The sequence below is a fragment of the Vicugna pacos genome, chromosome 33 (assembly GCF_048564905.1).
Source record: "Vicugna pacos chromosome 33, VicPac4, whole genome shotgun sequence".
Lineage (NCBI taxonomy): Eukaryota > Metazoa > Chordata > Mammalia > Artiodactyla > Camelidae > Vicugna > Vicugna pacos.
In genome coordinates, this window is record NC_133019.1 from 8,212,689 (window position 1) to 8,501,046 (window position 288,358).

Below are 288,358 nucleotides of genomic sequence, written 5' to 3' on the forward strand. Positions count from 1 at the left end.
CCAACCGGTCCCTTACTGATAGATACTTGGGTTGTTACAGGTGATGCTGCAATGAGCTGTGGCTTTGTGATATGACAAGAAATATGTGTATTTATGTCTTCCTTCTGGTTCCTAGCACATAATTCCTAAGACCCTTGTAATTTCCTGAGTGGTAGGTGACAGGAGCATCTTTTATTATAGTATTTGGTCTTTGTCCTGGGTTCCTGACACAAGAGCTTCTAAAACCCTTTTAATTTCCTGAGTGATAGGAGTGAGGGGAGTGTCTTTTGCTATTCATAATAAGCCTCTTTCACTCATATTTGAATTTATGCTAATGAGGTGACTCTTGGTTGGGCCCTTAGAGAGCTTAAGGATGAGGGCTTGTTGCCAGAGGAATCCCCCCTGTGATCAGAAGGTTGGAATTTTCAACCCTACCACCCAACTTTAGGAGAGGGAAGAGGAGCTGCGTATTGAGCTAATTACCAATGGTCAATGATTTGATCAATCATGCCTATATCATGGGACCTTTATAAAATCCTCTGTTTTAATTAAAAATTGTGCAGGGAAATATACACAAAATGTTATGATAAATCACAGAGAAAAAAATGTGACAATGAGTGTGTATATGTCCATGTATGACTGAAAAATTGTACTGAACACTGGAATTTGACACAACATTGTAAAATGATTATGAATCAATAAAAATGTAAAAAAAATTGTGACCCATTGTTTCAGGGGATTGCAAAAGGCCTGGCAGAATTATTTTAGACGTTGAAATGTCAATACAAGGTGCTCCCACAAAGTTAAGTCTCTCTACAGTTAGGCAAGATATCTTTTAAAAAAATAAATGGAGTCATTTGCGGAGAATATAAGAAGTTGTTGCTGCCTCACTTTTGGTTTGCTTCTGCCTGGAAATAAGATGTAGAGCAGAAAAGGTAGGGAAAAATTCACATATTTGGACAGGTCTAGAGTAATGATCTGTGATGACAAGATTTGCTCATGAATGCATTACAGGAAGGAAAAGGGCTTCTCTCCTAGAAGGTGTAACACTGTAAAAATAGAACTGCATTCCATCTAGATCAAAATCCCATTACAAATATAGCAAATTACCATGACTTCAGCCAGAGGACGTAACAGGAGATGATGCTGTTGGGTTAAATTAGTGGACTTGTGCGTGATTAGCAGTTGAAACCATCCCCTTCGTCTGCAGGGAGCCTCACTACTTGAAGTGTGCTCAGTCTGTTGGGTAATATGATTTTTCTGTTATTTTCACCTAATGAGAGATACCTGGAGCCAGACAACTCTTGGGTTTTGTTTTGTTGTTGTTTTTTTTTTTTTGAGTCATTTGAGAGGAAGTAAAATAAGCATCGTTTTTATTTTAGTCCCTGCAAAGTAAAATTAAGAAGATTCTTCAGTTCCATCTTCCAATGAGCAGGAAAAAGTGAGCATGAAGTGATCTCTTAGGGACTCAAGTTATACGCAAGGAAAGAGGCAGGATCCTGCTTTGGTCTCTTTAGGAGGCAGGAGCCCGAGGTTCTTTTTTTTTTTTTTTTTAACATTTTTTATTGATTTATAATCATTTTACAATGTTGTGTCAAATTCCAGTGTTCAGCACAATTCTTCAGTCATTCATGGACATATACACACTCATTGTCACATTTTTTCTCTGTGATTTATCATAACATTTTGTGTATATTTCCCTGTGCTATACAGTGTAATCTTGTTTATCTATTCTACAATTTTGAAATCCCAGTCTATCCCTTCCCACCCTCTACCCCCCTGGTAACCACAAGTCTGTATTCTCTGTCCATGAGTCTTTAGATTCCACATATGAGCGATCTCATATGGTATTTTTCTTTCTCTTTCTGGCTTACTTCACTTAGAATGACATTCTCCAGGAGCATCCATGTTGCTGCAAATGGCGTTATGTTGTCGGTTTTTATGGCTGAGTAGTATTCCATTGTATAAATATACCACCTCTTCTTTATCCAGTCACCTATTGATGGACATTTAGGCTGTTTCCATGTTTTGGCTATTGTAAATAGTGCTGCTATGAACATTGGAGTGCTGCTATGAACATCCTGAAGTAGATTTTCTTCTGGATACAAGCCCAGGAGTGGGATTCCTGGGTCATATGGTAAGTCTATTCCTAGTCTTTTGAGGAATCTCCACACTGTTTTCCATAGTGGCTGCACCAAACTGCATTCCCACCAGCAGTGTAGGAGGGTTCCCCTTTCTCCACAGCCTCTCCAGCATCTGTCATTTGTGGATTTTTGAATGACGGCCATTCTGACTGGTGTGAGGTGATACCTCATTGTAGTTTTGATTTGCATTTCTCTGATAATTAGTGATATTGAGCATTTTTTCATGTGCTTTTTGATCATTTGTATGTCTTTCTTGGAGAATTGCTTGTTTAGGTCTTCTGCCCATTTTTGGATTGGGTTGTTTATTTTTTTCTTATTGAGTCGTATGAGCTGCTTATATATTTTGGAGATCAAGCCTTTGTCGGTTTCACTTGCAAAAATTTTCTCCCATTCCGTAGGTTTTCTTCTTGTTTTTTTCTGGTTTCCTTTGCTGTGCAGAAGCTTGTAAGTTTCATTAGGTCCCATTTGTTTATTCTTGCTTTTATTTCTTCTAGGAGAAAATTTTTGAAATGTATGTCAGATAATGTTTTGCTTATGTTTTCCTCTAGGAGGTTTATTGTATCTTGTCTTATGTTTAAGTCTTTAATCCATTTTGAGTTGATTTTTGTATATGGTGTAACGGTGTGTTCTAGCTTCATTGTTTTACATGCTGCTGTCCAGTTTTCCCAACACCATTTGCTGAAGAGACTGTCTTTATTCCATTGTATATTCTTGCCTCCTTTGTCGAAGATTAGTTGACCAAAGGTTTGTGGGTTCATTTCTGGAGGAGCCCGAGGTTCTAATCCTAACTGTCTCACTGACAAGTTGTGTCTTTGATGTCTGTCAAAACCCCCCCTGGGTCTCAGTTCCCTTGTCTATAATACAAAAGGATTGCTCTAAATCGGTCTTTCCCCAGTTGTGTTTGTTAGAACACTAATGTTCCATAAAGCAGCTGTTTTCTAGGGGGTATCAGAGCCCAAGGGTGGTGAGGAGAGCCTCCACCTGGCGGGATGGGGGCATAGCATGGAGAGTCAGAACTTGAGCATGAAGAGGAGGAGGACATCCTTAAGGAGAATGAGATGGTAGCAGACATGGGAGATGCTCACATACAGGGGATTGAGCAAATTAGTGACTATGTTAAGGATATTGAAAGCTGGATTTCTCAGAAGGCTAATTACAAGTATGAAAAGGGAGAAAACTAGCATAAATTCATGGTTTTCAACACAGGAATTTACATATACCCACATACATGGACACATATATACATACGCCTGTATATGTTCTCATATATTCCCCAGCTCTGTCTACTGAGATAACTTGAAAACATTGATGCCCCCAAAAGCAATGGGTACACATATTCCCTGGGTTTTGGCTTCTAAATACCATTTTCCATTAAAAGGAAACAGGGATCCTTGGAGAAATGGTTGATTACAGGGCTGGAGCAGGAAAATTTTTAGATGACCCTTGAATATTTTGTACCAGAAAGCAAGAATGTTCTCAAAAATTGAGGACAAGAAGGACACAAAAAAGCCTGTTTCCACAGTTTGATCATCAAATTAGCTGCTGGTTAATTTGACAGCAACAGATTATAACCCAGTGAATAACATAGGATAGCAACAGATAAACCTTTTTAACAACAGAGGAAACCATGAGTCCATATAGATAACAATCGATAAAGGACTAACTTGAAAGTTTGACGAGGAACGGGAAATCTACGTAGCTTTAAAGCATCTCCCCACAAAATATTAACTTAGAAAGGGGAAAAGAGTAACTTTCCAGTGGAGAAGTTTGACAGGCACCACCTTCATCGAGTGATCAAGGTGACCATCAGCAGTAAAGGGGTCGATGAAATGCAGTGTGACAGACAAAACATCCCTTCTGCGACAGTCCTGTCCAAATTGCATAATCTGAATCCAACCATGAGGAAACATCAGACAAAGCCAAACTGAGGGACAGTCCACGAGATAACCAGCTTGTAATCCTCAAAATTGTCCAGCTCCTGAAAGTGAAGGCAGGATTGAGGCACTGTGCCGAACTGAATGGGATGAAAATGAAATATGTCATTCTGAGCTAGATCCCCTGGGACAGTTGGGACAATCGGAGAAACCTGGATGGAGTCTGAGTTCTGCTAGTATCCCTATATGAATGCTAATTTCCTGATTTTGGTGGCTGCATTGTGGTTACAGAGGAGGGTGTCCTCGCTTGTGGAGGAAATCCACACTCAAGCACCTGGGAGGTGATGGGATATCATGTCAACTTACTCTCAAATGGTTTCGAGGAAAAAGTACTTTGTTCTAGTCTCTTGTCTCTCAGCAATTTTTTGATTGTTAAAAAAAAAATCTATCACGAGAGAAAAATCAGCACGGCTGGATCTGTCCCCTGGAACCAACTACAAACTCGTAATTTTTGTGTGTGTGGTAAGGCAGTGGCGGGGAGGGTATTCTTTCAGAATTAGTTTATTCAGATCCAGAGAACGGGAAATGTCATAAATAAATGCTAGGAAAAAAAAAAAAAGACATGTCACTTTCACATTTGAAAGTGAAAGGAGGAAGTACAACTTGGAACAATCACTAGAAACACAAATATATATATATATTCTGCTCTTTATTAAATAATTTTTTTAAAACATCCATTGTGAGTCATCAGTATATTCAACTATTATTTTCCTTTGTACATGTTTTTTTTGCAATGAACTGTCCTGGTAAAAGCATTATCTATCAGGTCAACTCTTGTGATTTAGTAAGGAAATCCTAAGAAAATGGAATCTTTGGGCCTCCCTTGAACTAACACTTGGCTCCTGGGGCGTGAATCTTGGGGCGTTCGTGCTCATCTGGCTCATTCGTTGTTTTGCAGCACTCTTCCCTGACAGTGAATGTGCTGGTTACATCTTCTTAAAAGTCTGTCTTGAAAGTAAGCTCCTAGGATTAGAGACCTTCTTTAGGTCCTTTTCACCCCTAAGTTCTTTATTTGGAGACCAAAAAGAAAGACTAAAACAATTTTTCTTTTTTTTTTTTTACGAAGTAGTTCCATTAGAGTCCAGCATGTAAAATCTCCTGTTTCCTTTACAGTAAGATGCTAGCTGGTCACACTGACCCCGATCCAAAAGCTTAGTAGAATCCTCCTGCTCTGAAGAAGTGTCAGGCATAATAGATTCTTTCTTTTCTTTTCTTTTCTTTTATCTACAAAGCTTTATGTCCATGGTTGGGTCCTCAATTGTCACTCTGAGTCCGGGGCAGATGAGCATCGGAGGACACCATCTTGCATTGCACTCAGAAGTACGCTTTTCACTTTAAGGCAGTTATGCTCCTCCCCACAGGCTGCTCCACTCAGGTGATGATGAGACTGCCCTGAAATCGTATTTTCTGTTGCAGGGAGCACTACACGATGCTCTCTGGTATATGAGTGTGCTCTCCTTGTAATGTTGAAGGTTGTGTCTTTTCCTTCCTCTTTGTTTTTGCTTCTGAGTACAACTGTGTGATGTAGTTCATGCAGCTCTTGGAGTGAGAAGCTGGAAGAAAGACACATTGAACGTGAACATTTAGTTTGAACAATGTTGCACCTACTTATTTGAAACACACTGATGCACATGCTATAGGTGAGTCCAAATGTTAATGTCTTAAAAAATTGAATCTGAAGTTCACTGATGCGTATACATGGTCTTGAATGCACTGTTATAGTCTACTTTTTAAAAAGTCTTTTCAGGTAAACAATATGCTCATAAACCTAAAATTATATATATATATATGTGTGTGTGTGCGCGCGCACACACACACATACATATATACACATACGTACATACACACACATCTCTGCTATAAAATGATGTATGTTTCTGGACCAAAAAAGCCACATTGCCTTTAACATAATTTCATAACAGAAGTAATGGGGCTGATGGGAAAAAGAGTGTCAGGGTGGCCCTCCGAAAGCCCACACAGCTCTGTATGTGGAGTCTGGAGATGACTCCAGAAGGAACCTTTCAAATGAGCAAAAACAAGAGTTGAAATGCTGGGTTTGAGGATGCTGAGGGAAGGAAGATGGAAGTGGAGGTCAGAGCCCAGGAGAAAGTGCAGCCCCCGATGGCCACGACAAGCCCCCCTCATGGGGCTGGGGGAGTGGGGGCTCTTTCTGGGGAGTGAGTCCTCTACAGGTGCTCATTTTAAACTTTCTTAAAGGTGAATTGCACGGGCTTCTGCTTGTTCAGCAGTGGACCTGAGGGCTTTTTCTTTTCCTGCTAAGGTTATATGTCTACTCCCACTGTTCTGTTCCCCTTGCCTGGGAGAATGGGCACAGGAAACACCCTGACTTCCACATTATGCTGACGTCCTCCTCCTCCCTGCCAGTCGTAGGGGAAGACTGATGCTATAGAGACGCACGGGAGGCAATACAACGGCCTGTGCGCAGCTGACACACATTTTCCCCTCCCACCCCCAGTTCTCGCACAGGCCGCTCACTCGTGTCCCTCTTCCTGCTACTACAGCTCTTCTTTCTTTCCACTTCACACCCTGCTAGGTCAAAACAAAAAAGGCAGAGGTGTTGTAAAGGACATGCTTCCTACAAAACCTCAGTCAAACCAATAGAAACTAGTGGCAAAGCTCACTGCATTTTCTTGCAGCTTTTGGCGGATGGAATAAGTTCATTTGCATGGAGGCAATGATGGTTGGAAGGTATAAGATTCTTGCTTTGCTATATACTCTTAGCTTCTGTCTACTGGATCCTTGTCAAGAATACACACACACACACAGAGTCTCCTTTTAGACTCTTTTCATATTTTGCTTGAGGAGTTATGATGAAGTCATCCAGAAGACCTGAAACATTTCTGCTTTAATTAGCCTTCTATTCATTTATTTAATACAAATGTATCAAACACCCTATTTGTGCCAAGCCCTGTGTGAGGATCTAGGGGTTCACATAAAGTAGATCCAGTGACTCCCCACCTGGAGGTATATTGTGGGACCTAAATTAACACACCAAAAATGACAGTCTGGTGTGGGACAGGCTTCCCTGGTAAAGGTGTACATAGGACACTGTGGCGCAAAGAGAGAGGGATGGTATAGGGGTGTGCCTGTGTGACAGTGAGGACACAGGGATGGCTTCCCGAAGGGGCATACCTTCAACGATGGGAACTTAACTGCTATTTTTTGTTTTTTCAAGATGTATTTCCTTAAGTTCTGCAAGATGATTTAGGTGATTTGACTTTTTTAGTGCTAAAATTCAAGCTTTGATTTTGACCCTCCCGATTCAAGGCAAATTAACATAAAATAATTAACATATTAATGAACCTCATTTTTCGGATCTTGGGTCACACAGTTGACTTACTTTGGCCATTTTTCTCTTGGGATGATGTTTCTTCATTATTTGACCTCGATCTGTAACTTTCTAGAGTATGTTCTGAAATTTCATTTTCTGCAAGAAGAGAAAATTGTTATTCAATTTCTGGTGCCACAGATATCTATTATTCAGAAAATTACGTTTGAATGAGATCATACCTGTTTTTATACAACAGTAAGCTTATCATCACTCCCCTCAAAACCTCATGTCCTCATTCGTTCAACAAATCGTTTTTTATTCTTTACTGTGATTCCTGCAGGCACTGTGCCAGGCAGTATTAGAACTGTGGAAGTCAAATGACCGCAGGTTTGAATCAAGTATTGTCTTTTGGGAGGAAACCATTCCAGTACTGCGGGGGCAAATCATCAATGGGAGATTTTGAAACAGTACTATGGCATTTGCCTTTTGTGCAGGGACAGCTAGAAACCCAGCCTCTGGATCTAGGTCTATTTATGATAAAAATGTAGTCCATCTGAATATCTAGAGAGATGGAAATTAAACTAGGAGAAGTGGTACTTTGAAGAGGGTCAGATCCATTCAAAGATGTAGTATTTTGCCGTAGGATATAATGAGTTCTCTGTCATTGGAGGTGTTTGAGCCATATGCGGTCAAATCAGTGATGTCCCAGAGCACTGTAATACGAGTCACACGTCATTTAAAACTTTCTAGTTGCCTAGAATTTTCTAGTTTGCCTTTATGCTCAAAATGTAAAAAGAAGCAGGTAAAATTAATATGTTTTATTTAACTAGTTGATTCAATATATTACCATTAGACATATTCTTGTGTGTGTGTGTGTGTGTGCTGCATCTTCAAAATTGGGTGTATGTTTTATTCTTACAGCACATCTCCAGAGTGACTAGCCAGAGTTCTTGTGCCAGCTAGCTGTATTGTGGCTACCGTATTGACGGCACAGGTCTAGATAACCACTCAGAATTAAAGAGGGTTTAATCCTGGCGCACATTTATGGTGTGAATAGAGCAGGTGGTTATTCTGGATAACTTCTAAGGTCCCTTCCAGGTCTGATATGTGTTGAGTTTGTGTATTTGAATAGGTCATCTTCCATGCTAGTTCAGTAATTTTGTTTTCATTTCCAATGATAACCTTTAAATCAGAATGCTTAGGAAAAATTACTAACATATTATGGTGGACGGAGGCTGGGTGCATTTCTTTCAGAGTTAAAATGAACCTAAAACAGTCTATTATATTCAACCTGTGATTGACCGTTCCTAGGATAGGAACTCCTTGAGGGGAAGGACTTGCTCTGACTTGTTGACAGATGTGTCCCCAGAACCTGGAAGAGCTCCTGCTACACAGTAGGTGCTCAGTGAATGCTTAATGAATGAATGAATGAATGAACGGGTTCTCTATTTAGTATCCTTTTATAAACAGAAGCTTCTACAATTGAATGCCTATTCCTGGAGCTACTCTAGTGTCTCTTGGTCACGTACACTGGACAATGCAGTCCGTGGAGATTCACATCCGTGTTTACTGCAAAACAAACAGTTGCTTATTTGAATGACAACAGTTACCATGTGGATGGCACAGCATCGAACGGAACAAAAAGCTTTAGCTGACAGAATTTCCCTTTTTGTTGGCCAGTGGTTTCCGCATCTTACAGCCTCCGTCAGGCTCTCTGCCCACTCACCTTTTTTCCATACCACGTGTGCTTTCCGAAGCTTCATGATGAAGAGCTGGACGATGATGAAGAGGATGAAGATGAGGAAGGAAACGAGGGTCAGGAGCAGGACGCCACTCTTCTTCCTGGTCAGTCCCGCATACTGACGGTTCGCTTCTATAAGGACAATGGAAGGACGTTAGACAGTTTGAGGGTGTTTTTTTTTTTTTTCTGGTCACTAAGGAATAGATACAATATTTTCAAAATAGAGTGGAGCTAAGATGAAGGGATGAAGGAGAGCTTTACCCTGAAGGCAAAGAGATTTGCATTATTTGTTTTCTGAAAGCAAGCAAACAGGGATACAAACAAGCAAAGCAATTTTGTGGGGTGACTCGGAAAAGGTTTTTAAGTTACATAGGAATCGAACTAGTTATTTTTCATTTTTAGAGAAAACATGTGGGAATGTTGACTTAAATTATAGCCAGGGGATTCAGATAAGCTGTAAGGAATGAGGTTTTGTTTGTTTGTTTGTTGTTGGTTTTAGCAAAGTGTAGTTAAGTAGCAAGACAGGTTGTTAAGGAGCTTGGAAAACTAGTCAAATAAAATGAAATTTCACTAATCTTGGCTCAGTTAAATGAGGTCCTACATAAAGGCATTGGGAGATAAACCAGATGAGCTCTTAAAGAACTTTCTCTGATTCTGTGGGCTCTAGTTTTGCTAAATGTCTTTTGTGGCCCTCTCATCTCTACCAGCAAGCAATTAAGAGTGTCAGCTACGTGTAGAGCATCAGCTTGGAGATGCATAAGACACAGTCCCTATGATTTAGGGAGTAGTTCTCTCTATATGCAAATAAACAAACAAACAAAAAACCCAGAAGAACAGAAGTGAGTTATCTATGCTGAATTCTGGGCCCACCTGTGTTAGTGTAATGTGTTCAGGGATTCAGAGGCAGGAGTGGTCCCTGAGTTGGTCAGGAAAGTTTTCGGTGAGGATGCTGGCCTTGAAGGAGGGATAAGGAGAGGGGTGACGAGGATTGCCTTTCATCAGGGGCAGTTCGGGTCAACAAGGCCATGGCAATCAGAATGGGATGATGTTTTCAGAGAAGGGTGTGTATTCTGATCAGGACTTTACAGAGACAGGACTGCAGAGGTAGGCGGTAGAGGGCACCTTACAAAGGGCTTAAGGCTCGTGCCGTGTTGTAGACTGTCAGAAGTCATAGAGGTTTTCTGAGTGTAGGTGTGAAGAGTGCAAAGGGCTGTTTTGATAGTAGGGTGCTAAAAATGGACAAGAGGAGAAATGAAAGTTACAGTACTTCACGCAGGAGATGATGAGGGTCTGGATCAGGGAGGTACCAGTGACAGTGGACAAAATACCTAAAAGAGAAGACTCAGAAGTCCTTGGAAACCTACTGATTTCATATATATGTGTGTGTCCACACACACACACACACACACAAACACACACACGAGGAAGTATAATGCTGAGGTTTTGGGCCTGGGAGATGCTTTGGACAAGCTGATTTTGTGCGAAAAGGTGCTATTCAGTTTTTAGCCATATTGGGTTTGAGATGGCTGAAAATTCAGCCAGAGGTATGTGGGAAATGGAATAAAACAGGAACTAATGCTCAGGAGAATGTTTTGGAAATACAGATATGGAAGCCTGCCTGGTGGCAACAGAAGCAGTCATGGGAATGAGGAAACTCTTTACGAATTAAGGAAATAACCAAGGATGACAAGTAAAATCAAATCTACACTGAAGTAGTCCGAGGAGGAAGGGAAGTTAGCTGGTGGTTAGTAAAAAGCAACAGGACCAGGCAGAGTCCGTCAAGGAAGCGAGGGAGACAGCTAAGTCAAGGAACAAGGCCGTGATTAACCAATAGAAAGGTCAAGAAAAAAAAAATAAAGATGGAAAAGAGCTATTGGACGCATTGATTAAGAGGTTAAAATGTCAAGTGATTATTCTAAATAAATAAGTGGAAACTCACCAGTGGCCAAGTGAGAGACTTGAGTGATTTGTTCTTCCTCCTCCTTGTCAATCTCTGACGTACTAGAAATTTCCATTACTGCAGCTAGGGTGAAAGGAGGACATATTCAAATGACGATGTATGTGTTGTGTAGTGTGTCTATGTCACAGAGTCATCCCAACATGGCAAGGCAGCTTTGGAAACCAAATTAAGTGATCATTATTAAAAAAAACTACTGACTTCCTCCAAAAATAGTTGCCAATGATCAGGGTCACTTTATTTTTTTTTTTGTTTAAGGTGAATGTTTATTGAAGATTTGCTCTGTGCGAGGCCTTAACCCGACCATTTGGTATATGTTATTTCTTACCACAGCTCTGAGCAAACAGAGGTTTGGAGAAGTTAAGTAAATTGTCTATAAAGTCTTAGAGCAAGTAAGTGGCAGAGCCAGTACGGAAACTCAAAACCCAGAATTTGAACCAGTATTTTATACTTCCTTCCTGGATCAGGCCTACCTATTCATTGAGGCAGTTTTAGGATGCTTCAGGATAGCAACCGAATGCTGATGAGTGGCATCCCAAGCCTGCTGGACCAGAAAACCTATAGCCTGAAATGCACAAAACGAGGATTTTCTATGTTGAAAACAGGCTCAGTTGTCATTCAAACCTATGCTTTCTTCCCCCTTAGAAGTGGGATGCACTCTGGTGATGTTGCTAGGTAAGGGAAATTATAAAAGTAAGAGATCTCTTTTCCTGATTTTGTCTTCCCTATTTGACTGATTTTATCTTCCCTATTTTCTGGGTGTTTTTTTGGTAGTTTTTTTTTTTTCTTCCTTCTCTGCAGTCTCTTGGTTTTTAGCCCATTGCACAGCGCCACCATGTGGACCCCGAGGGGAATGAAACCATTCTTCTATTGAAAATGGGTATTACTAACAGTAAGAAAATCATAGGAATTGACAGCTGAAAAGAATTTAGAAACCATATTTCTTAACTCTTATGTCATATATGAAAAAGCAGAGCAGAAAATTGAGTTATTCGGTAGTGGTGTAAGCCAATTTAAGGACAACTAGATTCTAAACACGTTTAAAAATATTGGATTTTTAAAGCAAGTGATGTGGCTGTTACACTTCATATTTTCAATTTCCATTGCCCTTCAGAAATAGTATGTCTGTATGGTACAGGTGTGTTTACCAGGGTTTAAAAAACCTAAACATTTACTTTTAATTCAAAATAATTCAAGTTATTTTGAAAATGTGATCTGATTCTCAGCACCAGGAACATGATAATGATATGAAAGCACTTATCCAATCATCTGACATCTTTATAGAGACACTATTTGAAATAGGAAGAGGACACGTTGGAATTTATGCCTTTCTAAATGAGGCTGTCTTGCTCAAAAGCACTGTAACAACTGCATTCATTCATTCATTCATTCATACTGCATTTTGTGAGTACCTGCTATTGTCAGATACTATGCTAGGTAAAAATACAAAGATAAGTTAAATATATAATCATTGTCCACAGATAACCATCTAGTGATTCACTATCTAAAAAACCCTGGAATTATAATTCACGTTTTCTAAATTCTTCTGCATTTATAGCTCAATCCTGTCATCAAATCTATCTGAGTTCTTAACAACTAGGTAACTGGTGAGCCTTCAAGGGTGATTTTGTTATTCAGTGTCAACTCCAAATCTCCAGGTCCTGCTTTTTTGTTCTTTGTTGTTACCAAGTGTGTGTGCGTGTGTGTGTGTGTGTGTGTGTGCGTGTGTGTGTGGGTTTGGTCTGTTCTAGATGGGAACAACAAAGAAATAAGTTTCCCATAAATGAATTTAACCTTGCCTTTTACCAGAGAGGAAGTCAAATGTCACCATCGTGTGTGTGTGCGTGTGCCTGTGTGTGTGAGTGGGTGGGGGGAGCTTCCAAGGCATTAGTTGCCCTGAAGCCCAGCCCACTACGTGAATTCTGATATGGTGCTTCTCAGGCCACCATAAAGCTGAAGCCAATCAGAGGGCATCCTATATTGTCTTATTATAAGTTAAAAGAAAGCATAGTCTTAAACCTTAGACTTTGAAAATTAACCTTCCCAAAGAGGCATGATTTTTTCCTCCACTTTTAATGTTGCCGACACTTACCGGTACTAGCAGACTGCTGAGGGTCTGGAGAGGACAGAGAGCTCATCTCCGGGGCATCTGAAGCTGTCTCTTGATCAGTAACTAGAAAAGGGGAAAAACAAAAGTCTGCAACTACAGAGAGCAGTCTTACCCACATTGTGCTCAGTAAAGTAGGATGCAGTAGGTGTTTGGCTGCTACCTGCTTGTGGAGGTTTTGCAGAAAGCTCAGAACCATATGTTCCACAGCTCTTGCTCTGGTTTTCGAATCTGTATCCCGCTGACTGCCCATCTGCTGAGCTGCCTGGCTTAGAAGCCCAGCATGCCGGACCTCCGGGGAGGGGCGCGCGTGGCAGGAATGGCCAGAGACTACTGCCTGTCTCTGTCTGTATCCATCTACCTGCCAGTCCCTCTGTCCATCTGCCCATTCACATATCTACCTGCCTACTTACTAGGTGACTTTGGAGTCAGCCTCATACTGGATTGAATCCCAGTGTTGCTACTTGCTTATGGCTGAGTGAGTTTGGACAGGGTGCTAATCTCTCATATGCTTGGGGTTTTTTTCTTACGTGTAACATTTACCTCTTGGAGGTTTTCTTTTCCTTTCCTTTTTTTTTTTTTTTTGGGAGGGGGAGAACAAATGATTTCGTTCATGTAACTTTACTTGTTTTGAACGACACCTGGCTATTTATTAAGCAAAATGCTTACTAAATGTTATTGTATAATATAAAGCAGTGTTTAGAAATATTTCCAGAGGTTCAGCTTAGCATCGATTTGACCAGTCAATGAACAGGCCTGCAACCAGGGAGCTTATAAAAAAGGTACCTGTTAATTTACAAATATTGTTCCTGATATTTCAGGAACAATATTTGTAATACTGACTGGTGGGTAATGTCTTTGTGAAATATGTGAGTGCTTTTTAGCCTTTTATTTAATCAAAGAATTTTCTGTGGTTTATTTTATTAACCAAACATGAAAAACTTTTGAAAACTATAAAAAGGCCTGACTCACGTGCCAGGAGCTCTGAGAAAAGGAAGAACCACTAAGGAAACATTAGAGAAATAGTAACATAGACAGTAGGGCTAAAGTAAGCTCTGTGGCCACAAAGATGCCAGAGATAATTAAAGAAAGAGGAGAGCTGCTGGGAAGGAAAATACGGAAAAGCTTGAAGGCTAGCCCAATAGAAATACTAGAAACAAATTACAAGAAGAGCTAATATAGGAAATATTGGGGACCCATAGAATAAAATTTATCCATAATGATTAAGATCTTCTAGATCTTAGAATAATGTATACTATTTGAATTCAGATAATTATATATTTATGTTATAGGTTATATTATATATACTATATATATGCACAATATATACAATGCATATATATGCACAATATATACAGTGTATATATAATATACATACACACCATAGTGTATATATACAATTGTGTGTGTACATATATATATTATATATATATGCAATAGTCTGTGTGTGTAGCTGTGTGTGTACATATAGAGGGAGAGTTTGCATTTACTTTGCTTTATCCTCTATTTAGCAAACTTACTAAATAGATTCATTTAGACTGAACGTTGTTCTGATTAAACGGGTACTGGTACATTATGGTTTCTCTCTCTCATTGTTTAGAATGTTATAGACCTGTGCTATCCAATATGATATCCATCAGCCACATTGGCTATTTAAATTTAAAATTAAGAACCGTTAAATAATGTTTAAAATCTAGTCCCTCAGTTGCACTCGCTACGTTTCAAGTTAGAATTTTGGAAAACCTGTATCCATCCACCACTGTGACCTTGACAGCTTCCAAATCCTTAGACCTCTGATGAGATTTGTGATGACCTTAGTGAATGTGATTTTGATTTTTGAAACACACCCACATTTGAAAGATTTGTATAATCGATGAATCAGTATTTTCCAAATCACCAAGGCATGATGTTACAAAATTGTGCCTAGATGAAAGATCCATTCAAAGTGCAAGTTTGTTCAGTGGATTTTAATGTAACAAGAGTATGGAAAGTTCATAGAGGGTTCTAGAGTCCACAGAGCAACTAACTTTTAAGAAGCCACCTCTTGTCAAGTTTTAGTGTAGCATCTAAGAAGCCTACCCACAGTTATCTGAAAGGCTATTAAGATACTCTGCCCTTTTCCAACTTGTCTTTGTGTGAGGCTGGATATGTTTTGTATATAGTTCAAGCAAAACAACGTATCACAAGAGATTGAAGGCACAAGGTATGAGAACCGAATTGTTTTCTCTTAAACTAGATATTAAAGAGATTTTATAAAATGAAAATAGTAAAACAGTGCCATTTTTCTCACCATTTTTTGGCATTGCAAAATATAGTTATTTTTCCATGAAATAAATATGCCATTTCACTTCATCTGTAGTAGATTTAGATTATTTTAAAAATAAATATTTAAATCTTTTTTTTTACAGTTGTACTTTCTAACAGGTAAATATTAACAGGTGTAATTCACATAAATAAAAATTCTTTGGGGTCCTCGCTTACTGGGGATCTGTGACTGGTGCTAAGGAATCAACAATTAGACCACAAATAAAACGCAAGTCTTTGCCAATTATTATTACTAGAAGCGTTTTATGGTTATGATTTCGAGTCCTGTAGAACTCTGGCTTTTAAGGAGGAGAAACTGATTTCCCCTTTAGCAGTAATTTTTGTAGATGGCTTGAACAATTGCTGAAAAGTAAAACTTTTTTTCTTATTGTTGGCTCTTAAAATCTGAGTGTCTTTCAGAAGCATCTTGATAAATAGTCTCATTTTCTCTTTGGGGATCCTCCACACTCCCCACGTGCCCTGTGCTCCCATTCCTCTGATGGGGTGGAGGCTGGGGAGGGGAGTGAATCATATAGAGGAAGGAAGATTTGTGCCAGCTTACAGGAAAGCCCAGTCTCTGGGTCCTTGAGTCTTCTAAATGCAGCTTCCTCAAGCACTGCTTTTGGTTTGACGAGAAAGTGACCGGAGGAGAGCACGTGGCAGTGATAGGGGAGCTGTTAACCGCAGCGACAGCCCCCACCAGGCAGCATGACAGCTTTCCCACAGTGAGGTTCTCCTTAACAAGCGCCTTTCAGCCTCAGTTATTTCATTTGATAAAGAGCTTTTTCAGCAAATGCACTGTCATCCAACACCCTCCACCTCCACTAGTCTGAGTGAATTCTTATACTTCAGGAATCTTTTTTTATACTGAGAAGTACCTTACAAGATAATGATAGTCAGAGTCTCGTTAATGATAGACGTGTGACTCAGGCCACTTCTTAGAGGACACTTCTTGGCTCAAAAAGTTTTATATATTTTAAAAATATTTCCTTAACTTTTGGTGAAGGAATCAGAGAACAGATTCTGAAAATGGAAGCAATGCCTGTTCACATTTAATGTTTGATGTTTTATTCATTTTACTTTATTATTATTATTATTTTGGTGGTCTCAGAATATTAACAGGGTTAAACTCAAATGCCCAAAATGGTTATAACAAAATAAATCTAAAGCGTAATCATGACTTAATGTGACTACATGGGTATTTATAACAACATAAAATGATATTGGCAAGTTTATATATACTTCAGTTAGTATCATCTTTTGGGTTCAATACAGAGATGTAGTATGCTTCACATGATCTCTCCAAAAACATGACTGCAATAAAACCATTTAAGGTCAAGTTGTGCCAGCTGTCATGATCAAAATGCAAGCAGGACACCGTCTGCATATGGCACTCTGCTAGGCCTTCTGCACAACTGGGCTCTGCTGAATGTTGGGAGAGTTGCCGCCCTGTCGCCCAGCTGGAGGAATTTCAGTCATTAAAGGAATTTGCTATTAAGGAAAGCTTTGCTGACAGTGAGCTCACTCTGAGGGGCTTTTCCTACTCCATTTTATTTTGTTTGGAAGTGTAATATTAAGGTAAATTGAAAATGATAAAGACAGTCAGTCACTGGAGGTTCTTACCCAAATCTTCAAACCGGAAAGGTGCTGCCAGTTTTGTTCCTTGCAGGCCTTTGTGTCGGATAACGCAGTCCGCGGTTGAGTTTCTGCCGTATGCGCGGACTCTGAGTGTGCTGGTGCTGTTACACTTCTTCCCATCAGTTTCAAATTCATGGTGGGTTTCACCTAGGGAGCAAAATAAAGAGGTATGTGAAGTCGAGGCTGTTTCATGCTATTGCATGGCTTTGGTTCTCTGAAAGGCCAATGGCCTTGACATCTTGGCCAACCTGTTAGACTTCTAACCTCATTCTAACTTCCGCTAGCCTCCTGGGACGTGATTCGCCATAGTTACAAAGAGAAGCAGGTGAACAAGAGTGGATAGGTTTCTATCAACCCTGCGACTAAAACAACTGAAAAAAAAATCCAAAGCTTATGGTTACACAAGGACAGCCTGATGTCATGAAACACAGAGACTCAAGACTTGACTCAGATTGAATGAATAAGACAAATTAAAGGAGAGGTCTTAAAATGAAGCAGAGTTGGCGTTGAACTGAGTCTATGATTACATAAAATTGGATGGAATGTCTGTTGAATTGTAAACAAACTAGAAATAGTTCCTAAGCTTTAATGTTGGAGCAGTTAGTTTATCTTGCTTTAGTTAAAAGGCTAAACGTTTAGATTCTTTGTTACCAAAATAGTTTTATCTGTCATGGTGGGTATGACATGGTACTACACTGTTTAAGCAAGATCATTCATAACTGTTCCAATTACAGGTATTGCAATAAACATATTTTCAATTTTATTTATTTTTTTTAATATATATATTTTGAAGGACAGTCAGTTTCCAATGTTGTGTCAATTTCTGGTGTACAGCACAGTGCTTCAGTCATACGTGAACATACATATGTTCATTTTCATATTCTCTTTTCACTGTAAGTTACTACAAGATCTTGAATATATTTCCCTGTGCTATACATATTTTAATTTTATACCTGCTAAAAAGTTTATGCTCAAGGGTAATTGTTATGTTGCACCTTTTATTTTATGAAATTTTATGAAGCCATAATGAGCATTCCATTTTAGGTTTCTACCTTGTTTTAAACAAAAACATGTAACCGTGTTAGCTGTGTTGAGGCTTTCTAGAGTAAGGCATAATATCTAATGGTTGTAAGGATAATTTGTCTGGAAAAGAACTGATGAATTATTGAATGGTGTTTTCTGGCACCTGCTGCCACCAGAGGGTGCCAGAACACTTAAAAATCCCTTGGAAATATCAGAAGGAGGAAAACAAAGGAGGAAAGAGAGCCGAATCACCACTTACCGTAGAGCTCCACGTTGGCCCCTAAACGCCAAGTTATCTGTGGAGGGGGCTTACTTCTCACGGTGGAGCATTTCAGTACAACGTGTTCTTCTCCATTTTGCGTTCTGATGACTGAAGCTTCCAGGGTTGGCATGGTGGGAGTTGCTGGAAGAAAATAGATTTTTCTCTGCTTAATTAGCGGGTCTATATATCTTTGGAGAGCACAGAGCCTAATAATCTGCAGGGATTTGGTCTAAATAATGGATTTTTTTTTAACTTGACCTTTCTCAGAATATAGTTAAAGGGCTTTTATGCACTTGTAAAGCCACTCTGGCTGTAATCAGAATGTTTGTTACCCAGTATTGCGATTAGTCTCTGGAAATTCCCAAGCAGACTATGTTACAATAGCAATTCTTAAAGTTTATATATGACTCTGTTTGACTGGCAGAATGCTAGGTGTGGAACAGAGGCTTGAATTCTAGTCCCATTTCTGTGACCAACTATTGTTAGAACCTGGGTAAGTCCTGCAGTTTCTTGGTCTATCAGTTTCCTTGTCTGTGACATGAAGGAGTTGGCTTATGAGCTGGCTGTTCCAGCTCTAAACTTTCATGAGTCTGGACTCACCTCAAGGAGAGTTACTTCTGTCCTTCCCTCACATCAAACATGCGCTTCTCTTTTGAAAGGCCCATTGGTCCTTTTTCTTCCTACTCCTGTCCTGGAAATACTCTGTGCACTAGATGTGTTAGATGCTGGTAATAGAAATATGGAACAGATAAGGCCCTTCAAGGAGTGTAGTTTGGTGATAGACTCGGCCCCTAAGCTGTTAATGAAAAGATCACGTGTTAAGTGTGATGACAGAGGTACGCATGGGGTGCTCTGAGAGCCCAGTAGGGCACACAGTCAGCCTGAGCCAGAGTGGTGTCGGGGTGGCCAGTAACCTGGGGAGAAGATGACCCTCAAGCTGTGTCACATTGGTTCTCAAAACCCCTAGGGAGCCACTCCTGCCTAGAGACTTGGTCCTTACGTCTTTATGGCAGGCACCACACTCTACTAATTCAACAAGAGAGTTCTAAGAAATTCACTTGTGTGATATGTGAGATTATTTAGAGATCAGTAAAAGGCAATGTTTTTAATTGATCTACCACAAAAAAGCAAAAAAAGTAAAGATAGTAAGACTCACACTGAACTCAACTGACCATCTGCAGAACCGAGCACGTCCCAGATGATCAGGAGCTGTTACTTCCTTTCCACACCCGTCACCTCCCACCACCCACAACGGAAGAGAGGAGCTTGTTTTACAGAAGTTGTGAGCTGACTGTCCAGTGCAGTTACGTCCGAATTCGTTCCATCTTAAGATGTGCTGTCATATGGTTTGACCTGATGGATGCACATGTTTTGCCTCCTAAGTTAATGTGCAAACTCCTTGTGGGCAGAGATTGTGCCTAATTCATCCTTGATTCCCTGCAGCCTGGCACAGCGCCTGGCACATAGTCACAGCTCATCCATTATGAATTCTCTTTTCTTTCAGGTCCCTAAAGAGAAAATTGAGTTGATGCCAAAGATGAATTTCACAAATCCGGTTTGGTCTAAGGCATGCCACTCAAAATGCTCCTTTGTGTTTCCTTCCAACAAAAGATGACAGGGGTGCCCAGGAAACACCTTGCTGTAGGCAACCTTTTTTAACTAAAATGTTAAGCTAAAACATGAGCCTAAGTATATATTGCTCCCATACTGGGTTTACTGGCTTTCGGTCACCTACCTAACACAATGACTTTCACTTCCTTTGTTCTCACGGAGTTGCTGTAATGCAAACACTTGTACACGCCTTCGTCTTGCAGTGTTACATTAGGGACGCTGATGGAGAGCTGATTGGCGGAGTGGTGAAGGAGCTGGTATTTGGAATTTTTTAAAGCTGTACAAGAGGGAAAAAGAGCTGTTACGAGGCGAGGTATCAGATGAATACAGACTCTCGGTGGATTGATTATTCACAAGAATAGCTTTTGATTTTCACACTTTAAAGGAACAAATGTCACATCTTTGACTGAGCTGCCTTCCAAATTCTAGTGTCTCCAGCTGGATGCCTCTCAAGAGCTGGAAGTTAGTCTTGGAAATGCAATATTTTGATGCTGGGATCTGTGAAATAAGCAGTTTGCTTTCTTTATGCTTGTAGGAAGCATATTTATGCTATGCCTGTGCTGGTGAAGGGTTCAGGTTGCAGGAGGATTTTAAATGTATGTATTTTTGCATTATGAAAAATGCCCCACTGTGACTTACCTCTTTGAATCCGATTCATTGCCTTGTTATAATGAACATGAAGAGGGGAAGATAAATTGCACTGATATTCATTACTCTAGCTGGGTGGGTGCTTTTTGAGTTTTAAAAGTTCATTGTTATTTGAACTTCCCTAAAGATTATGACTGAGTCCTTCCAGGTTTAGGGAATGCCCCCCCCAAAGCTCTAGAAAGTTCTAGCCAATAGCAAGCGTTCTTTTTGGTTCTCTACTGACCTGAGATTTTCAGATCAGGTCAAAGGTCCTTTAGCAAATAAGAAGCTCCTGTGAGTGGTTTTGTTTGTTTCTTCTTCTTTTTTTTTTTTTTTTTTAGTGTTAAGATTTATAATGTGAACAAGCTTAAAATAGTTAAACCTTCAATGGCTGACCAGGGAAGGTTGTTTCTCACCTGGAATAATGGCTGTGTGTCCTGGGACACTGATGTTACATGAGCTAGAATTCAGGAGTTCTCAACCTCAGCACGACTGACGTTTGAATCCATAATTATTTGTTGGGGCGGTGGCGGGGGGGAGCGCTACACTGTGCATTATAAGATGTTTAGCAGTATCCCTGGCCTCTCTACTCTCTAGATGCCAGATTCCCTTGCCTTTACCCACTTATAATTACAGAAGCTATCTCTAGACATTGCTAGCTGTCCCCTGGAGGAGAAGAATTACCCTCGGTTGAGAACCATCCAGCTAGATCAGGCATTCTGTCTTTGAGAATGCCTGTCTTCTCCCAGTTTACCAAAAACAAAAACAAACAACGGAAAGCATTGTTTAACAGAATTCTCTCTAAAGGTTTTCTCTCAGAACTTTTAGCAATTAATAACTACTTATTCTATTGGAACCTAGTATTCATAGCTGATTTAGCTTGAAATCATGTATTTAGTTATTTAACATTGAACCTGTCAATTTTTAACGATGTTTCAAAGCACATAAAAATTTTTTAGAGGCTCTGCTTTTACAAAGCAGAGTGAAATTTGCTGTGTTGGAGACTTTTCCAAGCATTTGGCAGTTAGGAGTGTTAAGTGGAGATACAAAATGATCTCAGGATGAAGGGGAGGATTTTGTACAATCCTGCCTGAAGACATGAACTAAATAGACTTTTAAAAATCCCTTTCCACAGAAAAAAAATTTTTTTTTTTACATGAAGTGACAGATATTAACTAAACTTATTGTGGTGTCATTTTGTAATATACACACATATCAAACCGTGTTGGGCACATTACACTAATACAATGTTATATGTCACTTATATTTTAATAAAACTGAAAAAATAAGAGTCCCTTTCAATCTCAGGCATCTAGGACTCACTGTGTGTCTGTGAAGACAGGAAGGACTGCCCTCCTTTCCAAAGTACTATGTCCTGTCAATTCCTAATGCTTGAGCTGATGTTGAGACCAGCGGGAGAAGAGCAGGCGTCTGTGATGTGACTTGGGGCTGCTCAGATGGAGAACGAAGCAGCTGGCTCCAGATGTGGGGTGAGGGGTTGGCTGCTTGAGGACAAAGGGACCCCCATCAGGCAGTCCGCCACAGTCATTGCGCTGTTGGTGGTTTCATGGTCACTGAGAGTCAAAAAGTGACATGGGGGTGAGGTGGGTGATGGAAACCTGCTTTCTCATTTGTACCCCCTTTACCCACCATTCTGATGGGGTTTCCATTTCAGATTTCCTGTCAGAAAAAAAGCAGCCGTGTGTGAGATCGCAGGCTTCTGGGTGTGATTGATGTGTTACAGTAGGTGGGGCCAAGCCCACCATAGCGGGTGACTCATGTCGCCTTTCTGTCCCAACCTGTCTGACTGGAAAATCCCTCAGGTTGGGGTCTGGCGGTGATTGACTTTTCCTTGACTTACCAGGATGCTCATTGAAAAAAATGGTGAACCCGGATGGGGCCAGCCACTGAAGGGAGGTGGTCCCCGCGTGAGCAGCGACACACTTCAGAGTGAGCGTCTGGCCTTCCTCCACGGTGATGGTTTCCATGCGGTTGGTCCAAAAGGCTTCTGCAGAGAAAGAGAACTGGGGACAGTCAGGTTGGCATGGGCCACACCACCCCTGAGCTGAGGCAGGGAATTAGACTATACACAACCTCGTCCATCATTTGGTCATTTAATGCACATTTATTTTCAAATTTTTTTAATTAAAAAAAATTTTAATTGAAGCATAGTTGATTTACAATGTTAATTTCAGGTGTACAGCAAAGTGATTCAGCTATATATATATATATATATATATATATATATACACACACACACACATACATATGTATATTTTTCCTTTTCAGATTCTTTTCCATTATAAGTTATTGCAAGAAATTGAATATAGCTCCCTGTGCTATACAGTAGGTCCTGGCTGCTTATCTATTTTATATATAGTAGTGTTTTAATCCTTTTAATCCTCAACCCCTAATTCATCCCTCTCTGACCTTTCCCCTTTGGTAACCATAGTTTGTTTTCTCTGTCCATGAGTCTGTTTTTGGTTTGTCAGTAGAACTTGTAGCACACATTTCTTGTAGAAACAAAACATACACTGACACCAAAACACACGAGGAAAGAGGGGAGCGCCACGTGCAGGAGCAGTGAAGACGTCTTGGGAGGAGGTCTGATTGAAGGTGTGGGGATTTGATAGGAAGAAAGGAAGGGAAGTTGAACAATGTCTATTAGGCACTTGCGCTGCTGGGAACTGCGTCAGGCAGTGTGACTAACATTTAACTTAACTTTCCAACTGACTCTCTAAAGGAAGAATTATTTTGCTCACTCTACAGATGAGGGGATAGAGGCTCAAGGTCGCAGAGGTCCTAGAGCTGGGATCTGTACCCAGGTCTGCGGGCTTTGAAGTCCATGCTCATGTAACTAGGTCAGACTATGTAAGTGATGAGACCCCAGAAAAGTCAGCCTTTCTGGCCTCGGTTTATAAAACAGGCGACGTGTGCCTTCAGGTACAAGTTGTGTGTCTACGATTCTAAGAACGGAATTATAACCTGTGGGAGGGGGGCTCTTGTGAATCATGGAGCTGCCTTCACGGAGAGCAGTTAAGCCCCATCCGCAGAAGAGCCTCCCCACCAGAGGGAGGATGTTCTAAGATCTCTTCCAATTTAATATTCCACAGCAGTGCTTTCTCCAGGCAAACATGAGTCTTATTTCCCCAAATCACAACCCCTAGAGAATGATAAACAATTGATTCGAAGCAGCTGCAAAGTTATCCGCCCCAAAAAGAAATTGATAGAAAAATAAATTGGCTTTATTGCCGATTTGGCACATTTATTGTTATTTGTTGTTTCTTTAAGTTCTAAATTTAAAAAAAAATTTTCTGAGGACCAGACAATTCTTATCAATGAGAGTACAAAACATTTTCATAAACAGAAGAATACCGTGGGGTTATAAATAATGAATAGCAAATACAATGAGTTTTATTGCATCATCTTAAACCTTAAAAAAAAAAAGAGGAACAAGAAGGGAGTTTATTTCCCTGTGATAAATTTCTGTATTAGGAAAAGTGCTTTGGAGAGCCCTGGGAATTAACTGGTGCAGACTTTTTAGTTTGTTCCATTCCTAGGTCATTAATTTCAATCTAGCCTCCGGCAATAATAACCCAGATTATTGTATTGTATTCATAGTGACTTTCATGGGAAAAGAGTTTGCTTGGGTCCTAGTGGAAAAATACTGATATCACCAGCCAATACTGTAATGAACAATGAGGAGTCAATAAACAGAGATTGTTTTCAGGAAAGCATTGAGGCATAGGCCAGAATTCTGCTTAGGCAGGTCATTTGGAAATATTCTCATCTATAAAATCAACCCATAATTGAATAATAAGGATAATATTCATAGAGATGCTTTGAAATGGCAATGGAATTTCTCCTAAGGTTAAGGGACTTTTGAGCCAGGAATCTGATGAGTCTAGAACTGTCTAGCTTGCATCGCATTGTTCCATTATGCTTCTGGCTTCACTCTCTAGTTCTTGTGCGTCATCTTGCTTCTTGCAAATAGTTCTCAAAAATTCATTCCTTATAGAAACTATCATAGTGTGAGTTTAGAAAGTCACAGTTTGATGTCAGCTTTCATGACGACATTATAATGTAGGCAATGGATAGGTATCTTTGCTCTCCTGTTGTTAATAAGAATACTGAGAGACAGGAGGGAAGTTACTACACAAATCAATGGTAGAAAAAAAACTGGTGTTGAGCAATGTGCCCTGATTTCATCCTTTGGGCCAGAAATTGACACAAGTTTGAGAAATGTTCTACCTTTGGTAAAATGATTGTCTAGATGGGAAGCCTACATTCAGGGAGAAGGGAATGGTGAGATTTATCTGTAGCCTGTTTGTGAATAAATATCTCCCATTTTAAGGATGTATATATCATTGTCTTTTTCCTGAGATGCGTGCTTATGAATTAAATGATGTCATTTAATTCTTATAGTGTCTTAAAAATGGTAATAAAATGTAGTATGGCTCTTTAGCACATGCTAAAGAATTTTATCTGCCAAGATTAGGGTTTGCCCTTGCTGCTGAGAATTCAGTTATCAGGCTGCTGAGCACAAGGTAAAGGTGCCTGGGTTTCAGACAGAAAGGGCTGCGTCTGAAGCATGGAATGTGACTTCTTTCCTCTCCTCTTAGCTCTGAGTCCTGCTTTTGGCTTTATAAGACTATTTATCTTGCAGCACCATCATGTAGACCCCATATTTGATTCAGAGACAGGAAATCATTGTAGAAAGGAAGAAAAACCCAGTGAGAAGCCACTGACCCACATTGCTTTAGCTGTCGCGCTTGAAAATATCGTCTAGTGTCTAAATCATGTTAAAAGGTAGAAGAGGAGGACAGTGGTACCTAAGTTTTGATGGTACATCTTCAAAAAAAAAGTTTCCCATGATCCTGTCATTGCCATTGAAAACTAAAGTGGAACGCGTCTTTAGAATCTTTTTCCACCTTAGTTTAGAGTCAGACTTTCACCTTCTTTGTCAGAGGGTTGGGGTGTGGGGTATCTGCTTTGCTCACCACTTCCTCCCCTGCAGGCTGTAAAGACGTATACATTTTTATTCAGCCTTAGCCTTGTCTAGTGTAGACACCGAGTGCCCTGTGCTTGCTTGCCAGTTCTACCTGTCTGGGCTTCGGAGTTCCTGTGCGCAGATGATCCCCATGGTGACTCCCAAATGCTGAGCGTACAGAGCTTGACGATGCGTGACTGGCGTCTCTTCTGGGAGGTTACCACTTGCTTCTGGTAGGTCGTGTTTACCGAGTGGATTATTGACTTCTGAGCTTGGTCGTTATCTCCATGACCGGATTCATCCATCCATGCAGAGCCATGTGTTATGAGGTCGCCAGTTATGACCGGATTACATGTGGAAATGGAACCTGTGACCTTCACCATCATCTCCACCCCCACCCCATGAGCCAGTCGTTCTATGAGGGGAATGGCTTCACGCCAAAGCACACGTGACTGACCCTCAAGCAAAAGGGCATGCAGCCACCCCCCCCCCAAAGCACCCGTTGATGAAACCTGTGCAGTTTGTAAGAGTCCTGGCTTCTTCCCAAGGTTTGGGAGGTGCAGTGTGTGATCTCCACCTTACTTGCTGTAGGTCATCATGGCAGACTGAAGAAAGAATGAAATATTCTTTCTTTTTCTTCCCTTAGTTATTGCCCAGTTATCACATGCAATACATTTTAAAACTCCAGAACAGAGCACGTCTGTCCTGCAGGGACCCTGAATGCGCTGTGTCCCGCTGGAACTCATCATCTCTGCAGCTCGCCATGCTCCACACGCACCCAACACACACGCCGCCTGCTCTGTCCGGCGTCTCCTTTGTAGTCATCAGTGCCATCACAAGCCACTGCATGCCGGGTGTCTGAGAGGCATCCTAACCTCTTCTCTCTCCAGAACATCTCTTTAATCAACTTCTTTTTTTTTTTTTTTCTCTACTAACACCGTCTCAGTTGAGGCTGCCACTGTTTCCTTCTTGGCTGATTATAGTAACCTCCTTGTAGACTCTGCCCCCTCTGATTTATCATCCTCATCTGCTTCAGAACTATATTTAAAAAATATAAATTTGATCATTTGATTCCTTCATTAGGATTTTTTTGCTATGGCTCCCTTTGCCTGTAAGAATCCGGCCAAAATTCCAGGTAACTCCTATCTTCTCCAGGGTCCTTTGCTGATACCACCCTCCAGACACTCTGTGCAAGTGGCCACTTGCTGTTACCAAAGGTCTGGTCTCAAGAAAACACTTGGCCTTTGTCCACACCGTTCTTAGCTGGAACACCTTTCTTACCTCCTTCAAGACTCAACTCAAATTACACCCTTTATGTCAAACCTGCCCAGCTGGCCTTCGGCCTCCCTCCTCCTCTCAGTGACTTCCTCTCTCCTCTAGATCCCCAAAGGCTTTGAATAGATTTCTACTGTGGCGCTTAGCACATTACCGTTTTGGTTAAGAGTGTGTCTCTGTGGGTAGATCACAAACTCCTCATAAAAAAGCTGTTTGCTAGTCATTCCCAGGGCCTAGCCCAAAGTCAGATTTTTAGGTATTAGTTGAATTAATGGCTAGTGAATGAATGTATATATTCGTAATAAATACTGTAATAGGTGCTAACTCTGTTATGCTGTGTGATAAGTTAAAACCAGAGGCACACAAGGAGTTAATTCTCCAACCAGAGCCTTATTTGCATGACGATGATAAGGTAGCGGGCCAAGTGCGCATCAATTCAGATCATTACGAAAAGGCGTTATTACTATTCTTTAGACAGACTCAATAGAGAATGTTACAAGTGTGAAAATGAATCAGACGTTGTCAAAATCGAGTGACTTCCAGCTTTAAAGAACCTGTCTCAGCGACATTTGAACAGATGGATGGATGACTCTTTCCTGGTCAAAAGAGGTATCGAGAAGCCCCTACTCAGTCTGTAACTGTTCTTTGCATTCCCTGGACCCTTCTCTCCACTAAACAACCAGAACAGACGGTGCAAACTGGTGGATTTTCATCATCCATAATATAAAACGGGATAAATTTTGAAAAAGTCTTCATTCTTATGGTGTTTTACCCACCCTAGGAGCTGTCATTGGGAGCCTTGAAGAGAGCGCAGTCTCCAAGATTATGGGACTTAAAAAAATTTTTTTGATAAGATTTTGGTACTCATTCTGTGCAGTCAGAGAAAGTGCAGTGATCCTCCCATAATTCAGTTAGCTAAAAATAGCTGACAATTTATAGTGTTGCCCAAACTGATGATTTTGCTGCCTTTTTGCTGATAAGAAAGCAACAAGGTCAGCTCCTTTCCTGTTGGGGACTCTGATGTGGGAGAGTGAGCCGTTGGTACTCAAATACCCTTGAGCTCTCTGGGTGGCCCTCTGCATGAGTTTTCTTTCTTTCTTTTTTCTTTTCTTTCTTTTTTTTGGTGAGGGGGAGGTAATTAGGTTTATTCATTTTATTCTATTTTTTTAGTGGAGGTACCGGGGATTGAACCCAGGACCTCGTGCATGCTAGGCATGCACTCTCCCACTGAGTTCTACCCTCCCCCCTGCACGAGTTTTCAATTTGGGATTTTTCCATAATAAATCTTCCAGATTGTGTCAACCAATGGCTTTCAAACTTTTGATCCACATTTTCTATTACAACCCAATACTCACACACGCTCTCAATGGAACATTTCATGAGATAATACTTTCACTATGTGCTCTGCAGACGCATGCTTCTGTTGTCACTTAGTAGCCATGAAAACTTGAGCGCTTTATCTAACTTCCTGTGACCTCAATTTTCTCATGTAAATTAGGGCTATGAGTACCTCCCTCAGTTTCTTTGCCAGGATAAGTGAAATTAACATAAGGTACCCAGCACTGTGCATGACGCAATAAGTATATTTCTCTCCTTTAGAAATAGTATTTGACTAATTTATATCCTAAAAGACTTGGGTTTACCTTAAGACAGGATTATTGCAAATTTATATAAAATGTTATTTTTTGTGAGAGATTTTTATGAGGGAATAACTCGAATCCTGAAAAAGTGAAGGTCAGTTAAAAGCTTTAAACCTTGGGATAATTGAAAGCCAATTCTAATTTTAGCCATCTACATGTACTTTTTTGGAATGTAGTAGCTATTCTTCTAGTCACTTAATAAAGAAACTATTAGTTATTACCAAAATTGAATCTTTATTAAGTGCCTCAGGGTACAGAGACCAAAAAAAGAAGGCACTGGTTGAAGTACATAAAATAGGAAATTGAAGTACTATGTAAAATAGGAAATCTAGTTTTTAAAAGTCCTATTCTTCAGATGCAGTTCTATGGTGAATGAAGATTTAGAAGGACAGGTGTTTTACCTGGGACATAACTATAGATTCAATATTTAGAAACAGACATCCCACAGGTAAGCAACACAGTACATGTGCAATTTCCTTTGCAAATGTGATACAAGTTGCAATCAGAGAGTCAGAGACAACACATCCTGCCCCCACTTTTGAGCAGGAATAGTTTGACCTGCGCTAAAAAGATAACTGTGTCTTTCTTTAATGATCATAATGCTAAAATAGAATTAAGCATCAAAAATCAAATGTGAAAATTATAATGAAGTGGAAAGTACAACTGACTCAAAAAAATAAGCACAAACTTTTCACTGGGGTTGTTATTATCTCTGAACTAATTAAGGGTTTGTAACACTTTGCCATTTTCAAAGTACTTTCACATTTGACATTTGATCCTTATAACAATCCAGAGAGTTTGGCAGATCAGACATTGTTATCCTCTTCATTTCAAGACATGGAAACTATTTCAGAGAAATTAAATTATTTGGCTAAGGCTTATACAGCAAGGACGCTTTTAAAATCCCAAACTGACGCTGTTTCAGCTGGTATCCCCTTAAAAGATGGAGCCAATAAGCTTGTTGTATTTTGCCATAACACAGATCCCACAGAGACACACACTACACCGGTCCTTTTTACACTCTTTAGCAATTGAACAAGAGATTAAATAAATCCAGTTGCATCCCTCAGACGTGTGATTTCAGCATGGCAGGGAAAGTGACAGAGTTACCTGAGTTGCTCCCGCGGTCAGTCCTCCGTGAGAGCAGTTGGACTGACTGATGGGCAGATGTGCCAAACTATTAGGTCAACTGAACATCAAAAAACATTAGCTCTAAGTCCTTACCTTGTAAGGGGAACCAAGCCAGCAGGCTGCAGACTCGCCACCACATGTTGTGCTGCGCTGCTGTCACCCTTCGTCAACTTCCTCCGGATTCTGAAATAAATAGAGCAGAGTGGTTTCTTTTGAAAGGGGGAGGCAGTGGCTCTGTGACCTCATGTGTCTCACCTCCTGCATTGGCTCTGAAAGCCCCCTCTTAGTTAGCTGCCCCCAGAACACCTCCCAGTGGAACATTTAGGGGGCCACATGTGTCACCTCGATTGTGGAGAGGGGTGAGTGATGTGTTGGTGGCACAGATCTTTCTACCACGCGTGGGTAGAGCTGGTAAGTTAACTCGTGGCAAGGCTTTTTCGGGGAGGAGGGGTGGGAGGGATATTAACCATGTTCCTGTGTAGTGATGTCATCTGATTTTCACTTTTCTGGTTTATTAAACAATTAATATTAGACAATTTTTCCTGGACCCTTGTCGATATTTTTTATTTCTAACTTTGGCAACAATTTCTAGTGGTTATCAAGGGGCAGAATTCCCTAGTTCACATATTTGCTCATTTAAGAAATCTATATATCCATCCACTCATCCATCTCGTTAGCCATCCAGCCATCCGGTGTGCACTGCTCTAAGATATGATCAGATATGAAAGATCAATCCTTGCTTTTAAGGAGAATATGATCTAGTGGGGGTGACAATATGCAAATAAACAATTTTGGTATTTTATTCTCATTTATTGGACAAGGTGAGATAGACTTTATTTCTTTTTTCCAGGGACACACAGCAAAATACAAATAGACTTATGTTTAGGAAATAGAGGTTAGTCTGCAGTGTTTGAAACTAATATTTACTTGTTCTAATCGAAATTCATGTTAATATTCTGTAAATGTGTCAATAGTTTGGGTAGGGAAAATTATATCCATCAAAAATGTCTTTCAGATATTTTGCCTATTTTAACAGGCAGAAAGAGAATGAAAAGAGGGGAGAAAATTGACTTTTCTTGTAGAGTTTAGTGGGATATAATGTACTGTTTCTCAAATCGTATGAGGCTATAAATACCTTGGGCCCCCAGCTAAACCCTGCAGGTTGGAAAAGTCCACCCCAGATTAATTAAATGAGAATCTCACTACTAGAGAATCAGGTGCTACCTGTGTGTTTAACAAGGTCTCCAGGTATCAGAAGGCAAGCTTGAGAGACAGGATGGTAAGAGTTTTCTGGAATTGAAACCAAAGTTGTGCCTGTCTTTGCTACCAGCTGGTGTGGTTTGAATATAGTGAAATGTATGGACTTGCTTACGGAAGCAAGGAATCAGCAGGTTGCACTGCACTGTTTTTCAAAATACAGAATTGAGGAGTTTGGCTGAGGGGACACAGTGAGTCAGTGGCTGAACTGAGAAAACAAACCAAGACTTCCGAGCATTTGGTCTGATCTCTCTCTTTCTTCAGTAAGTTGCCTCCAGGGACTTCCAGGTTTTGTATTTCAGGCTCCCTGACTGTCTGAGCGTTTGATTTTCCTGCGAGTGCCTTGCCTTTGTTTTAGAGTGACTGTACCCCCTTAAGAAAGCCCAAGGAAAGTGCATATAAGGGGTCTTTGGCCTCCCTTGGAAAGTGTGAATTGCCCATGGCTAGTTAATAGCTTCTCGCGTTTTCACCCAGAATGCTATTCCTTATAGAATCTCCTCACATTTTTACCTAGAAGAATGCTATTCCTTAGAGAATTTTCTAATGCTTCCTCTCAAAGCACAGGAGGAAAAGGCTGTATTTTCCTCTTGACACTGTAGTGTCAGATGCGCGATCATGAAGCCAGAAACATGTCTGGACTTACTATTATTGGCTGATCTTCCTGACCTTGAGCTTGGCATCTAACTCAAATCTATGCAGGCATAAAAAAAAAAAGTCACTTTTACAAGAAAGAAAAGTCAAAGTGTCATCATGGGAGCTGTCATTCTAAACCAGTGGGGGGAAAAAATCCTGGACCCATTCAGAACTAAACTCAGGGCTTGGAGAAGGGCCACGTTGCTTCTCCCTTTTCTAATTGTGGTTTTCTGTAAGTTTCTGTTTGGTAAAAATATGGAGAAACAGAAGTAACAGAATGAACACAAGACTTGGGTGACCAGAGAATAAAATATTCTGAGATTGAAACTTAAATTTACAGTGTAGTCTGTCCTAAAGCTACTGATTTAATGTGGTTTTAGTGCAATATCAGTGAAGCAAATGGTCTTTTGTTTGAGAATGGGTTCATGTCCCCGTCGACAGGTATGTTTCCTCTTTCTCATTCAAAACACAAATCTGGTATGTTATTCTTCCGCTCAAAAACTTTTAGTAGTTCCCTTTTGCCTGAAAACCTATAGTACAAACTCTTTAGCAGGACATTCAAGGCCATTCACACCTTGGCCCCCAGCCTGTGGTCTAGCAGCCTTTCCCACTGGTCCCCAAGATGTACCATAAAAGTTCTTGTCCTATTTCAAGTACACAGTATGATTTTATAGCCATAGGTCACACTGGGTTGTAGTTCACACTACCCTCTCTGCCTGAAATGGCCTTCTCTTTCTGGGGAAATTCTGCTTGTCCTCTGGGGCCTGGGTCAGTTCAGCGCTTCTCAGAGGAATAGTAACTAATGGTTAAGAATGTGGACTCTGGGACCAGTCTCCCTGGAATCAAAGCCCTGGTTTTCTCACCTGCGAAATGGGTATAATGACAGCACCAACTCATATAGCTGGTGTGAGAGTTACAGGACATGTAGTAAATAATGTAAAAGTTACTTGTTACTGTCCTCCATCCTCCTAGAAAAAAAAAGTCATTTCTCCACTGTTCTTTGCCCCCATGATCATTTCCATCTTTTTATCTTACTAGCTTTTACTCTGATTTCTGTTATATTTAGTTGAGTATCCACTTGTCTCCTTGCTGGTCTTTGAGCCTCCCAAAAGAAGAGCTTGTTTTTTTAAATATACTTTAATGTTCCTGAGACCCGGCACAGATCCTTCCATAAAATAGTTAAAAAAAATTTTTTTTTTAACATTTAAAATATTTTGTTGGGGGAGGTAATTAGGTTTACTTATTTATTTATTTTTAGAGGAGGTACTGGGGATTGAACCCAGGACCTTGTGTATGCTAAGCAAGCACTCTACTGCCTGAGCTATACCCTCCCCCCTGGAATAGTTATTTTTTTAAATAGCTTTCTTGAGATATAATTGACATAACGAATTGTACATATTTAAAATGTACGGTTTGATAAAGGTTGGTGTGTTGTGCACACCCATGAAGTCACCGTCACGCACAAGATAGGGAATATATCCATCGCCCCCAAAAGTCTCCCCCTGCCTGTTGTAATCCTCTCCCGCCCCGCTGCGCCACCTCCCCCTTTCAGGCGACCACTGATGTGCTTTGTGGCACTGCTCTTGCGCTCGGCAGGATCCTTTTGAGGTTCATCTACGCTGCGCCACGTGCCAGGAGTTCACCGCTTTCTCTGTCTGGGTAGTAGTTCACGCTGCGAATTTACCGTAGTTTGTTTACCCGTGCACCTGTAGATGGACTTCTGGGCTGCTTACCATAGGCTAGTGTTAAATAATTATTAATTAAATTGAATTAGTTGTCGTGAAACTTTAAGGGGAACCTTGTACGTTCCCACATCTGCTTTGCGTGATAATCTCATCTTTCAGAGAAAAAGTATAAGGTTACCTAAGTGCTGGTCCTTAGTTGGCACCAGGGGTGTACACTCAGGTGTGCTACCCAGATTCTCCCTCCATCTCCCAGAGGCTGGGAGGATGGGCCGTGTCTAGCTGGGTCCCTCTCAGCTGAGAATTGTCCTTGGTGGGGAGAACTGTTTAATCCAAGCCCCACCTCCTCCATGGGGCCCCCAAGAGGGGTTTAGAGGTCCTGTGCCCTTGCCTCCAGGTCCACTGAACTCTGAAGGGTGACAGTCCCACTCCAGAGCTCCCCTCAGGATCAGGGTTAGCTGACGCCTCTGTTGTGGCAGCAACCCAGCTCAGCTTCTCTGTCCACCCCATCTTGCTTCCTTCACAAGTGTTGTCCCGAGAGCCCTGCTATAAACTCCAGCACATGAATCTCCATCTGAGCATCTGTTTCCCAGGAAACCTGACCCACAACAGCACCTGAAATAAGTTGTCAGACGAGCGAGTGAAAGAACAAGTGAACTCTCCATCTGAGATCTAAACCCTGCTGTTTTCCTCTGAGTCTGAAAGGCTGCTGCTCTGATAATTTTTCCAGCGCATTAAAGAAGATCTTTAAGTCGCCCTCTGGGAGATGATGACTGTACCTTACTCACCCACGGCTGCGCTATCATCTGGTCACAAACCTTGAGAAATGTCACAGTAGTCCACTGGACTCAGAGGGGACAGACGGCCCGTGGGGGAAATGCGTGAGTGACGTGCCCTTGTGGTTTGCACAGTCCTTCCCACTCTCACCACCCCCAGTGCAGCCTGCAGCCGGCAGGAGGTGCAGCGGGGGATGGTGGCCAATTGTGGCTACTTAGTGAGCAGAGGGAAAAGGTGAGTTTGGAGCGTGGTGGTCAGGGAGGGACCTTCTATCTGTTTTCTAATGGAAAAGTGTCTACTGTCCACCTTGTATGTGGGTGGCCTCAGTGACTGATGGCCAACCTGTCACATGTGAAACCCCCGCTGTATGTTTTAGTGCCCATAGGAAGTAGCATCTGATGGAGGTGGTGGTGTCGGGACAGATTTTAGAGAAATAAACATCATCACCCTGGTCAACCTACGTTGTCAGGGGCAAAAAAATTCTGAAGAGGACATCTACCAAGTAGGTGAATGATGGACTGTTTTAAGGGTCAGAAAAGATAAGGGGTTTTCCCACGTGTGGAAGCCACTGGGGTTTTTGTTGCAATTACCAGAGGGGACCAAACGTTCTCTTTGACATTTCACGGCTCCTGTGAAGAATTTGTGGCCTTTCCCAAAGCCAGGGCAAGATGTGGCCTCACCTGCATTTCCCAGCAGATACGGGATGGCCAGTTGCCACCACGGGGGGATTCTCTGAGCACTGCTGTAGACTTACACAAAGTGATCCGGGGGGTTTCTAAACCAGAGCAGCAGCCTTTGTGACTCATGATTGAGACAAAGGCTTCCTAGGAGTAGCAAAGCTCAGTGAGATGAGTATGTGTGTAGGAGGCAGACATTCCTGGACTTGCCACCTAGGCCCTGTCACCAGCAGCTGTGTAGCCCTGAGAAGACTATTTGTCTCTTGGTGTCAGTGTCCTCATCTGTAAAATGGGCCTAAGGTGACTGGAAGGTGTGACTCAAACATGTTATCCAACGTGCCCAGCACGGTGGCACATAAAAGATCGTCCATAAATTTGCAGACCTCAGGTGGCTGGGGTTGCATCTCATCCTCATGGGAACCACAGTAGGTTAGATGTGCCTGGAAAAGGAAAGGGCCAACTAAGCTTTTTTTTTTTTTTTTTGAGGCATCTGCCTAGAATTTAATCTAATCAAGTGGATCATTCTGAAAACAGAACCTAAGTAAGAGCGGATTTCAGAAGGAAGTTGTGGTTTTGGGGGAACTGACCACGGAACGGCAAGTGCCAGCTTCAGCTCTTATCTCACTGATCTCCTGGGACAGGTGACTTCCTTGGGTGTCTTCATCTGCAAGCAAGGGGGTGGGTGAAAGCAGTGGTTTCCAAACTGGGTTCTGAAGAGCCCAGGTAGTCCCCTGGTGCCTCAGGGTCCTGCAACAGTTCCCTTAAAATTTCTTTAAAAAATGTTTCGAACTATTAGTCCCGGCTCTGGAACCAGGCTGACATGGTTGGAATCTCAGCTCCAACACAGCAAATCCAGCCATGTGACTTTGGGCAAGTTGTTGACTCTTCTAAGACTCAGCTTCCTTTTTTGCAAACTGTATCTTGAATAGGGTTGAGAGGATTAAAGAGGTTTACACAGGTGAAGTGCTTAGAAAGGTGCCTGATGTATGTAAGCCCTTGCTAAATGCTGGCTGTCCATTTGCCAGCTGCTGGACATTATCAGTCTGTACCTTTGTTGTGCCGTGGAAGTGGTTTCTGTGCTGGACTCTGGGCTTAGAACAAAAATCCAAATGCTTCAGCATGGTCTACAGCAGAGGTCTGCAGACTTTCTGTAAAGCGCCAGGCAGGAACTATTTCCGGCTTTGCTGGTCTCGTGTCTGGGACCCACCTCTGCGCTTGTATCTGGGAAGCAAGTGAGGGAGCTCGGCTGTCTGCCTATCAAACTTTATTCCAGACACTGGAATTTGGGTTTCCTATAATTACTGTATCCTGAAATAATATTCTTCTTTTGATGTTTTCAACTGTTTAAAATGGTAAAAACACGCCCAGCTCGTGGGCCAGACCAACACCGGCCATCAGGCAGATTCTGCCTTGCGGGTGACACTTTGCCGAGCCTTGGTGTACAGGACCCTGTGTTTTGGGGTCTACCTTCCTCTCCTGCCTTGTGTCCCCCAGCCCCCCTCAAGACCATGGTCATGAAGGGTTAGCCCTCTGACCCCTCCTGTTCTAAAGCATCTCCTGCCCCATGTCCCTTCCAAAGTTACTCTCTGTCATATAACCCAGTTTTTTTTTTCCCTAAACAAGACTGATCAATATCTGTAATTATTTTGTTTATTTGTGTCTTCGTTGTCCCAACTCCAGGAAAGCAGGGAACTGGCTTTTTGATTTGCCACTGCAGCTCCAGCTTGCTGCCTGCTAGGAACGTAGCGTTCAATCAATGTCGTAGGATAAAGAATAAATCCACAACCTCAGTATCTTGGTTACTCTCATACAATGAGTATGATCTCATCAGTGATACCTGACCTCCTTACTTTGAAAAATTGTTTTTAGGATCAAATGAGAGTGGGTTTTTCAAACTACAGACAGTTACACGAAGGGACGGTGGTAAAATCATTAAGGCAGCCTCTTAGAGAAATCACAGAATTCAACCAACACACCCACTTGTACCATTCTCCTCTTATGGGGAGAAGAGGAAAGTGGTTCCAGTATGAATGAGGCCATTTTTATTCTTTGTCCCTGAGGTTCCCCACAGACAAAAGGAATGGCTAGGTGTGTGGCTTTATCTTGGCCTTAGGAAACGCAATTATTTATTTATTAGCAGGTAGTATCTTTTTATTATTAGCTTGTAGTATTAAGTATTTTATCTCATTTGATAGTCACAAACATGCCATAAAAAAAAACACTATGTGCCCGTTTTCACAGGAGAAACGAGTGTAAGGGACTAGTGAGCAGTGGAGCCAAGACCATAACCTAGCTCTGACTCTAGCATTAGGGCTCCTTCTCTGGTCCAGTATCAAGCTCCTCTCCAGTGATGCACAGACTTTCTGATTTGTCCCATCAACACAATGACAACCAGCAAGCTAAATAAACCTTGGCATACTTTTGTGGCCAGGAGCAAGGCATCTGGGTTTTAGATGTTTATTTTCAACCAAAGTCTTCTGAAGGAAGACTGCTTTTTGGTCCTCACCTTAAAAAAAAAAAAGATGTTTTGCTGATTTCAGCTTAGACAAATCCAAAGCACAAAGATTCATTTTCTCTGGATGTGCAGGCAGCCTTTACATACATCACAAAAGGGCAAAATGAGCTTGGGAAGCTGCCAAGCAGAAAACAGCTGAGAACAGCCACAGGACGCACCAGAGCTTGGTCTTTTCATCTGATATGAGCATTAGCTGTTGCGTTTCCTTGGTAAGTGAACCCTGCCAGGGTAGTAGCCAGTTGTGCCAATGAAGATCTGTGTTCATGTTCTGGGCATACATTTGCACACATGGCTTATTTTAAAAAACCTATTAGCTTAACATATCATTGCTTCAAAAATGGGGTCTATGGCTTTTTGTTGTGCAGAACCTAGTTTGAACTGGGATTTTCCTTTCTCTTGCCGGAATCCTCTCTCTGGAGTGTTCCTGGTGCACCTCCTGCTGGTGGGTGGTGGGGAGGGATGAAGGTTCGCATGTGGGGCACTGGACGCCTTCTGGAACTTGCTGTTTCGCTCCTGGATGGGTTTCCACCTCTGCAGCCGGGACGACTGAGACAGATGCCCAACTAGAAGGGACCAGAGACCCACGGTGCTGCCCGGGCATCCTCTCTTTTCCATCAGTAGCAAGAGCCCCTCTGGCCCCTCTGAGGGAAGAATCCCACTCTCAGTGGACATTTATGCAATGATAATGACCACAGTAACATCTGAGGACATGATTGGAGAAGAGACCACTCGGAATGTAACATGAGATCGCTCTGGATCGAGTGAGGACACAGTTTCTCTTTATTAAATCATCTGTGAACCACTTAAACGGAGATGCCCATGGAATGGGATGAACTAATTACAGTGCTGCCAGAGTGTATCTGGAGGAAGAGCACGCAGCCAGGACAGCGCAGACGCCACAGGTCGTTTACAAGGAACTTGACAATACAATTAAGTGTGGTTTCCTTTTTCATAATTACAAACCCTTTTCAAATAAATACACCTGAATCACAGAGGGACAAAAAACTGATACAATAGCCTTATAAAAGAGAAAGAAACCAATATACTTCCTCAGACAGCAGGTTTAGAATGGTCTATGCGTCACCAAAATGGTGTTCCCATCTTGAGTGGCAATCAAAGAGAGAACCAGTACACATTTCCCATTATACATATATACGTATCCTGTACAGAGTCCAAGAATGAACGGCTGCAAAATTCCAGTTTCTGTGTGAGTAATGGTGACTAAATGGTACGGTGTAAAATGTGTAGGAACTGTTTGCATATTAAGTTTGACTATTCATCATTAACATTGTAAGCCTACATACACTGAACATAATATTATATGTGTTTAAAAAGCAAGTGACTTCCTCTACATTTAGAGGCGATTTCTCCCCTCCCCTTGAATTTTTGTTATAGCTAGTCACTTCCCTAGGAAAATTCAGTGGGTTGAAGTATTAAAGAGAAGCAAATCCAATTTTAATCCTATGTTTAAACACAAAAAGCATCTGCCATCACCTAACAAAATATCCCCACCCCCCCATCACCTTTGTAAAGTGAACATTAACCTAAGTAGATACTAAATCACTCTTTTCCCCACCCTCCTCTGCCAGTCTCATCCCTGGCAAGGCAGCCTGGCTGACTAGACTGGCCGTCGCTTAGTTCTCACACGTGTGCAGAACTACAATTTAAATGCAAATAACCCAGTGCCTCATTATCTGAGAAGCTGGTGCAGACACAGTACAGTTGTGACTGTGCCTCTGAAAATTAAAGGAAGTTCATCTGTATTCTAACACACGCATTACTTAGAATAAATTCAAAAGAGCAATTCATCACTGCGTTCAAATTTAACACCGGAGTTGCAGAGCGCCTAGGTTACGAGGAATGCCTCCCTTTATACCACAACGAGATAGGAACATTTCTTACTGTAGTTCTTCAGTTAGTTCCCAGTGACACTAGGTAACTGACATGAGAGACTTCATTTAATACCAGCACAGCTTATTGAATGGAAAAGATACATTTATGGTAATGCGGCTAAGCACAATGGGATGACAAATATATGCATTCCAAATACTACTGACAGGAACATGACCACATCGGCCTAAAATGCAAGGAAATTATCAACAATGATTTACCAAACTGACATCACTCCAGAGGATATTTTTTTTTTATTTTCATTTTTTGCAAAATTGTCTTTCAAATATAAGGTTACTTCAAAATAATTCTTTGGTTAAAGTATCATTAAAATAAAAACTAGAAACTCCTCCAAGCCTTTCAACACAGGGTGAAAAATACCCCCCTCTTTCAGCCATCAGATGGCCATTTAATCAGCCATTCAGATTCTATGAATCTAAATGTAATGGAAAACACTGTATTCTGAACTCCATGCTGGGGTGAAGCAGTAAGCTCCTAGCTACCAGTGCAGGGATGGAGAAGAGAGCCTGGGAAAATGAGACCCCCAGCTTGTGCATTAAAATGTGCCAATTATTCTAGTCCACAGAGGAATAGACGTGGCCTTTTAAAACCACTGAAACCAAAGTCTATCTATGAATAATACTGGGCCATTAGCGGGTTGATGTCTCACTGGTACAGGCAGCAAACGTTTCAGACTTTCAGTGTCAGATTAAATCCTTTAGTTAATTTCATCTCAGTGTATTTCAGATAACTTGCTACATTAAAAAAAAAATTCCTCTCTGCAGGAAACCATTTGGTTCTTCTTATCTACAATTTCCTTCCTTTCTCCTTTGTTTCCTCCCTCCGTTCCTCCCTCCTTCCTTCCTTCTCTCTCTCCCCTAGCCCCACCAAAATATTTGTAAATGAGCATCAGCCTCAGATCAAAGAGAATCAGCTTTAAACTTTGAGTTGTAACAGCAATTGAGAATTTTTAGGTGGGTATGAAATCACGGTAAGTCAGTTGTCTGTTCCTTTTATTACACATAGACTCACCGTGACTTACAAAGAATTTCTCAGTTGGAGTCCAAGTTTAGTTTTTTAAGTAGGTAAATGTGAAAAGAGAATTTAAGGTGAATTCAGATCATTCAGGCCATTTTAATAAGCAATCTGGATAATGCAGAGGAATAAACTCTTTTACTCAAGGTGTTTCCACCTAAATTGTTCAGGAAATTATTTCTGATCTCTGCCTTCCTTTGCTCATGAAGATGACTGCCTAAGGTGCTGTCCGTATTGGACTAAATATGGGGACTGTAGCTCAGCTAAACCTACCTAAGGCCACTGAAAGGGAGGGAGAGGATAACTTGCTTTGAACTTTGTTCTGTACAAGTACAGACCCTGCCCAGGACACACTGCTAGAATTTTCAAGGAAATCAGATATGAGATGTTAAAGCCTAAAGGAATAACTGGCGGTGACTTTTCTCTTAAAACCTTTAATATGAGTATTTCCCTTATTTTAAGATTAAAATTTCTATCTTAATCAGTAACATCGGCACAGAGTTATTTCTATACCCAGAAGCTGGGTCAGTGTTTGTGCAGTGTTGGAAGAAGTCAAAATATGTTTCTTAAAATGTAAAATTCATGACATATTTCTCTCAATGACTTTTCAAAAAGCCAAGAATAACCCTCTTGCTGATTCACATACATACCAGCATCCTTTCACTTCCTCTTCTTTTAAAGGATTATCAAATTCTTGTTTCAAATAGGAGCATAGATCTCTTTTTATATATACCATATGTTTTATGCATTTGGGTTTTGAAGCTTATTTAATGCTATAATATATACTGGTTTGTTTTACATGAATGTTCTCTTTCAATGGCTGGGATTTCATTTTGCACATATACTCTACAGAGTGAACTATACCATGCCAGACTGTTGTCTGCTGCTGTTAATAGTCAGGTAGTCACACAATTAAATAGACATTGATAACTGATGTTTTGGTTTGATTGTCATTTATTTTTCTTTTAAATAAACTGCCTCTAAATTTAGGAAGCAAGTGTGATAAGATACCACAGGACGTGGCTCTCCCAGCTTTCCTTAAGTAGCCCTACCTATGTATTTTAAATTAGCATAGGAAAACAAACAAACAAACAACCCCCCCCCCAGCACTAGTAGCAGTGCAGTCGTGACTGTCATCACTTAAGTTAGTTCCCTGACTTCATCAGACATCCCTGGCTGTAACTGATTCATCTGTGGATGTTCTGCTGTGGCTGGCATGTACTGTAAGCGTACAGTGACCTGACCCTTGGTATGGCGTGGAAAGATGTCCGTATTGCACAAGGATGAGCTTCTTGCTGAATCAAATGATGTATTTAACATACATCTTTTGGAAATGTCAACACCCCTAACTAGTTAACATGGTCTAGACCCTTGGGGCAAAGACAAGCAAATCACGGTTGAGGAAGGCTGTGGCTCCTTGGGCTACAACACGGGTAACTCCAAGCCACTTGATACCTTGCAAGTTCTTTGCTCCTACAATTGAATACTTCACACATTAGTCTTCCTCCTGAGTATCCAAAAGTGCTCTGGAGACCGAAAATGCTTTGTCTCCCCATTTCACAGATAGAAGCAAGGGGGCAGGACCATAGCAAAAAGCTGCAGTCAGCTGCGCTAGAGAAAGTGATGAGGCGGGAAGGTGAGAGTCCTTAAGCAGGCGTCCTGAGCCAGCAGCACTGGTGCGTGGGTCATTGTGAGGGTAGAAATTGATGGGAAACCTAAGAGCAACTCTCGGTTGGGGGTTGTTTTCTAATAACCATAAAAGAATTCCTCAGTTTGGCTTTAACTGGAATATGGAGTTGAAAAGAACCTCCTATCACCAAACTGGCAGCTCGGTGTCCCTCTAGCTGGATTGTCCTGCATCCTTCCTCTTGCGTCCTTCCTCCTGCGTCCTTTCTCCTGCATCCTTCCCCGGAGTGGGCTGGCAGCTCTCTCTGGGAGAACTTAGGCTCCTTGGCCAGCACAGTCGAAGGGGAGAAGACGTCCTATGCTGTTGCAGATGCCCCGATTTAGGAAGACAATTCTCGAAAGCCTTGTTAGCTAGGCAAGAGTCCAGAGAGAATGAATTTTATCCCTGAATCAAGTCTTTCTCTCCTTGACATGGTCTCATCCTAAGAACCTTAAAGCCTGAAAGGAAATATGCTAAATTATTCTGAGCTGTCCACTGAAAACGTGGTGCAGACTTTCCCACTGTGACTAAACACACAAAAAGGTACTTCTCCCAAAGCCTTCGTCAAGCGTTTCCTTCTTGTTCACTTGTGTGGTTTATTCTTGTAGCAAAGTCTCTCTCCAGTTGAAGCCTCCAGTTGGTCCATGGGTGAGAGGAAGGATGGGTGGGTCTGTCAGCTGCCATATTCCAGTTTCTCCTAATTCTTCACAGGAACAAAACCCCAAGTATGGGATCTGAAGTAAGAAAGGGAAAACAGAAAACAGGCATTTTAATGTGTTAATTTTTACCTAGATGAAGCCTTATTGATAGCAATGAACAGGGGCTTTGTAGGCAAGAATCCCCTCCCAAAAACCAATGAAAACAAATGAAATGGATAAAACTGATAAATCAGAAGAGAGAGTATTTACAACACAAGAGGATTCTTCAGGAGGATTCACTAAACGGTGAGCTCTCCTAGTGCAATTAAGTAATTGTTTATATAGGTTGTTTCTTAATAGCATGGGAGAAAAAAAGGAAATAATACATAAAGCTAAGATGCTAGGAGTTAATTCCTAATTGCAAGTCAGGCTGAAAACAGCTCAAACATTTCTGAAATTATATTTGGAGAATGGGAAAGATTATTCAAGTTTTAAAAATATGTTTCACCCTGCTTGATCCTTTTTTTTTTTTTTTGGCGTGTGTACTTGACATTCAGAGCTGAGGCTGTGCCCTTCCTAACTTCAATAGGCATGGCATTTCAAAACTTATGTGTGTGTGTCTGTCCAGAGCTGCATTTATAAATAAGACAAAAAAAAAATCTCTGCCCTCAAGCATTTTACAGATGATTGGGAAGGACAGGTGCATAAATAAGTTTAAAAAAATGAGAAAATTGCAATCGAGTTTGAAGCAGGTTCTCTGGGAACAGATACAGGAAGCATAGAACTCAGTCTGGAGGGAAGCGTGTGGGAAGAGGGCTGAAGGGAGAACCTATTCCACAGGCATAGGAGGAATCCAGGTCAGCCTCGTGGGTTTTCTATCTCGCTGCCTTGTTCCTGGGTTGGCAGGATAAAGAATCCACAGCTCCTCAGGGAAATCCAGACAATCTGCTTATGACTCTTAGCTGTTTCCCAAGGTTTAGCTCTTAGAAGCTAGCACTAGCTCAGACATCTTTTTCTCCTACCCCAGGCCTGAGAAAGTGACTTAAACAGAATACCGCTCAATACGTCTTGGCTGAGTGAACCAATAAATGTTATCTCCCCACTCAGGATTCAACACGTGCTCCAAAGAACTTTGCTATCAGCCGGCGCTGAGCTGTCCTAAAACTACAAGGCGCCACGGGCCCCTGAAATACAAGTAGGAATTACCTTTCGGACCATTTGTACGAAGTCCTTGGAGTTCTGAGGTGACAGGCCCTGCAGTTGGCAGGTACACGCTTCAAGTGAAGATGCATGGGCCACAATCAAGATGTTATTTCCTGGGGGGGAAAGAAAACCAAGGACTGGGAAGACTGTTTCTATAAAAACATATGTAAGCTTTTTAAGTACTGAAGCCGAGTGTTCCAGGGAGAGGCAAACATTCTCAAGACGGAAACAATTTGGCCAAACAATATTTTCAAAATGCTTTTGTATTGTTAAAGCAGCCTAATCCCATTACAAAAAAACCCCCACAAAACTGAAAACTGCTTTTAATGTCAAAGTAATTAGATTCACAGGTTACAAATACATATTATACATATCTCTGTGTGTATATATTTTATACAATATATACATATTATGTAATATGTATATTCATATACATTAATACAAACATATATACACACAATATGTATATTGTATACACACACACACACACATCCTTTCTCTTTCTCTCTCACACACACACCGGGGAGGGCCCATGCCCCCTTCACCCAGCCTCCTCCAATAGTAACTCCTTGCCTCACTAAGGCACACTATCAAAACTCGCAAATGAACACTGGTACAATCCACATAGCTTATTCAGATTTCACTAGGTTTACCCAAGTCTCTCACATGTGTGGCTTCTTGTAACCACCACCTCAATCATGACACAAAACTGTCCTACGTCGACAAGGCTCTCTGCTGCTCCTTGTAATTAGTTTTTGATGTGGCCATGGTAGGACTGTGAGCCCTTGAGACTTTCTGGTCAATGGAACATGCTGAGCATCCTTACAGCAGTTAGCACGGCGGGAGGGTCACAAAGTGCATGGCTTACAAGTGACAACTGAAAGGAGGGGACCGTCCATAATGCTGCTGACCAGGGCTCTCCACCGTTAGCATCTGCCGCATGTAAATCCAGCCTTTGCTCGATGAAGATAAATATTTTAACTTACAAGGGGGGGGGGCGATGTGCATACTCTTTTGCAATCTACCTGTTTTACTAAAAAAGTTATGGTCCTACTTATCATTAAATATTTGAGTTCAGTGATTATAAAATTCAACAGCAGACTTGAATCTTGTAACACTGCTCTCGGTTTGTGGTGGCAGGGACGGTAGGTGTGTTTGTGTGTGGGTGTCCGTGCTCCTGGGTCAGATTATAGGCAAAACTGTTACGTAAAGAACTGGAAACTGTAACAGGGAACCCTCTTCACAGAGTGGAAGATAAATAGCTGAACTGCAGAATTCTGTTATTTCATATTGTAGCTACGTCTGGTATATTTCCATGGAATCTCTCCCATTTGAGGTACTCAAGAGACTTACAAATTTAACATGAAAGGATCTGTAGCAGAGTCTGGAGATATTTTTCCTTCCTATTAAGCAAGTTTGGCAAAGTAAGCTGAAACATCTTGAACAGACTTAACCATGTTGCAGAAATGATCACATATTTAAGTATGGAGTTCAAAATAATACCTACCTTTACTTTTACATTCACTTATTATTTCTTTTGTTACTTGGAAACTTCTACTGATATAGGTGTCATAGGATTCTGAAACCACTAATTTGCTGACTGGAATATGAGGTCTATAATAGAAAAAAGGACAAAGGCAATGAAAACATTTTGATCCCAAGACAAAGCAGTTGCTATTACTCTAAACTGTATTTCAAGACCTTTCTAAAGTTCCCATATTTCTGTTTATCCATTTCCCTAGAAAGGATGGAGGTGGAGGGAACAGTACTTCAGCTGTAGAGAAGTGGGGTTGAAATGCACAGAAATAGAGGCCATGTGCATGGTGTCAGAGTGACCAGCTGGAAAACGAAACGTTCAGTGCAGGTTTCCCTTGCAGGGTAGCTCATACGCAGTTTGACTAATTTTGCCGACCATCAGTCCTAGGTCACAGATACAAGAGGAAACAAAGCAGAGGTGAGATCTCTTTATATGTAAGATCACCGGAGATTTCCCAGGCCTCTCTTTAGCAGTCTTACACATGATAAGCAGTAAGGATAAGTTTTACTTATTTAATTTTTTTCCAGTTTTATTGGGATATAATTGATATATAACATGGTGTAAGTTTAAGATATACAATGCATTGGATTCGATACATTTATACACTGCAAAACGATTACCATCATAGCCTTAGCTAACACCTCCACTGTGTCACATAATTACCATTTTCTTTTCTGTGGCGAGAACTTTTAAGACTTAACTCTCAGTAAATTTCAAGTATATAATACTTGTTAATTCAAGTATATAATACTGTTAACTGCAATCACAGTGCTGTGCATTAGATCCCCAGAACTTATTCACCTTATAACTGTAAGTTTGTACCCTTTGACCAATCTCTCCCCCCTCCCCCTCCCCACAGTCCCTGGTATGTTTGTGGGTGTCCATGCAACTCTGCTGTCTGTTTCTCTGAGTTCAGTTTTTTAAGGTTCCACGTATAAGCGATACCATGTGGAGATCGCTCTGGGAAATCCTGTTTTCATTTCCTCTGGATATACCCCAGAAGTGGGATTGCTGGGTCGTATGACATAGTTCTATTTTTAATTTTTTGAGGAACCTCCATACTGTTTTCCATAGTGACTACGCCAACTTATATTCCTTCCAACACTGCACAAAGATCTCTCTTCTCCACTTCCTCACCAACATTTCCTATCTCTTGTCTTTGATGACAGCCATTCTAAGAGGCGTGAAGTGGTATCTTACTGTGGTTTTGATGTGCATTTCCCTGAGAATTAGTGCTGTTGAACATCTTTTCATGTACTTCTTGGCCATTTGTACGTCTTCTTTGGAAAATATCTATTCTGTTCCTCTGCCCATTGTTCAATTGTTTTAACTATTGAGTTGCGTGAGTTTTTTTTTTTTACATATGTTGGATATTTACCCCTTATCAGATATGTGAGTTGCAAATATTTTCTCCTATTCTGTGGATTGCCTTTTCATTTTGTTGATTGTTTCTTTTGCTCTGCAGAAGGATTTTAGTTTGAGGTAGCCCTACTTATTAATTTTGGGTTTTGTTACTTGTGCTTTTGGTGTCATATCCAAAACATCATTGCCAAGACCAATGTCAAGGAGATTCCGCCCCATGTTTTCTCCTCGGAGTTTTATGGTTTCAGTTCTTTTAAGTCTTTAATCCATTTTGAGATAATTTCTGTGAGTGGTGTAAGCTAGGGGTCCAATTCCATTCTCCTGCATGTGGTTATCCAGTTTTCCTAACACCTTTTACTGAAGTCTACCCTTTCCCCACTGAGTATTCATGGTTCCCTTGTCAAATACTACCTGACTGTATACTTGGGGGTTTACTTCTGGGTTCTCAGTTCTGTTCCACTGGTGTATGTGTCTACTTTTATGCCAGTACCATACTGTTTGGATTATGATAACTTTGTAGCATAGCTTGAAATCAGGAAGTGTGATGCCTCCAGCCTTGTTGTTCTTCATCAGGTTTACTTTGGCTATTAAGGTCTTTTGTGGTTCCAAACAAATTTTAGGATTTTTATTTTCTATTTCTGTGAGAAATGCCACTGGAATTTTGATAGGAATTTTGTTTATAGATGGCTTTAGGTAGTATGGACGTTTAAATAATATTCTTCTGATCCATGAACATGGAACATCTTTCTATTTGTTTATGTCTTCAGTTTTCTTCATCAAAGTTTTGTAGTCTTCAGTGTACAGACCTTTCACCTCCTTGGTTAGTATTTTATTGTTTCTGATGCTATTATGAATGGGATGGTTTTATTTCTTTTTCAGATGGGCTGTGGTTAGTGTGTACAAACACAGTGGATTCCTGTATGTTGATTTTGTATCCTGTAAGTTTGCTGAATTTGTTGATCAGTTTTGACAGTTTTATGGTGGAGTCTTTAGGATTTTCTATATGTAAGATTATATCATCTACAAACAAAGATAATTGTACTTCTTCCTTTTCAGTTTGGATGCCTCTTTTTTTTCTTGCTTTACCCTGGCTAGTAATTCCCGTACTATGTTGAATAGGAGAGGTGAGAGTGGGCGTCCTTGTCTTGTTCCTGATCTTAAAGGAAAAGCTTTCAACTGTTCACCACTGAGTATGATGTTAGCTGTGGGCTTGTCATATACAGCTTTTATTATGGTAAGGTATGTTCCTTCTATATGCAATCTGTTGAACATTTTTATCATGTAAGGATGGTGTATTTTGTCAAATGCTTTTCTGCATCTATTGAGATGATCATATACTTTTTATCTTTTATTCTACTAAATGTGGTGCATCACGTTTATTGATTTTGTATGTGGAACCATCCTTGCATCCCAGGGATAAATCCCTCTTTATCATGGTGTATGATCCTTTTGATGTGCTGTTAAATTTGGTTTGCTAATGTTCTGTTGAGAATATTCGCCTGTAGTTCTCTTTTCTTGTGTTTTTATCTGGCTTTGGTATCAGGGTAATCCTGGCCTCATAAAGTGAGTTGGGCAGATGTAAGGGTAAGTTTTAGCAGCAGATATTAGGTCCGTTAGATTTGTGAGCTAATAAAATCTTCACCAGCATTTTCATTTTCTTTCTCTTAGTCTGAACACAGACCACATAGCTGGCACTAGGAGAAACCCAAGGAACATAAAGATGAAGAAAACCCAATTTCTGTGTTTGAGGAGCTCTCAGTGTGTGGTTGTGGTGAGCAGGCTATTAATGTAAATGGTAATTATGACACAATGTACAAACGCATACAAGAGGATGATCAAAGCAGGCCCTCTTGTCCTGGTGACCTTGCATGTTTTCAGTCCCAACCACTTCTGTCTGCTACCACCTGCCTTCACTATTTAGTTTTCTGGTCTATGAGGTGTTGATCTTGTTTCTGAGTACAACTATGTCGTGTTTTCTTATTTTGTCGTTCATTGTTGGCATTTAGTGAGTGGAGGTGCTAGTGAGTTCTCACAGTGAATTCACATGGCACCTTCATCAGACTACATTGCTGCTCCTGCTGTTAAGATTTACCAAGAGAGTCCCATGTGTTAGGCTCTGTGCAAAGCACCCTACTTGTGTTCTGTGAATGTAGTCTTCCTAGCAAACCTCTTGCAAATCCTGAGTTTACAGATGACAGAATTGAGGCTCAGCAAGGCTGTAGCTGACTTGCCTTTGCTTATACCACCAGCAACTCTTAGAGCCCAGATCTGAACCTCGTCTATGATCAATGCCTGTAAAGTGATCCTCCACTTTGAGTGGCTTCTGGTAGCATCCTCCTCAAGGCTGTCCTTCTGTGCATGGAGGCCATTCCTTTTGAAGGAAACCTACCCTCATCTAAATACCATTCTCTCAGCAAGCACACGTCTCCTAGGAAGCAACCTTCTGACACTCACAACACCCCAGGGGATAGGGAGAGCCATGAATCACTGCTCATCAGGGATGTGCCTCATTGTTCTGGAGCAAACTCTTCCCATCCCCACTTCTCACCCAGTTCCATCACCATGTCCATCACCTGGGCTCCCAGGAGTGCCACCCCCTTCCACTGTGACAAAAGGCCTCTCCGTATGGCCCAGGGAGTCACTGCAAGGGTGAAACCATGTTGTAATGTATGAGATCTGTGTAAGTGAAGAGTTGGTAGGTGCCAGATGCTAGGATCCAGTTCCTTCTGATCAGTTCCTGCCTTGAAGCTGAACCTATGAATGGCTTCCATGTTTGAATGAGTCCTGATGGGGATGGGACAGTGGAAGCTCTCTCATTCCTGTGAGCAGCATGCATCACGCTGCCAGCCACAGCTGCAGGACCCACGTACGGTTCTTAGAGTCAGGTGGGTCTCCAACCACCACCTAGACCTGGAACCCAGAGCTCGGGCTACTCAGGTGGTGGCCTTGAAACAGTGTGCTCCCCAGTACCCTCGCCACTCCCCAGCCTACTTCGGTCCAGGTTGTAGAGCAGGCTGCTGCCCTGAGCCCCACACCTAAGTCTGAGCTCTTCTCCTCTGTTAGGCTAGGGCCATGGCCCCCTCCCTCCTTGGGGCAGGGCCCTGTTCTGAAGCCCCATCCAACTGATATGCATTTGGCTTTTTGTGCCTTGCTCCCTTGCACTGGGGCTGCTTTCTACAGCCAGCCCCCAGGCTGGGTCTTGCTGCTTGTGGATAATGCTTGGATATTAGTCACCAGCCTGGTAAGCGTCCTTTAACCCAGCTTCCAGTCCCTCCTCCCTCCTGTTCAAGGTGACAGGGATCTATAAGCAGTGCTATGTGATCAGCAATCCCTCGGCTATTGGTCCTCACCCCTCTGCCCAGAACCATGTTTGCTCCACCATCTGGGCATCACTACTTGCTTCAAACGGCCTGCTCACTTGGTACCACTAACTTCACTGGGAGTTTGACTCCTGGGGCTGTGCCTCTCACAACTGATTTAAAGAATCGGAGGCTTAATTTTTTTTGCCTCCTCAAACACAGAATGGTTGAAATGAAATTTTTTTAATGGAGAAAAAGAAAATCTGGAATAAGGACCATGTCCTGACCCCCCGGGTCCCTGGCATTCATCCTTCTGTTTGTACTAATGATGGGGTGTGTGTCCATGTGTGCGCTGAAGGGCTCAGATAGAACTATTCTGGAGACCTTTGTAAATAAATAAGCTTGGGAAGAAATGCAGGAAGAACTTAAGGGGAAATCTGAAGACACAGTTGGCCTGGGAGGGGCTGGGTGGTGTGTGAGGAAAGTCATTTCACCAATGTCGGCAGGAACTTGCTCTCTTTGCAGGCCAGAGGGATGGTGGCTGTTGGCATGGGGACAGTAATTTCTTGCTGTTTCCCCAGGGAACAGAAAACTGTGGCCATAGAGTGGATTGGACAAAAGGGGAGTTATTTCAGGAGGGGATCCAATTAACTGATTTAATCTTATTTTTGAGGCATGATAATTCCTTTAAAGCAAGAAGTAGCACCCATTGATTAATTAATGAGGTTACCCGAGGTCTTATTTCAGAGCCAGAAATTAGTATGGAAAGGAAAAGAAAAGATCTTCTCTCCTACCTTAGCCAGAAACTCACGTTGCTTCATTTGAGGTTTGGGTAGGTATTTGATTTCTTCAAAAAAAATTTTTTTTCTTAATGGAGGCACTGGGGATTGAACCCAGGATCTTGTGCATGCTAAGCATGGGCTCTACCACGGAGCTACATAAACCCCTCCCCCTGGGTAGGTATTTGAAATGAAAGTTCAAGGGATATCACAAGGGAGTTCTGCTTATATTGGTCTCTTGTTTCAAATTCTGTTCTAAGAAATATGAGCTTAATTCCCCCACTATAATGGTTGTGAATATCTGTCCCTCTTCAAAGACATTTTACAAATGCCTGAGTGGATATTTTGATAGTTAATGTAAATACGTTGCAGTCTACAAACACTTCTATTTAGTAACAGTCTGGTCTGATGGAAACAGCAGAGGACGACTATTAAGCAGGTTACACACTGCTTGACACGTGGAAAATGATCAATAAAGGTCAGTTATCATTATATTGTCAGGTGTCCACTCCACGTGTAACTTTCGGCAGGCCACTAAACTCTCATCTGTGAAAGTGGCTTGCCTCCACCCTGGGGTTATGGCAATCATGAATGAAGATAATTAAAAATGCTTTCAAAAATTGAAAGTGACAGTCCAAGGCAAGACACTGTCATTTCCCAAGGAGCTTCTGAACTGCATTATCTTTGCTGCTGCATGCGCCTGGAATGCAAGGTGGTTTTATTGGTCTCACTTAAATAGATACAGTCAAGTCAGAAAACCCCTGTAGGTGTGGGGGAGACATACTCCACACCGATGTCAAATACATGGCAATGCTGGCTCTCTCTCGTCTTCTAAATCATAGCTTGACTTCTACCACTGTGGACACCTGGCAGTGGGCTACGTGTGGTCCTTCATCTCCTGAATGGGCCTGCCTGGCGGAGAAGAGGCCTGCACACTGGCCTCAGGAAACAGCGCTGTCAGAGGGGTACCTGTAGGTTGTATCAACGCTCAGGTTGGCTGCAGCTAACTCTGAAGGAGGTATCCAGGCAGGTAATGTGTTCCCAGCGACCCATTTTGTCCACTCAAACAAGCCAGGCTCCACACGGATCTTCAAGTGATTTTCTTGTTGTAAACCTTAGAGGTAAAACAAGATGAAGATGAAGGAAGGACCACTCAGTTCTCAGCGGCAAAGGAAATTAGAGGCCAAATTGTTACAAAAGTTCTGATGAATTTTCTAGTCTCCTTCCTACCAGATGCTGCATAGAGCTTAAAGAACGTAGAAGCATGTAGTTTTGGACGAGGGTTTTTAATTTTTGTGTGTTACAAACATGAGTGTAATAACTCTGGCCACACCACCAGGGTGTATGCCGGCTTTACATGGTATCTGATTTAAAAAAAAAAAATCATTATCCATCTAATTTATATAGCTCTGTGACTATAATTCCACTTTCTAAAGTAAGTTCTATTTTAAAAAAATAAGAAAGTAAGTTCTAAGACGTTCATATTAGGAAACTTCAGAAATTCTTACCATCCATTCTTCTACAACAGCTTTCATTATGCTTGAAGATCATGTAAATTACTCATTTTCCCTATCAGAAAATTCAGAGCCGAACATTCACCAGTGCCAGTGCACAAGCCCTGTGTTTTATCACAGTGCAGCTGTCCTCAGAGCAGGAATTGCCCCTGTTTAACTCCCTTTGTATTGCATGGAACCCAGGTTTTCAGTACAAATGTAATAAATAATACATTTGAATACATACATGCATTCTGGTTTCCTTAAGGTTAATGAAGAGAAGTCTCAAATATGGTCTAAATTCCTTGTTGGTTTAGCTATTTCTGGCTGTCAGTAAACAGTCAGCCCTGTTTCTTCTGGTTTTCCTTCCAGTGAAATGAGAATGCAGACCCCTGTCACACAAGCTTCCACAGGTTTTAGGGTGAAAGCTGAGTGTCTTTGTGACAATGGTGCTTTTGAAGTTAGTCCAGTTAACTAAAGAAACAAGGCTGATGAAGATCTGCAGACACCTAGGAGCACCATCGCTGCTGTAAACAGGAGGCACACAGAGCAGTGTGGGAGGAGACAACTTGAAGATCACACTCTGTAGGTTCTAAATTATTGCCAGACAACACAATGTTACAAGCCGACAATTGCCAGAACATTATTCGTATAGTCTCTTGTATCTCGCTTTTGCCTCCAGAGCATGATTTTGGGACTTCTGAAAAGTCATCTTCCAAGAGAATCATTCCTAAAAATGTTAGATGTGAAGCTTTCAATTGGCTAACGTAAGTCCACGAGTCTGGGATAATTGGGATGTGGGGTTGCCTAGAGACAGAGGGATGGACTCACTGACCTTTATCGAGCCTTACCTTTCAAGATGTTGTACGCAGTCTGAACGCAGCGCAGGGACGGGGAGCAGTAGACGTGGTCGATGACGGTGTTGCTCTCCAACAAGGCTTCGCCTGCCAGGGAAGCCAGAGAAGACGCAACCTGCTGATTTACGCAGCCCCAGCTAGACCCTTGGTGTGGGAGAGGGTGTCAGGTGGACCCTACAACCCTCTCCTTCCCGGTGGGGAGGCTCGCACAGAGCCGGCAGTTTCAGTCTTGTATCCAACAGCTCTCCCGACCAGTGTTTCTAAGCAAGAGGCCAAGGGACACACCCTTTCTTGTCTTTTGCTTTCTTTCTCTCTGGTCCTAACCAACAGTAAAATGTCCATCTCTCGCTCCTGGATAAAGTCCAAACACCTTACCACGACGGTCAAGGTCTTCCACGAGGTCTGTGTCCATCCCGCCAGCCTCGCCTCTTGCCCTGCTCGCGATCTGTGCTCTAGAAACAGGCGGCTTGCTTCCTCTGTACGCTGCTTCTCACACCTGTGACTCGATGTTGTTCCTCCCACTGAGATGCCTTCCCGCCCTCCTCCTCCTGTAATACTTTGTACGTAGTTCTACTTGTGAGTAAACCATTCTCTATGATGTTTAGCCGCTCACAAGTTTCCCTGAAGGCAGGGGCTCACGTGTGGCTCTCCAGCATCTGGGCTGCACAAGGTAAGGGAGGAGCTGATGTGTGTTAAATGACTGAACAGGAAAGGCTGCCGTTTCTGCACGGCAGATATGGACCAGACCTGCAAAGAACTGAGCCTCTTCAAAGGATCAGCTGGCCTCTGTACTTTCAGTCCCTCCAGGGCTCCCTCCTCCTCACCCTTGCACTAGAAGTTGACCTGTCTGCCGCTCCAAGCCTGACCCTGCCCCGTCACCGGACCATGTGCCCCTCAATAGGGATCACACTTTGTTCACTTTGGGGAACCGACCCAGTGCCCTGAACCCAGTGGTTACATGATAAACCCTCTTTGAACTGAGGAAACAAGGTACTTGCAGGGAAGCCCTAGGCAGTGTTCTGCTATAATCACGGGAACCAGTCTTTGGAAGAAGTAGCCAGGGAAGGCGGTGTGATCACTCCAGGAGACTTACCCACTAATCTCGCTTGCATACATCCAAACACGGTGATTGGAGCATCTTTCTCGTAATCTCGGAAACCGCCACTGCGCGGAGGTAAGCTGTGCGGCATGTTCAGGTTGGTGCGTATGTAGCGGCCTGGAAAGAGAAGTCAGACCCAGGCGACATGAGTTCCTCCTTTTCTCAGCCCCTCCACTTCCACTCCTTTCTGGCCAAAGAGCTGAACTGCGCTCTCTAGGGAATATGGAGGCTGACACCCTTCCTTTGGTAGCGTATCTTGGGCAAGAGCGAGTTTTGAAGTGAAAGTAACAACCAGACACGCTAAAGCAGGGACGGTTCTCTGACACGCACCCCCCTCCATCTTAAGCATCTCACCCAAAGGAAACTGGAACCACAGTGAGCCAGGGTGACTTATGGGAGAGAACGCTGGCCATGGAATCAGGACGGTCTCTGCCTCTGACTTTGTCAAGACTGTGGGCAAGATGTCTGCCTTTTTTGGACCCTGGTGTCCCAGTTTATAGACTGGGGGCCAGAACACTTCTCGCTTCCCTAACCCTCCAATCAGGAAGGACTTACAGTGTAACAGACGACAGGCATTTGCTACGGCACAAGTACCCATACATGAGTCCATCTAGATAAATGCAGCTTGACTCTGCCCCCTAGAGGCCGTGATAGGTATGCCAATGCTGAGCAAGCCCACCGACTACTCACCTTTGGCATCGAAGCACTGGGATAGCCAGTACTTCCCAAACACAACATCCATCCTCTCACCGTGCCGACACACAAACAGGCATCTCTTTTGAGGACCATGCTGGCCGCTGACCCGCAGAGGCTGCAGAGAAAGGCAGGCGCTAAGTGGGGAAGCACACACAACAAAGGCGATGTGGCCCAGAGCCGGGTGCCGGGTGAGCTGGGCTTAGCACAAATTCTGCTCATGTTTGACGAAGTCCCTTAACTACCTGGGGTTTAGGGTGGCCTGTCTACAGGATGGGGGTGTAAGCCTCATCTGCTGACCTCACAAGTTATTTTGAGGCTCACGTGGGATGAATTGCAGGTGCTCTGCAAAATGAGAAGGGCTGTGGAAATGGTTCTCCTCTTCCTGCTGCTGTGTTGGTAGGCGTGGCATCTGGCCAATACCGAAACTGGACGGCCACGTGAGCGACAGCGCGGAGGTCAAACTAGCCGGCATGCAGACAGCGCCACCTTGTGGGACAGCCTCCTCCCCTAAAGAGATGCGTCATCAGCTTCAGGGAGCGAGGACTTCTAGCACCGTGAATACGTTCACTTCATCTCCACCATGTGGCGGTTAGAGCCCGTGGCCTGGCGTCTCCTTCAGCAAGGGGGGTCCTGCTTTGCCTTTTCTAATCACCGGTTAGGCTCTGCTGCCTGGCCGCACGCACCGTGGTGTTCCCAGAACTGGTTCCGGGAAGACCACGCCTACCTCTGGGTGATGAACTAGGCAGGCTAGTCGGGCTTGTCCAAACAGCTCGGTGTCTGTAACTGCTGGGTGGATCCTGGGGGTGCTCTGATGGAGCCAGCTCCCGTTGGCCAGCCCTCCACATCTGCTTCCAGGTGCCCTGTCAAGGGTCACCTGCGGGGTGGTGGCACGCTCTTCCTGCTCTCTTCTCCTGTAATTCACGCCCTGGGCTCCAGCTGATCTGATCGAGTCTCTTGATCCTCAACGTGCTCGCACTGTCGACCTGTTTCTGTCTTTATTGGTCAGAGCATCCTTCCTGCCCCGCTGCTCCACACTGCCACCTCTCTGGCATACATCGAACTTGCTTGCACACACTGAGAACTCACTGCGTGCCAGGTCCTGGGCAAAGGGCCTTATTCTTATTTCCTTTCATCTTCACAGTGGCCTATGAAATCCATGCTACAGTTGACCCTTGAACAACTCGGGTTGGAACTGCATGGGTCCAGTTAATACACGGATTTTTTTTTTCAAAAGTAAATACTAGAGTGCTATATGATCTGTGGTGTGTTCAATCTGAAGATGCAGAACTGTGCACCTGGAGGAGCCAGACTGGGTGGACAGAAGGCCAACTGTAAGCTCTACATGGATTTTCCACCGCACGGGGTCGGGGTGGGGAGGGCACTCCTAACCTCTGTGTTGTTCCAGGGTCAACTGCATGTCTACTCGCCAGATGCCATGCTCTCCTCGCCACGGAGCAGCCTTCCTCACCAGCCTAGACCCAGAGGCTGGGAGCCACTGTCAGCACCGCCACCTGACTCTCCCGAGCCTCGCATTTTTGTGTATCTTCGTTGATTTTGTGCCCTTTCTCCCTAAGAGATCAGTGACCATTTGTGGGCAGCACAGAGAGGATGTGGCCCTGCTGGCCGGCCTTACCTGGGGGGGCTGGCAGATGAGCGTGAGGGGAGTGGTGTCCCCCAGGCCCTGGTCCTCGTTCTGCCGCCTCTCCAACAGGCCGTCCCCAAATGTGAGTGCGCTGGAAGATGATGCATTTAAGATGGAGTAAGAACTGCAGAGGAAGACAAGGAAGATGTTAACTGCTTTGGCCAGGAGCCATCAACACTTCATCCTTGGGCTCAACAGGTGTGTGGGAATTAGGGGGAAACACGCCCCAGGGCAGCGCAATGGTTGGGAAGGCTGCCAGGGGGCGCCCATTCCTGGGGAGAAACATCTTCTAAAAACATTTCTATTGAAGTGTAACTGACTTACAATATTATATTAGTTTCAGGTGTACAACACAGGGACTTGATATTTTTCTAAGGAACATCTTGTCTTCTACTGAAGTCTTGCAGCTAATAAATTAGGGGTAGATGGATTTCTGTACTTGGAACAGATGCGTTCATCCCCCTGGGCAGGAGTGGGGCCTGCGATTTCGTGCTCATTAGGAAGCCGCAGGCGTGGCTGGCACCAAAGGCATGCTGCAGAATAATGAGGTATCAATTTTGTGCCATTGTTTCCAGCTATTTTTCTGGCCTCAAAGAAATAAACAATTCCTGTTGCCTTTAATCTTTTCCATGGTGATTTCCAGCTGAACTGGCAAATTAGAGGGAGGATTTTGACTGTCTGCACCACTCTGCCCGTGGCTCCGTAACGGCCAAGGAAACCTTGTGGACATTACCCCCATTCTACCTCCTTCGGTCTCCAAGCCCCTCTCCCCACCTCAGTCACACCTCCAACAAGACGATTCAATCCAGCATTTTTCCAGAGGAGACCCTTTCTCACCAGATGTGTAGTTTCGAGCCCAGAGCTCTCATTTCTGGATGTACCACTATAACTCCAGAAGCCCCCAAGGAGATCTTGCAAAAGACAGACAGCAAATCATGCCATGTTTGAATTATTTTGATTAGGAAGGCCTCCAACAAGCTTTATCTAATAAACATTGCAAATTCAAATCTGGTTGCTAGGCGAATCCAGCGGATGGCTCCTCATGCATCACTGAGCAGTGCCAAGGGAAAGGATTTAAATTTCAGATTTCTTGCTTCTTTACAATGAGGATAAAGTTCCATGCGTGCCCATCGCCCCACGTGGTCCTGGTTTGTACCTGCTGACCCAGCAACTTGTTCCGTTTCACATCTGTTCCAGATTATTTTTAACACAGTATGATTCTTAGAATTTTAGTTTTGAAAGGAACTTGTTATAGCCCCCAATGTAATAAAGCTAATTTGGGGGGAGGGTCAGTAACAGTTTTGTTTTTTAACTATGAGTTTAAGAATTGTATTGCCCTTTCACTCCTCAAGTGGCCAGTTTTCGGACCGCAGACAGACTCATCCCACTGTAGACGAAGCTCTCAGAAGCCTCGTACCCCTGGACAGGCGACATTTCAGCCCGGGTGTATATCAGAAGCACCAAGGGAGCTTTAAACACACATGCCTGGGCCCTGCTCGTTACAACCGTGACTCGGCAGGTCTGGGGTGGGACCCAGGAGCCTACAGTTCCACAAAAAGCTGCATCAGTAAGTGTGACGTGCAGCCGCATGAGACCTATTATGGTAAATTTTCAGCAACTATAGCCTAAGGAAACCTCGTGCCACTCACCCAGTCTAATAGACCGGCTCTTTTCCTTTCTATTTAACTGAGACCCTCCCAAACATCAGACAGTGACGGAAAATTCAGCTTCCCTGTCTGACCTATCAAAGCGTCAGGGCCTCAAATGCCTGGCTGTGGAGCCATCCTGACTTCTTGCCTATAAGTGCTCCTTAATTTCCTGACTTGATTACAGCGGCATAGACACTGATAGAATCCCTTCTCTCTCTGCTTCGGCTCAGCTCTCCTCAGCTGTCACTGTCACCAAAGGACCTGACTCACTCTGAGACAGTTTGGGACTGTCAGTTCCAGTAAGACAGCAGTCAGAAGCTTCATACTGAGTGCAGAGGAGGGAAGAAGCTGCACCTGACATCATCTCAAGCATCGAGGAGAGGCTGGTACTTCTCTTGGACACACCAGGCCTGTGGGTAAGCCCAGAAGGACCGGCCAGCCCAGCCCAATTTAGGAGACACTGAGGGGCTTTCCCCAGCTGACAAATGTCTGGAGATGCTCAGAACCACACAAGATGCTCCAATAAGGGTGGGAGGAAAACATTTCCTTTGGACGGACTCAGAGAACTGAGGAAAGGGGAGGAGGAGTCGGGAAGGATCACCAACCCTACGTCCCTGCTTGTTGTCTGAATGCCCTCCCTCCACAGCTTCCCACCAAGCCAGCCAGGTGATGCTCAAGGACCCCTGTGGTTCTGCCTTCTCCAGGCTCTCTTTGATCAGGGGCCAAACAGCCTATCTTATAGCGAGCTGGGCTCTGCCTCTTTGAGTCATTCCCACTTCTGGGATTAAGTAGCAAAGTGCAGTTCTTCCATGGCATTGCGTTTGTGGAAGAAACATTTAATTGATGAGCATGGAAGAGAGGACTGGAAAAGCCAAGTTAGAAAAAAAGAATAATCATGAAGCTAATGGCTATTTCAGACACAGTGTTGTTACATACACGGCACTGATCCACAGAAAGCGAAGTCCTTTATCCCAGTGCTCACAATACCCCTATGAGGGAAGTGCAGTTATTTGTGCCATTTCATAGATTAGCAAACTGAGGCTCAGAGAGGTCATGTAACTTGGCCAAGGTCACACAGCTGGTGAGTGGGAGAGTTAGGATCTGAATCCAAGACTACCGGAATAAAAACTCAAATTCTTAATTGCAGTGTTCTAACACCTGATAAATTAATATTTCCCCACTCTCGACCAGGAAGCTGATTGTGTAATTTCAGGCATGGCTAGAAAATGACATCACTAGAAATCTCTCAAAATAAAGGGAGATGACACACAGAGCTCCCTGTGACCCGTGGACTGAAGTCTCAGGTCCCGCCATGCTTTGGCTAAGCTCTAACTTGGGCAAAAGTAGGTTTGGACACAGTGATCTGAAACGCATCCACAGCCCTTCACATACTTTCTCTCCCCCCAGGGAGCTGTACTTTTAAGAACGTGCTCTGGGAGCTGTGTATCATCGGATAATCTGCTGCTTCTCCGTTTATTCACATCTGTTGTGCTTCACTTGTTTTTCCAGGGATAAAATGGTGGCTTTGGAAAGGCAGTGTATTTAATTTGACCGTCAGAAACATTTCTAAAAAAGCAAATGTTTGGGGAATGTAAGACACCTTTGACCTTCCAATTTGTGCCACAAAATGCTGGATGTCCCTGGGGTGGGGGGTGGGGGGTGGGGGGACCAGAAGCGGAAGGGTTGCTGGCAGGGGTTCTTAAGGAAGAAGATATTCTTTCCCGTCTTTGGGTTTGTGGTTTGTCTGCTTGCTGCTCACCAGGGTAGGGGACCTTCTTTTCTCCCTCCAGGCAAAACACTCACTGAAATTGCCCGTCTCCGCTTCTCTTTTATGACAGTAGTAACAACGTTAGACCCCACGCAGCTGGGGCTCAGAGCTTCCGGCTCTCAGCCATGTGGGCACATGGCAAGCACAAGGGGGAGGAAAAACAAACCAGCACGCACACCCCGGCGAGACGCCCGAGTGTGCAAGGGAAGGGCTGGCTTTGAACTTCTTGAATTGAGAAAGAGGAGGTGCCTTTTGTTCCTGTTTTATCTATCAGGACAAAGCTGGCCACACAACAAGGGCCACTCTCACCGTGAGGCCAGTTTGGTTTGGGGGCAAAATGGGAGTGAGGGATGGGTGGAAAGCTATCACTCTAAAGAAGACTTGGGTTTGGTCTCCTGACCTTTGCAAATCCTTTCACGCCTTATCTGGCTGGCACAGTGGGAATCTGTCCTCCCCTGGTGAGTCGGACCCCTCTGAGCGATGACCCAGGACAAAGTGGACAGAAACCCAAAAGCCATGAAGATTCAGCACTGGAACTACTAAATGACTTCAGCCAGAAGAGCTGGACCCCGGGCAGCCTCAGTTTAGTCTCCGGTCAGGAACTCAGACCGATGTCACATCAAATGGGGCAGGCAGAGGGAAGCAGGGGAATCCATCTCTCATTTTTTTGGCATGGCCCAGGTCAGCCCTTCCCTGAAAGTCTGGAAGCAATGGAACTTTCTTCCCCCCACGGACCTCATTTACTGTCACTGCTGCCCTGTGCGTCCCGGCTCAAGTCCGTTTCCCCGCCACCCCCTTAAAGTCCGCCACGGTCTTCAAAAAGCAGCGAAGAGCTTGGCGCCCGCTTACCCGTGGAATATCCAGGTGCTGCACTCGTCAGCCTTGGTGATGTAGTTCTCGGGCAGGAGTCCGGAGCAGCCGGTGGTTAAGGACGTGCCGTAGACCCAGCCCTCGCTGGTGCTGGTCTGCTCCATGGGAGACATGAAGATGAAGTCCCCGGGGACCAGCTCCAGCTCATCGTCGTTCTGCGGGGTGTACGGATAGATCACCTGCAACGTCTGGAAGAGGAGGAGAGGGGTGCGTGAGGCCCCCGCCTGACCTCTGGGTGTCTCCGGGGCCGTCCGCACGCTCGGCTCTACCAGGGCCCACATCCAGAGGCTGGCCTTTCCAGCCACCCCTGTGGTCTGCAGGCTCTGAGCAGACCAGAAGGCATTTCTTCTCTTTTCAGGGTATTATGAGTGTGTGCCTGGCGCTATGGGGCTGGTCCCAGACTACCCCTCAGGCATGTCTTTGCTTCAAAAGACAGGGTTATTAGAAATTCATCGGAAAACCCATAGGCTCTCCAGTCAACTGCAGTACAAACAGGGTTGGACCTAGTTTTCCCTGCTCCACCTGCAGAGGTAGGTGCTGTGACAGACCCCGGACACCTAGCTCACAGGAAGTGAGTGGAGAGGCTCTCCTGCAGGCAGGCTTTGGGAGTGAAGCATTCTTTCTGTGTAATTTAGCTGCTTAAACAACACATCATCGTCCCTGCCTTCAAGGAGCTTTCTTTAAACCTCTGTTTTTAACAAAGACCTTGAAAGAAAAGCATCTTTCATAGCCATCAGTGGGTAAAGCCTGTGCGTAACCAGCTTTTGTCGGTGAACAGATGGAGACCACGTGTTCCTTCTTTGGGCTCAGGAAAAGCCCCCAGGGCCCACCTCAGGCTGTGCCACTTGGCTGATTTATTCAATTTCTTGCCTCCTTTTCTGCTGTACATAACACCCCAGGCGTAGGCATGAAGACTTTGGAAAACATTCAGCTACTTTTTTGTTAACAGCAGGAGACCTCAATAGTCAGGAAAATACTTTCTATCTGGTGTGTTTCACGAGGGGACACTGCGACGGAGCTCTTTTATCAGCGTTTCCAACTGTCCTGAAGCCACTAGCGGCCGGCTAAGTATTCTGGTTCCCACCATGTACAGGTTTTGAACTTTGGCCTCGGTTTTCTCAGCGTCTGTAAAATAACACCTGGATTATAAGAGGTAAATGAGACAATCTAAGGAAACTCCTGAGCACGCTGGTACACAGAAGGGGCATAATAATTTCTACCGAACCATGACACTTGGCTTTCCAGGGACTTTCTTCCGTCTCGCTGACGCTGACACCTGACCCCGGTGCTGGATAGGCTTGTGAGCTAGTCAGCTCCCCAAGGTCAAGGTGGGCCATTGGAACACATCATAAAGAATTTCCTTCTGGAAGTCTTCAATGAGAGGAACCAGTAAAAACGTGATTTTTCCCCCCAGAGAATGAACGTGATCATGCCCAGAACTTAACCGGCACCCCTGGATTTCGGATGTTCCTTTTATTTAGGGCAACCGTTTCTTTCCCTAAGTCTCACTCCGGCATCTTTCCACTCAGACCTTCTTGCCCTCCGCTCACCTCCCCACGCCTCTGCCACCTACGCACTCCAACCACATTTGCAGACTCCCTGGAGAGGCTTTCTGCTGGGTGGTTGGAACAGCTTCAGGAAAAAACATATGCCCAGGAAATCCCTCAAGTCTCTAAGCAAGGTGTGTGATGACCCACCAAGAGGAGCATTCCTTTCACGGGACAGGGGGGAGTCCCAGGGAACAAGTCTAAATGCAGGCTCCGGAGATACTCAAGCACCAGCAGAGTCTTGGCTAATAATGCCTTTGGCTCAGCAGTGCTTTTTCTTTGAGAAACTCAAAAATGACTTCGGAGAGGACCCCATGCCTCCTTCCACTTGGGGGCGGGTAGCTCTAGGACTCCTCCAGGGAAATCAGGGCACAGAAAGGAGCGCAGAAGACCTTGTGTCCTGGGCAGAGAGGAGTTGGAAATAAGCAGCTTTGATTAACTGAATAAGCAATAAAAAGTGAAGCAAGGCGCAGCAGCAGATCTCAGGTTGTAACTGGTGTCTCCGTCCCCGCAGCCCTTTCCCGCTCACCAGAGGCGTGTGCGGAAGTCGGCCCAGGTTTGGGGGATATCAGGACGCGTGCCTGATTTTGCAGTATGTGATACTCTTTTAGTTTACATTTAGCATCTTCTTGTAAGAATTCCCGAGTCTGTCTCCAATAGGTTTTCCCTCCCTTCCTACTTGGGGCCTGAGCTCAGGGTTGGCTGACCGGTGTCCGGGGAAGGGTGGCCGCAGCCCTGTGTGACGACAGGAACTGACCCTCCTTGTCTCTGAAGCCCTTCTTACTGTCAGTAACAATGACACCTGCAGCACTGTGCTGTCATTGTCGCTGTGTCCTGTCTGTGCTGGCTGTTATGGTAGGGCCTTTCCCTGCATCCTCCATGGTCCACACCACAGTCCAGCCAATTATCATCACGGTCAGGCACATAAGACAACCAAGGACTGAGGGCTTCTAGAGGCTGGGAGAGTGAATCTGACCCCTGCTAACATGAGGGGGCCAGTGTGTCTAAACTCCAAAGTGCATGCTGTGTGTACACCTCTGTCCCTCCTCCAGGTTTGTATTGCTTGGCACAGAAAACCGGTAGGCGCACTGGAATCACTAACCTGGAAGAGACGCCGTGAAGCACGAGCAGCCATGCGCACGCCCACGTCCAGCAGAGGGCTGAGACCCAGCGTTTTCCTAAGCTTCCCTTGCTGTGTGTCCCAGCCTAAACCGCGCGCCTTCTCTGGACATCTGTTACATCACTGGCGCGATCGATCAACCCTGCCTCTCAGGAACAGGGGAGGAGGAAGGCGGGGCAACGCTGCCATGTGCAGGGAGGCTCAGGTAAAGCCAAATGACCTCAGAGGGGGAGCGGTATCGGGAGGAACAGTAATAAATGAGCTTTTACAAATAAGAGATAAAAGAGGCCATGTTATTTTTAGAAGATAATTCATGGGGCGCTAGCCGCCTCCTTCCCTCAGTGCCAAGTGAGCGGAATGTGGGTCAGGCAAGAAAGCAATTACCCTTTGCATTAACTGGAGGGCAGTGTTGATTCGAAGATACTCCTCGGAAAATTCCACTGCCACCTTCCTTCCGCTGGAAAGGTGACTTCTCTCAGTCCCTCTGCACACCGCCCTTGACTTTTTTTTCCTCTGCCCTCGGAAGGAATCCAGTCAGCCACACCTCTCTCGTTCTATTTACATCCTGAGCAAATCCAGGAGATGTCAGAATTCTGCAGTGAGATTAAGCCCAGTCTCCTTGCTGTGTCTTTACTGGCATCAGGTGCCTGGAAGGAGGGCCTGACACTCCCATCAGCAGAGTCAGATGAAGCTGCCCGTCCCTGCCACTCCCCGGCCCCGGGCCCAGGCCTGGACCTCTCTCAGGGGTTGGCTCTTTCCAACACTTCCAAAACAACGGTGAGGTCTCCTGGCCTGGACCCTGCGTTCTGGGCTGTTTCTTCTATTTAAATATCTAGGAGAGATGTTAAAAGGCTACGTAAACTAACAAAAACATCAGTTCTGCTGCTGGTGAAAAATCAGGAAATACAAGCGTTGTTTCATAAGTGTAGTTAAACTGGATGATAATTTTTGCAAACTATGTGCTCATTTTTTAGACGGCTTGCCCATCTTTATTGGTCAGAACCCCTGGATTCTCTGGCTTCAATTCTGGTCCTAAATTGCTATTTAAGCTTTAGACCAGCTGCCTCATTTCTTTGCGTCTCAGCTTCTCCTTCAGGAAAAAAAGGACAACCTGACTTTGAGAGATGGCACGTGCTTGTCCTGGAAAACAATGTTGATTCTCAAAAGAAGGATGCCAGGGCCCGGCCAGTCTCTCCGCCTGCAGTGGGATTCAGCTTTCCCCCCCTTGCCTCCCACGAGATGCAAACAAAGTCTCACAATATGTGGCCTGTGCTTCCACCACACGGGTGCCTGTTCCCTTGTCCCCACTGGACTCAAACTCTTTGAAGACAGGGCCACATTTTAAAATTCTAATCTGTTCCATGGTAACTTGCATGCCACAGAGACTCAGTAAATATCTGTTGACTCTGTGTTCAGAGATGTTTTTTTTGGTATTTAGGCGTTCTCCTCACCGAAGATCAGGCTGATATCTATTAATTCCATGAGCTGATAGAATATTTTAAAATTTCCCAACATAACTTTCCTATCTATTCTCCCACCTTATTTCTGTATCATTCCGGTAAGGTTGGCAGTGCAGACAGAACACTGGGGATATTACACCTCTGAGCCACTTGGGACCCAGAGAGAAAGGACCAAGCTCAAAGCTTGCCAGTGAGTCGGCCGGCGGACTCCTGGTCCAGTGCTCGCTGCATCGCTTTCCTTGGTGTGCATCTCCCCGCAGCTGCAGCTGCTCCCGGTGCTGACTACGCCCCCGGCCCCCTGGCAGAGGCAGGAGGCAGAGTGAGACCTTACCTCATGGTTAGCAAATCGGATATCCCGCGAGAATATGGTAGCCACCCAGTCGCACCCGAGTTTGACATCGATATTCTGGGCTAGTTTCTCTAGGGTGGGCAGGTGGCTGGCTTGGAAGTGGTAAGCCAGGGTCACGTGCAGCTGTTTCTTGTGAGGTTCCACGTGCACTTCTGGAAGAAGGAAGGAAACAGGCAGCTACTGAATGTGGTACTCGGAGCAACCGCGGAGACACAGGGAAGAACACAGAAAGGTGTTCTGATAAATCTGCTTCCCACATAGCGAAGGAGGGAGTCCCTCTGTCAGAACAAAACTGCTTCTCTTCTTCGCAGCAGCAGAAAAAGGAGGGGGGTGGGGGGGGTAACAACCCCCAGTCCCAGAGAGAGAGCGCTGCACGCCTGGCTTTTCTGTAGGAGCAGTAGCTCGGCTGAGAGCTAATCATTTTGGTCGGCAGCTCCTCACCACAGCTCCAGCTGATCACCACCCCTGGGCCCCATTCAGAGGAGGAAACCAAGACTTAAAGTGATGAGCTAATTTATGTAGAAATAAAGGGCACATTTTGTAATTGTGTGACTCTCAAAGCTGTATTGCCTTCATTCTGAAATCAAGGCTCTTAGCTTCTGGGTGGTTCTGATGGAGAAATCAGCCAAAAAAAAAAAAAAGATGCATTCTTTTCAAAGATTAAAACAGGGTTTCTCAACATCATTTTGGGTCAAATAGCTCTTTGTTGTGGGCGCTGGCCTGGGCATTACTGGGTCTTTAGCTGCATCCCTGGCCCCTACCTGCTAGATGCCAGGAGTGCCCCCCTCCCCAAGCTGTGACAACCAAAACAGCTGACTCCAGACATTTCCAAATCACCCTGGGGGGCAAAGTCACCCCTGACCAAGAACCACGGGCTTCAAGTATGCAGGCTGTTATTCTAAGACACCCTAAAAACCAAACCAAAACCAATCAGCCTACCTGCACAGGGCAATGACTTTTATTCTTTTTTGTACGTCTTTCAGTGGGGGAGTCACCTGCTGTCCAGGCTAGAACACCGGAGAGGATGCAACCAGAGGGAACTTAGGGAATTCCAGAAACTAGGGGGCTCTCGACTCACACAGAGCTAGAAGTAGAAGTCGGATCTCTGGTTGTGAGCGCTTTTTTCTGTTGTCCTGCCCTGCGTTCCTTTGGTGTAAGCCCCCTGTGGATGCGAGCGCCCTGTGTCCTGTTCACAGATTTCCCCCACGCTCAGCACACCACAGGCTTTTTGTTCAAGGCATAAATGTACACAAACGAACCTACTTAAGCCACCAAGGATGGAAGAACACAGTCCATCCACACACTGACGGAATCTGGGTCTGCCACACCTCTGAATACCAAGGCACGGACGGGTTCTAAGGTGAAAACCTGGAGGCCTGCTTTCTGGGCCACCCAGTTCTCCCAGTCACCACCAGGGGGCAACATGAGGGCCGAGAAGCCGGCCGGCCAGTCCCCAGAGCGTGGCTGCAGATGGTCAGGGAGGGGCTGGAGGGAAGCCAGCCAGGGCCCTACTGCCTCTCCCTGGATCCGGGCTGGAAGATTGGGCCATGGCCCTGGCCGAGACCTGCTTTACTCACTGGTGACGGGTTTGGGTTTTGTGGCTACAAAGGACATTAGATTTGGTCCTTGGGGGGGTTTTAGTGGTTTTGACAAGGGCTACTGCGGGATGATGACGAGCCATTTCCCTGCGGTGGGCGGACGGGAGCAGGGAATTGCCTGCCTGTTACCCATCTCTCTGAATTACTGAGCTCCTGTGACGCGGCGGGCTTCACTGAAGTCAGAGAGCAGAGACCATCCCCGGGGATGAAGGGGTCAGGGGTCTAGGAAGACGGGGCTCCCTCCCGATGGACAGAGGTGATTTAAGGGCCCAGTTTCTTCTGGGAGGAGACCTGGCTGTGGTCCTGCTCAGGGACGCGGGCCTCACCACACTCTTCCTGCAGTCCTGGGCCTTGTTTGGGGCTTTTCTGTTAAAGGACACTGAGCACAAGGGCCCCGGTAGGGGATGAGAACAGCAAGGGAAACGCGTCCAGCACTCAGGACCCCGCTGTGCAGCGCACGCCCTCCGCTCTGGCTAGGGGGCCCCCGCACCATCCCCTGCTCCTTCCTGCCCGTGGCCATGCTGCCTGCCCTCCTCCGGGGCTCTGCTCCCACCTGAGGGGTCAACATCTTCCCAAGGTGACTTTGCTTTATTCTGGGAAGGTGGTACCCCACCTCCACGACCCTGATGGGATGGTGGCCTTTTATCACATGGGGCCTGCATCGGGTTTCCCAAATGGGCCTCTGGCCTCTAATTCCCTGTCGCATTCCTCACCCGTAAACACACGGTGGGGGCCCGAGCAACACCTGCTGACTGCGACTTTGTTCTAAAGGGAGCCAGTAGCCGCCCTCCACCCCGCTGTCCGTCTGTCCATCTGTCCCTGCGGGTGAGGCTCTTGCTGAGCCCCGAGCCGTCTGCGCCTGTGGTGCAGCGCTGCCGGCTTCTGCCTCTTGTCCCCTCTCCGTGCCTCCGCCTTTAAGTCAACACACACCCTGAGTGACCCTCAAAGCTTATTCCTTCGACGGTAAACCTCAGCTGTTGGCTTGAACTGAGAGCTGCCAGAAGAGGTGACATCATGAAGGGGTGACTTTTGGGGACAGACCTTTGAAGCTCAGGGGCGTAACTCATGGGCTTCAGCAAGCTGAAAGTTGTTGGCCCAGTGGATTTGATTACTATCGGAAGCTGCGTAGTTCTACTCTCCTCTCGGTGCTGTGCGGCCCCCCAGCAAAGGCCAGGGTCCTCACAGAGGGGATGGGGAGACCCAGAAAATGCCTCCCCTGAAAGGGGGTGGGGAGGAGGAAAGGAAGGTTCCTTAATCCTTAAATGGGAGGCAATGGAGGTGCTACAAAGGAACACGTCCATAGTTCAGTGGGGAACATTCCAGTGCCGTTGACGTGGGTGTCGGGGAGCAGGCATTGGACCTGCTCTCAGAGAGGCTGGCAGAACGGTAGTTTAATACTTTTTAAAGGGAGCAGGAGGTGTGAGGTCCTGCAGGAAGGGGCCGTGTACTTTGCCAGGTCCTGCCCAGTCCTGCAGGGCCTCCTGCCTCCAGCCCACTCCTCCGCCACCTCTTCCCATCCCTTTCCTTCCCGACTTCTTGGCTCACGCGCCCCGGGCCGGCCTGGCAGCTGTGCCAGCTCACCGGTTTTGGAGGCAGCCTCTGCAGCAAAGTCAGCGGCAAACTTCTTGAGGACCTCTGCGCTGTCTTCCTTCACGAAGAGGCCGATGAAGTTGGAGGAGGTGTAGAGCTCCAGGGGCAGCGGGGCTGAGAACTTACACTTCCAGCGGCTGACCGTTGTCTGCAGGGCCTCCCCCAGGGCGTCCACCTTGCTGTCCTCACACTGGCAGGGAAACAAGAGGCTTCGTTCAGCGACAAGGGGAGAGAGATGTCTGGTATGACTTAAAGCTTGGCATCCTCTGCCCAGCGCCGGGGGCCGATGATGCAATGATTAAACCACCGCGTCTGGTCTGTGAGGAAGGAGGAGACCTGCAGGCTCCCAGTTACCTGGGGATGGATTATCCAGCTGGGCAATGGATGACCTCTCCCCTCTCTCCCTGCCCTGACGTGCTCCTCTGAACTCAGCCAGCATGCAGCGGGACTGGTCCAGCAGAAAGGGAGCCCGAGGGACGTGCCAGGACAGTGTATAGCACCCCAGGATAAGTTGTGTATTTTCCACTGTTCTGCATCAGAACAGAAAGAAAGGGCACAATTTCTGTTCTGCTTAGATGATCAAAAGTTGACTCCGCTTCCACCCCCAGGATGCTTGGGAAGAATGAGGCTCCGAGAGCTGTAACATCCTTCTCCCACCCTCTTCAGAGCACTGGGACAAAGAATGAGATTGTCTAAAACTCTGAATGCTTTTGAGAAAGATCCTGGGATGACTAAGAGGAAATGATGATCATTTTAATTTTCAGCCTGAACGGTGAAAGAGAAGGTGTGAGGAACAGATTTTCACCTATGAAAGGAGGGTGGGGGTGGGAATATGAATGAGATTCTGGAAAAACAATCCAAAATATTAGACAAACATATTGTCTTAAAATGCTACCATTCTGCCTCATCGTGACTCTAGCTGGAGAAATCAGTTCTTCTCCGTCTCTGCAGAGAGCCGAAGTAGATGAAATGTATTTACATTTATTATAACGAGGGGGATTTAGTGCAGTGGTTAAGCTTCATGACAGCTGGAATTATGGACTAGGGGACGATGCTGGGTGAGAGGTATCTCTGCCACCTCTAGAAAGATGGAGCAAAGCAAAACCTGTGGACAGTGTCCACGCGGCTCAAGTCACCTGCCCCGTCTACAGTCTCCGTGTCTCCTCCCCAGCTCTCTGACGGCTGCTCTTTCCTCATGAGGGGGGAGGGGCAGACAACAGATGGGGTGAAGCGGGGTTAGAGAATCTGCTCCCTCTGCGGCTGCCAGGCAGTGGGGCGGGGTCCCGAGGAGCACGCTGTGGCCATGATGCTACCACACTGGACCCCGAATGCTCCTGGGCCTCTGCAGACAGGAGAAAGGCAGGCTGGGGTGAACAGCCACAGATGCCACTGATTCCTCGAAGGCTCCTCCAGCTCTGGAGCCCGTGACCCTTGCTGGCCATATCCTGACAGGCTCCCAGGGCTGGTGGGATGCGGGCATCCAGGACTGGGCAGGGCTGTGGCGGCGTGGCGGGGCGGGGGCGCTCACCATGAAGAACTGGCAGAGGGTGATGTGGGGGAAGATGTTGTGCGCCTTGTTCTTGCCACAGATCTGCTTTGACTGCTGCCAAAAGTCGGAAAGCTTCTGTGCTAAGGGGCCGGTGGGGCGGAGGTAGAGGACGTACTCCCGGGGCAGGGGGTCATCCAGGAAGGGGTCGCCGACGTGGGAGAACAACCTGCCAGAGAGGAGGGGACCGAGCAGGCGTCACTTGAGATGAGGGAAGCAAAGGAAGAACTGAAAGAGAGCTCCACCCTGGGCAGGCCCCACCCCCAGCCCTCCCCCAGCCCTGCGAGGGGAAGGGTTTTCATCTTTGTGCTTTAAAAATCTACCCTTTGTATCTGCTAACCCCACACACCAGATGCTAACACGACATTGTACATCAACTATACTTCAGTTAAAAAAAAAATCTGCCCCTTGAAGCTCACACCTGGTAACCAGCTCTCGGGGGCGCCGAGTTCTCTTCCCCTGCCTGTCCTAGCGCATTCACACCCCACAGCTCCCTACAAAAATCCAGAAGCTGCTCTGCTCTCCAGCAAGCATTTCAGATAAACTTCAAACTGTTCCCAGTCCACCAGGACCGGCCCGGCCTGGCCTGCCCCTCTAGTGCATCTACGATTAAACCCAGGTGCCTCCAAAGATAAGGGGGGGGCTTCGGGATGGTCGCCTTCTGGGGTCGGCCCTGGGTAGTGATATCCTGGAAGGTAAATAGGATGTTTTTAATCAATTTGCCCAGGATCTAAAGTGGATCTTTAAGTGCCTGGAGGGGGGTGGATACCATGATGGGGGCTCTATCTTAGAAATGCTTTGGATTTCTTGAAACAGCTCTGAGGAGAGCACACACGGGGCCAGGACAGAGGCGGCAAATGGCTTCATCCCTGGGCTTGTCACATGGTCTTTTGACTCCCCTCCCCGCCGCAAGGTCCTGTTTGACAGGCTGCACATCCCTGCTCATCCACAGACACTTAGAGTTAATTACATGCTATTTTCTCTATTTATTTATTTCATACCAACCAGTCACATGCCGCCTGAACACTTCTTCCTCCTGTGGATGCCAAGGCTTTTTGTCTGGAAGAAGAAACCAGATTTCTATTATTAGTATTTTTAGCCTCCTATCTGCTTTTCTCACTGCACTGGCAAGAGCTGGGTGTGCAGCAGGGTGTCAGGCCTACTCAGGGGCATAGGGGAGACACCTGCAGCAGGACGACTCCCCAGGGGTCACAGGGATGTTGGACTTGTGATTAATTTCCATGTAATTAGCACTGGATTTGCATGCAGCCTGACAGCCCATGCCGTCTATTTTTAGTTATTTTCACATCAGACTTTTATTTCTGCTCCCTAAAGGTTGCCATGTCTCACTTTTCCCTCCTTCCCTTTCACCCACTCCCTCTTCCTGACCCAGATCCCATACAGAGCATTTCTTACCCGCAGCCCCTTGGCAAAGTGTGTTTGAAAGCGGTGCTGAGGGCATTAAGACTTGAGGCTAGATGCCCACAAGGACAATTAGTTTGGTTCAATCCAGTGCCTCTTCCCACCCGCCTCCAACCACCACCACCCGCCTCAGACTGGATCCATTGTCTCCAGCTATTTCACAGACATCTTTCGGGACAAGTAGCCCTGGGTAAAAGAGTATGCCGGAGGAGAAGGGCGGCTGTCACTCCCACTGCTGGAGAGACAAAGCCCTGTGAATGGTGGGGCAGTGTCACAGGGTGGTTCTCGCCATGAGTCATAGCCCAGTGCACAAGCATGTAAGTAGAGCAATTCTGAAACTTCAGACTGGTCTCCAAAAGCCAGACAGTTCTGGGTTTGCGTCCAGCTTCGCTATTTGCCCATCCACTCATGCAGTCAAGTTTGTTTGTTCAAATTATACCTATCGAATTACTATGACTTTGTCAGCACCGTGCTAGGCTCTAGGAATACAGGACAAAACAAGACTTATATGGGCCCTGCCCTCGTGGAGTTTTCAGTGGAGCAGGCATGACAATGTTAATTGCCCAGATGGTTATTTAATTACGTTAGTGGTCAGTGCAACGAGGGGAGAGCACACTGGACAGGGAGGTGGGGGGGGGGTTCAGCAGGGAAGCGGCATTTCAAGTGTGGCCTGAAGAACGTGGGCCCCCCAGGTAGAGGTGGGCTGTGAGTGGGGGCTGTGGGGGCAGGAGACACCTAGTTCCTCTCTACAGTGAGGAGTCTTGAACAGTGCCTGACACCCTGGAGGCGATCAGTAAACGATCATTCCTGTCCCTTTATGATGCACCAATTCAGGGTCCGTGGGAGAGAGAAGAGAGGGGAGGAACTTCTAGTGTAAACCGATGCTCTTTCCAAGCATCTTTTTCCCAACTGGCTGCTGAACCCAACTCCTCCTTCCTCATCCCTTCTTGGAGCAATGAGAACCGCTGATGATGTGATGATGACCAGAGATCAACTGGAGGCGCAACACCTGGCTTCACACAAGGCAAAATTCAGGCGAAGGAGGTCAAGGCTACACCGGAGGCTTCAGCCTGGTTCGAGGCCAGCCATGGTGGTGCTGCTCCACCACCCAAAGAGAAATACTTTCCTTTCCTCCATGAAAATCTGAGCACAGATACCAAATGACCAGAATAAGGAAAACTGCACAACTGAGTAGAACAGCATCCTAGAAGACAAGCTACTTACAGTAAGATGAGGTTTTGCAAAAGCAAGACAGACTCCTCGGAACCCCTCGGAACAGAAGCTGGTGCGGAAAAGGCGGGAAACACAGGGAACCCCCTCTTTCCCGCCACACATCTCACTTTTTTCAGATCCTGAAGCCATGCACCCACAGAAGAACACAAAGCATGGCCTTTTAGAGGTTAGACTCTCCGAGGGATTAAGGTCACCAAAAAAAGACTTATTGTTTCAGAAACAATTGGGAAAAGGAAAACTCATTTGTGGTCCAATATGCTATTTATATAAGGATCCAGTTTCTTTTTTCGAGGCTCTTCCCCCAATGAAATATATCTGACTGAAATTTACTTTACTTTTCCTTAACACTAGGAATATATTCCTTTGGAAATGAAAAAACTAATTAAGTTATGGTCCCTGTAACTCTAAAGACAAGTTTTGGAAAGGATTCAAAGATACAATTGAGATAGATAGATAGATAGAAGGTTTGGGGGATAAGGCTGTGGAGAAATGTTAAGGAGACCCAAGTTCTTTCTGAAGACGAGTCTGAAAGGGCTTCAGTTTTGTGTCTGGTTATCATATCTGATGTACCTTCTCCGATGAGGGTACAAAAATAAGCTCTGGCTACAACACAAAGGACTCCAGTTAGACACCAGAAAGAACTTCCTGGCAGCAACGTGCTATAAAAGTGGTTTTTTGTTTGGCTTTGTTTCTAGGAAGTTGTTACCGATCTGAAACAGGTGTGTGATTCTTGAGGCAGGAGGCCGTAGGAGGAGGAACAGCCCTGCTTCCCAAGGGTCACAGCCACCGGCAGAGCTGCTGCCTCACCCACTGCCAGGCTGACGGCGGTTTGGGCTGAGTTTGTTCCCAGAACTCTGCCCACAGAACAGACTGCACACGGGCAGGGGCAGAACACATCTCCCCGCTCCAGCCCCCTGAAGAAAGACTGTTACCATAGAGTTCCCACCTCCGTGGTCCATCCGTGGGGCCAATGCCAAGAACAGTGGGGTGTGTGGGGTGGACCCCAGAACACCAGGCTGAGCCTAAACAGCTGCTACCCTCAGAGTGACTCAGCCACTGGCAGAGCCTGCTGGGGACCTTGAGCAGAAAAAGGGGGAGTATCCCTGTCTACTCAAAGGAGAGCAGTCCAGCCATTGGATTATAGCAACCAGTGATTCAGGTGGGACTCCCATGGTTGGAATCAGCAGACAGCTGAACTACTGTAGTTCTATTACATGAGAACACGAATTTGACGCTTGACCCTGGTCCTAATCTTCCCAGTTACGTCTAGGGTTCACTCTTGGTGGAGTGCAAAAAAAAAAACACCAAAACCAAAACAAACCCTTATGCCTCCTAATGATGGGGAAGAACAGCATAAATCATATAAAAGCCATGGCTCATCAAAAAATCGAGCAAGCAGCTGCAAGGAAATTAGCCAGCTGGGGGCGAGTGGGCAGCACCCACTGATTGCCTTGCTTCACTCCGGGGGAGCTCCTCCCAGCTCTGCAGAGTTCTGGGTTCGCGGTGGCTCTGGCCCGGGGCCACGGCTCTACCCTACCACCAGGGTCACAGGTTGCCCTCTTCCTTTCCCTTTCCACCTGTGGGAGACCAAGCACAGCATCACTTCCCCCTCCCGCCTGCCTTCCCTCCTGCTTTTCCTCCTTCCTAATCTCTTTTTTCCCTTCTCCTCCCAGGGACCTCTTACCAGGAAACCAAATGTAAACCAAAGATAAAACCCAGAGTTGATCAAGTGTCATCACTTTCTGATCTAAAGTTTGATATGCAAATCAATGTGATATACCACATCCACAAAAGAAAGGACAAAAACCACATGATCATCTCGATAGATGCAGAAAAAGTATTTGATAAAATTCAACACCCATTTATGATAAAATCTCTTACCAAAGTGGGTATAGAGGGAACATACGTCAACATAATAAAAGCTATTTATGACAAACCCACAGCCAGCATAGTACTCAATGGTGAAAAACTGAAAACTTTCCTGCTAAAATATGGAACAAGACAAGGATGCCCACTCTCACCTATTCAACAGTTTATTCAACATAGTCTTGGAAGTCCTAGCCACAGCAATCTGGCAAGAAAAAGAGATAAGAGGGGTCCAAATCGGAAGAGAAGAGGTGAAATTGTCACTATGTGCAGATGATATGATACTGTATATAGAAACCCGTAAGCTCCACAAAAAAAATTACTAGAGCTAACAAAAGAATTCAGTCAGGTAACAGGATACAAGATTGACATTCTAAAATCATTTCTTTACACTAACAGTGAATTAGCATGAAAAGAAAGTAAAGAAACGATCACTTTTAAAATTGCATCTGAAACAACAAAATACTTAGGAATAAATCTGACCGAGGAGGTGAAAGACTTATACTTGGAGAACTACAAAATATTGATTAAGGAAATTAAAGATGACTTAAAGAAATGGAAAGATATCCCATGTTCTTGGAATGGAAGAATCAATATCATTAAAGTGGCCATACTGCCTAAGGCAATCTATAGATTTAATGCGATGCCTATCAAGTTACCCAGGACAGTTTTTTTTTGTTTTGTGTGTGTGTGTGTGTGTGTGTTTTACAGAATTAGAACAAGTGATCTCCAAATTTATATGGAATCACAAAAGACCCAGAATTTCCAAAGCAATACTGAAGAAAAAGAATGAAGCTGGAAAAATAACCCTCCTAGACTTTAGACAATACTATACAGAGCTAAAGTAATCAAAACAGCATGGTATTGGCATAAAAACAGACATATGAATCAATGGAACAGAACAGAGAGCCCAGAAATAAATCCACAGACCTATGGTCAATTAATCTTCAACAAAGAAGGCAAGAATATACAATGGAGAAAAGACAGTCTCTTCAGCAAGTGGTGTTGGGAAAACTGGACAGCAGCATGTAAATCAGTGAAGTTAGAACACTCCTTCACTCCATACACAAAAATAAACTCAAAATGGCTTAAAGACTTAAATATAAGACAAGACACAATAAATCTCCTAGAAGAAAACATAGGCAAAACATTCTCTGACATAAATCTTAGCAATGTTCTCCTAGGGCCGTCAACCCAGGCAATGGAAATAAGAGCCAAAATAAACAAATGGGACCTAATTAAACTTATAAGCTTTTGCAGAGCAAAGGAAACTATAAGCAAAACAAAACAACAACCTATGGACTGGGAGAAAATATTTGCAAATGATGTGACTGACAAAGGCTTAATTTCCAGAATATATAAACAGCTCATACAACCTAATAACAAAAAACAAACAACCCAATTAAAAAATGGGCAGAGGACTTAAAACAAGCAATTCTCCAGTGAAGACATACAAATTGCCAACAGGCACATAAAAAAAATGCTCAATATCACTAATTATCAGAGAAAAGCAAATCAAAACCACAATGAGGTATCACCTCACACCAGTCAGGATGGCCATCATTCAGAAGTCCATGAGTTTAGACACAGAATACAAACTTGCGGTTGCCAAGGGGGAGGGGGATGGGAAGGGATAGACTGGGAGTCCAAATTTGTAGATACTGACAGGCATATGTAGAATAGATAAACAAAATTATACTGTATAGCACAGGGAAATATATACAAGATCTTGTGGTAGCTCACAGAGAAAATAAATGTGACAATGAATGTATGTATGTTCATGTATAACTGAAAAATTGTGCTCTACACTGGAATTTGACACAACATTATAAAGTGACTATAACTCAATAAAAAAATGTTTTAAAAAAAAATCCATGAGTTACAAATGCCGAAGAGGATGTGGAAAAAAGGGCACCCTCCTACACTGCTGGTGGGAATGTAGTTTGGTGTAGCCATTATGGAAAATAGTATGGAGATTCCTCAAAAAACTAAAAATAGACTTACTGTATGGTCCAGCAATCCCACTTCTCGGTATATATCCAGATGAAACTCTAATGCGAAAAGATACATGCACCCCAATGTTCATAGCAGCACTGTATACAATAGCCAAGACATGGAAGCAACCTAAATGTCCATCGACAGATGACTGGATAAAGAAGTTGTGGTATATTTATGCAATGGAATACTACTCAGCCATAAAAACGAATAGAATAATGCCATTTGTAGCAACATGGATGGACCTAGAGATCATCATTCTAAGTGAAGTAAGCCAGAAAGAGAAAGAAAAATATCATGATATTACTCATATGTGGTGTCTTAAAAAAAAAAAGGATACTAATGAACTCATCTACAAAACAGAAACAGACTCACATAGTAAAAAAATCTTATGGTTACCAGGGAAAGGGGGTGGGAAGGGATAAATTTGGGAGTTTGGGATTTACAAATGTTAGCCACTATGTATAAAAATATATACAAAAATTTTCTGCTGTACAGCACAGGGAACTATGATCAATATTGTTTAATAACCTTCAATGAAAAAGAATATGAAAACGAATACATGTATGTATGGGCATGACTGGGCCATTGTGCTGTACACCAGAAATTGACACATTATAACTGATGGTACTTCAATTAAAAATAAATAAATAAAATAGATAAACAAGGACCTACTGTATAGCACTGGGAACGATGTTCAGTTTCTTATAATGAGATGTAATGGAAAAGAATCTGAAAAAATTATTTACACATGTATGTATATGTATAACTGAATTGCTTTGCTGTACACCTGAAACTAACATTGTAAATCAACTACATTTCAATAAAAAAAAATAAGAATTAAAAAAAAAAGCACTAATGGAGAAAGGCAAGACACAGCAAGGTATGTGCAGGGAAGTTAGAATTTGGTGACCCTAGAGCAAAAGTGGTAAAGCTGGAAGAAGGTCAAGATGAGCCTGAGCAGGGAGGCAGGGGACAGCTCCCAAGTGTCTGCCGTTTAGAGAGCTTGGGGAACGAGGCAGTGGGGAACAGTAGAGTCAAGCATGATCAGATTTGCAGGTGAGGGATGGATTTAAGGGAGAGAAACTGTATGCTGTTTAGAAGGCCTTGATGGTAGATCAGAAGGAGGACACTGAGAGGTTGAACTATAAGCAGGATGTTTGGATTGTTGATTGAATGAAGCTTGGAGACGGATTAGGAATGGTAACTTGAACACCTGTGTGGTTGGTGAAGCCATCCCTGAGAGAGAATGCAGGGGTGGAAACAAGTTTGGGCTGGAGTGGTAGTGGGTGGGAGATGAGTTCCCTGGAGAACCTGGGGGTCTGGGCTAACTGGAGCTACACCAAGTATCACGAACAGACACGGGCTAGTTGCCACGTACTGTATTCCGAAAGCTTTCTCTGTTACCTTGACCATGAGTCCTGGTCTCTGTTTGGAAGCCAGAAGTTGCTTTCAGGCTGCTCACTGGATTCCTGCCTCCTGTCTAAGGAATACCTTCAGCTCCCAACTCGTTCAATACTGACGTCAATAAATATTCAAGCCATCCCTGGCTCAGGCAGATGGGTCACCCCTCCCGCCAGGTTCTCCAGAGCAGCTCATCTCTCACAGTCCTTCGAAGGACAGCTCAGCCCCTATTTTATTGCACTTGACACAACTCAAAAGTCTGACACCTGCAGTGAAAAGCAACGGGCAGCATCTATACTAATGGAAATGGTAATATATTCCCTTAAAATCTAAGATCTTGATTCAATTAAGTAGGAAACGAATTTGTTGAGCTTTCCAGTTACTTGAAGTTGCTCAGTCCTGGTCTTAGGACTGCTGGTAGCTGTGTGCTCGTGGCCTCAGGATCCCATCCACTCTGTGCATTGGTTCTCTGTGACCTTGGACTTTTTTTGTGTGCAAGAGAAGAGACAAGGGGTCAAGTATGTAATCCTCCAAGTGGATAAAGCTTCCTGTGCAACTGAAATTAAATTACATCTTTCTTTCATGTAGCCAAGACAGTCTTGAATTTTAGAAACATTTAATGCTGATAGAAGATTTTAAAAAATGTTCTCCATGTCCTGGGTACCAGTTGTCAAATCTTCCACATCTAATACTGTGAATTCAATTAAAAGATGACCTAATTCGTCAAGATCTCTCATTCTTTTCCCTGGAGCGTCACCAGGCTGGGGGATGGGCAGACTTAGCTAAAGTCCAGCTTCTGCTTTTCCTAGTCAGAGAGTCTTAGTCATATAAGAAGGCCGCTGGTGCCACTGAAGTTGAGGAATTCTTTTAGGGTGTATGTGAAAAACAGACGCTGCTTTGTAATGTGGTTTTAGGTAGAAAGAGCAGTGACTTTCATTGTGCCCCAGGAAGTGTCACCTGCTCAGGGCTGACCTTCTTCATGGATTTGAGGCAGGCTTGATTCTGCCTGAAGCTGATGGCTACCCTGAGAACAGAGGGCAGGCAGGTAACTCTGCACCTGTTTTTTTCAGTAGGAGAAAAATAAGGATAAGGAAGTCACTGATGGATGTACCAGGCACGTAGGCATTAAAGCCGCCTGGTAATTGGTGAAGCTGGTATTGTTAGGAGCCTCCCTGGACCAGGATGGCTCTTCCTTGACAGGTCAGCTGGGCTAGTCATCTCTGTGGTTGTCCCAGTCCCGGGGCTGGTTCTGGACACTCTGACAAAAGTCTGCATCCATCAAAGGCATAGACTGAGTAGTCGAAGCATGAGCCTGGAACCCTGGGCGGCATCTCAGCCAGTGGCCTCCAAACCTTGTCTGGAGAACCAGGGAGAAGTGGCCCCTAAACCTCTCACTGGAGGTCTGCTCCAGACTCCTGGGGTACCCTTCCAGGTTGGAACGGGACTTCTTGGCAGGAGAGAGTATCCCCCATGTGCAGAGCCCCCCGGTCAGGAGCAGCAGGGTATGAGGATGGGGTGGACAGACACAGAAGACAGAGCAGACAGGAGGAGTCCAGGCCCCCGTGACCAGCGATGGGAGATGCTTAGAGAGCAACCAGCTTAATCCTCTGAAATTCACATCCTGCTGCTCCTCTCACTCATTATTGCCTGTTAATCGTGACTTCAGTTTCTGATATAGTTACCCTCTCGGTTACCAGTGGCTAGTAAAATCCTTATAGATTTAATCCCACTTTTATTGATGGTCAGAGGCCCCACAAATGCAGGGGAGCATTTGAGGAGCGGCTAAGAGCCGCACAAGTCAGGAAGGGGGCGGAGGTGCTATTCCAGCCGAGCCTTCCTGGCTCAAGTGAAAATCAAGGATCGGCCAAATACTGTTGCCCCAGGGGGTCCTTGCAGGAGCTAGAACACAGGATCCAGTTTTCAGCTGTTGTTTCCCAAAGGAAGTCATTTCTCCAAAGGTGGTGAAAATGCCCAAACAAGAAGGTTGAGATAGAGAGATGTGACATCTGTCAAGTGTTTTGAGGTCCTCAGAAGCAACTGTAAGTGATAAACAGTGATCCCATGACTGGAAAGGATCTTGAGACCATCCTGTCCCTTCCTTCTGATGACCAGAGTTGTACCCCTTCGAGTTTGTGCCTTCGAAGGAATCTTCCCTGTTCTTACTCTACCAGGTACAAAAAAAAAACTTTTAAGAAAAGGGGAGTCAGCAATGTTCCTTTGTTACCTGACAGCCCTTGTGCTTGGAAAGTTCTTCTTTGCACAAAGTCCTTCCAACTCATGCCACATTTTCTGTACCTGGCAGAGCTGGCCACTCTTTTCCTATATAACCAAGCCATTTATTCCATCCCTTTCATGCAAGGAATTCTGGCTGCTTTTGGTCACCAAGGCCAGTGAGACAGGCTTGCGAAGAGCCAGGGCAGTTCAGTTTAACAACCTCATCTCTGAAGTCGCTGCCGGCTCTGGTTTCCTCCCTGTGAAGCTGATGGAGGGCAGTGGAGAGGCCGTCAATACACATAAACCATAATGGTCCTACCCATTTCCTTTGGAGGAAATGAACCTAATGGAGAAAGATATATTGATCATAAAGACCCGACTTCAGAATCAGTCTCCTGGTGGTGAACCCTTTCAGCTGGCTGGGCTAATGGCCTGCGCTTTCGGCCGCTGTGGCCTGTCTGAGAGCCACCCATCTAATAATCAATGGGCGAGCAAGCCCGCCGGGGGGCCGGGGACGCTACCATCAAAAGGCCCTCTGACGGGAGGAAAAAGCTGTGGGCTTTTTAAAATATATATATAAAGCTAATCAGAGAAGGAAAAAAGGTTGCTGAGCTATTTGGGGGCTTAAGAAGGGCTTCCCGTGGAAGAGCTCCAACCTGCCATGATGCCCGTCTTTCTCCCCCATCAGCAAGACTCGATTGTCCAACGCATAAAGAGCCTGTTAAGCAGCGCTCCTCGGGGGCTGGCTAGCAGGGACAATGCGGCCTAGGGTCCCTGATGCTTTTAGGTGGCGGGGCTCAGGAGCCCACGTGGAGAGGCCCCGTTTTGTTCTTGCTCGGAAGGGGCTGGAGCTCTGGCCTCTGCTGGAGGGAGGCAGCAGTTTGTCATTGGGAGACCAGCCATTAGACCACAGGTGGTGACTTAAGAAAACACACTTCTCCTTGCCTCTGTTGTAAGTCTCCCTAGGATCCAGACAAGGCCCTGCCTCCCCCTCGGATCAATGAGTGTTTGCACGGAGGCACAAGGGAGCCTTTGCAGTATAAAAGGAGCCCGTTCTTGGGAGCCCAGCTCTGACTAATTGCGGAACTGTGGACAAGTTAATTATCCTAAGATTCATTTCCCCAGTCTCTTAAATGGGGATGACAATACCTACCTTGCAGGACCGAACGATGATGAATATCAATGTCAGAGAACGTATCTGAGGAGCTCGGCACAGCATCTGGCATATACTAGGCACTTAGAAATCACATTTGCATATATGCCTGTGCATATTACTTAACGGTCTTTGCAATTCTCCCAGAACAAATGCCTGTAAGTTCCAGGCTAATAGGAATCCTTCAAGACTGGGCATCAGAAGGCCCAGGTCCCCTCTCTGCTAAAACAAGCTACAACCCTCTGGGCAGGTCTTGACGAGTATACGAGATCTGGGGGGAGACAAAAGCTCTTCAGATGAGGCAGTACCACAGGGAAAGGTGCCGAGGGAGAGGCAGCCAGAGATGTGTGGCTGGTGCAGAGATAGTCCACGGGAGGTTTCCTGGGGGCGTGGGGGGACACAACCCAGACTGTGGGGAGGCAGGTGGAGAATTTAGACTCCGTAAGGAAGGACGTTGGGAGTCACTAAGAGGCCCGGGGCAGGGGAGGGACAGTTCCCGCTCCCTGAAGGAACCCAAGGAGAGGAGGGACCGCCCTGAGCTGGGAGTCCACAGTCACCAGGCACAGGGGAGAGGCTGGCCAGGGTTCCCTTTTCCTTCTACGATCTTGTTGCTAGTGCTCCCTGTGGGGCCTGCATTCCCCACTCTGCAGAGTAAAACTGTCTGAACCAGCTCCCAGGAGAACAGGATAAAAGTGTCCGAAGTTCAACCCACTGCACATGCTCAGCTGTTACAACTCCCTGAGCAACAGGGGATCAGAAACTGCCTCTGTTTTGCCGGAGGACACACAGCAAGCTGAGGACACAGCGTTCCCAGAATCAGATGAAATGAAATCACGAAAGTCACAGTAACCCTTGGCCCAGTCCCCTGCCTGGAATAGGTGCTCCATCGGTGTGGCCATGACTTATCTCTTGATGACAAGCTCCTCTGTCCTCTCCGGGACTTCACCATTTCTGTGTGCTTTCATACACTTTTCCTCCTCTAGGAGAGACCTGGCGGTGGAATGTGGGTCCATGCTCTAACTAGCCGCTCGGTTCAGTTTCACATGAAGGCATCAGCCCCAAAGATTCTGTTTCTAGGTTACGGGCTCTATAGAAAACCATGGGAATCAGGCAGCCCTGGAGGGGCAGCGTCTGTTGTCCCGAGTCTCTGCGTCCCTGCAGAGGAAAGTCCAGCTGGCGGGGGAGCAGAGGTGTCTGCTGCATAAAAGAGGCTGTGTCCCTGTGGGACCAGGTAGAGGGCAGGAGGTTAATTCGGAGCCACGGGGAGCCCTGAGTGCTCCGAGGCGTGCAGAAGGCAGGAGAGCTTCTGCAGGAAGATACAGAAAGCCAAGAAGTGACTGTCCTCGGGGAGGCAGGACTTGCCTGGGAAGGAGGAGGAGGAGGATGGGGCTCACTGCTAAACACAACAGTAGTGATGAAGCTTTCCTCTTACAGATTCCCTCCTGGATCCTCCTAACAGCCCTGAGAGGTGGGCAGAGCATCCTCCTTGTTTTCATTTCACAGCTGAGAAGGAGGCAACAGAGAGGTTAAAACGCATGCTCAGCTCACACAGCAGCAGATGGCAGAGGTGGGACCAGAACTCTGCCTGTTCTTGTCCAGCGCTCTGAGGTCTGTGAGGTCCCTGGTTCTGGGAGCTTAATCTTGACCGCAGCAACTGGCAAGTGGGGTTTAACACACAGGGAGGGAACAGCCCCTCTCCCACCCCACCAAAAAGCCTCTGGGAGAAACACATGAAAACGAAGAGTCATTTCAGGTTGCAGACGCTGATATTCCCCCCCCCCCCACTCCGAGCCACTAGAATCAGCTAAAAATACTTAAACATGGGTGGTTTTTCAGTCCTTCGGAAATGGTTTCAGCCCAAAGCTACATGAGAGACTGACTCACAGTGTTTGTGGGTCAGAGAAAAGCACACAGACCAAACAGAGCCACTGTCGCCAGACACCGTCGCCAAGTCCTGCTTCACACAAGTGATCTATTCGCTCATGTGTAGTGAGTGTTGGCCGGGAGCCGGGCACCGCACTAAACGTTTTAAATATAAATGATCTCGTGCAGTTGAGGTAGGTGCTGTTATTGCCCTCACTGTACAGGTGAGAAAAGTGAGGCTTAGAGCAATTGTAGGACGTGGCCCGGGTCCCTCAACTGGGACTGAGCGGATGCTCAGCCGCTGGACCACACGGCCTCCCGGGCAGACGGCCGTCAGGACCAGCGCGGCCACCTTGCTTCTGACCACAGTGAGGTGAAGTGCAGGAACTGGCTTCAAACCATGACGGCGCTGCTTTCTCGGTCTAACCCTCAGCCGTTCATTTGTTTGTTCCTTCACTCCATGCAACATTCCTTCATCAGCATGCACTGTGTCCAGCTCTGCTGCCAAACACTGCATTAAGTGAATATAAAGACAGGAAATGGTGGCCCCTGCCCTCCAGGGAAGTAAGTCATCCCACGACGACCTCAACAGATATTGGAAGGAGGAGGATGCCGACATTAACAGAGCCCCTGTCATGTGCTGTGTATCTACAGACACACAGCTTATTTAATCCTTAAGCCAATTTGGTGGAGTGGGTACTCCTGCCTCCATTTTACACACGATGAAACCGTGGTGTAGAAAGACAGGGATCAGTGTTCAAGGCATGCAATAAGTCCACGACAGTTCTGGGATCAAAACAGGCCTCATTTTCAAGTTCATGTCAAACTCATGTTCTGCTCAGCACCTCTCTCCCCCCACCCATGCCTCTCCATCCATTAAGTGATTGAGGTCGGTTTCAAAGGTGCACGTGGGCAAACAGATTTAAGCGCTGGGTTTGAAGAATTAAGCTGAGCGTTTTCTACCAGGAGGACAGGTTGTTATCATGGGATTCTTGGCTGGACCTTTAAGGAGGCTGTAAGGCAGAGAGACATCACTGAGTCATCGGTGTGCACCAAGGTCTGCCAGAGCCGATCCTGTTCCACTGGCCGCCTATTTCGGGAGGTATCTGTGGAGCCCACAATCCACACAGGCAGAAGATCTGGACAGTCTTGGAGTCCACCGCATGAGCAATGAATGTACTTATAAATGTAATATGAAAAGAGGTGTCAGGAAGGGTTGCGGAGACTCAGGGCAAAGTGGGGTTGGCTAGTTTAGACACTTGCTGCCATTCAGGGGTCCGTCTAAAGCACGCCCATCCTATTTGTAAACACCATCATCTCTAAGAACACGTGCACCCCTTACCAGGCACCCCGCACCTCCCATGGCCTCGTTCTGCCGACTCTTCAGCCTCACCCTCGCGCATCCTGCTCCCTGGCTCTTGTCTTTCAGCCCACGCCCTTCTCCTATGTGCTCCCATTTCTGCAAGGCTGACTCTACCCTCAGTTTACCTGGCTGCTTCCTACCTATGTTTTAACATTCCCCGTGGGTTTTGTCCCCTCTGGAAGCTGTCCCCGACTGGTCTGGGCACCCAAACCACCCCATCCACCCTGCATTACACTTAGATGAGTTGTCTTCCATGATGACTGTGAGCTACCTGACGGAGAGACCGTCTCTTACATACTTTGTAGTCCTAATAGCGGGTCTAGTCTTTGCCACATAGTAGGTGTTAAATAAGCTTTTTTAAAAAGTGAACTTCATGAAGATGTTAAAGGTACAGATATCCGGTGTGGTGTCTATGGTGACGTCTCAGTGGTCCCTGCTTCCTGTGTGTAATCCTCTCCCACAGAATGCAGGTGAGACCCATGCTTGGCTTCTGTTCACAAGAATGTGGCCAAGATGATGCTGTCCCTCCCATGATTAGGTTACCTTGTACGGCCAAGGGGTTGGCTGTCCTTTGCGATTCCATTGTGCTACACATACAAGACTCTAAATGCCTCACTCCCCTGCTGGCCCTGTGAACTGCCTATGGAGAGACCCGGGTGGCAGGGAAATGCAGGTGGCCTCTAAGACCAGAGACTGGCTTCAAGCTAACAGCCGGCAAAAAGCTGGGGCCCTCCGTCCTACAACCAAAAGGCCATGAATTCTGCCCGCAACCTGAATGAGGCTGGAGGTGGACCCCAGCTGAAGCTCCAGATAAGAACACAGCCCAACCACAGCTTCACTGCAGGCAGACTCTGAGCCAAGAACCCAGCCAGCCTGGACTCCTCGTCCACAGAAACCTGAGACGATAAACACGCGCGTTTTCAGTCACTAAGTTTCTGGTGTGGAGTGCTAGGAAATGAATGGGTGTCCAGCTTTTCAGGAAAGGGACGCTAGGCAGGGAAGTAACGTCGATTCAGCGTTGGCTGATACAGCTGGTGAGACCAACCCCAGCCTTAAGGAGAAACCTAGGTGTTCAGTGCAGCAGATGGGAGGCGACGTCGATCTCAGAACCAACTGAAGCTGGCTGATCTGATTCCTTCATCATGAATACATCCTCGTCTCATTCCTGCCACCATTTAAACCTGATTTAGGCCATTACACGGCCAAGAGTCATAGCCTGGTACTTAAGGGAGGGGTCGAACGGAGCGGCCAGGACCCAGACTTGGAGTCAGACAAAGCGGGGCTGGAATCCAGGTTCAAGAGCCTGCGGTCAACGACCTGACTTCTCTGAGCTCAGTCGCCTGGGTGACCGAGGCAGGTCACAGTGCTTGTTACAGTCACGCGAACCAGCAAGAAGGAGTGGCGATTTCGAGGTCTGTGCTCTGCAGCCCCGGGTTTGCTCCCCACCCCCGCCGCCGACTGCCTTCCCCAGCTTCCCCGACTCCAGGGCAAGCTCGCTTGGGGATTCCCCTGGGCGCCACAGTTCTTGGCTGGTGCCTGGGAGGTTTGTGCCGCAGCTGACGTCCCAGGAAACTCTACCCGGCCTGTTCCAATGCTGTCAGGCTGCGACTCCTGAAATGACTTACTGCGTCCCCTTTCGTGGGGGCACCTTCCGTATTGTAAATGGAACTTTACCGAACATGCTGGGAAGTGGGAGCGTCCCAGCTCCCTGGGCCACCTCTGGTCTGCTGGCCCGACTCTATTTCCCAGACCATCACCCCTTTGCCACGGCGTCCTGACCCCCTGGCCTCGGCGCCCAGAGCTCATGCAGGGAATCAGGCCGTGTCTCCTGGCCGACAAGCACACTGCCACCCTGGGCAGCCCGGGGACCCTCAGGAAGCCTCACTCAGAGGAGGAGCTGTTTTGCTTTGTTTTGTTCTGAAATAAGTTCTTGTCTTCTCACTGGGCTTCTGAGCGCTTTGAGCCCTTCCAACTCATGAGGCCGCCTCCTCCCTCAGGGCCGTAGGAGAGAAGGAAACAGGGACAGGAAGGCAATTATTAACTTTATATTTTGGATAGAGAAATACAGCCCATTCACCTAGGATCCCACAGTCTAGAACATCTAGATTTATCAGATGTTTGCTAACATGCAGGACTGCGGCAGGCACTCCGAGAGTCACAGCGTGTCTGTGTCCGCGGCTTCAGATCCTGCTGACAGTGGATGTATTAAGATACAATATTTAGGATGCTCACAGAGTTTCAGGCCTTCAAGACCAATCCTCTCACGTGACAGACGCAGAACTAAGACCCACCGAGGGAAATGACTTGACAGGCCCAGGAAGCCGGGTCTCCTAAGTCCCCAGGCTGGGCTCCTGGCACATTACTAGGTGTCTCTGCCTTTCTGCTGAGACCGCACTGCTTGATTCCCTTTCCATCTAGAACCACTTCTTGAGCTCCTGGGCAGGTGCTCATTTGCCGAGTGGTCTTGGGACCCCCTTCACAGGGAGCAGCACCAAGACACGACCTCTGGGCTTGCTGTGGGCCCCCGCAGTGCGGTCTTGGCAGGGCAGCCCTCCCGCCCCAGGTTCTGCTTTCGTCTTTGACCTCCTCCCCCTCCTCCCCCCACACCCCGCCGCCTCCCCGCACCCCGCCCTACCGCGGCCCTCCACACCGGGGCACTGCTGCCTTTGCCAACAGCTAGACCCACCCTCGGGTGTGAAGGGAGCAGAGTCTGCAAGGAGCCAAGCTGCCCCGGCCCTGGGATGTAGGAACCACACGCTGGGAATGAATGGGGTGCTGCAGGGAGGAGGCAGGGGAAGGAGGAAGTGTCCCGGCACCATCTGATTTAATCTTCAGGGCAGGTCTTTGAGATGTTTTACAAGATGAGGAAGTTGAGGTGTAGAGAGGGAGGCAGTGTTACTAGGCTGAAGCGAAAACACGTGCAAGCTTAAGAATCCAACCCAGTCACTGGCTCCAGGGAGCAAGACGGAGGCCTGCATCCCTGCCGCACGCACAGGGCCTGACGCAGCTCGAGACAGCTCTGCATGACGTTCAAGGCCAAAAGCGCTTAACAATTTTTCACGCAGTTTATTTTTACTGCCACATTCAGATGTCACCCCTGACTACAGTCAGCCTTGATTTCTCTCAGGCCAACATAAGGTCATCTGATGCCTAAATGTGGGGCTTGATTCCTTCCGTCCTAATTAACTGACCCTCTGCCTCAACCGGCTCCTGAGTCGCCCAGAACACCTGCGTCCGGCACCCTTCATGGCAACAGGGAGAGGGGCGCTGCGGTATTTGCATACAGACGATTTCTGACGTTAGCTCTGAACCCCAGGAAACAGGCAATCAAATTAACCAATGAGTAAGAAAACCAAAGCAGATTAGAATGAATTACCTATGCTTGGACCAGGCTTGTCTTTAGCCATGAGATTTACAAAAGTGCTTCTTCTGGTCTGTTCTCTTTTTTCTAAGTATAAATCCAGTCTTTATCATAGGACCCTGAGCCTCAGTTGATAAAGGCTGTGTTGACTCTGTCCCCAGCCCAGAGGAGAATCCTGTATGAGTCACTTCCCCCCTGCCTGCTTCCCCCTGGGCTGATAAGCCTCCCTCCCAGGGTGGGAGGGAGAGATAAGAGCAGAGAGCATGCCTTGCTCTGCAGAACCATTTTCAATGACATCAAAAGCTTTTCTGAAGCTGTCTGGGCAAAGCCCCTTCAGGTGGTGCCAGACCATCACTCTGAGTGGCTACGTTATCTGGCCTGAGCTGCCTCCCCTAATCCATAACCTGATCCTCACTTTCCTGCCCCCTCACCGCCCCGCCCCCTACCAAAAGTATACGGTGCTCAGGCCCATTCCACAGAAGGCTACAAGTCAAAAAGTCAACGGCTATCTGGGTTACCTGAGTCTTTTTCATGGACGAGGTGGGAAACTGAGAAGCTGAGTGGAGCAAAGGGATGCATGTTCCTTGTGCTTATGTATTAAACTGGGTTCGTGGCGCTGTGCAGTTGAGGTGACAGTGGGTGTCAGCTTCATTCAACGTGCTTAAGAGCTCTGGGGATTTAATGAAACTCATCCTCAGCACTGGACTGTGAACGGGAGAGGCTAATGTGTCCATTTCACAGAGCAGGGAGCTGAGGCTGAGAGGGGAAACAGGACTTCCTTAAGGTGGCGGGGAGTTGAAACAGAGCTAACTCTGAATCCAGGACTCACAAATCCTCATCATGTACCCGCTCCACCGTGCCAACCCGTGTCTTCCCTCTGCCCCTTTGACTGTTGGGCTTCCCTGGGAGAAGAATGAGCTGGTGGTCCAGCCAGTTCTTGTCCTGGACCTGTCCCTGTGTGGCCCTGGGCAAGTCCCTAACCTTCCGGGGACTGTGGAAAATGGAAAGGGCTTCGATGGATCTCAAAGTCCCCTTCCAGTTCTCATAGGCTGTGAGCTCCGTGTCCTGTGGATTCTCTTTTCTTTCTACACACCAAGGGGAGGAAGCTGGGCTGTTCCCTTGCCCTTAAATGACAATGAGAAGTGCCAGGTGTGGGCGGATCAGAGTGGCCGGTAAGGGAGGGAGGGAAGGACGAGGCCGGAGAATCCTCAAGGGGCACTGACACTGGGTACAAAGCAGGGGTCACACTTACAATACCCCAAGCAACGGAAAGCAGGCATGTCAACTGCAGCCCTCCCTACAAGGGGCAGCTTCCAGCCTCACTCTGCCTCATCCCAGCCAGAGGGGACCATATTCCCTCTCAGTCACTGGTGCTCAGTCTGACTCCTTCAGCTGCTCCCCCAGCTGCAACACAGGTTGGGCTCCTCCACCCACTGTTCTGTGTTCAGTAGTTAAGACCCGAAGAGAACGATCCTTCAGGAAAATGAGATGCCACTGTTAGCGCATCGCAAAGATGAATTCCTTGAGGAAGAGAAGGCTAAAAGGCCCATCTCCACTTCTGGAAGGGCAGCCACGTGCCAGTAAGGCAGCCTCTATTATTCTGAGGAAAAGACTTATCTCGCCCTGTCGTTTGCCTTTCTTAGCAATTGAGTGTAAATTTTGGGATTGTCCTCACTGCTAAATCATTCAATGGGAGCGGTCCTGGCCAATACGCTAGCCACTAGCCACGTGCAAAATAAAACGAAAAATTCAGTTCCTCATCACGCTAGCTGCGTTGAAGGTACTGGTGGCTACCATGCTGGATGTGCAGATCGAAACATTCTCATCGCCACAGAATGTTCCAGTGGACAGTGATGCCCTCGAATGAAGGCTCCTCAGGGCAGGGACTTGGCCTTGTTCATTTCTAGATCTCAAGTACCTAGTCAAGTACCTGGCACATACTTGGCACTTAATTTATTGAATGCATTTATTGAATTCACAGTTTTGGAGGTTAGCTAGGACAGAGAATGTCAGCATAGTGACGCTAGTAATTCAAAATTGCACAGCAGACTGCTTCCAAGAATCTCTGACCTCCCCTAGTGTTCATTTCCTAAGAAGGTCTTGGGCCCCCGATGGTGCTTCCCTAGCCTGGGTGCTAACAGGGACACAAAAAACAAGAGAAAAGGTCGTTAAATGTATCGGAAGGAACAGAGGATCTGGAAAGAGAAGGCCAAGGTCTTAGTCCAGACTCCAATCACAGGAACAGGTGGGAGGGAGTCAGTCAGACCCTTCGAATCTCACTCTCTTAAGCTCTAAAGTGAGAGTAATAATACGCTCCCCAAAGAGTTGTTTATATGAACAAAAGAGATAACAGAACAGAAAGTACTTTGGAAACTATGAAGAGTTTGTGTCATCGACCTTGACCTCAAGTTGCTTTTGAGTCCCACTGCCGTAATCCTTAAGAAACCTTTGTCTCACCCAGCCGCTCTCCCTGCCTTGGGATCAGTACTTCAATCTGTCGTGCACACCTTCATGGAAGTGTTTCTGCTGAAACACCACTGTTACCATGCCGCTGAGCGCCAAAGACTGCAGCGGCTCCTCACTGCCTATAAGATCGAGACCGATCTCCATCCTCTAATATTTGATACTGTTACAAGCCCCATTTGCTTAGGGAGCTCCTATGTCATGATGATCAGATGGGACGTTCCTGAGGTGAGAGACATTATTCCCAGTGCACACGTACCACCGCCCGACCCATGCCTTTCCCCCTTCCACCCCTTCAAACTGCACCTGCTCCCTTGAGTTCACTGTCCCTCCAGCCCCCAATAACCCCCGCATTCTTAGTGCCTGACTTGTCTTGTGCATGATAAGTTCTCCCATGTGGGCTTGTTCTGACTGCTTCATGCATCCACACTCGTCCACAACACCGGACAACACGCAAAGAAGGGAACGGTTCTTAGGCAGCAGTTGGTTACTTAGTGGTACCTAGGGATGGGGACAGCGGGGTTGGCCCCGTGGGGCTGGCTTTAAAAGAAGCCAGATAGATAGGGGACAGGGGAAGCCAAGAAGATTAGGTTTGAAAAGACAGTCCAACCAGCTTTGTGAAGGTGGACTATGATTTTCCTTCAATGGACTCCATGTTTTGGCACACACATTTCCAATGCCTTATATTTACTAAGTAACAATAATAAATTCATTTCCCCATTTTGTTATACTGTTGGTTGATATCATTTCAGCCCCAAAGAACAGAATTTGAGTTAGGTGAGGCTTTCCTTTGGAGAGCTGACTTCTCTTGGTTTCAGTCATTGGTTTCTCCCTGAATCGGTTTTGCCCCAATGACCCCCCACTATTCACCTAGAGTTCTCACACTGGTCTGGGAGGAGGTGTCGCCATGATGGATGTGCTGTGGAGCCCCGTGACTTAAGATGACATGCCAGGGAAAAGTGGAGCACTGTCAGTAGCCAAGATCATCCCAGAAGATGAGCCCAGGCGCCCAATCCAGGGCCAGGGCGTGTGGCCCCAGACGGCATCATCTTTATAATAAACACCATCTTCCCCGGGGAGAAGAGGGCTGCAGCCAGGCGGCCACCGCCTGTGTGAGGCCTAAGCCAGCACGACAGATCTCTCTCCTCTTGGAGCGCCTAGTTCAAACCCCTAATTACAGGGCAGGCTAGTGCCAGGAGGGGGGTGCTCTGCTGGTGGCCCTGAAGCCAGCTATCAGCCAGGACGCCAGCTTCTCTCAAATCGGCCACAACTGGTCTCAAACTGGAGTGAACCTCCATGTAGACAGATGCACTAGAGGGGTAGGGGGGCGAGAGGAGCCCTCCAGGAGGGGAGAAGGTACGTCCCGTTGCTAAGAAGCTCCCAGGGCCGTGGAGAGCATTCTCCTAAGGAGAACTGGAAGGCTGACCATCGGGGAAGATGCTCCTTCGCACAAGAGAATTGGGGTTTCACTTTTTGGAGACCCAGCTGCCTCATCTAAAGAATGGAATATCTAATTCATAGGATAATTATGAGATAAATGTTGCCGGTATAACTTGAAAGCTCCTTGCTCTTGGCTGAGCACTGCAACAGATGGCACACTTTCTCCTAAAGCGGGAAGCAGCTGTGTGTTCTGAACAGCAGTAGCCCAAAACCTAGGGCACAAAGTAGAGTTCTTCCTGCCTACCCGCCAGGGTTCGTTCCTCTCGCCAGGCACTGAAATACAGATATTCACTCAGCTCTACGCCCATCATTGCACTTCGCAGTGATACTGACAATAAAATAAGTTTCTATGTTGTCTTTCCTTCTAGGGTTTCAAAGCGTGGTTCCCAGTTGTCTACTAGCCCAGCATTCCCAAGAGGGCAGGGGAGAAGAGGGGTAAGCATCTGAGTCCCACCAGTGGAGAATGGGGGCTCTGTGTTCAAGTGCCTTGCCCCCAGCTCCCTAGGATGACAGGGGCAGAGCCTGGACTTGGACCTTGAAACGCAAGTGTCAGGATCCTCATCTAAGCCCACGAGGTTCTCCTTCAAAGCTCGGCTGGACATGGACACTCTGGAAATAGGGGACTGAGATCAACACCTGCCAGGTGGAATTCAGGCAGAGTTTAGGTTTTCAGCTTCTCTGGAATCACCTCACCAGCCTCCTTCGGGGAGAATGCGGCTTTGGTTTCTCTTACACAATAAAAGGGTGGGGTTTGGCCCCTCACCGCATGGAGGATGACACTGCTAGTCAAATGCCCTCAGTTCACACAGTGCTGGCTGACTGCAGGCCTCTGCAGCTTCGGGGGTTTAGGTCAAAAGCATGACAACACATCATGGGGCGTAACTGAGGTCTACTGAGGGGAGAAAACACCTTGCCCCTGCAACCAGCCTGAGCAATTTGCCAGTAAGCAGGACCTGCCACCAAACCCCTTCTCAGCAAGGGGCACCCCATGCTGGCAAGCCTGTTCCTTTAGCAGCCTTGTTCTCAGACGGAGGGATGGGCAGTGCACGGATATACACACTGGGTACGGGGTCAGAGGATCTGGCTTTGAGCCTTGGCTCTGCTGTTTATTGACTGCGATTTAGGGAAGAACCTCTCTGGGCACTGGCATCTCATCTGTCAGCGTGCAGTGATAACCACTACTTCACAAAGCTAGTGTCGGAGTTCAAGGCCAGTGTGGCGCAGTGGTCAGACCCACGGCCGCACAAGGCAGACCTGGATTTGAATCCTGTTCCACCAGTTACATGACACTTGGGTAGTTTACTGAACACAGCAAAGCCCCAGTTTTCGCATCGGACATTAGAGGATGGTAGTAATACTTAGAGCGTTGTTTGGAGGTTTTCACTGGCACCGCGCCTGGCACTCCGGAGAGTCCCCCGTCAGTATCGCAGACAGGAGACGGAGACGGAGAGCCCGATGCAGCTGCAACCAACTGTGCTGACGTTCTAGGCTTTGGGCAAGTGTCGTCAGTGTAGGCAGGGCTTTGCATACAATGCATGATAAATGTCTGCTCCATGTAACTGTGGCATCCGTATGGCTGCAATTTCCCTCCAATTCAGCTCAGAGATTAGTATCATTTGCAATCATGACATTCCAGGCTGCTGGCCCTACAAAGCCGACCAGCTACAGACAGGCAGTACATGATTCAGCTGCACCTCCGGGGAGGGTGTCTGGTGACAGTGAAAGCCACAAGGGATCCGACCCAAGTTCTTTCTATGTGTCAATAGAAGGCTCTTCCCCTCCCAGGGAGGATGAAAAGCATAGTGCCTTGTGTAGTTTGGGGCATGCACTGTGCAGGGACGACTCGGACCAGGAGAATGCACAGCTGTCCCGGGCTGTCTCGGCAGGAAAGAAAATGCATTCATCTACAATATGCTGCCTACAAGAGACCCGCTTTGGAGTGAAGGACACACATACGTTGAAAGCGAGAGGATGGAAAAAGGTACTTTCTGCAAATGGAAACGACAAGAAGGCAGGAGCAGCAATGCTCACATTGCTCAGATTGTCTCATATCAGACAAAATGGACTTTAAAACAAAGGCCATAAAAAAGATAAAGAAGGACACTTCACAATGATCAAAGGAGCAATACAAGATGAGGATATCACACTCGTTAACATATGTGCACTTAATACAGGTGCACCTAAGTGTATACATAAAACCAATACTAACAGACATAAAGGGAGAAACTGATGGGAATACAGTAATAGTGTTAGGAGATTTTAACACCCTACTAAACATCATTGGACAGATCTTCTAGACAGAAAATCAATAAGGCAATGGCGATACTAAATGTCATTTCCATTTGCAAGTGACCCCAGGAACAAGACACGGCGCGGGGCTGCTGTGACCCACCTCCTGCTGACTGCCGGCCGGCGGGGGGAGAGTCCATAGTTGCCCGCACTGCTCTCTGGTGTGATGAAGTTACTTCATCACTTTCCCTCCCCTGTGGGAGAGCCCTCTACCTTTTCTTTTTTTTTGCCACAACTTATTTCTTCAAGCATAAGAGAGGGACTGACTGTTTTGTCTTGCAGGATCCGGGGACTGACTGCACACACAGCCTCTTCCCAGTTCCTGTTACGCTGACGTTCAGCGCTCACCACGGCCCCTCCTGTACTAAGGCTCTTTACCTGCGTGGTGCCCTTCAATTCTCACAAGAGTTAGATTATTACCGTGCTATCGAATCTTTATAACCCTTAGCTCCCGATCACCATCCCCGTCAGCCAATGAGGAAACAGAGACTGAAAGATGCTCAGGAGCCCGCCCAGGGCCCCACGAGGACCTCAAATTGTAGAGTCAGCGATTGAACCCAGGCAGTCTGCCTGCCTGCCTGCCTCTCCTCTCCTGTGCTGTAACGCCTAAGCTGTGGCAGACTCCCTTCATTCTTTCCAGATTAAGGTGCACTAAGATTCTCATCGTGTCTCTAAAGAAAACTTTCCAACCTCTGAATCGCCCCAGTGCCCTTCTCTGGAGCTTCTCCAGCCCTGGTTTTCATCTCTTCGTGTGCAAGAGCCCAAACCACCCAACACCCAACATCACTCCAGGTGCTGGCCCTACTGCTTACGAAAACCTGAAATACATCTCATTTTATCCCCGCAGCAATCTCAATGCAGACAACTGTCCAAGGTCACGGAGCCAGGGCTCAGCCCAGGACCCGTGACTCTGGTGCCCTCCCCTCCACTTCCATCCTGTCCCCTCCTGTCTCGTGTTGCTTCCAGGTGTTGGTCTCAGCATGGTTCCTACAGGGCGCCCTGAGCCTTTGGGGGAGAGAATGACCTTTCCCAGATCTTACTGGCTGATGTCACCAGGCCAATCCCATGCCCTAGGTTATTCTGGGTCCATTTGTTCATTCTATTCTCCTTGCATGAGCTTTTGCTTAGATGATTTTAGAGGTTTTGTTGGCTGCTGGTTTCACTCTTCCTTCTACTCCTCAGTTCCCAGTCCATCCTGCACCGAGGACGGAATAACCTTCCTAAAATATTACTCTGGGTCATGCCACGGTCTTATGATCCTTTAGAGTCCCCCCCCCCCCAACCCCCACCAAATCCCTGGTCACAGCCTTGCACCAGCCTGACTGCCTCTCCTGCCACCACTGCCTCCCAAACCCTGCAGCCCCAGCTTTCCAGCCACAGGAGCCCCGCAGTTGCGGGAAATACCCTGAAGCTCTCTCCGCTGAAGATCTGCCCACTGTGCTTTTCGCGGAGGGATTGCCTACACCTCCTCTTTTCTGTCTAATGAACTTAGAGGATGACTTTAAGTCTAAGCCAAGATTTCATCTCTTTAGTGGAATCCTCCCAGAACCTCCCTTCTGAATCACACAGCCAGACTTTACTGCTCCAGATCCCCCACGGGACTGTAAGCTCCTAGGAAATAAGGCTCCTTCTCTGTGTAACTTTGTGCCTTCAGGGTATCACACACAGTAAATCCTGGGGATGTTCGTTTGGGAGGAGGGAACGCCTCCTCCCTTGCTGTCCCTGGCTTCGGAAGTCTCGCAGCACTTTGTAATATTCTATGCTACCTGCCAACTTCTATTTCTACTTCCTCCCATGTCTGTTTTCCCCGCCACATTGGAAACAGTCTTCCTTAGACGCTGAGATTTCTCCAGGATCACAGGAGCAGTCCTGAGCACAAAGCCCAGCACAGAGTAGGAGCTTAATTAATTGAGTGAATGGAGTGACTCCTAGGCCCTTGCTCCTTCCCGCCAACGCTAGGCACCAAGAAGTTCCATCCTATACCTCAGGTAACTTCGGCCTAAACGCAGTGGCTGGATGTGCCCACACCGAAGCCGGTTAGTTCCACTTGTGTGCTAGCTCACGTCTTGGGGCTTACCCCACCGGGGTGGCACCTCACTACCAAAACAGCTCTGTGTCATCCACAGATGTGCGAGTTTCACTCTCAACTTCCTTTTCCGGACCATTTACAAACACGCGAAAGAAGCCCAGACTCGGCTTCAGCCCTGATTAAACCTCCACCTCGTGCACCGTGGTCGGGTTTGGGTTTGCGCTCCTCCCCCCAGGATGACGTCTCTTTAGTGTCTGTCTTGCATTACATAGAAGTGGGAAGGGAACAGCCAGCTAACCACCCACCTGCCCACCCACCACTCCATGCATCCAACCCTGCTTCTGTTAACAACTGAGACGGACCAGGCCTCGTGCCAGGCTCCGGGAAATTCAGGGACAGACAAGACAGAGTGCCTGGCCTCAGGGAGCTCAGTTAGGACAGAAGACAAACACGGAACAGATGACCACGATGCTCGGTGACACACCTACTCCCAAGGTCTTTTAAAGTGTGCAGGTGGGTCACCAGGAGAGAGACATCAGCTCTGCCCACAAAATGGGCAGGATTTGCGCGGGGCCCGGATGGATGAGCTGACGGATGAATTTTGCCTTCCAGACAAGGAGAGAGAAGGAACAGCAGGTGTGACGTGGGAAAGGAGGGAAGGTACCAGAAGCTCCAAAGAGGCCAACACTGGGGTGGAGGAGGGACACGGCAGGAAAGGGGAATCTTGCCCATCTGTCACTAGGGGAAAGTTTTTGTTTCCAAAGGACTGTTGGTCGGTTATATTATCTCAGCAAGTGACAAAAAGTATATCGATGACGGCCTTCCCTCCGCCGATCACCAGAGAAGGCCAGAGCCTCATCTAAAAAGCCAAGGAAAGAGCTTGAAAATGAATTCCTTCTTTGATCCAACACTAACAGCACCTGCCCTGCTCACAGTTGTGCTCATGGGCTGGCAATCGTCTCCCCCCAGTGACCGCAAGCTACCTGGGGTCAGACTCCGCCATGGTCTGTGTTAAACCCCGAGCGCCCTGAGCCATCCTCGGTACGTGGTCAACTCCCCACGGAAACTTGCTTAACGAACTCACTGGACTGCCACCTGCCAGGAGCTGTACTAGGCCTGGGGGACAAAGGCATGGACCAGACACATTGCCAGCCCTTCAAGCTAGGTTCTCATTCCTTAGGAAACCATTTTCAGATTGGCAAGAAATTATTTGTTTTAAAGCTTGCGGGGAGGAAAAAAAGACCTGTCTACAAGCTAAGCTTCTGAGAGCTAACAGGAAAGGCCTCGGCCACCAATTGCTTGTGGACGCTACTTTCACAGTGCACCTCCCTCCTGTCACTAGGGCGGACAGATGTGCTGGGAGGGTGACAGCTCTTGGCAGGCCTCTCCCCTCGGTGTCCCGACAAGGGCCGGCGCTCTGCCTCTGTTGCCTTTCCCAGGCCGTGCGGTACGTGCATGCTAACAGTCGCACACTGATACACATGTCATCACACAGACACACATGCTCCCACAGCCACACAAACACACAGTCACACCCCATCACACTCTCGCATACAACACATGCTCACACCCACACGTTTGCCCACACACACACTCGCTGATGCAACATCCACGCCCAGATCTTTCTCACACACACACACACACACACATACACACAGCCGGAGCCGTTAAAGTGACAGCACTCACATTTTCCATCTATTGGTGGTTTTAAAACAGGAAGCCTGAGCAGGGAGGGGAGGTGGTGGTGGCGAAGCGAGCGCTGTGTGAGGGGCCCAGGTGCACACGCTGGATTCAGAAGGGATGTCCCGCCGGAGCCCTGGTGCCCGGCTCCTTCACAGGCGGAGGAGCCGGCTGCGCGAGGCCTGGCTCGGCTGAGAACCTGGGCAGCATCCATCTGGCTGGGAGGGCGCTGGGGCCGCCTCCCAGGACAGAGCATGGCTCAGCGAGGACGCAGCTGCCAGGATCAGATCGCGCATCTTCCTCGGCCAGGGGTTCTCTGTGAAGAAGGAACGCCCTCTGCCTTCCTGTCTAATGGCGTGAAGCCCCTTCTCTTTTGGAAACCACCCCTTCCAGGAGTCCTCCGGGACTGATTCCTACGGCCGAGCTGGTCCACATCACCCCTGAAGCCCTCTGCTACCTACTCAGTCAAGCTTCTTTACAGGGAAATACTCTGTTCTGTGCTCTGTCCCCACCCTCACTCTAAGATTAAACAGACCAGAGACCTATTTTCTAATATGAAATCCTTGCAGCACCTTGTGCTTTACAAAGTTCTTCATAACCAGCACCTCCTGCAGTCTTCCAGACAGCTCCATGAGGCAGTTAATAATGTACCCATTTCACAGATGAGGAAGCTGAGGTCAAAGAGATGAAGTCATCTGTCCCAGGGTCACAGAAGTAACTCTTCGGAGCTCAACGTTCCATTTTCAAAAATATCACAACTCCACCTCCCACCCCGGCTCTGAACGCGGGGTGTGTGAAAGGTGGACACTGCGTCAAGACAGACAGAGTGATGCCTGAGGGTGAGAAAAGAGAGAAGACGAGGGAGAGCAGGAGTAAGGCTCGGGCACAGGCTGGAGGACAGTGAGCCCCACCTTTGGCCCTGGAGGCCCTCATTCTATGCCGTCTCTCACACATGTACCAAACCACACGCACAGACATAGACTCTAGCTGTCCTGGCCCCAGGAGCTGGGGTTGGTTCACATTTGGACTTTAATTGCTCGAGGCAGTTGGGACTGATTTCCACAACTTACGGAGAAAGACTGAGGGGAGGCCGTAGTGAGAGGACACTTCTGGGGGTGAAAGGTATTTCTGGGATCTGCTTTCTCTCTCTCTCTCTCTCTGAGAGGAGTGATTAAAAATCTTTTTTTTCCCCTCGGTGGTAGCCTTGCAAAGGAAATTGGCCTCGCTGCTCTGAAGCTGAGAGGGAGGGGACACACACAGCCCTTGGTGTTGTATTCCTGCCAGAGGATGCTCTGGAGGGTACAGCGGGGTGCTGGCCAGGGGCTGCCCTCCCAGACCAGCCCAGGGAGGCAGGGGGTCAGATCGAGTGACAGCAGACGTGTGTGGTTGGAAAGAAACAAGAGGGACAAAAAACAAGACCGGGCTGGATTTTTCCGCCAGGCTAGCACTCCTGTCAGAGGGTGACCTCCATTTCACGTTCTTCTGCCTTTTACGTTTCATATATTTAACAGCCAGGATCTCTAAAATAGGACCAGGAAAAAGGATGGGTCCGGCTCAAGGGAAGCCCTGGAATTTCCTTTCCTGGAGATCTTCGGGACCGAAATGAGAGAGTCCTGGGCCAGGAGAATGTCTTGCTCTTCCCCTTGGCTCGAGTTGCTCCTCCTGTCTGGAACTCTGTCCAAACCTCTTTCTCTTTCTGTTCAAGTCCCACCCCTTTATTAAAAGTCTCTCCTGACCCTTCCGGGCTTTCGTGCTTCTGGAGGTCAGAGACTCTGACCAACGGGGTCTCACTGATCGACAAGTGAGAAAGCGGATAGATGCCTGAGATGACCTTGGACGGCACCCAACTCCTGGGTCGGCTGTCACTGTGCTGTTTGGGTGGGTGGGGGGTGGTTCTGGGGGTGGTACTCCACTGTCAGACCCTAGAGACTAAACTCCAGCTTGTGTGGGTGGTGGGTGCAGCCTGGGTGCCAGGAGAGACCTAGCAGAAGGAGGTCACCCTGGGAGCCGGACTGCCTGGCTCGGGTGACACACCAAGGAATTGCTCAAGGCTGGTTTCACTGGTCAGCAAAAGGGTCCAGGAAGCAGAACCCGTGGGAGGGACACTGGGCTGCTGACACCGGGAGAGGCTCCGAAGCAGCCACCCAAGTCCAGCAAGTTCATGTCTGTGGGGCCTGGAGTCCAGAGGGCCTCGCGGGAGGGAAGGGGAGCACCTGGGCTCCTCCGCGCAGAGCATCGCCGACTCCTACCGGGAGACCGCAAAGATTGTAAATTGGGAGTGTCCGATTCCTTAGCGCCGCTCCGGCGGAGTGGGAGGTTGAACAGCCACTGTGTGAACTGGCTTGGACCTTAAACTGAGGGGCTCCAACCCAAGTTTTGCTCCTTCAGCTGAACCCTGTCCTGAACCCAAATGTTTGCTCCTTAGTCAACGACCAACACGAGCGTGCTGTTACTGTGGCTGATTTATATTTTCGCTTGTTTGGGTTTGGTTTTGCTTTTTGAAACACTTCATGAGTATATTGGTACTCGGATCAAATTGAAGATTCTTAAAATTCACTGTTGGGAGCAGCAGAACCCAGAACAGGAAAATGTTCTATGAACATTTAAACAGGTATTTTTAACAGTAAATTGAACAGGTCCCCTCCCGGCCCCCCCCCACCAGGCAAGTCCCTATAGAAATCCGAATTATATCATGTTAGTCCTTAAAACAGCTGGAGGTTAAAGCCAATCTGCTTTCCTTAATTTTTTTTTAATGGAAAATAAATTTTATCGTTTTTAAGGTGAAAAGAGTGAATAACTTAGGAGTACTTTTACATTACTGAAGTTTACTTTGATGCCTGAAAATCGATCTATGTATCAGTATGCATTTTTCAAGTAAGCAGGAACCAAAATTCCTAACATCAATTGGTTTTTAAGCTGGATTTTCTATTCCAATCCTCTCATCTCATTTACACAATTATTATCTCCCATTAAAGCAGGACTTCTGCTAAAAAAAAAAAGTCTAAGTAATGGGTCCTATTTCAGTTTAAAAGCAACACAATTAAATTTTTGTAGAAAATAAGCATGCAAAGATGTATCTGCTAGCCCCATGTGAGTATTCAGTCCTTCAAAGCTGGTCCCCCCCACCTTTCTGCTGTCTGCTGGTCCCCCACCCTCGTCCTCTGCACCACGGCCAGCACCTGGCTCACATTCAGGGGTGGTTCACAGTGTCCACAGGCTCTGGAGCGGGACGGCTCACGTTCAGTCATGGCCGTGTCACTGTGTGATGTTGGGCAAGTCACTCAACCTCTCTAAGCGTCCGCTACCTCCTCTTTAAATTGGAATAATAATAGGACCTCCTTCATATGGCGGATCTGGGAGTCAGGGGAACTAAAACCACAAAGCATTTAGCACCTTACACGGCACATGCTGGACTCTCAGTCAGCATCACCTGGCGTCCCCATCCTAGGACAATGAACGATTCACCCGTTTCAGGGCCAGCTGTCCTCTTTCAAATCCCACACCATTTCATCAACAAACATGTCGGGGAAAGCCCATCCCCTTTTCTTCACCTGGGAAGTTTGAGCTCACAGTTTGAGACTCAGTTCAAATGCCAGCTCTGCTAAAACTTTGTCTTGCAACTCCTTAGCTCCCCCTCTCCCTCGACTTTAAAGCTGGTCGGTAGCTCCTACTTAACCTAGCCACAGTCTAAGATAAAGAATTTTAGGTCTCACTTTTCTACGAAATATGGGAGCATTCGGAGTGCAGAACTGACTATTAATCCTCTTTGTACCACGGATGCCCAGGCACCAAGCAGACACTCAATTAATATTTATTGAATGAATAAAACGAAATGGCATCAGATGGCATCTGTGTGGATGCCAGGATGTGTGGAGTATATCTGGCTTCAGAGAAATAGAATGTATAGTATATCTTTTCCAGAAACCAGTTATTTCTGGGCAGAAATGAATTTAACCAGATCGAATGTCATGGAGACGGGATAAAAGGAGAAATTAGAAGGAAATTAAGGGACAGACTTAAGGGTTTTGCCATCGGTCCAGGAAGGATGTTTTATCCATCTCGTAGGCAGATGCCTTAAAAGCTTGATGGGAAAGCAACATTCTTGAGCCACTGCCCAGCTGCCAAACACAGAAACTCTTACATGGAGACAATCTGGTACAAAGCAAAGAACTTATGTCAATTTGCCAAATCAGGGAGTGAGCAGGGATGACAAATTAGTCCCCCTGTTGAAAGGAAACTTTTGGAAGACAAGATTGTTGTTTTATTTTAGTGCTGCAAAGACTGCAAGGAAGCAAAGATATATCTCTTGAGAATTGGGTGACAGCGAGACATTCAGGCAGCTACCAAAAGTGGCGGGGGAGGTGGGGGGTAGGGAGCGGGAAGGATACTGACTAAAGTGTTCACTGTGTGCCAGGCTCCAGCCTGGGTCCTGGACATGAAGGGGAATGCTCAAAAGATCCTTGGAGGTAAACACTATCATCCCCATTTTATTGATGGGAAAAATGAGTCTTGAGGTTAAGTGACGAAATCAAGGTCAAAGTCTCACAGGTGGCTTTTTGCTCTGTATGAAAATGCCTCCACCAGCAACCGCGGCGTGGAACACTCTTTTCCAACCCTTTCTCCACTCTGACCTATCCTTCTCTCTACTGTTAGAGTAATTTTCCTAAAACTAGTTGAGTTAGACTTTCCACCCCTTTACAGCTGTCAAGGGTTCCCCTTACAGTCGCAAAATAAAAATTCAAGAACTCGGACTCATTCATGTCACATTCTTTGCAGGCTCGCTCCACTTTCCTTCCATTTCCCGTCCTCCATCTTCCTGACCACCACGCCTGACCGGGGTCCCTTGTCACACCCCGCGTTCCTTGGCCCCTGCCTCTCCTTCTCAGTGGTTTTGCTTTATTCTCATGGAAAGCCAATTCCTCCTTCTCCTGGATCTGTTTCTTCCTCCCTGTGGACTCCTCCTTTCCATTTAAACAGTCTCTCCCAAATCCTCAATCTCATGTTTCCCGCTGGCTCAAGGCTACTCTGATTGGGCACCTCGCCACTAAACTTGTTCCCCACAAGAGTTCTCCATTTCAAAAATCACGTGGAAAAGAATGGCTAATACCGACTGAACATTCAGATGCTCATCTGAATACTGTGCCATCACTCCCGCTTATAGGTGGGGCTCAATGTAAAATTAAGTAACTTGTCACTCGGGTAGCAGCAGTGGGAATTTGAACCACTCCAGTCCATCCAATGGGCGTTTGAATTTCAGTCTCTCGTGGTCTCTCAACAGCATTTCTCATTACTGATGCTCCCTTTGCTCTACTGTTCACTTTTCTGACACTATACCCTTTTGGTTTTCTGCTGTTTTCTCTAGCTGTTCCTTCTCAGCTTTCTTTGTAGTCTCTGATTACTCAGCAGGCACTTCAATTGCTGGTATTCCCAAGAATCTGTCCAGGCTTTCTCTCCCGGTTCTGCTCACTCTCTCTGGGAGATCGCAGCCACTCCCACGGCTGGAAGCCCCGCCTCTTCACACTGACGCTGCTCACCAGCCTCTCTGGTCCATCCATCTCTCCCTCTTAACCCTCGGGCTTAAGGGTTACCGGTTCCTTACTGCAAATCTCCACTCGACCACCTTGCTTGTACTAAACCTCATACGTTCCAACACCACACTCACCTTTCCCACCTTCAGACCTGTTTCTCTCCAGACCCTCTTGGTCAGTGACACACCATCCACCCAATTTCCCAAGTTAGAAGCTTAAGATCAGCCCTTCACTTCTCCCTCTCTTTCCTCTCATGTCCAGCTGATCACTAAGTCCTGTGGAATCTGCCCCCTGAATTTATCCCACCCCTGTTCTCTTCAAGCTGCTGTCTCCTTTCTAAGCTAAGCCCCCGCCACGGCTCCCTTTGACGATTGCAGTAGCTTCCTGACAGATCTGCTCCTTCCAGTTTTACCCTCTTCAGTTTATCCTCCACATATGCCGCCATCATACTGCTTTTCTGCTTAAAACCTCGATATCTCCCTGTTTCCTTTAGGATCAAGCTCCAGGACCTTCCCACGGCGAACAAGCCTGTCGGACCTCTTTTCTGGCCCCTCCCAGGCTTACTTAAGGCCACACCCCCTTCTCTATATCAGATCTTTTGAACATGTCACATTTTCCCACGACGGGGAAGTGAACATGCACGCCCCTCTTCCGGAACATTCTTTCCTGTGCCAACATCTCAGCTCGTTTTTCATGTCCCAGGTTATACCTCCAGAGCTGCTTTCCCTGATCCCTTAGACTAATCTCCCGCTTATTTACTCTCACAAAATCCTGCATTTCTCTCTCCCAGTATTCATTCTGCTTGTAATTACTCACTTAGGATTTGTCTTCCTTCCTACAGAATATATATATTTGACTGTTATTCTCGGTGCAGAGGGAAGTACGGGCCATGTGACAGATACTCGGCAAAAATGAACCGCCTGGCTCCAACACCACTGGGTATAGGAAATCCACCTGCATCCTCCCAGCTTTTCTCTGTGCTTCCACAGCCCTCGGGTTTTCATTCTGCCTTGGTTGGTATTTAATGTTTTACCCATCTTTCTCCTCTATAAGCGTATGAGCTTATGGAGAAAAAAAGATCAAGTCTTCATTCTACGTGCCTTAACTTCTAGCATGATGCCAATGAGGCTGATTAAATCAAAGAGAAAAAAAGCTAGTAGCCCAAGCTTCTATGTTTACAGGTCCTCAGACCTAAGTGTCAGGAATGCAGAATGAGGTTGTATCCCCCCACCAAAAAATCCTCTAGAGGTGAGTTACCCATTTCTGAAAGGAGATGGAGGAACTCTGAGAAGCATCAGGAGCTGCACTTCAGCAGATGTTTTTAATCTGTGCACTTCAAAAATGGGCCGCACCACTGAAACAAGGCACCGTTCTTGACTGCCCCATCTTCCTCACGCCCATTTCTCGGCGCCTGCTCTGCCCTGGGCCAGGATAGCTTCATCTCTCACCTGGCGAGTCTGCTCTGGTTTCCCCCGGCCTTTCTCCCCTTTTATACACCTGCATTGCCATCAGAGTTGTTATTCTAGAACTGAGATTGGACCGTATTAACTTTACATAAGGCTTTAGAAGCCCCCGTTATGTACAGGATAAAATCTTTTCCATGTGGCATCCAAGGTGCTCCGTGATGGTACCCAAGTTCACCTTTCTTGGCTCATCCCTGCCATCCCCATCTCCCCGCCCCCACCCCATGCAACTCAGCAACCCTGAACTCTCTCTCCTTTAGCACATTGTTTCCTTCCTTGTCTTAGCACATGCTGGTCCCTCAGCCTGGAACACTGTTCCCCCATTTCTACACATACGTGCCTCTTATGTAATTTCCTATATTCACTCTGGGCAATAGAGTGGAGTTAGCTTTTCCTACTGGAGACTCATAGGTCTCTTTGGTTTCTGTCAAGCTGTGTTTTCCTTTACTGACCCAAAGAAGACAGGGAAATGTCCTTTGCTTCTTTGAAGCTCCGGCATCTATCATATACTAGGTGCTCAGTAAATGCTGAATAGAGGGATGAAGCCTAGGACTTTGTGTGTCAGGTTGACGGACTAAGCCTTCCTGAAGGGCCAGGCTGTCCTTGCTTCCCTTAACTAGAAGATGAGCTAGCCTGTCTTGATGATGAGTCTTTTTCTGTTAGAGAAGAGTTAGATGACTCCAGCTGTGCTACCCACGCGCTGATGGGCTCGCCACTGTGAATTCTGTTGCCCATCTACTATATTTATAAGGATTGCAAGTGAGGGGGATGGGAATAGCTCAGTGGTAGAGCTGTATGCTTAGCATGCAGGAGGTCCTGGGTTCCATTCCCAGTACCTCCATTAAAAGAAAAAAAAATTGCAAATGAAGCAGTTTCGTGTGCTAAAAACAAGATCTTAAGTACATTCCAAGGGCAAATAAACAAATGGGGAAAAAAATGTCACTGGGTCTAATCTGTGTCATGCTCTAATATCATTCCGCTGGTAATTTATGCACTTCCCCTTCTCCACTCAAATCCTTAAGTGCAAATAATTGAAGACTGTCAAACATTTTAAACAAGTGTGACCTTCGAGTGCACAGTGAATAGGAAGGTGCCAGAAAAGTACTGGCCTGCAAAAAAGGGGAGATGTTTACTCCTGAATGGCTTAAGACGAAATGAGTTTACACAAAGCTTGATAGGAAACAGGAACTTAAACAAAAACAAAACAAAAAAAACACATGATAAGGAAAGCTGTCAAGAGAAATGCTGACCCAGAAAAGACGGATCTGAAAATGCAGAGGGAAACTTTTTGACACAGATGCAGGACCATTTCTCTAAGGGCTTTTTTTTTTTTTTTAAAAGATGAGACTGAAAAAAGGGAGACTTGAATTCCTCCTAATTCTGTAAGACAAGCATGTCTGATGAGGGAAGATGATTATTCGCTCTCCTGGAATTGCTTTAATGGAAGCTTCTCGATGAAAGCGGCATCTTAAAATACTCATCTAGCGATGAGGAGTTATTTCAAGATGTGAATCAAGGCAGTGGTTGCAGTGAGGTTTATATGGGAAGCACGTTACATCTTCAGGATGTTGAACTGAGCCAGATGAGTGGAGTGCTGGCCTTTCTGGACAGCTGGTTCCCATCCCAGTGGCACACTGGACGCCATCAACAGCTAGTAAATCTATGAATACTGCCCAAGCGGAAGAGGGGGCCAGCCCCTGAGCCCCTTCCCTTCTCCTTGGTAAGCCCCATGTGCCCAGGCGGAGTCCTTCCCTGCGGCTCAGCCACCTTCACCTCTTTTCTGCTCTCTCTCTTTCTCTCCACGGCAACTAGACAAGGCCCCCCAGTGATCATCAGGCCTCCGGCCCTCTTCCTGTGCTCAGGAAAACCAAAAGCTTTTGAGGGGTAAGTCTCAAGAGAGGAGAATTTAAATTTCGACTGCCCGGTGCAGCCATACCTGTCCTCGGCGTCATTCAAGATCCACATCAGGTGTCTCCTCCACTGATACCTCATCTCATTCCTCCACGAAGGTGCTTCTCCTGCGTTCGCTCATTTCTATACACACCTCTCCTGTCCTGCCCTCTCATCACTGTGATCAGCTGCTCATACACCATGACTGCCTTCAAGGCAGGGCTGCACTGTCATCAGTCTCCCTTCCCCCAAGCCTCACACAGGGCTAACTCAACACACATCTCTGGAATCAACACATGAATGAATGCACTTCCAAGGAGGATCGTGGCAAGCGGATCTTGTCTGTGGAAACCCATTTAGAGACAGGAGCCAAATGTGTCGAACGGCAGGGGCTCCCCATGTGAAACGGGGATTTGGGCTGAGTTTTGGTGCAGGGCACCCGAGCCACGGGTTAAGTGACCCTCGCTTTGAGGCTGTTTTAAGTTAGCTTGTTAGCTTATGTAACCGAGGCTTGCGTGTTGGGAATGGGGAGCAGGGTGGTGGAAAGACAAACCATGATTTCTCCTCCATTATTAGCCCAGGAAGTACGTGGTGCTCCAGCGGGACTCTACGAGTTGTGTTTTACAGGCTGCAGGAGACACTGCGGGAGAACATAAGGCTACCTGGGGATGAGATGAAGTCCAGCCGGGAGCAGAATTCCGCAGCCTCAGTTAAGATACAGAGACCTAAAACGTGCAGGGCCTGGGCAAGAAGGTAAAGGGAGAACCCACAGCCCCCGTGTCCAGTGCTCAGAAGTAATCAATCAAGCAAACAAATCGGTAAATAAAATAGGTCCTATCCTCCTACTTGACAAATACGGCCTCGTAAAGGCCCGGTTGGATTTCGCAGACTCTTCGGCATTCTGTGCCTGGAGGCGGCAGTCCCCGATTCCTTTCCATGGGCTCTGCCCCCATCCACACTCTGCATGTGTATGGACACCCCAGGAGCATGTCAAAAGGTCTGTCCACACCACCCCCAACCGTTCCTTGGTACCTTCAGGGTGAGGGGTGTCCGTCCTCAAGAGGCTGGACCCCAGGGGGAGAAACCCAGGAAGCAGACTCCTCGTCCATTGGGTCCTTAAGACCCAGAGTGTGTGTTGTGTGGTGTGTGTGTTGGGGAGGGCCACGGGCTCCAGGTAAGCATGTCTCTGTGGACCTAAGGAATCTTCCCTCTGTGCTGAAGGGCACAGCCACAGAGAGCAGAATGGAACCCTCTGGTGTCAGGGCAGGGGTGGGTATAAAAACTTCACGTATCAGTAAGACAAGGGAGAAAAAAATGAAATGAACTAGCAGTAGTGAAATTGCCACGCTGTCATGGCTGTGGGTGACGGCGGATCCTTCTGCAGGACCATCGAGGGGATCCAACGGTCTCCCTTGTCACGGAGGGGAGAGGAAAGAGATGTGGACCGGGGAGAAATAGGGATTCAGATACTTGATCCCCGCAGGCTGGAGAGGTAAAGTCTGCTGAGCCCCGATGTGCAGTGCTGGCCATACGTGGTGTTAACAGCTCAGCAAGTCTGCTTAGGACGGGCCTCTGGGTGAGTGTGAGGAGGCTGGCCTGGAGTGGAGATGGACTAGGGAGAGGGAGTGGAGGACACCAAGGATGGCACTGAGTTCCCCGGGCTGAGGCCGAGCGCCTTCCAAAGACCCAGCAGGGATGAGGCAAGGGGGTTGGGTGACGTCACACAGGTCCTTGAGCAAACGTGCTCAAAAGGAGCGTCCAGTCCTTCCACGTATCTGTGAGTTAACCAGGGACTCAGCCAGCTAGGACGGGGCCTCTGCATCGTCATCCTCGTGTGGTCCCCAGTGCAGTGCCAGCCTCCGCCCTGTCCAGAAGGGTTTCACCGGTGGGCATGGGGAGGGCAAGGGGAGACATCCAGGCCCTATTTCTTTAACTTTTTATTCTGGAATTTTCCAAACATAGAAGTACAGAGAATGGTCTACCAACCCCCACCCCCACGTTTATCACAAGTTAGTGTTTTTCCAAATTGTTCATCCTCAGATTTTTTTCCTGCAATATTTTAAAGCAAATCTCACACATCATATCACCTCCCTCCAAAACACTTATGAAGATGTATTTTTTCCCCAGAATATTTCAAAACAACCTAGGGTGCCTCTCTAAGTGATGACTGTTTTTCCTTTGACACCATCACTGTGCCACGATCATATCTAATACTTATTTATGATCATTCCTTAAGATCATCGAATATCAAATCCACATTCTTTTCTCCTTGATTGTGTCAACAATGTCTTTTTATAGGTGCTTTGTTTAATTCAAGGTCAAACAAGGTCCTGGCCTTATTTTAGAAGGCTGGAAAGCCCTTCTACAGTTTAAGAACCAGAACCTCTCACACAGCTTCTGAAAACCATTCGGCACCCAAGCCGAAAGAGACATAAGGTCCAAACTGGTGACTCTTCAGCTTGGGAGCTCTGGCCTCCGAGAACCAGTGTCCGGAGCTTCCAAGTACTTACAGGATTTAGGTCACTGAGGACCGGCAGGCACGCAGTGAGAGTGGGCTCCCGCCCTCCCTGGGACCACCTCTACTTTTCAGGGTTTGATCTTTCTAGTTAAAGACCACAAGCAAACTGCATGGGGTGTCTCAAAGAGCTGAGAGCAGGGCCTGCAGACCAAGTTCCCTCCCTGCCCCTGTCTGGGTGGCCTTGAATGCAAGTCCCTCACCAATCAGCTTCTTCATTGCTGAAGTGAGGGGGAGGGACCCTGCTATCCCTAAGAACGCCCAGCTCCAGCTCCAGTTTATAATTCCAAGTTTGGAAGCTGCCAAGTGACCCCCATCCTTCTGGCACTGGGCTGGATGTTGCGAGTACATGAATGCCCCCCCTCCCAGATTATAAACTCTTTAAGGGAATGGGTTCTATCTTATTTTGGCACTGCCAGATTCCAGCCCAGTGCCAAGCACATAGTAGGCACTCAGGCAATGCTGTTGAATGAAGTACCCAACTCAACAAACAATGGCTGAGTACTCACAGTGATTCCAGTATCACCCTGGAGAGGCTAATGTTTAAATAGGGAGCTGGTCAATGGAGAAGGAAAGCTCTCTAATTGTAACAGAAGTGGTGACGGGTTTAGCAGCTCAGACCTATGATATCAACATTGGGCTGGTGGCTAATCCACGGGGTTTCCTGCTCCTCAAGCTGAACCCCACCTGCTCCAACGGAAATACCACAGAGAGCGGTCCTGGCAAAAAGAAAGAGCAGAAAGCCGCCTGTGCCAATTTACACAGGGGAACATCTCCCGAGCAGCACGCAGAGTTCCTTCAAGCATCCGTCTTCCCGAAGGGAGGCCACGGCAATGACGCAGACAGCTAAAGCTTCCGTCAGGGAACTCAGCGACTCTCGCGTCTGCCTGAGGGCTGCCCAGATCCACCCGGGACAGCTGCACAGTTCCCCCTCAACACGAGCTAAAACTACGGGGTGGGAGACGGCCCCTAATGTGTGGATCTCCTACAGGTGAGGGCCGTGAGCCCTCCGGATGGGGAATATGCCTCTGCTTCCTGTAACTGCCTGGCTGGGCAGGAGGGGGAAGCCACTGTTCAAAATCCCTGAGTCCTTAGGTGGGACAAGAATTTCGTGAATTCCCAAAGCCGGCACTGGCAAAGGTTTTGAATCATGACCCAGAATTCAGCTCCCTATTACCAAGTCCATGTCTGAGAGACAATGGCCTTGAGCTCTACCTAAGAATGAACATAAACTTTCTGCCTCGAGAAAAGACTTCCAGGAGGCTTGCCAGTAACACAAAACCAAATCCGTCTCAAAAACTTCAGCAGGTTCTGTGCTTTCCAGACAACAGCATCACTGTCCGGTGCCTCCTGGGGCGCATCTCAGAGCCTCCACTCTCACAATCCACTAAACTTACCGTGGGTAATGGTTACCTCCTGACGCTGGGACGGGCAGTCCCCAAAGATGTCATTAAAGTGTAATTTTAGAACTGAAGTGATCTTAGAGATTGTCTAGCCTAGCCCCTCCCTCCCTTCACAGACAACTTCCTTCCTCTGAGCCTCTCCAGCGACCCTAGAAAATGCAGGAAATTCTCCACAGTAAATGAAAATGCGAAGATATGATGTCTTTCTGTCCAGGAGGAGCCTGCAATTCTAGCTTATAACAGCTAGCACTGGCTCACTGCTGTGCTGTGATCTAAAGTCCTGAAGCTTCTGTGTGGTTCAGCACATGTGGTTTAAAAAAAAAAAAAAAACCTTTGCAACAGACACCGGGAGAAGCACTTGAAGCCACATGTGTGCAGGCAGGCATCTCCAGCAGGATGCGGCTTCAAATCAGACCCACATGGCCCCAGCAGAGACTGGGGCTGCCAATTAAGGCTCAGAAGCTTTAAGAGGAAAAGCTGGGGCGGGGGGGGGGGGAAGTTCCCAACAATTAGCAGTCAAGAAAGGAAAGAAAGAAAAAGTCCTGGTACCAGTGAATGAGAGGAAAATATTTCACTGAGAAATCATCAAAAACAAGTCCCACTGTGTGAATCCCTTCCACTGGAAAGCGCAAAGTGATTTATGAACGTGAAATTACTTACGACTTTCCCCCACGGGGGTCGGGGGGACAGAAGACTGGCCCTATTTTCCAGAACAGGGAGACAAAGTCACAGCAAAGTCTCTACCCTCCTTTATCCCGTTCGGGAAGGAATAACTGGGCCAGTGAGAAATCCCTTGAGGAGCACGGTTTTTATTTTTCAAAGAGCTTGTTGATACACTGCCTGAAGAAGAAAATGATACGTGTTCTAAAAGTGTCCACGCTTACATAAGAAAGGGGGTACAGTGAGAATCTAAATTTGCATTAGCTTTCATTTGCATAAGTAAAGGCTGGAAGGATACCCAAGAAAACTGGTGAGAGTGGCTTCTTGTGGAGGGACGGCGGCAAGAGGGTGGATGGACGCGGGGGTAGGAGCAAGACCTGTGGTGTACAGCTTTTTCTATTATGTTACTTTTTGTATCATGAGAATGCTACCTATTAAATAACAACATTAAATGCAAATGCATCCTATAGGGAGATGAAACAAATGCTGGCCCCACAGTCTTCCTTCTGAAGCCATATTTTGGAGGAACAGAGAACAATACGTGGCTCATCTGTTATCTAAAGTGAGGTAGGGAGACGGCGTATGCAATCCCCATTGAACTACAGAGGAACTGGGAGCCCAGGCACTGAGGGGCCCTTCTCAAGGTCACCCTGAAAGTCATGGGCAGAATGGGCACCAAATTCTCCAAGCCCTTGCCTGCTGGCCACAGTTGGCGATGGGTGAATGACCTACACTCGCACTTGAGAGTGAGACACTCAGGTCAGCCAGATGGTTTGTTCCCCTTTATCGTTCTATGCTTCTCACAACAACCAGAATGATTTTATTAAAACACCAACTTAAGCGTGTTGCTCAGACAGCCCCAGTGACCCCCCAAGTGCCCTTCCTTCGGGTGAAGTTCAAATCCCTCAGCATTTACAGTTCCTGCGACAGCGCCCTCTGCCCCACCTCCACCTCCTTTTGATGCATCACATTCTCCACTTGACATAATTTCCGGCATGTGTCAGAATGTTCATGCCTCCGTGGCCCTGCTCACACTGCTGCCTCCACCTGGAATGCCAGTCCCCTTTCTCCGTCTGGAGGATTCCTACTGACCCTTTAAGATCAAATGCTGCTAGCTCTGCCAGGAAGCCGCCTCCAGCTCAGCCTTGCCGCCCCCGATGGTGCACAGCCGCCCGCTGGCTGTGCCCCCACCACACTCTGGATGTTCCTCTACTGCAGTCTTCCCACTTGACGTCACGATGCTCTGCTTCGGTGTCCACCTCCCAGTAAACTATGAACTCCTACAAGGCGGGGTCCAGGGCTGGCCTCCTTTACACCACAGGGGTAGACTCAAAACTTGGTATTTGTTGAGCTGTAGGCAGCCCCTTCTGCGCCCCTGGCTCCCTTCTAAGCACTCCACACGTAACTCACCGAATCCTCACCACAACCCTAGGGAGTGGTTACCAGCATTGTCATCATCTTACAGATGAGGAAACAGGCACCAAGACATAATTACAAGGCTAGTGGCTACTATGTGGCACAGCCAGATTTTGAATCCAGAGCCCATGCTTTTAATCATGATGTAATGACACCTTTAAGAAGTGAATAAATGAAATAACTAGAGATCAAGCCCTTATCCCTCAGGCAAAGGCCCTCCAGGTTCTGATTTCTGAAATCCCAAGGACAGCCGGCACACGGCGGGTCGCGGCCGAGGAGAACGCCCTCCAAAGTCAACGCGAGCATTTCCACTGCAGGACGGTGCACCCCCTGCCCGGGGCCGGCTGCACGAAAGGAGCTCTGCCCTCCAGCGACCTCCACACGTTGACATCTAGTCCACAAACACCAGGAAGTCCACTCAAAGTTTCCCATACCCGCCCCCAGAGCCCCCCTGCATCCTTTCCATTAAAATGAAACTTGAGATTCTGAGGTTTCTTCGTGATGATCTAGCTCCAAACACCGCGCACATGGAAAGAGGAAAGATTTACCACCAACTCTCCATGCCAGCAGTCAGTGGTTTCTGCCTGTGCTCTCCAGAATTCCTTCTCGGAACTGGGCTGAAAGATGGGCTCGGGCACGAAGGTGGGTTTGGGGCCCCTGCGCTGCTCCTGGGGTGGTGGCTGCACTCCTCCAGGATGCAGCTGGACCTGGGTGCCTGCTGTGCCCAGGTAACTGACACAGAAGGATGGTCTGAAGAGTTTCCGCCAGGGCCTGGATTTCCACTGCCTTCAGAAACCTGCTCAGAGCCGCTTTCAGGGAAGAACAGTTGGACCTAGTGAGTGATACTGTTGGTGAGCAATCAGGGTATGAGGGAAACCAGGGCTCGGGGCAGCTGAGTGACCGGCCAAGGAACCTCCAAGGGAAGGTGTAGTGGAAAGAGAACCAGGTTCGGAGACAAAGACCTTAAGCTGGAGGCTTGGCTCTGCCGTTCCCTCACTCAGGAATGTAGAGCAAGTTATTTACTGTATTTGAGCCACATCTGCAAAAGAGGTTAACAGCTTCCTCGTGTGTTATGAGGAACAAATGAAATACTATAAACAAAAGGGCTTTGTAACCTAAACAGTGGTTTCTGACCCTGGTTAATTGTCGGAAGTGCCAGGGAATTTTTTTTTTTTAATTAAAGATTTCTGGGTCCTTCTTCAACCTACTGAATTAGAATTTCTAGAGGAGGGGTCCAGGAACGTGTATTTTCAAAAGCATCCTGGGTGCTTCTGAAGGAAGCACAGTTGTAATTCTAAAGTGCTGCACGCAAGTGGCCATTGCTGTAATTCTGTGGTCAAAGAAATACCAGTCTGCGAGCTGTGCTTCAGTGGTACTCTCTAGAGTAGCCTGCCCTACAGATGGAGGGCTTCCAAGGGATGTGACTTCCCGATGGATGTCCAGAGAAGCCCAACTTTCTACTGAATCAGAGTTTGGGTCTCGATGAGCATGAGGAGGGCAGCCCTCCAGGAAGGCAGGGGAGGGCCGGAGGGACTCCTATCAATACTGAAGGGGCCAAACGCCAAAGGCCAGGAAGTGGGAGGGCACAGGGCCTGAGACGCCTGGGCCATCACCCAAGAGCAGTCTGAAGTGCGGCCCTCCCCTGGCGGTGCCTCTATAGTCGTCCGTAAAATGTGGTTACAACTTGTCTGCTACAGGAAGCTTCGTGAGAGTCAAATGAAGTAACAGATGTGAAGGCTTGCAGAGCATGATGGAAAACCACGCAAACACAATGCAAGGTTTTTATTCCTTAGGACTTTTATGACTCATGTGTGGTCCCACGAGTACGGAACATCCTCTGAGGAGTTAAACGTCTGTGCAACGGGTTCACGCAACAAAAAGTATCCTCTGTGAATATCACTCCCTGCCTCCCCAGGGAAAAGAAGTCTCCTTCTCCCTAAGGGCCATCCCAGAAGAAGCAACGGCACGTCTCTGAATTTCACCCGCCGAGAGATGGAAGGGCAGATGAAGCGCACGAAGAAGTCGACGGATGAGCTGTGAGGTCGAAGAGGTTATGCTAGGTGACACTAAAGAAGGGTTAAAAGTGAGCAAATTCTTTGGGGGGTGAAAAGGAAAGAGATCCTGGAAGGCTTTTCGAAACCACTAAGTAACAAATGTCGCTCCCACCTCCCACCCACGCACCCCTGGAAATAACTTTAAATAATGCATCTGAGAATGTCTGGAGAACAGGCAGTCTGGATGCAGGACTTTTAAAGGGATGGTGTTCCAACAACCATCTTTTCAGGGAAAACATTTTGAGAATCACTGAATTCTTAGTCAAGTTCATCCTGACAAATATCCTTAGGCAAGCTTGGAGCTAGAGCTGCAACCTTGAGATGGTAAGCACCATCCGATGGAAAAAGTATTTAGGGCAGAAAAGGTCTAGTGGCCGTCCCAACCACCATGTCCCAACTCCTACCCTCAATGGTGGGAAAGAGTCTCTCTAAGTGAACAGAATTCCGTAAAGAGCTGGGCTGGTCGTTCAGAATCTGTTGCTGAAACTCGTCTATAGTCATTTATTCTCTCAGCAAATGGTAATGAAACATCTGCCATGTGCCAGGCATTGTTCTGGCCTTGGGGATACGGTGGTGAACAAAACATACAAAAATCTGCACCCTCATGCTGTTTATATTCTCAGGTAGAGAACAGATAATAAACAAACAAATATGTGCATCTTATGATAAGGATTTTAGAAAAGAATAAAAGCAAGGAAAGATGGGAAGGGAGTCCTGTTTTATATAGGGTGGTCAGATGAGATCATAAATGAACCGGGGAGGGAGGGGAACCATGTGGACATCTCTGTGAAGAGAATTTCTGGCAGAGGGAGCAGCAAGTACAAAGGCCTGAGGGCAGCATCACGGTTCGTGTATTTAAGGAAGGTGGGTAAGTATCTCGGTGGCTTTGGTTGAAAGAGCAGGGAGGAGTGGCAGGAAGTAAGACTCCAAGAGGTGGCAGGGGAACGCACCAGGCAGGGACTTGAAGGTTTTAGATCTCACTTGGACCATGATGGGAAAAACACTGGGCCATTCTGAGCAGTGGAGGTTATAATCCATCCCACACTGTAAAAGGATCCTGGGTCACACTGATGAGGAGAGACTGTAGGAAAGCAAAAGTATAAACAGAGAGATCAGTTTGGAGGCAACTGCAGCAACACAAATGAGATGAGAGAGATTTGGTGAGTACGGCGGCAGTGAAGCTGACAGATCTGCTGACTGACTGAAGATGAGAGTGAGGTGTTGAGGATGACTCCAAGGCGTTGGGCTTGAACATCTGGAAGAATGAAGTTACCACACCTGGAGGGGAAAAAACCCTGTAGGAGGAGATATGGTTGGGATGCTCATCTGACATCCTAAGGAGACGTCGAATACGGAGTCTGGAAAACAGGAGAGGAGACCGGGCTGGGAATGCAAGTATATGGATTGTCAGCATATGGGTGAAACTGAAAGCCAGGAGTCTGATGGACAGAAAAGAGAAGCGGTCTGTTTCAGCCCGGGGCCCTTCAACATCTAGAGGTGAGGACATGAGGAGCCTGCAAAGGAGTCAGAGCAGAAGCAGCTAATGTGGTAGGGGGACCAAGAGAAGAGACTCCTGGCAGCTGGAAGTGTCAAGGGAGGCAGGAGGGGTCGCCTGGATCAAATGCTGCTGATGGGCACAAGAAGGATGGAGAACTGACCGGACATGGTGATGCCAAGGCCATGGACCAGAAGCCTGGCTGGAGTCAGTTTAGGAGCCAAGAGGAGGAAAGGAAGTAGGAACAGCCAGTGCAGATAAGTCTTTGAGAAGTTCTGTTCTTAATGCATCTGTTTTTAATGCTTTAAGTTTTGCAAGAGAAACAGCTGCAATGAGCTCTCAAGATGTTAAGCTTGACTGTTAAGACCTCTGAGCAGAGAGGCTCTCTTCCCCCCTCTTCCACTTTTATTGAGCTATAAGCGACACACACCACGGTAGAAGTTTAAGGTGCACAGCATAATAATTTGACTTACACTCATCAGAAAATGACAACCACGATAGGTTTAGGGACCATTCATATAGATAAAACACTGAAGAAATAGAAAAAAATATCTTCTCCTTGTGATGAGAAGTCTTAGGATTTGCATTCTTAACAACTTCAGACGCTCCTTGACTTGTATGATGGGATAGGTGCTTGGATCTGATGGGCTAATGATATATATATTCTACAGGTCTTTCCCTCTCAGAGACTCATTTTAAGAAGAAAAAAGAGGAAAGACAAGGAAAGAGAAGTGAAAAAGGAGGCAGGAGAAAATGTAATAAATTTAAGGAGTTTCAGGTCATTGAAAGCTTCCTAAATGGTTTCTTTTCCATCACTCCCATCACTAAAGTAATCCTCAAATTCCTACATACTCCAGAAAGTTTCCCAGGTAAATTGAGCACAGACATAGAATTTTGGACATTAGTGAATATCTAAACCTAACCTCTGATGAGAAAAATGAAGCTCACAGAGGGGAACTGACTTTCTGGCTCTCCCAACTGTTAGATGTCTGGTCTTGGGCAGTTACTTTTCAAACCTCAGTGTGTCCGCGAATCCATCTGTAAAATGGACAATTGTAATAATACCCACCACCTTGGCTTGTAATGAAGATTAAGATAATTATTACATGTAAGACTCTTAGAACAATGACACATGGAAAATGCTCAAGAATTATTATTTTTAATTGCAATCGTGCAAGTCAGTCAGAGGATTTGTTATCATACTGGAGGAGCAAGATGAGGTGGAACCAATCCTCTTTCTACTGCAGATTGACCTAAATCCTAACATGGAACCTTATCTTTCCCTCCACAGAAGACACATACTCCACGAGTTCACTTTTACCCTCTGCCCTATTAGCCCCTTATTAGCGCCAAAGAGATTCTTCATTCCAGTCTATCACTATTCATACAAAAAGTACTATGATTGAGTGTCCAAGGAGCCTCCGGTATTTGCTTTTACAGACATCGGACTTAATTCTTGTGCAATCCTATGAGGCAAGCTGCTACCCCATTTTACAGGTCTGGAAGCTGGGGCTCCAAGGGTAAATAATCTGCCCAAGGTCACATGGCCGAAGGTGGCAGAGCTGAAATTCAAACCCCAGGCCATCGGACTCCACAGCCTCACTCCTCTCACAAGCCCGCCCAGCACAAAACAGTGCCATGTCCTAGCTTCTCAGGGCCCCGCCAGGACCCCAAGGCACTAGGGCTCTGTGTCAGGTGGCTTTGGAACAGAAAGCAGCTCTGCTGACTTGAACTTTACACGTCTGACTAGATACACACACGTCTACTTTCTTGGGGTGTGTAAGGCTTGGGTGAGATAACCCACTTACAGCTGAATTCATTCTCACCAGGCAAGTGCTGGCCTGGTGTCATGGAGGCCGGGCCATTGGGGGTAGCAGGGAAGGGAACAGGAAATCATTTGCTGGTGGTTGACCAGGCCCCCTGTGACTTCTCAGACTCACACAACTGCCACCAACATCACGGCAGTTCCTGGAGAACAAGAAGCGCGGGGTCAGCCAGAATGCACCTGCGGTGACATCATGGGCGCAGCAGTGGAAAATGTACGCTCTCCGAGGGCTGGGCTCCCCCTCTGTGAACACTGAGTTGCTAGAGAAGCTAATTATAGCCGCCGCGCCCCCAGCCCCCCAAGAGGGCGGCGGACATTGACGAGCACCTCTGTGGTCTGCTGTGCTTCTCAGTCCACTGATCTGTAGCCACAGCCACGCCTGATGCTCGTGGTGGAGCCCACAGGATCCAGGTGGCCCAGGTCGGGGAGAGGACGCCCCATCTACATGCCACCTCAGCTCCTGCTAGGACACCTCTTATGCTGCTCCAGGTCCTTCAGCTTCAGATGGGATTATCCCGAGGGACTACGAGTAGGATCACTTTTCTAGGGCTGATGGGGGCACCGTACCCAACACTCCCATTGTCGGCCCAGGGCATAGCCCTTCCCAGACAGGCAATGAGGATTGGGGAGGTGGATCTTGGAGGGGAGACTACAAGAGAACCTTCTGTCTCTGGGCCTTGCTCTCTTCTGCTGAGAATCCAGGGAGTCTGGCTGGATTGGAAGATTGTTCTGGGATCTAGGGGACAGAGGTCCTTGCCACACGAAGGCAGCCAGGCCCTGGCCGAGAGATGGCCTTGAGGGAATCCCATGAGATTGGACTGGTTCTAAGAGTGGCCTGGATCCTGAGAGGCTGGTCACATCTCACCCAGCTCGTCACACTGTGGCCTCAGCTGTGCTCTGGGAAAGTTGGGCTGGATCTGTGTCACTACCTGGGCAGGATGGGGGAGGAGGAGTGAGGCTGTAATCAACGTGACTCCCTCTGTGACTACAGACTAGGAGGTTGGAGCCGCCTTGCCGGGAGTCCTCCACTGGGAGGCAAGGGGAGGATTTTCCTCCTATTTCCCCTCTGGCTAACCAGCTCTCCTCAGCCTGGTCTGATGCCCCAAGATTTGGAAAACTGGACGTCACAGACAGGAATTTTATGTAAGCAGGCCATACCGTAGTTGTGTCATCTGCCCAGTGGAGAGAGTACAGGTCTGTCACCCAAACATCTGTCAAGAGCAGCCAACACAGAAGGGCCCCAGTGGGGGTTCCCAGGTGAAGGCCTCAGAAGATGAAAGGGTGTCTCTATGGTCCAAGCCTCAGGGTGGACAGAGGTCCCCTGTGTGGGCCATCACAGCTCCCACACACATCTCAAGATTCCCCTTCCTCTTGGGGTTCTCACCAGCCCCAACCTGCTGCCACCACCTCACAGCTTTTCTGCCACCTCCAGATCCTCTCTCCGTGGTCCCCAGCGCCTCTAAACCCAATGCAGAACGGTGAGTAACGGTGCAGCAAAGAGGCAAGAAAAGCATTTGAATTTCCGTCGTTCTTGGAACGTTTTCAAAGGAGCGGAAAATGTAATGATGACTAAAATTCAAGGGGCTGAACTCCATGACCCTAGTCTTTAAGAGAGAAGTGCTGGCTCTGCCACAAATGATCTCAGAGCTGGGGGACCACGGTGGTGGCTGAAGATTTCGCTCTCTTTGTGGTTTGCAGAACCTGGCAATGACTTGGAAGCCATATGTTGTGTTCTGAGACTCAAGCATAAACTTCTGCTGGATGTTTGGACTTGGGTTTTTTAAATTATTCCCTGTTTTGAAAGAGCAAGAGAAAAAAAAAAGGGTGTGTGTGTCTCTGTGAGTGCTTTGAAGGAGTTGGGGACAGAAACAGACAGGGTGGGAAGAGCAGAAAGAGGAGAGAGGTAGCAATTATCATTGTGGACTTTCTGATCAGTGTTTCTCCAGGAAGATCTTCAGGGTCCCTTCTGGTGACAGACGGGGGAAGATGGTCTCAAAAGACGAGAGCTCAGCGGAAGTGACACCAGTCACAGGTGGCCATGATTCAGAAGCTTTCTGGAGGGTCTCTCCGGAGGCACCAAAAAACTGCATGTGCCTGATCTCATTCCGCATGGACACTGACAGCAGGGCTACAACTCTCCTGACAGAGGCGGCCACCTCTCCCAGTGGCAGAGATGCAAAGTCCCTCCAGAGCGAGGAGTCACACCCCCAGCTGCCAATCAATACTAATGAGAAAAAGCACTTCCTGAGGGTTATTTACATCCCCAGCACCATGTAAGCCTTTGATATTGATCTCATTTCATCTCCAAGACAACTCTACTGTAGCAACTGTTATCATACCCACTTTACAGATGAGCAGAGGAGAAGATAAATAACGTATACAAGGCTTTGCAGGCAGCAAGTGGGACCTGGACTCAGTCTCAGGTCTGCTTGCCCCTCTCTGCTCTTAACCACCATCCCCCGCTCCTTGCCTGCCCACCATCAGCTGGTCTTGCTTCCCTGTGAGCACGGTTAGATGGAGGACACACATCTGCAAAGCATTTGAGCCTAATTCTCACCACCTTTAGTATCTCCGGTTTTACGGATGGAAAAACAGAGGGTCGTGAGTAGTTTGTCCAAAGTCATAGAGCATGGCCAAGAGTCAGAGCCAGGACTGAGTTCAGTCCTGCTTTCTGCTTTTTATTGTGCTGTCTCTGGACCAGATTTCTGGAGGAAGGGGTCTGCCTCTCAGTTGCTTCAGATTTTAGAGTAAAAGTAGAATATTTTCCTTAAATGTCCCATAAATATGTGTAGCCGGGATTTGGGGAAAGATTTGAACCTGAGGGCTAATGGGTAGCAACTGCAGGGAGGAAGATCTGTGAAGAACTTCCTAACCATCGAATATGTGCAGAGACAGAATGGACTGCCCTGTAAGGTGGAGAGGTCCCCAACCACAGGGGACGGGGGAGGGTTCCAAGCACAGTGTTAATGAACACTTGGTGGCAATCCTGTAGAGGGAATTTGCAGGGAGCACTGATGGTTTGGCTGTCTGGTATCTGAGCACCCTTATTTAGGGGGCATCCCAATAGGGGTGAGAAAGGAGCCCCCTAAGGAAGCTGATGAGACAGATGTTCCCTCTTTCAACTTCCTGCTGGGTGGCTTCCAGGCAGATGACTTGGACTTAGCCAATCAACTGCTCCCGTTAAGGACCTGGAACCTTAAAGACGTGACCCTTAGCACAGAGGTGGTGACCAGTGCCCGGCAGCAATGTCCTAGGTTCCTGTTTTCAGAACCTGGTCGTCTAGGTTCCAGGCCAGTTCCATGAGCTATCGAAAATCTTCTATTAAATTAGCCAGGGGTGGTTTCTGATATGGAAGGCTGCCTGGGACCAGGGCACCAAGCTGACTACACATCTGGATCGCCAGTCAAAATACAGCTTCCGGGGCCTGGGGGTCACGGGGATCAGAACCTGCAGAGGCGCGCTCTGAACACCTCCGTTAAGCACCCCAGGAGAGCGTGACGTGTAGCCAGATTTGGGAAAGATTGGAATAAATAAGCATTGCAGTCCCCAAAATAAAACACTCTGATTCTCTCAATAATGCCTACCAAGAATCTGGGCATGGTTCTCAGAAAAATGCAAGTCGTCTATAGTTCGTTTACACTTGCTACCAAGAAGCTTAGCGCCTCGGACAAGTAACACACATTCCCCAGAGGCTAAAGCTAAGATGCTCCTTCCATTTCCCTGGGATCTTCCCGACAAGGGCTTTCGCATCTACACGTCTTTACCTTCCCTGGTACAACTCTTGTCCAAGCGGTATGTACATTCCTCTCATTCCGCGAGGTGGGCCCAGCACTAAGCTGCTTACTTCCCACGCCAAGGCCTGCTTTCATCATGTGGCTCCGTTTAGCCAAAAGACGGTCACATCCCTACTCTGACTCCCAACTTGAAATGAGTGCCTGATGCCAAGCCTGAAACGGGCACCACTGACACCAAGCCACTTTGTCAAGTCTCACAGCACAAAAAGGCCGAGAGGTTGGGGTCATCCAAGTCTCCAAATTCTGGTTATGAAGGGTCAGAAAGAAGGCATTTTAGAGAAGGATGAACATCCAGACGCTTTTCTGGGGCTCAGCTCTGACATCCCTGTGTCACCATCGGCCACTCACCCGTCATAGAGCAAAATCCCCAACTTTCCCAGAAACGACCGTCTTTCAGACACCGCACTTACACCAGAAACGAACACAACATTGTAAATCAACCACTGATTTCAATAAAAATCAAATCGAATCATGGTCACAGCCTTAAAATAGAATGCGCCAGTTTTAGGCAGTTTTTGACAAAGCGAATAGATGTGAAGCCGAGTTCTGATGACATGGAGGAAGGCAGAGTCAGAGCAGCAATGACACAATGACAGCATGTGTGTATTCATCAAAGCACCTGGCAAGGATTCTAATGCTGTTTGAAGGAAACAGGTGTCGCTGAAGGGCTTCGGCTTCTTGGAGGGCAGCGGTACAGCACTGGAGCGTTCTTTTACCTGCCCTCTTTAATCAGTGATGCTGCCTTCACTTTTAAATTTAAATTTTCAACCAATACATGAACATGAGTCTTAAAAATAAATAGCACTGCAAAGCTTGAAGAAAAAGAAAAAAAGAAGCCGTACTTGAGGTTATTACAGCTTTACCTGGTTCGGGTTGTGCGTGCATGCGTGTACGTGTGTGTTTGAGTGTGTTTCACATCACCGGTTGAAAGGCATCTGCAAAGCCCACTGACCCCTCCCCTTGCCTCCCAGCACTTTAACTCTTCTAGTCCGGGCACCTTCTGGGGAAGGAAAGTCCAGAGCCTCCCTTGGGAGCCCTCCTGGTTCTCAACAAGGCTGGGAAATGCAAGATACTAAGTCCACTGGACCCTAGCTGTGCCGAACCATCACCCGGGAACAGGATGGACGGACCTCTGGGTCCATGTGGGCTGCTGAGAAAGCCCGTCTTGTGTGGCCTGCCCCCTCCCCCGTCCTCCGGAGGAAGCTTGCAAGCCACCCTGGGCACGTGCCCACCAAGGCAGCTCCTCAGGAAAAAGTTAACTGACCTCCCACTCCTCAGCCCAGAGCTTCCGACCAGCCGCTGCCCTCGAGAGGACCTTGAGGACAACACGGCCATCTGGTTTCTGCCCTGTCTGCATCCGCACAGCGCACATCAATTTATCTTCCAGCGCCTTGAAAATGTACACAGCTGAATTCTACTGCTGACTTTGGCACTTGCTCCTCGTATCTGAGAGGAACAGATTCAATTAAAAAGGAAGTAACAGATGCTGCAAATCACTCCCTCATTTTGAGAGAAGTATTTTTCCCCCCTGAATGGCCTGAATTATTTGATGAACAGCAGTGCAGCAGCAAAAAAAAAAAAAAAAAAAAAAAGCTGGCACAACAACTTCCAACTTGGTTTTCACCCAAGGGGGAAGCTGCGGGCTCTTCCCCCGAGGTGGGCGGGGGTCTCCGCGCCCGGGCACATCCTTTGTGGGCCAGGGGTCTGTAATGCAGAGGACCCAGTGGACGATGGGCAAAGGGAGCCCTGGGGTGATTTCTGGCCTTAAGATCCTTTGCTTTGACCCACTTGTCCTCACAGTATCCCTGTCGGGGGCGGGAGTGTGGATATGGGGGACAGGATCCGTATCCCCATCTTAGAGGTGGAAGAAGAAAGGCTCAAGGCAAGCAGGAGATTTGCCTGAACTTGAACACAGGACCTCAGTTCTGTCGGGAAAACTTGTCTCCTTTCCCACAGGCGTCTGTGCCTGGTGGGCACAGAGAGGTGGCACAGAGGTCAAGATCAGGCTGATGTGCCCAGGGGATGCGCTCAAGAGAGTCCCAGGCAGTTTCCAAGACGGAGACAGACCCACAGACACAGAAAACGAGCTTACAGTTACCGAGGTGGGGGGCATGGGGTATAAATTGGGCGTTTGGGATTTGCAGAAATAAGTAGTGTATATAAAATAGTTAGATAACAAGGTCCTACTGTGTAGCCCAGGGAACTATATCAATATCTTGTAATAACCTAGAATGAAAAAGAATATATATAGTGTGTATAGCTGAGTCACCACACTGTACACCAGAGACTAACACAACATCGTGTACTGACTATATTCAATAAAGGAAGAAAAAGAGCGCCAGGCAGACGTATCCCCGAGAGGCGGCCTTACAAGGCACTTGCGGGTTGCCAGGGCCCAGCTTTCCTTGCTGACCATGCAGACCTGCTCCCTAGTTCTACGTCCTGGCCTGAGCTGGGCTCCTTCCTGCCCATGTCCTGTGAGCCTGCCTGGGACTCGCAGGGGACCATCTGGTCATTGATGCCTGGGGGGAGGGACCCACCTCGCTGGAGAGTGAGGTGAGGAAAAAAGACAGAAGGAGATGGATTTTTGAATAGGATCCAATTTCCTCTCTTCTGTTTTCCCTCAGCGCTAAAGCATTAAGAATATAAGGAATTCCAGGGCTTGGACTGAGGATGGGGTCCCTCCCCCGACAAAAAATGTCTGCCCCAGAGATTTTTGGAGCCTGGAATTGCAAAGCTGAGAAGCTTCCTTGCCAGGGATTTTGAAGAGTGAGGATGGGGCTCCCTTCGGGAAACCTGGCCGAGGGGGTCCTGCCTGGACACGGAGCCCGAGTCAGCAGTGCTCAGACTTCCCTTTCCATGAATCTTGCTTCCAGCAGTCCTCAAGCGACTGCCACAGCCACCCCCACTGGCCAAGTTCCTAGCCCAGTGACTCTCCTGGGGACCTTGTTTTCTGAAGCAAGTGCCAAGACCCATGCCTCATCTATGGCCTGCTAGCGAAAGGCATGATTTGCAAGTTCAGATTGTCCCAGAAAACCCAAGAGGAGCCCTACGCTGTTCCCCTGACCTCTCCGGCACCTCCCCGGGCCCCCCACTCCCCAACGCCTCCACCTGGGCTTCCGCTCCCCGGGGAGTGAGGGCACACAGGCCCTAGGGAAGTGGTGCACAGCACGGCCTCTCTGTGTCCCACCAGCTCTCCCCAGGGTACCCTTCTGGGGCCACCTGCAGCCCCACGGCCACTTCTGCTTTGGCACCTTTCCTGTCCCACTTTTGGCAGCGTCAGATTTGGCTACCAATTCACTGCAGCTCAAGACGACACACCTCTGGATGCCGAGCTTGGGGACCCTACCACCAGCCAGATGAGGATTTCACCTCTGGCTCCACCACTTCTCAGATGAGGAACAGCAAGTATGCTACTAAAAGTCTCTGGGAGGAGGCTGGGCCTGCCCAGCAGGCGGTGGTGATGCAGAGAGAAAAAATACAAACAAAGGAGAGCACCACGCCTGGCCTGTACTAAGCTTGCCAACAACAGGGTCCCCACCGTCTCCCCCGCCCACCCCCTCCCTTGCTCTTCCTCCCACTCCCAGATACCTTTCCTCAACTGCATTTGCCTAAATCTTCTACCTTGGCTTCTGCTGGTCTCACCTTCCTCTTGTTGTGGGGACCTGCAAGGCCAGGCCGGGTCATTTATTATCCATCATCTTAAATCCATGACTGAGAATGCCCTTTCAATCCCAGGCTGCTGAATGAGCGAATGAATGACCACAGACAAACAAAAAAGAAATGGCTTTGAGCTCTAGCTTCTGAGAACTTGCGACAATCTCTTCCAGGTCTCCGGGAGAAAGAGCTGGGCGGGGACTCAAATACATCCCTTTTGCAAAAGCCCACTGAGAATGCCGGCAGAGCTGGATGCATGCTGGTCGGAGGCCCGCACCTGGACAGAGTTAACCATGAGCTGCTGAAGTTGTTTTCACCCTCTTTAACACGGGATCAAAGCAGCAGGACACACAGACACTGACTCGGTAAGCCCTCCAGCACCCACACGGCACCCACACGTGTTCCTCTTCTCATTCTGGCTTACTGAGTTAAAGCTTACTTAGACAGCACCCTTGGTGGGCTTCTACTGGGGCTGACCTGTAAGTGATGAAACCCCCGTCCTCCCCTGAAAACTTCACTCCCGGAATCCCATCATTCCTCAGTTCTTCTTGTGGGATGGATGCTGGTGTTGCCCTCCCTGTCTGAAGCCTCTTTTACAAGCAGCCCTCTTTTTACAAAGTAGACATAAAAGGTGGGGAGGGGGAAGGGAAGCTGAGGGGTGTCAAGCACAGATGGAGTTCTCCTGTGGACGCTGGCTGGGTCTTGGGATGTTGCAAGGCTCCCTGCATTAAGGACAGGGGAGCGGAAAGGACCAAGTGCTGAACACGTGACCGCCCGGCACCACACGAGATGCGTTACATACATTTTCCCATTTCATTCCCTTGGCAACTGCGACAGAGGTGTTATTATACACATCTGCTCATGAGAAAACCTAAAGTCCAGGATGGGGACTTGTCCACATCACACGTCCCCTAGAACATGGAGCCAGAACCCAAAACAACCTCAAACTTGGAGATGCTCTGATTCAAAAACCCACTGGGCCTTTCGAAAGATACAAGTGAAAGGCACTGTCCATTTGGCAATAAATCGGAAGAATGAATGAACACAAAGTTTACTAAATGTCAAACTAAAATAAAGTTTGAAGTGATTTAGTGACACTTTCGGAGAGTAGCCCTGCGTCTCAATGCCTGAGGCCCCTCCCTCCCACCTGCTCTTCCACAGGATGCTGAGGGTGATGAGAACTTTTGAGATAACCGCGCTCAGCCCCTTTCCTTTCCAGACAGGACACGGGGTCTCCACAGGGAGACTTGGGACAGAGTCAGAGCTAGCACCCAGGTGTCCAGATTCCCAGCCCAGCGCGTCTCTGAGTTATTATGATGATGTCAGGAGAGAGTCATCATCGTACTTATGCATCACAAGGAAAACTACAGAGGAAGAGAGCCGTTTACTTCTTCTGGGGGAGACAAAAGAGACAACAGACTTTAACTGTAACCTGGTATTGAGGATGCTTATTCATTCAACAACTATATAGTTATCAGGCATTGTGCTTAGCAATGACCAAAAAAGAAAAAGAAAAAGATAAGCTGCCAGGGACCTCACAGCTTAGTGAGAGAGAGCGTCATTCAAATAATTATCTTTTATGCTGGTGAGTAAGGGCTATAACCGAGCACAGCAAGGCGCCTGGGCAGCACAGACGGGGAAGAGGCAAATCAGCTCCCTCGCAAGGGGCATCTAGATGGTTCCACTGAGAAGAGATACAGAAGGAGGGCATCAAGAAGAGAAGACAGGGGCTGGGAAAGGCTAGGACTTTCCATCGAGTAGGAGAAAAAGTACAGTTGACCCTTGAAAACCACAGACTTGAACGGCGAGGGCCTACTTATGTGCGGATTTTTTCCGTAGTAAATACTACAGTGTTACACAGTCTGTCTTTCATTGAATCAGAGGATGGGGAGGACCAACTCCAAGTTACACACAGAGGATCAGCCCCCCAACCCCCGCGTTGGTCAAGGGCCAGCTGTACGGGAACAGCCTGCAGAGGAGGGGTGTAGGGACTTCTTTTAGGACAGGGAGCTGGCCAGTCTTATCTGCTCAGTAGCTGACGAGAAGATGGGAAGATCAGTTTTCTGCATTTTACAGACAAACGCATTTTGAAAACAGGGGCCAGTGGGGCAGGGGTGGATCTCACAGAGTTGTAAACTTTTAATAGTCTCAATTAAGAATTGCATTTTAAAATCCCCACTACGAATGATCATCATTAACTTCCTAATAGAAAGGATGTTTTAACACCAAAAAGTAGGGAGGGTAGAATCTCAGGATAAAGGGCACTTCTTCCTGAGGAAGACGGTCTGGAAACTTCCCTCCAGTACTGTTTACTTTACTCGTTTCACTTTGGACTAGTGACAACATTAACAGAGTTTGGGACCACAGGCATGGTTGAAGACATAGCCCATCAGCCCTGCGGGATTTACGTAAAGGTGAACCATTTTCTTTTACTCGGAAAGGTGCAGCCTTCTGCTTGGTATACATAAGATAATCTACAGGGATGTGCAGCTGAAACTCTCCATCTTATAGCCTCTTTTCAGAATATGAACCAGAGTGTAAGTTATCATCTTTCTGTACATGTATGTGACTCCCTGGTATTCCTTCTAGCCAAGATTTTTACACCCATCCATCCACATAGGTCTTCCAAAAGACTGCCACTCCTTTTTAGATTCTAACATCAAGAGAGTAACAAGTCTAAAACTTATTGTTCTGAAGGCTATCCCCAAACTACGGTAGTTATGAGGTCCAGTCATTCCAGAGGAATCTTGTATCCAAGGGACTGGAGTGAAATGCAGTGCTTCACACCACAAGCTGTTGGCAGCAAAGAGCCTTCTCCAGACCTCTGTGGGAGGGGCTTTCCCACAGCCGGCCAGATGTGCAAACAAGCCCACTGAATGCCTTTGTGTGCTCGGACTGGAGAGGCCACCCAAAGGATGCTGCTGAGAAGAGGGGGTCTAGAATCTGTTTTCCAGCTTTGTTCAGAAGAGGATGGATGGAGTCTTCCAGACAACCCACACTTTCTCAAGTCCCATGCCCTAGATGTGAATCTGGGGATGGCATTAAGAACTAGAGTTTTGACAAATAAGAGTACAGTTTTATTTTCTTTCTTCACGATGAAATCTTTTTTTGACTTGTGAGGAATAGCCATCAGGGTGTCAGGTGGCCTGAGGTCCAGACCCCAGCAGCTGATGTGTGTCTAGCCCTCAGTGTGATTGATGCTGTTCCTGGGATGCCAGGACTCCAGCTGGTCAATAGCTGCTTCCCACACAGAATATCGGCGTCCAGGGACTGAGTTAGGCAGAGCACGGGGTGGGGCACAAGGTCCTGGGATACAGGTGGGTGGTGAGGATGCGGAGGTTGGAAAATCCATCTGAGGCTGTCTTCCTCCTCCACTCACCTACTCACAAGGCATCTCAGCTTCCCTGTTAACTGAGCCACGTGTTAGTTGGTGGTGGGGATGCCCTCCTGGGTTGGAGGTTCAAGGTCATTGGCAAAGAAGCCTCTGGGCCACCCAAGCACATCTGGGATGGTAGCTCCTTTGGACACTCTCTTCATTAGGACTCAGGAAGCAGGCCTCACACGTCTACAGGTTCTCTGAGAAATCACCGTGGCATGCAGGGGAGGAAGGTCACTGGCTCTCAGACAGTGGATTGTGGACTCTTGCTTGTCGGCGGTGGAAGGGATTCAGGTTGAGCCAGCTGCAGCCTCAAACCACTTCCCATTGGGATCATGAGTCTGGCTGGCAGCTGGGAGGGCAGCTGGGGTCCAGGGCAGTTTCTCTCTGTGGAGGGGCGGGGGGTGGGGCTGGGATGTGGCCAAACGTATCATTTTGGCCAGGTTGGTACCAGGTCCTCCCTCTGTTGGTTACTAGACTTGAAGCCCTAACAGAAATCCTTCTTGAACCACAGGTCACTTCATCCGAGTGACTTTATTTTCCTTTCTTCGCTCCCCCTAAATAAAGCAAACACGAGAGGGTGGCCCACTTCCACTCACTGCCACCTCCAGAAAGTATAGCCCCTAAAGAAACCCTGGGACAAAGTTCTCTATTAAAAAAAAATTAAACAATTGTTTCCAGAGACATCTGACCAGCATCGTTCTGGGGAACGTGGCCTCTCTGATAACCCACCAGCCTAGGAATGGGGCAGTTCTCTCATATCTGCCACCACCGAAGCCTCTTCCGTCCTCTGTGCTCGGGTCCCCATGGAAACCGTTCTCACCCCCACCAGCCTGCCTGACCTTTCACAAGACAACCTTCAGCCAAAGTGAAGAGCAGCAGGTGCTTTCGAAGCTGAAAGTTGTCAGCTTCTTACAACCACCTTCTCAGAGGTAGACACTGGGCGGTTATGATTCAGATGCTCCAGATGTGGCCAAATTAGACCGTTCAGCTGGCGAGCTTCGGGCTCCCCAGGCCGAGTGTGCAGTCCACACAGAGCTAAAGAAAGCACTTGCTGCTGTTGGCAAAACTCTGCTTTGGTCTCCACGGACGCGTAAGCCACAGGTTCCTCGAGCAAGTCAGGCCGGTTTCCGAGTCTAAGTGAGTCATTCTTGAGGCCACGACTGTTGGCTTGTAGGGGACATCAGCACACCCCGAGCCAAGAGATCCTCTGATCCACTGAGATGGGGAGGAACAACTGCCCTGAAGCCAGGAGGACACCTTCCAAGGACGCCAGGCCCACAGAGCACACCTGCCAGTGCTTTGCTCTTCTACTCTGGAAACAGGCACTTTTCCATCAACCCTGAACCAGTAACAGGCCTCCAAGTCCTGTTCCTCTTAGCACGTCGGTCAGTCATTTCCTGTGTCTTGGGAGCCAGGATGCTTGCCCTCACAAAACGACGGACTCAAAGGACAGTGAACAATACTGTACACGATTGCCAAGGGCCCTGGAGTCTCGAATGGCCCACTTACTCTCAAGGTCTAGAAGTTTCTATTCAATAATGACAACAAAAAAGCAGACTCACAGAAACAGAGAACAGTGGTTACCAGCAGGGAGGGGCCCTTTAGGGGTGGGGGAGTGGTAGGTACAGACCTTTGGGTGTAAGACAGGTTCAAGGGCATCTTGCACAACATGGGCAACAGAGCTGATATTTGGAATCACTGTACGTGGAGCGTAACCTTTAAAAACTGTGTTTTAAAAAGTTTCACACAGAAACAATAAAAAGATCATGGTTTCCAGGGGTTTGGGGAGAGGGAGGGAGGGAGGAACAAATGGATGGAGCCCAAGGGATTTTTAGGGCAATAAAATTGTTCTGTGTGATACTATAGTGGCTACACGTCATTATGCATTTGTCAAAATCCACAGAATGTACGATGTCAAGGCTGAGCCCTAATGTAAACTATGGACTTTGGTTGGTAATGATGTGCCCATGTTGGTTCATCGATTGTACCAAATATGCCACACTGATGAGGGGTGTTGAGGGTAGGGGAGTATATACATGTGGGTGGGGAGGGCTATGTGGGAACTCTGTATTTTCTGCTCAATTCTGTTGTGAACCTGAATCTGCTCCAAAAGGATAAGGTCTACAAAAAAAAATTAAAATTAAAAAAAAGTTTTTCTTTCAGACATAATCTAAAGTTTTTTTGAAATCAAGAAATTGCTCAGCTTTTAATAATCTGACTCCCAACCAAGCAGGTTTCCCCAGGTTTTTCAAGAGGATAAGAGTCACGTGCTTGATGTTTGTTTTGAAAACTAAAAAGAGAGTAAAGAAATTTCAAAGACGTATGTGGCATGTCTACAGCCAACCCAATTCAACAGCCATGTACTAAGTACCTGCCGTGGGCCAAGCTTGGGCCTGAAGGGGCAGGGGGGTGAGGGAGAAAGGACATTCCAAAACCAGACCAGACGCCGCAGCCGTCCTGGGGCAGTGCGTGATGTGTTCCAAGGATGAGTGAGTAAGTGAACAGATGAGTGATGAATGAAAGCAACTTCAGGATTAGCAGTGAGTTGGACGGCCATCCTACTCCTTCATTTAATTGCATCAATATGGTCCAAAGAAGGGTAAGGAAAATATATGTCTCTCCCGAGTTAAAATCTGATGGTTCTTCCTGCTGCTTAATGTTTGCCCTGTTCCCCCAAACCCCAAACACATTTTTGGCGTCTAGAATCTCCTACAATTTGGGGTTCTCTGAAGTCTCCAATCTGATCTCGAATGAGGAAGGGAAGGCGTCTTCACACCTTCGGGAGAGAGAGTTTTGTATTTTATGTGATGATTTTCTCTGTCTTCCCTTCAGCACTCTCACCCGCTCTTTATTTTAGACCCTTTCATCTCTCTCCGTGCAGATGTCATTAGGTTTTGGATGAAATGTTTCTGTGGACTGGGATTCATTTCTAAAGCAAATAATTTCATTTTTTAAGGAACAAACGCCACTTCTCACGGGGTGTTTGCTAACCTCTTTGTTGGGCACACACTACGGTGATCGCGAGCCACGTGTGAGGACCGAGGGCGATGCAGCTTCTGCCCTCACAGATACTGTGGTCTCCACTGGGTGTCAAGGCTAAGACACAGGAAACAGTTAAACGGCGGGACAGGCCTTGTGAGAAAGGCCACACAGGCCCTAGGAGGTCAGAGGAGGGTCAGGGCTCGCTGTGGGCACAAGTTGTCAAGGCAGGTTTTGAGAGGGAGGAGGGACATCTCCAAAGGCATGTCAAAAGGAAAGAAATTGGTCCCGTTCTCAGCCCTCCACCCCTCCCACCCCAAACACCCAGCTCCTCCAGAGAAGCCCTGGGCTGGTCAGGAGATGCTACCGTGGTAGAATCAGAAGCAACTGTGGGGCTTTGGGGAAATCTCTGCGCCTCCGTGGGGCTCAGGGCCCTGAGGGGAGTGTCAGAAGGAGGGGCAGCCCCGCTGTCGGAAACTGTGAGGATTACCCAAAAAGCAGCTCGAAAAAGCTCCCCTCCCGTGGGGTTCCCAGCAGAACTTGCCACCACAAGTGCCTCGCTGTCGTTAATAAGACTTCATTTTATTATTTCCACACTATTGAATTTCTCCCCCTGCCTTTTAAAGAGGAACAGTTAACTTTTTGCACTTGTGTTAATTACCCTGGGGGACTTCGGGCTACAGTGCGTAACAAGAAGGCCAATTAGAATGTTTCCCACTGTCTTTTTGTTTCTTCTTGGTCCAAAATCAATCAATAATGTCCTTCAACCCTCCCAAGAAACAACTAGATTGGTTAATACCCTCGGACAAAGAGGCCAAGAAATTCAATGCAGATGAAACAAAATCACACAATTATGCAGATGAGTAAGGCCTGTGGGCTGGGTGGGATTAACCCCCTGGGAGCTGGGAATTTTTTAATATAAAACAGGAAATATCGTCCATGGCACTAATGTTCCTTCTGTGATGGAACAAGATGATTCTGGTTAAATGTGGAGCAGCGTGTCTCTGGAACTCTGAGTGCGCGCACACACTCACACGCGTGCACACAGAGACGCACACACGCGCTCGGTGCCCTGAATCTCCCAGGGTTTGTTTCCGCGGCACAGAGTTCCTGGTCTGGGGTAGTTGAGCTGTTTACGCCAAGTGAAGCGTTCCCTCACCTGTCAGCAATATGCTTCCAAACTGCTTTCCAAACCTCTAACATCAAGATCAGAAGTAAATGACGACTGCAAATGAGGCAAACGCACGAAAACTGAAGTTGAAAAAACATTAAATGCGAAGAAATGTTAAGGTTATCCACTAAACTATGAAGTTTAACAAATAATCCTAAACTTGGAGAATGATTTAAAAAGGGAAAGAAAAAAAAAGCACCCACCGTCTGTAACTGGTTGGGACCCCAAGCAAGGGGGCAGAGCTCTTGCCATCAAATCCTCCGTCCACTCAGTGCTGGGGACCCTGCACCTCCTTCAGGGCCTTGGGGAACCGGATCTCAAACCAAAGCTGTAGAGGAGGACTCCTGGGTCCCCAGCTCATCACCAGGGCCCGACTTCTCCTCTCTCAGACGGCGGGGCTGCTCCAACCCGCAGCATGGCTGCCGCGGCTCCTGCCGGCCTCGCAGGGCCCCTCCCCGCGCTCGGCCTCCTTTATACCCACGCCTGACCCCTCATCCCGCACACCTGCCGCCGGGAGCCCACGTGCCCAGGCTCCTGCCTGGGGAACCACTGACAGCTGCACTCCCTCCGATTCTACCGCCCGCCTGGGGCGGCCGTTATCAGTTCCTCGACTGATTTTCGAAATTAAATAGTATCATTTATGTCGATATTTCACAGACGAGGAGGCAGCGCACAGAGAACACACAGTTAAGGGCGCTGCTGGGCCAGGACCCCCACCCAGCTCTGTGACCCCCCAGAGTGGTGAGTTCTTTGAGACCAGGGGTCACACAATGCTCCCCGCTCTGGGAGATGTTGAAGGGGGTCCCCTGCTACATCGGAAGTGTGGTAAGTGGAAAGAGGGTGGCTTCTGGAGAGAAAGCTGGATTCTGATCCAGTCTCTGCCGCTTGCCAGCTGGGAAACCTTGAGCAGATTACCCACCCACTGCAAGCCTCAAGGTCGTCTCTGTAAGTTGGGACTGAAGCCCACCTCATTGTGTGGTGAGGATGAAACGAAATGACTACGTAGAGCAAGCACCTAATAGTGGCTCCTTCCCTGAGGCCCTGTCTCTAAACAGATTTAGGACTAATCCTGGTCTGGGGTTTGCACGCACGATACACTTACACGCACAACTTCAGGTTAAAAGAAATGACAGCGCTGAAGCAGAGATTTCCAAAGGGGCGGGAGGCAGGCTGCAAGGAGGAGAGGGTGGAGGTGTGGGGACACTGGGGTTGGAAGCTAGCTTTAGGTCTGGCCTTTGCAGTGACACTGCGGACCCCTGTACGTGGCACTCGGGATGCCCCAGGGCCCTGTTTCTTGTACCCTTATGCCTGGTGCCTACTTAACACTTCATTTGGGCTCCACACATTCTGGGTGCTGCTTCCACAGTGTGGTGCGTCCGTCTTCTTTCTCGGCTTTAGCTTCATGCCACCTACCCTATTTTTCTAAAGTCCCATAAGCCATTCTCTACTACTGGGGGCATGGTAGGGAGAAAATGCACAAATCAAATAGTCAAATGGGGTTACTCGGGAACAGCTTTTGTCAGAGCCTAGCTGAGGGGCATGGAGGATTCTGGAAGAGCACCAGGAGGTAGAACACAATGGCTGGTCTGCAATGTAACAGAAAGCTTTCCTGACTCCAGAGGGGTGGGGGGGAGGGGAGCTCATCTGCCAAGCTGACAACTTCTCACCTGATGGGACGGGGGAATCCCCACCCTCTGAGATGAGCCTGCCAGTTGTGACAAGAAGATGACCAGGATGATCCGCAGGAGACCTAGCTCCACCCAGCCACGAGGCCATAGCCCACGTTCCTTGTCTCCTCATCGAAGGAATGTGGGCTGGGGCCGGGCTGGCTTTGGAATCAGAAAAACCTCAGTTCAAATTCAGGCTCTGCCACTTACTTGTTACACAACTTTGGGCAAGTTTTCCTTTATCTGCAAGCTCAAGTGCTCTCATTCATCAGATGGGGGTGAGAGACCTCAACTCAAGAAGCTGCTGAAGGATTAAGGCAGGAGATAGGTAAGTATCTACCCTCTCCCACAGGGACAGGTCCATGAAGCTCCCAGCACAGCGGCTGCCTTCTCAGTAAATACTGGTCTCCTCCCTTAATTCTAGCTCTAAATTGCTGTGAACTTGGGAATCCACAGTGCAATGCAATGAGTCAGTCCCCAGTGATCTTATATGGCCACCCTGCCCTCCCTAAACCTCAACTGTCAGGACCTTGAGACGCTGTTCACGGAAGCAGCAAATGGACAGTTCAACTTGGACAAGAAGACAGAATCAAACATGAGGCAGGACAGCAAAGGGAAACGGATCCAGAACTTGGGGGTGGTGGACCTGGGTTTGCATTTTAGCTCCTTCAGTCACTAGCCATAAAACACATATGACTTTTGGTCAAAATTTTCTTACTATTTCTGAGCTTCAGTTTTCTCATCTGTAATATGGGAATAATCATACATGTAAAAGTGCTTTGTGGATTGCAAGGTGCAGTTGGAATGTTTGTGGTCAGTTACCTGCCACGATTCCTGGCAATTGATTTGAAAATGTGTCTGATTACGTGAGTTTGAAAATGTGGTTTAAATGCTTTGAGAGCTACCTAATGACCCTTGGCACTCAAACAAAACTTCAAACTTCCCCCAAACCCCCAATTCCAAATTCAAATGACTATTGCATGGATGACTGATGTACCCCCTCTAAAAAAGCTGGGCTGACTTTCCTTTGCAATCAACAAATCCCACCCATCGGTGACCCACTGGAGTCATCAACTACTGATGGCCTGATCTTAACTCGAAAAACAATGTGCTAAACCACCCTCCTATTTCAACAGCTAGCATAGGGCAGGGCAGGAGGAACCCCCACCCACGCTTGTTCTGAAGAGACATCATGTTGCAACCGATGTGAAAACAAGATAAAGAGAAACGTCTGTCAACAGACTCAGGCCTCCCCCAGAACTGGGCTGCTCTCTGTGTATCCTGCACCGACGGGAAGTCACCTGCTAAGCTGCTCCGCCACAGCTGTGCTGTTGAACGTGCCTAAGGAAGGCTGGACAGCAGCTCAGACACACATGCAACTCACTTATTCTAGCCTTAAGCTGTCTTTTAAAATATATATTTAGTGACATAATGCCTTGTAGGAATCATCATTAAGGTTAAGATCTTACCTGGTTAGAATTGAGGAATTAAAAATCATTTGGTCATCAGCCTGGGGGCCACAAGCTCAACGTGTCTGTTCAGTAGCCTCCCACCAGCTCTATGTTGTGGGGAGCTCTAAGTGATGTATTTGAAGCTCCCTTGGATATGGCTGGGATTCAGGAACCAATGAACTGATGCCAAAGGGCTGCAAGGCAGTGCTTGTCTCTGTCTTTCCTGAACATCATGGGACGTCCAGAAAGAGAGGCATGGTGTAAATGAGGGTCCAAACAACATATCCAAGGTTCTAAGAGGGTCATAATAGAGAAAACATGACTTAAATGCTTATAATTAGTGAAAAAATAATTTTTTTTTAAGGAGCAAGAAAAGAAACCTCAAAGTCTCTTAGAACTACTGAAACAGTGACAGTAGTAAATGCTTATCAGCATCCACCATCTCTGGCTGTCATCTCTCTGAGACTAAAGGACTGACTGCCATAGGGTCCAAGGAGACAGTCCCAGGAGGGGTGGAATTGTCGTCACAGCACAAGTCCGGAGCGCTCGGTGTGTTTGCAGAGGAAGACCCAGGTACGCACTTCTCCAGCCCACTAGCCTGGGTACGGGAACTCCGGTCCCTCCCCAGGCTCCTGTTAGGTAATGCCAGAGTTTCCAGCACCTTCCAAACATCTCTGCAACTGAGTGATGACAGGTGTGGAAAGATTGGAAAGAAAAAGTGGAAGTTTGGGATTTTAAGACAGATTAGTTATGCATGGTATGCCCCCAAGTTAAGCAAGCGCTATGCTAGAAGCGGGGACCTCAAAACCAATAGGACACATTTACCTTTGGTGCTCGAGGAACCCCTGGTCCAAACCAGTCCCTTGGCTCCTCCTCCTTCCCAGAGCTCACGACGGCTTTCCATCGGCCAGGGCACTGCCTCCCAAGCGCCAGCCACCAGCCACTTCTAGGTCAGCTCGTTAGTTTTGCTATATCTGCACCTCAGCCACTTTAAGTATTTTCTTTAAAATAACTAATTTACTTTAACTCAGACACATTTTAGAGAAAATCTGATATGACTTCCATAAATAGAAAACTAGTACCACTTGCCATAAACAGAAAATATCCAATAATTTTTTTTAAATACAGGAAACAAAACAATCTTACTAAATTCTGGTCACGCACTCTTGCCCATGAGTGTTCTGAGCCTGAGGCCTATAGCTGTCAGCTAAAAAGAGAGATTAACAGGTGGGGAGGGGATAGCTCAGTGGTAGAGTGTGTGCTTAGCATGCACGAGGTCCTGGGTTCAATCCCCAGTACCTCCATTAAAATGAAAGAAAGAAAAGAAACTAATTACCTCCTCCACCATAAAGCAAAGAAGAATTTTAAAACGAGAGATTAACAAGCATTAGAAAGGTATTAAAGATCGACTAACTCTGAGCTGAGACCCTCCCCCTTGTAAACGGAATCAGAAAAGGATTAATTGACCATCACGTGACTCACTGTTCCTTCATGTCTTGACTGCGTATCACCCAGATCAGACCATGGTCTACTAAACCCCGTCTGTGCTCCCTAGCCCTCTTCACGACTGGTCCTCTACCCAGAGCTTAGAATCAGGAACACCGGGGGTACCCAACACGTATCTCAGCCTCATCACTGTCTATTCCAGCCATACCTGTAGGCTTCCTTCTCCTCAAATGACCCCTGCCCATCCATAGCCTCTGTGCCCTCCCCTCCCTGCACCCCGTATGGACTATTATCCCTCCTCCCTCCACTTTCCTCCAACTTGTCTACTCTCAGATCTTCAAGGCTCAGGCTGTGTCTTTGTCCCTTCCTGGATTTCCCTTACCACTTCAGGCTGAGGACAGCCATCCTCTTCAGTATGCCCACCACATAAGTACCCGGATCATCGTGGCCATCCCATGATAACCACTCAATTTGCCTGTCTTTGTCTCCTCACCAGTCTCTAAACTCCTTGAGGGTTGAAACTGTGCCTTTTATCTCTGGTGTTGAATGAAAGCATCTCTGGCTATTTCCCCACATGCCCTTGCTGTACCGGACAAGCCTGCCTTTCCATCCTCTGAGTCTTTGTGTAGATGGTATCTTTGCCTGGAATGCCTCAGAGAAACCTTTCGGGGCACGTTCCCCAAGCCAGTTGTGACAGTCCTTCCTCCCTGTTCCCATTGAGGTCCCTGTATATCACTTTTACTGTAGAGTTTACCCCATCCCAGTTCAGTTCTTTGATTCCATGCTGCCATGATTCAGTAGGCTATGAGCTTCTTGTTTTTTGTGTCCCCAAGGTCTAGAGAGTGTCTGGTGCAAGATCATTAAGTATTTCTTGAAGAAAGGAATTAATGACTAGAAGGAAAATAGTTTTCGATTCACTGCTCTCCTCTTATCAGTTCCAAAAGTACCTGGAGTCACGGTCAGTAAAAGTATAAAAATATTGAATTGACTGCTGACATTTATAGAGTACTCACTGTCGGCCACGTACTTTATAAGCGTTCTCTCGTTTAATGATTCCACAACCTTGTGAGGTAGGTACTTCTATTGAAGCCAATTTGCAAGTGAGGGAATCTGGGCTTAGGGAAATTAAGTCACTGGCCCAAGGTTACATAAGTGGCAAAAAGGGACCCAGGCCTGGCAAAGACTGATGTTCTTACCGCCACTCTAGCCTGGTCCGTGACTTACTGTCCGACCTACTGCCCTCCTACGTGACCAGAAGCCCAGCCCTGGGCAGACGGACCTGCGCCTGCTGTGAGCAGCTTCGATTGTGCCTTTTGAGAGCACAATGAAGCCACCAGGCTGGCCCTGCCCAAAGCACGAGGCCCCACCACAGAGTGGCCACCCGGCCTCCTGCTTGAGACACAGGACTCAGCGAAGTCACCAGTCCCACGCTGGCCGCGCGGAAGGCAAATCAAGGCAGCCTTTCACTGATTCCAGAGGCGTCTCTTTCTCATTTGTGAAATATCCACAGTTTGACATTTGGGGGTTTCCTTGCCCGTGGTAGGTGGCTACTGCGATAACAGATGACAAACTACTGCCTCTGAAAGCTTAATAAGAACGCTTTTTAAATTAAAGATTTTAAACTTTAAACTGCCTGGGGAGCAAAGTGAGAGTCCAGCTGCGCCCCAGGAGGGAGAGTCCCGGTGCAGGTTTTCCGACGGCACCCCCCGCACCAGAGCAGGGGCCACGGCCGCTCTTTCTTCACTCAGAGTCCTGTGTTGGAAGCATCTGAGGTGGCAAAGGCCAGTTTCCTCTAGTTTGCACCCAAAGAAGTGAGAGAAACGTGGCTTGGCTGTGGAAGTTTTTGTCCAGAAAAACCGCGACTTCTTCCTACAAAAACCAGCTTCAGCTATCCGCATGAAATTTAGGAGGGGAGACAAGAAACACGAGCCTCCTTTTAAAAGTTCCTTCCTGCCTCTTGATGATGTTAACAGAATTCTCGGCAGGAAAGGCAGAGGGCAGAACACACAGCCATGTGGTTTCGTTTCTCCGGCGATGAGCCTCTCAGGAGAAATACTTCGTTTTGGAAAAGACACAGGCATATCTGGACAACAAGTTAACTGCGACCTCTAATCCTGGGTTTCTTTTCATTTGCTGGAAATCAGCGTGGTCCAGGGAGAAAAATCCTGGAAAGGAGGAGGCATCCGCAAGACCTGGGATTTGGTTCCGGCTTTGCCACTTAAATTTGTTTTATGATCTTGAACAAACCATTGAAGTACTCTGGGCCTCAGTCTTTCACAGAAATAAGGGGATCAGACCCAAATGTCATGAAGTTTCCTTCCAACTCTGAGATTCTACGATATTCGGTAACATATTACACAGAACAAGACGACACCTCTGACCCACTCTTAGGGCGTCACGTCCAAAGGCAGATCCTCTCCCAGGAGCAGTGATGATTACACGGAGCCTAGGACACCACCCTCAGCCACCATTCCTTACAAATTAAGGCACAAAGATGTGAAATAAGGGGACGAGGATGAGTTTCAGAGGGAAGGACGACTTTGCATGGCTCTCTCTGGCTTTCGTGGGCATGTATTTAAATCGGAGTGACTGCTGGGCCATTCAGTATGTCAGTGCATTAGGGGCCCAGGTCTTGGCCAGGGATGCTCAGGACCGTGGCTGTCTGGGGACAGCAGGACCCCATCTGTGGGTCGGTGGCTGCCTTCCCTGATCAGCTTCTGCACTGGCTGAGCTGACGTGCCACAGTGGCTTCCTGTGTAACCTTCTTTCCACTGACCTTCAGGCAGACTAACACAGCTAAACCACACGGGCCTCAAAAACCTTGAGAATTCAATTCTCCTTTTTGGTACTTGACTTAAGAAAATAATCAGATGGAAAGTAAGCTAATAATAAAAGCTACCGTTCATGGAGCACTCACGGCGTGTAAGGCACGGTGCTAAGAACATTCTATGTGTTCTTCTACATGATCCTCATGGCAATGCTTTGAAATGCGTATTATTATTTCCATTTTATAAACGATAAAATCAAGACTTTCAATTTCACGCTGCTATTCAGGACACTGAAATTTTTGCATAAGAATGTTCATTGCAACAAATTGGCCTAGATTTCTCAAAATAGGGAATTGATTAAACGGTGTATTCATCGAATGGCATTCTAGAAATGCATGAGAAATCATGTGGGAATAATTAATGACATAGAAAAACGTTTGCGACAAATTACTAAGTAATAATCCCAACTTTGTTTAATTTTTATATAGTTATATATATAACAGGGTCTTTGTTCTTCTTTGCATTTTTCTATCATTTTCCAAACGTTACATCATAGGCATATATTACTTTTTAAACTGTTTTTTAAAAGCTGATCACAAATAACCAAAAGCCCATCCCTACCCATCTCCATGTCTGCATCCTAGAGAAGGCACTAGATTCAGTCTCTATACAACAGACATCTCCCCAGGCAGAGCCAAGAGGTCCCCTGAGCTGCTGCCCTCATTCCTTAGGCATGTGGTGCACGAATGCAGGGCTGAGTCGAATTTTAAGGCAGATGAACAGCTCTCTCCCTAAGGTTGTGGCTCATGCGATGCCATTTGGCCCAGATCACTCTGCCCCAAAGAAGTCAGGTAGGGCACCCAAACGAAATTTCCAAATAAAACAAAACAAAATTCATGAACACTTTCTGCTCAATTATTATTATTATTGTTATCATTACTGTCAGCAGCAGTGGCAGGAAATGAGGCATTTGTGTCAGGATGGGGAGAAGAGACAATTCAGGGTGGAGGAGAAGGGGCAAGGGGCGTGAGAGGGTAACAGGGGCTCTGGCTTCAGGCAGGCACAGGTTAGAATCTTGATCCCCTTTACTAGCCGAAGGACACTGGGCAAATCCTTAACTTTCTCATTTGTAACATGTGTTTAAAGGGGCTCTTGAAAGGGATAAAGAAAGCAGGTAAAGAAAAAGAAAGCATCATAGGGAACTTGCAGCTGGTGTTTAATATCTTTCTCCCAGCATCTCCTCACCCAACCTCTCCCCAACACAACACACCTGTTCCCTCCCCAACATCCTCAAGTTCCCGCATCCTGCCCCCTGCAGGAGAGGAGCAAAAAACCTTCCATTGGAAACCCAGTGTTATGAGGGACCATCTCCAAGGGAAGGTTTGAATCAAAGTGCCAAGCCATGCAGTCATCCCGGCCACATGAGATTCAGGCAGGATCCCAAACAGATGGCAAACTCCCACGTTAGGCAGACCCAGAGATGCTGTGGCCTCACTGGATTTATCAGACGCTCCTCTAGCATCTAAGGTGCTGGTCTTACAAACACCTACCATTCGTGTGGCTTGGGATAAACTTTCAACTTTTCATGTTTATTGCACCTCACCTCATTGAGGGTATGAAAAGTGGGGGAAATGGCTTCATTTTTACTTAGGGGAAAACAGGGCTCACTCAGAGAGCTTGGGTGATTTGTTTGGGGTAGGTCAGCACATGGGTGGGGAGGTAGGGGGAGAAGGGGGTTAAGGGAAGGAGGGAGCCCATGCCTGGTCTGGTTATTCCAAGGAGGCATTAGTGGCAGGAAAGGCAGAGGACACAGAATATTCTAGTCTCTACTGTCCCCTCAGTGCCCCTCCCTGCCCCCGCAACCCCCCCCCCCCCCGCTCTATTCACGTGCCCAGGGGGGCTTTCCTGCCAGGCCACGCTCTTTCCCTGTACAGCACGGCCCCGAGCCTTTGCCTGCACAGATATTTAATCCAGCCCCCAAACATTTAATCCTTGCTTTCTGAACCTTGAAGACCATCTCAGCACCACCTCCCGCTGTGTCATGCACCCACCACTGCCCAGTCACAGCATCCCCAGGCTCCAGGGGGGGGACCGGTGCTCCCTGCTCTGAGCCCTGAAGTCCAGCGGGGCCCTGTGCTTCCTCACAGAGCCGACGTGAGTCACGATGGATCTACCCTAGGTCGTGTGTTGGCTGGTGATTCTAGATACCCCTCCTTCAGGGACGACTGTTATATCTGACTTGACATGACTCAGCTCGGAGGAAAAGGGTGCTTCTCCAGGGTGCCCTCAGGCTCTGTCTGGCTGACCTTCCGCTGAGCAGTAAACAGGCCCGGACGGTGCGTGTTCCCCACAGGATCCCAGGCCACACAAGGCTGCAGCTGGGGTGGGATTTCCTAGAGGGCTCTCCGAGGGGCCCGGGATGAGTCCTGCTCCTTGTGGGCCTTTGTTTCCCGTGAGCAGAGAGAGGAGAGGGGCCGGTGATCTGCGGCGGGTGCACCAGGGGAGACTGGTTTAAGGCCCAGGCTCAGTGCCTGCTTGCCCGGCCCAGGGACCTTATGCAACTCACTGGGCCTCTCAGAGGCCCAGGTTCCTCATCCATAAATGGTCCTAAGAGTATCTGTTCCGCCTTCACCTCGGCAGGGCTGCTGAGACGTTCAAGTAAGATAACACAATCAGAAATGCTTTGTAAACTGTAGTGTGCTGTACCAATGAGAGGCCCCACTGTTTTTGGGTGGGTGGGTGGGGTGTCTGGTCATCAGACGTCAGGTGTGAATAAGCCCATTTCTGTGAACATTCAAGGGAAGAAACACTCAGAGGGAAGCACTACCCCAGGTAAGAAGGACAGGGAGTGGACCAAGACGAATACACTCATTAACCCTAGAATATTTCTGGAGCACATGCTTTTCTAGATCAGGATGATGGAGGAGACAAAGTCCTTGCTCTCAGGAAGCTGCATTCCAACAGGAGAGTCAGCAGAGAATGAGAGAGCAAACAAAAACCAAGGTAAGTCGTCCTCCCCCTGTGGCGCCAGTGGGCTTTTCCTGTTCTGAGGCTGCGGGAATGAGGGCTGCAAACCCCATGTTAATCCAAGGAGAAGACCCAGAATTGGTGAAAGAAGTTACCTCTCCCTGCAGGACAAGATACAGTTGCAGACCTGGGGCACGTGAAGGTGTGTTGGTTCTTTCTATTTTGGCAAAGCGACAGCATGATGAAATATTGGTGAGCCAGAGATTTTAAGGAATGAGAGATCTGGACCAATGATTTTCCAGTGATAGAAGGATTTCTAGCCCCAGCTTGGAATCCTTGTTGAAATTTTAAAAACAGAATACAAGCCTGTATCACTTTGAGTTCCTCTCCCTTTTTTCCAAATGCAGAAAACTGAACCAAATAATTTCAGTTTTAAAATTGCTCATATCTCATCCTTCCTAATATATCACTTCCTCCAGGAAGCCTCCCATCCCTCAGAGAGATTAATACCACCCCCACCCCACCTTTTCTGTAGCTGTAGCATCTGTGAGTCACTCCACACATCACTCTGACGATATACTCTCACCCCTGTGACTTATGGGTTTGTCCCTCACTGGAGGATGAGCATCCCCAGGCCACAGCTATGCTTTATTTGATTTTGAATTCCCAACACCTGACTATCATGGAGGACACACAGTAGGTACTCAATAAATGCTTATTCACAAGATCACTTCTCACTGGTCCGTCTTGTAGTTACAGCCAGTGTAGTGGATGGGCTGAATGGGAACCCAGATTCCAGGGCACTTTGCAAATTAGTTTAACAAGACAAATGCCCCATCTTAGCTTGGTCTTCTGTGATTCTCCCATTTCTCCTACAAGGACTTGTGCTTCAGCAGGTGTCTCAGCAAGAGTTCCTGGTCACGTAAGGTTTTGATCCCAATAAAATCTGCATTAGAGGGGAGGGTATAGCTCAGTAGTAGAGTGTATGCTTAACATGCACAAGGTCCTGGGTTCAATCCCCAGTGCCTCCGCTTAAACAAACAAACAAACAAACAAACAAACTACATTAAAAATTTATAGTTTCCTCTTGATTGAACTATCAATTTAGAACTACCAGAAAAAGATGTTCCATGATACCCTAGTGCTTTGCCACCAGCATAACCCAGACTATGGGAAACTATAGACACATGACCTAGTCTCGCCAACCAAAAAATTACAAATGAAAAAATAGAAGAAGGGCGGGAAAAGAGGGTAGCCACGCTAAGAGATGTATCTGTCAATTTACATACGAACCTTATTTGAATCCTGGTTCACACACAAAATGTATATTCTAAAAACATTATAAGGCAATAGAGGACGTATGACCACTGACTGGATATTTGATGTGACATAATTATTTACATTTCAGGTGTGATCATGATCCTATGGTCATATTTTGAGAAGAGTTGCAGGGGTAGGGTATAGCTCAGTGGTAGAGCACATGCCTGGCATGCAGGAGGTCCTGGGTTCAATCCCTAGTACCTGCACTAAAATAAAAATCATAAACTTTAAAATAAAAAAAGAAGAGTTGTAATCTTTTAGTGATCCATATGGAAATATTTATAGATGAAATGATACATCTAGGATTTAACTCAAACTAATCTGGAGGCGGGTGGAGAAATTGGTAGGGAAGATGAAATAAGATCAGATAGGAATGACTCAATGCATTGTTTCATTACACTATTCTTACTACCTTTAGATGAATTTGAGAATCTCCATTAAAAATTTTTAAAATCAGTAAGTCATTAAAGTTTCGATCTGGTGGATTCTACGGAGGAGGCGTCTCTGTGATGGTGCCTTGCATGGTGCTGGCCCCCCGGAGGGGCAGGGCAGGCTGAGCTCAGAGCTCGGTTCCTCCCCAAGACTGGCCGGGAGCGCTGGCCCTGGTGTCCTGATAAACGTCTTCCTCAGAGAAGCTCCTGGTTAGACAGATGTGCAGCTCAGGCCCCAGGAACCAAAGGAAAGGAAAAGAAGTATTTCTCAACTTCTCATATGAAAAAAAAAATTTTAAAGCCCAGGAAAGGCAGCCTGCAAAGAATATGGGATTTGGGATCAGAGGTTTTGGAATCCCTCCTTGCCCCCCAGCTGGGACCAGGGAACGGCTCAGTGCCTCAATGTGCTCATCTATGAAATGGGACTACGACAGCCCTCCACATGCAAGAACTGTGGTGAGGGTAAGAGGAGAGCCGATGGGAAGGTGGGGGGCAGCTCCGTGCGGTGGGTCAGAGACGTGGGGCTGAACGGTGGCTCCACTGTGGTATCCACGTAGTCAAATACTAAATAAATGAAAACTATTGTAATTAATTATTTAAGAAAAAGCAATTTGTTCAAGGCCTCAGAGTGAGTCAGCAGGGTAGTACACAGGAGAATTTGCACTCTGCCGTCCTCCCCGCTACCTCGAGGCGCTTCCTTCATGGCTCTATCTGGGCAGCGGATTCACAGCCGGTAACTTTTTGACATGCAGGAAGGATGGAAAGGAGGAGCTAGGTCATCTTGTTCTGACAGCTGGACCACCCCGGGTGACAGCAAACCATCCTCAGCACACACGGCTTCCCAAGCCGAGGCAGAGCATCCAGGATGTCCTGACCAAGCCTTGTGTGACGGCAACAGACGAGCATCCTTTGAGTCCTCTCCCTGCAGCGCTCAGTAACTGCACAGGCTTCTCCCAGCCTCCATGTAGAAGCACTTTTTAACCCCAGCCCTGCCAGGATCAAGCTAATGAGGGGGACACATATGTGCGCGCATGTGTGTGTGTGCACATGTGCATATGCGTGTATAAGAGGATGCATATGAACCTACGACTCCTGTTACCTTAGTGGGGCAGTGACCTATCTCAGTGCCAGAGCAGAACAGAAAACAGGGAGCAGGACCCCCAAACAACAGATAGCTGGACCCCACTTCCCTGAGGCCCAGCTTTATTCAGAGGTGAGCTCAGCCACGTTCCCGGAGGACCTCCCCGCAATGTGACTTCCCAGTGGAATATTCACTTTGTCTTATGCAGGACCTGTATTCTGAATCTCATCATCATCTTTCTGTGTCCAAAGACAGAGCACAAGAGGACCAGGGAGACAAAAACTCCATTTTCTTTGTGAGCGACTGTTTTCTGTTTGACTAAGGAAAAGAGAAAAAGGGCCACAGCTGGGGATATGTATTTACGGAGAATGTGGAATTTATTGGTAGGGTTTTTTTCTTCCTTCTAATTAACAGTGGCTGGGATTTTACTGTGAGAATCCCTTAGGCTTCCCCCAGTTTTGGATAAGGAAACAAATGGACACTGGATTCACTGCCTTATGCTTTTAAACAGCTATTATGATGAATGACATTAGTTACTACAAACAAGCAATATTGAAATAAAAACAAATAGGTACAAACAAAATAATGTGTAGCCAAACTTCATTTGTTATGGAGTGGCACCTACTCTAGCTTTTATTCTGCTAAATTAAAAAAAGCCTAGGGTTGAACAGAGCCTAGGGTTTTGTTCTGCATAATGCATTTTCCCAGCAGAGGCCACTCACAGTATTTGGCTTTGTCAAAGCAGTTTTGACATTAAAAAGCCCTTAACTAATTGTAACTTATCAGAAAGAAAAAGTCAATTTGTCTTTTAAGCATTTCTTACTCTGCTGCAGTTGTAGGGGGAAAAACCAGAAGTCTAGCTCTTTCAAGTCGGTTGTATGTGAAGCGGGGGTCGAGTCTTTGCTTGGGGTGTTTGCTTGGAAATAAACAGGCCTGTGTTTGAGAGTCCTAACCAGTAAGTAGCTGTGTTTCTTTGAGCAGGTCAGTTTCCCTCTCTGGGCCTCCATTTTCTCTTCTGAAAAATAAAGATTTGGTTTGAATGTCATTCCCAGCTCACTGGGTTTTCGCAACAAAGCATAAAGGTCAGGAGGTATGACTTATATATAAGCTGAGGCTTAGAATCTTAAAGATCGAGGTCAGCAAACTACAGCCCATGGTCAAATCTGGCCTGCTGCCTACTTTTGCACAGCCTGCCAGCTAAGAATGGGGTTTACATTTTTAAATGGTTGGAAAAAATCAAGAGAAGAATATTTTGTGACAGGCAAAACTTACATGAAATTCAAATTTCAGGGTCCATAAATAAACTTCTATTGGAACACAGCCACCTCATTTGTTTACATCTGTCTGCTTTTGCACCACAATGGCAAAGTCAAGTAGTTGCCACAGAGACCGTGTGGCTGGCAAAACCTAAAATATTTACTCTCTGGGTCTTTATAGTCTGCTGACCCTTATAGATCAACATGGCTCCAACTTTAAGGTACATACTGATCACCTAGGGAATCTTATTAAAATGTAGATTCTGACTTAGTGGGTTTGAGGTGGAGCTGAGATTCTGCATTCCCAACAAGCCCCTGCGTGGTGCCAAAGCCAGTGGTCTGGGGACCACATTTTGTGTGGCGAGGCTGGGCTGTATCTGGTTATGCCATGTATTTGCTCGATATCCTTTGGTGCCTTTCCAGAACCTTCAAAAGAAACTCAGACTCCTTACTATAACGTGATTCTTGCCCATCCATCCAGCTTCACTGCCCACGGTGCATCTCAAGCACATACCTGGAAATGCACTCCAGGTGTGCACACACACGTCCTCCACTCCCTGATGCCCGCACTTTCTCATCCACGTGCCTGTGCAAACACTGATCTCTGCCTATGACATCCTCCCTTCTCCCCACCTCTCCACCCTCAACACGTCCAGTTGTTCAACTTCTTGTCCTTCGGCTCAAGTGGCACCTTCTTTGAAAGGCGCTTGCTCAGATTTCCTGAAGCTGAGCCGAGAGGTCCTTTAGAGAGGGACCCCTGCTCCTCTTGGCAGCCTGAATCGCATGGCCGGTGCCACTGACATCCTTAAAGCAGAAGTCATCCTGTTTATTCCTGCATGCCCACTGACCAAGCACAGCGCTTGGTGCATGGTGGGGGTTTAACGTGCATTATTTGAAATGGGACAAGGACCCCCCAGAAAATCAAATGAGAAGCTGGGGCTAGAGCCCACACCTGCAGAACCCTGGTGTGTGTTTTCTTTTCCCTGAGCCATGCCTCAGAGATGGATGGACGTATTAGCACTTTGGCATTTCAAACAGAGGGAAATGCAGCCTGTGCTCTGAAACTCTTAGAGTGTTTGCGAGTAAGAGCCCCTTCCCAAGGCTGGCAACTCTGTGGCGCACAGAGAACTCCTGAGCCCAGGGAGCAGCTCCCGAAGACACACCTCTTGGCCTCTAGGCAGCAGGTCCTGGCAGCAGCGCTGGCAGAATTAGCACCCACAGCAGTGAGTCAATCTTCCCGGGGCTGACCCGTGCAGAGCACTGATAAGTGGTTGGTGAGGTGCTTGGGAAAGAGACACAGTCTTCACCACCTTCTCTCTGAGGCTGCAAGCATTTCCCTTCTCATTTCTTTTTTTTTTTTTTTTGTGGTAGGGGGGTGGATTGGGTTTATTTATTTATTTTTATATTATTATTGTTGTTGTTGTTGTTGTTGTTACTATTATTTTTAATGGAGGTACTGGGGATTGAACCCAGGACCTCGTGCATGCTAAGCAGGTGCTCTACCATTGAGCTATACCCTCCTGCCTCCCTTCTCATTTCTTATGGCTTCTGCTTCCTTATTGATCACCTGGACCCAGAGGAATGTAGGTCAGACAGACAGACTCAGGCTGGGTGCAGCCACAGGGAAAGAAGGCAGGGGGTGTGATCCCTCCGGCAGCCCGGCTAGGTGAGAGGGCTGGGGCAGGAGGGAGGGGACGGTATGTAGAGGGAGCCATAAGGTACCCTGAAATATGCCCCCACCTGCTCTACATGGCATCTTCCCCACCCCTCCTCCTAAAATCCCCATCATGAGATTCACAGAGCTGTTCTCCCCAGGTCATTGCTAGTTGCAGTGGACTGAACTGAATGGCGTCCCCACACCAACCTTGCACACTCATACACTGAATCCCTGTCCTCCAGCGTTACGCTGCTTGGAGATGGGGCCTCTGGGAGGTAATGAGAGTTAGATAAGGTCCTGAGGTTGGAGCACAGATCTGATAGGATTAGTGTGCTTATTAGAAGAGATACCAGAGAACTCACTCTCTCTCTTTCCCCCAAGTGCCCACCTGGGAGAGGTCACATGAAGACACAGGGAGCAGGCGGCCATCTGCAAGCCAGGAAGAGGGCCCTCACCAGAACCCGAACCCTGCCAGACCTTGATCTTAGACTGGCAGCCTCCAAGCTGTGAGAAAATCAATGTCTGTCATTTAAGCTCACAGTTAAGCCATGGTGCTTTGTCTCTTACGGCAGCCTGAGCTGACTGAGATGGCAGCCTTCTTTCCCGGGTAAATTGATCAAGTTCAGTTTCCTTCAATGAACCTTGATTAAGCTCGAGAAGGCAGGGGGCAAGTCCAGTTTTCTTGCCATTGTCTCCCTAGCACCCAGCACAGGGCACATGAATAATAAATGTTAATAAAGAAATGAATGAATGAACTGAGCGCTTGCTATGTGCTAGGTGCCATGCAGAGTGCTAGGGAGGTGAAAAACCCGGCCACTATTCCTCCAAGGAGACACGATCTAGTCTGGGAGGCGGGTGCAAACTGACGATGCCCATGTGATAGGAGGGCTCCAGCAGAGCTGTGGGATGGGCACACGCATTCTGCTTCGACATGGGAGTGGAGAGGTGGGTGGAGAAGCAAAAAACAGCTAGTACAAACTGAGAAATTCTCTCAAAGGAGAGTATATTTGAAAAAGCAAGTATACAATTGCCCCTAAGAGAAAAACGCACCCAGGAAGAAGGCATTTGTTGATTTGTTGATTCATTAACAAATCTGAGCTGGCCCAGCAGTGTTGGAGATGCAGGAACTCCAGTGCTCGGAGACAGCCAAGTCCGCAGAGGGGCAGGTGGGAGGTGGGACCGGAAAGACAGGCAGCAAGCACACTGTGCTTACCTCCTGACTGATAGTGACGCCTGGAAACGCACCAAAGGGAAAGAAACATAAGTCGTTTCAATAGCGGAGGAATGGTGGACTGTTGGTGTCTTGAACCTCTATAGTGAAGTCTCCCGAGGGCTGTTAGGTGAGGTAGAAAGGCGTAAGGCTCTGAAGCCAGACTAATTCTAAGATGTTGGTGCCATTACTTACAAACTGGAAAAAATGTTTAATTGATCTGTCTCGCTTTTCACATTTGTCAGATGGAAATACTATGTACTAATCCCCTCAGGATTGAGGGAAGAGTGAAAGGACACATAGAAGGTTCATATCAAATGTAAGACCTCTCCAGCTGTCTGTCTCCAATTAAGAAGCTCCAAACACCCTGCAGTTCCAAGATGGTCCTTTGAAAGCTTGGGGGAAACGGCTGCAGCCCGTCCTACCTCCCCAGTTTGGTGACTATCCGCTGCTTTCGTATCTACCCTCTTCCTAAACTCAGGGATTCAGAAGGGGCAGGAAAGCATCCTGTCTGTCTCTGGCGCCTGTGAAGCCACATGCTGCTTGGCTTATCAAAGGTACTTGAAACTTCGGAGAACTAAACTGCACAGATGGGCAAAGCGGATGTAGACTGTCTTAACCAAAGTCACAAGACGGATGGACAGTGGCGTTAGTTCTAGAACCTTGACCTCACAGTCCACAGGTTTCTTGAGACCACCTGGCATCAGACCAACTGAAACAAAGACTCCGATCTCATCCTGTGGCATATGTGTTCCTTTCCAAATCTTCGCCAAATGGGAACTGCCACCCAGCAATGAGCAACCCATGTCACCATCCTCCCTCTCAGAAGCGGCATCCGCACTTTCGCACGGAGAAGCAGACACAACACTCGAAACAGCTCTTAAAACGCTTTCCTGCTATGTGGTCTATTAACACAGGAAACGGCAGCTGGCTGGGTTGCTGTAACATTTATTTGCCAGTCAGGGTGCGAGAGCTCTGTGTGCGAGTTTAAAGCTGTGATCCAGGAACGAAAATAAGCCAGGAAAGCAGAAACTGAGACGCCCTGACTCCAGCTCTAATGGAAAAGCCTCTGGGGTCAGAAAAACGAGGGCTGGGAGCACAGCCCTGCCACTTACTCGTGATCCACGTTGAAGAACCATTTGAGCTTCCACTGTCTCATGTGTGAACGGGTCTGTTAGTAATACTCCATAGGTTTTCAGTGAAGGGTGACTTAGTGTTTATAAGGAGCTGTGAGGCTAGTGACTGGCACATCAAAGAGGATTAAAAAATATTTATCATCCTGCTCTGTGGTCTGTACCCAAAGCAGTTGAAAACTTATGTGTACATAAATGTTGTCAGCAACCTTATTCATAATTGCCAAAAATCGGAAGCACCAAGATATCCTTTATTAGGTGAATGGACAAATAAACTGGTATATCTAGACAGCAGAATATTATTTATTGCTAAAAAGAAATGAGCTATCAAGCCATGGAAACATGGAGGAACATTGAGTACATATTACTAAGGAAAAGAAGTCTCTCTGAAAAGGCTACCTAACTGGATGATTCTACCCAGATGACATTTTGGAAAAGGCCAAACTATGCAGACAGTAAAAGATCAGTGGTTTCCAGGGCTGCAGGGGAGGGAGGCGTGGACAGACAGCAGGTGGCGCACAGAGGATTTTTCAGGGCAGTGAAATGATATCACCATGATGGATACATTTCTCCAAACCCATAAATGTTCAACACCAAGAGTGAACCCGAAGGCAAACTTCAGGCTTTGGGGGATTACGAGGTTTTAATGTAGGTTCGTCAACTGTAACAAACGTCGCACTCTGGTGAGTGATGCTGGTGATGAGGGAGGCTGTGCATGTGTAGGGGCAGAGGGTACACGGGACCGTCCTCTCAATTTTACTACAAACCTAAAAGGGCTTGAAACAAAGTCTTTTAAGAAAATGGTATTTCCCTCCAATGCCTTTGAGGACCTAACATAAACTCACTTGACAATATGCAGATCTTTGGAAGAACTAAGGACCCCCAAGGAGAGCTATTCACTTGCTCCTGGGCATCTCATAACACCATTCACAGCCCTGTTTCTGGGCACGTAGCAGCACGCAGCACACATTTGATCCCTTCCTGGTCTTCTGTATCAGACTGGGAGCACCAGGGTGGTGGACGCCATGCCTTATTCATACTTGTTTGTTTCTTTTGACGCTATCATGGTGTGAGCCCAATAAATGTGTTAGAAAAAAACCCACAAGTAGCCCCATTAACGGAAAATTAGTGGAAGTAAAGGCACCCGAACCCTTGACATACCGCTCGAAAATGTTGCTTCACTATACTGGCAGAAGTCTGGTAGTAAGCTGAGAAAGGCTGAAGAAACATGACAGTACTTCCTCCTTTATCACGATCTCTTCTTTTTTTAAAAGAAGCCAACTCCCTCTGCAGAAAAGGCAATTCCAGGGCAAAGGGAACCAAACGAGGAAACAGCCTTGGATTCTTTAGCAAAAAGTGTTGCAATATACATTGTCTCCACCATCAGAAACTGCACTGACAACAGGAAGAGCATCAGCCCTTCTGGAATTTTCTATTGCGAGGAGTTAAAGGCTGACCTAAGGCTATTCCTCTTACTGCTGAAATTTGCAGTCTCCTAAGCCTATTAATAAACTCAAAGCCACCCTCATTCCCTTTCTCTCCAATCTAACAATTCCTTCTCTTCCTTCTTATGGGGGCTCTTCTGCCCCAGTGTGGTTACACTGGACATCAGTGCATCCTGCTCACTGCTGCATCTCTGAGCCCCTGCCCACTCCCCGCTCCCAAAATGCTGAACATTTGGGATCACATGCCCAGAGCCTTGCCAGCAGCTGGTGCACCTCAATCAGGACTGCCTTCCCAGCGGGCGAGTGCCAAGGCTCATCCTTTCTGAGGTCCTGGCTCCAGTCCCTCAGTCCATCACTGCACGTCCCTTCAGTCCTTGTGAGTGGATAGTCCATTCCTAACCAGCCCTGGGGATGGGACCACTCCAAAAGACGGTGCCTGGAATCAGATGTTCAGAGAATCCCAGAGACTTGGCAGCAAGACACTTTGCGGACAGCAGGCTGGGCGGAAGGTGCACACGCCCTTGCGGTGGGACAGCTCCAGCAGCCCTTCCCGCGTCTCGGCTGCTCAGTCCCTGGGGGGAGTCAGTGGGCTTCCTCTCTGGTCCTTCTGTCCTCGTGCTCGTGGCCCTGGGACTACCTAGTTGTTCTCTTTAATCGCTTCATGCGCCTTTTATTTCTGTAACGTTCATTTCCACCCTACCCCCGTATTTTAAATGGAGAAAATGATCTATTTTACTATCGTGGTGCCGTAGAGAGAATCACGCATGTGAAAGCACCTGTCCAAAAGCTCACCTACAAAGGACAGCCTCAGTTTCACCTCCTTCCCCGCAGACCTCAGAATCTCCGCTGGCCCAGCCTCACCCCTCCCCCGCCCCTGGGACTTCAGATCCGTTCTGGACTCCAGTCCAGGACTCCTGAGTCCTTCTGAGGAGGTTGCTACGGCAGTTTGGTTACAGTCACAACCAGAGAGAGAAAACGTGGCTCAGGAGACAGGGCGTACCAGAGTTGGGCCCCTGGTTCCCAAAATTTGTTTTTCCAGTGAACTGAAATCCACACCCACAGCAACACTACCCACCCACTGAAGCCCCGAAAATAAGCATCTTCTTTTCACATGACAGCCCTCCAGATATTAGAGGTCAGATAACTTCCCTCTTCTGCTATCCAGTCACATTATATCAAAGTCATCTGCCTGAGCCTGTCTTCCCCAACAGCCTGGGATTCCCAGTGGCCGGGGACCCGGTCTCACTCATAGCTGTACCTCCCGCACTTGGCACACATCCCACGTGTCTGCCACAAAGTCGTTGCTCAGTAAATTTTTGTTGAATTCATAGAATCTACTCTCTGTCCTGCCTCAACACCTTCTGTGGCCCTCCAGGTCTTCTTCAGACTAAGCATGTTTAGCTCCACACTGCCTGTTTCCCAGGAAAGCAGTGGCAAGTGGCCCAGACTGCAGAAGAGGGAAAGGAGAAATAAACGAGAAATTTGACTGAGATTTCTCCCCTGATCCTCCACATCTGTCTGAGTCTGCTGCCTTGCAAACAGCAACCTTCTTTGTTTACTCAAGGTCCTCTGAGAGTCATTCCAACCGAAAGCCATCACGATCACGCACACACAGGCTATCTTGCAGAAGCGGTTCTGCTGGTATCTGGCCACTCGTCCCCCGCCGCCCCATGTCTCCACTCGGCTGGTCCGCAAGGCGGGTGGCCACGGCCCTCACACAGGACCACACTTGCCGCCTCTCTGCCAAGGCTGGATGGATAAAGTGACATCCAGAGATCTATGGCACCTGAAGCAGCCAGACAGTACGGGGTGTGGCTGTCTGTTCAACCACACACTTGTGAGCCTGTGATCTTGCATCAGGAGGGAGATAAAAACTTCAAACGCTCTCCTCAATCCTGCCACACCGAGTTGCTGCAGGTCTGCGTGAGGTCTGAGGTTTCTGCAAGGCTCATCTTGATGGATCAGTTGATTTTCAAGGCCCACCTACAAGCGAATGTTCCCAGGGACCCTGGCCATCCTCATCCTGCTTCTGACAGGTCAGGGATTCTTCTCGAAAGAAGAGCAGATCTGTGGATTTGGGAGGCCGGGCAGAAGGCAGGAGTGGTGTGGTCAGGCTTGCGCCTGCCTGGAGGAAAAAAGCCACTTCACATTCCTCCGCCAGCTGCCCTCGTCTCCCTGCCCCTCCCCAGAACACGTGTCCAGTCCACTGAGTGCTACTCAAAGCATCCCTCGGCCCAGGTCATATAGGTGTTAGAGAGTGAACTTGGAAACTCACCAAAGATACATAATGGCTTACTAACATACACCTGGAGTCCTCATGTGCCACACACACAACCCCGTGCCTCCAGAGCTGGTGATCTTAACTACAGACCAACACTTAGGAGTCGGGCCCTGCACCAACTATTTTAGAGGTATTATCTCATTTAATCTTTCTAACAGTCCCTTGAGGCAGATATCATTATCCCCATCTAACAGATGAGAAAACTGAGGCTTAGAAAGGTTTAGTAACTTCCCTTTAAGTGCAATAGGAATTTGAACACATGGTGCTTTAACTGCAAACTCAAATACCAGGCAAACCACTCTGAACCCTGTCCGAGGCACCCTCATTGAGGCCAAGGGAATGGGAGCACAATTCTGCTTCTACTGTGAAGGCTCAATTTACAGCAGCCAGTGGAGGCTGGGAGAGGTGGTCAGCAAGCACTTGTGTTATACTAACCCCTGAGTGCAATCCTGTGCCTGTCTTCTCTTAGTTTGGAGCTGAGATGGGTAGTACACACACACACACACACACTCACTCACTCACGCTGATAAACAGAGTGATATCATCACTGCAACTCCAGATCGCCTCTCTAGACAGCCAATCACATTGCAGTTCTGTTGGGTAACTGACCAGTAACAGACCAAAGCAACGGACAAGGCAGGTTGCCCTCTTGACCCCAGTTCTGTGTAATCTAGAGATATCACACTGTTTCTTTGGTCCTCAAGTTTCCTTCCTTCTGGTGTTCATCGAACTTCACTAAGCATCAGCTACACGTCAGTGGGTACTGTTGAGAGCTCACACACTGGAGCCAGACTGCCACCTGCTAGTTGTGTGATCTTGGGCAACTTAAAAAAAAACAACTCTGCCTCAGTTTTCTCATCTGTAAAATGGGGGATAACAATAGTTCCTCTTGCATGTGGCTATTATGAGGAATAAAATCATCCACATGTAAAGTGTTTAAAATGTTGTCTGCACACAGTAGGCATTCAGTAGAGGTGAGCTATGACTGTTCGGCACTTGGGTTGGGAATTGTGAGGATGATGAGACAACAAATGAGGCGTGAACAATAGGAAACACAGACGAGGAGAGCCCGGTAGACCTCTATTCTGTGAGAAATCTCAGGAGCTGAGGAGACATGCAGGACAAAGTGCTTACAAACGTACAGGCTGTGGTCGGCAGAAAATGCCCCCCAAAGATGCGCAGGTTCTAATCCCCAGAACCTATGAGTATGTTACCCTACATGACAAGAAGGACTTTACAGATGTGACTAAGCCAAGGACCTTGAGCTGGCGAGATGCAATCATAAGGGTCTTTGTGATGGAAAGAGTGAGGGGGGAGGAGCAGATGGGAAGATGTGATGGAGGAAGCAGAGGTTGGACAGATGCGTTTTGAAGGGGGAGGAAGGGACCACCAGCCAGTGAAAGCAGGTGGACTCTAGAAGCTGGAGACATCCAAGAAGCAGGTTTTCTCCTAGAGCCTCCAGAAAGAATCTACCTCGATAGACATCGTGACTTCAGCCCACTACCTCCCGTTTTGGGCTTCTAATCTCCAGACTTTAAGAGAACACATCTGTGTTGTTTTAAGCCCCTGAGTTTGTTAGAGCAGCACAGGGAAGCTGCTACACAGGCCTTTGGTCACATGCACTGTATTTCACAAAACCTCTTGTTTTCACAAAAGCCACTTGCTAGCTCACTATGACTCATGTCCCTACTTCCCCCAAAAAAGGTGGAGTGAAAACGTAAGCTTCCAGGAGGAAGTGTTCCCTTTGATGGAACTGGCCTCTCAAAGGGCTCCCCGTGTTCCCCACTGTGACAGAACTGGCTCCTCCGGAACAGTGGAGCTCGCTTAGGGAAGGTGAGAGCAGCCCGCCAGGCACCGCACAAAACCACCAGCTCGCAGACTCTCGGGAAAAGCCTCAAAGGACCAGGACTCCACCACGGATAACAAGTTCGTAGTAGATCGCTTTACACACGCGTGACTTTTTGTGGTTTTTATTACACTTATATACATTGCCTCATTTTGATTCCTCCAACCTATAAAAATAACGTGTTCAAAACCACATCCTCAGAAAGGGACAGATCCAAAATCTGCACCAGGTCTTTAGCCTCTAAAGCCAGTTTTCTTTCCTCCCAGAGAAGAACATCCCTCATGAGTGAGTGATGGGGACAACTTCAGTTCCCCTCCAACACCCACCCTGGTGCTCCTGGAGACACTTCCTCTCCCCACCCCCACCCCCACACCGCCTCTCTGAGGAAACCACTCCAACCGGCCAGGTGACAGATCAGCACCATCTTCTACCAGTTGAGATGCAAACGGCAGGCATAAGGAGGGGAACAAAAGGGAAAGAAAACTACAAAGAAAATATATGAAAAGGCAATCCAGACCGCAGACCAGCCCCTTCCTCCAGAAAACAGAGCCAAAAGCTCTTTAGAAATCTCTTTCTTGGAGGCAGAGCCTGGACTCAGGAAAGGAGCTTGATGTGGGAAAAGGCCAGCCTGGGAGGCGGGAGGCCTCAGACCAGCTTCTGTCACAGACCAGCCGTCGGCTTGACAAAGTCACCTCGTGTGACGTTGGGTAAACAGCGGGAGTAGGATGGGGGCGCTGAGACGCTCCCTCTGTGGGTTTTTTCCAAGCAGCAATGTTCAGGTTGCAAAATCTAGCTTCTGTCATACGTGACCCTCAAGCTGGGGCGAGTGATGCTGTTTTGCAGCTAAATATCAGGAAGTGTCTAGGTTGTGAATAATAACTAACATTTCTCGAGCACCTGTGTGGAGCTACACTTTCTGTTATCTGCAGCTTTTACAAAGTATTGTGGTGAGGTCAGAGTTCACCTTCACATCCTTTGGCAACTCATGAAGAACTATCACTCACCAAATCACCTCAATTTAAAACTATATATTCTGTGTTTACAACTTCTGTGTCGACCAATTCTTAGAAATTCAATTCCCACCAACGTACAAACGACCATGTAAAGTGTAACACCCCTCTCTTTGGGGTAAATGTACCTTCTCCAACCTCGATTCAGGTACCGTCACCACCACCATTCAAGGCCTTCTGCTTGTTTCTCCTCTGTCTTCTTTCCTGGATCATTTCCTTCCAAATCAGCCATTGTGCATTCATACACCCCCACCCCCACCCCCACTCGTCTCCAGGTTGTTGGAGAGCACAGACAGGATGACATGCAATGACTTAGAAGCCTGGAGAAGCCCCTCCTTCGGGGACACCGGAGGTTCTCCAGCCCTGACCGCCAGCCACCTCATGAATCTTGCTGTCTAACAAACACAGCATAGGTCCCCTGCATCCTTTGAAGAGCTATTCTTGATGGAGAGTTGGTGGTGGCTGGGGCTTCCTGGAGAGAGGAAATGACAGAACATGAGCTTAGCACAGGGCGGGCTCAGATCTCAGCTTCCCGAGGCCCACAAGAGGAGGAACTGAGAAGGTTTCTCAGTGCTTTAGCCACAGCACTGAATGCATTGGCTGGCACATGGTAAGGATGGGGAAAGATTCGTTGAATAAAGAAATGAATGAAGGGTCACAGCAGCAAGGATCATCAGGTGACCTAAAATCTCGGAGTGGAACTTAGCAGCGGGGGGATTCTAGAGTGCAGACGATTCTTACATCAGAGGTTCCACATATTCTGTCTGCTCAGTCAGATCTCAGTCAGCGGTCTCAGTTTCAGAGAGCAGATTCCAGCTCTCTGTGGAAAGAGCTGTCAGAGCCAAGCAGGATCTCAGGGTCCTGGTCCTCGGGAGTCTGGGGCGGGGTGGGGGGGAGCTGAAGAGAATTACCAGAAACCCTAAAGACAGGTTTCGGAATCCTCCTCTGAGAGTCTGTCATTCACAACCAGCTGCATTCACAGCCGACGATTTTACTCACTTTGGAAACACAAGGGGAAAGAAACGTTTTGTTGACTTGAATCTTTTATGTGAAATTCTCTCCTTTCCTACCTTCTTCTAGGACAGCTCTCATCTTGTTCTCTTTCTGTCTCTCAAACGTTTACCTGTTCTTTTTCCTCTGCCCACCAGCTGGTCCCCTGGATTCTGCCCTTGGGAGCTGGCTTCTTTCCTTTTCTTTACACTCTGCCTGGTTCGTTACACCGGCTCCCAGGCCTTATCTCCCATAAAAACCCAAATCGATCTTTCTAGCCCTAACCACGCCTCTGAGCTCCAGATCCCTACTTCCAGCTGCGTCTGTGCCTATGTGCCTATGGTGCCTCAAATGTGTCTTAAACCAGACTCATTGCCTCATCCTCGACATCACCCTCGCTTCTGGATGCTCCACCTCGATGAAGAAGGTCTCCACCTTTCTCGTTCCCCAGGCTGGAAATCCTGAGCCCCCTTGCTCTCTACACCCCATTGATTATAAAACCTGTCAATTCAATTTCAAAAACCTCTCTGGAAGCTCTTGTGAATTTTAATCCAAGTCCTACTAACCTTTCACCAGGACTGGGACAACCACCTTCCAGCTGGCTCCCAGGCCTCGTTTTTCTCTGCTCCACTCCGTTCTTTATACTGACTCCTCTGCCTCACAGAGTTATTTCCCACGGCCTCTAGGAAACAATCTGGCCCCGGCTAAATTCTCCCCCTCATCCCACACAACTCCTTTTCTGTCTCCTTCCCTCTCCTGTCTCCGCTGTTCTCTCTGACTTAGAACGTTCTTCCCTCTTCTATACCGAGAGGACCTCGCGTCATTGTTTAAGGTCTGCCTTGATTGTCACCTCCTCTGCTTTCCTCCTCCTTCTCAAGTTACACTCATTGTCTTCTCTGTGGTCCCACAGAGCTTTTTTTCAAACCTCTCCTATGATACTAATTGCATTGTTATATCAAGTCGATGGTTTCTATGTCTTCCTCTCTTGAGGTAGGCTGAGCTCCTGGAGAAGAAAGACCATTTTCTTTGCATCCTTAACAAGTTCCTGGCATACAGCAGCTGTCAGTTAAATGCTGAGTAAAGGAATAAAATAATACCCAGTCGAAAGCTAGGCCTAACTAGGGGCCAGCTGTTTCTTTTGGTAGCAAAATTTTCCCTTTTCTTTCTAAGCTAGCTAGTCACAAGGTACTCATTTAGCTGGGGGGAAGAGGGTGGTGGTTAAATAGAAGTTGGGAAGACGATGACCAGAATGATTCAAGAAATGCAGACTTAAATTAAAATCTGCCTCCATCTTCATTTGCGGTGTAATATTAAATCGTTCGAACTGCCTACTGTTCTTCCCTCAAACTGAAGAAGGGCCTTGCTCCCACCTTTTCTGTCCTTTAAACTTACTTCCAGGCTCCCCGTCTTGTTAGGTCTCCCTCCTCCTCTCCTCACGTGGATGCTGCGTCCTATCTCTTGCATCACATTTTAATCATAATTTTCTATCTTCTACACTTGATCACCAGTCACCAGATCACCTGAGGGCAGAGATTATATCCAATTATCTTCGTACTCCTAACTCATTATAATAGGGTATAATAGCTGCCCATAAGTACTCCATGAAATGTCTATTTTTTTTTTAATGACATTACTCAGGGAAATTTTCCTGGAGATAAAACACATACAATGTGTTTTCTTTTCTTGTCTTGTTTTTCAAAGATTTCAATTGTTGAAGACATAAAAATGGCCAATAGGCACATGAAAAAAAAGCTTAATATTGCTAATTATTAGAGAAATGCAAATCAAAACTACAATGAGGTTATCAACTCACACCAGTCAGAATGGTCATCATTAAAAAGTCCACAAACGATAAACGCTGGAGAGGCTGTGGAGAAACGGGAACCCTCCTACACTGCTGGTGGGAATGTTGTTTGGTGCAGCCATTATGGAAAACAGTATGGAGAGTCCTCAAAAAACTAAAAACAGACTTACTCTATGATCCAGCAATACCACTCCTGGTCATATATCCAGAGGGAACTTTAATTTGAAAAGATACATGCACCCCAATGTTCATAGCAGCATGATATACAATAGCCAAGACATGGAAACAACCTAAATGTCCATCAACAGATGACTGGATAAAGAAGTGGTGGCATATATATACAATGGAATACTACTCAGCCATAAAAAAGAACAAGATGCTGTTTGCAGCTACATGGATGGACCTGGAGATCGTCATACTAAGTGAAGTAAGCCATAAAGAGAAAGAAAAATACCACATGAGATCACTTATATGTGAAACCAAAAGAAAAAAAAAAGACTCAAATGAACTTATTTACAAAACAGAAACAGACTCACAGACATAGAAAACAAACTTATGGTTACCAGAGCGGGAAAGGGAGTGGGAAGGGATAAACTGGGAGTTAGAGATTTGCAGATACCAACTACTGTATATATACTAGATATACAGTTTCTTCTGTATGGCACAGAGAACTATATTCACTATCTTGTAGTAATTTTTAATGAAAAAGAATATGAAAAGGAATATATGTATGACTGAAACATTATGCTGTACACCAGAAATTGACACAACATTGTAAACTGACTATATTTCAATTAAAAAAAAAAGATTTCAGTTGTGAAGATATGTCCTAAGAGGCCCCAGAGAGAAAGATCACTGTGTACAGAAGTGGCTGAAGACGGTGGACAAAGCACTTTGCATCTTTGTAGGTGACAGAGGGAAGAGCCTTGACCTTGCCTGCTTTACACGGTGAAGCTTAGTAAGGTGGGAGGGAGGGAGAAGAGATGGAAGAGAGAGGGTAAGAGAGGGTAAGGGTGGGGTGGGGGGGAGGAAAGCAAAGGGAAGAGGGTTCAACTGGATGGTGGCTGAACAAGTTCTCCAGGACAGGTCAGATCTGATTAGGCAAACAGGAGAAAGGATGGACATACAGGCGATCCAAGGACAGGCTGATTAAGAAATGAGACAGCAGATGCCTCGGGTTGAGAACTCCAGCCACCCTGTGTGGTTCTGCATGTGTTTGTCTGTGTTTAAAGAGACTGTACACAAAGGCAGCCTTCGGAGGCAGGTCTCTTTCCTTCTTGCTTCATGCTTCCCACCCAAGATAAGCAAATAAACATTTAGAGAGCAAATGCGCACAGCCAATGTTTCTGAATGGGGCGCCGTCATGCAGAAGTAGGATTCTAAACAATCCTGCTACCTGATTCACGGAGGAGGTTTGTCCAGCAAAACCTGAAAAGAAATCTGAGACACTGGGCTGCCTCTGGCCATCTGTGCCGTCAGCTCCCCCTCGGCGTTCTCCCAACTGCCGTGAGCTGCCACCGTGCTGTTTCTCTCAGCTTCCCACCGTGCGTGGCAATAGCTGGTCCTGGTGGAGTTCATTGCCAATGCTGCTTTATGTACGAGAATGTTTATTCTTCCACTGGGCGATTCAACACAATGGGAATTGTTATACAAACAGCTGGTGACTCCCCAGAAGGGGAGATGTCCATTTAATTACAAAGGTGCCAAGGAGCAATTTACTTCCCGCAGGGGCTTAAGCTCAAGGCACTCACCCCCTCTCTCAATTAACCAGCATTTTGGTTGTACTTTGCAAGAGAGTATGTTATGTACCAATTTGAAAATCATACTAATACATACTAGTTTGACAGCTCCCCACCGTCACAATTGCCTTCTATCTTTCTTTGTTTCCATTTATTTACTCTTTAGAGTATCAATAGTCCTGAAGACTTTTCTTTAAAGGGAATTTGACTATATAGCACTGGGGAAAATGAAACAAGACAAAAACAGAGAGGCCAAACACTCTGGAACAAGAGAGCACACATACAAAGCAGTGAAAACACATTGTGCTGAGCAAAAACCCTGCCCGTGTCACTCCCGGGTGACCAGAACTGCAAGGGACCCAAGAGGTGACTGACTTTAACCCCTTTTACAGGTGGGGACACTGAGGCCTAGGGAAGGAAAACGATGTGTGTGAGTCCAAACAGCCCACAAGTAAGAGAAGGGTGAGAGCCCCAAGCCAGGGTCTGGAAGAAAGGTGCATGCAGTTTGCTTTCATTGTGTGCTACCTCTGGGCTACCTGCGGGGTGTGAGCCTTTAGACTAGGTAGACAATTATTCACCCAGGCCAAGAAAGGCACACCAGCTCCTCAGAGAGTCACTGTGGAGGATCTGCAGCCAGCTAGAGTGAGTGCCAGGTGGTGGAACTTGGCCTTCATCTTTTCCTCCTGAGACTTGCACAGAATTTAATAAGAAGCTGTGCATACAGTAGGAGCTCAGACAATTTCTGGATGTTCATCCAAGGCACTTCACCATAAGCCTCATCCTCTTAAGTAGCAAGTGGCAAAGCATGTGACAGCAAAGCCACCAGGGAAATGGGATGTTGGTGAGATGGACCAACGGAGGACATCACCCATCACAGCCTGAACCCCCGACAGAAAGTCCAGAGGCTCAGGATGCTGCTACATCTGTCCCTCCATCCTCTCGGGAAGAGAAAAACCAGAGATGCTCCCATAGGCCTCTGGGAAAGCACCCAGTGGCCCCTGGAGAAACTTCTAATGAAGAAGGAAGGGCTTTCAGTCCTAAGGGGGCTACAGGCATCTCATTTTCCCAACAACCACTCTGTCCTGCATGGGACTGTGCCCACCACAGTGCAGAAGCCATTTTTCAGTGAGGTGTTTTTGTTTTTTTTTTTCCCTCTCTAGGGCTGGAGTCTGATCCCATTTGAGATAAATCAGAAGACACCAATATGGCAGTCCTTCAAATCCCTACCCTGGCTACAGTCAGCATGTGGGCGTGGGGTGAGGCACTGGCTCTGCTCTGGCTGAGGGCACCCTGGGGGCACCTTAGCAGAGACAGGTGCAGGGGATCAGGATTGAAGTCCTGAGGAAGGTGGCCTCTACACCATGCTCACTGCTTCACGATCACAGCTCAATGAGGAGCTGAGACATGTCAAAGCCAGGAGTAACCAGGAACCCAGCCACAAAGGGAGTCGTGCAGAATGAAATCACCACTGGAGTAGCAGCCTCCCTCCTCACTGAAGGGGTACAGGCACGACCACCCCCAATTGGTCAGGTGGAACCCCACCATTAACCCTTGCAATGGTCCTTGGTCCTTGGACTTATGAAGAATGTCAAGAAGGTCGCATGTCATATCAGTAAACAAAGGATGTTGTGGCCACCAAGCCAGCAGCCACTGCAGCCGCCCTCGTCCCCAACTGTGCACCCTGAGGGGGTGGAAGAAAGCAGGGGGGCCCTAGAGAGTTGAGGTGCACATCAAAGGAATGATTTCAATGAGTCCAGACTCCAGCATCTTCCCATATTCAGAAAAGTACCAAATTCATTAACTTGAGATGTCTGGTTTTCTTTAATTAACAGTAGTCTTTTGATATCCTGACTACCTGGTTTTTGCTATAAAAACTCCTATACATCCTGGCTCCTCCCTCACCTCTTCCAAGCTGCCTCCCAGGCTTGAATCCTCAGCAAGTCCCCCGAATAAGACATCATTCTCAACTTTTAGGTTAAGCATTTTTTTTTCCAGCTGATACTGTCCACACTGCATAGACAGGAGAACTGAGGCTGAGGGCATTCAGCTGCTTGCCCAAGGTCACCGGCTAGGAAGAGGCAGAGCTGGGATCCAAACCAGGCTGTCCCAACAGCTGCCACGAGTTAGAGGTCTGTGTGTGTCAGGCAGAGGATGACTGGGTCGCTTCAGTCCCGGGCTGCCCAAGCAGAGGGACACCCCCTCACACGCATCCTCACCAGAACCCGCTGGGATGGAGCTGGCCCTGAGCTCCGCCCCCCACTGTCATCAGCAGGAGCAGAGCTGGCGGGAGACAAAGGAGTCCCTAGGCTCGCTGTTTCTCTGAAAAGCAAAGCCTTTGGCACTGAACATTCTTGTTCTCCCAGTGAGAAGCAGCTAGAGTGTGAGGCAACTGAGGGCGGGGTAGTGACAAAAACCACAGAAAGTCATGAGGCGAGATGCTCTTTACTCTCTGGGGACCTTAATCTTCTGAACCCCAATTTTCTCATGAAAATACCAATGTCTGAAACTCAATAGTGATTATGGATATGAATCTGCTTTGTAATCTCTAAAGTGGCCTAGAAATCTAAGGTAGTACTAGGGCCTAACAGGGAATTTTCACAGACACTGAGTGCAAGGGGTTGTAATTACACTACTAGCACATCCAAATACATCGAGATTACCCAGCAACAAAAGAAGAGACACTACTATTACATGCAAAATTGTGGATGAGCCTCAGGAATATTAGGAAAGAGTCCAGGCAGGCACCCGAGTATGCACTGTGCTGATTCCACTTACATCCAAGTCTGGAATATGCAAGCTGATCCAGAGTGACAGAAAGCAGATCGGTGGTTGCCAGGGCAGGGCTGGCAAGGGAACTGACTGCAAAGGGGCACAGGGAGACTTACGGGCGTGATGGACACGTGCTGTCTTGCAGTGGTGACTCCACGAGTATATTCATTTGTTGAAACTGATCAACCGTTAAATAGGTTTAGCTTATTGTACATAAATTATGCCTGAATAAAGTTTAAAAAAGAATGTATGCCAAGGTCTTTCTTTTGAGCCAGGTTCTTTGGGTAGCCTGGAAAGTTCACTGGACTTGCGGTTCTAGTCCGAGAGGGTCATGGAGACATGGCCTCATGCAGGGCAAGTCCCTGAGCTCCTCCCAGCCTTAAGTCTCTTCATCTTTAAAATGATGCTTTTATCATGAGTTTACCTTATAGGAGGGCTGTGTCGAACAAGAGGGATATTTAGTGCATGTGAGAGCAATTTTTCACTTGTAAAATAACACACAAATGTAAGGAAGTGCTGTGTGGACACTTGGTTATGATGGGTGGGTTGGAGACGTCCTTGCCCCGTCCATCTATAAGATGCCATCACTTCAAGTTTGCCCTGGTTGGTCTCTTCTTTCTATCCAAGGCCCCTGGGAAAGCAGCCACGACGACCCCCCTCCATAATCAGCCACGATTTAGAGATGCTGAATTAACCAGGTACTTTCAGAGGACCCAATGTCAACCTCCAGGTAAGCCAGAGAAGGCCAGAGAAACTGGATACTTGAATTCATGGGCCCTGCAGGATGCCTCTCAATTCCGTGTAGAGCCAGTTTGGAGCTGCTGTAATCTTTAGGCAGTGAGGCAGAGCTAACGCAGCTGACTATCCAAAGCAAAGTCAAAGGTGCTTTATTCAGCTCTTTTCTCCTGCCACGTCCTGCTCTTTAACTTGGCATTGTTCAAATATTCCCACTGGAAAATCAACAGCAATAACAACATAATAGCACATGTATATTGTGCTGGAGACCTCAACCACCACCTTCCCTCCTGTCTTTTCTTTCCATCCAACACAATAATACCATAATCATCTCTACCTTGTGTCCAGATTATATTTCTAACTAAGTCCCTCCCTACCCAAGAGCTCATTTCTGTCTTCACAAAGCCTCATGAGTCACACAGGACACGTGGAGGTCCGGCACCGAAGCTGATCGGGATGTGGCAGGAAAGGCGTTCAACGGAAGACCTGAGTGTCAGTTTCAAGTGTCAGCTTCAAGTGTCGGTCGAATTCAGTGTATCACACCTCTGTCCATCCTTTGGTAAGATTCTATTTCTCAATCATTAGGAAACATTCGAGAGCCGTTTGCTGTAGACAAAGTAGCAGCCACAAGCAGGCCCAAAGGATACAGAAGACCAGCATAGTATCAGCAGGGCCTCCTCAAATTCAGGCACTCGGTGACTGCTCCTGGAGCTGGCCTCCAGCTGCAGAGGAGCCTCACTGTCCCCCAAACCTCAGAGGCTAGGAAGGGGGCAGTAAGAAGTGCAGAAGGGATGCAAAGCAACACTCTCAGAGTTGGTCCTGCCTCCTTGGGTGACGTGTTCGGCCCCCTCCTGGCCCCAGCCAGGCCTTCCCCCGGACAACACATGCTCTTCCTTTTCCTTCAGACCAATCTCGCTCCAGTCTTGACAACGCCTTTATTTTTAGAACTTTTGAAACAGGGAAGAGCTAAGGGCACAGAAAAAGGAGAAGGGATAGGCCATATTGGCCCCTTGACAGCTTCCTTCCTGAGGCCTCCCTAACACCTCCCGGCCTTGTGCTTCCTTACACACACACGCGCGCGCACACACACACACACACACACACACACCATAAAGACAGCCACTTCTCAGTCCTTCTCCACGTGGTGGGTTCTTCTATTGTAGCATCTAAATTGGACTGAAGGTCACAGAGGGGGACGGAAAAACCCGAGCACAGCTCCAGGGGAGAAATGAGCTAAAGGAACATGCCTGGGGGTCACCCTGCCTGCTCAGCACTCCTCTCCCGCTGCTGTCAAGCACTTAACCAGTGTGCACTAATTAATCCTGGTGCCCTCAGAGGGATCCAGCGCGCCCTGAGGCCTTGGGTGACTGATCCAAGACTAGAGCCCACTGGCCCACCCAGAGCCCGGTGAAGGGCCCTTGTTTCTGTACAACACCAGGCGCAGTTACTCCAAGAGGGGAAACCAGAGCTGTCGGCCTGGCTACCACCGTTCTCTCCAAAGGGCCAAGCTCCAGATCTCGGGATCATCCTTTCTTGAAGCATCACAGCCTGGTCCTCCTGATCCTCCAGGAAACCATCACCACTCTCTCCCGCTTTCCCATTCATCATGCTCCCTCCTCCAGGTTTAAGGCCTAAGGAAGAGCCTTCTCAGAAGCGAAGCCCGATGCCCTGGCCCTCTTTCTTCTCAGCCCATCAAAACGAAGTTATAAGTCCTCTCTCTGGAATCTCAGCTGGCCCCAGGGAGAGGTCCCTCTTCTTACTGACCTGATTAAGTTATTAAGAGGAAGGCTGACCACATCAGCCTTTCTGGGCCGAAGTGAAAGAGATGTCAGCCTGGATAGGGAGTGGAATAGACCAAGGGCTCTAACCTTCCGAGGCAGAGAGTTTGAGAGACGGAACAGCAGACCCACCTCCCTCCCCAAGCTGTTTCATCATGACCCACTCTGTCTGCTTTTCAGTAAAGGAAGGCAGTGCTAGTAATCATTGTAGCTGTGATCGGCTGCATAGTGGCTCCTCCCAAACTATTCACGTCCCAATTCCTAGAACCTGTGACCATTACCTTATGGCTAAAACAGGGGTTTTGCAATGTGATTAAGTCAAGGATCTCAAGATAGGAAAATTATCCTGAATTATCTGGGGAGGCCCTGAATGCAATCACAGCATCTTTATAAGAAAAAGGCAGAGGGAGATTTGACACAGAAAGAAGAGAAGGCAGCGTGACCTCGGAGGCAGAGACTGGAGGGATGCAGCCACAAGCCAGAGGATGCCGGCAGCCACAAGGAGCCAGAAGGGGCAAGGACTAGACTTTCCTTTAGAACCTCTGGTGGGGGGCACAGCCCTGCCCACACCTTGATTTCAGCCCTTCAGAACTGTGAGAGAAGAAATTTCAGTTGTTTTAAACCACCCAGATTGTGGTAATTTGTTACAACCGCCACAGAAACTAACATGGTAGCTAACACTTAAAGATCACCCACTCTGTGCCCGGCATTACTCTCAGTGTCTTACCCACATTAACTCATTACATCCTAGTCCTGGATATGAGGTCTGAGCTATGCAGACACTGCCTGGGTTTGACCCCCAGATTCACTGCTCACTGTTGTGACCCTGAGCAAATGACCTCTAAACCTCTGTCTCCTGGTTCATCAAAAGGGCATATAATTAACTTCTCATTGGGTTGCTGGGAGGATCAAATGGATAATAAAAGTACAGTACATAATAAGTACTCAATAAATGCTAGCTACTATGACATCTCAGGGATTGAACAAGCCAAAATTAGATCATCATCCTAATCTATCAGGACATGGATGAGGTCTCCTGGACCCAGTGCAGGAAAGATGTCCTGTTAAAGCGACTCTGAAGAGCAAACATGACAGTCTGAAGGAATCAGTTACGTATTTCTTCCCTTAATTAAGCAATTTGGGTTCTGAATGCTGGCCTCACTTCAGAAAGGGCAGGTGCCTGGCACCATGCTGCTTCTGCAGCCTTGCTCTGCAGACTTCCTGACCTCCCCTTCTTAAGGAGACCTATGCATACCCCCTCACATGACAGCTTCCACACCTGACAACCCCTGTAGAGCCCACTGCATCTTCTCCCTGTAACTCTGACATCAGGAACTGGAGTCCCAGTGCTTGGAAGTTAGTGGAAGGCAGGACTGTCAGCCCACTTTATGGCCTTCCAAGGCCACTCCAATCTTCCCAGCAGGCTGAGGGGAAAGATAAGATCAGGGGTCAGCTTTGATTAAGAGGTTACAGCCATGTGAGTACAGAAAAAGGTTTGCCCAGAGGGCAGGTAAGGGAAACCTAGAGCTATCTCCTGAAAAAAAAGGAGGGGGGGGGATAAACTTTGATCAAGTTGGCCTTTTCTGATAAAGTTTGCCTAACTCCCTGTTAAGGTGATGTCATTCAAAGAAACAGCGCCCCACAGGCTCCCGGGCCTCGTGCCCCCACCTAAGAAATCTGCATGCGAGGAATGAACCAAGGGAGAAGGGCCTGGCCACCCGGCTAGGCTTCCTCCCAGGCAGGGTTCCAGCCCCGCGGTCTTGGGTGGCCAGTTTCCGAAGACTCCTGCTGCGGCTGCTGCCTTGTGCTGGCGACCAGGCCTCTTCCCAGCAGGCTGCTGGGGCAGCCACCTGCGCGCTCTCTGCCCTTCCCTACCCCACCCTCCAGGAAGAGGGATGAGGGGGGACCGCTCCCCCTCCTTACTCTCAGGCACCCACAGATTTCTGCGCTGCCGTCACCACTGACGAGAACCCAGGTCCCCTGGGGGAATTGCTTCCCCTTCTCATTCCATCTTCCCCATCAATGAACACGCAGCAGCCCCCACGCTCCCGCTCCTCCTACTCCGGAGGGAGACCGAACCCGAGAGCGACATCCGGAGCTGGAAGCTGCTGCAGTGGGAGCGCCGGCCTCCCGGCCCGGCTGTTCCTTGCCCTTTCCCAGCCATCAGAGGATTCCAAGCCAGCCAGGCTTTCCGGATCGAGAGGGTGCCCGATTCCTCCGTGGGGCCCCGCCTACCCGCGGGCCCCGCGCTGGAGACCTCGGGGAGCTCGCGGGAGACCTGCTGAGCCCCAGCCGGGGAGGACGGGCGCCGGGCACGGTCCCCGGGACTCGAACGCGGTGCTCTCGCCCGTAGGCAGCCCACGCCCTTAGACACGCCGCACCAAAGGCATCCCAAGCCAGCCCCCAGCCCAGCGCTCCGGCGCGGCGCCCTCCCCTGCACCGGCGCCGGGAGGAGCCGAGTCCCGGGCCGCCCGCGCGCCCAGCCTGCCCCCAACAGGTCGCGGGCAGCGGGGAGCGCGCCGCCCGCCCGGCAGGCGCGGGGAGGCGAGCCGGAGCGAAGCCGAGGGCCGGGCGCGTGGGGCGGGAGGGGTCGCGAGGGCTGCGAGCCCGGCCACTTACGCGCGGGCTCTGGGGAAGCCCATGGACAGGAGCACGTCCAGCGCCGACCCATGCTTGATGGTGCCCGGGCGCTGCTGGCGGTTCCTCCGCGGGGTGACTTTGCTGTACAGCTCCTCTCTTGCAGCCATGCCGAGCGGGCTGGGGTGGCCGTACTGAGCCATGGCTCAGCGGCCAGCCATCGCCCGGGAAGACGCCCAGCCGGAGGGTCCCGGAGGGCGGAGGGGTCGGTCTGGGGAGGGGGCTTGGGGACCGAGAGCCGGGCGGGCGGCGGCGGCGGCGGCGGAGGCGGCGCTCGGAGCTCCCCCGGTGTCGAGACTCTGACGCTTCCTGGTGAGGCCACCGGAGCCAGAACGGCCCGCGAGCGGCTTCTGCCGGGCCAGCCGCCAGCGACTCGGGCCCCCGGGTGCCCCCTGCCCGGCGCGCGCAGCAGCCCTCTCTCCTCCGCCCTCTTCCTCCTCCTCTCCTAGCAGTTCGGGAATTTGCAATGAGTAATTTTTGAATGGATCAAAAAGGAAAAGGAGCCTTGTGGGCTGGCCCTGTCTTGCCCGTACCCGGCCCCGCCCCTCTCTTAAAGCGGCAGCGCGGCCGGTGGCTGCTCCTGGCGGGGCGCGAGCTGCAGCGCAAGTCCAGGTGCTTCTGGGCGGAGGGCTGGAACCCGCGAGGGCTGCCCGTGCACGCTGGTTCCGGAGAGTCGTCCCAGCGCCGTGGCCTCTCCACGGCTTCCATAGAGGGTCAGCTGGGCCTCAAGACACCAAATCAACCCATTTTGAGTTTCCTATGCTTCTAGATGGGGTTTTTAGTGGAAATTGGGCGAACAGATGGACGACGTTAATGAACCAGAAGGCCGCGCTATAAGGCCCAGATAAAAGGTTTTGCTTCCCGAAGACCCTGTAAAACCCAGATGATTGTTACCGCCGTTGGAGTCCAAATTCTTATCAGCTGGCCAAGGGGCCACACTGAAGGTCTACCGTGTTCTCCAAGAGCTAGATAGTGACTTCAGGGCAAAGAGTGGGACCTCGGGCTCTCCGGTCTGGGAATGAGGAAAGGAGAGGAAGAGGGAGGGGAAGGCAAAAGGAGGAAGGAGGAGGAGAGGAAGGAAGTGGGAAGTAAAAGCAGGGTGGAGGGGGAAGGAATAAAGAACACTTTCTCTCTATAAGACGTTTTCAAAACAGAAGGCGCTGATTTTCAATAGAGAATGAGTACCCTGCCAATAAAAAGATTCAAAGACAGACTAGATAGAGAATAAGTAAATTGCAATACAGGTTGGACAAAACTACTCCCACCTCCAAAAAGGTGGAAGTCCCAACCATCCCCACTCCCCATTGCCCTACACCGTGAACTTGGCTTGAGGATGTTAAAGCTCTTTCATTTGAGACAAACCTAGATAGTCCTCAGTTAAGAACAAGAGCCCTGCTTGGTGTAATGGAAAAGGCACGGAGTGAACCGTAGCTGCTCTTTGTCAGGTCATAACAGGAGCTGACATTTATTGGGCTCTTGTATGTCCCCATTGTGCTCAGGACAATAAATGAATTAACACATTGAATTTTTATGACCCTATGAGGTGTGTATGATTATTCCCCCAGTTTACAGAAGGGAAAACTCAGCTCAGATTGGTTGAGGAAGATCACAGAGCCGGTAAGTTGGAACCAGAGCTTTTTTCCACTGTGGTGTCTTGAACAAGTTGCTTCTGCCCTCTCCAGCCCTGTGTCCTTATCTGTATGCATCATAGTAACTCGGCTTACACACACGGGGTTCTGCAGAACCGTCAGCTCCTTTCTTTGCCTGGAGCGTGCGGGGAGGGAGGATGACCAGCTCTCAAGGAGCAGTTTTTTGATGTTGCTTTATAAGGCTTCCAAGAGTTTCACCAGGGGAAATGACACAGCTTAATTCTCCTAGCCCAGAATCAGTTTTCTAAAGAATATCCAGTAGTGTTTGGAAGTCGGGGGGATAAGGGCTAGGGGGGGCTTCAACAACAAGGTGCTTAATTCTGCCTCCTGCTGTGCAAGGGATGAGGAAAATTTCACACTTCCTGTGTGGGGACTTCAGCCAGAGCAGAGAAAGTGTCCTGAAGCCCTGTAAGGGCATCCCCAGGTATGGGGCAAAGTGACAGAACTGGGCTGGGGAAAGTCATACCTGGTAGACTAGACTCCTTGGGATGTGTTCAGCAAAGGATACTGGACATTACCTAGGATTCTGAATTTCTTCCAAATGCCTGGGCTGAGTGTCAAATGACCTGGAGCTTAATCAAGAGATAATGGCTGTGCAAGCAGTTTGTACAACATAAACACTACACAAATAACAACTCATACTTACTGAGAGCTTGGCTTGTCCACTGGTGCTGTTCTTAGTTTCTTACACATATAATTCATTAATCCCATGACAAGGCAATGCAGTAGGTACCCTATTACCATCGCCTGCTTTACAAATGAAGATGTTGAAGCAGACAGATATTAAGCAACTTGTCCAAAATCACATGATCAGTAGGTGGTAGAGGCAGGATTTGAACCCTTAAAGTTTCTCCAAACAACCATTTACTGCCATTGGTGTGATAATGAAGAGGTGTCAACCATTAAAATAACATGGTCACCTTTTTGACTCCTCCTGCTGACTTACTCTTACTGCGGAACCCAACCAACTCAGGTGCGCTAGCTCAATGTGCCACAAAGGCAATCTACTGACACTGGAGTGTGGTGAAGAAAAGTATAGCATTTATCACAGGGCCCCAGGCAAGGGAATGGGAGACTAGCCTCAGATCCAGCCCATTTGATCTTTGAGTTAGGGGTTTTTGTTTTGTTTTAAGAAGAACAAAGCGGCTGGGATTCATTATCCTGTGACATTTCTTAATCTTAGTTTGGGAGTCAGGATGTCTCTGGTCTACAGTTCTCTGTCCAGGTGGTCCATGGCTCGGGGGCCTGTGAGCTCATCTTGTCCTGGAGACACAACCTGAGTCTGTTCGTTAATGATGAGAGCTAACGATACAATAGCAAGTTTAGTACATCAGTGATGTTATCAACCACAGCAATTTCAGTCATCTGACTCTAGTTAATTAGTGTTCAGTTAGCACAGGATTGAGGTCAGAGGGGACAAGAAAGGGAAGTTTTGGGTAGAGATATTTGTCAGAAACTCAGTAAGGAAGGAAACTCAGTTTTGGGGTCTTGGTTTCACTCCTATACCCCTTGACACAGAATTGCCAGGTCTCTGATTCTCTAGAAAAACTGAATGTATTGTCTTTCTTCCTCCTCTAGGCAAACTGTGAGAGGGAATGATTGATATAAAACTAGTTTTAGGTAGCCTGGAAAAAGCACTAAGGAAAACCAGACACCTGAGCTGCAAACTGTTTTGTGCAGGGCACTTTTACAGAAATCCCAGCCCAACTGGCTCACCGTCAGCCCAGTGCCAGCTGTCACTTTGTTTGAGACTGCTGCCCCCTGTCCTGCACCAGGCAAGGGGCTGGCAATTAAGATGCATTGTGCTTTAATTATACTGACTTTGAAAAGCTAGGGGAAGCTTTATAAATGTCCATACTGTTTTTTTTTTGTTGTTTGTTTTTTTTTACATTTTTTATTGATTCATAATCATTTTACAGTGTTGTGTCAAATTCCAGTGTTCAGCATGTTCAGCACAATTTTTCAGTCATTCATGGAAATGTCCATACTGTTATGTGACAAAGAGAAGAGGAATGACTATTCATCGGACAGGAGCTCTGGCAGTGACTGGGCGGGGGGGGAGTCAGACGGGAGTGGGGACTTGCACAGGCAGGGCGCAGACATGTCACCATCAAGCTGCTCCCTCAGAAAGGAAGCAAGTTGTCATTCCCCCGGCACCCACAGGTCATGTCAGAATCCACCCTGGACCACAAACCTCTTTTCGTTCATGTGAGCTCCAGGCCCACTGGCCCCAGCTAATTTCTTGGTGTGGTGGCCCTCCTAACATGGCCACATGGATGCCCAGAGTGGCCCCATTAACTGCGCTTGTAATTTCTGAAGGTGTCTTATATGCCTTTTCCCTTCTGCTTCTCTCTGTCCTTGAGAAGGGGTCAAGCGATCCCATGAAGAGCAGACAGCAAAGGCTGCAGGACGTCTCCAGCCCTGAAGGGGGTCGGATGCTGCTTTGGCAAAGGCACTTTCGAACCACCGAGGATGCCATTGGCCCCTAGACTTCATGGGGGGTCCTCATGGCCAGGAGAGTTTGAACTATGCGGCATCAAGAAAGGAAGCAGCACTGGAGGGCTCCAGGCTGGGAACCAGTTTGCCTAGGCTGGCTGTGGCTTCAATATGTTCTCTGCCCCTTTCTGGGCCTCTGCGTCCTCATTTGCCAAATGAGGGGCTGCCTGAAGCTGGGGGTTCCTAGGACTTTGCCACAGGACCTTCAGGGATTCTTGTGGGCAGGGGATGGGGTTATCCACTGAGAGCTGGGGTGGGCGAAGCATGGTGCCCTCTCTTCCTCTTTTCATTTGATCTGTTTTATGTCTTGGGGGTTTTATGTAAGGTTTTCTGTGGGAAAATGGTTTAGTGGATTAAAAAACACTTTGAAAAACACTGAACTAGAGGCTGTCTAATGCCCAGTTTAGAGAGACCATCATTTAATCAAAGGGAAAGTAAAGGGGAATGGAGTGCAATTGGCGAGAGGGAGGCAAGGTGGCTGGGGAGGGAGGGACGGGTGAGGAGTGGAATGAGGGTAGCGGAGAAGGGGCCACACGCGTAGAATGTTAGCGTGAAACCGACTTTCAAAAGTCATGTTATAAATGAGCTTGTTTACAGAACAGAGACAGTCTCACAGACACAGAAGACAAACCAGGGGAGAAAGGGGATGAGGTGGGATAGACTGGGAGTCTGGGATTTGCAGATACTAATTACTGTATATAAAACAGATAAACAACAATGTCCTATTGTATGGCACAGGGAACTACATGCAATGTCTTATAGTAACTTATAATGAAAAAGAGTATGGGGAGGAATATGTGTATGTATAAATGAATCACTATGCTGTACACCAGAAATTAACACAGCATTGTAAATCAACTATACTTCAATAAAACAAACAAACAAAACCCCCAAATAAACAAACAAGTCACGTAGTTCCCACCACTAGAAAAAATGATAACTATGTGACTCGGCACAATGCTACAGCGAAAATGCTACTCAGTATAAATGTATCACGTCAATATATTGTACATCATAAAATTATAAAATGTTATATGTCAATTATACTTCAATTTAAAAAATAAAATTTAATTCTAAAAAAAGTCATGTTATTTCTACCCTGTCCCAAGGCACGGCTATAACAGATCAAAGGACCTGGAGATTGGTGACTATTTCAGGCTTGAGTTTGTCTGCAGAACTTAGCGTGGTGCTGGGCACAGAGAGAGCGTCTGTATTAGTGCTTGCACAGTTCAGTTATTGATGGGTTATTAATCAATGATGTCATGTCATTCGGTAAGAAAAGGTAAGACTGAAACAAAGTTTGGATGTCACCCTAAACCAATAAAAAGCTTCTATTTTTCTCACACATTGAAAAAAATTAAGCTCTCTCCCTCAGTTGCAAAAGGAAGGAAGAGAGAGGAGGGTGTAGCTCAAGCGGTAAAGCGCATGCCTAGCATGCACAAGGCCCTGGGTTCTACCCCAGTACCTCCATTTAAAAATAAAATAAAATGAGTTAAAAAATTAAGAAATAAAATTAGGCTAGCTTAAACTTAAAAAAAAGAAAAAAAAGGAGGAAAAAGAGTGGGGAGGATGGGAGCCTCTGAACAAAGCTCCCGGCATGTCTGTTTTGGAATCCTTATAGGAGACACTCCATTGTCCGTGTTTCCTCCTGGTAGAAGTCTCATCCCGAATGTCACTGTGGAAGGTCCCTGACTTGTAATATGACAATAGAAGTGTTGGGAAATAAACAGTACAAGCTTCCAGGAAGGTTTATTCCTCTTCCCACACAACTTCCTTTTTGTATACAACATAAGGGGGATGTAAGGGGAAGCGTCATTTTTAAGAAATAAAGTTAAATAGCTATAAAAGCCTAGGTATGAGGAAAACAAAAACCAAACAAACCAAAAAAACCCAACCAAATAACAACAGCAAACACCCCCCCAGACGCCCCAAAACCATTGACTTAAAAGTGGAAACAACAGACATGGACCAAAATGGTTGTAAAAATAAATTTCACCATTTAAAAATTCAGAGTGGTTTTCAGGATTATATTTTTGAATATTTCTCTTGAAAAAAAGGTCAGTGGACTTTAAAAGCCTATAAAATGCATTTTAATAAGTCTCTGTGGGACCGTGCACTTTATTGTGAGACACGTTTGCCAATCATGCATAATACATAATGCAAACATAAATAATTTATGACTCACACAAATAGGGAGAATTGTGTAATGCCAAGCCACAGGCAGAAGAACAGCCTGGCCAGTCCACTGCTTCTTCCATCTTCATTCTGGAAATTAAAATATGAAAAGTGCCAGCTACCACCCACCCGCCTCTCCATCCCAGCTGCCAGCCCCATCGTCCACCGAAACCAACCCCTGGAAAGTGTTTAGCCACATTTGATGATAAGCTGCCTTCTAGGGCTGGGCTCTGGGTTTGGGGAAGCAGGCAAAATAATTTCAGTTTTCTCATCTTTAAAATGGAAAACAACAATACGTTCCTCAAAGGGTTTTTGTGATAGTTAAGTGAATCAAAACTATGAAATGACCAGGCAAGGTGGCGCGTGCTTGCTGAGGGCTTAACAAAACTGTTTTTCCCTGTGCACCACTCATCGTCCCAATCTCATGACATTTGTGCAGCTTCTTCACTTCATTAGGTATCAGGACTGCAGAATTAGGTTAATCATAATCCATGGTCCATATACGGCTCAATTTTAGCCACTTAGCTACGTATTTAATCAGCTCATTTTTAATAATACAATAAGCACCCACAAACCCTTCATCTGAAATGAGAGTTAGGGCCTTGACAGTAACCAGCCTCTTAGCAGATGACCACTCCCCGCTCCAACAAGCCCATGCCCTACCTCCCCAGACCCCCGGAAGCTTCGCCCTGCATCCTATGCACATCATTCCTTGTTTTCCTTTCCGTGTAATTTTATTGAATCTCTAAGTAGGCCTAAAGTATTCTAAAAAAATTTTTTTTATCTGTTTTTAAGTATAACAGGGTATAATGCTGTTTGTAAGATTTTGGGATTTATTTTTTTTTCTCAATAGTATACAGCCAAGGTATATCCATACAGTTGAATACTGGGTAGTCCATAGGTTTGGTTGCTCTGTAATAGTCCATCACCTGTTAATTCACGTTTGGGTTATTGCCAAGTTTTTGCTTTTATGACTTTGCTGCTATGAACATTCTTTACATGTCAACAGCTGCAAGTGTGCAAGAATTTCTCTTGGGTAATTCTGGGAGGAGAACTGCTGGGTCGTCTCCAGCATAGAAGGCAGTACAAAAATGTTTTCCAAAGTAGTCATACCAATTTACATTCCCACCAGCAGCACAGAAGAGATTGGTTTGCATTGTGGTTCCCTGGGGCTACATGAGCATTCTGTATTCCAGACTCTTCCACAAGCCACTCGAGGTTAACCTGAGACAAGGTGGTCAGAGAGCTCAAGAGTAGGGGCTTTATGTTTGACTTCTACTTTCTTTCTTAGGATCCATGTAATCTTGAACAAATTCATCCATTCAACAACTATTCACTGAGCATTTACTATGTGCTAAGGACACAGAAATAAACACGATAAAGTCCCTGCTCCAAAGGATCCTACCTGCAAGTAGGAAGGGACAGACAGTAAATAAGCAACTGTAAACTCCATACAATGATAGGTGCTGTGAAGAAGCAAAAACAGGGTGATGTGCTGAGGGTGGGGCACTCCATTAGCAAAATAAGGTGACGTCAGAGCTAAGATCTGAATGAGCAGAGGAGGCAGCCAAATGAAGATGTGCGGGGGGCATTTTTAGGCAGAGGGCAAAGCAAATGCTAACCCTCCAGGGTGAAAACACTCAAAGGAACATAAAGAAGACCAGCAGAGCTGCTGCACAGTGAGTGAGGGGAGGGCAGAGACGGGCAGTGGGTGTCCGAGCCCGTGGCTAAATTTTCAGAAACACCAGGAGCCAGTGCTATTTGGCCTTCTACACTAGTGGTCCTTAGAGCAATTAATCTTGAGACTGGATGAGCTTCAAGGTTCAAGAGAAGCTTATTCAACCTTATGATCTGGGTTAATGGGAGGAGACAGATTATGGGGATGGGCAGGAAAAGAGTAAGTAAATCACTTTCCCCATCCCTTTGGAAAAGGTCACTGTCCTCAATTTATGCTGTTCCCTCTGCATGGACCCCTTCGTCCCACTGACCTTCTCTAAGGGGCCTTGCCTGACCTCACCTGCCTTCCCCGCCCTCACGGCAAGGATGAAGTCTGTAACCCACCTTGTCTCTGTGCCCCCTTTACAGAGCACTAAGCACAGCGAAAGCTATTTCATATACTTAACGCTTATCTGCAGTGGAGAATGTGAGCTCCAGAAGGCTCCACGGGCCTCACCCAGAGATACACCCTCAGTAGGTGCTTGATAAATGCTGTTGAGTTGACTTGAATTGCATCCCAGCTGAGATGAGAGATGCCTTGATAGCACATGTGCAATTGTGTCTCCTCACTTTCCCGATTTTGAGACTGAGGCTAAAAAACTCTCTCTCAGGCCCCCTGGCTGGCCTGACTCAGAGCCCTGGTCAGAACCTTCCTCCCCGTCCTTCATTTCCTTGGTCGTGAGACAGATTTTCGTGCCTAGTTCATGTCTCCGGTTCATGGTGCTGTGAGCAACCCCAGAACAAGTCTCCTTAAGGCCTTCCTTATTGAAAGACCTGTCTAAGGGCCACGCACCAGACGAGGGGCAGACTGGAGGCTGTAGGGGTTGTAGAGGGAAAGTGACCCTCCTCGAATGGATGGCTTGAATCAGGAAGAGAGGAGATCGGTACGCACATCTCCAATGTTCAGAGGAAGGGCGGTTTGGAAACATGCGTCTTTAAATGACAAGTGAGTCTGTTCTTTCAGGCCCTGACTTGTACATTAGTCATTGCCACCCCACCAGGCTGTGTGTGGGTGCTCCTGGGGCTGAGTGTCCAGTGTGACCGTGGACGGAACCTCCAGGCCACTCCTAGACGTTTCCTCATGGCCTGTTCTCTGCTCACCAGTTAGATGCTCCCGTCAAGAGAAGCCGAGAAGTGAAGAAATGCGAGTACCAGCCGGCTCCTTAGTTAGAGACTTTGATGAAAGACTTGGGGACCGGGACTGCTCTTGAATTTCGATCATCTGTGCTGCTTCCACTCACCTAAGACGTCACCCTCTTGCCCCTATTTAGTAACAGTGTTCACACAGCTCTTTACAATTTGCAAACACTTTCAGGCATGATACCTGGTTTAATTATTATCCCCCCACCCCACAAAAAAAGGAAAGACAATATAAGGAAGTGACATTAAATACCTTTTTCTTAGGGCCAAAAAAAAAAAAGACTGAGGCTCAGAAAAATCATGCAACATACCCATGATAATACAGTGATGCAGGAGAGCAAATGAGTGTGTGAGAGCCATCCTAGTAATGTTCTCTCTTTCTTGGGCTGGGTCCAAAAATGTCTTATGACTTGGTACTCTTAAAGGTAGGGCAGGTTCCTTACAACGGTGTAAACAAATCTCTCAGGGGAAGCCAAGTGAAGGCTCGGATCACCCCTCAGCCTCGGAAGGGGGTCCAAGACAGAGACCCTCCCAGGAAGATTTAACCATCCTCTGGATTCACGCCAAGTCACTGTCATAATGTCTCAGTAACCCCAGGCCTGGTTAGCAGTGGTCTAGAAATTTATTGATCTAAAATTGCATTTTGAAATTGCAGTTGAAAGCACACCCAGCACATGTAGATTTTGATTTTGAAGGACTGTTTCCTGCTAAAAGGAACCAGGGCTCCCGGGAGAGTTGCTGATTCCAGGTCAGAGGCGGGCGGGGAAGGCACGAGGTTGGCCTGGAACATCTGATGTCACAAAGTGTGGAATTGCCTCAAGATTAATAGGATTATATGAAAAGGATACAGGAGCCAGCTTGAAGCAGCTCCCATAGCCAAATCCAATTTGAACATCCCCCTCCTCTGCTCCCAAACGATGATATTGGATTATAGCAGGCTAAACAAGCAAATAAAACCCATAAATCTGTAGCGATACTTTAAAAGATAAAGAGAGGGGGGCAAAGCGGGGGGAGAGAAAAGGGAAAATGTTCTTTACAAAACAATGCCAATAAATAAGCGTAGAAACAATGACAGAATTAGAAAAATCACCATTTTGCAACCCTCAGTATAATAATGGCGGATTCTGTTAAGAATCATTAGTAGATGTTAAAGCCAGTGGGTAAAGAGGTTGCTGGGGAGTAGGATATCCAGTGTTTCAAATTATTTTATAATAATTTATAACCCACAAATAAATAACCCACAGCTTATTTATTAATTACAGAGGGAAAAGGGAGAGACATCGTGGACTCTACCTTTACCAAGAACTTGACCTTGGCGTTGTCAATCATGGGGTGACTCTGAATTGCGACCCTTGAGTTGCAGTGGGTGGTACACATCACAGCCTATGTGATGTTCTTGTCAGAAATGTCACCTGACTCTAAGCCCGAGGAAACCATTATTTATTCAGAATGTGGGATATTCTACGGGACAAGTAGCCTAGGCTCATTAAAGTCCACGGCGCCACGGAGATCAGAATGTGATGGTGGAATGCTCTACCCTGGGGAAAAGTAGAGACAGAACAGCCACATACAATGCTTAGACCTTGAGTGGATTCTGGGTCCAAAAAACCTGCTATAAAGGACATTTTTGAGACAATTTGGGAAATTTCAGTTTGGACTCAATGTTGGGCGCTGTTCTTGTATTAACATTGATTTTCATAAGTGTGATAATGGTCTTGTGATTATATAGGAGAATGTTCTTTTCCTTAGGAGATGCAAGTGGAAGGGTTTAAGGGTGAAATGTCATGATACAGAAATCATATATGTGGATGTTATGGCTAAAGGGAAGGGTATGTACAAATACATAGAGCCGGAAATAAGGTGGGTGTCACAGGAACTTGTCAGTTGGTGAATCCAGGTGAAGGGATATATGGGTATTTCTTGTAATATTCTTTCAACTTTCCTGTGGGCTTGAAAATGTTCAAACTGGGGGAAGTGGGAATGGGGTCATGGGAATAGCTCAGTGATAGAGCACATGCTTAGCATGCACAAGGTCCTAGGTTCAATCCTCAATACCTCCATTTAAAAAAATTGATTAAAAACATGTTCAAGTTGAAAAAAAATTAAGGAACTGCAGTTAAGTCCTTACAAAGGACTTTGGGTTTCTCCCCAGCAGTAGTGATGCATGCAGGAAAGGTAGCAAACTTGAGCAGGGGATGGTCCATGGCCCAGGAGCAGAGCTGGCGCAGCTAGAGATGACATTGGAGGGGCAGGTCTTCCTTCCATGAAGAATCTCTGACATAGGCCCCAAGAGTCCCACGGCCCTAAATCCACACATCCAGGTGGCAAATACCAGCAAAGAGCAATGTCGTTGGCCTTTGAAATCTAAGTAAAGGAGTCTTCCGGAGGCTCACAGTCAAAGCAAACTTTTCATAAAGAAAGGCTCTTAAGACCATCGCCTGGGACTGCTGTTCCGTGAACTGGGGTTGCCTCGCTCCCCCACCAGCCTCGTTACGCACCACATTCATTGAAGCTAGTGTTTTTGAATCTATCTCTAGAGAAAGAAATGCTCTACATATTTGCAATAGTATTTCTGATCCCCTCTGTCTTCAAGAATGTCACCATCCCTCGCCTCCTGTGACTAATACACACTGTCTCTCGGAGCCAATCCACTTCCCCATTTAGAAAGTGGCTGCTGGTAAAGCTGAGAACAAGTGCTTCTCTGCGCCTGTCTGGAAAAAGTTCTGGGAAGCTGAGTGATACTTGACCGGGGAGCTCAACAGCCACTCCAGAAAGTAGTGTCACGTTGTGGTTTGCTTCTTATCTGTTGTTCTGTTTGGAAAATAATCACTCATTCACTTGTCCAGGATGAGTAACGACCTGCGATGAATGAATAACAAGTTGTTGATTTCATTTCCTGCGAACGTCTTCTGCATGGAGGGCGGACTGGGAGGAGAGGCGTTCCAAAAATGTTTCGAGCCAACACAGCCCAGTTAGGCCAAGTGGGTAGCCTCCCAAGACGCACTGCTATGCTGGGGGCAGCATTCATTTAGAAGTGTGCATTCCAGTCTCTTTACTTGCAATATCAACCTTATTCTTTATTTTATAATCACATCTCCTAGGTGGACTAGTAAATGATCATGAACCGGGGGTGTGGAAGGAGAATAAAGCTTACTTATCACTAGTTGCACACCAGGTAGTTTATAGGAATTGTATCATTTAATCCTTCTAGTATCCTTGAAAATAAGATTTTATTTTCCTCATACAGATGAAAAAAGCAAGACTCAGAGAGCGAAGAGACTTACCTAAAACACACTGTGGGAAGTTCCAGAGGCTGAAATCCACACTCTGCTTACTATCTCTAGTCATTTCAGCCAACTCTAGTATTTGCTTGGTAGGTGACAGCCAGCAGGTCTTAAACTGTTAGTTTCCTTTCACCCCCAAATACACATCTGGGCCATCTCCCCATCATGACTGGTCAGCATATGCTCTTGGTGAAATGATCTTCAGCAAAATCTGTAGAGAAGAAGATGCATTTTCAAGCCAGATATTAACAAGGCCCACATTGCCGCTTGTCTCCACGAGTCTGAAAAATGCCCTTGAATCATTCTGTCATCGTACACATTATTGTATCACTTACATCAGTAATTCTCAATCCTTCCAGAGTCAGTAGGATGTCACCAATTTTCTTAAGAGATGTTGTAGAAGTTACACATTAATTCTGAAAACAATGATAACAACAAAAACACCTTTATCCTAAAAAAAAAGTCATCCAGCACTTTTAGGAGATGTTAGCAGAGAAGTTAAAAATGTGACCCTTGCAGTCGAATACCAAAAATCTGAACTCTCTATTTAGAGTAACTCTGCTACTACTGTTTAAATTTGGAAAGTAACCTCAACTCTAGAAACTTCAGTTTTTGCATACGCAAAAGAGATAAACGTGATACTCACTTTATAAATCTGTTGTGATTATTTTATTGAAGCATGAAGGTCAAATTTAGCACAGAGCTGGGCACATAGACCAGCTTACAGACTTAAAAACAACAGCAACAAATAAGATGATGTTCCAGGGCGGAGGTGATGCACGCAGTGAAGGAGGAAATAGAACAAGTGGATGGGAGAGTGAAGGGGAGGAGGGCCCTTAGGCCGGGCTGGACAAGGAAGGCCCGCAAGGGGGAGGTGAGGTTGCAGCTGAGTCCTCTGCAGCTCTCCTGCCTTTCCAGCCCTCTCCCCGCTTTATGGAATCAGGTCTCCACAGGGGCGTGTGCAATGACACCGACTGGCAGTATCACTCATGTCCGGGCTGGTCCCTGTGAACCCACTTCCTCCAGCCTCCTCTCACCCGATGGCAAAGGTCCTGGGAGGAAGACTCAGGATCTACTCTTTGATCACTGTCTTCAAGTGCAGCCAAATGGCACAGAAGCGGGGAGGCAAAAGGGAGGGGAAGGAAGGGGCACAGGAAGGAGTATTGGCTTTCTTGTTACTCACCCTGCTCTGCTCGCCCTGGGACCTTACCCTGACAAGTTCTCTGATGGTGGACTGCCCCAGGGCTCCTGGCCCTTTACTTTCTTTTCTTTTTTTTTTTTTAAATTGAACTATAGTCAATTTACAATGTTGTGTTAATTTCTGGTGTTCAGCATAGTGATTCATTTATATATATATAATAATGATTTAGTCCACTTGGAATGGATTTTTTTAATGTATATATTCCTTTTCATCTTCTTTTTCACTATAAGCCATTACAAGGTATTGAATATAGTTCCCTGTGCTATGTAGTATGTATGACCTTGTTCTTTATTTTATATACAAAAGTGTAACTACAAATCTCAAATTCCCAGTTTATCCCTCCCTCCCACCTCCCCTGCTGCTAACTGTAGGTTTGTTTTCTAGGTCTGTGAGTCTGTCTCTGTTTTGTAAATAAGTCCATCTGTGTCTTTTTTTTTTTAAGACTCTACATATAAGTGATGTCATATGATATCTGTCTTTCTCTTTCTGGCATACTTCACTTAGTGTGATGATCTCCAGGTCCATCCATGTTGCTGCAAGTGACATTATTTTATTCTTTTTCACAGCTGAATAGTGTTCCAGTGTGTGTGTGTGTGTGTGTGTGTGTGTGTGTGTGTGTACATACACACCACAAATTCTTTATCCCTTCATCCGTCATTGGACATTTAGGTTGCCTCCATGTCTTTGATATTGTAAATAGTGCTGCTATGAACATTGTGGGGTGAATGTATCTTTTCAAATTAGAGTATTCTCCAGATAAATCTGGCCCTTCACTTTCAACTCCTCACCACCAAACTAGGTTGCAATTGAGCTGTACAAATGGAGAGAAGAGAAAAAGGAAGGAATAATGGGAACTTCATGAGAGTTTGAACATCATGTTGCAGTTTATAGTCATTCCATATTCATGACACCACATGAGACCCTAGAAAGGCTCCTGCTACAGTTACCCCCATTTTCCAGGGGGGAGACTGCAGGTCAGTGAGGGAACAGATTGCCCTCCAGCCACACAGCTTGTAAGCGTGAGACCTGGGGCTGCACCCTAGGGACTCTGGCTCCAGACCTTGACATCGTCGCTCTCTCCTATGTCAGTGTCAGCAGAGAAGAGATGAGTGTGTGCAGGGTGGGAAGGGACAATTCTCTGATGAAATTTCCACCGTAACAGAACTGGAATAAGAATGATCTACAAAATTTGGGGGAAATTCCTACAGAAATCACCCATTACTAATCCTGCCCAACCCACACAATGTCTGTAGCTTCTCAAGAGGATTCAGACTCTTAGAAAAACCCTAAGCCTTCTCAGTGCTTTGGGCACTTAAAGAGGTGCTTAAAATGATGTGGGATGTGCATGGAGGTGTCTGGCGTTCCTACTTGAGGAAAGGTGTGCAGAGGCCACAGGTCCTGGCTGTGGTAGTGCCTTCCCTTCCCCCAGACAGAAGGACAGAGTTGGAAAATGTCACCATGTGACTTAGAACCTGATTGAACAGACATGAGCTCTACTATTCACAAATTAGTCCACTTGGAATGGATTTTTCTTATACCTGTGCTGAGACAATCAGAATATGACCCAAATCCAAGCAAGAGTCTACAGCATGATTGCTATTAAGAGGGCTGTTACGTTATCAATTAAATGAAGAATAGACTTGCGGTTAATAGTGTATCAACACAAAGTGGTCTTCTGAGAATGTAAGAAAAAGGGAGCCAGAACAATAAAAATCAGCATCGCCTGAGCCTCGTCTGCAGGACAGGACGTTCAGTTCTCTGGAACAAATACTTTGAGATCAAATCTCACTCCCCTAGGTTGCTGTCTTCGTCTCTTTGGGCTGCTTTAACAGAATACCGTAGACAGGGCACCTTATGAACAACAGAAGTTTATTTCTCATGGTTCTGAAGGCTGGGAAGTCCAAGATGAGGGCTCCAGCAGATTTACTGCCTGACGGAAGCCCGCGTCTCGGTTCATAGATGGCCATTTTCTCTTGGGTCCTCACATGGTGGAAAGGGCAAGGGAGCTCTGGGGGCACTAATCTCACTTGTGAGGGCTCCACCCTCATGACCAAGTCACCCAAAGGCCCCACCCCCAAATGCCATCACAGTGAAGATTAGGGTCCAACACATGAATTTGGAAGAGGGGGCAGAACACAAACATTCAAACTTGATCCACTTCCAAACCTCTCCTTGAGATAACACTTAAAATAGTCCGTTTCCTGGGAATGAAACCTGAGAGATGCCCCATTTTCTCCTCTCTAGTCCTTTGCCTCGTTCAAAGGTTGCTTATGCCATGAAATCTTCCTGATTCCCCTTCTCCTCTTGCTGGAAAAACATCTCTCTCTTCTCTGAAACCAAAAGTCACCTTGATTTTGGTGACTCACAGCAACTTTGCTTGGAGGTTAGAGCCAGAAGTGTCTCACTAAAGGTCCCACGCAGGCTGGTAATTGAAATGAAATTAACTTCAGGGTCCTGCCTCCAGGCCATGCTCTTTACATCATGCTTCCTTATCTGGAAGGATTAATCTGTGGCCTCTGTGAGCACATTAGCAGATTAGCTCTGTAGCTGCTGTCAGAAAACAAGACCCTAGGACCCGGGACCAGTCAGCCTGGGCGAGGGGTCAGGCGTCAGGAGAGACCAGGAGTGTGGATGCCCGAGTGTAGGGCAAGATGGTGAGAATGCTTAAAGCTGGGGCCAGGGAGGGACTAGTCTTGGCTGGCATTCGTCCTCTACACTCTTTCTAAAATCTGATCAGAGGTACTCATGTCGTTCCCAAGCTAACGGTTCTCCACTGCCTTCAGGATAAAGCCAAATTCCCGACATGGTATTCAAGGTGCATGGAAGCGTAGGCAACCTGGATTCCCAAGAACCAGCTCAATACGTGGAACCTCTCAGGAGCGCAAATTTCCTGAGTATCCTGTCTCTGCACATTTTAACTTGCAACTGTTCATTAGCAAGTAAATAAAGCATTACAATTTTTTTGTGTGTTAGAATTATGAAGTATCTTATGAAAAATCATTCAGTGACAGTTTCAAGAGTGTTTATTATTAAATAATGTGGGGGGAGGGTATAGCTCAGTGGTAGAGTGCATGCTTAGTGTGCATGAGGTCCTGGGTTCAATACCCAATACCTCTGTGAAAAAATTAATAAAAATAAACAAACATAATTACCTCCCCCGCAAAAAATTAAAAAACAAAGAAATGTGACAGGACTCAAAAAGTGGCCCACCACCCTCAAAAGGAAAAGAATTCAGTTAATGACAAATGAAACACAGAATGAACAAATTCCTCTTTCTAACACTAGTCTCAGGAAAACCATATAATTTCACTTTAAATTAATGTATTTTAGTTTCATTTGTTTTACATGCCTATTTTTTAATGTGATTCCAGGACCCCGGCAGATACCAAAAGCTGCGGATGCTCAAGTCCCTTATATAAAACGATGTAGAGTATTTCCATATAACTTATGCACACCCTCCCGTATACCTTAAACCATCTCTAGATTACTGATAATACATAATACAGTGCAAATACTATATAAATAGTTGTAAATACAATGTGAAGGCGTTGTGGATAGTTGCTTGTATGTAACAAACTCAAGTTTTGCTTTTTTGGAATTTTCTGGAACTTAAAACAAATATTTTTGATCCAAGTTTGGTTAAATCCATGGATGTGTAATCCACAGCTGCAAAACTCATGGATATGGAACCCAGTATGCAGGTCCCAGGTATGGCGGGTCAACCATATACAGTATGAGAACAGGTAAAAAGCGTTCATAATTAAATATATGCTTGCATATTTTTAAATTGAAAGTATTACATCAGCAAAGAAAGAGCATAGAATTTTTCCTTCTCTGGTATAAAGCTCAACACTGTTCTCAGGGATACAGTGAGACCGATTATGATGTTACAAAAACCCAGGTGAGAAAATTGCTTAAACAGGATGTTGGCAGTGCAGTTGAAAATAAAAGTGAGATTCAAGAGATATTTTTAACATAAATCTACTCCTTCTAGAGGGTAGAAAACAATTTAGATAGGGGAGGTGGATGAAAAATATTTGAGTCTAGAGGACTAAGGAAATTCCATTCTCAAAACCTGGAGAGGGGTTTGCAAAATTAATTTTGGACATGTTACATTTGAAAAGCCAGCATGGTAGCATACTGGAAAGTTGAAACTGGTACTTAGAAGATCCAGAAGACACAGCACCCATCCCACGGTATTTGGGACGCGTGGCCTCTGCCCTCATCACCCCGTGGACTGGGCTGTATATAGAAACCACACACAGAGTTCGTAGCAAGGCCAGTTCCCCAGACCAGAGACTTCCAGTCGGCTGAACCAAGCCCTAACTTGGAAGAGATCACGGCCAGCAGGACCCTGTGGCCAGGACCCACACGTGGGGTGGGGCCAAGGGCCCCAGGGCTCCCCCTCCCCCTGCTCCAAGCCAGAGGGAGTTGCTGGCGTGACTTCTAGCCACCAGTTTTGTGAGTTGTTGCTTGAAGGCAATTGTATTTGCCTCCTGTTTTTGGTTCAGATTCCAAATGGTAAACAACCAAAAAGAAGTTTCCGGTTTGGAAATTAGAGACCATCTGTTTCTCATTCTATTTCCCCTCTCTCCTCTGCATTTCTTTTATTCTCTTCCCTCCCTCTCCCCCACCCTAAGAACACACAGCTCAGCTGGGAGCAGAGTGACCTCGTTTGACTACCTTCCGCTTTACTAAGCATGTTGAGTTTATCATTGGGATTAAACTAGAGAAGCCCCTGTTCCCACTCAAAACAAGGTGTCTCAGATTGTTTACTTAAAAATATTTTTTTTCATAAAAACGAAGTTTCTCCATTTAATCTAAATTATAAAGAAATATAAATAAAATAAAATAATAAATAAAATCACATCGGACTAAGCCAGGAGCAGTTTTGTTGAAGGCGGTACACAAACTCCGTCTTAATGTCTTGCGAACAGACTCGTTAAAATTTAACCAGAGGATAATAGTCAACTTTTAAATCAGTTAGAGATAAAAACGAAACATTGAACTGGCTAAATTGGAGGCAGCAACTGTATTGCCAGGACCACTTCTCTCTTGGGATTCAGAAGTGGGAAGATTTCTTCAGAAGATGTCTGTTTCCCTCTAGTCTGGTGTTACAGGTCCCTCTTGTGTTGACTGTGAACATTGTTTTGCTTCTGTCCCTAGAGCATGGTGATACTACAATTGCGTTCATCAAACTTATTGCAACCAGTATCCCCGTCCTCATCACCACCATTATCTCTATCATCACCATCCACATAGTGGACAAACAGCACAGAGTAGTTCAAAACGACATGCTTTGGGACCAGACAGATCTGAACTGGAATTCTTTCCTTTCCACTGTGTTACCTCGGGCGAGTTCCTCACACCGTTGTACGTCCGTCTCTGCACTGATGAAGTGCAGTGACACTCAGCTGCTTTGGGGAGAAGCTAGGATAACGTGTTGTTGGGCTGCATTCCACAGGTTCGCACGACTTGTAGTTGCCCAGCCTCGAGGTGAAGAAAGAACCAGGAGACAGTGACAGAGATATCGATGGTTTAACGGACCAGGGGGGCTTACAAGCCTGGAGCAAAAGGTCCTGGAGTGACATCCCCACCGTGAGTGGCCGACGACGGGCAGGACACAGCAGCCATCTTTGCTACTCCAGGAAGAAGGCGGCTACCATTTATAGGAGGAATGGATGTCTGATTGGCTCATCAGTTACCATGGAAACCAGCAGCTGGGGCAGGGGGCAAGCACACAGGCCGTTACTAATTAAGCCCTACGATGAAGAGGACTGAAGCAGGGACTGGTCGAGCAGAGGATGCACAGAGAGCAGAAGAACAGCCATCTTGAATGGCTTGACCAAACACATATGTCGAGCACCTGATGTCAAGGCTCAAAACATATTACTCCCTTTCCCAGGCATTTCTTCTTTCTCTAGGGCAGTCAGAAATTCTGTCAAAGAAAGAGTGTAGATGTTTTTGAGTCAAAGTGGATATGCTGGGAACTTAGCAAAGGTCTGAGTAATCTTTAAGTTACCTACATAGAAACAAAGCCAACAAATTAAAAAATATTAAAAGTTAGTGGTATCGCTTTCACTCATCAGTACGCCCAGCAGCAGGATACCCTTTGCTCACTTCCTGTTCTCCCAACTTCCTGCCTTCACTATCACTTCTCCAGAAGGAGGAAGGATCTCTTTTCTCCCAGTTGTTGACAACCGGCAAGTGCCTATGTCTTCTGTCCTATCACCCTGCTCCTAGCAAGTTCTCAGATCAAAATACAAACACATTTTCTTGAGATTAGTCAGGAGAGTTGTGTGTACAAAGTACTCACAGAGGCCTTAACGCTTACATGTAATTATGCTCCTGCTCAAAATAAGGAATTTCTCCTTCTCCTGAATTCATGTAGAACTTATGCAAAAAATTCATTCAGCCCTCGGCGTATACCGTCTTGTTCCAATGCAGGCACCTCCAGGATCCTTGGGGCTATCTCAGTTCCTCTTTGCATTTTTACCGACAAACATAGGCTTAACCACAAAGTCGGCTTTAATAAATATTTATTGAATTAAATTGGGTTGTGTATCTTGTTTGCCTAAGGAGACTGGCAATGTTTCAAAGACAGAAACTTTAGTCTCTACCTCTTTGGACCGCCTTTCCTCTCCCCACCAAGGTGCTCAAGAAAAGGTTAATAAATCCTGGATACTATTTCCAGTAAGCAGCAGAACAGAGTGGACTAGAATTCCAGAGCTGCAAGGAAGCTCCACCAGCGTCCAGGCCAGGCCTGAATTCTGTGACCGCGGTCCTGCCAAAGGCCATGCCCCTTCATCGTGCGACTCTGGTCCGCGGGCGGTACTGCTCACCAGGCAGCCGCTTCAGGGAGAAAGCCTCCTTTATACTGAGCTACAATTTGTTTCCCTTTAGCTTTCATCTTTTTGATCTAAAAACCTAGCCACTGGAGGAATACAAAGCACTTTGAAACTGACTGTCCGCGTGACAGCCCATCGCACACTCCAAGATAGCTCTTTGCATCCATTTTTCCCATGATGAAAACCTCAGTCCATTACAGAACACGATTTTAATTTCTTTGCTACCCAAGCCCCTCTCTCTCTCTCTGATTTTTTTTCACTTAATTCTTCACTTGGAGCTGGTTATCATTATTTTTAACTGAGAATGTACTCTGTGCCAGGTGTTGTGGTGAATTGCTTACAAATGCTGTCTGTTTTAATTCTCCTAAACTTGTGAGGGTAGGAGTACTCTCACAGGGGAGGAAACTGAGGCTTCGTGAGGTGAAGAGACGTCTGACCCCCAGGCCCAAGCCTGTGTCTGCCTCACCACGCTGCCTCCCCACGTGGGACTGGACCAGTCTGTGCAGACCTGAGCCCATTTTTTTCATCTGGACTGGATTCTTTTTGCTTATCCCCCCTCCCCCCCAGATTCCATTTCCTCTCTCATATTTGTGCTTAAAGAAATCGACTTGCCTCCTAATGTTGATGATTTTTTTTTTCCTGTCGGGATATTCCAGTTACCCTGGCAACAGGACCAAAGAAATAAAGGAAGTGAGAAGGTGCCTGTGAAGTTGGGGGAATCCACAGGGACACAACTCATGAGTTCCTTGGCAGAAGTGCAAATTCCGGGTCATGGTGGCAAAATGCTGGAGGTCGGGGGGGAACTACACTGTGGTTGAAGAGGCAAAAATCAAACCAATGCCAAAGCCAGATGTGAAGCCAAGTGCTAATACCCAAAGGTGAGGTGAGAAAATAAGACATAAGATCCAAATTCAGAAAGATTGGGAGTGGGACATACGGTGGGTCAAGGTGAGAGACCTAAACAAAAAAAGGGTAACAGAATCTCCGATTTCCAGGGCAGAAGTGGGGGCTCAGAGTCAGACCTAGTAATCTAAGGACCCTGGGCAAGTCCAGACAGAAACAGGGAAGCAGTGCTTTTTTTTTTTTTTGAACTGGTTTTAGTCATTGATTTTTTTTTTCCCCTCCAGAGCTCCTCTGAAATGTCTACTCAGACAATTAACATTTTCAGCCAACGGATTCATTTGGCAGAAACAGTACACACATGTGCCAATGTGTAGACTGAACTCTGGGACCTCTCTCCTGGGACGTGGAGCTGTTGTGAAGTTTCTCAGTGGGTTGCTGCCTCGCCAGCGCTGGAAGGTCGGACGCTTTGCTTTCTCTCGCTTTTTAAAACAGGGACATCTCCGACCTACATCTAGTATTCTAGGTGACACATATGTGCCAAACGTTCACATTTAAGGGGGAATTTGAAATGAGGTATATAGGAAAACAGTAGAGAGAGGAGCGGGAGGAGGAGGGGAGGGAGACAGAGGAAAAGATTTTCTAATTCATCAAATTGTCACATAAGTACTATTTTTTTTTGGTGGTCAAAATATAACCTGAAATATACATAACATGAAATGTATATAGCAAAAATTCATGGCATTTTGGGCCATTTGGGCCATTTTAAAGTGTACAGTTCAATGACGTTAAATACAGTCACCTCCAGAATGTTTTCATCTTCCCAAACTGAACCTTTGTACCCGCTAACATTAAACGCTAACCCCCCACTCTCCCCACCCCAGGCCCCAGGCCACCATTACCATGGGACGTTCTGTCTGCGAATTTGACATTCTCTTTGACATTCTCAGTACCTCGTATAAGTGAAATCACACAGTGTTTGTCTTTTTGTGTCTGGCTTATTTCACTTAGCGTAACGTCTTCAGGGTTCATCCATCCTGAAGCATGTGTTAGGATCTCCTTCCTTTTAAATGCTGCCTAGTAGTCCACTGTATACACCTTTACCCACAGAACCACACTTTTTGATCCAAAAAATACAGACGTAAGTATTAGCAGCTGGGGTTCCCTCAAGCTAGCAGAGCCACTCTGGGCGACATGGAATAAGCGATCGATTATAGGGACTGGACCTTACATGGTAGACGAAGATGTCCCTGAGGGCGGCCTCCAAGTTGCTGAAGGTCAACAGGGCAGGCAGTTGTGAAGAAAAGCTGGGTGGAAATGGAGTAAAGTGAGGACTAATAGGAGGCTATAGGAATAAACTGCAACCCATAAGAACAAATTGGAGCCTACCCACGAGGAAGAAGTAGAGCCCGTATTCATCTCCCCCACATCTAACTCCAATAGCACAGGAAAAAGCTTTTTCCTTGTGCCTTTCCCGTGGAACTGCAGACACGCCTGGCAGAGGACGAGAAGAAGCTGAAGGGGAGAGGCAGTGGAGCTTGGAGGCTCTGTGGCCCCATCCCTGCCCTCTGCTGATGACACAAGCCTGCGGAGTAACAACACAGGCCAACGGGTGCATGACCTGAGGGCTCACACCGGACCCTCCTGCTATAATCACTGCAGCTTCCCTTCCACCTTTCAAATTTCATGCAAATTTCCCTTGAGGCTAACCTAGCCCAGAAGCATCCAGCGAAGGGGATTCTGGGAAACACAGTCCCAGCGTACTGAAGTTGACACAGTGCAAAACTCCACAATGTCTTAAGAGCTACCTCGAGATGATTGTTTCAATGTGTCAAATTCCAACAAGAGCTTCTTTTTTTTTTTTTTTAACATTTTTCATTGATTTATAATCATTTTACAATGTTGTGTCAAATTCCAGTGTCCAGCAAAATTTTTCAGTCATTCATGGACATATACACACTCATTGTCACATTTTTTTCTCTGTGAGCTACCATAACATTTCGTGTATATTTCCCTGTGCTATACAGTATAATCTTGTTTATCCATGCTACAATTCTGAAATCCCAGTCTATCTCTTCCCACCCTCCGCCCACCCTGGCAGCCACAAGTCTGTATTCCCTGTCTGTGAGTCTATTTCTGTCCTGTATTTATGCTTTGTTTTTGTTTGTTTGTTTGTTTTTGTTTTTGTTTTCTAGATTCCACATATGAGCGATCCCAACAAGAGCTTCCGATGCTCTCAATGATTAGTTGTTTCAAGAAGTCTGGATTAGATCCAGTGCCCTTCTCTTTGGCTATGGGACCACGGGGTAGCAGGACATCTAAGTGACAGCATCAAAGTCTCAGTTATTACAACTAAGTCATAATAAAACCAGCAAATCCTCAGTCAGCATGCACATCACACAGAAGAATGAAAGAAGTAAGAGTCAGCATCATCCAGCAAATTCTGTTACCAAACCAAACTTGGGGCCTCTCGCCTGCGTGCAGTTAATCCAATCTACTGACTCCGGGCTGTGGTGAAGGAAAGTGCAGCGTTCGTTGTCAGGTGCCAATTCAAGGGGGATGGGTGGCTTGTGCTCTAAAGCCCTGGACTCCCCAGAGGGTTTCAGCAAAGCACTGTTAAAGGCCAGGTTAGGGAGGAGAGGTCGCGGCATACGTGATCAGCTGGCGCACAGTTCTCTGATTGGTTGATGGTGGGGTAACAGGGAGGGGTCATGGGGTTAACATCATCAACCCTTAGGCTCTAGGAGTCCTGGGGGCTGTGTGCTCAAAGTCATCAAGTAGTTTACATTGTCCATTTTGTAGGAGTTTTAGCACCTGTAAAAGAATTTGGGAAATGTGCATCAGATACTTGTATCTAGGTGCATCAGAGAGGAGCCAAAACAGAGGATATGGGGGAAGGGTCTGCCCTGGGAAGGCCCTGTAGGGTCCTGCTGGGTTACAATTCCAAAGCCCTGGATGCCTGGTTTTGCGTTTGAACCTTCGTCTCTGCTTCCGCGTCCAGTGAGTGGGAACCAGCACCATTGAGACCACTGCTCTCCACGGTTCCTGTTGAGCGTCAGCGAGCGTGAAGGTGTCCAGACTGAGAGAGAGTGATTTCTGTGTGTGTCTGTGTGTGTTGGGGTTGGAAGGATGTGAGGAAAGGATTCAGAGAAAATGCCACTCCCCTGAGGGCTGGCTCACACCAGAAAGTGAGCTGAAAACCTTTTCACTTACCAGTCCCCCCGGGCAGGTATGTTCTAGTGACGTCAACTGGGCCACCAAACAGTGATGATTCTTGCAGTTCTTGGCTGTGACCCAGTTATCACCTCTGCCTGCCCGGGGCCAGCCTGACCTACAACTCTGGGGTCTGACTGTCCTGTGTCTTCCTGGCTTTCCAGGCCTTGACGGCTGCATCTTGACCGTGTCCCGGCTTGTTAACAGCCTCCCCAGAGGGCAGCTGAGAGAGGAAAAGAAACACCAGTTTTTCTTGATTAGGAGCTCAGAGCTCAGAGCAGATTCCCAGGGAGTGGAGGATGACACTGCTGGCTTGGATTGCCCATGGATGGTGACTGTTTTTTATTGTGTTTGCAAAGTTAAAGTTTTGTAAGACTGTTCTATCAAGGGGGTGTCTACACCCTGACCTATATCTCATTGTCCATTTACTCATTGAGTTATTATTCAATAAACATTTAAGGCATCGGGGGTTACAAATATGAATATGACATGCTTCCTGTCTTTGAGTCCAGTGATGGCGGGAGACACAGGCACGCAGTACGTGTATCTCAGTCACTCTAATACAGGGCACTCAGAGTCACGCTAGAGTGATACACAGGGTATTAGAACTTTATAAAGAAGGATCGTTGAGGTCTCCAGAGATTGAAGGAGGCTCCTTGGACGAGGCAATATCTGAGTTCAGCGTACCTTTGTGTTATTACTGCGTTGACTGAAAAAGAGAAGCTCAACCTAAAAGTTGAGAAATGTGTTTTATTGGGTGGACATTCTGAGGACTTAAGCCCAGAAAACAGTCACTCAGAGAGCTCTAAGAAACTGCTCCAAAGAGGTGAGGGAGGAGCCAGGATATATAGGAGTTTTTGCAACAAAAACCAGGTATTTGGGATATCAAAAGATTACTGTTAGTTAAAGAAAAAACCAAACATCTCAAGTTAATGAATTTAGTGCTTTTCTATGTATAGGAAGACGCACGAGTCTGGGCTTAATGAAATTATTTTTTTGATATGCACCTCAATTATCTAGGATGTCTCCAGTTCCTTTCCATCCTGAGCCCCCTCAGGGTGCACCATCGGGAGTGGGGTCTGCAGTGGCGGACAGCTCGGTGGGGGGCAGCCCTTTGTCTCTTTGTCTCCATCCTGAGTTCCCTCAGGGCTCACTGTTGGAGCAGCTGATGGCTCAGCGGCCACCACATCCTTTGTTTCTGATATGGCAGGTGACATTCTTTATCTACAACTATGGATGTGACTGCCATTGTGCTGGAGCAGGTGGAAAGGGGTATGTTTGGTTACCTATTGCTATGGAATGAACTGCTCCAAAAACTCAGTGAGTAGAAACAATAACAGCTATTTATTTGCTCCTGATTTGGAAACTTGGGCAGCGCTTGGCAGAGATGGCTTGTCTCTGTTCCTGTGGTTTTGGCTGGAAGCTCCAGGATGGCCTCACTCACATGTCTGGTGCCTTAGTTGGAGAAGCTGAAATGGCTGGGGGCTGATTTGGTCTCTCCTACTTTCATCCGCCCCGCCTCCCCACACTCTCCCTCCTCTCTGGGCTCCACTCTCTCTGTATGGCCTCTTTCTCCAGCAGAGTATTCAGATTTCCTTACATGGTGGCTGGCTTCCCAGAGGATCAAAGTAGAAGCCACCTGTCTCTAGAAGTCTAGGACGAGGACTGGCATGGTGACCACCTTCTGCTGGTCACAGCAATCAAGACCAGCCCAGATTCAATGGAACGGATTAGGTCCACCTCCTGATGAGCACAGGTTGGTGACCACGCCACAACAAGGGTATAAAATGTGGAAAAGACCTAGTTTCTTTCCTGAAGGAGTTCATGGCCTCACCCATCTGTGGAATAAGATGGACACACGCTTTGAATAGAGTCTAACAAATCCCTGAATAAGTCCCTTGGGGAACGGCATGCAGGACTGGATTCCTATGAGGTCCTGAGTCCAGCTCTTGGTTTAGGAAGATTCCGGTTGCCTGATACTGCCCCGCAGGGAAATAGAATCCTTCCCTTGGAATGTCATGCTTCCCTTGCGGAATGTGAGCCTCGCTTCAAAGAACAGAGCTGGGAGTTCACTGTGTTTACCAAACAAGGTAACCGTGATCTTTCAGCCTGCTTCTACTGCTTGTTTAGTCATTGCTTGTCTGTATTTGGCTTGAAGCTTATTTTCATTTTAATCAGGTAGCTAGGTTGTAGGGGAGCAGCTAATTTTTGCCTCCTTTAAAATTCCTAGCTATGATGTATTCCAAAAGGACCTCGGAGTTGTGCGTGGCTGAAGTGCCTCAGCCGGTTGATAAGTAGTCTCTCCTTTTCACACCTCCGCCCACAATCTCGACACCTTCTCCATCCCCTCCGTCCCTCTGCTCTCGGCGGTGTTTTGCCTCCTAAACCAGGTTTCACATGTGCACAACAGTGACCCCTTGTGGTCTTCCCTGGGCCCTGCATCTCTAGGGGCTGGCTCCCATCCGGGGAGGAGCCTGCCTCTCCCTGCCTGCACAGGACGCCACCACTTTGTTGGAGGCACACATCGAAAAGAACATTCTGTTTGCCAAGAGAACGTGTCTCTGCAGAAACATATAGCTCAACACAACTACTGCACCGGGAGGAAAGCCGCAGCCTCTGCCAGCCCCCGGAGCCTGCTCACAGCTCTGCCCCGCACTCCTTCCTCTTCCAGTCACAGCTCAGTGATTATTTTGGAAAAGAAGAGCACATCGTGCCACCGCCATCTGATCTAAGAGCTAATTTATACTTGAGCAGAAGATGAAAATTGCTGGCACGATTGGCCTCAGGGAGTTGAAAGCCGAGGGGTGGAATTTCAATGTTTACATTTTCAAAGGATTTTTTTCCCCCAGGAACTTTTAACGGAGGAAATCTGCCATAAGCAGAAATGCAGATACCTCGGATGGTAGTGAAGACTATTTCATGAAACCCAACAGCGGGTATTCATTGCTCATCTGTCACAGCCAAAGGACCGCGCGGGTCGGCGTAGAACGTGACAGAGACTTTTACCTTTCCTGGGGCCTGATTTTTCTCTTTGGCCCCTGCTGAGTTTAGAAATTACAAATGTTTCATTTGGGTTTCTTACTGATCCTGGTGCTTCGACCTGCTATTGACGTGTATGGGACTTAATTACTTAATTAATCATATTTTAAAATTTTTATGGGGGAGGTAATTTTGCATTTATTTATTTTTAACAGAGGAACTGGTAATTGAACCTAGGACCCTGTGCATGCTAGGCATGCACTCTGCCACTGTGCTATACCCTCCCCCCAGTGTGTGTGGAACTTTATTATAATTAATTAATTAATTAGCTTTTCATTCATTAACCAGTTTTGTTGTCCAGTCAATTTTTTTTTATGTGGTAAGAATATTTAACATGAGACCAAGCCTCTTAAACTCACACGCGTGCAGCAGGGTATGGTTAACCATAGCGGCAACGATGTGCAGCGGAGGTCTAGAACTGACTTGGCGTAACTGAAGCTTTATGCCCACTTGCCAACCAGAGACTGTCGCTCACCACCCGATTCTACCAGGATTTAGTTATGAGCCATGGCAGTCGCTGACCTTCAACACACCCTGAAAGGAATTCAGGGTTGAATGAGGCACCCTGTGCTCTGGGAAAACTGGTAGAACAGGACTTAGGATTGTTAGACATTTTCAGGACAGATTTTTTTTTTTCCCAAATGAACTTGGATGCTTGCATCTTTTCATACTTAGAAAAGCACTAAAACATTAACTAAGGTACCTGTTCCTGGTGACTAGCAGCAACCTTCTACTGAGATGTGTGCTTGATGGCTGTCCAGCCCCTCACCCCAACCCCGCCTCTCCCATCCCTTCTCTCCTTTTCTCAAGTAATAAAAACACATCATGAAAGACAGGTGAGTCTTCCCTCACTGATTCCTGACCCACGATTTCCTAGCATCAGCAACTAACATTTTTTTTTCTTCCAGAAATACTTTTTACGAGCATACAGGAGTACGTTTATATGTATTCTCATCTTTTCTTTACGTAAATGGTAGCACAGTCTTTTTCTGTATTTGCTTTCTTAATATTACATTTTCAAAATCTTTCTATGCACATTCTAAAGCACCATTTTATTCTATTAAAAAGCCGTAAACTATTTCAGGACATCGCTGTATCATGGCATGTATAACTGTTTCCAGTCTTTTATGCTACTAAAGATACTACAATGAATATTCTTGTACATACATATTTGGGCACATAAATATCCGAGGGATCAAGCCTAGAATTGAAATTACTGCATAAGGAATATATACCTTTTAATTCTTGATAGATCTTGCTTAATTTCTCTCCAAAACTACAGTTACTCTCTCAACAACAAAGTATAGAAATGTTCATATAGTGTATTATCCAATTTTCTGATCTTTGCCAATCTAAATTTCAAATAATATCTAATAGTTTTAATTTGCATTTATTTTATTAGGAAAGGTAATAATAACAATAAAAACAAGTAGCAGTTAAGTAAGCATTTTCAAAACACTTTGTATATATTTAAACATCTTTTAAAATAGTTAAAAGGCATTTGTAATCATTCTATCATTGTATTCTTGTCCTTCATCCGTTTTCTATTAAGGAGATTAGACTTTGTGTTTCCATGATGTCAACTGGAAATATTTTCCCCTGAACTGTAATTTTTCAACTTTGTGGTGCTTTTAAAATGTACATTTAAAAAAAAATTTTATTAATTACTTTTTTGAGTGGAGATATCGGGGGATTGAACCCAGGACCTGTACGTGTTAAGCAGGTGCTCTACCACTGAACTATGCCCTCCCCTGTAAAACGGGCATTTTTTAAAATGTGATAAAATTTATTACTTAAAAAAAATAAGGACTTCTGGTTTCAGGTCCCGCAGGCAAGGAGCTTGGGAGTTGCCACTTCAACTTAGCGACAAGTGAGACTGAAAAATCAACAGCTCTTTCAGGATCTGAAAGCAAGATGAGGACACAAGGCAAACTTTGGCCCCCAAGACTGGAGAGATGAACACAGAAGGCCTGGCCTCCCAGAACAGGGACGGGCCTGGAAAGCAGTGCTGCGCTTGGAAAACCTGAGCCGTAACTGACGGACTGCTGGAGGCTCAGCGTGCACCAGCCCGAGATGTAAAAACTGCGGGGGGCCCAGTCATAGGGGGACCCCCGCAATATTGTGATGTTCACCTCCAGGAGCTCAACCAGCTTCCCACAGGAAATTCTGGAGAAAAATCCCTTAGTGCTTCTGGCAGGCGGAGGGGAAAGGGAACCATCTCTTCTTAACAAGGCCCGCCCTCAGGGGAAACTAGTTAACTAGAGCTTAACCTGCTATCACCAGAGCCTCAGTGACCTGGGGGAGGGAAGTATCCAACACTCCCTCACTCCAGCACCCCTCCCACTAAGGGGCTTGGGGGTGGGGGGAAGTCTGAGCAAGTCTCGTGCAGTTCACAGTCCAGAGGCGCAGGCTCACTAGGGGACGGAGCGCACCCTAGGACGGCAGGGTGTCTCCCCGCTCCCCGCACCTGCCCTCCGCCTTACCAGAGGCCTGCTTCCAGCAGTTCCTTTTACCCGGTACATTATATCTGACTATCAAGGGAAAAAAAAAAATGACAAGACAAACCGAAAGGAAAACCCACAATTTTAAGAGACGGAGCAAGCAGCAGAATCAGATACGGCAGGGACGCTGGAATGATCAGACTGGGAATTTAAAACAACTATGATCAGGATGCTAGGGGCGTTCGGGGATAAAGTAGATAACATGCAAGAACAGATGGGCGAGGTCAGCAGAGAGATGGAAATCCTGAGGGACCGAAGGGAAACTCTGGAGATAAAAACCACCATTAAAGAAATGAAGAATTCATTTGATGGGCTTGTTAGTCAACTGGAAATTATGCCGATTCTTTCCAACGTCATTGAGAGGACAGAAGCAGAGGGAATACTCCTCATTCTGAGGTCAGTGCTGCCCCAATTCCAAAACCAGACAAAGATATTAGAAGAGAAAACTATAGATGCTATCATTTACTAATAAAAGTCTATTTTCAGACTTCTATGATTATCAAAAGCCTATTATTTTGTGACATCACCTTATTGAATTATTTTATTGCTTATAATAGTTCCATCATTAATTGTCTATATATAATAATGCCACCTGCAAAATTAATTTTACTTCCCTTTTTCTAATATACATATTATTACACATTATATGTTTTTCTTTCTTTTGTTTAATTGCCTAGGCCAGTACCTTCTGAAACATGTTAAACAGAAGTAATAATAATAAATGACCTTGTCTAGCTTCTGATTTTAATAGAATTGCTCACGTCACTAGTAAGCTTGTTACTAACCTTTGTCTTAAAAGCTTGTGTAACTATATAAAGGTAGATACAGATACAGCGAGGCATGGACACATGCAGCTGTATGAAGGAAGAAGCACGTAAAAATCAAGAACAGATGTTTAATTTTATCAAATGATTTTATAGCATCTCTGGGTACACATGTATTTTACTTGGATATACAAATAGGCTAAGTTAGTAAATTATATAAATAGAATTCTTAAGATTTACCCACTCTTTCCAGGTTTAAATTCTACTTGGTCCTTGGTATATTATTTCTTAACAAGCCACTGAATTATATTTTTACTACTTTTTATTTAGATCTTCTTATATTCAGATTCATGTTAGTCCTTAAGTTTCGAAAGTATTGTGATTTAATTATTAAATGTGATATCAGTATATAGTTACTCCATAAAAATAATTGGGGAACTTTTTTTTTCCAAGTCCTGGAATTGTTAATACATCATGGAATTTTATATTCCATAAACATTGTTTAAGAATTAAGTTGTTTGGTTCTAGCGCTTTTTAAACGGGAAACTCTTCGATAACGTTTTCGATTTTCTCTGTTACCTTTTAAGGCATTTGTACCCTGTGCCACTTTCCCTGGTGCTTGGTTGTACCATCCTGCACTGGTCTAAATGTTTCGTGCATACCTCGTATTTTCTTTCTCTAGTTAGATTGAAATGACCCAGTGCCTCACAGTGTCAGGCACATTCTACTTTGCTCAGTACTGACTCATAAACTGATGGAACTCACTTCTTGACTAGACCTAGCAAGTCACTTTATCAATATGCTGAGGCTGAAAGCCATAAAGTTTAACAGGTGTTTTGTGAGGACTGTGTTCGATGATCAGCTCCTTTGATAAACTTGGGCTTAAACAGGGACTGGGTTTCTTCACTGCAGAGTATCTCGGAACCAAGGACACACAGAGACTCAGAGAGGAGGATGCAGCCTGCACATGGTGTTTTTCACAGTTATTTGGCCATTCAGCTTCCCTCTGGCCTCCGCCAAGAGTGACTCAGATATTCTGCAGCAATACTCCTCAGAGCATATTTTGTAAGTTTTTTTAGAAATTTCATTTTTCGAGTAATTCATTTTTATTGTAGGTTACAAAAATATCAGCCTGTCCTAGTTGGAAATTTAAAAACAATTGTTATTCGCCACTGTCTGAGGGAGACTGTTCTATAGCACGCTTTGTGACATGCAACTTGTACACAGCACACATCTTTGGCACGTCTTCTGAGTCCTTTACTGCAACTTAAATTCCTTTATCGCAACTTTCACGTGTGGGAGAGTGAACTTCCCATGGACTGAACTTTGACCGACAGGAGACCTGAGGCAGGTGGGAGCAGGGCAAATTGACTCCACCTCCCCCATCTTCTCGACACAGCCTTTCTGGTGACATCCCACATGCCAAATGGACACATCTGCAAAGATCTGCTATGTCTCTTTGTGGCTTGTCATGAACAGTAGCCAGAGTGCTAACATTGCTTGGATCTTTCCTTGTCTCGTTTTTCCTGTTTCCTCATTTTTTTCTGCCCTAGCTTTGTATCTCACAAATAAAGCATCAAGCCCTATTTTCTTGAGAACTCTAACTAAACACTCTATGCTTATACGGTGGTGTATTAGCAGCTTCCACAAACATTTTTCCATACATAAGGATGAACATACAGACATAAGAATATATATACCTATTTCCCTGCCTGCCTATCTATCTATCTATCTATCTATCTTTAACATGTAAGTCTAAATTCCAAGGCAGAAACACTGCAGCGAGGTAAATGGGGTACACACATATATGATGGGGTAACTGAGGCTGGCACCAAACCCAGGGGATGGGACGTGATCTGAAGCAGCCTCTACAGAGTTGCATCGTGGATAATTTCAATTAAGCTGTGTGGGGGCAGAGGTGCAATGGGCACTGGGAGCATCTCAGATGATCCTGTCCCACCTACTGGCTGACAGCAACCATGGAGATGCCTTGAGTGAGAAACATGTAGCTGAGCCCAGAAAAACTCCAGGACCGGAGAAATAATAATCCTGCATTGTTACTGTTGTTTTCAGCCACTCTTTAAGGTTGTTTCTCCCATGGGAATGGATAACTAACACGGTGGGCATGGCAGGATTTGCAGGTTAGAAATGAACTCTGGTTGCAGAGTGAAGATTACAGAGAGAGGGAGGTTAGCCATGTGGGAAGGAAGTACTGAGCCCGGAAGCCAAGAGACCCCAGAAGCTACCTGGGCAGCCTGTTGGCCTTTCCTGCTTTGAGAATTCTCCCTGTGCTGCGGGAATTGTCTGACTAGTGTCCTACCTATGGGGTTACTGAAAACCCATTGTAACCCAAGAGAAATCAGCCAGTAGGGGTCCCCAGGATTCAAATCATGTACCTGCTTATTCCTTCTCATTAAGGCAAAGCTCTTGGGAGCTTTCCTCTGTCAGAAAAGGACAAGGGAAACATTCAGCATTTTCCAGCATTTTCTCTCGTCCCTCCTGAAACGGAGTTTTCCTGAGTCTGCACGCTGCTGGCCCCTCCTCTCTTCCACTGACGGTCCACGTGGCGGGGCCATCGGAACAGGTGGCCCGTCTCCCGTCATAAAGACTCGCCAAGGCATTCTACGTCTGGAGGATGATTTTACACTTTTTGAGACCAAATTCAGGCTCTCCTGTGAGCTTCTCATTCTCCACTCTATTTAGCCCCCTCTGTTTCCACATCTTCCGTCCACCAGAAGCTGCAGCCTCATAGATTTATTGTTGTGGACACATCCATGCAGTTGTGACCCTTAGAGTCCCCGTCATGCTTCTCCCAGTGCATGCCAGGGCTTGGGCACTGGGGGAAATGGGGAGTCATTGTTTAATGGGTATAAAGCTTCAGTCACATGTTTATGAGTGAGTTCCAGATCTGCTCTGTGACACGGTGCCCGTAGTGAACGAACATGCCGTCGTGACTTCAAAACTTGTTAAGAAGGTAGATTGCCTATTAAGTGTTCTTACCACAGAAAACCAGAACAAAACAAAAACAAAGGGACCCAGGGAAACCCTGGGAGGTGTTGGGAACGCCTTTTATCTTGATTGTGGTGATGGGGTTACGAGTGTTTGTGCCTGTCCAAACTGCACACGTTAAACATGCGCAGTTCTCTGTTTATCAATTACATCTCGACAAGGCTGTTAAGAAAGTTCATCGTTCCTTTTGTGCTTCTAAAGCAGGCTGCTCCATCACCCTCCCGGCCCTCACTCTGCCTTGTCCTTTAGTTACTTGTTTACTTCTCTGTGTTCTCTTACTCAACTGGAGTTTCCTTGAAAGAAGGTGTTTTTTTTACCCCCTTACTTATCTTCGTATTCCTCCAGTGCCCAGTAAAGCTGTTGGCGGAAATAAGTTGTCAGTCAATTGAATTTGCAGTGGGGGAGAACCAGGTAGGAGAGAAGGGGCAGATGGAATGGGTGTAAGTTTCCAGTTCTCCTTGACTCCATGGATGGATGGAATGACTCTGTCTGGCTACTTAGCATCTGGTTGGTACCATATGTACACACCTAGGAATCCTCTGGGGTCAGCATAAGGGCCCCCACCTCCCTCCTAAACACCAGTCTGCCCGCCTCTGCTGGGTTGTCCACAGCTGAGCTTTGGCGGTGATCTGAAGTGGATTTGAGGAAGATTGTTCCAGAGACATTCGTCTGTAGTGTCGACTGTATCTCCTTTGTCAACACTTAGGAAAGGATGGAGCATTTTCGGTTTCGGCCAGAGATTCACACTTAGGTCCTCACATTGCAGTAATGTTTCACTCATCCAGTTCTGACTTCTAGCATCTTCAAGCATTTGTCGGGTGGCTGTGAACCCGGAAGGAAGCAATGCAAGCTTGTACCCTTTACTTTCTGCTTCAGCAGAAAACCACCTTCAGATCTGTTGAGGCCAACATGTTTTGGTGACCTGAGCATGTTGGTTTGGTTGTCTGACGTCCTGCAACAGAGGACCGACAGTAGAGACGGAAGCGAGGAAGGGCCCTGGTGACATCCTCAGAAATGACCGTCGACAGAAAAAAACAGGGAGACGTCTCCAACGGCAAGAGGCGTTGTCTTGTTTAGGGGGAAACGCTTCCAATATAACTCCAAATCATGAAAGTTAAATTATTGTTTGTTCTGCTCAAGAAAATAGGAATGTATGAGACACCTAGAAATACTTCCAAATTTATTTAAAAATAAATTAAGGTTATATGCATATAATGCCAATCTCAGGGAAGCTCTGAGATTAAAAAAGATACACTGAAGCCACTAAAAAAGGTTCTAAAATCATTGTGTTTCACGTGCAGGTCTCACGTAGATGAGGGTGAACATGTAGATTTCTGCAAAACTTCTAATCCCTTTTAACTTTCCTCAAAACAAGGGTTATCACCCCTTTCTCACGCTACACCCCCCGGCGTTGGCTTCTACCAGATTCTCATTCTTTTCTTCTTTCTACTTTATCTACTTTATCCTGATTTGGCATCACGATGTCTCGTGGGCCCGGCCAGGCGTCCTCCCGGGAAGACGGGACCACAGCTGAGCTGAGTCCAAATCCTGAGCAGGTTAGGTCGGGGTTGGGAGGGGAGGTGGGAAACCCAGGAAACACTGGAGTTTTTGTTTTTATTCCACCACAAAGGGATGAGCTTCCTTTGTGTTTTTGTTTCATAATTTCCTATTTTGTTTTAAAGAAATGTTATTCTTTCTACTATCTTTTTGAGGCTTTATTTATACTGACTGAAACATCGTGTTGAGATTGTTCTATTATCTACATTTTATTAGGAGTGATTTTCTTGGCTTTTTTTTTTTTTTTGGTGTGTGTTCATTTTCCTCACATGCTTTGAAAAACAGCCAACAAAACCAACATTTGGAAGCTGGATTCACTTTCAGTAAAGCGAAAAATAACAGAACAGTATTAGGGTGACTGGAAAGCGCAGGTTTCTAAAGGAGAGTCTCCCCTCCTTTCTGCAGTCACTCTGTCCTGAACTGCAGCTCTGTGACTGGCTTCACTGATTTCCTGGAAGCCCTAGGTTAGAAATTAGGTCTTACCCTGATCGCTCAGGGCTCCTTCCCTTCAGTGATAACAGAGAGTTCGCCCAGATCCAGCAGGTGCTTGGCCCAGGTTTTTCTGTATGCGGGTCTCTTCCAGTCTCTCTCTTTCTCCTCTGACCACAGGTACCTTTCATGTGCCGTAGCCCCAGGCAGTGGTCATAGTTTCCCCAGCTCCTCCTTCCTGCCGGTGAACCTGGCTCTGGCCCCTCCCCCGGCCCCCTCCCCTCTTTGTTATCCTACAGGACTTGGATTCCCTCTGCCTGTTTCCAGACCAGGAGCCAGATCGATGCCTGTAGCTTCAGCCCCTACTCACTGTCCCACTTCTCGCTCTGGACATAGCAGCTCTCAATAAATATTTATTAAATGAATACATTAATTAATCTTGTTTTTGGTGGCTGCCATGTCCTTTTTTGGCTTTCAGAATAATTTTGTTGTTGTTGATTTTAAAAAACAAAAGGACATTTAAAGGTGAATGCATCTTGACCGTAGGTTGAACTCCAGTTATCTGGAGCTCCATGTACATACAATAGCTTATTCTTTGCTGACACTTGATAAGTTCCATGTTACTATACTCACGAGCAGGAGCAGGGGATGATGACTTAGCCGAGCAGGCTAGGGCGTGGAGACTCAGAAGTCCCCGTGACTCAAGGCTCATAACTGAAATTCACGAAGCCCTAAGATTACAGGAGTGGTAAAGAAACACAGAGGTTGCCTAGGGAATGTTTCCAAGACGCTGTGACATTTCTCATGGATGCTCATCTGACGACTTGAGTATTACGAGTGATGGAGACCTTACTTCCCCGTAAGTCATAAACTCATAAACATCAGGAACAGAAATTTCTTTAGGTTGGGCCAAAAAAAAAAAAACCCTGTCCTGGAAATTTCCACCCCTTGGCTTGCGAACAAAGCCACTTCTACGTGATGTCAAATAGATGCCCTTGAGTTTTCTCTGTTTGGGGTAAAGTATCCCCAGTGTCTTTGACAGTATTGAGCAGTGATTCAAAGCAGGCTCTCTGCGATTAGGCCCAGGGGCAATGATGGATGTGTTTAGCCCAGGGGTTGGCAATCTCTTCCTGTAAAGGCCCAGGTCGTAGGTCTTTAGGCTTTGTGGGCTGTATAATATCTGTTGCAACTACTTAGTCCTGCAGTTGTAGCATGAAAGGAGCCACAGACCACGTGGCTGTGTCCCCAGAAAACTTTGTTTACAAAAACAGGGGCAGGCTGGGATCTGGGTGGTGATTTGCTGAGCCCTGACTTGGTCCTCCGATGATTTCCACACCCTCATGTGTTCGACTCCCCGTCCCTCCACATCCTCTTAGAAGGTGGCCTCCGGGCTTGGGTTGTTATGAACAATGTTGTGCTGTTACATTCTACAGTGACTGAGCTTTTTCTGAGCCCAAACTGAAGCAAAAAGAAGGAAAATTCCACTCTGTTTAAAATTAGGTTACGGCAGTCAGCTTCGGCCCGATTCACTCTGCGGCTCACTCCACCCTCGGTGCCTCCACCTGTTTCCCAATTAACACCCCGTCATGCTGAACACCTGCACGGAAGCCATCAGCCGGCTCCTCTCCAGCACTCTCGTCGCCACCTCACTCACCCAGGGCCCCCCGAGTCCACGGCCAGGTCTCGCAGGTGCTTGCCGGCAGGAGGGCCTTAGGGTTTGCTGAGCTTTCCCCAGGACAAGAAATTAATGTGGTAATTAATGCAAATATCTTTGCAGAAGCTTCTCTCCTGGGCCCTAATCAGAAGAGATGATCCTCACATCTCTTTAATTTTGAGAATCTAACTCTGTGTGTGTTGAGGGTGGGCAGGGTGGGAAAGAGACGTGGAGAAGGGACAATGAGAAATAGCAAGGACAGGGGGAGGGCGGAGGGAGAAAACAGCTTCCTAATCCGGGCCAGGCCGCGAGAGGAAAGCTCAAGGTTGAAATCCCCCCTCTCACCTTCTCGAGTTAAAGAAAGTGAAAAGGTCTGTCATCTCGTTACTCCTCCCAAAGGATAGACTAACAGGCTGCATCCTAGGCTCCCAGGCACCTCACACTGTGCTTGGCGCTCTACAGTTGTTGTCACCATTTCTGCTGAGCCCCATACGTGTAATCTTGGGGTCCAAGATGCCAGCAGTGGGCATGTACTAACTCCCCAACTTGATAGCACGCTGGCCAGAGGGTGCTGGCCAAGAAGCTGCACTTGTAAAATCGTTGTCGGTAGAGCCTCAAGGATGGAGGGGAGCCCAGAGGAGGGCTTCTCAAGCGGAGTGTGTGTAGGATCCACGCGGAGCCTCCCTGAAATGTAGGTTCTGACTCAGCGCGTCTGGGATGGAGCGCAGGCCCTGCAGGTTAGCAAGCTCCCAGGTGACGCCCATCGGGCTGCTTGAGCAGCAAGAACGTGGACGGAGCCCATTCTGAGTCAGTCTGAAGGACCACTGCTTCCAACAGGGGGCCTGCTTCCACTACAAAAAGCCGTGCCGAGGTGCGCAACACAGCTTTAGATGGTCTTAAAGGTCAGTATCGTGGCCCAGAGCTCTGAGTGCACTGAGCCTGCTCACTGAGTCCTGCATCTGGCCCTGAACCTTCAGAGAAGTCTGGAGTCATCAACTCTGACCCTGAAACAATGTTTAATCCTGACGCATCCTATTAAGCCTGTTTTATATCTGGCAAATTCAAGACCCTAAATCAAGCGGTGGCTAATTTTCCTAAGGGTAGAAACTGCTATTGTTCTGAATTTAAAGTGAACAGGGAATAAAGTTGGAAGACCAGAGTTGAGTCAGCGGAGACTGACATTTACTAGCAAACTATGTAATCCTCCTGGGCCTCAACTTTACCATCTGTAAAATAGGACAACACACTTAGTACCACCCACGGAAGGTTGATGGACCAAGAAAACGATTCCTAAAACTTTAAATGGGGATAATATATGTGAGAGCGCCCTGCTAAGTAGCATTACTTTGAGACAAAATACATAAATGTCTCATTCCTGCAGAATGGAACCAAGGAACAAGGCTGTGCATATTGCTCTCAGACAAGGATGAGTAGCAGAATCCAGGTGTTCTGCAAAGGTCTGAAAGGTTTCTGCCAACAGAAACTTCTTTCTCCCGGGAGGGTATAGCTCAGTGGTAGAGCGCATGCCTGGCACACACGAGGTCCCAGGTTCAATCCCAGGTACCTCCACCAAAAGTAATAAATAAATAGATGAACCTAATTACCGCCCCCCCAAACCTGTTCTTTCTTATCCAGCTATTTGGGTATCCTCTGACAAGGCTATATATATGGGGCTAATGGCACAGATCAATTAAAATATGAAATATCTCAGAAAGTCTGAACTTTTGGTTTCTCTATAACTGCGCTACCTCTCTGTTTACACACAGGTTTCTCCGTCATCAAGTGAGGCTTTTCAGTTCCCGTAACTTCCGAGTCGACTCCAAGAAGCTTTTCCAGTTAAGGTTATGGAACCCCAGGGAGCTGCACATTTCCGAGTCCGCCTGGCTCTGCACGGCTATTCTGTGAGTCAGATCATGGAATCGGGGAATCTGAGAGCTGGAAGGGGCCTTCGAGATTGTTCTGCGCAAGCCCCTCAGTTTCTGGATGGGGAGCCAGCACTGTCGGCCAAGACCACACTGCTTTTTCGTGGGGAACCAGGGCGGGGATCCGTGGTCCGGCCCCGGACCAGGGCGCCTCCCTCTGCACCAGGTTGTCAGTCTCTCTTTAGGAACTTCGGGAAACTCAGCAGAAGGTGTCTTTCCTCTGGGTAGCAGGCTGTGCTGGAAAACCAGGGAGCTCGGCTGCCTCTGTGCCAGTTGTCAGGACCACCCAGTCACTCAGGCTACCGCATCACTTTCCAGTGACATTCATCATCAGGACGTCCAATCAGAGGCTCTAGGGAGTGAGGCAGAGATGGAGAAGGTTGTTGCAGGAATTCCTAAAGAAGAAAAAGAATTCCTCTACGGGGAGGGGCCGTTCCCAAGTCATCACCATGTTCTTGTCTCTGGGCAGTACTGGAGCCAAATGTGCTTATTGCTGGAAACATCAGGGGTAGCGATGCGTCATTAATAAGATCATAATAGTCATGTTAGCAGAAGTTTGATGGCAACCTGACCTTGCCTGAGCGTTCTCAAAAGACACCCGAGTTTTTCCAGTTCTGGGTCTGACACTGGGACGGTGATTTCTCTTTCCTGAGCGTCAGGCTTGCCGTGTTCAGTGTGCAGGTTCTGCTGCTGGCTTCCAGGAGAGGAGCAGCTTAAGGAGATGACAGAACTTGGACCAGAGTCGACATCTCCTGTACGAAAAATAAATTGGCTTCGAGGTTGTACCTGACAGACTAATAGAATCACGCCTTCTCTCCCTCCCTGCCCCCTTGTTTTTCTGCTGCCGTGCAGCAAAGCACTTTTCTGTTGCTCAGCAACTCCCGGTACCTTTTAGCTTTGACTCCACGCCGCTTTATAATCCTGTTTTCATATTCGCTCCAGGATGACAACCTGCATTTGAGACTGGAGAAAGGGGCCGGGGCTCTGTTCTGCAGGGATTAGCCTGGCGGTGAATCTTCAAAAGGGGCCCCTGCCTACTCCGAATCCCCCAGGTTCTGCCATTCGGACCTAAGGTCACGTTCGGTGTGGACACCCGTGTCTCAGGCCTGAGAAGGATGGACACACAGGTCAGCAGCCCCCAGAGTTTGCTGTCCGTTAGACTCCTCCCTGGGGATTTTTCGAAAGTCCAGGGCCTGGGCTGCACTCCGTCCCAGTTAGACCAGGGTGTGTGGGTGGGGACCAGGCATTGGCTTTCCCTTGGGGAACCTGTGTGATTTCAATGGGCGGCATGTCTGTGAGGTGGGAACACACCCCACATCCACCCATGAAGCAAAGCTCCCCCTTACATTGAGTTTCATGGAGGATGCTGATGGGAAAGAGGCTGCAAAAGGTACAAGCTGGGGGACATCAGAATGGGGAAGATGGCAGGACGAGAGGAAGGATAAAGGAGGAGGGAGGGTGGAGAGGAAACAGAGGGAGGGCAATAGCAGGGGGGGACCCCTGAGGCTTCTGGTGCAAGGAGGTGCTTTTACCGTCAGAGCTGAAGGGCCTGGGGTGTCACGGAAGGGGGTGGGAGGGCTTGGGAGGAAGAGTGTCCCTGAGAAATACGGTGGCACGTGGGTGTGTGGAGGTAAACTTATCAGCTGCTGCCCGGTAGGGATCTCCTGGGCGTATTTCTGCCCTGGGGACTCATTCTTTGTCACTGATTAAGAGAAGGGGTCATCAGCAAAACCTTCCAACCACCCTTTCTCATGCTCAGTACTTCACCTGAAGATCAGCGTCCTGGTTGTTGCTAGGGTTTGGTTTAATCTCACGTTTTCTATCGGCAAGTCCACTGTCCAGGGCAGACATCTGTAGGGTTCATCTCTCCATCAACAGCTGTTGGAAGGAGAACAATTTCTTTCCCCAAGTCCTGGATTTGGGGCCAGAAGATCTGAGTTCTAAGTCTGGCTTTGCCCTCATGGGTCCCCCTCATGGGGCCTCAGTATTTCCTCTGTGATAGAAAAAGCCTGGACTCAAATGATAGGTTTACACACTGTGCTTCCGAAGACCGAGATGCTCTGTAGGACTTTCCAGGAGTGAGGGTGGATTTCTGCTGCTCCTCCAATATGTTCTGCTTCAGACCCTATGACTTGCCTACTCAATATCCATCTACCCCCTTCTTCCTGCTAATACATCCCATTTCCCTTCAAGGGAGAAATGTGCGCAGCTTCAGGTGAGATTCTCACTTTTCCCACCTCTCTTGCAGATGCCAGTGGCTGGGAAACACAGTTCTGGGCAATAACATACAAGTAGAAACCTTGCTTAGAAGGACTTTGCTTTTTACAATAAAAAAGGACAGACGGGGCTGGCATCACTGTCATTCTTCTTCCCCTTGACTTGAACATTGCCGTTAGCTCTGAAGCCAGCGGGTCCACCTTGCCACCCAGGGGCATCATCATGAGGGAGAAGGATCATGAGGGATTTGGCCTTGACATCACCAGACTCCTGAACCATGCCACCAGCTGCTTGACTCAGATTTCCCAAATCAGATGAATCTGTATTTATTCAATCATCAAACGTAGAGTTTTCTGTTACTGGGAGGTGAACGCTTCTGGGCCTCAAAATGGTTCACTAGTCATAAAGAATTCACAAGTTGGATGCAAATGAAATATATATTTATATATTTACCCAATTATGTTTCTTAGACTAGCATTACATTGTGAAACATTACTAGATGTTCCATAGTGAAAAGGTTTGAGAGCCAAAAATATCTGTGTATCACTGAGATAAAGTTTAATGGGTTTTCTTTTCTTTACAGCAGAGCCTCTTCCTCCCTCCCTTCCTTCCTTCCTTCCTTTTCACATGTCAGTGTTCTTTTTAAATCCACATGAGAGGTGTACAGTTCGGAACATTCCCCGGATTTACGTGCCCACGGGCCCTGCGTTGGTTGTCTGCTGCCGTGCAGCAAAGCACTTTGAACAGCTGAAAACCACAAGCACTGAGCCAGGTAGTTCCGTCCCAGGGTCTCTCACGAGCTGCAGGCATCTCCCGGCTCCTTGGGAGGGGTCCACATTAGGCTCACCTCCCACAGGCCTTGGAAGACCCACCTCCCGCTCACTCCTCACCCACGTGGTTGTCCGCAGACCTTGGTTTCTGCCACGCAGTCCTCTCTACCCCACCGTCTTTCACAGGCAGCTGGCTTCCCCCAGTGTGAGCCATGAGAATAAGACAGAGAGACTGACATAGATGACATTGTGTTTTTCTCAATTACTTTGTTTATTATGATGAAATATACACAACATAAAATTTAACATTTTAACCATTTCAAGTGTACAGTTTAGTGGCTTTAAGTACATTCGTGTTGTTGTGTATCCATCACTACCATCCAACTTCCAGATATTTCTTCATCCTTCCAAACTGGAACTCTGTACCCATTAAACACTAACCCCCCATCCCCTCCTCCTCCCAGCTCCTGGCAACCACTACTCTCATTCAGGTGTCTATGAAGTTGACTACCCTGGGTACCTCATCTAAGTGGAGTCACATAGCATCTGTCTTTTTGCAGCTGGCTCATTTCACTTGGCACGTCTTTAAGGTTCATCTGTTTTCTAGTGTATGTCAGGATTTGCTTCCTTTGTAAGGATGAATAATACATATATTATATATATATACATTTTTTTAACCAGTCATCTGTCAGTGGACACTTGGCTTGCGTCCACGTTTTAGCTATCGTGAATAATTCTGCTGTGAACTTGGGTGTACAGACATCTGTTCAAGTCCCTGTTCTCCATCCTTTGGGTATATATACCCAGAGGTGGAACAGCTAGATTGCATGATAAGTCTAGTTCTAATGTTTTGATTACCGTCATAGTGTTTTCCATCTTGGCGGCACCATTTTATATTCCCACCAACACTGCACAAAGTTTCCGGTTTTTCCACACTCTCAGCAAAATGTTATTTTCTGGGGTTTTTGTTTGTTTGTTTGTTTCATAATAGCCATCCTGATGGGTACGAAGTGATGTCTTATTGTGGTTTTGATTTGCATTTCCCTGCTGATCAGTGATAACTGAACATCTTTCAGTGTGTTTACTGGACACTTGTATGTCTTCTTTGGAGAAATGTCTATTTAAGTCCTTTGCCTTTTTTTTTAATTGAAGTATAGTTAGTTCACAATGTTGTGTCAATTTCTGGCATACAGCATAATTCAGTCATATATATACATATATAGATTCGTTTTCATATTCTTTTTCATTATAGGTTACTACAAGATATTTAAATATAGTACCCTGTGCTATACAGTGTAAACTCATTGTTTATCTATTTTACATATATTAGTATCTGCAAATCTCCAACTCCCAATTTATCCCTTCCCAATCTCTTCCACCTCTGGTCATCATAAGTTTGTTTTCTATGTCTGTGAGTCTGTTCCTGTTTTGTAAATAAGTTAGTTTGTCTTTTTTGTGGATGCCACATTTAAGTGCTATCATATGGTATTTTTCTTTCTCTTTCTGGCTTACTTCACTTAGAATGATGATCTCTAGGTCCATCTATGTTGCTGCAAATGGCATTATTTTATTATTTTTCATGGATGAGTACTATGCCATTGAGCTTTTTTTTTGGTTGCTGTTGAGTTATAAAGGTTATTTATATATTCCAGATATTAATTTCATAACAGATTTATGATTCATAAATATATTTTCCCATTCTGTAGGGTGCCGCTTCATTCTCTTGATAGTGTCCTTCGATGCACAAATTTTTAACTTTTGATGGGGTCTAAAGTTAGACTTCCTTTGTTTCTCATACTCTTAGTGTCATATCCAAAAAATCATTGTCAAATCCAATGTTAGGAAGACTTTTTTTCCTATGTTTTCTTCTAAGAGTTTTATAATTTTATTTTTTATGTCTAGGTCTTTAATCCATTTGAGTTAAGTTTTTGAATGGTATAAGTTAAGAGTCCAACAGCATTTTTTTCATGTGGATGTGCAGTTTTTCCAGCACCGTTTGTTGAAGAAACTGTTCTTTCCCCCACTGAACTGTTTTTGGCTCTTTTGTCAAACACCATTTGATGATGTATTATTTCTTGGCTGTCTATTCTATTCCATTGGTATATTTGTCTGTCTTTATGGCAGTACCATATTGTTTTGATTGCTGTAACTTTATAGCAGCTTTTGAAATCAAGAAGTGTGAGTCCCCTGACTTTGTTCTTCTTTTAAGATATGGTGTTTTCATAACCTAATCTTAGAATGACATCCCCCATGCCATAGCCCATTCATTAGGTGTCAATCAATAAGTCAAGTCGCCACTCAGTGGGAGGGGCTACGTGGGATGTGGATACCAGAGATAGTGATCATTGGGGTCAGTTTAGAGGCTGCCTACCACAAAACGCTGTTCGTTTCTATAGAACGTCTACTAAACATTGCAGGAGACAATACTGTTCTGTAACTCATTTTTAGAAACCATGAAGCAGGGACGCATCAGGCACCCCTAGAAGGGCCATGGCCTTAACTTTGTGATTCACTCGCTATCCTCCCAGTAACTTAGCCACAGTGACTCTAGACATGGTGGACAACCGACGAAAAAGGTGACTCAGCTTGAGCTGCTCTGACAGTCTAGTTGGAGGGACAAAATGGAGAAGACACAAGAGGACAATTGTTATTGAAACCAAATTCAGCAAATATTCATAAAGTGCCCCTGGCTGCCCAGCATTTTGCCAGAGGCTAAACTCACCAAGGACACATTGATGCATCTGTAAGTCTCAATATGCTGAGAAGTGCAACAAGGCAGGTGAGACCACAGTGACATCACTAGGTAAGTGAACACCTGTGAATACGGTTATAACAGGAGGGCAGGGGAGGATGTTATGGAAGTGGAAGATATTTCAGAAAGAGGCATTATTCAACACCCTGGGGAGTAGGAGGGGATTTGTGTGCAGAAAAGAGAGCCTGTTAACCTGGGTGAAGCCGGGAGTCTGGAGGAGAGAGAAATGAAGGCACATGGAAGCCGCGTTGGGCTATCCAAGTGGCTTGCAAGCCTGGCACATTCCATATTGCAAGCAAAGGGGAGCATTGTAGGAACTTGGGTAATTTGCTCCAGGTAAGCAGCCCACCGAACTCTTTTCAGCTTCTTCCTATGTTGTTTCCATCCATATTTTTAAGCAATATGCTTACTTAGCTATTTCTTGATGTATCACTTACAGACAGTATCCATTCACACCCCTTAATGTTTGATAGAATTCCTGTCAAGCCCCCAAGTCTAGAGTTTCTACATTTTTAACTCTAGTCCTTCAATGGCAATTCATCGGTAAGTTTTCCACTTCTTATGAGGCTTGTTTAAGTAATTAACATTTTCCCAGGAAGTTAACCATCTTATATGGTTTTCTAAAATTATAATGCATAGTTCTGAACAAAGTAGTCTCCACAATACCTTTCATTTCCTCTCTAAGGGTGAACACTTTTCTTCAACAATATTCCTTGTTTTGTGTATTTGTTACCCACTTAATAAAAAAAATCAGGTTAGCTAAATGTTTTTGTGGCTTTTATTATTGTAGTTATTGTAGTTCAAAGAACCAGCACTTAGGTTTATTTATAAATTCTTTAATTTTAAAGTGAGCAAAACTTGAACAGACACTTCACCACTGAGGATGTAGAGGCAACAAACATGATAATAAGAAGATATCCAACATCATTATGCAGTAAGGAAATGCAAATTAGGCTAGAGCCATTCCCTAAGGAATTCTAAGCACTGAGGTCTGGATAATGTGAGTGAGGTCTGTGCACCGCCCGCGTGAGAAGGTGATGCTTTGGCAGAAGGGAGAGGGGAGGACAATTGTACTAATGGGTTCAGAAGCAGACAGTGGGAGGAGGCCAAGGAAGACGGGCAGGAATGGAGTCCCGGAGGCAGGTGGAATATTGGAAGGAATCTGGGCAGAGGTCACTACACTGCATCGACTCTGTCCCAGTCTAGGCTCTTCTAAGGAATAATCTGGGACTTGGACCATCCACTCAATGTCTTCAGGATTCAGTTGCATCATTTGGAGACTATGGGATTTGAACGAGATGACCTCTAAGCACCATCTCACTTCTAACATTCGGCAGCGCTACGATTCTGACAGAGGATTATATAATTCTAGGATCTGAGAGGGAGAGGCTAGTATTAGTCGTTTTCACATTATTGTACATGAATTCAATGAGCTTGCTTTCTCAGAAACTAACATAGCCTGACACTGAAGAAGAGCGAGTTTTGATTAGAATGCAGGAGCAGAGCATGTAATTTGGACGCTTAGGGATGTTTAAGGAAAGATTAGACTGAGAGGATGAAGCCCCACAAGAGGGCGCTGGGGAGGCTCCATTACCGTCTCTTTACAAGTGAGAAACAAGGTCAAGAAATATGTACAGTGTCACCCAGCCAGCAAGAAAGGTGAGTCTGAATTTGAACCCAGGTCTGTCACATCCCAAAGTGTAGAAGACACGTGGTCTGCGAAGAGGAATTAAAACGCAGAAGGAAGGAGGGAAGGAGGATCTGGGGCTAAGCTCCGGGACTCTGAACATTTCCTAGGCCACACTGAAGTAGGAAGAAACACGGTGCCTTGTTTTTTCCTCCTTCTGAACCCAGAGATGTCCCTGGGTCCTTCCCGAGGCTCTGTGCTCCTGGCCAAGGACAAGGAAGTGGTGGCTTCAGCAGCATGCTCTCGGGGAGACGAGGCTTTTTATGCAGCCAGTGAGTTCCTGCTAAGACAAAGCACTTGGGAGATGGGAGGTTTATTCAGGTTTTCTGAGATGGGGGATTTTAGAGAAAGCTGATGCATACCATGATCATCAGTCTCTCGCTCAAATAGTAGTGGGGCCCTAGGGTAATGCTTTGGTTCTTAGGGTGCACGAATTGTCCTCTGTAATGTTCGCCGGAACTGCAAGGCTGCTGGCCCAGAGACGGAGTAAGTCCTCACACGCCCCGGCACTGGGACAAGCCTACAGCTTGATGTTAAAGGTCTGTACACATACTGCCCACTTGGTTCGGCATAATGCCGCCAGGTACTGGTCGGGACAGAAGAGTGGTGTAATGCGAAGTCCTCCCGGAACCCAGTCTCAGCCCCGCGGGAAGCACAACCAGGTCTCGTCTGCCTAAGTCTGGAAGGAAACAGCGCACACACACCACTGGGGGGCAGCATGGCGCTCCTCTTTGTTTCTCTTAAGTGGCTGTTTTCACACTCTTTTCGATTAAACCAACTACCCTCTTCTTCCTCCCTCCCCGCCGCATTGGGGTTAGAAGGGAGAGGGATAAACGTTTAGGATCAATTCCGTTCCCTCCTTTCCTCACATCACCTTTCTGTCCCTCTGAAGCAGCTAGGTTAGGTCTTTGTTTTATTACTAGAGATTTATAATGAATTAAAAAAAAAACCCAGTTGGGCAAGTCTAAACACAACACCACGGGGGGGGGTGGATTCATTTCTAGGCTGAGATGTAAAATACTTCCGTTCAAAATATTCCCTGGGGGAAAAATCCTAAATAGAGGAAATAAGGTATTTTTCGAAAGATGAACTGCTGATGTTCGCTGAGGGCAAAAGGGCTGAGGCGGAAGAAGGTGGGGCCTCGCGACGTCCAGTGTAGAGCTGCCCTGCCATCTGGTGGACAGAGTGGCACTTGCAGCTTGGAAACTGCGTGGTTCCCAGACTTAAAATTTTATGAATTAGAAGAAAAATCAACAAGCAAGCAAACAAAAAACCCCACTAAAAGCCTAAGCAACTAAGTAAATCCAGCACGTGGTTGTCAACTTTTTATTTTGTCAAGTAATATATTTTTTTAACCTAGGGTTACCATTCATCTTTCTTTTAAAGGACAGTAACTCACAAAGAGAAAGTGTTTTCTCAGGAAAAAAAAAAAGGCAGTCCTTTTAATGGAATATTTAGCTTGGTGAAAAATATCACATTTTTCTTACTGTTATAATTTTGTAACAAAGGGGTGAAAAACTTCTCAAGATCTGGCACCTAAGTAAGAATTGGTGTTTGAAAACAGCTGGTACAAAACATTTCATACAATTATTTCAAGTCATTTATAAATAATCTGGGGCCTCTGAAATATTTTAACATAGGGACCTGGAGTTGAACTACTATATTCAAAATTGTCTTTAGTGGTTATGTTTAACCAAACTGTTTTTTTAATTGTCACTATTTCACAGTTTCTGAGTTGTAAAGATTCCTGTGGCTTTTTCTCATTTGTTCCATCTTTTCATGGTTTAGGGATAAATTGCCTCATTCTAGTATTATTACAGTAATTTACTGGTGGCAACATGTTGTGCTTCTCTGGTTCAGCTGTTTCTAAATTATAATCATGTCCGATCGTGTATTATATATGCCATAAAGCATGCTTGCGGCTGGCGTCTGAGGCGCGGGCAGTCTTGCTGGGGAACGTTGCCCCTTTCCCTGTGGGGTCTGTGATTACTCAGGGTGGTGTTAGAACTGAATTGTAGAATTGCAGTATCTTCACGTCCTCAGTTGTAAGATGGGAAATAACATCTATAATAATATAATATCTATACACTTCTCAGTGCAGCATAATACCTGTATTAGTATATGCCTCCCATTTGGGGAAATAAATACTGTTTGGATGGCAGTTCCTCAAAACTCAACATAACATCAAAATCACACAGCAATCGCTTTGCACTTCTGAATTCTACCTAGGAGAAGAAGCAGGAGAAGATACTACGGATAATCTGAAAGGTGGAGCAATAAAGGAAATTCCCTAGGAGGCAATAAAACACCTAATGCTACTACACTGAGAACAGTGCCCCCTGCTGCCAGAATACAGTCATGGCGTAGAATAGGGAATTTAGAGGCAGGCAAGGCCTACAAATTTGTGGTTTTTCTTTTCTTTTCTTTTTTTAGTGAGATAAGCACAGCAAAGTTTACTGTGCATCCAAATTTTTATGATTTTATAACCAAGTTGGCAAAATGTGTAAGAAAACTGTAAATCTAATTAAGAGTTTTACATTTTCATATATACAATAGATAAAATATTTCTTCTGTATAGCACAGGGAACTGTATGCAGTATCTTGTAATAACCTTTAATGAAAAATAATATGACAACGAATATAGGTATATATGTATCCATGACTGGGACCTTATGCTATACACCAGAAATTGTATTCTTGTGTAGTGTATATTATCTGGTGTATATTTGTATATTTCTCATCTGCAAAAATATTCAATACATTTGTAAAATAGATTCTGAGTATTACTTTAATGTTAAAGTTAGAATAGACTACTTAATGATTATATTAATGAATGAAACAGTGTATTTCTTTTTTCTTCCGGGAAGTGGTGGAAAATTCTTTAATTTATTTTATTTTTCCTTTTTCAGTTTTATTAGGTAGAATGATTATACATCAACTGCACATATACATTATATTGCATGTGAATACACATATACAGTATACTGCCCATTTTTTTAGTTTATGTGCATGTACTGATCATTGTTTCTAAGAACAGATTAGAGCTTTAGCTTTTTAAACTTACATAGTTATCAAAGGAATAAAGCCAACCACAAAATCAGAATCAACAGAATGCTGTAATCCAATCATAAAGGACAGTCAGATGTGCTTACACATATTCAAGAAATCAGTCATCTAAGTTATAACTAGTAAGTAGTTCATTTATGTTCTTATTATTATTGTTATTATTTTTTAGATTCCTCATATAAATGAGATCATACGGCATTTTTCTTTCTCTTTCTGGCCCACTTCACTTAGAATGACAATCTTCAGGTCTATCCATTTTGCTGCAAATGGCATTATTTTATTCTTTTCTATGGCTAGGTAGTATTCCATTGTATATGTGTACCACATCTTCTTTATCCAATCATCTGTTGATGGACACTTGGGTTGTTTCCGTGTCTTGGCTATTGTAAATAGTGCTGCTATGAACACTGGGGTGCATGCGTCTTTTTGAATGTTATTTTTCTCTGGATATATGCCCAGAAGCGGGATTGCTGGATCATGATAAGTCTGTTTTTAGTCTTTTAAGGAATCTCCACACTGTTTTCCATAATGGCTGCACCAAATTACATTCCCACCAACAGTGTAGGAGGGTTCCTTTTTCTCCACAGCCTCTCCGGCATTTATCATTTGTGGACTTTTTACTGATGGCCATTCTGACTGGTGTGAGGTGATACCGATTTCTAGTTTTGATCTGCATTTCTCTGATAATTAGCGATACTGAACATTTTTTCATGTGCCTATTGGCCATTTGTATGTCTTCATTGGAGAATTGCTTGTTTAGGTCTTCTGCCCATTTTTGGATTGGGTTTTTTTTTTTGTTGTTGTTATTAGGCTGCACGAGCTGTTTCTATATTCTGGAAATTAAGCCTTTGCGAGTCGTATCATTTGCAAATATTTTCTCCCATTCCATAGGTTGTCATTTTGTTTTGCTTACGGTTTCCCAAGCTGTGCAAAAGCTTATGAGTTTAATTAGGTCCCATTTGTTAATTTTTACTTTTATTTCTATTACTCAGGAGCTGGTTCAAAAAATATATTGCTGTGATTTATGTCTATGAGTGTTCTGCCTATGTTTTCCTTTAGGAGTTTTATAGTATCTGGTCTTACATTCAGGTCTTTAATCCATTTTGAGTTTATTTTTGTGTGTGGTGTGAGAAAGTGTTCTAACTTCCTTGATTTATATGCGGCTGTCCAGTTTCCCCAGCACCACTTGCTGAAGAGACTGTCTTTTCTCCATTGTATATTCTTGCAGGGCTTATTTTTAAATGTGGGTTCAATAATTAGCAATCGTCTAGTTTGCCTGCACTCAAACTACGAAATCTGTCTCCTCTGTGGTGTGCAGCTGCTAATGTCTCTGCCCATTTTTCCCCCAGTGTGACTTCTTGGGGCTTCTCCTGTACTTTTACCTAGTTTGGGGGTCAGCCTGTGATATATGGGCAGACAGTAAGGCTTCTGTTCTTTGCCGCCCAAGCTGTTGGTGTTCCGAGGTACTCAGAGGCACGCACATTTGTAAGTCTTCCCTACCTTTTTTGCTGGAATTCTCTGATGTTTCCAGCACACATGTAGGTCAGCATTCAGCCAGGGATAGGTGAAGAGTTTATTTCAGCCCTCCGACGGCTCTCCAGCTTCCAGAATTTCCCAGCTGTGCATCTGTCAGCTCCGATACACACCACTAACTAGGGCTTCCTCCTCCAGCTAGGGAAGCTGTGGGTTTACACCAGCTGATCTGGGGGCAGCAGCGGTGCTCCGAGGCAGCAAGGCTGTGAATGTGCCATTCCCACTGAATGCATCAGCAACTTCTCATGAGTAAATGCTTCTCAAGTTGTCGTCTGCCTTTTGATGGTTTCCAGTGTGTGCTGAACACACTTATTTTATCATTTTGTCTAGTTTTATCCTTATTTTCTCCCGAAGGGAACCCCTTAACCTTCTCATACCATCATTGTTGGAAATAGAGTGTTTGTACACTCTAATTTCTTGCATTATTTTAAGAAACATTTTACGACCAATGCTACCAATGGTATATAAGGCAAAATTGTGTGGACAAATACAGATACCAGCATCTCTAAGACCTTCTGAAGAGTTGCAGTCTTAATACATTTCAAAAATATCTTGATTATTTTGCAGCTCTTTTCTTGTTTTTTCCTAGGCTCGAGAGTGATCTGCGAAGTTAATCTATGCTATGTGTAAATGCAGTTGAAATTTTTTTTTAGGACAAAACCAAGGAAGGGCATTTCTAGATGGAAAACATGAATTTAAAAATGTATTTGACTGCATATTAAGATAGGCTTGACTGTAAGCATCTTGCCCACATTGCTTAGATTTCTGTATCTGGGGATGTAATCACTTTGGCTTCCCGACCACTATATCACTTTATTCAGCTGTTCATCTCTCTATCTTAAAAATCTGCATGACGCTGCAAGATGCTGGGACGACAAAGATAACAGGATTCAGTTTTTTCTTGTTTGGGAGCCGATGTGTTAGTGCCTGGGGCAGGTAAACCAAATGCTATACAGTATATGTGCTCTAGATCAGTGCTCACCAAGTGCTCTGAGCCCACACAGTAGGGAGTTCTAATGCATCCTGCATCAGGGGAGGTGGTGACACCCGAGGTGGACTGTGACATTTTAGTTGGTGTCATGAAGTGAAGGGGGGAGGTGGGCAGGAAGCAGAGAGAATAGGGCATGTCGGAGCACAAAGGGGTAAGAGATAGGGCTCGTTCAGGAAAGGAAGCACCTGCATGGCTGAGTGACTCTGTGTGTGTGTGTGTGTGTGTGTGTGTGTGTGTGTGAGCGTGAATGTGTGCATGTGTGAGGGAGGAAATAAAACTGCAAAGATAGTTTGAAGTGAGACTGTGAGGTGCTTTAGGATGCCAAAGGTCTTAAGACTTTCTGGAGGTTTTGATTTTGAACACATTGGTTTAATCTCATTTGTATGTGTGTAGAACCTGGGGACTGGGCTGATGGAGAAGAGAGAGGAATCACTTGGTGAAGATGCTTAAGGCTCAGATGTAAGGTGGATTAATTCTCCGGCACTGACGGAAGCCAGCAAGGTACTGTATTGGGTGGTGCTCTGATACCTACGGGGCACCTGGAGTGGGCAGTGAGCATTCAAAGGGAAGGATGAAGAAAGTCTGCTGTTTATCACTCTGCTGTGTTCATATTCTCAATAATGAGATCATCAGATAAGGAGATAAGCAGAGGGGCCCGGGCACACACCAAGCCGACTGGCCACTGGGATGAGAGTAGACAGACTTATATGAAAAGACTGCAAACACAGATTCACCATCAGGTTCAAATTCCCTAAGCTAAACTATGGGCAGGTGGGAGTGGATCTCGTTGCACAAACCCATGTGTGCAAAGCATATCACATTTCTTAATTTCCTTTAAATGAAGTCACTTCTGGCTCAAAATCTCTAATCAACCTGCCGGCAGGAAATTAAGCCTCAGTCATTATTGGAGTTCCTCTCCCCAAGAACATGCAAAGATCCGAAGGTCAGCCGGTGCTAAAGCACAGGGGGGGCCCTTCTGGTATTTTGGGGGCGGGGAGAGGGGAGGTACTGGGGATTGAACCGAGGACCACGTGCAGGCTAAGCCGGCAGCCCTACCACTGGGCTACACCCTCCCCCCCGAGGCCCTTCTGGTCAATGGTGGCCGTTACTGTCCACTGAGTGGCTCGAGTCTCTGTGAATTTGTTCCTTTAGGACCACTACCCAGCTGTCTCCATGCCCCATGAGCACAGGACAAACTTCCAAGACTTAGTCCTCACTGCTCAGGGTCCAGCCTCTTTAGGCAGACCGCAGTGGGAGCGCGTTACAGGAAGCATCCAGGACCGAGTCGGAGACTCAGAGGCTTCTTGGAAGGAGTGCTCCTTCTGCCAAAGCATCCTGCTGCATTTGGCTTTCTCCCTTCTTCTTCTCTCAAATCTTCTAGTTAGATAATTTTTCACTTTTCCTCCCCGTTCTGTCCCACCAGCTCTGGTCCTTCCAGAGCGGTCTGTCTCATGGCCTTTTTCTTGCTCTGAATCTTGCTGCCGTCTTTCCTACAGAGACACAACCAACACCCACGCCACGCAAGCATCCACTTTCCAGTGGTAAAAAGTGTTATCATGGCGTTAGGAAGGAGGGTAAGTGTATGTCCTCTTTTTTTTTTTCAAAGGCTCCCTGAGTATATGACCTTCTTCTTACTGGTCTTACAGATCCATCTACTGGAGGGAGATCAGGATACTTAAAGAAGGAATGTGAAGGGGCAGGGGCTGAGAGAGGAAGACAAAGGTGGACTGTCTCGTTATTTTCTCCCTCCCTCTTGAGGCTGAGGCACTCAAGAACCCCACAGCCTTCACTTCCACCGTGTGGTCCAGCAAGTCACTGCCTGCCTCCCTGCCACACACAGATGCCGTAGCTGAGAAGGGCTGGGAGGTAGGCAGGAGACGGAGCAGTCTTAGGGCACAGGTATTATTTCCCAGAAGGAACAATTTTGATTACTGTACTGGATTCAACTAAATCCAGGCCGATTCTCCTTCCTGTTTAACCACTGGGGAGGGACTTACAAGGAACGCTGGCTCAGTAAGACACAAAATAAATAAGGGAGGGAATTTTAAAGGCTGTGGTACAAATAAAGGCAGAGGAAGGAAAGTTTGGGGGTACGTCTGGAGAGTCGTGTGCAATCCAATTTGGCTGAAATCTTGGGTATATATGGAGCAATAATGGAACATGGGTTGGGCTAAATTTTGGAGGGCTTTGCATAGCGGAGTGAGAAATTTGTAGGTAGATCAGTGAGAGTTGAGCATCACTAAGAGATTCAGCAGCAAGGGATGCCATTATGGGATAACTCTTCACCTATTAGGTTAAATATTTGAATATTTTTTTGACCTAAAAAATTAGTGTCCTTATATGGTTCCACCTAACATTTAAGGCAATTATGTGGTGTTTGTTCCTGTGACATTAAGGCTAGTTTTCATTTGTTGGCTCAGGATCCACCAGCAGGAACATCTTAATGGACACGTCTTCATTAAACTAATTCTTTGATTACTTGTCATGCTATTTGCTAATCCTCTTAATTATCTTTTCATAGATACATATTTCTTTGTTTTTTTTTCTCTCTATAGGATATCATTGAAAGTCACTGTCAAATGCTTTGATAAAATCTATTTTAGTGCAGTAACACTGTCAGTGAAGAGACCAACATCTGCCATGACGGGCTCTTGGTGAACCAGTTCTGTTTCTTCCAAACAGCGCTGGAAATATCCATTCTGCAGTCTTGCTCAGCTATAACATCAAGACCACCTGACTGTTTTCAGAATCCCCTGTCCCTGAGTTTCTGATAATTCTCCCACTTTCTCCAAAAGAAGTACTTTATATATAGAATATATATACATCAGTAGTGGGGGGGGGGAGGCATTGTGTGTCATAGCTGCCTTTCCTATAAATGTATGCTGTTTCTCACGTTTGTTTTCTTCTAGAGTGGTGGTTCTTAAAGTGTGGACCCAGAATAACCATATTAGCGAATTTAGGAATTCCTATGTTTTAAATAAGCCTTCTTGGTAATGCTGCTGCACACGAAAGTTTGAGAATAACTGTTCCAGAGAAATCCTACTTTATGTCATATGGGACCCTAAGCAAATACGATCTTTAGTGATTTCGATGAAAAATTAATTAATGTGTCGACTCCTAAATGCCAAGCTCTTTCTGTTTGCCACTTTCAGTTTAGCTTTCTGACATGTGCATTCTCTTCATTTTCTAGATGAAGAAATTGAAGTTCAGGAACGTGAACAATTCCAAGTTTACAGCTCTGTCTACTATCCTAAGATTTGTAAAATACAAAAAATGTCCAGTGAACAAACGTCATGAGCATGTCATTTAAAACTAGCACATTTATGGAAAATGTATGCACAATCACAACGTTAAGTTTGGAAGTCCGTCACTGTTGTTGGGGTTGCTTGAGGGTTTTTTTTTTCCTTGACTGCAAAATAAACTGATTGGCACATTTAATTAACAAAACCTTTCCTGTTAAAGGTGCAAATACAGTTAAACACAAATTGACAAGTCAGTGCACTCGAATAACACAGACATGGATGGAAGCTTGCATATGAGTAAATCCACAGACGTACTGTACACACCAGCATTCCCCTCGCTGCTTCTCTCAAGCTGTGCTCCTGAAAGTGTGGTCCATGGACCTGCTGCATTGGAACCAACTGGGAAAAAGTTGGAAATGAAGAGTCTCAGGCCACCCCCTAGACCTACTGAATCAGAATCTACATCTTAAAATTAAATCCGGGTGAATCAGGTGAGTCATATGCATATGAAAGTTTGAGAAGCTCTGCTCTAAATAGTAGTTTCCTGAAGAATAATTATAGGCTTTCTGTAGATGGAGGGTACCATTGTCAAACGAGCTTGAGAACATCTGCATTTAACAGGTGGATTTAAACAAGGTCGAACATGTCCCTGTTCTGCAGTGTGAAGCTCTGATCGCAGGCAGCGGTGGTAGTGCTGTTGCTCAAATTTAAGGTCACTTTCAGCTCTAATCCTGTACCAGATAAATATCCTCAGAAACATGCCTACCTTTCTAAGGGCGCAGGGTATATCTCAAGTGGTAGAGCGCATGGTTAGCATGCATGAGGTCCTAGGTTCAATCCCCAGTATCTCCTCCAAGAATAAATAAATAAATAAACTTAATTATCTCCCCCTCACCAAAAAAAAAAAAAACCCCAAAACAAAACAAAAAAGAAACACCTTTCTAATTCCTCCTTCATCTTTTATTTGTCGTGATAGACCCTCCAGCATAATCGATTACACAGTTACTCTGTAAAGGCACTCTATAAAACACTGAGCAGAGATGATTGCATTTATCGCAGAAAGCAGTTATCAATACTTCTGCTTTATAAGCATGTAAACTGACACACAGAGTTGTTAATTAACTGACTCAAGATCCCACAGATTATAACTGGCAGGGCTGGGATTCAAATCCAGGCAGCCTGGAGCTGTGGAGTCTGGGGTCTTAACCACTGCTCTCTGTGCCTGTGCAGATCTGTGTGACTTCAGAACTTGGGCCATGTGACAACTTGTGAAGAAAAGTAAATAATAACAAAAAATCTTAAAATGACTTAAAAGCATTCGATTTTTATTTAGCGTATAAACAACACTTGTAAAATGGTATTTAATTTTTGACTAGTTAACGCACTTACATCATGCAAGGATCAAAGTACATAAAGGGGCAATTTGTTTTTCTTTTTTTTTTTTAAACAAAAGTAGATTTACTCAATGAAATACACGCTCCATAGACAGAGTACAGGTTGTCTCAGAAGGCAAGAGAAAGGCCGTGAGGTATGGGGGTTGGGTGCTCAGTTTAAAGTAAAAGTAGATAAACACTCCATAGATGAAATGATTAAGGGGGCAATTTGATGCAAAGTCTATACCTCTGCCCTCCAGTCATCCAGTTCCCGTTTCTGGAAGCAACAGTGTTATCAGCCTCTTGTGTATTGTTCCCTAAACATTTTAGCAAATGCCTATGTGAGTACGTTTGTATGTATTTCTTCTTCCTACCTTTTTTAGACAAATGGTAGGGAGCATAAATATGTTTTGCACTGTGTGTATCTTGAAGTAGGTTCCACATCAATACACAAAGGATGTCCTCATTCTTCCCTGATGGATACTTAGTATTCTGCTGGGTACACAAACAATACTTTAACCAATTCTCTATTGCTGGACTGGTTGTTGGAAATATTTTGCTATTTCAAACGCCACTGTAACATACAACCTTGCACGTTCTGAAGTAATTATGTAGAACAAATTTTGTTCTCCAAGAGTGTTTTTAAGTTTCTATAATCAATTATACACAATTCTTGCTTCCTGGGTATTAGAATGCGTTCCTAAGTATTTCAGCTTTCTATCGCTACTTTTTCAGTATAACTTCCAATGTTTGTATTTTTGAGTGCTATTCTGACCTATTTCCACTAACAGTACTTGTAACACCAAACACGTGTTTTTTTCCCCACACCAACCACCAATTCTCTAACTCCCCAGACATAGCTGAATGTCCAACAATTCAAATCAGTTCTGATACTAACTGTTCAGAGTTAATGCAGACCCCACCCGCTAAGGCTCGGTCCCCCAAGGCTGGTCCTACTTCAGATGCCGCGAGTCCTGGGTCTCTGTCTCTTGATGGAACTTCTGTAAATTGGGGTTCCCTGTGACTCCCTCCTCAGGTTCAATAATTTGCTGGAATGGCCCGTAAAACTCAGGGAAAAGAGTTTACTTACTATTACCAGTTGATTATAAAGGGTGCTATAAACAATAGGTACACAAGTGAAATCATACTACGGTCTTCTTATTTTTGTGCTAATTTTATTGGGTTTTGGTTTCAGCAGGAGTGGACCTAAGTTTTAAGAGGACTGAAGCTTGTACGATTTGAGATGCACTCTCAGAAGAAGAACAGAAAATTATGAATATACATTTGGGCCAGGGCTTTGGAAGGAGCTGTTGCTAGTGAGGGATGCTGACATTTAAGCCTCTTCATTTGTGTTTTATGTCTGTCGCCAGGTGACAGTGTTATTCTCACTTAATAAAAAATTTTGGAAACATGTCTTATTTTTCTTTGGGCCGTAGCAGTATAAATAATTTTTTTAAATATGGAAAATAAAACAAAATCACTTAAAGCCATCATTGTACAAAACAATTTTCATTTTTTATGTCTTATTATGGTTTTTGTCTTTACAGAGGCTTTTTTTCTTTTCTTTTTTACATAGTTCATTCATTCATTCATCAACCATTCACTGAATGCCTACCGTGTTAAAGACGTCATACCTGGGACTATGACTTCATGGTTAAGACAGAACACCGACCTCTCAAGGAGGCAGCGACAGAAAAACAGGCAAACATTTATGACACAGAGGTGAAACCTTAAGGATTGGTCAAATCCATCGCACCTGCCCTCACTAATTAAAGCCCTTGTAAGACCTGCAGGTTCTCCAAGCCCCACGTAGCCTAGATGGTAAGATGTTTGCCCCAGGTGTTTTTTAGGAACTTGAAGTCAGCTGTGTTTAGCTGGACTTGCGCTGGTTCACACTGGGTCGGACCATCCACCCTCCAACTGGGCATGCACAGCGTGCTTTTGCCCGCAGAGGGCGGAAGGCTCCACCCCCGGAGCGTGCGGGGGCGTGCGGCCGCGGTACGCATGCGCAGAGCGTCAATTAGCGCACCTTTTCCCAATTACCGCGCCCCCCGCCCCTGACGCCTTAGGGGCCGGCGTTTGGGAGGCGGGTTTGAGGTTTGTTCTCCGCGGTTCCTCGCTTGGCTTCCTTGCAGACAAACGCTCTGTGCTGCAGCCCTCGGAGTCGGCGCTTTGGCGGGCCTGGCGCAGGTGCTCGTCCAGGACCGTGCACGACGCCGTGGAGCTCCGTGGGCCGGCGCCGCGCTCGGACCCGGGGAGGAGGCGGCGGGGAGCAGGAGCCCCCGGGAAGGCCTCCCGGAGGGGCAGCGTCTCCGCCGGCTCAGGGTGAAGCCTCGCTTCCTGATTTCGCTTTCTGCACCGCGCTCCGCGTCGTCGTGGGCTCTCTCACACTTCAGTGATACTGCAAGTCCTTCTAGAAGACTCGGTTGGCTAGCGGGCCGGAGACCTCGGGAATGCCCAGCTGGGGCAGAAGCTGAGTTCGGAGGCAGGCGGTGGGACAGCAGGTCCGCTCAGTGTTCCGGGCCAGCTGAGATCCCTGGGGACCAACCCCGAGGCAGAACCAGAAGCGTGGGGAGTTCTGGGGGGCGGATGGGAGGTGTTGTAGCCAGGTCTGGAGGCCAGATCTTCCCACAGCAGATCTGCTGTTTCCCTCACAATTTTAAAGGCTGGAATTTTGTTTTCGGCAAAAGATACAGTAGGAATGGGAATGGAGAGTCATTTCACCTGGCCCACATCCTTGGGACTGTGTGATGGAGGTCGTGGAGGGTCTTCACCAAATGCCTTGTTTCCCAGGGTTTCTCCAGGGTTCCTGAGGACCTGATGTTCCTTTCCTGTCCTGGGATTCCCTCACACCCACCCTTCTCACACGGAGGCAGTGATAGCCGACTCGGCTGGAAGCTGTGATATGAAGCCAAGGACTCTGAGCCAGGAGCCCTGCAACGCCACTCAGGTAAGACTCGGTTTCCTCATGTGCAGTGTTGCACACAATTCCAGGGTGGCTGTGAGGATGAGAACGTGTTAGTGAGAGTCTTATACCCTGTAAAATACTGTGCAAATAGCTCATATTCTTAGGGTTTAGAGAGTTTTTAGTCTTGGTTAGAGAACTGAGGCTTGATAGCTTCAAAATGTTCTAAGTGATGCCAAGCTTATGGGGACACATTGGCCTCCATCATTGGCCAAAGGAGGCTCAGGTGTTACCTTTAGTTAGGCTGGAAAACACCTTGGGAATGGACTAAAACACAGATGTCCAGCTGGTGTCCCGATTGTCACTCACTACGCCTTGGACAAGCACACGCTTTGTGTTTTAGGAGATTCATCTAGTGACTCTCCAACAGGATAGCTGCTTCTTACTTGCGTTCAGGACAGCAGAAGCCACAGGGATTATGTGGAAGGCAGCTTCTGGGAAGGGACGGAGAACCAGGCAGTGATTGGGTGTGGGTGGTCTAACGCTGAGGCTGTGTTAGTTATCGATGTGGCTGCGTAACGTCCATGGATGTTCTAGGAACGTTGCATTCCCAATTTCCCCTGGATTAGTTTTAGCAATCAAAGCACTTGGCCTTGACATGGTACTACAGTGTTGGTGTAATAATGGTCCCAGCTGTTGTTCCTTGTATGTGCAAATCACTTTCGAGTTATCCAACACTTAGATGTGCTTTACCCACACAACTAGGGCAGCACCAGGTGAGGTGGTCAAGACAGGTGTGTTTATACCCAATGAGTAAACCATGGCTAAGCGTTGGCCTGAGGAAAGTAGCTACCACGTGCCAGGCACCGCACCAGGTCCTTGGGATACACTACGTTATTTAGGCCTCAGTAACCCCATGAGGGAGGAATTTAATCACGGTCGACAGTTGAGAAACTAAAATTGCAGTGAGATTAAGGGAGCCAAGTAAAGTCACACAGCTGTCTCGAGCAAGTGGCAGATCAGTGGTTAGAATGGAGGTCCGTCTTCTGACTCGAAGTCCTGTTTTATTTCCACCTTCCTCCTTTAAAAAAAAACCCTCTGTTTTACCTTCAGTTGTTTCCAAATGGAAGCATATGTTTGGGCTGGTGCTTGAGTCTGAAATAAATAGCTCCTTTTAGGCTGCTGAGACAGCCAAATGCTTTCAATATGCTCCCAAGGTCAGTGATTGGGTCTGAATAGAAGCCAGATGTCCTGGATTCCAGAGCTATTTCCTTGTTGTGCGCTGTCCCTAAGCCCCAGCCCCCCATTAAATGGAGGAAGGGACGGTGGGTGGTGGGGAGCCCAGACTGATTTTTTTGCTTTTTGCATATTTCTTTTGGGAGGGAGGAGGGGAGGGAGCAGTTGAGGTTACAGACGGGCCAGAGCGGGCTGTGGGTTCGGGCTGGGATGTGGACTGGAAGAAAAATAGCCAGGAAGAATGTACAATCGCTTGTTCCAGGCCCCTTTGCCGCCCGACCTCTCCGTACTCCTTCATAGCTGACAGCCCAGCCCCGGCTCCCCGGGAGGGAGGAGGAAGTGCCCCGCCGTCCCGTCGGGCAGCTGATGACTAAAACAGAGCCATCAGAACACATGTCAGCTCGGCTTCCTCCCTGCACTTCGGCAGGTTTTTTTTTTTTTTTTCTGATTTCTTGTTTTATTACTGTTTGTCAGACTGGGGAGGCTTTGAAGTTCTTTCCAGATCTGACTTTTATCAGAGCATGTAGGAATTGGAGGGGTGGGGAATGGGGTGGAGACAGCCCATCAGAATATCCCATTCCACACTCAGCTACCTCACCTTCCCCCCACCCCTGTCTTTGTCTGAAAAGGTTTTCGGCATGGTGTTTCCATCCGTGGCCTGCCTCCCAGATGAGAGAGTGACATCTATTGTCGTAATATGGGGAGGGAATTATGATTACTTAATGATAGCATGTCACAGCTCGTCGCTTCTTTATTTTCCTTTTAAATACTTGCTGTCACAGCAACGCACAATTGGCCTTCAATCCTGGGGCTGGTGGGACCTCACGTGGTACAGGGGGTGCAAGGCTGATGGACGGAGGGAGCCGGGGAAGTTGGAGTGAGCATGCAGATGTTTCTGCTGCCTGGCTGGCCCCCCTGCTCCTCCCACCTTGGTCTGCGGTGGAGGAGACCTGCTCCTCTTAGGTGGGGCCTCGAAAGCCCCAGGGCCAACTTAAACATGTCAAAGGCACAGTTCGTCCTCCAGATTCAAATGATCTTTCCTTGTCTCGTTTGCTCTGGGAATCTGGAGGGCATTGTTCACGGGAACCGTGTGCAAAGGTGAGTGGGCCATGTCTCAGCTGGTTGGGGGCCGGCTTGTTCATTCTCTGCCGACTCTCGACTTAGCTGTCTGGTGATGACCACAAGTCGTTTCAGTCCTGTTGAATGTCTGATGTGATTCCCTTTTGTTCAAGCCACGAAATACAAAACGCTACATCTTCCCCACATCTGGCCCAGATCTACTGAAACCCACCTCCCAGCCGCCCCGTATCCTTTGCCCCAGCCATGTAGCTTTCTTTGTTTCCTAAAAAATTAACTTTAATCATTAGAACATTCCAAATGTAGGGAAAAGCCAGAAAACACAGACTCTTGGGTCTCCATCATATAAATACACGGATGAAGGTAAAAAGCATAATGTTGAGTGTCAAAAGAAAGTTGAAAAAACACGTAGAGTGAAATATCCTTTATAGAAACTTCAAGCACCCGAAGCCTGCTCTGTCTCCACTTGGCAGACTTCTCCTGTTCCTTGTGACTCAGTTCACATCCCACCCCCCTCAGTTCCCGGACCTGCTCAGTAGAGTTGTTGTCCCACCTTCTCAGTAGAGTTGTTGTCCCTCCACCATGACTTACAGCTGCTCATTTATCTGGGTCTCCATTGCACCACAGCACGTTCATACTCCTTGAATTATGGTTTCCGTTCCCGTATTGGGTTCCCTCACCGAACTGTGAGCTCCTCCAGGACTGGGCTGCCTTCTTTGTACACTCAGGACATAAACTCATGGTAAGAGACTCATCAGAAATTTAATGAAACTCGAATATCATTATACGACACAGAAGCACGATCTGACTATAGGTAAAGAACAATTTCAAGTTGAGTTTCCAGTCTTTAATAGCAGCAACTCTTCCTTTTATGATGTACAGAGTACTTAACACATTTATAAATTCAGTTTTATTGTGACTTGTTGAGGTATGTAGTGCAGGCATCATTCCCATTAAACGAACAAAGAAATTACGATTCAGAGAGGTTAAAGGACCTGTTTGTGGTCACACAGCTCGCAGGGGATGGGGCTGGCTCCTGGGCTTTAAAGGTCATGCTCTTTTATTGTGAGTTTGGAATTGGACTAATTCCACCAGGCAGTCTCCTTTCCTTCTTCCTTCATTCACATGTTCGTTTGTGTAACGAATACTAACTGTGCACCATCTGTATGCACTGTGTTAGTCTCTGGGGATAGAATAACAAGCAAAACCAGTCCAGGTTGTGGCACCTACAGAGATAGCAGTTGTTTGGAAAACTTGAAATCCTTCTAAACAATACACAGCATGCAGGCTGGTAAATGTTTGGTAACTCCTTGCAAGACTGTTATGCTAGAGTGGTGACGATAGGATGAAATGCTTCCTGGTGCTTTGACAGAGTTCTGAGCACTTGGAGATTTTTCTGAAGCTAATTGGGAGGTGGGGGATTTAATTCACTTTGTTTAGCTCTTAAGCGCTCTTCCCTCTGGTAGTGAATTGCTTAATGGTGGATGCTTTGATGGCTGGCAGGTACTTTCAGTAGAATCTGACTGCTGTTGCCCCCTCTTACAACCTGCACTGTTGTGTGGGCTGAAACCAATTAGACCTAAATTAATTAGCAAGAAAATGATGGGCCCGCTTGCTGAGCCGTTCACACCACCACGGGAAGAGAGAGGAACAGCGTTTGAAGGATGCTGTGCGTTTCTGCTAAACCCGAATGATCGAAGGACTTGCAAATATGGAAGTAAATTCCAGCCGTTTCTGGATTAGGTGGTCCACTGCTTTAACCCATGGAAGTCCCTCATTTGAAGGCAAGTTAGGGAACTGTAAAGAACTCCTTTTGGGCCCTAGGGCTTCTGACACACTTTGGGATGAGTTTTTGGAAGACAGCTGGAATCATTATGTAGTTAGACTTTCTAACGGCCAAAGGAGGAAACTGATGGCAGAAAAATACACAAGGAGCAATATCCCAAAGCACTATGTAAGCTACAGGTGACAAACTCAGTTCTCTCTGTTCTGTTTGTTTAGAGTCTTCTTTGCCAGTTCCTCTTTTACTGCCTGTTCCTTAAATTAGAGCATTCCTGGGGCTCCTGTATCGACTAATGGCTCCTCCAGGACCATCTCATCTTCTCCCTGATGGTAAATACCACCTCTGCATGGACTCCGTCCAAGGCTGGGCTGCTTTCCAGACGCTCTCCGGAGTTGCAGCTGCCCACAGTTCTAGTGTGTCTCCCACTAGCACCTCCAACAGCTGTTTCTGAGACCTAACCTCTTCCTTCTCCTGACGAGCGAGCCGTTCACCCAGGCTAGAAATCTGGGAGTCATTCCCCTCCCCCTCCCCCTCCCTCCTTCCCTGTTGAGCTCTGTTCACTTTACATCTTAGATGTAATTCTCACTTCCATCCCTGTATACTTGTTTCCAACCCTTGGTTAGACCAGGTTCTTGCTCCTCTGCCCCCAGGCTTATTCTTCTGGTCTCTTTGGATGGTTCCCAGACCTCCGTCATCCCTTCAGTGGCAGTTTTCCCTGGATTTTTGCTGTCAGGACCCTTCTCTTTGAACACTGAATTGAACGGGAGTGACTACCCCCATTGCGAGGTTTCAGCTACCATTTTTATGTGGATGGTTCCCAAATGTGTGTTTCCAACTGCAGACTCCCCTGAGCTCCAGACCCACGTACCCAGTGACAAGCCAGGCATCTCAGTGCGTCCATGAGCAAGTTCATTAGCCTCCTCTCCAAACCTGCTCTCCTACTGTGAGTAGCGTTCCCTATCCTTTCACTCACGCAAGTGAGAAATCTAATTGCCATTATTGGCTCCTTACTCTGCTTTGCTTCCTTTATACCCTTATCCTTGTTTCCAAGCACAGTTGATTTCCAGATGTTAAAACTCTGAAATCTGTCCACTTCACTTCATTCCCATCGCTACTGTTTAGTTGCAGGCACCACCACCTCTTTCCCAAATTACTACGAAAGTCTCTTCCATGATGACCTTGCGTATTGTTTCGTAATCCTGCAATCCATTTTCTGCATGGCTAGATCTTTTTTGGAGTGCTGAGTGGGTGATACTCCCAAACTTTAAAACGTTCATGGTTTTGCAAAACTCTGAGGATAAAGCCTAGCGACTTACTTTGTTTGGCTTTGCAAAACCCTTCAAGATCTGAACTTGGAATAATCTGGTTTCACCTTTTTCTGCTTCACTGTTGGAACTCCATGCCCTCGTATATGTATTACTTTTCCAAATGTGCAGTGTTCCCACTTGTCTGTGGTTGCAGACACTGTCAGCGACCATCTTTGAGACTTTGACTTAGATTGTACCTTCTGGTGCGTCAGGAAGCCTTGCAGTAGTTACCTGTAACACACACAGCTGGTTACTTGTCTGTCTTCCTCATTAGACGAGGAGCTCCTTGAGGGCAGGCTCTGTCATGTTCCTTGCTGTGCCACCAGGTGTACGTTTCTCCTCTCTCTATGGACAGAGAAGGCATGGTCCACTGATAGTTGATCATTTTGAATTTGAATGAGTCCTTCTCTTAGCCTCAGCCTTTTCTGACGTGCCCTCCATACTGCTCCAGGGTGATCTTTCTGAAATGCAAATGTGACCATGATTCTTTCCTGAAGCCTTTCAGCAGCTCCCCGTTGCTGCTGGGGGAAATACAGGCTATGCTCTTTGTCCTGGGCCCCTGCTGTTTTTGCTACACTGTCTGCAGTAACTCTCCTCTTAGTAGACTTGTATTAGTTTCTCCTCAATCTCAGACTCTCGGCCTGGAGAGAGCTTGACTCCATCCTAGCCTTCAGAGTAGGACGTGCAGTCCAGGCCCAAGACAAGGTAACGATCACTCTCTTATACACAGTGACTGGTTTGGAAATGGGCAGAGTAGTCAATTAGGGACAATGAGAGTTTTGCTAGAATTTTGGGTGAAGTGACACTTCTCAGGTCTTGCTATCACGTGAAGCTGAGGACCGAGGCCACAACAGTGGAAGTTAAAGCCCGTATTTAGGAAAACTTCAAGTCTTGATGATTTAATCCTTGAGCCCAGAAATATTAGAACACAGACTTACCCTGTGATTTTTAGCTTGTGTAAGCCAGTACAGTTCCTTGCCGATTTAAGCCAGATGGGTCAGATTGGTTATTTCATCTATTTGTCCATGAAACAAATATTCATTGAGTTCTTGTGTTGTTCTAAACACTGTTGTAGATGCTAGGGATACAGTGAACAAGGTAGACAAAGCCTGTTTTCAAGGGGGTATCATCAGAGACCTCACTGATGCCTTACAAACGAATGCCGTAACTTTTGTAATCTGTCTTAAATTCAGTCCTGCCCATGCTGGATCTGAAGTCCCACGTTCCTTATCACAGTGTTCCTCCATCTCTGAAATCGTAAACTTTAACATCCTACTATCTAACCACAGTCTTATTCTTCCCCATCGTGGCACCTCCGTCCGCCCCTCATCAAGACCTCTAATCTTTTGTCTCTGTTTTAGCTGCTTCATCACACACCCACCACCCTCCTGGCTCTAGTTTTCCTATCTGTTTAGGACGGCGCTTCCTTCCCTTGTCCAGGTGCCTCAGTGCCTTTGCCTTGTTAGTTTCTCCTGTCGCCGACCTCGCAAAGCCCCAGTCCTGTATCAACGTGATGATCCACTGTCCACGGATCCTGTATCTGCTTTTCAGAGCACGACTGGGGGAAAGCACGGAATCCTGAGGATCCGGGCCACTGAGTGTTAATGGTGCCCGACGTCCACTGGCTCCTCACTGTTGCCTGGAATCGTTCCATGTCTCTGGTCAGCAATTTTCCGCATTCCTTTTAGTTGCTGTTTCAGTTCTTCACTTTCCTGTACAAGACATCTACATGGTCATCTGGTTCATCTTACTTTATGATTTCATAAATGCGCGTTGAGAACTTGGTACACAGTAGGCACTACACTGAGTGTTAGTCACCGAATAAAGCAGACAGTGACTTCAGAGGTGGTGAGTGTTATAGAAGGGAAGGGGGTGACTGGATGCTGTGGTGACGTGTCACCTGGAGACACAAACTATTGGGAGGGAGGTTAGGGAAGACTTTCCTAAGGAAGTGACACTTAATGTCAAAGGAAACATTCAGCTCACGGGAGCAGCGTATGAGAAGTCCCTGAGGTGAGGAATTGGTCCAAAGTCCAGGGTGGCTGGAGTGCAGACCTCAAGCAGAATGTGGCAAAGCTGGAGAGGCCACTCCTTCCTTCATTCATTGATGGTGCTGTTCATTCAGATACCTCTTGAGAGCTCACAGTGAGCCCGGCGCCCTTTTCTGTGCCACGAATATGGGAGGTGTGGTGGATGCTGCCAAGGGCCTGTTCCTGTTCCCTTGAACCTGCTATTTCTGTACCTTCTGTTCTAACTTTGCTTCCCTTTGCTGGAAGTTGGTGTTTTTGCCCCAGGGCTTGCTTTGGCTGCTAGAGCAGTTGGGCCTACATCTAGGGTAGCCCTCCTGCCGCAGCCCCCAGCGTTCTTCCCATTGGTACCTACAGGGGTAGATGGGTATAGAAATCCCAGGCCCTTTGTCCTCTGGGTGGGAAGTCCCTGACTGTCCTCCACACTAAGCAAGGTTCCCGGCGGGATTACATAATAGTTCGAAAATTCCACTTTGTCACTGTTATGTTTAAACCTAGTCACAGGCTTCCATTAACTTCAGATAAAGTTCAAAGTCCTTAACATCATGGTCAAGATGCTGCAAGGTCTTGTCCTTGCCCCTGCTTTCCCAGTCTCACCTTCAGTGTTTCCCCCTCACACTCCTGTGTGCCTCTGTGTCTTTACATGTGCTGCTCCCTCCTACAATTTGATGCCTGGTTTATCCTGCAGGATCTGGCTCCAGCATCACCACTTTTAGTAAAGATGGCCATCCAAAACAGGAGGTCCATCCCCTCCGAACTCCCTCAGCTCCCTCCGCATGGGATTATCTATGTGTCTGTAGCGAAATGGCATGGTTTGCTCTTTGCTCATTTCTGTCACCAACCTCTGAGCTCCTTCAATGCAGGTAATTGGTTATTTATGTCTGTCAATGCCCAATACATGGAGATGTGCAGTCAACCTTTGTCAGATGAATTAATAGTGTGGCTTACTCCACGTGTAGGTCTGGGGTAACATATGACCTAGTCTTGCGTATTTTCCCTGAATCATTCTATGAAAAATTCTGTTTGACAGAGAAATGCGAATTGTTTATAAAGATCACTCACCCTGTTCCTTAAGCCACCTAGACCTTTGCTCTCTGTGACAGGGTGCTTCCAGAACACGGATCCCTTCACATGAACTAGCCTTTCCCCCGCACTTGCTGTAGTTGATCACAGAGGGAGCTGCAGTTTCGTCTCTGAAATGCTGGTACTTTTGTTCCCTTTATGGGCCGACAGTCTTAGACAACAGAAAGGAGAGGCTGGGTTATTCAGTAACTCTTGCTGTGTTCTCCCTGTCTCAAGCCAGTCTTTGGAGGTGACCCATGAAAAACGGACTGAAAAAAATAAAAAAAGGAGCAGATTTGATAGTTTCCTTTAAACTTCCTATTTATTTTAGATCTGTGTTGGCAAGGAAGGTCTCTCACGTACTGTTCAGTGTCATACAAACCATTGCCTCTCTGGGCAGTCAGCCCTTTATTGAAGCACTTTTGTTCAAAGTACAGTTATAAGCACTTTGTATCTATTATTTAATCTGTCAAATCACCCTATGAAGGATTAGCATGTGGGAGCATAATGTGATCATACCCAAGAGAGGGTGTGATAAATTTGGGAAGCTGCGTAGTGCTGTTGCTTTCAACACTGAGATTGGGGGGAGGCGGTGGAACGGAGAGCGATGGGTGAAGCTGCAGGTAGGCAGGGGCTGCGTCTTATGGTCCTGGTACACCATGTCCAGGAGTCTGGGCTTTATCCCAGAGAAGTAGTGGAATGTCATTGGTGATGACCTTATTAAATGTGTGCTTTATCAAGATAGCTCTGGCTGCAGAATGGATCACAGAAGGATCACAAAAATGGGGACGGAGATCAGTTAGGATAACCCAGTAATCTAAGTCAATCATAATAGTGGCCTGAGTAAGGGTGGTGGCCCATGGAACCCAGAGAGACTGAGGACGTAGGGATGCGGTATAGTGTAGTAAGCCAAACAGAGCTCAGCATGGATCTCTCTGCCGTGTATTAAAATGACCCTAGGCAATTAAGGCAGCTTTGTCAAGTCTGTAGAATGGAGCTAACAGTAGCCAACTCAAGAGTTCTTCAAATTATGAGATAATGCATGTTGTGGTGGCCAGAATGCTGGTCCCCAAAAGATACCCGTCATAATGCCCCAAACTTGTGAAGGTGTTTACCCTCTGTTTGCCGATGTGATGAGGGTTAAGGACTCTGAGGTGAGGAGGTTTTCCAGGATCATCTGAGTGACCTTAGTCTAATTGCATAAATCCTTCAAAGTGGAGAACCTTTTCTGTGGTCAGAAAGAGATGTAACAATGGAGATGAGTCAGGGAGATGTCATGTTGGTGGCTTTGAAGATGGAGGAAGGGGCCGCGGGCCAAGGAATGTGAGTGGCGTCTAGAAGCTGGTAAAGGCAAAGAAATGAATTCTCCCCTAGAGTTTCCAGGAAGGGACACAGCCCTGCCAACACTGATTTTACTCTTGTGGGACTTGAGTTGAACTTCTAACCCACAGAGCTGTAAGATAGTGCTCTAAGATAGTAGGTGCTATGCTAACCCTTCAGTTCTGTAGGAATGTGTTACAGCAGCAATTGGAAACTCACGCAGGTATAGGGGCTCAGCCCAGTGCTGTGGACAGCAGGCGTTGTTGCCCACGGGGACTCAGTTGGACCTGGTAACTGACTCGATGTCAGGTGGGGAGGAATGATGGATCAAGAAGAGTGCTTGGGAGTTCATACAGTTGCCATGGTTTAATTTGCAGAAAGCTGAATTTTAGAAATCTGAGAGAGTCAAGGGGCCATATTCACAAGGAGGTCTGGTGTAGCCTCTGGACCTTAGGTCTGGGCTAGATTCACATCTTTGAGTTATCGCAGAGGGAGTGAGCTTGCTTCACTTCATCACACGCAGTAGGTAGTTGGGGAAAGGTGATCCCTTCACTGGCCCCCAGTTTGCTCAGACCGACTTTCAGTGTCTTACACTTGGGATGGCCTGAGTCCACAGGGGACAGGCCTGTATCTTGGTCAACAATTTTTGGTTGAAATCAGCCTTAAAGGTGGCCCTTGACTGTGGGGGATTGTGAAATTGGATGCTTCTCTACATTCTTGAAGCAAACAAAATCCAACTATGAGGGGTTATTTCGTATGAGAAAAGCCGTGTCAGGCCATGGATTTTGGTGCTGCTCACTGTAGGTGGCTGATGCCAGGTGGTTGCTCCGCCTGATTCTGAAGGTATTGACTGTGAATCTCAGTTACCAGCAACGTCAGACCCGAGGTAGAGTCGTTTCCCCCCGCTTCTTTCTGTTACTCGCTAGAGCCCTGCGGGCTGGGCCTGTGGACCTGAGGCTGTGTAACTCCCCTCAGTGATTCTCTGTCATCAGGATTTCCTAGCTTATGGTGTTTAACCCCAGCAACAATGGAATCACGTGGGGACACAGTCCTACCTCCATGCTGACATTATTTCAAGCTCAGAAAAGCCCCTTTACTGTCAGGCCCATGCACAAGCACCAGTCTGTGTGTTCCACACACAGAATCATGGCCACAGGCACTCCAGGTGCGCCCAGGCCTCTCCAGTTCCCGAGTCCTGCAGCAGAACGACTTGTTGGATAAGGATATCCGCTTAGGCTTTGGGGGTTCGGGGCGATCCTCAGTTCATCACAAGAAGACACATCATGTCATCATCATAACTGCGACCATTTTCCGGAGATCTGCTGTTTGCTCCATCCTGTGTTACGTGCTTTACATCTGTGATTTCTCACTCTCACCACAGTTTAGTGAGAAGGATATTGTTATAATTATCCTTATGTACTAGGTGAAGAGATTGAATCTCAGGCAATTTGAGTAAATTGCCCAAGCAGATAAAATGGCACGGTCCGAATTTAAAAGCCTTTTCGTCTGTCTCCAGAATCAACATTCTAACGTCGATGTCAGCCGTGTTTGTGAAAGGAAGAAGCACAAAGCTGGGAAGGCAGAGCCCCTTCTGGTGCTCCAGCCTAAGCCGTGGCGTCGGTGGGAACTTCTTAACCGATTTCCCCCGTGCCAGTGCTGCTTGTTCATTCTTGACTTCAAACCAGTATTTGTTGTTGAGTGCTGACTCTTCCAGCCACGGTGATAGTTAAGGAAGATGTGTCTGTTACCTTCACGGAGCTCTTTTTCTCACGGGACACATAGGTAACTGAGCAGACGGGTGCTGTGTGCTGTGTTAACGTCCTGACAGAAGGAGGCAGCTTGCTGTGGGGACTTGGATGGACAGCCATATCGTTGTCTTCATGTTGTCTGCCCTTCCCTGGAGGGGCCCTGTTCTAGATTGATCGTAGTCCTTTGTCTGTGTGCAAGGGGTCTCTGGGGCACACAGATACAAAGATGCATAGATACAGTCTCCAGGTTGACACTGTTCCCCATCTCAGCCACCATTATTTCCCTGCCCTGTCTGTCAAGGGACAGCTGTCTTCCCCCATTTGCGATAAAATGACCAGGAGGGACACATAACAAACCTATCACAGTCAGTGTTTTTTGCCTGGAGGCTGAGGATCAGGCCTACCACTCTGCCATCTCCCAGATGCTCAGGACACATATATGAACCAAGAGTGGAGCCCCGTTGACCCTGCAGGGTCAGGCCCTCCAGAGCATCAGAACTGGACTTGTAGGGCAGCGTTAGCAGACCCTCCACCTTGCCCTCAGGGCCCCACCCTTTTAAAAGCAGCCACAATCCAGCAAGATGCTATTCACTAGAATAAAGTTGGATTCTCCACGTTTTCACCTGAATTCCCATTCTCTGAAACCTTGCCACTGGCTCCTGACCACAGCCACGTTGCTGGCCCTTGTGTTGTAAAGTCTTCTCCTTCAGTGTCCTGTGTCTCCCTGTCGGTTTACACCGACTTTGCCGTTGCTTCTCAGACTGGATTTGACTGACACCCACAGTGTCTCTGAGTATCGGTAACAGGCAAAAACCTGATTTTGATCTCCTTTTGCTTGTCCTGTAGGCTATGGCTGGCCCTTGAGTCAGTCCATCATACCTAAACACTGCTTTCCTTCTCCTCGTTGCCATAGCAAATATTTTGAACACTTGGGCCTGTCTTCGGATCCCAGACTGCATCTTAGGCCCATATCTCTCTGCTGTCCGACACAGAGCCCCCGGCCCAGCCGATCAGGACTGTTCCTTGCCCCCAACTCATTCCTGCCGCCGTGTAGGTTACTTTCTGCCCCAAATAAGCTTCATCCATTTTCAGATTCTTTCATCTGCTTGGCGAACTCCTACTCATGCTTCAAGACCGAGTCAAAGCCTCTCACTCTTGGGCGGGGTCTCCTTATGCCAAGTGTGTGACTTGCACACAGCACCTTACTACACTGAGTGGAAATTGCTTCCTGATATATTTACTACGGATTTGTAAATGCTCTGAGGTCAGAAACCTTGCCACTTTTCATCTGTGTATTCCCAACACCCAGGCACAATGACTGGCGTTATAATAGATGTCCTGTTGTTGTATCTTGACTAGATAAGCAGATTAGTATTAGCTCTAGTTGCTGTACGCTTTGAAAACATTCCACAGTGGCTAAAAGATCATACTGAAGGTGTCACCAAGATGGCAATTTCTGATACGAAACCCTTGGAAAGAAAAAGGACTTTACCAGGCAGAGAAGTGAAGGAGATCGTTTAAAGTAGAAGGAAACAACACAGGACGTTGAGGAATGTGGGAGAAGTTTGGTGTGTGTTAAAGCACGGGGAGGTGGGAGGAAATGACAGGTAGTCACATCCGGATCCTAAAGAGCCCTGCTGTCTGCTGTACTAAGGAGTCCAGACCTCACCCTGTAGTCAGTGGAGGGGCCGTTGGCCATTGAAGGTTTGTAGGTGACAGAGTGACATGATTAGATTCAATTGGTCCATAACTCTGGAGTTGTTTCTTTCATATATTTCTCTTTGATGTATATATATTTAAAGATGCTGTGCATGGGTTTTCTGGAAAGTGGTCCCAAGAAGAAGCCGTCATCCTATATGCTAGCCTCCTGGAAGGGGTAGGGTTGTGCTGAGAGAGCCGGCTGCAGGCGTTTGGTCCTCCACGGTCAGCTAGAGGCACGCCTGCCGCCAGAGGTCACTGTTGCACCGTAGTTGTGCGTGCACACCAAGCTGGCGTCTGCAAAGGGTGAATCCGACACCCCCTGGGCAGCTTGGAGATTCCCTAGTGCGGACATCTTTCCACCCCCCCCCCCCCCCGCCGAGGACTGGCCTGGTGACCTGAAAAGTGTGGCTGAGGAAGAGCTGTGTCCAAGGCAGGAGGGAGAGAGGCCAGGTAGCCTGGGGCAGGGAGGGCTCCTGCAGTCAGCAAATGTGGGGAATTGCATGCGGTCTGGATTTCATTACCCTGCGTCTGGCTTGGGAGAGGCTCGATGCCCCTTTGGGTCAAGGCGACTTTTCTCCTGCTGCTTTCTGGTTTGAGTCTGGTTGAGGTTAGTTAGGGAAGGTTATTATTGTCCTGTGGGTCTGTAGATGTCAGTGGACACAGAATGAGCTGGCATCTCAGACTCCATTCTAGGGGAGGTCTGGAGATTGGAGGAGGCCCTGTCTTGTCCTGTTGGGCTGTGACAGCAGAGCTGTTGGGTACAGGAGGGAAATGGACCCCGAGACCCCATCCTTACACACGCCTGCCCACTGGCGGACTGTACCCAGGGCCGGGCAGCTGAAGCACTGAATAGAAGGACAGATGTTTCTAGTGAGAAACTCTGTGCCAGGCCTTTTGTATCTATTTCTTCACTGATTTCTCATAATAAATGTGTGCAGTGGTCTTACTTTGCCCATTTGTTATTTGAAGAGTGAGGTTTAGAGCCAACGTTCAAACCTGTGTCTCTTGAAATACAAAGCACACAGATGAGAAAATGACTCCTTGTGGGCACCTTCTGAGAATTGAGCCAGGCTTGAAAACTTGGAGTCGTACCGGGGAACAGTTGCTGGCTGTAGCGTTTGATAATAACTCACTTCAACGTTGGTTGAGAGTAACTTCTGGGAAGGGTCGAGTAACTTTATAATGTCATCATTTGTTTATAACTTTACATAGAGGCACTTCTCCACACGTGAACTAATCTGATTTTTACAGTAGATATCTTAATCCCATTTTTGTGGCTGAAGGATCTGAGACTCTAAGGATTTGATTTGCTGAAGAAACTATAGTTAGTAATCGGGGTGGGATCTCAAACTCAGGTCTTTTTATTCCAAATGCAGCACTCTTTCCATGGCACTGGAATTCCACTCCTAAATAAGTCTTGGATGAAGGAAAGATGTTACACCATTGTCTAGTTAGCCACAGAAGTCACTGACTTCTGTTGTTACGCAGCACAACATTCTATTTTTAGAGAGAAAATTTCAACTCAGAAAGGTTAAGCTCTCAGGGTGAAAAATGTTGTCTTCCTAAGTTCGGATTCCCAAGACTCCTGGTCTTGATGGGATATACTTACACTAAAACATTATTCACTGTTAATCTGAAATTCAAATTTAACTGGACATCCTGTGTTTTCTCTGGCAACCCTATCGTCAGTCCAAGGAGAGAAAGCTACACTTGTTCTTTTGGACATCTTTTAATTTTGGAAATAAAAGCATTTTGAAAACAGCACCCTGAGTCCCTTTAAGAAAAAAAAAAAGTTGAAAGACTTTCCATGGCTTTATCTTGGCGTGGCCAACCACAGCCTCGCCTCCCTGAGCAGAGCTTGCCCCACGACATCGCCTGATGGGTTCACTTTAAAGGACATCTCTAAGAAAAAAAACAATTGCAAAGCAGTTTGAAAATACAAAAGGCTTCAGGACAATTATGAAAGAAACTCGCCTGGTTAATCATACCAACTACTCAAGGGAAACCAAATCATGGAAAGAAATCCCCAAGGAGCATTGAGTAGACTACCCTTCCCGTGTACACCTTTAATCAAGATTCAGAAGGAAGACATCTAGTTCCCTTTGGAAACTATTATGTAATAAAGTCAACCCTGCTTTGTGCTCCCAGACTAATTACTGGATTTCTTCTCCTTACTCAATTTATTTCTCAGGATTTAGACATTTTTCATTGATAATTATTTTACTAGAACAAACAACAATACATAATAATGATGATTTGACCTGACCAGGTATGAGAATGATGGTTTTAGAATTAGCATTTAAATATTAAGGGAATGTCATGCTCCTTAAATATATTTATATTTAACTATAAAGAGAATTTCCTGATCTATTGTGGGTATCCGTGTAGGTCCAAGACTCGTTCTAATACAGCTCTGTGTCTGTATGGTGACTCTCTGTCGTTTTGGGAAGAAAAAATTGCTGGTTCTTAAAGTTGCGTAGTGATCAAGTAGACAGTCATGCATGTATGTTTCACCTAACACCATGTAAGTGCTGGCAATTTGAACTTTTTTGTTTACAAGTCTGAGAGCTGTCTGCTGCCTTTTACCGCCTTTTCCATTCATTCATAGTTTGCTGCCCTCTCATCACACATTATTTCCACAGATACTTATTGAGTGTCAACTGTGAGGCACACACGGTAGGAGCTGGGTAGACAGATGCAAGCTCTGCCCTGTCCTCAACAGGCTCACAGGCTAGAGGAGGAAGGGCCTGTAAACACTGAGGTTGAGGAGACTAAATGTGAAAGCATAGGAGAGGGCAATTAATTCTGCCGCGGACGTAGGAAACCTCAGTTCAAGCTAGACGACAGTATTTACAAGGCAGAGGCTTGTGACAGGACCTAACATATTTAGTGAATGACAAGCCGTTTATGATGGAGTGGAGGAAGATGATTGAGGTGGATGGTTGGGATCCATGTCAAGAAGGTCTTTGTATATGAAAGCAAGGGATTTGGTTTTAAACCAAGTCATTGGAAATCTTTAGTGGGAAGGCAACATGAGCAGACTGGTTTTAGAGGAAAGGAAAGACCTGTGAGAGAGGCATCTAGGATACATGGGAGTGGAAGATGAGCAGAGGGGCCAGTGAGGATACTACTGTGTTTGAAGGGGTGACCTGGGACTGGTCAAAAGCTTGCACTCGCGGGATGGAAAGGAGACTAGACTCCCTCTGGTTGTATTCCATTTGTATTCTTTTGATCCTTCTCATCAGCAAGTCCCGCAAAACTCAAAGAAAGAGTTGAGTAAGATGATGCAAGAGTGTTCCAATGAGAGGAGTTTCCAGTCAGAGGCCAAGAGTTGGGGAGGGTCCATAGCGAGCTCACAAGGAATGGCAGTTATGAGAATATTTCTGGAAATGTTAGTCCAAGCCCAACTTTTCAACTTTTTATTAATGGTTCAAAGATAGAAACCTTAATTAAATTTGTAGATGCTAGGGGATTGAAAGAAGAAGTTAATACACTGGATGGAAAAATCAAATTCCAAATGGATATCTGAAATATTCAGAGATCAGCTAAATCTAGTGAGACGAAATTTAATAGGGATACATGCAAAGTTCTGCAGTTGGATCCAAAAAAAAGCGGTGCATTATTATAGAATGGGGGAAATCTGAATGTGCAGGTGTGAGGTGTTTTAGGTGGTAAGACACTGGTTGGTATGATGTCCCTCCTTTCAAAATAAATGGCTTCTTATTGAAATTGGATTCTTGCTCATTCAACTGTCCAAGTCAGATACCACACGTTTTGTATGTTTTCTTCGGCATGGAAACCCAGTTCTTGGGTTCCTTCCATGTGGTGGCTCAGCAATTCTCTAAGCTTTGGCCTCACTGTCACTTGGATCTAGCCTGGAGAAGAGGGAAGAAAGATGGGGAGGGCACCTCTTTCGTAAAAACCTTGGGCCAAAGATATTACATGCCATTTCCCGTCACGTTTCATTGCGGAAGGAGACTAGGAAATAGAGCTGTTGGATGGGCAACTGCTTTCTAGCGACAACTCTATATTACGAAAGTAGGAGGACCCATGTTGCTGAATTGAATTCAGGCCCCTTAGGCGTCCAGGATGGAGATGATAGTCTCAGTTTCGGCCAGTCCCCAGTCTGTGGATTAGTATCAGTTGAGAACGTTCCATTTTAGGAGGAAAAATTGGCAAAGTAAAATATGTTTGGAAGCAATTGCATAGAAGATACAATGGAAAGATCTATGACTGTTCATCCTAAAACAGGAGAGGCCCAAGAGGAACTCAATGCCTATCTCCAGCTATTGGAAATCGTCTTACGTGTTCCTGTTCCCCAGGGTTCTGTGTGATGCTTTTCCTTTCTCCGCCTCTGCTCTGTACCAGGATGATCTTACGTACTCCAAAGCTCATTGTTCACTTCTATGCTGGGTTTATTGCTCCAAGCTCAGTCCTGCCTCTGAGCTGCTGACTTGTATCCAGTTACTAACCATTCACCTTAACTGGTCTTGGAGCATTACATCAAACAAATCCAGCCTCAACTCATTGGTACTTAGTGTACCAACAATTGACAGTGACAATAGTCACCTAATTACTCAAGTTAGAAGCCAGAGTCATCTATGAACTGCCACCTCTCCTTTATAATCTGCATCAAGTTATCCAGACCTGTCAATTTTATTTCATAAATATTTAAGTCTATACATACTAGTACAGGTTGATTTCAGGTTTTCATCTTTTTTTTTTCCACCTGGGTAACTGAAATAACTTCTTCATTGGTCTTGCCTCTTCTACCTTTGTTTCTCTGCACTGCAACTGGAGTGATCTAACCGAAAGGTACATCTGATTTTATTCTTTCTTTCAAATCCCTTCAGAGGTTTTAGGTGTGATGTACAAGTCTCTTTATCCGATTCTTGCCTATGTCTCTACCCCCACTGCCTACCACTCCCTGTCCTGCCATTCTCCTCTAGCTCCCTGAATACACCATATTGTTTCTCATTTCTGGACCTTTCCTTAAACTTTTTTTTTCTTTAGGGAATTATTTCTTTGGCTAATTCCTATTTGTCCTTAAAAATCCAGTTAAGACTTCCTCTAACTCCTGCAATCAGAATTAAGGACCTCGTTCTGTACATCTGAGCACTCTGAACTAGTTCACATTCGTCTCCCTACTCCAGTGTAAGTGTCCCTAAAGCAAGGACCATGCCTCATTCATTCATTCATTCATTCATTCATTTACTATCTAGTACCCAGCACAAGGCCTGGCACACCTTCAGTAAATGTCTGTTGACTTGTCACGTGGAAGAGAGAAGAGATTTGGTCTCTATCTCAAAAGGCAAAACCACAGAACTCCAGGATAGCAGCTTTTGGCTTTCATTAGATGGAATTGCATGAAACTGATGGATGACTCAGAAGGTAGCAGGTTTCTGCTTATTCATCATATTCCAAGTAGAGGCTGGAAGAGCTGTTTAACAAGGTAGAATCATAGGGATCTAAGCAGCCGATGGAGGGCTGAATTTGACACCCTGTAACATCTCAATGAATGCTAACAGTGCATACTTTTGATTTACATTTGATAGTTTTATGAAACAAATGTATTTTAATCATCTGAAGTATGTACTGGGGTGCATTGTCAATGGTTTTGGAAAACGTTTTAAAGAGGAAACAGACCTAAATATCTGTAGGTAGAAAACCTAGTCTAAATAAAACAGTATATAGTCCAGTGAGCTTTGGAAAAGTAGAAATATTTTTGAATGATTTCTGATGACTCTTTTCTGATGGCCATGCATATTATAATAGCCGGGCCAAATGAGGTGGTTAAGACTGGTTGAGATGCTTTAATGAGCAGTTATCTTTCTGTTATGTTACCTTCTGCATTCTAAATATCCGTGTATTTAGTTTCTCATAAAGGATTTAACAGTGAAAATGACTAATTGTTGGAGATTTCATGAACACTCCTTTGAGGGCTCTGAACTACTGCATTGATTCTTGCACCTATTTAAACTAATTGGACCCTTAATACAGTGACCCCAAGTTGCAAATCCTTTGGTCTGGCGTCTCTGGGAGCAATGTTTAGAAAGGAGACAGCATTAGGCAAATAAATTAAAAGCTTTCTTTTCACAGAAAGAGATCCCTTCTTCCTTTAATCTCTTGGGGCAAACTTTGCCTTCAGAAGCTGAAACTCAAAGAGGAACACCCGCTTTTGACTATCTAGCCTTTAAGCTCACCAGAAGATTTTATTCTCATAACGCACAGGCGGCTTGTTTTTCGATCAGTCTTTAAGAAAAGTTATCCCATTTGTCTCACAGTAGGATGGGCATGAACTTTTATACATTCCTTGCATGGAAAACAGTATTTGGTTTTTTTTTTATAATGGATGTAAGCTCTTTGAAGGAAGACATATTTCCTATTATTAAAGAAAGATTTGGGTGTAGTGGAAAGAGCATTGGATTTGGAACCAAGTACCTGCATCTCAGCTGCAGCCCTGGCTGCTGTTCGGGGGCTCTGCCCACACCCACAAAGTGAAGTCATGGGGTGAAACAGCCTCTGAGCTCCCTCGCACTCTAATGTTCTGTGTTCTGAGAGTCCAGATGGTGCCGCCCTAGTGCCCTCTACGGTGCTTGCTAATTGGATTTGACCAACCTAAATGAAGAAAATGACCTAAAGCTGGTATCTTAAGTTCAAATCCAGGATCCTCAACTACACTATGCATAAGGAACACTCCTAAGAAACAGTGATGCCATTTACCTTGGATTCCCTTTCGTGGCCACTGCCCCCTTCCCTCCCCCCAGACAAGGACTGCTGATTCATGATTATTAAATGTAAGTGTGGGATTCTTTGTAACAATTATTCTTCCACAATTTCCCCACGTTCATCAGTACCTTCCTACTCCAGTTTATCCTACAGACTACCCAAAATTTAATTTTCTTATAAATGTACTTTCATTCACCCGCTCAGAAATGCATATGAGCTCGTCATTGGCGATGGAATAAAATCCACATTCCTGTATATACAGTTCAAGGCTCCATACTATGGCCTCAGTGTTTCTTTCCAAGCTTACCCCTGAACATAATCTGTGCACAGAACCTCTGATCCAAGCAGATTGAAGGCTTCGTTTGCTGCAGGATGGGGAGGTGACGCGCTTTCCTGTCTCATGCTAATCTTCATGTTAGTTTCACTGCTCAGGCGTCCCCATTCTGATTCTTTTCTGCAGTAGAAATTCTTCCCTTTTTTTTTTCCCACAATCCACTTAAATCCATTCCTCCACCCTCCCCTGATTGCCCACAGCCCACCATGACAGCTTTCAGTTACTGTGTAGATACTGTGACTGATTCACCATCACTGTTGAGCTCCAGATGTGTTTTGGACAATTACACATTTGGCACTTAGCAGGAACTGCCTACCAGTGCTCCCAGGGTATGTTTTTCTTGTTTTCCCACCTAGATTAAAATCTTGTGAGCAGGGATAGAGTGTTACCCATATTTGGACCCTCACTGCTTACTGGTCTGTATTCTTACATTCTCTCGTTCAAGCCGCCAGTAAGGTATTGATGCGATTTAATAGCTATTTATATTTGTCTTCATAGGTAAGCTCTGAGTTTCTTGACTTAAAAAAAAAAACCTGTCTTTTTTTCCCTAGTGGCCAGTCCCAGGGCCTGGCACATGGTAGACACTCAGTAAATGTTTGTTGAAAGAATGAATGGAGTCCTATTCGACTTTGCCAGAAAGAGCTGACTCTGTGAGAAGTTGATGAATTGAATTGCTTTATGATCAGTCTAAAACATAGAAGGTGATTGCTTCTGAAAATGGGATGCATCTTTTCTTTTGTTTCTTGGCATTTTTCCTGTTAGAAATGGAACTTGAGCAAATTAAATAGGACTCAATCTTGAATCCACAAATGACACCAAGCCTGAAATGATGCTGAGGTTGGAAGTGATTTAGTTCACTTGAATTTTATTTGGGGGATAATATTTTCCTTCTGGGAAGAGAAATGCTAATGAAAAAAATCACCTCCCGACTACAACTCAGAAGTAATAGGAATCTGGCCAGAAATACGATCTTACGAAAACTCTCCAAGAAAAGCATCTTATACTCATGTCTCTGCCTTCAGATTGACATTCTGATGTTTGCCTTTCTCTGGTTTCCAGAGATCAGGGTGGAGAGAGGCGCCAGGATAACAAGCCAAATAGGTCTATTATGGGATGTCATGCTCACTGGGCATGAGTGCTGTCTCCTTGGACATTTATAGCGTTTATTACTCAGCCCAACTTTAATAACACATGGACAAGCCTGGGGCAATTTGTAAAGGATCTGAGAGTTTTTTTGTTATGAATGTCTGTATTATAGAATTAGTGAGTCTCAGGATTGGACTGGATTGGAAAGATGATCTCATCAAAGGGGCCCCGGCTCTGCTGGAGAAGAGCTGCTTTCAATATCCCTGACATTCTAAGTGGTCATGGGTGTTGGGGGACTATTTATAAGAATAAGCTGGCAGATGGTGACTGTTAAGTTGTAAGTTAGAAGGGCAGAAGTGGTGAATCCTGACTCTACCTTTTCCCTGGGAGCCATGGAGAGGTGGGACGGGACAGGAGTGGCCAGCCGTCCTAAGCTTTCCACTGTAAACCATAGAGAGAAGAATGTGAATGAGGCTCAGTGATGTAAGTCAACAAGATTCCAATGTCTTCTAGATCAGTGATTCTTAAAACTTAATGTTCCTCCAGTCACCTGAAAATCTTGGTAAAGTTCAAGTTCTGAGTCGGGAGTTCTGGGGTGGAGTCTGAGATCCTGTGTTTGTTAGAAGCCTCTGGGTGATGCTAATGCTGCTGATACATGAACTACAATTTAAGTAGCAAGACTAGAATCTGCTGCACTGATCAGTCTATTGGGAATTGAGCCCCACATTGACCACCTCAGATAAAGAAGAAGCAGGCTCTTAGCGCAGAAGGATGGAAAGATTGCTGAGTTATAAGTGGTCAGAATTGAAAAAGAACTTAAAGATAATCCAGTTTATTGGTTTCCAAAGTTTTAAAATTCTTTTTTCTTTTAAAAGGAAAATTATATGCAGAACTTGAATACGTAAAACAGCTTGAAGCTTTGATGCTTGGATTAAATCTGGAACAGAGAGCTTGGAGCCAGCTCACCCTTCCACTCTCATGATTCCCCTCAAAGACTCATAGGTCATTTCCTTAGAACCCCAGGATTCTGAGTAACACTTACTAACCTTCTTCGACACGTCAGAAAATAAGAAAACAGAACCCAAATCCAAACCCTGATTACTAGTCCGCTGTTCTTTCTAGTACGCAAGACACCATAACTTATTTATAACCTTGGTTTGGAAGCTAATTGTTAGGACTTGGGCTGTCTCTGCTAGCTGGGCTTTGGTCAGTCTCTGATTTGATACCTGGTGTTTGCTACGACCCTGGCACCCACAGCTAACTTTGGGGAAAGTCACTTAACCTTTCTGGGCCCTGGGTTTCTGATCTATAAAACGAATAAAACTGTAACCTTCTCTAAATTACCAGCACAGAGTGTCCAGAACCTTATGGGAACTAAACAAACAGTCAGTGAATGTAAATTACAAGAGGGCGGAGACTTCATTTCTCTTATCTACCATTGTAAGCACTAAGAACACCTTGCATGCACCTGTCACGAGTAGATACTCATTAAATATTTGTGAAATAAATGAAGAATGAAGATCATAGGCAGGAAGCTTTTTTAAGCTTGTAAGTTATAAAAATTTAACGAATCACTAGGATTATCATCATAATCTAAAAAGCTCTAGATTATCTGTGCTGCTCTGCTGGCTAGTGACAAAAGGAACACATTACCTCCATCCCTGGCATCTGGTTGCTCACAGCCTCCGACAAACAACTGGAATATATAAGGGCTTCATAAAAGTTAGACATTAATCTAATCCTTTAAAAAGGGATTAGAGAAGAAAATTTTTACATAATGTACAGATGCGGGAAATGCGTTTTAGATTGAGGAGCAAGGGCAAATATATTCTGGGTGGAAAGTTAATAAAGTAGTCACATTACTTTCCAACTAGGCATGCAAGGGTTTTTGTTAGCCGTCCTCTGAGAAACTGGAGAAGGTATCCTGAAAGAAATGGAATTCTCAGAGTTTTGCGGTTTCTAAGTCTTCTGGCAACAGGTTAATGCATTTGTCAGATTGGAAGTCAAACCAATATGTGGCTCGCTTCTGGGCAAAGGCGAGTATAGGACACATTTGCACTTTATCTAAAGAAATGCGCAGCAGACAAGTATGAACCTTATGTCTTCTCCTGGTCTTGGTCGTCTTGCTAGGGAGCAAGGCATTTGGGACGTGGTGTATGGATGAATTGGTTGGTGCTGGACTGTGAGAAGACTCTGCAGCAAGAGTGTGCACTTTAAACAACTGCACCAGGATTAATTTATCTTCTTTTCTTATTTGCAAAGCCTTGATGGAGAATATCCGCTGGTTCTGTTGGAGAAAAGAGACTTCCTGAGGCATGATGTAATTTTTGCAAAGGGGAAACACATGTTGAGCCCTGCAGTACAAAACAATCCCGAGGTGCTGATAGCCGAGCTGTCAGTCACATGACGGGATGCAGTGTGGGTTGGGCAGCGCTACCCAGCAGCCTTTGGAGCACGGGGGTGCGGTTGGGGGAGGTGAAGGGAAGAAAAGGTCTCTAAAGCTTTTAAATGTAGAGATGCCATTAAGTTTATGACAGGCTGGAAGGAAAGCTTTTCTGTTCTTAGAATGATCTTCCTTCTTGGAACACAGCATATGCTTCTTTTTTACTCCAGAGACAGTAGGTACTTACAGTGTTTGTTGAAAGACAGTTTCAGGAAATCTACATTTTAAAATCCAGTAAGAGATGATTTTTATCTGCAATGTCATTCTTTTTTTTTTAATTGAGGTATACTCAGTTTATAATGTGTCAGTTTATGGTGTACAGCACAATTCCTCAGCCATACATGAATATACGTATTCATTTTCATATTCTTTGTCACTGTGAGCTACTACAAGATATTGAACCTATTTCCCCGTGCTATACAGTACAAACTTGTTTATCTATTTTATATATACCAGTCAGTATTTGCAAATCTCAAACTCCCAGTCTATCCCTTCCCACCCCGCTCCCCCTGGCAATGTCATTCTTGATGAATTTCTCGTAATAATGTGTGCCTAATGTAGCATTCAGAGGGTGGTGACTAAACTTTGGTACCAGGGCTTGAAAGATACTCCATATTTTACTTGCATTGAGCAGTTAAAAGTTAGATATATACGCATAGGTGTCAGTGAGTGAGAATCAGGGTTTCACTAGGAAGCAGAAGACTAAAGTGATAACCTATTTGTGTCTCAGTCTCTCTTATCTGTCTGGTTAGCTAGTATCAACTAGCTGCATAGCCCTGCATTAGTGCTGTGCTAATTACAAAAGTGAGAGTAGCTTACTTTATTCTTTAGATAGTTATTTTTCTAGTTGATGAGATGCTAAAAGTGTAAGACCTTGCTACTCAGCAGTGGAGTCCTCTCAGACCAGCAGCATAGACAGCTCTCGGGAGCTTATAAAACTAGAGCTCAGATTCCACTCCATGTGATTCATATGCATGTTAAAGTTTGAGAAACACTGGTGTAAGTAATATGGGAACATAAGAGATGAAGACATGACTTGTGGAAGGATGCTAAAGGAAGACCTCAGGAGAAGTTGGCACTGAGATGGGCCTTGTAAATGGGTAACTAGAAGTGTGCGCAAAGACTTGGAGTTGAGTACAGGGCCTAATCCAGTAGGCAAACTGTTATGGGGAAAATGGGCGATGAAATTGAAAGATCCTTTATGGCAGATTATTGTACTGAAAGTTTGGGCTTTTATACTGTAGATATAAAAACATGACTGCTTGAGTTTTAAATGGTAATAATAATAGTAATTGTAAAATTAGCAATAATATATTGTTATAGTATATAACTTTATATTCAGAGTTTTTTTTTATGAGATACATTATTTCAGTAAGTCTTTACGGAAACATGTGGAATGGGACTGTTACTACACTTTCTGAGAGCAGGTTAGTGAAGAGGTAAAGAAAGCCTTTTCTTCACTTTGAAAGTGTAGTTCCATTGTCTTCTGACTTGCATGATTTCTGGTGAGAAGTCTATGGAATTAATGTCTTTTTTTCACCTTTAGGTAGTGTGTATTTTTTCTCTCAATACCTGTAAACTTTTCTCTGTATCACTGGTTTTTGACAGTTTGATTATGATGTGGATTGATGTTTCTTAAAAATCAAATTTGGAAGAACCTCAGCCACTGCTTCTTTAAATGTGTTTTCTGTCCTCCTCCTCTGCTTCTGGGACTTTTAACTATACGTGGAGTAGTTGTTTGAAGTTGTTTCATTGGTCACCAAGAGTCTGTCCATTTAATTTCCAGTTTCTTTTTTTTTCTGTTAAACTTTAGTCTCGAGAATTTTTATCGCTATGTTTTCAAATTTACTGATATTTCTTCTAATATGCTGTAATCCAGTAAATTTTTCACTTCAGATATTGAAGTTTTTATTTCTAGAAGATCCATCTGTTTTTGTTTAGTTTTTAGATCTTTCATCTTTTCCCACATTTTGTTGGTACTTTTTAAAAATCAAGGATTGGTAAACTATGGCCTGTGGGCCAAATCCAGCCAATTATCTGCTTTTGTGTGGGTTAGGAGCAGAGAATGGGTTTTATATTATACAGGATTATTTTTAAAGAGTAAGGAAAACACACAACAGAGACGGTATGTGGTGCGCAAAACTTAACACATTTGCTGTCTGGCCCTTTATAGGAAAAGCTTGCCGATCACTGCTTTAAATCATGTAATAGCTGTTTTAGGGTCCCTGTTCGATAATTCTGTTATCTCTGTCATTTCTGGGTCTGTTGCTGTTGACTAATATTTTCCTTCTTTGCTGCCTCTTCAGAAGCCTAGTAATTTTTTATTGGATGGTAGGCACTATGAATGTTACGTTGTCGAATATTTGCATTTTTTCTTCCTTTAGAAAACGAGGTTTGTTTTGGCAGCCTGTTTAGATGACTAACGAATCAGTTTATACCCTTGGGACTAGTTTAGCCACACCTCCAGGGTGTGGCTTTTCTGGTGTCTTTCTTCGAGGCCCTGCGTATTCAACAAGGTCTCTCCATTTTGTTTGATGGTTACTGGAGTATCTTCCAGGCACGTGTGGGCTAAGGGGATTGCGCAGCTTACAGCTCCCTGAAAGTGAGTCAGTTTTTGTCCTGCCTGGTGGTGTTTCTTTCTGCATACACAGATTTGTATTGAGCCACACGCTTGAGGGGGCTGATAAGTAGGTTTTTGGATCTCTTCTTTTGCCTAGTTCCTTGCCTTTCCAAACGCTTTCCCACAAGGCCTGTATTCCTTGTTGCATCTGATTTCTGACTCTTGAGCTCAGTAAAACCCTGGGGCTATGGTTGGGTTCCCACGCCCGTGCAGCAGCCTGGACATTATCTCCAGAGAGAAAGATGGTGCATCCGAGGGCTCACCCTGCTCTTTCCCTTCTCCTGGGCTGCGGTTCTGTGCTGCCTCTGCTTTCCAAGCCTTGAAAATACTTGTTTCATGTATTTTGTTTAGTTCCTAGTTGTTGATGGTGGGAGGGCAAGCCTTGTGCTGGTTACTCTTTTGTGGGCCAAGAGCATGGACATTTGAGTCAGACAGACTTGTTTTCTGGCTCTGACTCTGCATGTACTGGCTGTTTACCTTCAGCTAGTCATGGACTTCTATAAGCATCAGTTGATCATCTGTAGAACAAAGAAAATACTAGGACTTCTTGTGAGGGTTAGCAAATATTAGCAAAGTGCCTAGAAAACAAGAATAGAAAATAAACACATGACAGTTATTTTAACAGCTCGTTTTGGGAGGGCCCAGAGAGAGGAAGTTACTTGTTCACGATCGTACAGTAGTGGAGCTGGTCTCCCTCCGAGGAGCTGTTTTAATGTCAGCACTGACCTTGGCTAGCTTTCATAGAAATGGTTGAGCCACAGACACCAGATAATCAAAAAGGGTCCAAGGAAGGGCCACATTCGTGCCAAATGTGTTATGGGAAACGAAAGGTTCTAGGTCACGATTGGGTCTGAGTGGAAGCGCAGACTAGAACACACTGTCACTTGTCGGGGTCAGACACTGTAATGGTGACGTGTATGCTATCGTCCAGAACAAATGGGTTTCTTCCTTACTGAGCGTTAGGTTACGCTGTGGTCTAACTGGTTCAACCAACATGGTTTTAATTTTTCCTGCTTCCTGCTCTCTCCCCGACCCACACGACTGTGGTGCTTCAGTCAGACCAGCCCTACCCTTTCTACCTGCTCAGCACTCCCAGCTCTTGGTGTGAAATAGCACGTTAGCGCAGGGTACTCCTGCGGGTCTTAGGTGGGTAGTAAGGACTTGAAAAGGGCATCTGAATAAACATGCAGTCAGTGCATTGAGGGGTCGGGTCTAAGACACGTGTGTCAAAGGGGGCATCACGGTGGACTTCAGTGGTCCTGTGGCTGAAGCCATGGAGGTGGGTCTGACAGGTTCCAGACACATGAGATCTGATAGAAGATTGATTTGGCTTCTGATCCCAGCCCTGCCACTTCCTAGTTGGATTACACTGGGCAAATTACCCAGCCTCTTTGTGCCTCCATCTCCTAATCTGTGAACCGATGAAAATTGGTACTTTGTATGACGAAGTAAGATCCTGTATGTAACACACTTTAAACACAGTAGCATTGAGAAGAAGAATAAAATCTTCCCCTAAATAACAAGAGAGAGTCTACCCACAAAAATCTAAGTCTCAAATACCCATTCCACTCCATTTCCCCCCAGATTCTTGGACAGCTAAGAGCCAGAGCCTTCGGGTGCTAACGCTGCTCTGATAACCGCTGTCATTTGCGGCTCCAGTCCTAAACAGGGTTCAATCTGGTCGATGAAAACCAAATGCATTTTTAAGAGAGGATTTTAATGTTAGGAGTTTGTTACCCAGGTATTAGAAGAATGAAGAGGCAGAAAGGGGACACTGAGGTAACATGGAAGTAGTAACTGCAGGAAGCAGCTGCCGTTCGTAGGCTGTTCCCAGGGGAGACAGGAGACAGGTTAGGAGTGTTAAGATCAAAAGCTTAGGGGAATGACCCCTTGAAGCTGGGAAGGGGAGCAGGGAGTCTGGCCTTGCTGGTGCCACGGGAGCTTGGTTTGGGGACCCCGTGGAGCTGGGACTCAGACATCTGAAGAAGGGGTACCACTCAGCGGGTGATGCTGTCTCTGAGCGGGCCCTGGGGTATGTGAACATGGAAACCCTGGACACAGGACCAACTGTTGCTGCCACTAACTGCCATTGCTGAGCTGAAGAACTTACTGGGCATTTCTTAGAAAAACAGCAAGTAAACAGGAAGCAAAATCCCCTTCCCTGGTCTGACGGTCTGTTGACAGAGGCCCGCAGGTATCTGGCTGGCACAGGAGGAGGGAGGTTTTCCGAGTGCCTGCCCCACCGTCACGAAGCTGAGTCCAGAAAGGGTAGGCTTGGAGCTAAGAGACAATAGCTGAAAACCCTGCACAGCATGCTTTGTGCTCTGATCCCTGACCTTTTCCTGATCTCCTTGGCTCCTGGCTCCCAGATCCACTTCCTGTTTACAAGCTTGCTTCCATGCTAGAACTTGATGTTTCGCTCCATTTATGCGGCTCTGATCTCTGGAGTCTCTTGTTGATTTGGATTTGCATTAGTGAAGACTCTTTTGGGTGCAAGTCACCCTAGGCCAACCTGACCTCGCTTTAAACGCTTCTGTTTGGGGCCTGCCTTGGGTGACATAACCAGGAAGGACAAGGTGCAGATTGGGACAGTTAAGACCAGGATGCCACACTGCTGGTGTTTCTCCTTCATCCCTGGTCTGATTTTGCTTGACAAGTTGGCCAGTTCTTCCCCCTTGCAGGCGGACTTCCTCACGTGAACGGTGCATGGCAGCCTGTAGCTCAGGGCTCACCGCTGTGTAGAAAGAGGAGTTTGCTCTCTCTGAGCTCCAGACTGAACAATTCCAGGGAATTCTGATTGGCTGGCTTTGGTCTTGGGCCCTCTCCTTGGACAAGGAAAGGAGATACTATGTTTATGGCTGAGATGAAGTCTTATGTGAATTGGTGTGACTAGAAAAAATGAGTGAGATCTTGGGGAAATAAGAACAATAGTTGTCCACTATAATTTTTTTTAACTTGCTTTTAAAATGTAGACAAGAATTCCCTAGTTATTCATGTAAAACAATGACAGATGGAAATTATACCCTAAGAGGTCTGTTCTAGGCAATCCCTTTATTGTACTGTCATTTCTGCAGACACCTGGTAGTCAAAGAGTCAAGATGGCATTTTTACAGGATCCCTGTGAATCTTATTGTTGGACAGTTGGGAACTCAGTAAATAATAGCCCCTCCCCATTTTTTTAGTCAGGGTTCTGAAATCACTGGAAAAAACCATAGGCACCCCCTGATCTGTGATGGTAAAGACAGGTAACAGGTCTCATTAAATCTTTGATCTCCTGCCTTCCTTAAAAGATGGGTCAGGAGAGCAGAAGTAACAAAATGTGGCCAAAGGTTTACAAAGGAAGAATCAGTAAAGCAGCAAATCTAGACTAATCCAGGGGCAGTGTGTCAGCTCTAATGGAAGAGTTTAAAAGAAACTTGAAATAGGCAGGCTTAACGCCTAGTGACATATTCACATATTCGGGGAGACAAGATTAACGCACAGCTTACTTGTTTATTTGCTGAGGACTCTCCCAGTGGCTGTTCCAGGTTACTGTTCCTCTTAGGTCCTCAGTCCCTCCTTCTCTTCCTTTCTCCTTCCATCTCTCCTGTCTCCCTTTCCTTTCTTGGCTCTTCCTTTACTACATACATGGAGACCACCATGTCAGTCAAGGTTCAATCAGCAAAACAGAACCTGTAGGAGGTACGTATTAAGAGATTTATTGCAAAGAATTCATTTACATAATTGTGGAAGCTAACTAGGCCAGTCTGGAATCCATAGGGCAAACCGTGAGGATCGTATAAAACTGAACTCATCATTATTTCCCCATTTCATTTGCTGACATAATTACTTTATAAAAAATTGAAGTACAGTCAGTTTACAATATGGTTTGTTTCTGGTGTACACCATAGTGATTCAGGTACACATACATATATATTCCCTTTTGTATTTTTTTCCATTACAGGCTATTGCAAGATATTGAATATAGTTCTCTGTGCTATACAGTAGGACCTTGCTGTTTATTTTATACATAGTAGTTGGTATCTGCAAATCCTGAACTCTCAATTTGTCCATCCCTCCCCCCAATCACTTTTCCTCTGAGTTACTCTTAAAGGTTTGCAAGCTTAAACCCTAGAACTGCTCTTGATTCTTCCCACTTCCTTGTGTCCGGTACCAGTCGGTTATTACGGTCAGTGGATCTTTCTTCCTGTTAATTCTTACATTGGTCCTTTCCTTTCTATACCTTCTGGCACCTCTCTAGTTGGAAAGTTTGGTCCTCATTCCTGGACTTGTTTTGTTAGACTTTATGACCAGATATCTGACCTTTTTGCTCTCCGATTCTTCCTAAATAATACCACCAGATTATTAGTCTCAAAATACTATTTCCAGGATGCTTCTGTAACAAAACATTTCTGTGAGTTAGAGCTGTTGAACTGGAGGGATGTCCATGGTAAATTATTAGATTAAAACAGCACATTGTGGAGTACTGTGCATAATTACATGCTATTGTTGACTAAAACTCGGTATGTTGTAATATATTTGTAAATGATGTATGAACATAGAAAAAAAGGTGGAAGAGGTCATGCACTGAGCTATTAACACTAATTCATTAATCATCTGGGGCAGTCATTCTAATTGTGACTTCACATTGGGATCATCTGGATGACTTAAACATACAGAAATTTATTTAGATGGGGGTGTTGCATGGGCATCAGAATTTTTAAAAGTTCTTCATGTGAGTCTGATGTGTTGAGAACCACTGATCTAGAGGATTAATCCGGATGAAGTGGCTCAAAAGTGTGTTTCTATGGGGAGGATATAGTTCAGTGATAGAGTGCATGCTTAGCAAACATGAGGTCCTGGATTCAATCCCCAGTATCTCCATTAAAGATAAATAAACCTAATTACCCCCCATTAAAATTTTTTTTTAAAAAAGTGTTTCTGTGAATGCAAATACATACACTCGCAACTCAGTCAAGACTTCACAGTCGAAAATGCGTGTGACTTTGCTTAGTCACATGAGCAGACAAAAGGCAACTTGGCTTAAAAATATACTATAGATGATCTATAAAAGTGAATGAATAAAAATTATGTGTACATGCTACATACACATCTATGTATATTACATCTATAACACACATATGTACATATATATGAATATATATTTAATTATGAATTCCTATGAAAACATTACATGATTATTTTGGGAATCAGTGAGTTTAATTACAAGTGTTTATGTTTGTATTTTTGTTTTTAATATGACATCAATGGCAGGAAAAGCCTTTCCTTGTGCAGTCCTGGTACCTGACACCAGAGGGAGAAGGCCTGAGTATTGATATCTGATTAAAAAAATCAGGATTTACAGAGCTTTGCTGAAGAGGATGTGTGTGAATGTTATCCAATCATCGCTAATTAGGATTCCAGGTTTCCTGTGATTTCCTTTTCTGAAAGCCAAATAAACCAAAATAGACATGGGACTCTGTAGGGACAAGCCTTAATCATGTTTCACAAGGGGCAGATCACCTGCCTGATGAACTGATTGATATAAGCGAGCCAAGAAGTCACTGGTCTTGACTTAGAAACCCTGGAAACCATGGGTTAGGACCCAAGTTGGCTCAAACCCAGAGAAAAGATTAGATGGAGAAACCAATGGCATATTCCTTCCCCAACTCCAAGTTTAGAAACTCTGACCATTATTTACCTGCTTTGATGTGGACTCTGTTCAGTTTCTGATTGAATGATCTCAACAGTGTGTGAGACATTGAGGCTGGAAGCTCGTATCTACATAAGATCCACTACTCAAAAATGTGTGTGATCGACGGTATCTGGGGAAGGCATGGGGTCTCTGTGAAAAGGGGCAGGCTGGCCCCTTCAGTTTCTGGGACATCTCACTATCTCATTTTCAGAGTCCATAATGATCTACAGTGTTATTAAGAAGTGGGTGAGCACTGTGGCCAGCAGACTGAGATGTATTCAGCGATGTGCTGAGCTGGCTTACCCTGGCTCCTAGGGGATGACTATTATGTTTTTGGGGATTTTGCTTGTTGGTTGTTAAACATGGATATTTGTAAAAGTCAAATGATATAAACTTACAATAAATCACATTAAATTACATTAAAAACAAGAAATACTATCACTTACTACTTCCTAATAATTTTACTACATTTTGCTGTTGTCTGTGCCCATGAGATTATTTATGTCTATTGTATCCACACGATGGAAATCCTGTCTACTCCTATGGTGCCTGTCTCTGCATTCAGTGACATCACATTACTGGCTTGAAATTGCCCTCTCTGGGCCAGAAGGCAACATCAAAGGCCTACAGGGAGATTATACAAACTGGTCCTCCCCTAGTCACACTGCAGTGATCTTCACCTACTTGATTGCCTACATGAGTAGCTACAAAAATGGCTCAGGGTCAGAAGATTGTTAGGTCTTGTGGTTGGGCACGCTCAGCAAGGACCTGCAGGGACACCTGGAGCCTAGGAAGGACTGCCTCTCCTAACAACTAGGGATACAAGAGTTCAGCGAGAGTCGATGAATAAAAGCATACTGAGATGCAGTTGGCTACACAGGATGTCTGATACAGAGCATTATATATTATTATTTGTAAATTGTGCACTGTACATCCTTTGTATCAATAAAATTTTAATAAACACATACATATTCATTTTTTTTTTTAAAGAGAGCTGTTAAACAATTAGCAGCACACCACTGGGTGCCTTCCATTATAGTTTTTGTTAACAGGATAACCTGAGCCTAGAGGAAAGGGGTATTTCTCAGTAGCTTCTGGATTACAAACTTTGAAAAATTCATATGAGAAAGATCTTCATATGTGAGGCAGGGACCCAATGTTAGACAATGTACGACCCCATACGTATGTAGAGAAGCAATCTGAGATGTGCAAATTTCCTACCTTGGATACCTACTGAAGAGATAGGGAGGGGCTTAAGACATTAACATAGACATCATTGTCAAGGTGGGAGTTGCCTGCAGCGGCAGCTGCTGCAGGGGAGAAGCAGGGGGCTGGAAGACAGTGGAGTCTCCCTTAATTTTTTCCCCCTTTCCTTCCCTGCAAAATATCTAATTTACTTGTTAAAGCCAACCTCACACTGTTTATCCAAACTGTCTATTTTTTGGTCCTAATTGATACTAATTAAAATCAAAATAAAATTACGACTATAAAACTTGGCTGGGGTTTTGATCTGTTGCCAGCATGCCCACAACCAGGGAGAGTTACTATACCAACACTCTCATTTTGAAATGCCAGGTATTTTAATAGTGAATAGATGTGGAAAAAAGAAAAATCAGTACTTGCGTTCTAAAAATTTCTTCCCAGCTACTCTTATGAAACATAACAAAAATAGAGCCTAACTGATTCTTTATTGAGACTGAGAATCTTCATTTAATAATCAAAGAGTAAACATGGTGTGTGTGTGAATACTGTTACATGAATCTGGAATTGTTAAATCAGTTGTTTAGCATTCGGTGCTGGTTAGGCTGGACTCCTGGGTCCTGTCCCCCTACAGGCTGGTTATTTTTATGGAGAGAAACTCTGATCCTCAATCAGGAAGGCATTCTAATTGTCCGTCATCTTGCAGGTGCAATCATTGGTCATTTGGCACAAATTTATGAATGGTTCAAGGCAAATCAACCACTGTCAATCCTGGAAAATAACTCAAAATATACCTTCTATTGAGGATAGGTGGTAATTAATGGTTTGCTAATAGACCCTACTATAGCACTGAATTGAGTATATGAAAGCTGTGTCTTAAATCATATCCAAAGAAAATTGTTGGAAGTGTCGAAAGTTCAAGAGGTGTAGTAGAAAGAACATACAACTTTGATTTAAATGTGAAGGCTCTGCCATTGATAAGAGCTAGTATTTGTTACTGTATGCTAGATGCAGTAAGTGCCTTACATTTTCTCATTTAATTGTCTTAAAAATCCTGTAAGGTGGTTATTTCTGGACTCCATTTCCTAGGTAAGAAGGTAAGTAACTTACTTGATGTTACATAGATAAGCAAGTGAGCTGGCATTTGAGCTCAGGTCTGTAGAACTTCAAAACCCAGAGCCTTAACCACTCAATTAAACCATCTCTGCACCAGACGCCTAAGGTGGAGTTGCTTAACCACTCCAAGTCTTGGTTTCCTCTCTTTTACAACGGTGGAAATAACGCCTGCTCTTCCCACTTGAAGGGTATGGGAATCATGAAATAAGGTAGGTGGGTCATAACAGGTTGTACAAATATCAAATATTATAATTCTAATATTGACATGAATCCCAGAAAGAACAGTGTATAGCAAGGCTAGTATTTAAGCGCAATTCAGACATATGTCAGCGTTTATCCTTGGCTAGTGTTTCCGATTAATTCACTTATTAGTTCATTTTTTGAACAGATTTTAGTTGAGCCACTTGAGTGGTAGAAGACTTGATTTGGAGTTAATCAACTTGGAAATTCTGAGGATCAATTCTTAACTGTCTCTTTTTGGTGGGGAGGGGGGAATGGTAATTAGTTTTTTTTTGTTTTTCAGAGGAGGTACCAGGGATTGAACCCAGGACCTTGTGCATGCTAAGCATGTGCTTTTAGTGCTTGAGCTATATTCCCTCCCCTGCCAAAACTGTTTCTTGAGAGCTGTGGAAACTTAGAGAGATTACTCCAATCCTCAGCCAGTGTAACAGTAGCTAGTTCCAGAGGACTGTGGCAAGAGTTAATCAAGATGCTGTGGGTGCTCACTAAGTGTAAGCTTCTTTGCCTAACTCAAACTCTTGCAAGGATGAGGGTAGTATGAAGTTTAAAAGATACATAGAAGACAAATACCAATATAACTGTAGAGTCAGTAGACAGAACTCATCTCATCTAAATTTTTCTTTTTGCTGATGTAGAAGATAAGCCAGAGAGGGAGTGATCCAGGATTACAGAGCCAGCTAGTAAAAGAAATAGGACCAGAACTTAGGTCTTCTAACTCTTAACCTTCAATTGAATCACAGTTCACTGGCTCCTGAATGTCTCTGAATAATGACAATATGCAGTCTTCATGTCCTAGTATTAAAGGAACGTAAGAGCTTTAGGAATGTAGTTTGGAGATGCAATTGTGAATTAAACTTTTTCCGAGTCTGCTCAGATGACTTCACAACCATTCTCCAATTTCACAGTTGAAGTGCCACGTGGGAACCATTCCCCTTGTGAAATATTGTCATAGTTGTCTCATCAGTACTCAGAATCTCAACGTGGCTCTTATCCTCAGAGAGCTCAGAGAGCATTTTTTAAATTAGTAATGAGTACTAGCAGAGTGTTAGGGATATGTTGTGGACTGCTGTGAAATTAGGTTAGGAAGATAGTTTGGGACAGCACAGAAGGCTCTGAATGTAAAGGAATTTGAATTTATCCTACAGAGGATGGTGGCCAACTGAAACATCAGTGGCAGGGGAGTGCCACGAACACAGAGGGGAGATTTATCTGGTGATGCTGTGACAGCAAGGAGAAAGATCATAGCCAGAACACTAGAAGTTTATCCCAGTAAGCTGGTAGGATCATGGCCGAAGGACACATATCAGAAGTGTTAAAGAGGGAGGATAAGAAACTCAGTGAGTTAGAAACAGGGAAAACTCAAAGATGACTTTTCAAGTGGGTAACAGTAAGATTGGTAGTCATATGGCAAAAATAGAACAAAAAGGAGTTGTAATTTGGGGAGGGAAGTAGGAGGGTACTTTGACTTAAGGAATTTGCTTCTAGACTTAAGATTTTTGATGTGATGGTGAAGTATGTAAGTAGAGATATCCAGTAGTGAAATAAATATAAAGATGGCAAGTACGTGAATCTGAATTCTGATGGTGCTGAAACCCTTGTCTGACAGCTAGAAACTGTGAAACTAAAAGATTCTGAATAATTTAGACCACAAACACTTAAAAATAAAAAATCTAACCTGTCACTAAATTATTCAGATTTGATTTTATTCTCATAATGAACTGGAGAAAGAATCTGCTGTCCCATGTACTTTTTACATGTAAAGAAAAATGATGGTTTTTAAGTCATTAGTGACCTCTGAACCTGCCTGGTAGGAATTTTTTTAACGTGAGGAATAATTCAGATACTGTAAAGTATAAAAATCCAATGATGAGTTTTTACACATAGGCGCGTGCACACACACACGTAAGTACCACCAAGGTCAAGATATAGGACATTTTCAGCACTCCAAAAAGCACTCCCAGACCATACCCCAAGGATCACCACTATTTTGACCATCCATATAGATTATTTTTACCTATATTTTTTTTGCTTTGGGCTGAAATGCCCCAACATTTTATTACAGAAAATTTTTAACATACACCAAGCTGAAAATAATTTTACTGTGTACATCCATATATTTACACCCAAATTCTACCATTAGAATCTTGTTGCATTGTATACTCCTTGAGATTTAAATTTATCATCTTGATTTTGTTCTCTATTCATCTCATCTGTTCTTTGATACTTTTTTCCTCTTACACTTTTTAAATTTCTTATGATTGCATCTTACATTTTCTCTATTATCAGCTTATTACCTATGTTTCTTATGCTAGTAGTTTTTCTAGGGTTAATAATTTAAGTCTACTTTTAAATAATATTGAACTACTTCATGTATAATGAAAGACCCTTAGAACAGTGTATTTGTATTTCTGCTCCTGTTTTTTGGACTGTTGCAGATTTTGTTTTTTGCAAATGTTATAAATATATATTTATATATTTTATAATATATTCCTATTACTTTTACTTTAAAGAGTCATCTTTTAAAGAAATTTAGAAAATGGTTTTTAAAAGTGTCTTTTATATTTGCAAATATACTTAACCATTTTCAGTGTCCTCCATTATTTTGTGTATAGCCCAATGTCCAATTTCTATTTGGTATTGTTTTCCTTCTGCCGAAAGAATTTTCTTCAGTATTCCTTGTAATACAAGTCTGCTGGTAATGAACTGACTCCATTTTGTTTGTTCAAAAAAGTTTATTTTGTCTTCATTTATGAAAGAAATTTTTGCAGGGTATAGAATTTTAGACTGACAGTTCTTTTCATTCAGTATTTTAAAGGTGTCTCTCTATTGTCTTCTTATCTGCATGTCAATTTTTGTTTCTCTGTGTGTAATGTATCTTTTTACTTTCATACTTTTGAGATTTTCTCTTTATCATACTGGTTTTGAACAATTTGGTTATGATGTGTCTTGGTGTGTTTTTCTTCATTTTCTTCTACTTAAAAAATTTAAGCTTCTTTATGAATTTATAGTTTTCATAAAATCTGGAAAATATTCATTAGTTCTTCATATAATTTTATGTCAATTATCTTCATCCATCCCCCACTTTTTTTTAAATGGGACTCCAATTATACATATATTAGACTGTCTGATACTGATCCATAGTGCACTGATAAACTGTCCATTTTCTTCAGTCTTTTTTCCCTGTGTTCAATAGTAGTTAATAATGCTGCATCTTTATATTCACTAATCTTTTCTTTCACAAATTGTCTAATCTGCTGTTAGTTTTATTCAGTGTATTTTTTGGTTCAGATATTTTCTTTTCAACCCTAAAAGTCCAGTTTAGTTTTTAAAATATCTTTTGTTTCTCTAGTCATCATAATCATGTTTTCCTCCACCCTCTTAAACATATGAAGTACATTTATAATATTTATAATTGTTTTAATGTAACCATTGCTAATTCTATCACCTATATCATTGGGGTGTGTTTTTATTGATTGACTTTTCTCCAGGTTCTAGATAAACTTCTTGACTCTTTACATGCCTGGTTATTTTTTTATAAATAATTGTTTTTAATTGTGGTAAGATACATAAAATACATAAAATTAATCATTTTAGCCATTTTAGTGTACATTTTGGTAATGTTGAGTATATTCACATTCTTGAAAAAAAAAAACTCTAAAACTCTTTTCATCTTTTAAAACTGAAACTCTGTTCCCATTAAAAAATAACGTTCCTTTTATCCCTCACCCCAGCCCCTGGAAATCATCATTCTACTTTCTATTTTTATGAATTTGACTACTCTAACTATCTTACATAAGTGGAATTTGACTTTTTATGGCTCACTTACGTCACTTAGTATAGTATTTTCAAAGTTCATTCATACTGCAAAAGTTGTTTCCTTTTTAAGGCTGAATAATATTCCATTGTGTGTATACACACACACACAACATTTTGTTTATCCATTTATCCATTGATGGACACCTGTGTTACTCCCACCTTTTAGGTGTTGTGAATAATGCTGCTATAAAAACAAGAAGACAGTGCCTGCCTGGTCATTTATTTTTAATTGAAATATAGTTGACTTACAATATTGTATTTCAGGTGTAGAGCAAAGTGATTCAGTTGTGTGTGTGTGTGTATTACCTTCCATTACAGGTTATTACAAGATATTGAACATAGTTCCCTGTGCTATACAGTAAATCTATGTTGCTTATCTGTTTTATGTATGGTGGTTTGTATTTGTTAATCCCATTCTCCTAATTTATTACTCCCCTCTTTTTCCTTTTGGTAACTGTAAGTTTGTTTTCTATATCTCTGAGCTGTTTCTGTTTTGTATATAGATTCTTTTGAATTAATTTTTAGATTTCATGTGTAAATGATATGATATAATATTTGTCTTTGACCTACTTCACTTAATGTGACATTCTCTAGGTCCATCCATGTTGCTGCAAATGGCAATATTTCATTCTTTTTTAACGGCTGAGTAATATTCTATTGAATCCTTAGTCTATCTTTCTATCTTCTCATCTTTAAGCAAGTGATTGAACTACTTGCCTTAGTTTTCTTAACTAGACAATAGTGATAATCTTACACATCTTACAGGTGTGAAGATTGGATAGGTTAGCAGATGTCAAGCACCCAAAGTATTGACTTTCCTGGGGGATGTGCTAAGTTCTTTAAGAAAGATCAGGATAGAAAAACTGTAGTTAAGAAAGGAAACATGCTCCCTGAGGAGTGTATGCTAAGCAGAAGCATGGAAATGGCAACATATTTGGCACCTTCCTAAAATGATGAGCTGTGAAGTTTGGCCAGAGGGATGGGAAAAAGTAGTCGTTATTGAAAGATTTGGGTGGAGAGGCAGGTCAGGAGAGGATTTAAACATAATTACATGTCAGGATGAATGGTTCAACTCTATCCTGCAAGGGAGAGTTTTTTTTTTGTTTTTTGTTTTTTTTTTAGGGAAGGAAAATGTGCAAGTGTTTCGGAGAGAAAAGCAGTATGTTGAAAAGTTTGAAAAGAGAGGAGACAGGAGGCACAGAGAATCTGTGCTTTCCATGGGTGAGTGGACTCTGGGGCACTGTTGCATTTTCCAAGAGAAGATTCTATTGAACCAGACAGGACGACCTGTTCACTGCTGTCTTCTTGGTCCCTTGCTTGAGGCGATTTCTTCCTTTTTTTCCTCTCTGCCAACTCATGTTCCAGTCTTCCTTCAGAACCTGGCTTGAAGTTCATCTCCACCAGGAGATCTATTTGGTGTCTAGTCTACTACTGATACTTAATTTGGGTCAATGATCCATTAAAAAAAATGGTGTCCTATTCTGAACTATAGGACTGACTGCCAAGAGATACGTCAGAGTTTTGTAGATGGTGTTGAGAAACTGCACCAGTAAATGTCAGATCAGCTACTCTCCAGAGGAAATCAGAGAGTGAAGCTGATGGAAATGAAATCAGCCCTTCTTTATTACATATTCTTCTTTGTGTACTTTTCCTGGGATGATGCCCAGGTCTGGGAAGAGGAGACTGAATATAGCTCCAAATAGGTTAGCTGTGAGTGAGCATCTGTGTTCTTGGATAACATAGCCTACAGAGCCGGAGGAGGTCAGAGCACTTAGAAGAGGAAATGAAAGGATTTTAATTAATGCACAGATATGCCCAGCATGAAGGTCTAGGAAAAATGGAAGAATTTGCAACAAATCTATTTATGAAAAATATGTGAGGCTGCTCTTACACTTGCTTGTATTTTGTGACTCGAGTGAAAATAAACAGGCCTTTAACAGTATTTGCGTTTGTATTTGGCATAAATATATATTCAGCTCATTGATCATTTCTGTCAGTTTTCAGCTCATTGCTTGGTCATTTCAGTCCGTTTTCTTCATTTTCAAGTCAGTTTTATTGAAGTGTAATTTACATAAAATAAGACTTACTTTTTAAAAGTATACAGTTCAAGGAATTTTAATAAAAATGTTCACAGTCATGTAACCACTGTCACAGTCAAGACATAGAACGTTCCCACAATCCCTGACAATTCTCTTATTCTCCTTGGCAGTAAATCTCATGCTTCCTTTCCTATCCCCAGTCAGTGATCTGATTTCTGTCACTCTAGTTTTGTCCTCTCCAGATGTTATGTGAATCACATCTGGCTTCTTTCACTTAACCTAATGCTTTTGAGATTTATCCATATTATTTCATAAATTGGTAATTTTATCCTTCTTACATAGAGTGGCATTCCATTGTGTGAAAGTACAGACATTTGTTTATCAATTCACTAGTTGGGTCATTTCCAGTTTTGCTAATTAAGAATAAACTTGCTATAAACATTTGCCTGTGGGTCTTTGCATGGATGTAGGCACACCTCTTACTGAGTTTGTGGCAACCCTACATCAAGCAAGTCTGTCAGTGCTGTTTTTCCAACAGTATTTCCTCTCTTTCTGTGTCACATCTTGGTAATTCTCTCAATATCAAACTTTTTCACTGTTACTGTATTTGTTATGGTGATCCGTGATCAGTGATCTTTGAGGTTCCTGCTGTAATTGTTTTGGGGTGCCATAAACCATGCCCCTATGAGTGAACTTAATAAATGTGGATATTCTCACTCCTCCATTGACTGGCTATTCTCTCATTTCTCTCCCTCTCCTTGGGCCTCCCTATTCTCTGAGACACAGCAGTATTGAAATTATGCTAATTGATAACCTTACAGTGGCTTCTGAGTGTTCAAGTAAAAAGGATTGCATGTCTCTCATTTTACATCAAAAGCTGAAAATAATTAAGTTGGTGAAGAACTCATGTCAAAAGCTGAGATTGGCTCAAGAGGCCTAGCTTTCAGCCTAGCAGTTAGCCAGCTTATGAATGCAAAGGAGATGTTCCTGAAGGAAATTAAAAGTGCTACTCCAGTGAGCACACAAATGATAAGAAAGTGAAACAGCCTTATTGGCGAAAGGGAGAAAGTGGTCTGGATAGAAGAGCAGACCAGCCTCAACATCCCCCTGAGCCAAAGCCTAATCCAGACCCAGGCCCTAACTCTCTTCAATTCTGTGGAGGCTGAGAGAGGTGAGGAAACTGCAGAAGAAACGTTTGAAGCTAGCAGAGGTTGGTTCATGAGGTTTAAAGAAAGAAAGCATCTCCAAAGCATGAAAGTGTGGGATGAAGCAGCAAGTGTTGAAGAAGCTGCAGCAAGTTATTGCAAAGATGTATCTCAGATAATTAATGAAGGTGGGTACACTAAACAGATTTTCAGTGAAGACGAAACAGCCTTCTATTGGAAGAAGATGCCACCTATGACCTTCATAGCTGGAGAGGAGAAGTCAATGCCTCGCTTTAAAAGACAGGCTCTCTTGTTAGGAGCCTATATAACTGGTGACTTAAAGTTGAAACCAGTGCTCATTTACCATTTGGAAGATCCTAGGGCCCTTAAGAATTATGCTAAATGTACTCTGCCTGTGCTCTATGAGTGGAACAATAAAGCCTGGATGACAGCAAATCTATTGACAACATGGTTTACTGAGTACTTTAAGCCCACTATTGAGAACTGCTGAGAAAAAAAGATTTCTTTCAAAATATTGCTGCTCATGGACAATGTGCCTGGCCACCCAGGATACCTGATGGAGGTGGACAATGAAATTAATATGTTTTTCATGCTGCTCACACAGCATCCATTCTGCAGCCCAGGGATCAAGGAGTCATTTTGACTTTGAAGTCTTAATATTTAAGAAATACATTTATAAGGCTATAGCTGCCAAAGATAGTGATTTCTTTGATGGAGCCAGATAGAGTACATTAAAAACCTTCTGTTAAGGATTCACTATTCTAGATTCCATAAAGAACATTCATGGTCCTTGGGAAGAGGTCAGAATACCAACATTTACAAGAGTGTGGAAGAAATGGATTCCAGCGCTCATGGATGACTTCGAGGTGTTTAAGACTTCAGCGGAGAAAGTAGCTGCAGATGTGGTAGAAACAGCAGGAGAACTGGAGTTAGAAGTGGAGCCTGAAAATGTGACAGAATTGCTACAATCTCAGGATAAAATTTTCAAAATGAAGAGTTGCTTCTTATGGATGAACAAAGATAGTTTCTTGAGGTGGAATCAGTCTACTATTGGTGAAGATGTGTGAAGACTGTTGAAATGACAACAAACAATTTAGAATATTACATAAACGTAGTGGATAAACTCAGTAGCAGGTTTTGAGAGGAGCTACAGAGAAATCCTTCATGAAAGGAAGATTTGATTGATGCAGCAAACTTCACCGTTGTCTTATTTTAAGGAATTGCCACTGCCACCTCGGACTTCAGCAACCACCATCTTTATCCATCAGCAGCCATCGATATGAGGCAAGGCTCAACACCAGCAAAAAGATTATGACTTGCTGAAGGTTCAGATGATGGTTAGCTCTTTTAGCAATAAAACATTTTTATATTAAGGTGTATGCATTGTTTTTTAAGACATAATGCTATCTCACTGTTAATAGACTACAGTATAGCATAATCATATACTGTATAGTGTAAATGTAACTTTTATATGCACTGGGAAACTGAAAAATTCATTTGACTTGCTTTATTGCAATATTTGTTTTATTGGGGTGTTTTATAACTGAATCCACAGTTCCTCCTAGGTATGTTTTCATTCTTTAGAGTAGATATCCAGGACCAGAATTGTTGGATCACATGGTAGGTGTATGTCTAACTGAATCAGAAATTGGCAAACTGTTTTCCAAAGTGGCTGTACCATTTTGCATTCCCATCAGCAAATTATAAGAATCCCAGTTGCTCTGCATCCTTCCCACTCCCTGATATTGTCAGTCTGTTAAATTTTAGCCTTTTAGTGGGTGTATAGTGGTATCTTACTATGGCTTTAGTTTTAATTCCTCTAATTAGAAATATTGAAGCTCTTTTCATGTGCTTATTTGATATGTGTATTTCCTTTGTGAAATACATTCAGATATTTTGTCCTTTTTATTGAAGGATTGGTGGTCTTATTGAATTTTGAAACTTCTTTGTATAGTCTGAATATAACTTTTTCATCAGATAGAAGTTTTGTAAATATTTTTTCGCAGTATGTAGCTTGTCTGTTGATTTTCTTAGTGTCTTTTAAAAAGTAGTAGTTTAAAATTTTGATGAATTTCAGGTTATCAGTTTGTCTTTTTTATGGGTCATGCTTTTTTTGTCCTATAAACAAATCTGCCTAACTTATGATGACAAAGATTTTGTCCTGTTTTGTTTTTGATGTAGTTTTGACACTTAGATATTTATTTCTAATACATCTTAAGTTAATTTTCATGTGTAGTGCAGGCAGGTGTTTTCCTTTTTTCCTCCCCATATAGATGCCCAATTGTTCTAACACTCTCTGACTTTAGAAGACTGTTTCCATTTAAAGGACTTATCCCCATTGAAATATCTTGATACCTTCAAATATCTTGAAATATCTTGATACCTTGAAATATCAAAGATCATTTTATTATGTATGTGTAGGTCTATTTCTGTTCCATTGATCCATGTAACTGTCCTTATGCCAATACTATCCTGACTGATTACTGTAACTTTGTAGTAAAATTTGAAATCAGGCAGTGTAATTCCTTCAAATTATTTTTTTCCCCAAATTATGTAATCTATCCTAGGTCCTTTGCATTTCCATATAAATTTCAGAGTCAACTTGTAACTTTCTAAAAGCTCGCTGAGATTTTGCATGGGATTGGGAGAGTAATTGCAATCTTAACAATGTCTGGGTTTCTGATCCATGTACACAGCATGTCTCTCCATTGTCTTCAATCCTCTTTAAGACGGCTTAGCAGTGTTTTGTAGTTTTCAGGATATAAATTTTTTGATCTGTCCCTAAGTATTTCATATTTTTGAGGCTATTTTAAATATTTAGAAGTATGTAGAAGATTTTAATTTTCAGTTGATCATTGCTACTAGTATTTAGAAACACAAATCATTTTCGTATATTGATCCTTGTGTACTGCTTTTCTAGGGCTGCTGAGACAAACCACCACAATCTTGGTGGCCTTGATTCTCATTTTTTTTTTTGTTTTTAAAAAATGTTTTCTTTTTCTTTTTTTTTTAAACATTTTTTATTGAGTTATAGTCATTTTACATTGTTGTGTTCTCTCTCATTTCTGACGGCTGAAATTCCCAAATCAAAGTGCCAGCAGGGTTCATTCCTTCCAGGGGCTCTGTGGAGGAATGTGTTCCTCCATCTCTCCTAGCTTTAGTCTAACTTTCGCCCGCGGGGTCACAGCGATTTCTCCCTCCAGCAGTCTCTGTGTCCAAATTTCCCTCTTCTCGTAAAGTCGCTAGTCATTGGATTTAAGGCTCACCCTAAGCTCATACGACCTTGTTTGAATTTGACTACACCTACAAAGACCCTATTTTCCAAATAAGGTCACATTCATAGGTACAGAACATATTTTGGGAGGTCACAATCCAGCTGACACCACCTTGTGTCCTGCAGTCCTATTAAATTTACTTACTGGTTCTAGTATCTTTTTTTAATAGATTTAAAAAATTTTCCATATAGATGCGAAGTCAGTTTACTTTAGACAAAACATCAGAGCCACATCCAAACACAAATCTGTTACGTTAAGCACAGCTCTGGGGCGGCCACTATGGGATTAACATTTTTTTTTTCCTTTAAATTGTTTGTTAGTTGCAATTTTGACCAGTAAAACTTAAGTTGGTCTCTCTAAATTCTTTCAGGATCCTCTTCATACAAGGTGTTATTCAAATCATCACATGCTTTTCCAGCTGTTCAGGAGAACGGGGGTCTCGGGTGAGGTGAGTGTGATACTTGCCTCAAGTGAAAAATTTAGGGAGGCACCCTCTCTAATCAAAAGAAATAATCTTTTTTTTATAATTATCAAAATGTATTTTATTTAACTCAGTAAATCCACAATGTATCATGTCAGTGCGTAATCAATATGAAAATGATTAGTGAGATAGTTTACATTCTTTTTTTCTTTTTGCCAATTTTGTGTTTTATTTTTCTATTGCAGTATAGTTGATTTACAGTGTTGTGTTTCTGGTGTACTGCATAGTGATCCAATCATACACACACACACACGCACACACACATTCTTTTTCTTGTTCTTTTTCATTATAGGTTATTACAAGATATTAAACGTAGTTCCCTGTGCTATAAAGTAAGACCTTGTTTATCTCTTTTATATACAGTAGTTTGTATCTGCTACAAGGTAAATAACGTCTTGATGTAGTATTTAAAAAAAAAAACTAACAAAAATGAACAGTGAACCAAACAGCAACATTTGAAATGAAGATAGGCTCGTACCTGGCACGTGCGTGACTCTGCCTCACCTGCACCCGGTCCCGGCGCTGCTGTTGAGATGCAGTAAAGTGGTCTTTCCTGGTGTGAACGATCCCCGGCAGACCACTTACAGGTACCTGGGGTGGCTCAGGGGCCAACTTTGCAGAGCTTAATGCATGTTTGTTTTCTCTTCCTACTTGCACCCATTTTAATCCTGTAGTTCATGTCTTAGTCTTCTGTTCTTTAAGGAAATGATGTGACAGGTTCCATGCACAAACCTGGTTCCAGGTCATAGTCTCAACTACAGAGTCTTCTGGACATCTTGAGGGCTATGTCCAATTAACAGGCCAGGCCTTTGTCTCCTTTCTGTCTTCCATGTCCCTGTCTCCCAGCCACAGGTAGACAACTGATTCAGAGTGAGCCTACAGGCATTTTTTTGCCTTCTAATTTGGAACCGAGTTTCCAAAACAATGTATTAAACTCTGTGTGGGGCGGGAACCGCAGCATGTAAACTGTTCTGCGCCCACATGCTAGCATGTGGCCTGGAGAAGCACAGAAAGTTGGTTAGCAAAGGAAGAAGTTTGAAGCAGACAGGCAGAGATGAGAGGCAGGGTCAGACCTGCGTTCCCAACAGTTTTCCAGTTCATGCTTCCAGTTCCTTCCTTAGACCCAGCTCTGTCCCGTTTTGGGAATTCTGTTAATACCATGTCATCCATAACAAACATTCCTGACCCTTTTTTTTTTGAGGTACCTCCAGTTTGGTTCCATTAGTTGCAATTGGAGAACCCTGGCTAACATTCTCTCTCCAGTTTCCCAAATTGAGATGCTTTATCCCCCTTGGTACTTGAAGGTAACTTCCCCAAGCTGCTCTTTCCAGTTATGTCACTGGTTAATGAAATCCTTCCCTCTGGTAATGCAGAGATTCTTTTCTCCTTTTCAGCTTTCTTCCTATTCTTTCTTTTACACTTTTCCTTGATATGTAATCACTTTGATGTTCCTCACACCTACTGCATTTACATGGTTCCCAAGTTTACTCTCCCATTATATCCTGTGTCTTCTTACACACTTTGGGTCTATCCCAGTATTAGCATTTATTAAGTGCCTGTATTGCATAAAAGTTAAAGAAGTCAGATTTCTTCTGATATTTTCCACCCTACTCATTATGCAAGGTTCAGTTTAAATCTCATTTCCACTATGACCCCCACCCCCGTCTCATCAATTTCTTTCATTTCCAGAAAGAATACAGGTAGTTCTTTGTATATAATTATAATCCTCTATTATATCTCCCCAAGGCAAGGGATCATGTCTTATTGGTATTGTAAGTACTTTGTCTTATGAGTACTTAACCCACAATAGGCCATTCATCAGTGCTTGTTGAATGAATGAATGAATGTATGTAAAGGTGCTCATTTTGCTTCATATGAAATTGGGCAAAATGCCTGATGATCACAGACATCCTTTAAACATCCTGTTTTCAGGGTTCTGTTCATCTAAGTCCCATTCTCTTCCGCCTTTACCCTGCTTCTCTGGATGATCTCAGTTACTACTAGGATGTCAGTTACCATCTGCCATACGTTAGTCCCTCCCAAGTCTATATTTTTATAGACTGTCTCCTGTCTCCTGAGAGACAAACCTCTTATTCCAGCTATTTACTAGGCTTCTCCAGTGGGCATTTCTGCAGGCATTTCAGACTTTTTCTGCCAAATCTTTATTCATTAACTTCTCCACCCACTCGAGGCTGTCTTTCTCTTCCTCCTGCTCCTCTGATGTTCCCTAAGCAGTGAATGGCAGCATTATCTAGTCAACTGAACAAGCGTGATTTATCTCCAACATACAGCACATTGCCTGGTACCTAGTAGGAATTCAGTATTTGTTAAGTAAACAAATGCCATTCACTAAGATGGCCAAATCAGTTGAAAATGATAAATTTGATGGTTATGTTTAGAAATGGTCTTAAATTCAATAATAAAAAGCTAGAGTGAGCATAGGCTCCAGGAATTTCCCATCGTACACTTTTGGTATCTTTGGATCATCAGACAAACCAATGTCACTCATGAAGTCTCAGTTTAAAATCAGACCTAAAGGCTAATTTATTTGTCATCCTCCTTGCAGCTTTCTGAAATGTTTTCCTCTAGGCCTGTGGGCCTTTGTAGTGATGCCCTCTCATGGTAGGGTACGTTTTTCTTCCTTCTGGAAATTGGGGGGTATTTTGTGTAATATCACATTGGGAACAAGGCTCAGAAGGAATTTCTCATTCTTCCATCTCAGGCTGATAGTTAGAGGCATCAATTGTAATGAAAGAGCAGGGGCTTTGGGATTCAGACTGATGTATGAATTCTGGCTCCTTCACTTACTCCTAGATTTGTGACTTAGGATAAGTTACTTAAGTTCCTTGAATCTCAATTTCTTCATCTATAAAATGGAGACAGTATTAGGCATAACATAGGGTTATTTGAAAGTTATGTGTAGTAAGCTAAGCTTGGTCTCTGAAACAGGGAATTCTCAAAAAAAAAAAAAAGTGAGCTTCCTTCCCTTCTTTTATTAGAGGAGTAGTGTAGTGTTCTCTGTTATCTTGATTATCAGTTTCTACATTAGTGAACAAAATAATCCTTATCCACGGGGTTTTTGTGAGGACTCAGTAGTTATAGTCACATGAAATGTATGATTATTTAAGATAGATTAGAGTCCTTCCTTTCTTCGTTCCCAGTAAGGCTCTGGGAAATGCCTGATGTATTTTGAGTCTGTGTCCTTAAGGCTCTTGTTAGGAGCCTTAGGAAGACGTGAACATGGAGGAGTATTATTGCTTTGCTTATTCCTCTGGTTCAGTGCTGCTCAACAGCAGTGGTCATGAGAGGAAAGTTGCTGTCTTCTCTGTGTGACAGCTGCATGCCCCAGTCTGCCTTCTCAGACTTGCCTTGAGGGTCTTTCATCGTGGTGCATGTTACCAACAGGAAATGACTGATGCCTGGAGAGCTCTCATTGGTTACTTGGGGGCACTTTCTGATTGGTGTAAGCATCAGCCAATCCCCATTTACTTAATGGCAGCAGTTCAGTGATTGGTTAGGCTGTTACTGACATCCAGTAAATCAAGCTATTTTTCCCAGCGGTAATGGATGACTCCGTTCCTCCCTCCTTCCATTCTGCACATGCCCGCCCCCCAAATAAACTGTTGGTCGTTCACTGTCTTCAAATCCCTAGAAAACTGAGCTTTCTGCAACTAATAACTACAACAAAAGTAACAACTGTAGAAAAGTTACTTGTATTTCTCTGGAAACATGTAACTCTAGTAATGAGGGAACTGATAGAACTTAAGTGAATATGTTTGTATAATGATGCAAGTTGGGGGACAGGCAGATGGAGGCAGGTTTTTTCCTAGCAGGTGCCACACACCGAGATGATAACCATTACAATGAGTTATCTTCCAGGATGGATTGACAAATGGATGACTCTCACCCAAGCTCTGCCTTTACTGTGACAGACGTGTCACTCATCAGCTTACTTTAATAGTAGAGGGAGCCTGACTAGTCAGAGAGGGAGCAGAGTGAGAGCCCAGAGGGGATGGGTTGAGGATGGGAATTTCCACGTGGGAGACTTCGGGAATCTAGAAGCAAACAATTTATTACCCAGACCTCCCCTTCCCTTGATAGATTGCTATTGGCATCTGTGTTATTGCAAGGGAAAAAAGGTCTGTTTCTTAGGAAAAAAAATTAGGCAAATACAGGACTTTCAAATGCAGCAGTGGGAAGGAAAAGAAGGGAAAAAATGCACTTGGCAAGAATTCAGAGACAGCCAGTTGTCTTTATTGAAATGGCATTGAATTAAAAACTCAAAGGAAGTAGTAGCATCCTCTTTAATAGAGAGATTAAAAAAAAAAAACACCGAAACAAAACAGCCAGTCCATCACTACCTGGTAAACATTGCAGGGAAAAACCAAAAAACAAAACAAAATGAAAAAACACCTCATGCAAGGTTTCTTGGCGCGCCCCCTTCCCATCCAAACAAAGAGATCTGTGCTTGCTCCTGAAACAAGGCAAATAAATATACTGCCCACATAACTCTGGTGGTTCTGATCCTCTCTCAGGAAGCCAGCGGGACCCCCCCCCCCCCGCCTCCGCCCAGCGCCCTACCCCCCCCCCCCGCCCCCCATCTATTGAGGCATTAAGTCCTACCCCTGTGCCCCGCAGAACCCATCCTCCAAGTCCCAGTATACTAGGCACTTGTTTCCAGAACGTGGACTTTCCCAACGGGCAGCATTTCTCTCTCTCTGATGAATGGTCAAAAATGAGGTTCCGGGTGAGAACAATTAGAAACTGTAATCACTCGCCAGGCTTCTCACAATATATGCCACATTCCAATTTTTACAAGGAATTAGCTACACATTGGGTAGCACTTGTCGTGGTTTGAACCATTTCCTGTGTCTTTCTGGCAGAACTGTGTTCTTGTACGAACGCTGGGGCTTCTCGTAGTACCTCTCTCCATCTCATTCTTTTTTTTTTTTTTTTTCGGTTTGCCAATTCCAGCACCTTCACATACATTACCCTGTCCTTTCATCTCCAAGATGACCTGAAATGACCTTTTGCTTGGCACGAGACGTGATTCAACTGATAATAAAAGAGTTGGGGGCGGGGTGGGGACGGCTCTGGCTGGCTGCGCGGGGCTGGAGAGCCAGTGGGGAGCAGGGGAGGGGGGGCCGCATCAATTTAAAGACAAATGCTGCTGCTTTTTTGCCGTGCATTTCCTGTAATTAATTTTCCACATATCACCTATTACACGAAGGGAAAGATTTTTTTTTTCTTTTAAGGCATACCGTACTCTTTGTTTAACCCGAGCTCCTGCGTTGTTTAGATGAGGCTGGGGAGGAGAGGGGTAGGGGGAGGCTGGCACCCCCAGCAGGGAGGCCCGAGCCCTCCGCTGGAATGTGGGGTCGGCTGCCCCGCAGCTTTCTTTCTTTCTTTCTTTCTGCCTGGGTATTTGGAGCTGGGAGCTTCTCTCCAAAGCAACGGCGCCCGCCTGCTAAGGTTCCGGCTCGCAGTTTCCTTCCATTTTACATCCGCTGCCTCTGAGGGGCGTGGGCTTTTTCCGGAGGCTGTATTTCTTTGTTGTTTTAGGAAACCGATTTTACACTAACTCAGGAACTCCAAATTGATGTCCAAGGCAAGTCTCATCGATTCATTCTCTCTCTCTGTCTCACTCACTCTCTCTCACTCACTCACACTTAGGGAGGAAAAAAGAACAGTTTGTTTGGATAGTACTCAGCTGGGGTTGCACGAGTTACCACCGCAACAGCCCTGAAGCTCGCTCAGCGGAAGGCTCTCGTTGTAGAGCGTCCTACCTTGCCGAAGACGTCCTCTTTAAAGAGACCCTGCTAGCGATACCCGTGTCCGTTTGGTGCGCGCGCGCGCACGGTGACCTGTCATTGACACCATTTGAAAAGACAAAGACAAGGTTTCCTTGGGTGGCTGGCGGGATATTTTTAACCAAGCTTGACTAGATGAGCTGTGAGAAGAAAAACATGGACTTAAGAAGTCACGTGGGGACCTGAGGTTAGAGAACTTCTCGTCCAAAGGCTTGTGAAATGCTAGAACATTTTCTACAGGTCTGGGGTCTCTCTGGAGGTTGCAGACAGCTTGCGTGAGCAGACTTGGAAGGTTATGCAGCCATTCCGTCGCCCTCTCTTCCCTTGCCAGAGGAAACTTGCACGTGAGGTGCTCAGAGGGGTGAGGAATCCTCCGTGGTCTGGGAAGAATTTCTCAAAAGTGCTTTATAGGCTGAAAGTTCTGTAAAAGGCGAGGGGTTTGCTCCACGGTCCTCTTCTAGTTTTACATCTTTTGGATTTTGTTGGAAACCGTTAATTCATCACAGACACCATGAATATTGGGTCTGTGCTATGCGCTATAGCTAGAAGGCTACAGGAAAAAAAAAAGCTAGTCTTAGTCCCTGCCCTATAGAAGCTTACATCCAATCAAGAAGTGGAAAGAAGCAAGTGATGATTAAATTCAGGGAGGAAGAAGTAACTGTAAGGTGCTGCCAATTCAAGGGAGAAGTAACTATGGTCCTGCCAGTTCCATTAGAGCCCAGTGTGATCCCCATTAGTTCTTTAATTAAAGAAGGTGATCCTGTGAACCGCCTGATGGAATGCTTACCCCTCTCCTCTCAGCCAATCAATATCCCTCTCCTGTCCTCCTCCAGAAGTGCCTTCTCATAGGAAAGGGATTGCTTTTCTGGAGCAGGTGAGTGCCAGGAAGCCACACTTGAGAATCTCAGTGTCGAAGGGCACTGATGTCATCTTTGATGAGCACCTCAGCCCAGTTTCTCTCTAGCCTGCTGTGGAGAAGGAACGGGCCGATGTCACTGAGCACCTTTCACGTGTTGTACGTGATGCTGCGTGTTTATCACATCTGTATCACATCTTTCTCAGGCGGTGCCTGGTTTTATCCGAACCACAGAATATAGAAAATGATTTGAGTTGGTCATTTTCCCAATTATCTGGAGGATGGTAAATGACTAGTGCATTCTAGATGCCCGGACAGAAATGGATTCATTATGTTACCGAGCAAGAGCCTGCTGCCTGATGAACACAGAAGCCACTACTAAGGCACCAGTTTCTGAGAAAAGAGCGTTATTGTGAGGTTGACCAGCAAGGAGATGGAACGCAGGGCTCAAATCTGTCTCCCCAGTCCATGGATTGGGGCCAAATTTAAGGGATTAGGGGAATTTCAAATCAGGAAGCTGACTGGCTAGTCTTGAATCAGTTCATATAAGCTACTCCTGCTGCTGGAAGTCAGATTTCCTTTTTTGAAGGACTTCTCGATTTGTAAAGGGCTTCGGTGGCAACCTTCCTATTCTTCAAGTGTTGTAGGCTGAAGATTCTTGGTTCTAGGGTCATCCTGGAGACCTGGGTTCCTATTTTGCACATGTGCAGCGCCGTATCTATAAACCAGGTTTGATTCATCAATGACCTGTTTTGAGGAAGCAGAAACAACTTAAACTGGTCAATGTTTTACATGCTATTTCAATTATATACAATGGCTGTTTTAAGGCATTAGACCTAATTCTCTCTCTCCCAGAGTCCCTTTTGAGAAAGTTGCAAGGCATCCTAATTTAACAGATGAGAAAACTGAGGCTTAGGGAGCTTTTTCAAGGTCACACAGCCAACAGTGATGAAACTAGGGGTGAGAACCTTTCCTTTCTGACTCCAAAATTCAAACTCTTTCAAGATGGCTTGAATAGCTTGTACTATTAAAAAGGATTGGCTACAATTATACACTTGGCTACAATTCCACACTTGGCTGTTAAAAAGAAAAAAAGATGGAAGGCTAGGGTTAAAATTTTCAGATACTTATGTAAGTCGTAACTGACTAATGGAGTTAGTTTGGTTGGAAGCTCTACGAAGATAAGAATTGAATCCTTTTTTTTTCTCTAATAGTATCTGTCTTGGTTTTATCTTTTGAGTTAGGCAGAGTCTTGCCAAGAAAGTTACCACTCCAAGTGACGGGAACACTTTGTTTTTAACTCACATCATTACCATCCAACTTCAACACTCACCAGAATTGACCTCACATGACTTATAAAATCACATCTTCCCTAAAAGGCTGGAAACTTGTCATCACAGTCAAGCACTGAGCCTCGAGCTGCAGGACCATTCCAGGAGAAGAGCTGCTGGGTAACTTTGGCTCTCAATACTGGCATGTTTGGCAAAAGTGAGCGCTTTTAGTGGGACAGTAGTAACTTGTAAGAGTTTGTCTGTTCACTTCCTCCTTCATATCATAGGTTCTCAACCAGGTCCTCCAACCTTGGGCAAGTGACTCAACCTCTCTGTTCCTTAATTTCATCTGAAAAGTAGACTAATAGTAATATTATCAGATAGGTCTATGGAAAGGATTACTCTGAGATTACACATGCACAGCCCTTCACACGGTGCCAAACTCAAACAAAGTGCCATTTATTATGGTAGCTATTATTATGCTAATTGTTATCATCACTTTTATTTGTCTTAGAATATGTTGATTAGATAGTTGGCATTTTATTTCCATGGTAAGGTGGACGTGAGCCACGTTATGAGGCTGATACATCTTTCTGAACTCTGTTTTCTCCTCATCATGACACACCACTTCTCTTGGTGTTAAACACCCATTTATCCTTGCCCTCCTCCCTCCCTCCTTCCTGAGTCCTCTCGAACAAAACAAAAAACTCTTGCTCCTAAAATGGCTCTGTAATAAATCATTTACACCATGTATCAGCAAACTTTTTTTCTCGTTAAGAGCTAGAGAGTAAGTGTTTCAGACTTCACGTGCTTTGGGGTCTCTGATGTAACTGCTCAACTCTGCTGCTCTGGTGCAAAAAACCATGTGCCCTAGACGGCTCCAAAATGGGTGAGTGTGAGCGTTCTGATGAAGCTTCATTTATGAACCTTGAAATTTGGATTTCACGTAATGTTCACAGGTCACAGAGTAGTACTACTTAAAAATTTGTTTCAAAAAAATTGTTTACTACTTGAACATTTGTTTCAGCCGTATAGAAATGTAACTACCCTTAGCTTCCGGGCTGTATAAAATGAGGCAGTGTACCCCTAGTTTCCTGACACCCAATTTATTCTTTAACATCAGCTTCAATTACTTGATAAGCTCATTGGAGTATTTTTTCCCTGGAAACAGATCATTGGATGACCCCTAATGTCTGCTACTGAATTTGCAACGTGAAAGTCTATTGACAGCTACCCACAAACTGGACACAGATCTCTTATCTTGCTAACCTGATGCTTGCATTCGGGATAGTCTGTGATATCATCCAGAATTTATCTTGGGCCGTGAGCTTTTCTTCTCAGAAAGATGTTTAGGTAACTTAATTCAAGAAGGAGAGAAGCTAGGTCTCATTAAGAGATCACAGCCTTTGACAACTGATGGGGAGATGCTGGACTACCTTTTTTTTGTTTTTGCTTTTAAGCTTCTTCATTTCATGTTTTACAAGATTTCCCTGAAGTGGGGGGATCTCACGCGGTGGTTTGGAGAAGAACAAGAGTCGGACGGAAGTACTAAGACCGCAGAGCTTGTGTGTACCAGCCCCCGAGAGGGCAGCTGTGTCCCACGAAGGTTTTGTACTTAGGTCTCCGAAGGCCACGCCAGTGTCTTTAATGTTACTAAGAAGATCTAGGAATCAAAGGCATCATGACATTAGGTAGAGCAGTTAACACTCCTGTATCTGGTTCTCTGGTCCTTTTGGACTGGGAACGCAAACTCTTCCCTTGACTGAATTTGAGTAGTCTTGGAGAGTGGATTATAAACTCTAATCATCTTCCTTCCCTTAGTATTTGTCCTGGTTTCAGTGCTCATATGTGTGGTCTCCAGAGTCTTTTTTTTTTTTTTTCTGAGGGGGGGGATACGTAATTAGGTTTATTTATTTGTTAATTTATTTTCTCATGGAGGTACTGGAGATTGAACCCAGGACCTCCTGCATGCTAATCACACACTAACCACTGAGCTATACCCTCCCCTTCAGTCTCCAGAGTCTTAAATGCTACTGTGCACCTGTCAAATGATCCAAGAAATGACATTCTAGAACAAAGAGAAAACCTGAGAGGTGGGAATAACTACCAGAGGATACTCCTTCAAACACCTGTGCAGATCAGGACTGACCATGTCCACAAATGTGAACAGTGACCAAAATGCAGAATTTAGAAGTAAAACCAGCATGCTTTCCTATCCCTGTGCTAAATAATTCCGTGAGCGAGCATACTTTCACATTTATGTGCTAAGCAATACTGGGACCAAGAGGAAAATAACTTACTCTAAGTAATACTTGCCCTTAGAGGATAAGACTGGAGGCCAACTAAAATAGTTTATCAAAGCTAACAGATTGCACCAGACACAAAAGGTCACCTATTGTTTGATTCCACTTGGATGAAATATCCAGAATAGGTACATCCATAAAGTCTGAAATCCCTGGGGGGTATGGAATGGGAAGCAATTGCTGTGGATTTGGGGTTTTTTTCGTTTGTTTGTTTTGGAATTAGAAGTGGATGGTTGCACAACATTATGACTGTACTGGTTGCCACAGAATTGTTTACTTTAAAATGGTTAATTTTATGTTGTGTGCATTTCACCCTAAAAAAAAACAAAACCCAAACAAAACTATCAGGTTGCTCCTCGAGGCTCACTGTAAGACCCTTGTCTTGCTGTGCTTACCGCTCCCAAGCTGCGACGTCATAAACTCTGCTCAGTCTCAGCCAGTTTCATGCCTTCTAAGACCTGCCTTAAAATCATGCCACCCAGGCCCTTAAACTTTATAAACACATCCCCCTAATTACTCCAGTTGAGACGCTCTTTGTCTCTCTTACTGCAGGAGTTCCAATAAACAGCTTTGCTTGATCTGCAGATATTTCTGGCGGTCTTCTGGGAGGTCAGCATGACTAGTAAAATCCCTTCCATGGATTAAAAAAAAATCACATTAGAAAAAAAGTTCTTTCTCTATCCTTAGTAATAGATGGGTGGCAGCTTTCTGATTACAGGTAAATATATGGTTAGAGCAAGTCTTCACCTAGAGGCCAGAGGTAGAGAGGTCAGTGCCGGCTCCCTAAGAGAAGGGGGCAAGCAAAGATGATAGTCATGTGGCCAATGTTTAATATAAGTCTTCAGCTATTTTGGTAGCCAGATAAGGAGCAAAGAATTCTTGTCTCAGGAATTACACAACACATGTGAGGGGGTAAGGGAAAAGCCCAGAAAAGCTAATGTCTCAGGCTCACTCTGGAGATGAGAGGCCAGGCTTAGAGAGAAATCAATTTTAGACTAACTGTATTGGGAAAGAATACTCTGTTGGGAAAGAATCAATGTACTTATTGCCTTGATCTGGTTTGGCTCAAGAAATAGTGCTCAGCCTATGTGTGAAGAATCTCAGTATGTGTAAATGACTAGGATTAATTTTTTGAGATTTTGTGTGTGTGTGTGGTCTGGAATAATGTATTAAATACCTGTTGCTTTACGAAAAAGAAAATCCCCAAACCAGTGGCTTAAAACAGCACATTTAGTATTTTAGAGTGTTTGTGGGTTAAGAATCCAGGCTCATCTTAGCTGGTCCCCTGCTTCAGGATCTTGCACAGGCTGCAGTCAAGGGGTTGGCTGGGCTGTAGTTGTCTCAGATCTCAAGTTGGGAAGTTCTGCGTCCAAGCTCGTGTGGCTCTTGACATTGTTTCTTATGGGCTGTTGGACTGAGGGCCTCAGTTCCTCACTGGAAGTTGTCTGGAGGCAACTCTTAGTTTCTTGCCACGTGAGTCTCTCCAACATGGTGGCTTGCTTCATCCAAGGATGCAGACTCAAAAGTCAGTCAAATCTAACAAGGCAGAAATCAGTCTCTTGCAGCCTGATCGTGAAAGCGACATTCTGTCACTTTTGCTGTCTTGTATTAGTTAGACTCAAGACAAAGACAAAGACACTAGGTTTAGCCTATACTTAAAGGGGTAGGTAAAGGTATGAATATCGGTGGGGATCACTTGAATGCCGCCTTTGAAAACTGTCTACCTCAGATGATAAACATACCTGAGTTAAACAATGCACCTCATTAGTCACAGAAACTTGAAAATTAGATTGAAGTTGTTTTTCTTTGGTTTAAAGTAGAATCCAAAATACAAGTAAAAAAGAACCCAGTGTTACCTTGAAGTTCTGTGAGAGGCTAAATATTTCATACACACGTTGGTTTTTAAGTTTCCAGACCTGTCTGAAAGTAGTACTGCCTTTCACTCAGATGAAGGGCTAGATAGTCTTGACACAGGAGTGTCTGAAAAGTAACGGTATTGTACACTTACTGTTTCCCTTGAAAACTGCAAGTCTTCCATTATCATCGGCCTCATTCCAATTAACTGGGTTTGCAGACCTCTCTGTGGGGCAGCTTCACTGAATGAGTCAAGGGTTTTCCAATCAGTGAGACATCTCAGAACATAGGAAGTTGTAGTGTTCGCTTCAGAAACAGGAGGGATTATTGTATTTTCTTACCATCCGAACTTGTCTAACTATAGAAACAAGCTTGGTTTGACGGTATCCAGTAGGTTATCGACAGGTGTTAATTCATTCTCTCTCGGAGATGGGGATCTTTGGTGTGCTCTAATGGATTGAGAATTAGATAAGCAATTCAGAGACCAAGGCATTGAA

The 288,358-nt window shown here is 45.6% G+C and overlaps 2 protein-coding genes and 2 long non-coding RNA genes across 11 annotated transcripts; 1 reads left to right on the top strand and 3 right to left on the bottom strand.

Annotated features, from left to right (window-relative positions):
• Positions 1 to 4,742: 4,742 nt before the first annotated feature.
• CRTAM (cytotoxic and regulatory T cell molecule) lies at positions 4,743 to 34,072 on the bottom strand. The gene is made up of 11 exons (XM_015244075.3): positions 34,016 to 34,072; positions 29,749 to 29,838; positions 22,481 to 22,627; positions 20,117 to 20,269; positions 18,379 to 18,522; positions 17,082 to 17,243; positions 13,140 to 13,220; positions 11,030 to 11,113; positions 9,076 to 9,222; positions 7,419 to 7,505; positions 4,743 to 5,610 (listed from the first exon to the last, which is right to left on the bottom strand). The coding sequence occupies exons 2-11, from the start codon at positions 29,792 to 29,794 to the stop codon at positions 5,480 to 5,482; spliced, it is 1,182 nt and encodes a 393-aa protein (XP_015099561.2). The 5' UTR covers positions 29,795 to 29,838; positions 34,016 to 34,072; the 3' UTR covers positions 4,743 to 5,479.
• A 3,891-nt stretch (positions 34,073 to 37,963) lies between these two features.
• Positions 37,964 to 170,793, bottom strand: UBASH3B (ubiquitin associated and SH3 domain containing B). Of its 8 annotated transcripts, none has more exons than XM_072953824.1 (14): positions 170,297 to 170,793; positions 70,895 to 70,948; positions 69,872 to 70,058; positions 68,335 to 68,533; positions 65,138 to 65,307; positions 60,659 to 60,867; positions 56,384 to 56,516; positions 54,745 to 54,865; positions 54,049 to 54,171; positions 52,950 to 53,042; positions 51,575 to 51,719; positions 45,136 to 45,242; positions 43,632 to 43,741; positions 37,964 to 42,521 (listed from the first exon to the last, which is right to left on the bottom strand). In XM_072953824.1, the coding sequence occupies exons 1-14, from the start codon at positions 170,455 to 170,457 to the stop codon at positions 42,384 to 42,386; spliced, it is 1,950 nt and encodes a 649-aa protein (XP_072809925.1). In that variant the 5' UTR covers positions 170,458 to 170,793; the 3' UTR covers positions 37,964 to 42,383. The 8 variants fall into 8 exon arrangements, with proteins under 8 accessions (XP_072809925.1, XP_072809928.1, XP_072809933.1 ...); XM_072953827.1 differs by having other exon boundaries at positions 70,891 to 70,948; XM_072953832.1 differs by lacking the exon at positions 170,297 to 170,793 and adding an exon at positions 157,991 to 158,005.
• Positions 170,794 to 176,561: 5,768 nt separating this feature from the next.
• LOC140691112 (uncharacterized) lies at positions 176,562 to 180,880 on the bottom strand. The gene is made up of 2 exons (XR_012066586.1): positions 180,784 to 180,880; positions 176,562 to 176,724 (listed from the first exon to the last, which is right to left on the bottom strand). It is a non-coding gene; the product is annotated as an uncharacterized lncRNA (long non-coding RNA).
• Positions 180,881 to 229,801: 48,921 nt separating this feature from the next.
• LOC140691132 (uncharacterized) lies at positions 229,802 to 275,722 on the top strand. Its single transcript, XR_012066624.1, has 3 exons — positions 229,802 to 229,886; positions 230,176 to 230,332; positions 275,657 to 275,722. It is a non-coding gene; the product is annotated as an uncharacterized lncRNA (long non-coding RNA).
• Positions 275,723 to 288,358: the final 12,636 nt, after the last annotated feature.

Excerpts from the sequence above, each read along its gene's own strand:
- UBASH3B (XM_072953824.1), bottom strand. The coding sequence starts at position 170,457 with ATGGCTCAGTACGGCCACCCCAGCCCGCTCGGCATGGCTGCAAGAGAG. Across the intron at positions 43,742-45,135 it reads AAGTGAATGTAAAAGTAAAG|GAAATAACATCTTGATTGTG; the intron begins GTAGGTATTATT and ends TTTCCCCCCCAG. Across the intron at positions 42,522-43,631 it reads TCGTACAAATGGTCCGAAAG|ATCCCATACTTGGGGTTTTG; the intron begins GTAATTCCTACT and ends TTCTTACTTCAG.
- CRTAM (XM_015244075.3), bottom strand. The coding sequence starts at position 29,794 with ATGTGGTGGCGAGTCTGCAGCCTGCTGGCTTGGTTCCCCTTACAAG. Across the intron at positions 22,628-29,748 it reads GGCTTGGTTCCCCTTACAAG|AAGCCTTTTGGACCAACCGC; the intron begins GTAAGGACTTAG and ends CTTTCTCTGCAG. Across the intron at positions 13,221-17,081 it reads TTTCCGGTTTGAAGATTTGG|TTACTGATCAAGAGACAGCT; the intron begins GTAAGAACCTCC and ends CCCCTTTTCTAG.